The sequence below is a fragment of the Ischnura elegans genome, chromosome 12 (assembly GCF_921293095.1).
Source record: "Ischnura elegans chromosome 12, ioIscEleg1.1, whole genome shotgun sequence".
In the NCBI taxonomy this organism is placed as follows: domain Eukaryota; kingdom Metazoa; phylum Arthropoda; class Insecta; order Odonata; family Coenagrionidae; genus Ischnura; species Ischnura elegans.
The window spans coordinates 22613091-22901448 of NC_060257.1; the positions used below are offsets into that span (position 1 = coordinate 22613091).

The following is a 288358-nucleotide window of genomic DNA, read 5'->3' on the forward strand; positions in this document are numbered from 1 at the left end:
AGTCGCGCAGGCCTGCGTACTCTAAAGAAGGAAATTTTTTTTTCAATAAAATGTTGCTTACTTCTTATCACTGAAGAATCAACCCAGAGTTTTTAATGTGATAACGCCTTAGGACTGACAATATTTCGATATGTGGACAGATGAGAGGAGGGAACCTCAAAGCCACTTGAACTATCTACGAGGATACGCCTGATCCACGGGAAGGATTCTCGTGGGCTATTGCGTTTCATGAGACCTTGGTGAAGAAGAAAAGATTGTTTGACTTCTAAGCCCTAGAGGCTTTTGGTAAAAAGGTGGGACGGACAATAGGAAGAATGGTTCTTTATTATGAGCTTAGAGCAAAGAAAACGAATGTTGATAACTGAACGGAACGATAAAGACAAATGAAAGTCTATAAACCCTTAAATCTCCATTTCGAATGCAATGAAAGACTAGAAGAAATAGATTAGCATTATCAACCAATCTTTTGTTATCCTCACGTTGCGAGCACACACGCGCAGTATAGTGAAAAAATAGTTATTTTTTTTAATTCTTATTTTGACCTCGTTTAATACATGTTAAAATATTTCCTGGAGTTTAGGTCAATGTATGTTATGCAAACAAGTTGCAGCAAACGTTTCTGTTTATTGAAAATCATCATCAGGGCTATGAAAGAAAATACATAAGAAAAAATAGCATTAAACTATGCCAAACAACTGTTTTTGTAAGGCCTAATAAAAATAACCGTTTTAACCCCATTTTGGTATTCTCTTGATCACTACTCAAACATAAAAAATATTTATTTATATAATTTAGTTATTGAGCATTTAATACGCACAAAATTGGAATTTATAGGCCTGAGCAATCAAAAGATTATTAATATTGAGGTAAAGGTTCAACTTCAAACAGTAATCTAATTATAGATTATGACAATCAAATAGACCACTCAATCACCTTTGCTACGCTTTATCATAAAAAATCAAGAATTTATGAAAATGAATTGATCCTATATAGTTATCCATCAGAAGTAACAAATATTTGTTGTGAGCCATGGAATATTAGTTAACATCCGGACTACTGCAACTACATGGCACAGGAATAGATCCAACTTAGGGAAAGAAGCACACATCCGTTACAAACCAATAAATAACATAGCAAAAGTAATTTACAATATGATGCCTTTGCATTTAAAATATATCCGTTTATGTAATCTACATTGCCCCCTTCCAGCAATACTTAGGCATACGAAACTCATTAAACCGAGAGTTTATTCACATCAAAGGCTGAAATTATAAAGACCCTCAGTATTATGTTCAAGATACTGCCGTATTTGTTCCTGCGCGAAAAATCTACAGAGAAACAAACCTTTCGCCATGATTGGGATTCTAACCCGTATACTCCGATTTGCGGGAGAGTGCTTTCACCAGTAAAGCTACCGGACAAGGTGATATGCGTATGAATCCGTTATCACCGTAGCTAGTCCCGGTATGCTTAAATTTATTCCGAAGATAAGATTTACTGTTGCTATAAGATTGCCGAAGATATAGATACCGTTGGAAACCTAACAAGAAATCATTACACCAATTGCAACCTCTAAATAACTGTGATTTCGCAAGTTCACTAAAAGGGTGGAGGAATGAGATTCCTTAATCAAGACATCACGACGTTGGTCCGAATTGAAAAACGTTTACTGGAAAACCGCCGTTCTAATGATAGGCCTATGTGACCCATAGCTGCCATAAATCAAATCATTCCGGCCTATACCGTAATTACTTAATACCTCTTCCCATCCTTCAGAAACCGAGGATCATTAAATCCTATCGAGATCAAACATCTTCGCAATCTCTAACGATACGTTGAGTACTCAATGTACGGGAAGAAAATGAAAGCAACCACAGGTAGTTTGTTATAAATTACCAAACCACTTTATCAAGATCCAAATAGCTCCGGGGGTTCTTGATGAAAGATCTCATTTTCTTCGGGTGCAACTACTTGTGATGTACTAGCACCACACCCAAGCATTAGTCTGAATAATGGCGGTATTGGCACATCTCCAGCTTCCTATCTTATGCCCGTAATTTTAATGTGACAGTGTAATGGAAGAGGTCTTTACCGCAGTTTTCTGAACAACTATTCCCCGTTTTGGATATCTTCATTTAGACTTAACGTCAGTGTTACTCATAATCCTCGTAATTAAACTGAGAATATAATTTCAAATAGATGATAAAGCCTATACTTACTTGACAATCAGTTCGCTACCTTGCACTTGTAGAAAATTTGGAATGGTAGGGTCATATTTTATATTAATTCGCTTTGAATTGTTAATAGCGAAGTGTTAAAATCAATTTCATCATCAAGTATTGCACAGCAATAGTATTTAGTGATACCGGAAATATATTCATTCTATACGCACGATGATTTTTATTGATTTGGAATGATACCAATTTTATTGCTGAATGAACATTGACGAAATCGAGTCATACCTAAAATTACAATTTCAGGGCATTCATAATGCAGATAATACACAATGTATTTAAACTGGTCGTGTGAATAAAAACGTTTTTGTAAAATAGCTAATAACCTTTAGTTTAGAGTGTGTCAGAATTCCACCATATTAATCCTGAACAAACTATTTGTGAGGATGAATATTTGTATTCATTAAGTATCACGTTTAGCCAGAATAGAAGTAAAACTGATGTGCTTCCCCAGTTTTATATTGTACATTCATGCGACTTTGAACTCAGAAAAGGATATATAAGGTAATTATTACGAATATTGGTACATTATCGTTGAACATAAACAGCATACATGACTTCATTTATAAATAATAAGATGAATTTAAAAAAATCTTTCCGTAATTTCCGGTAAAGCTACCGATGTTCGCACTATTTACTCGCCAAAACTCAAAATATGTTTAATATAATTTATACAGGACCCTTACATCATAAAATCTGTGTTGCATTTAGTTCCCGTAAAAATGGAGGAGAATTCTCTCCCATAACATTGCAAACGCTACGCATTCCGCTCCTCCTTAAAAAGACATGAAAGTTTGAGAAGACACTTTTAGCGACCAAAGAAGCGTGGTAGATTGCAATAATGAGACAATAACCCATTGGTTACTTGCATACAATATATTTATTTCAAAGGCGGTACCTCTCCTCGTCCTTATATCAATTTCCATAATTTCGTTCCGCATACTCTTTATCCAATTATCGGGAATCATCTGCCAACAATCTGTCGAAATCATGAGAGCCATCGATGAAATGAGCATCGATTTGAGATTTAGGAGCCAGACTGGTTTTGACTACACCCACATCATCTCAAATGAGGCAGCGCCTCTTTTAAGCGGAACACGCTTTATCGGGATGAAATCTACAAGTTTCCGAAAATCCGACCTGCCCATTATTTGATCCTCATTTTGGGAGTAAACAACCTGGAAGACTTTCCTCTTTTTCAATTTTCATAGGCGGCGGGGCCAAAAAGAAAAGAAGGATGATTGATGACGCGGATATCGTTGTGGATACATATTAGGAGGTTCATCAGAGATAGGATACTCTTTAAACTGCCAACAGCTTCGAGTCAACGTTCACCCTCCCTCCTTTTTAAATTGACCTGCACAGCCAGATATTTTGTTTAACATTCCTGAATTAGCAATTTCAGAAGCAAGAAAGTTCAATGGTGAATGATTCACTCACATGCAGTTCATCGAGGCGAAAGGTAACCTTATAACATCCCGCAATGAGATCCACTCCCATTGGTATCGACTGCAATTTCTCAAATTTCTCATTATTTAGATATTAGAGCAACAAATTAATGAAATATCGTCATCAATGTAGATCTACCGTCAGGTAAGTTCCAGCTAAACTACACCAAACCTCTTTACTTTTTGCCTACATTTTTATCCTTTGTTAACTCCTCGGTTTCCTCAAATCAGTCTTTTTATTCGTTTTCTTTTACTTTGCCTTACTTTATTATTTTCAGAGGTAGTTTCATAACTCATAATATGGCCCTTGTAGTTTGCTTTTCCCCTTCTAGCGGAAGCAGGGTTGATGTTTCATGGTCAACCTCATCCAAAACTTGTTGATTTTTTACCATGCCCATTACCACATTTCATAGCTTCCGCATAATTCACTTCCTTTTTCCTGCAAGTCACCTAATTTTTTGGCCATTGAAGATACCGCCCTACACTAATTATCATTATGATTAAAAATACGTGATTTTCAAGAATTTCAGCCAATCGGTTTTTTAAATGTGCATCTATGTATGAGTATTCGTAACCTAATACCATACATAGAACTGATACAAAATTGCTAAGATCTATAAACTTCCCATTTTGCCAAAAACAAAATACCTCCAATTTGACAACAATTATCCATCCTTCTTTTGAAGCTGATTCCCTTTACCAAGATTACATAGCTTATCATAAATTCATGAATATTAAATATAAATAGGAGGCAAAATCGAGTTTATATACATCCGTATGGTAAATAATATGCAATCGATTATTAGAAAACTGAAGGTATTAAACATTGGCGAATTTTATGAATTAATGAAAAAGCGACCGAATTTTATTATTATGCATTAATTTATAAAAATCTTCTTCTGATATTTTTATCAATGCTGAAATTGTAACCGGTGCTGCTTTACAAATTCCCGAATATCTAACGAACAACAGTCCACGTCCACCCAACTCCTAGAGATCAAAACATCCTTCAATGCGATCCAACAATGGTCCCTGCACTCACACGACGGATTCTAGTAGATTAAAAAAAATATATATGTATTCAAAAAGATCGCTATCAGACCAAGGAAAAGGCTCATAATTCTCTCCACCCCCACAACCGATAAAACACGAGTTCCATTCGGCAGGTCCAGCCGGGATTCTTTAGCTTATGCCGACCCCACCCAAGAGATCTTCCCCCAACCGAGAGATCTATCTCTTTACGCATCCAAAAGCCGCGTTTATTTATTCCCTCTCCCTCCTTCTGACTGACCGGCCGAATTTCACTTTCCGTAAGTGCCACGACTCCTTATCTTCCGCGCATGCGATGGTACGTGACTTGAAATTGAGATGTTCCACTACCCTTCTGACCATGCAGCCGGCCGGAAAAAGAACCGAGAAAAGAGGGAAATGGAAGGAAAGGAAATTAGATGCTTCCATTGAGAACTCCTTAGAAGGCATTCAAATTATTATTCTTCGACTTCGTATTTAATTCATAAAACCGCCTTCTCACTTTTGTTCTGCCTAGAAATCCTATTTTTGCTCTTTTTTATGTTTAGCTTATTCTGTCATATTGACGCCACTATATGGAATCATAGATTTAAGATTTTGATTTACAAAAAATACGCATTGTAGCTAATCAAATATTTAAGTTAAAATACATAGTACCTTTTAGCATAAAATTATTGATTTAATTTGAAATGGTGGAGGGCATATTAAGATATGGAATCGCTATCTGGGGAATAGCGTCAAATATTCTGTTAAACGCAATTGTAAAGAACAATAAGAGAATATTGAGGTTAATTGATACAGACGGTTTCAACTATTGCTGTAATTCTGTCCTTAAATCACTTTGTACAAAACATATTATATTAACTGTGAATAAATGCTGAATCGGCTCATTTCTATGTAGAACTATTTTATAAAATTGCACAAAATAAACGTAATAATACACATTTTATGGATAAACGTAACAGTCCGTTGTTGAAAACGTATCGTTACAATAACATGTATCGTAAAAGGTTGCTGAAGTACGTTGTACCTCATACTTTCAATTGTATGGCAATGGTTCTATTAATCTAAAATATTTGGCCGATATCAAAAGAAAAGTGAAATAATGGTTAATAAGTGAAACTGTAAACTTGTAGGCTTAGAGAGACCAAGTTTGTATATGCTAAAAAAGGCAATCTAATATTTTAAAAAAATTACTCGCATGCATGAGTGGATTCGATGCTCTAGTTGAAATGTAAAACTTGAAAAATGTAAGACAAAACTGTCTTTCAAGGGTTTTTCTCATAGGTGGTCGACCATATGATACCGTATTGAGGGTGATATTTAATGCAAATTATAAAAGACGTCGAATGATTTCGAAGGGTCGCTGTAAATTTATATTTCGTATTCCACTGAATGGTGCCAATATTGCTGAATGAGGGAACGTTTAATTAAATAATTAAATAAATAAATAAATTTAAAATTATCTCAAATTGAATTGAAATGGACTTAATAATAGCCGAGTGAGAATAATATTAATTCTAGAAAGAATTATTTGTTGTCGCTTATTCTTGGATTAGAAAAAGCAATATACCTACTGGTATGCATATGTTGCCTGTCAGCACAATGTTTGATTTTACGATTTACCAGGCATCTAGCAAATTTGTTTTGTCTTTACAAGAGGTCCCTCACCCTCCCCACTGTCCCTCACCACTTAGTGATGATTATGCTGTAATTGCTAGTATTTCAGGAAAATAGTTCATACAAATGACAGCTCCAAGAATTTTCTCGTATCCGTCTCCGTCGGCTAAACTTTTACAAAATTTGGTACTTAATTATATGAAATAGTGCATGATGATAAGATATATCAAGGAAAATACCGAATATATAATTGCAATCTAGTCTAAATATTTGAAGTGATCTACTCACCACGATCGGTCAATGGTAGCCTTAGATATAAGCTTGGATCATACATACCTGTAAAAAGAAGAAATCAAAATCATTAATTCAATCTATCATAATCACAGAAGGACAGATTTTACAGATAAATTGATGTAAACCTTGCTTTTTCAATACCAAATTAAACAAAAAATACTGCCAAACACGCTTTTATTGCATAATCTTAAAGAAATGTAAGCGCTAAGTCAATTAAATTCCATAGGAGGAGAGGGAATCCGATAAAGCAAGTATATATCTCGCTATAGCAAAATACTATCCGAATGCATGTGGAGGAAGAAAAGAGATAATGTGAAATTACCCTAAAATACGAAAGAAGAGAAATGCCTCTGAGATATGCTTTGTGGATATGAGAAATTCATTTAATTTCATATAAAAATGGAAGAAATATAGCAGGCAGAATTAAATCAATTCCACTACATTACGTATTCCAAAATTTAGCAAAGAGTAAATTAGGATACCGGTCTATCCTGATGTTCAGTCGCATAACAATTTGAATTCTGATTTCAGAAAATAATTCTAAAGAAACAGCCATTTTCACATGGACCTAAATGAGAGAAACTTATGCATAAAATGCATTCTCATAAATAATGGCCACTATAATTTGTTAAGCGGCTGACACTTGTAGCCAAAAGAAAACATCAAAAATCAAGAAAATACAACTGTAACAAATTTTCTGTAGTTGGCACGGATTTTGTTTGGGTTGTACATTTGTATCACCTGAAAATACGTAGGTTCAAATAAAACCAGGCTGTTTAATGTTTTTATGTTTGCTGCACCATAAGAATCATTAAAAATAAAATGTGGTCACGTTACTGCACAGAATTTTTGATTTATTGGGAAATTAATAGAAACTGACGCTGGGTTATAATATCCGCGAAAAGAAATATTGACTAAGAAATGTTAATATTGAATCAACCACGTTTCTGCGAACTAATGTAGTTGTTAAAATGCGGTAGGTTTCCTTTATACAGATAATACTTGTTTTATGTAGTGCGCGAAAATATTTTATATTCAACTCGTGGTCGCAAACCGTCCCCTGATACATTCCTGAGAATTTTCCCCGGTAGGTTGTAACTTAATTTGAGTACTATCGCAAGTAACACAACCGTTACGCATGCATATACATCTACATCACATTCCGCAAGTCGCCTCAATAAGCATGTGGAAAAACACCAGCGCCTTAGAATACCAGTTGTTAACGAATAAAAAGAAATCGCCCTAACGAAGAAACATTTATTTATTAAAGTCCATAATGATTTTGGGGAAAACTAATTCTCATACCTATCAGCTCGGAAAAATATCTCTCTCATTTGTCGTTCATATCGGACCTGGAAATATAGTGGGCTTCTAATATGATGATCTCCGTGTCGCTTTGAAAAACACATATTCTCAATTGCTCAGTCAATCTATGTCTAGAGCGCAGCCTCCGAAGTCTCAGGCGGCTCAGCCCAACTCTTTTAACTGCTGTGTCTCTCTTTCGGTACGCCCGTATCGGTTTTTGACGAATCGAACTGCAATGACCATACTGCGCAAGCAGTTGCTACCCTACATGGGTAGGCCCGAAAGAAGCTCCAACGCCCACTGCCCACTACACTGCCAAATCTCCCAAATATCCCATTCAGTCCCCCATCCACCAGTCAGGTGGACTAACTAGCCTTATCGGATGAGGAAAGATGAAAAGTGTGGGAAGAATGATTACAGATTTCGGAGGAGAACGGTCCATGCGTAGGAGTGAGACGAGAACGTCCGCCGGAGATTTCAACGGTCGATGAAAGGGAGAAGACAAGCCGGTTAAGTGGTTTGAGGGACGATGTAAGAGGAGTTAGAGAGGGGAGGGGCAAGGTGATTCTTCCGTGAGATGTGATGACGACATAATGGGGATGATGATATGATAAAGATGTGGGCTTTCATAAAGACGGATATGCGATATTTTTATACTGTGTTCTTGTTCTTTATCGCTATTTTTACCACCGATGGCAATGGACACTAAAAGAAATTCAAAACCAGTAGAAATTCAACAGTTTCGTTCCCGGGAGCGAAATATAGAAACGAAATGGATTTAAACCCGAGGAGCTAAACTCAGGATCGAAACGAAACACAGATCGGAGGGATCAGATGCTTTACCTTCTAACGGTTTAGTTTAGACCCACACATCGAGTACGAAATACGGTTGAATGAAGTAGAGGTTCGGCCTACCGTCACTGGATGCATGGGGAATTCATATTTTGACCACAAACAGGAGAACGGTGAACGCAAACTGGCCAATTGTCACTGGCCAACTGCGGGTGACTACGCTACAGTTATCAAAGAGGCTAGTCCCGGAAAAATTAAGAAAGCTTCAATATAAGTAAAAGCGCGTAACAGTTAAAAAAAAAAAAAAAAAACAGTTCCAGAATTTTTAATATGAACTTTTAAAATCCCTCTTTAGCCATGCAATTCATCATTTTACTATGGGAGGAATTATTTTATTACATACTTCATATTCAAACACACACTCTTCCAATCCCCCTTACAATATTTCATTATATCAGGTTTCGTCACCAAAATTCCACCTCAGTTACTATTCCTTAAATTGGTAAGAGTGTTGGTTAGTACCTGCTTTGAAGTTATTATTATAGTATTCTACCGATTAATGTAGGTTTCCGTGGAGTACTAAAGAAGTAATCTCGGAGCCTCCCTTTCCTTCGAGCACAGCCTTCTTCATTTCACTGTAAGGCCTACTCCCTTCAATCTATCAAAACATCCTATACTCTTCCTTCCTCTCCCTCGTTTTCCTAACATTATACCCTCTAACTACGTTTTCAACATCCCCTCCCCGGTAAGTACTCCCTCTAAAAGTTGCCTCTCCTCACCCACCATGTCCAGCACTTCGTCGTTTCTCCTCCTCTCTGTCCAAGGGAGTAGATATCGAAAAAGAAGGCTCTCTCTTCCGTTAGATGTGATGAGGATGGGGACGATGGTATCAAATTGATGTGTGCCGGGATGAAGACGGATAGGCGATATTATTCGTGGGAGGAAGTGGGTAAAAAGCAGATGCGAGATTTTAAAAGGAGCGAGAGTGCTGTGGGAGGAGGTAACAGTTGAAGGGGAAGATGAGAAGAATGAAATGAAGGGCGAAGTGGGCGGGATAGGCAATTTTGAGGGTTCAGCAACCTGAGACACGATTATCCCATTTATTTACCATCGAAGGAGGATGATGAAAAGAAAAGAAAAAAATTGGCTTCGAAAAAAAAGTCGGAAAAAATAAAGCTGACAAGATTATCGCCCAGATAAACCTACATGATTGACTCCTTATGGGATAAAGTGAGACTATGATCACCACAAAAAGGTTCCACTGCATCATTTAACGAGCCGAATTGCTAATAAAATCATTATAACACGGATAAGGAAACCGCACAAAGTATGTGCCGTAAAAAACTCTTTCTGCCGATAATAAGTACCTATATGGGCATGCATGAGTTTATTTTAGAAAAATGGAAAAATGAAAGCGGAAAAAGTCATTGCCCAGATAAACCTTAATGATTGACCCTTTATAGGCTAAAGTAAGTCTAACATCATCACCAAAAGCTTCCACTGTATCATTTAAGTAGCCACCTTGCCAATGTATGCACTACGGCTCAAAATAGGTAACAGGTAAAGTATAACCATCATATATCATCAAGATGTGACCATAGTTTAATCTGGTGACAATCATTTCCAGAGAACATTGCAGCCGTGCAAGCTTATTTACCCCGCGTGGTACAATGGATATTAATAGCACACTGGAATTTCCACAGTACATTTAAAATTACTTTAGTTCGTTAACTAAGTTCAGTGCTCACTTACGTAGAGATAAATTGACGATATTTTGCTGAATTTTATCATCAAACATAATATTGCATAGTGAATGGATTAGAAGATAAAGGAGAAATAGTGATTGTCTTTGACAATGCGATCTAATCTATTTGGACTCGTTCACTAAGCATTTAGTTTTATCGTATTTACGTTCACAGAGTAAAAGAGAAAGGCTATGATTGTTAAAAGTTAGTTATTGTTAAATTCATGTAGTGTTTCTGACACTACGATCTAATTTATCTGGACTCGTTCACTAATCATTTAGTTTTATCGTTTCCAAGTGAGCAGAGTGAAAGGGAAAGGCAGATTGTTTAAGAAAATAGGGCTAGGAAATTGTTTCGATAGAGCATTACCCTCACGAATTTTATAAATGCTCTTCCTTCTCTTTCCTATCTCCATCTTCCAACTTCCTCTCAATACTATCTCATGATCCCATCGAGGGAGTTCCAATTACATCACGGCCTAGATTGCCCATTGTCCTGAATTCCCTAACCGAGGCGGACTCTATTGTTCTTTATCTATCGTAGCTCCGGGAAATGCAGCCGCAGAATCACGTCGCCGTGGAGATAGGGAAAGATTTGAGTCTAGGAATAGATGAGAGGGAGTGTAAACTGCACTCGTGGAGGGGCGGAGTAATGGCTTTTAGGACTATAAGATCGGCGAATCAAAAGGACTAGCTGCGTTATCCTCTCCACCTCCCTGAATGCATATGGCCATATCGGAGTTTCATGCGAGCATCATAGGAAAGGAGCACTGGGGCAATCATATCCTTTGAAGCGCATCAAAAGGCTTTGCGTATGCACGTTCCTGTATGGGTGGCTCTCTGTTTTGCAATGCGGGATCGTTTGAACCACAGGAAATCCCTTGAAATGTTTCGTCACCGCAAGCGAAACTAGAATACGGAAATCACATTTACAACCGACACAAACCTTTATCTGACGCCATTTTCATTGAAGGAACTTGGTCAATAAGAAGATAAGTCAAAAGTTAGAGAGATATCTTCAAAAAGGCTAGTCAAAATAACTTTTTTCCCCAAGAACCCAATCCACTGACTCCAAAATAGTTTTATAAATAAGATAAATAGTGTTATCATTAGAGGTTTGAAAACAGGCATAAAAAAGATAAAATGTGAATCATGAAGTATTAATTCATCCTAAAAGTTCATGGAAGGACAATTCTAACTTGAAAACTCCCTTACCTCTATAATCACTAAATCGCTAGTTCATAATTGAAAATATAACTTTATTTCAATCGAAATACTTTTATTCAATGTAGTAGTTCATATCACCGTAGAGTACCCTAATGCCTGAGCAAGACTGCTATTAATAATATCCATGCTCTTTATGGAGTATTGTTTCAATAGGATATCTAAAAATTGAATCAGATTGAATCAGATTATTTCTTAAGTGCGAGTATCACCAGGGCATCAGGTATGTGGAATGTGGACTCTGTGACTAATTCTCAACCCGATTTTAGTATTAAAGAACAAGCAATTTGGCAAAATATTATTGAATGTATTATTTGAACAACCCTTTATAATTTGAAAAAGAATTAAAATTGCTTAGGGAATACTTCAATATTGTTATAACTAATAAAAATGAATGGGTTGACACCAATTCATTCTCTTTCATATTATTTGGAATATTCTGAAGTCTTCTTAGTCAAGCTGACAATAGGTACTTATTTTGATGTCGAGATTGATTAACACAGTGTAACTAAACAAGCGGAAATACATAATGCAAAGAAATCAACCATTTGGTTACAACCGATTCAAGTATAAAATATTTGCATAAATGCACGTATAAAAGGATATATCGCCTATTTCCACTTTTCTCTAAAAAATTGGCAAAAAGATCTTTGGCTGGAAATGGTTCTAAACTTGGCAAAGCCCCTCAATGAATACTTAAATGATTATTTTTATAATACGGATTACTTTATTGCATTTACTTGTTTGGTAATGAATAAAGTTGGTCAAAAATAATTCGAGCATAAACGCCATAATAACATTGAAAACAATCCAACTGTGTTTTTATAATAAAAAAGAGTCTCAAAAATGTATTGTTAATAAACATTGAGATCACGTGTGCCCTGGTATCGGGCTCATCACGCTTGCTGCATTAATTAACGAGAGGCAAGAAAGAAAAGAAATTTTGCTCGTACGTGGTTTTGGTCTCCGACCTCCGCCCGAAAGCACTAAGTATCTTCCCGCAAAAAGAATTATTCGTCCAGAATTGGAACACATTTACAATGCCCTGACGTGACCGAAATGGCAATCAAGGTTTCCTTAATTAAGAATGTGGGAAAAAAATTAGCGGAGTAGGAGAGAGCCCTTCCACTTAAGGGCGCCTTCAAAGAGCACCTGGCTTAAAAATGAAAACCATGTTGGGAAGGCAAAAAGGAATAAAGAGGAAACTGGAGCGAATGCACCCATGAGGAGAAATAAAGGAAAAAGATTTTGAGTTTGAATAAACCTTCAGGTCGTTGGACAGAGGCATCGGTGGAGGAGGGAAATAATATCCTACTTGAAAAGCCCACCACCAGGAGAAAGTTCTCGTCTTAATGTATTCTAGGAAAATTCTCAAAGCCATAGCAAACTCAGTATTATTATGTTGATAATTACATTACCATTAAAATCGTTCTATTTGGTTGATTATAAGATTCTACTCGAAAGAAATCCAAGTTTCCGTATTTCTATACAGAATTATTAGTCGAAAATCAAATTTAAGGATAATTATTACACAATATTGTGTTTCATAGCCATTGAAAACGCATAATAATTTTTTTTTATAAATCTAATAAATGAACGTTATGAAGGATTGAATTACAAAAAAACTCTTTGCACTCGCGTAGATATTTGGGAGCATCGAAAATCTTGTATAAGGAATTGTTTTTATTAGCATGAAGGGGTGAAAATTTAATAGAGCACTCAATCTTCTTAGGCTAACTATGACGCATTGAAAATTTTTGAAAGTCATAATTACAGCTAATTCTAATTTCTAGAATATTATTTCAGCTTCTCATTATCATAATTAAAACCTAAGGTGGTTTAAACTAAAGTAGATAATACTTCAATAGCAGTGGATTCAATTTTTAATTCAAATTCAATTTTTAATATATAAATCCGTAACCAAAACAAAAAATTGCAATAAAACTTATATAATAACCGTACCTAATAAAAACACACACACACAGTAATATTTAACTTCTAAATAAAGTTAAGTAAAGTGCCTTCCGGCACTGATAATTTTGCCATGAGTTGACTGTTCAATATGAAAGCAAACGGGCATTAATTTGGTTGAAAATGATGTAATGATAATTTCGAAGTTTTTACTTGATAAATGTGCTTTACCTAGCTTGAAAACGATAGCGATGTTGGAGGAAAAAAAAGAAGGGACGGATAGACCCAACGCACTAATGAGTAGAAATAAAGGAAATTGTAGCCTTTGAAAAACATCCAGTTCGTTGAACAGGAAGGTGAAAGGGAAGCATATAGTAAAATCATAGGAGAGAAAATCGTACACCTGAAAAAGATTCAAAATCTTCTTTTAGATCCAGTAAAATGCACTTCAACGTTATTGTAAAATGAATTATAATTTTATTTAAATTTTGACATTTTGATTTGATTAATTTAGACAAAAAAAATCGAGTCTTCAGAAAATTGACTTTAAAAAATTAAATCAAAAGTTGATTAACCGAAAATCGACAAAAATAAAAATTCCCAGTTCCTAATTAGGTTCTCAATGTTTTTACCATGTTTAAAGAGTATTCAATTATAGAGGGATACCTATTTCTGTATAATGAAGAATGTCCATTAGAAATTTGTAAATACCACTGATCTAATCTAAAGAAAATATTACACTATTTCGAGGGGAGAATAATTGTATTACTCAACGATCAAGGTACTAATCACTCACAGGTACTAAAGTGTGAAATCTAACGTAATGTGATAAAATTCTGAGAGAACAGTAACGTCCACAATAATATTAGATCAAACGTAGATACATTTATCCTCATAAAGTACATAATGTTGCTACTTAAGATGTCCCATATGATATATGATATTTTGCGGCAACATATGACTAATTTGAGTGCCCAAAGCCAACATCAAATAGAAATAAGATGATCAATATCTCGTTTTTGCTTTGATCAGAGACTGATTCGATCGAGTTATTTACGCACGAAACCAAAAAATTCATGGATCTTCTATTATCTCCATGCAATACTGAGTAGGAAGATAGGAAAGCGTAGGTTTAGAAAAAATCCCAAGTCGTTGACCTGGATGATAGGAGAAAGAGTAAAATAATGTTATAGTAAAGAATGTCATTCACTTCAATGCAATTCTAAATCTGCCTTAAGAATCCTAAGAAAGCACTCATTGCAAAATCAAAATATTTTAATGATACCTACGTTATCTAGGTAATCGGGATCCTAAAAATACGTAAACATTGAACAAACATAAAATGCAAAAAGTTAGGACGCGGATGGTAAAATTACCTAGATGCATATCCTACCACTGAGTGGATAATATAATATGTTTTGGGGTGACATTTTGTTACATGCCTCTTTCCTTACTCCTGCAGAAGAAAAATTAAAATTTTTGTGGCTATAAAACGAGACAGCAAGTGCAAATTTTCCAGTGCGGCGAAGAACAAAGGATTGAAAGAGGCCCTTTGGCTCGACTTTTCGCAAAACGAAAAGAGTAAACAAAGAAAAAGCGAGTGCACTTTTGCGCAACCACCGGAAATCGTGTGAAGGGCTCGTGGCAACGGAAAAACGTAAGAGGACGCGGGAAAGAAAAGAATGAGAAAGAGGAAGCACGTAAACGAACGCAGGCAGAAAAAAATTCCTCAGGCAAAAGGGATTTTCATCGTGAGATGCCACAGCTGACGTGACTTGCATACGCTGCAGGTGCTACGACTTTCTTTATCTACATGATACGCAATCCAACCCTAACATTTATGGTAGAGTATTATTCGCCAATACGCTGCTACGCTAAATATTACATTGTTTTCAGAGTAACAATAATTCATTGTGTCAATTCAAAGTGGCTATATACAGATATACACATATATAGCTACTACGGAAATAGACTAATAATAATATGTAAAAAGGAAGTATATTGTATCATAATTTTGGACAAGAAAATAGCTTATTTTAACTTATAAAAAGTAATGATATTAAATTATGACTTTACGATAAAAATTTACAAGAACTTTACCGATTCTTTCTAAATAAATTACGGAGATTTGATCATATAAACAGCGAATGCATTATATGAGCAACATAGTAAATAACATGAGCTCAAAAATAATATTTTACATGAGCTTGATAGTAAACAGTAATCACGTACAATCTGATTATTTTTCTACATCATTGAGCAGGATTGCAATAAAAATAGGAGGGGTTGGTGTATTCAAATACTCTCGGGTATCAATCGATATTGACTGTGAGCAAAGGTGCCATGCACTCAATATCAGAGGATATAAAATGCCCACTCACATAAAGTATTAGCACATTGTGAATGTAACTCCGTAGAGGCGGAGAGTAATTCATATAGGACAGTCTTAATGATTATTTTATTACGACGACTCTATTTCAAGATAAAAATATAAAGTTAAATAAATAAATTATTAGGTTAGGGTAGCTATCCAAACAGTTCGTCGAAATACTCTGATACGTATCAGCATGTAAGCCCATTCCATACGATGTACGAGGGTTTGATGGGATTTTTTCTAGTTTGCCATTGAAAAAATATCATTTTTGGCTGTAAAATATTGAATGGAAAAGAACAAATAATTATTATGATGCATAACATTTTTTAACAGTAAGTAGTGCAAGAAACCTATACGGTATTACTGGAAAAGATATAAATTTATTTTTGTCAAGCGTATAGCCTTAGTAAGAAACGTTAATTTTACTCAGGACTGTACTCTATGATGTTCGTAGTGACCGATCTCCGTGTAAAAATTAAAGAAGCGTGACTCAATGCAGACATTTAAATGGCTTATTACGAGCAATAAACAAGGGGGCTACGGAAGGGCTGCTGTGTTTCTGTTAGCTTGAGCTCTTAAGAACGAAGACATTTTAGCTTAGAATAGAGTTTTCCCAAACGATTGGAGAATTTAATTTCGTGGTATGTTCGCTTATAGTCTGGAAGTTGACCGTAAAAAAATTGCGGCTGACGGCAGTTTAAGGAGGTGGCATTTAAAAAAGTAGAAATATCCTAGACATATTCATGAAGGGCCTTTTGCTTACGTTAAAATATTGGCGCTTTATAGCAAAGTTTTACTCCTGCAGCGCCATTTGCTGATTCATTGAGAAACTATATAGGAACTTGTTTGGCTTCGGAAGTCGTTTGCTTGCCCATCCATGAAAGGAACAAAGTACGCTTTCTAGCTTAGAAGAAAATATAGATTAGAAGAAAGTTTTTCGAAAGGATTTGGGCATTTAATTTCGTGGTCTGGTCCCTCATAGTCTGACCGTAGCCCGTAAAAAAATTAATTGCGGCTGACGGCAGTTTAAGGAGAGGCAATTGATGTAAGGGCCGTTTAATTATATTTAAAAATTGGCGCTTTATAACACAGTTTTACTCCTGCAGCGCCATCTCCTGATTCATTTAGAGGTTATAGCAGCATTTGTTTTGTTTCAGAAGTCGTTTGCATGCAAACAACAAAGTACACGACAGTCGTCGATCCTGCCAGCTGTGAAGTGCGTTCTGTCATACGATTCTTGTCGGCTGCTGAAATCCATCGGGAGTTTATGGACTGCCTTGTTTATGGGCTTACAGTAATGAGTGAAGGAAAGGCTTGACAATTGTGCCGTGAAACCAATTTCAAACAGAGGCTCGGTGGACAACGTATCGAGGAACTTAAGAACGGCGTTGTCAATTAGTACAACTCGGAGGCGGCGTGTTTCTATGCAGAGACAGTGGCGCCGACGCCATGGGGCCTGAGGGGGCCCGAGCCCCCTCAAATATTCGTTATGGGTGTGAGGAAAAAATGTTTCAGGCTTGTCGAATTTCCCCGGAGTGTCTAGATATTGAGATTCGAGCTATCAGGGTTCCAATGTTAATCATATGAGTCTTCTAAAATGCTTAAAAAACATCAAACTTACTACTTATAAAATTTCCCGGGGCAAAATCCCCGGTTTGGACCCCCCCAATAATTTTTTTTAGTCGGCACCCATGTGCAGAGGGGTTAAAAAAACTTGGGCAACGATACGAAAAATACTTAGAATAGGGTAGTTCCTTCATCGGAGAAAACGAAAGGCATTGATTGCTATTACCCGCCATTATTGTATACATAATATGCAAATTATTTGGTTTTAGAAATCCCAGTTTAGAGGAATGGCAACGGCCAATTTTATCCGCATTTGAAAAATGCCAGATTGGCGCCCATGAGATGCCACTCCACGAGACGTCACAAGGACCTAGTTTCTATACGAGTAGATAGGAGTTTTACCTCTTCTGAGATTACCAATGAATGCATGAGGCACAGAGCTCAGGGAAACATGTCTTAATCATCACCTATTAAAGCTGCCTAAGATCGGAAAGTTTTCTTCGTTTGATAAGGTATTAAAAATCCTTGTTTAAGCCAAGCGCTGCCTGATAGCTCTTGGCTACCTGCTAGTACTGATAGTACTACCTGATAGTGCTACCTGATAGGCGCTTGGCTACCTGCTAGCATCCTGCGTCGTATCAGCGCTCATAGCCTCGCCCCAAGGTCACCTCACTTGCGACAGCGTCAGCCAGAACGACGTCACACGGGGTATTCCCAGCATTCATACTTACCCGTCGCGTTTTCACCCGTTTAAAAGTTTTCATTTTCATTTAATCGCAAAAAATAGATATCGTCATTTAAAAATCTAAAAGCGTGAAATACGTACTCCAGGAGTAATAATCTTTCGATTTAGGCAATACAAAATAATAGGAAACCACTCTATTGAACGGCGATTATGTAGAGGAGTGAAGTATGTTTGTTTGTTTTGATTCATATGAGTACATTTTTTTCGGATCGACTGTGATAAAACGGCACTTAATTTAAAAATATGTCTCGTACATTGTTAACGTGGAAACCGTGGCCGCCAAAAAGTGGTACACATTTCCATTAGATGTTACTGTAAATAACGATACGAGCACATAATATTCATAAACCCATTTTGGATGCGTCGAGAGCCTCAACAACTGACAACACCTCTGCGAAAATAACGAGCTGTGAGCAGATTTTCCCGTCACGCCAGCTTCCTTTCACGAGTTAAAACTTCCAACCCGCCTCACGAGCGTTGTATTTCCTCCTGCTGCTTTTCCCTTTCCTCTTCAAACCTCATCCTTTCACGAGCAAACCACCTCGAGGAAGGAAGGAAGACAATCTTGGCGGGCCAGACTGCACGGCCGGAAGACAAACGGGGTGCAAAAGAAAGCCCTGGAAGAATTGCGACGACGGGAAAAGACGGCCAGGCTGACTTCCAGACACCCAGCACATTCCCGCACTGAGCGACCGACCCATTTGATGCGGGGTGTATGGGACCGTCTCCTGAATACATTACGCCGCGAAATACGAGGTGCAAGCCGGGAGGGATGAAAGAACTGCGGTGAATTAAGGTGGCTCAACTCCTACCTCAGTGAAAGAGAGGTTCTGCAGACCATCACGATAACCCAACACGCAGCTTCGGACGTAGGCACATACAGTTACTTTCTTGCAACACTAGCAACATAAGACGCACTTTCAACTATATTGAGACTGAACTCATGTTTCTGAAAGAGAAATTACGCACTGATCGACTAAAACTTAGTCTATTAACGCACATTAACCCACGTACACTTTTTTTATTTTGGGTGACCGAGTCGCTTATATTTCAGATTCTCATGGGAAAGGAACAAATTCCTGAGTAGCAAAGAACATCACAAAAATACTATGACATATATTTTATTTCCTTTACTCTAGTAAGACATTCCAATGGACGCTATGACAATTGAAAACTAAATCAGGAATTTTAAAATTAAATTTGCTCTGAAATGAAACATCAGCTGATCGTGTTCAGATAAAATCCCTGTAAGTTTTTCACACGATATGGCCTTCATAATGTCCTAAAGTTTTAATGTAACTATAATTGAACACCTTGCCTAATATAATTGTAAAATGGTAAAAGTAACATCGTCGAAGAACTCCTTAATTATGAGCTCAGAATTTTGAAAGCTCGTCATGACTGACAATCTTTAAAACAGCATTCTATGACTAAGCGGCGTCGAGTCTAATTAATTAAAAACATCGCTGAATACTGTGAAGAGTAAAAATAGCTCCTTTCATAAGACCATGAGCTGGTTTATATCACTCGAATAAAGGCGATTAACAGTAATCTAAAGGTGCTTAATCAATAGCTAATAGATGAAAACTGAGAGAGTAGCTGCGTCAAACCAATCTTTGGGTTGCTGAGTATTTTATGATGATGTATACATTTATAAATAAGGAATACCTTATTATTTGACGAAATATCGTCGGAGAACTCCTTCCTTTTGAACTGAGAACTTTGAAAGCTCGTCATGACTGACACTCTGTTTAAAACAGCGCCACTTATGACTAAGCGGCGTCGAGTATAATTAAAAACACCGCCGAATAGTGCGTAGAAAAAGGGTAGCTCCCCCCACAAGATACTGCGCTGGTTTACTACACTCGAATATCTAAATTAAAGGATATATAATGATTCGTTATTAGAACAAAAGTGGGAGAGGAGCCGCGTCAAACCAAACTTCGAAATTTTTAGTATTTCATTAAGATGAACACACCTATAAATACGGAATAAGCAGTGGCGTAAATATGGCGGGGGTGAGGGATAGATCTCCCCCCAAAGCCTCAGAGAAGTAAAAAAATATTAAAACTGTTGTCTAGTTTTGACATATAGTAACTGCATCTGCTTTAAGTTAATTTTTAGTGCCAACATGACGTAAAATGTACTTCCAGGCATGTCATTTTTCAAAAAGTTTCCCGGAAATGGGGGAGGGGTCGTCACCTGAGGCCATTCCATCCTTCCCCAAAAAGCATATTCCTAGTTACGCCGCTGGGAATGTATAACTTAATATTTGACAAAAGATAGTAGGAGAACTCATTCACTTTGCACTGAGAATATTGTAAGCACGTCATATCTGACATTGGGTTAAAAACAGCGCCAACTCATGATTTAGCGGCGTCGAGTCTAATTAAAAACATCGCCGAATACAGCGAATAAAAAAGAAAAGCTCCTCACAGGACTCCGGGCTGGTTTATTCCACTCGAATAAAGGCGATTAACCGAAATAAAAAAGGCGAGGAGACTAAAAAAACAAAAGAAGAGCGAGGGCCTTGGGAACGCATGGCGAGATAATGGCGAGAAGAAATAGGAGCGGATTAAGGAAGGGTCCAACGTTATTCTTTTTTTTTTCGGGCGAGATGGCCTCCTGAAGAAGGAAACGTTAGCTCCTTACGTCTTAACCCTTAAAACCGTGAGGTTGGTCCCAGAGGTTGGTCGTCTATTAAACTTCCGCCTAAACCCCACGCCATTTCCTATCCTTCCCTTAAGGTCATCCTTCTCAACAGTCCTCATCCATCTCCCGCTCTAAGACCCGGGACTAAAATTCTGCGCACCAAAGAAACGTGTCGCAAATGCTTTCGGGTGAAAATATTCCACTGCGCCACTGAAATTGCTAACGATCGCGGCCGTAACATTAAAATTTTTCACAAAACTTTCTACATTGGTTTTCAATCTCTGGTTGACAAATAAACATTGAATTCTAGGCCTTTTCATGTAACTTTGAAAACAATTTTTTTATTTTTGAAATTTATTTATTCCCATACTAGCGAACACAGCACATATTGGCCTTTTTCCATCGGATTGTTCAACAATTACACATGCACGCACCACCATTCCATGGAAAGGGTAACTAGGTTACACATAATCACAATCTATTTTTATTGCATACAGCAATCTACCCAGGTGGGCTCTCATCAATATTCGACAGCATTTCAAATTTTATAATATTACTCCACAATTTTCTTAGATGTATTTTTTTATCGTTTGAGTCATATGTTGACGAATTCCCGGAAAATGTCTACCATACCCTAAAATGAAATAAAATGTGAAGATGATGGTGTATATTTTTAAATAAGTTGCACAAGACGAAAAAAGGCGAAATTTTATTGAATGAGGCGTTGTGAAGCTCCTTCCATAGGGCGTCGATATGTGACATAAGATTCCATAAAGAATCTTCTGGGAATAAATTACTAAGAAAATGGTTTCCCATCATGGACAATATTCATTTTAAAATTTTATTTTTACAGTGAAAAGTGGGGCAGACACGCTTATTGTCATTTATATAATAAAAATTTCAAACCAAAAACCAAATTTCCTCAGGCACTTGAGCTGAACGCAGCTGTAAATAAATGAGATATATGAAAGGAAAAACCGTTGGAGCTGGTGCATTCTGTCCTGAGGATAGATAATGACGCCCACAACAGACATATCCTAGATTAATATCGTCTCCTCCAAGACTATCTTCAGTCTCTCTCATTCCCTTATTTAAACTTATGATCATTATTCATTCAATTAAGATATTATTATTTTGAAATTTTTAGGATGAGAAGAGCTGTTTTTTTCAACCTTTTAGTATATATATGATAAAAAGTTATAACTGGGACAACTATGTCTCAGTTGTGATTACTTTGTTATCAGATATGTAGTAAAACGTTGAAAAACAAAATCAACTCTATTCATCCCAAAACATTCTGGCCTGAGAATAGGGTAGTTTCCTTCATCAAAGAAAACGAAATGCATTGATTTCGATTCGTTACCCACCATTAGTGTATTCATAATACACAAATTATTTGGTTTTTGAAATACCGGTTTTGACGAATGGCAAGGGTCAAATTTTATCCTCATTTGAAAAAGGTCAGATTGGCGCCCATGCGATTCCACTCCACGTGACGTCACGGGGACCTAGTTTCTACACGAGAGGATAGGAGTTATACATCGTCTGAGGTTACCAATGCATGCATGAGGCATAGAGCTCAGGGAAACATGTCTTAATAATCACCTATTAAAACTGGCTTAGGTCGGAAAGTTGTCTTCGTTTGATAAGGTATTAATAAACCTTTTTTAAGCCAAGCGCTACCAGCCAGCAAGGTACTCAGCTACCCGCTAGCATCCTGCGTCCTATCAGCGCTCTGAGCCTCGATCAAGGTCACCTCACAAGGCGGGAGGGGGAACCAGAAATGCGTCGCACGGACTTTTTCCCATCATTCCTACTTACGCGTCACGTTTTCGCGCGCTTGAAAATTTTCACTTTTCATTTAATCGTGAAAAATAGATATCGCCATTTAAAAATCTAAAAGCGTGAAATACGTACTCCAGGAGTAATAATCCTTCGATTTAGGCAATAAAAAATAATAGGAAACCACCCTATTGTTAATGACACCTACAACAGACAATCCTCCTCTCCAAGACAATCTTCAGTCTTTCTCATTCTCTTATTTAAACTTATTATTATCATTCACCCAATTACGAGTTATCATCTTGAAATGTTTAGCATGAGTCTTTTCTTCATCATTTTAGTATAGATCTGATAAAAAGTATCAACTGGGACAATAATGTCTCAGATGTAATTATTTCTTATCGGGTATTTAGTAGAATGTTGAAAAACTAAATCGACTCGATTCATCCCAAAAAATTCATGCATACGATAAAGCAAATGTTACAAGAGACGTTGGAGATAGTATACATTCTGCCCTGATAATAGTAATGACGCCCACAACAGAACTCTACAAGAACTAGTAACATCTCCTCCTATACAGTCTCCAGTCCCTCTTATACCCTTAGCCCACCTACCTTTCCTTATCCCCACTGAATTCCCCTATTTCCTCCCATTGCCAACTCCCATCGCTCCAACCCACTAAATTCCACTTATGGCTCGCCCGCGGAGTTCCGTCGGCGTAATTGCCCCAAGCGCACACACGACGGGAGTGCCTGCCTCCTTCGCCCGTGCATGCATGTACCGCAGCTGTAGCCTTAAGACGCCTACTCCAACAGACCCCCCCAAGGCTACCATAAAGATCTCCCTCTCTAGGATAGATCGTAGATAAGTGCGGGTGCTCCGCGGAGAAGTTTTCGTGGCTCGAGTTTAAGGAGGATTACTCGCCGTATTGCTTTCTCCCTTCCCTCCGTGTACTCCAAGACGTCCGTGCCTCACCAATAGCCACTTAAGGTTTCCCTAGAAATCCTGTTATGGCCGTAATGGGCATCTTTACTACTTTTCTTCCGCGTGATATAGCAACGTTGGTCGTATAGCTTTCGAAGAAAGAAATTTCATCAGTTCCCGTGGATTAACTTGCTGCGAAATTAAATGTAACTTTTGCCAGAAATAATGTATAAAGATATATTGGGTGTTCCAGGAGGAATCTACAATACTTCAAGAGGTGGTAGGGGAGACCATTTTAAGCATTTTTGTCCAATTAATAGAGATTCGCAATTCCTTAGTTACTGAGCTATGGCAACGCAAACATTTTCCTTAGATGCGCTTTGCAGTTACCATGAAAACGGTTTTTCATGGGTACCTGTGGTGACATTGGGCCAGAATGCCGTTGCGGCACTGGTTTACAAAAGACCAAATAGTCAAATAACACTTTTATCGATTTTGTTGCCTCAAAATTTCGAATATTCGTAATCAAAACTTAAAAAAATTGAAATAAAATTAAAATAATAGCTTAAAATAAAAATAAGAGACAGAGTAATATTTTACTCATAAAAAAAGTTAAGTAAAGTGCGTTCCGGCACTGCTCAATTTGCCATGAAGTCACTGATGGGCACCAAGCCTTTTCGATATTTTTATATATAGGATATTAAATAATAAAGGTTGGTAAAAAATTAGAGAATCTAATCTAATTATCTAAAACAATTAATATTTGAGCTTAATTAAACAAGAGCTTTGAGCGAGTATCGCCAATGTAATTGCACTATCTCGCCCATTTTAACTATTGAAATTGAAAATAAGGTACCTCCACCTCTTTATCCCAAGAAACCCTGTTGTGGCGTAATGGGCAGCTTTACTACATTTCTTCCGCTTGCAATAGCACTGAAGGTAATAAGATACATTACCTTTCAAAGAAAGAAATGTCATCACTTCCCAAAAACCAACCTGCACTGAAATATAATATAGCTTTTCCGCGTAATAAAAAAGAGAGATGCATTTACGACAACAAAATTAATTTCTCAAGAGAAAAATGCCCTCAATACTTATGTTTCATTTTAAGTACTAGGTTAATCCTTTTTTGAGCTGCAAAATAGAGCTCTTATCGGCATATGTACTTGATTTCCAAATTTCAGAGTTTTTCTTATAAACCATTGTACACGTAACATTTTAGTTCGCGACTGTGCAATATATAGCACTTTACGTGTTATTTACTTCGTTTTAATTACTCTACCACAGAGGGCTATCATAGAATCAACATGAATTAGTTAATATTTATATTTTTAGGCTCATATTTTTCCAGTTATTTGAGCCAACTCTAGAGCTATTTGCATGTCACTTCATTTTCAGCATTGATTTGCTGATGCTAATGTATAAAAAAATAGGTATTACAGAAAAGTGGCTATATTTTATACTTACACTGACACTATTGGTAATAACAACATTATATCCGTGTTTTTTGTCAATGGTAACGCAAAAATTCAAGAAAAATTCTTCGTAGAAGTTCTACTAACCTATGAAATCTTCAAATTCAATTGATTAGACCGCCTTTTCCGTCTACTTCTGAAAGCATTTACTAATAAGCCACTTTCACCATGGGGAGGAGGAGGTTTCTTACAAAAACACTGAAATTAGGAAATTAAGAGCATATGCCGGTAATAGCAACATTTTTTAGCCTGAAAATCAGCAACTCAGACCGCCACGAAAATACGACTGGGAAGAGGTTATACATTTTGATAAACGATGTATTAATTGCATAAATGGCATTTACTTCACAATGGTATAACATCAGAATATATTGCCTTCTCAAAGGCACACCTTAGGTCTAGTCTACCAACACTCTGTAGCTTCCACATTTTCTGATATTTATTTGAGGATGATAGCAATCGATGTGCGACAAGCGCAAGGATTCAACGGCCTTAGTCTTCTTTAACTTTTATTTACGAAAAACTCCATTTAATACACACAAAAATCTAACACCATGGCATTAAGTAGTAAGAGGTATCATTAAATCAAGATGTCTCGCTTGGTCACTCCTTCTTTGTCTTTCAGATATGACAAAATGTTTTGCTACTCCCTTGATTTGCCTGGAAAAAAATGATTGACGTATTTGTAACACAAAAAAGAGCAAAACCAATAAAACAATACTGGGTATTTTTGAGGCAGGACTGCCAAACCTGGTGATACATGAGAAAATTTACCTTTTACTTAAGAGAGGTAAACCCATTAGCCTATAAGAGAATTGTGGGAAGTGTTCCGCAAAGCAATATCCGGATTAATTATAAATTAATGATGATGACCTTTACGATACATGCAATACGCACTTTTACGGGAGTAGAAAGTAGTAAGACTTCAACTATATAAATGCCAAAATTATTACTATGGACTCTAAAATCCCTATGATTAGATAGTGCTCTTAAGATAAGGTATTATTTTTAGTTATTCAAAAAATCAAATGAGCTTGACCTAAAGATTTTGTTATTCAGAAAATACAAAATGGCATATCTTTGGCTTATTATTCTATACACTTTGAGTATCGAGGAAAAATATACCTAACAACTGAAATGAAATCTAATAACAGCAACAATAACAAACACAAAACAAACACAAACAAAATTGATGCAAAATTAATTAATTAATTGTAAAGGTTTGATTTAAGAATGAATCAATGGTGTTTAGAATAAAGCAAAAGTTCTGTTTTGCATCACAACTTGTGCCATTTCAACGTTTTGCGACATAACTTCTAAGCACATTTTTGCGTTAACCTTTACAAAAAACACGGATAAAATGTTGTTATTACCTTGGGATCCCTTTTTACGTATTTCAATTAACCAATTTTCGTATTAAAAGAACTACATATCTAATTATGTAGTAAATGGCATCGGTGCCTCGGCTATCTTTAAATTAGGTACCTCTACTTGAAGTATATGTCGGAATATAGTAAATAAAAAAAGGTTTTTTTGAGATAAATACGATTCAACTCATCAACGAGACCCTTAAAATCTATATTAGAATGGAATTGAGAGGATGAATGCGAGCTCCAGTGCATTTTCCACCCTTGGGGAGAAACTTAACAGCTTCCTCTTTAACGGCCTGGGATTTTCTCCTTCAGCCATTCAGGATGAGAGGGGAAAGTGATCGCGCCACACTCCTTCCCTAACTAAACCCTCCGCGACCTAATCTTCACCTCCATCCGGCAAACTAAACCCTTTTACGGCACCCTAAGACTCAACGCGACGGTGCGGCGTTAAAATTCTTTTAGAGAACTCACTACCCCGGCATAAAGCGTAGCTGCAGACCATCCCAATACCTCTTTTCGTGGCATAATTGTTGCTGGGGTTCATTCAGTTTTCAGAAAATTCTTCAATAGCGACAGATCTGAGCGTTTAAGCGTTGAGACAATAATCATCTCGGTTTTTATGTTGAGGTGAAAAGAGATTAACAGGTCGGCTGAGGTGAGAAATACTGAAAAATATAAATATTTTCCTTTTATCTTTTTCGTTCATATCGAATAAAATAAGGGGAATATTCCAGTGTAGCTAGTAGTCTATATGAATATTGCCACTGATCTTTCATGCACGTGTATATACAAATAAATTAAGAAATTGCATTATAACCACAAATATGAGTCCATCAACTTTTCATAAAATGAGTATTTCATCATAAAATTATAGATAGTTAACTATGAATGGACATGGATACAAACAACGGGCACAGGGAGGCAAATAAGATCGCATTTCGAGCTTTTTCACTGACTATTTCCACCGTATGCTTTGAATATTCAATCATTCGAATCAGAGATCTTTATTTGTTCAAAATTGCTTGAAAGGGGTCTTTTGGCAACATTTGCTTAGGCATGGAAAAAGTTTGATTTATGAATCCATTAATGTTGTTTAGAATAAAGCGAAATTTCTGTTTTGTATCATAACTAGTACCATTTCAACGTTTTGCGACATATTATTCACGATAAAAGATAGTATTTATGTTCGCCATTGGACCACAATTCGTTTTATTGGCAATTAAATACTTTAATGGAAGTCGAATCATGTTAGTCAAAAATACGTAAAAATTACTATTTACTCATACCGCATGGAAGCTTTTGTTGACTAAAAAAATAAGAATTGAGCCATTCAAATTCTCAGCTCTCTTATTTTACAGCAAAGGTTAAAATCATGGAAAAAATGTTTCTTAACAAATTGAGTAGAAATTTCTTAATTGAATTCCGAAATAAGGCTTAAAAGAAGATGGATACAACAGAATCTTCTCCAAATTCTCAACGTTCAGTAACATTGATTTTTTATGCACTATTGTAAAAAAACGGCGTAAACACACCAGTAAAAGTAAAATTGGCAAATAAAAGCATTCCATCGAATGAACGGGGGAAAGTAGGTACATAGCGAGACAATCTTCATATTTTAAGTGGAGTTGAGTAAGAAAAAAGTATAAATATTGTTTTCCCATCATCCATTCATAAATCTGTAATAAATAAAATTACCGCGACTTAGCAACAATTACTAGTCCTCCAACTTTTCCAAAATGAGTGTTTCTTAAAAAAAATTACAAATAGAGGTACAGCAAGGCACATACGGACAGGTTTCGAGTTGACAGGTCAGGTTTCGAATCAACGTAAAAAATAAAAAGTGCAAATCAAGGGATATTTTTAAGTGCAGACATTTTTGAGGAGGGTATTTTGGTAAATCTTTCCCAGGCATTGGAAAAGTTTGATGCACATATACATCAATGCTGCTTAAAATAAAACGAAATTTATGATTTGCACTGCAGCTTGCGACGTTGAAACTTTTAGTGACACATTATTCACGGTAAAATTAGGCGTGTCATAGAACCACACTTCGTTTTCATGGCAAGTGAATAATTAAATTGAAGCCGAATCATCATATTCAAATGAAAATAGTTTTAATGTTTGCTCGAATCGCTGAAAATTTTCTTTACTAAAAAATATGACAATTAAACCTATCGCATAGTATTTACCTTTATTTTGCAACAAAGAATGCAATCATGGAAAAGGCGTTCCCCTACCGATAAAGTAGACAATTCTTTAAAAAAAAGCCGAATAGAAAATGTCAATTTAGGCTGTATAGAGATGATAGGGAAAACAGAATCTTCTCCAAATCTTTTGCGCTCCGTAATATTGATTTTTTTTATTTTAAATGCCCCTGGTGAAACTAAAATTGGTACGTGAAAGTACTTCCTTGACTGTATAGATGATAGTGGGTACAATAGGGCTTCCCCAGAACTCTCCCCCTATTCCTCACTTCACTCCCTCAAACCAAACTCTTTTTACGGCGCCCCACTCCGAGGCGCGGCGCTAAAATTCGTTAGGGTCGCACCACCGCCACTTTCCCCTTCCTCCCCGCTTTTCCCTTTCACCCTCCCCGCGCACACCGACCGCGTATTTGCAGGGAAAGGGGAGAAGCGTGAAGTGGGTTCAAAAACCGCTAAACCGAGGTGGAAAGGAAAACTGCAAAAGGGAGAAAAAAGAAGACCCCCCTCCCCTTGGAGTAAAATAAAAGAGTTGGATTACGTGGGTGGAATTCGAATCAGGGTGCATTGTGGGAAGAGGGGGATGAACGCTTCTCAAACAGAGACGTCAATTGGAGGAAAGAGGGGGAATTATATTTAGAGAAACGAAACAAAGGGAGGAAAAGAAGAATTTCCCCATCAACCTTTCATCCCTCATAAAAAAATATACCTCGAACTTATTCAACGACAACTTACTTCTCGTAACTTCCTCCTTGGCTGTAAGCACGGCTTCCGAAAAGGTAGATCATGCGAAACGCAGCTCGCGCTCTTCCTTCACGACGTTCTCAAAACTGGTGAATCGAAAATATAGATATTGGAATTCGTTTTTCCCTCGAAACATAGAGAACTTAATAAATTCCAGTCGTAATTTTATTTTACCATTTTCTTTTTATATGTTGAAGGCTGGTGTCCTAACAACCACTACCACACGCCTTTTAAGGTGGCTTGTGGGGTGCTATGTGGATGTACAAAAACAGCTGTTGTCTCATGGCGTAGAACTTTCCCATTGAAATTCTGTAGAGGATAGCATAGAACTCCTCATCTATTGTAGTTCAGAATGAGGGGAGCTAAATTAACTATCATGGCTTCTGCTAAAAAATATTGCCAATACGAAACTGTGCATCTTTTGGTAAGCAAATATTTCAATTGGAATAAATATGTGTAGTAAAATAGGAAAAATGAACAAAAGAATTTAAAAAAATGTTTTTATCTGTAAACCCCAAAAAACTTATAAGAATCCTTACTGCTATTCAACGGCAGAGATGCAAATACGAGAATAAAGGGGGAATTGTATTTATGAAAAAGGAAAAGGGCATTATGAGAAATATTATTTATCTTCACATACATACAACATTTATGGCTGAGATACCTAACCATTATTCAATGGCCGGTATTAGCTGCCTTATTAAAAATAACTTTCCACTGTTTTAATGAAAATACAAAAACAGCGTAACTCGGTTTTTGTAGTCCAGACAGAAAGAAATTACCGTGGCTTCTGCTAAGACCAAACACAATTACGAAACGTGATGCTTTCTAGTTAATAAGAGGCGTCAAAACACACCAAGTAGTAAAATATAATTTTTGCCATCACTACACCCTAAAAATATCACATATAGTTATTTAACCGCAGGTGGTGGGAGCTCATCTAATTTGTGTCCTCCTTTCAATGTTGCAAGCATATTTTTCACAACCACGTGGTGCGCAGGTGAAGTACTTATTGTAAGCTGTGTACCGTTGATTATTCACTCTCAGTCAAAAACCCAAAAGGTGATTCGCAGAGTGTTGTGTACATTCAGACTAACATAATGTTTCACATTTACTTTTGGCTAAATATAGAGGGCTATATTGTTCACCACTGCTTCTGGTAAGAGGTGACTACATTAATAAAAGTGATATACAGTAAGTAAAACGTATCTTAAGGCGAAAATAAGAAGGTAATTACATTTTTTTAACTAATAAAAAAGTAAAAATATTTTCCATAAAAGTATCTGTCAAAAATGCATAACATACTTCATATTTATTCAATGGAAGATCTTCACGGTCTCATTGAAAAAAAATTGCTCAATGGAAGATTAAAGATATTGGGAAGTTTAAAAATTATTTTCCAGGGCTCCTGCTGAGAGAAAAAGTCACTATGAAGTAAGTAATCTAACAAATAATACAATAAAGATCAATTTTAAGCTTGGACTGGTGAGAATTTAAATTTTTTACTGTAGTCTATTTTAAATAATTGAAACGATCGAGAACATGAGACTGCAAAATGACCTAGAATGTTAGATTAAAAATAAAATGATCGACGTTTCTAAGTCCTAAGTTACTAAGGTCTAAGTACGATCTATGTCTAACCACCTCTGGGCGCTGATACAAAATGTTTTAGCGGAAAATAAATTAGAAAATACAGCAATCTCCGAAAAAAGCACCACTAAAATAATACCTCTCAATAAGCGACCAATTTTACTTATAATTAGATTTAGGATATGGACCAGGATAAACAACTACAAAAAAGAGGAAGTCACCGATCATCTGTGGTCAGTGAAATACCACAATCCATAAATACCTTAATCATCGCCACTAAAATAATCCCTCTCAATAAGGGACCAATTTTATTTCTAATTAGATTTAGGATATAGACCAGGATAAATAACTACAAAAAAGAAGAAGTCACCGATCATCCGTGGTCAGTGAAATACCACAATCCATAAATACCTTAATTATTCAGGTCGCATCAATGGCTAAATCCGCAAGTATTTAATTGGTTCCATCAATCAACGAAGCACACTTACATAAGGTAATTAGGGTCGTAAGTGCTTTGTAATTAGTACTAAAAGTATAGTTTATTCGGTAATTTTAGCCGAATGGCCAACAAACAGAATGCACTTCAAGAAGAGCGGGTAAACAAACTATTCGGGCCAAACACTCGGTACAGTTCAAGTCTTCGAAGACCCTCCAGAGTCTCCAGTATTCCACCAACAAGCTCATTTCAGAACTTTGCTCACAGCTGAGCGCAGCAATTTGCATCGAAAATGCATTCCACGGCTGAGAGTAGCCACTTTAAACAACAAGTAGTAGTTCAAATAAACGTTCGCAAAGGTAAGGAATAATTCTGCACCCTCCACGGATTTAAATATCTTTAATCTCTGCATTTCCGCGGAAATTGTTCGTTCAAGTAAAAAATGAGATGGTTCATTTGAAAAAAAATTAAGAAAAATTGTAGAAATTGATTCTCACAAAGCTGTGGAAAACTTAAGCAAAGATTTGGTGAAAAAATCCGACGCATTTGAATCGAAAAGACTATCACAAAGTACAAAATGGTTTTCGTCATATTATCCACTATTGGTGATCAGCGTTCTTTCTCTCGTTCGGTTTATTGTTCTAGTATTCTACTCATTCAGGTAATATTTCCTTAGAGTATTTAAGAAGCATTCTTGTTGCCTCTCGTTCCTTCTTGTACTCCTCCGATTCATCCTCCTCTTCAATCAAAATAAGGTCTACTCTCTTTTATTCTATCTTATAATCCTATTCTCTTCTCCCCACTCTCACATTTACCTAATTTTCTACCCTCTAACTCCGTTTTCAACATCCCCTCCCCGCTCAATAATCGCTCTATCCATACCTTCCGTTTCCTCCGTACCTCACCTGGACGCTGCTTTCCTCGCCCATCATGTCCAGCACTTCGTTTTTCCGCCTCCTCTTCGTCCACTTTACCTTCTCCATTCTTCTCCACACCCACATCTCGAACGTCTCCAGTCCTCGTCCTCATTTTTTAGTGTCAATGTTTCCGCACCGTAAAGCAATACACTCTATAGATCAAACTCTTCACAAGCCTTTTCTTTCCACACTTACATAGCAATCCTCTCAAACTCGCTTGGTTACGTTCAGAAAAATTATAATTTTTGATCAACGGGAACAATAAGTCCTCGGCAAAATAACGTCTCCTCGACGAAATGACTCTTATTAAGGCCCGTATTTTTCACGCTATGAACCCACCGAAATCCAGGTGGTTCAGCCCTGCATGATGGAAATTAACCCCAGATTTAGTGACCCGTCTCGGAACGGCGTGGGATGTAGGTAGGTATGTTGTATTGGGAAGACGGGGCGCGTGGGGCAACAATAAAAGCCAGCGTGGTGTGAAATGACATAAAGAGAGGGCGGAGTAGTCGCCTTACGCCACATTCGGGCGACTCCTCCCAGCCTTCTTCCACCCCAATGCCCTCTAGGATCGGGTCATGCAAGCTTGTAATTGCCTGCCCCTCCACGCAGAAGTATGGTGCTAGTGTACCACCGAAACTGCGCCGCGGTGCTCACACACTAGGTAGCAGTGTATTCGGCTCCGCAACTATGTTGGGCGTTGAGTTAGCGGCGAACGGCGAATTACCTCGAGGGGTGTAAATGGTCGTGCAATCTGGTGCCTCCCAACTCCGCATTCGCTCAGTAGGGGGCGCGCTGTGCATTTTTTTTTCAGAAAGAGGCGTACTGCGCACATAAATGAGGTAACCCCGAGTGTGGGGACCTCGTCGGATAAGTGCTGAAATTCGTTCTCCGTGACATCATAATTACACGTTCATTTTTCGGCCACCTGAGCAGTGGAATGCTTCCAGCTGTTACCTACCTTGCTAATCGCGCGGATTGCCTTACTTCGTCATGTTTCGCTTGCAAAACTATCCTCGAGTACGACAAGGGTCTTATTAAACCATAAGTAGCGACATAAACAACTACGGCATTACTGGAGACTAAGGTATCCAGAACAAACATAGAATATTCATTATGAGTACTAACGAAAACATAATTTCCTTTACCGGTCCAAATAAACGGAAAAAATGCATAATAAGTGGTCTAAGAAACAGAAGATATTCTTTTTTTAATTCTAAAGAGCTGTCACGGTTAAGGAAAAGCTTCACACGTATAGTATTTGGAGGAGGCGTCAGACAACATAGGTCATTTGCGCCATGAAAGGTAGTTAAGGAAGGGTGGAGAGAAACCCGGCGTCGGCATTAGCCTGCTCTTAACGAAAGGCGCCAAGGGGACCACGGCTTAACGTCCCATCCGACGGACGGAGTGTTGCGCTTGGAATGTCCTCCACACAACATTCAAGCAAGGATCGGGCAATCTCTAAAAATTCTATGCCACTGCCGGGATTTGAACCCGAGCTCGCCAGGTGGAAGGCCAACATTCTAGCTATCACACCAACCCGATCCCTGCTTCTCAAGTGTACAAGTAGAATTATGAAGACAATATAAAGCTTGATTAAAAGTAAATCACATTTTATTTTACCAGCTGTTTAATACAATGGTTAATTTCTTATGGAAAGGGAGTGAATACTGCAAAAGATCATATGATACTACTACATGAAGAATGAACCTGAGCAGTCAGCAGCATTAAATTTAAAGAGCGATGAAAATCGGAAAAGCCCTCAAGAATGGTTATAAACAATATATAATTCCTTTTTTTAATTCTAAAGAGCAATCTTGGTGATAAAACCTTCAATCGGAATATTTCACTATACGCAGAACTATAATGGCAATATTAATCATAACTAAAATATGATGAAATTCCTTCACCTAGCAGCGGTTCAGGATCATCGGTAATTGCTTAAGAGAAGGTTATGAATATTGCACATCATCAAATAATGGAGCTACAGAAGAAATGAACCAATTCCGTTGAAAATATGAAAGTTAAATAGTGATTTAAACGTGAAAGATTGCGAAAGATTATTCCCAGATTATCACTCATTCAACGCTCACTTTTTTTCCGCCTCCCCTCGCTTCTTAATTCCCTTCCTCCGAGCATTGATCCCTTTTCCCTATTCCCGATCATCTTTTCTAACTTGGCGCTATCTTACCTTTCTGAGCACCAGTATCAACATTTCTCATTTCTTACCACTGCTCCCTTTCCCTTTAGTTTTATGTTTTAGGCGTATTTTATGTATCTGATTCCCGTTACATTATATGTATTTTGTTTTCTTGTTATATAATTTCTTGTTATTGGGAAACTTTTAATTGGAAATATTGCTGTATATGGACTTCTGAAATAAATAAAATTTAAAAACTAAAAATAAAAAATGAAATGAACAAAACAATGGAGAAGTTCCTTTTCTGATTTCTAAAGAGTTTTCAAGGTTATAAAACCTTCGGCACGAGCTTTCCGTCATGATGCGCAGAATTATTAAGGCAATATTAAATATAAATAAAAATTCATGATATTCCTTGCCTTAGCTGCGGTTCAGTATCGTCGGTATTTCTTAATGGAAGCAATGAACACTGCACTGCATCCAATAATGGAACCACAAGAGGAATAAACCAGTACGTCTAAAAATACGCAATTTAAACACTAATCAAATGGGAAACAGATTTAAGAAACATTTAGTAATTCCTTTTTTTATTCTAAAGAGTTGTCAGGGTAATAAAAACTTCATCCCGGGTATTTCACAATAGATAGAATTATGAAGACAGTATTAAACTTGACTAAAAATTCATGAAATTCCTTCACTTAGTGCCAATTCAGGGTCGTCGGTTATTCCTGAAGAGAAGGTAGTGAAAACCATACCGCATCAAATAATGAATCGTTGGAAGAATAAACCAGTGCGGCCAAAAATACGAAATTAAAATAGCGATGAAATGGGAAACAGCCTTATGAAACACTGGATCCATTCCTTTTTTGAATCCTAAATATCTGCCATGGAGAGAATCATGGGCAGATGAAATTGAGACAAAACTGAATTAATTTAAATAATTGAGTTGATGGAGTAATTATACCATCTTTCCCGAGCGTAGCAGGAGGAAATTGATAATCGAGCGAGACGACGAAATTGGGTCCGTTATGGGGATATAGAAGTGAAAGCCGAAAGGAAATAGGAACAAGCGGTTGAGGAACTTTTGATGATTAACGTGGGAGTAGATACAACACGGACTGTGCTCGAATAAAAACTTTGATACGGACTGGAACGATTGCTTTTTGGCCCAATTTGCAATTCAAGTAGCTAGGAATTTTGAATACTTCTTTCACATAGCTAACCCACGAAAGTGATTGAATGAGTTTCACTAGTTGGATAAACTAAGGAAATCTGCGCGTGTATAAGTAGGTAAATTTTACGAGGAAAATATGAAACTTGAATAAAAAATTATGACATATCTTTAATTGCCTACTGGTTATGGTTATCGATAATTCCGTACATAATGGCGGTGAATACTGCGAAAAATCATATGATATCCACCAGAAGAATGGCCCAGAGCAGCTAATGATATGAAATGTAATACTGACGTAGGTAAACGTGAAACACCCTCAAGAAATGGTTCGAAACCATGGAGTAATTACGTTTTTGGATTCTAAAGAGCTTCCTCAGTTATAAATCCTTCAGCCCGAGCATTCCACGATATGTAGGTTTTGTAATAGATGCGTAGATGACGAGTATATTGCTAATTTAATGCATAAAAATAAAAGTGCTCTCATAAAGATCAAAACATTGTGGCACGCAAAACGTGCAAGAATAGCATTAATTAATTTATTGCTTCACCGTTTTTCAAACCATGAACTCCACGGGTTGAAAACTTTATCACTTATTTAAAAATATATCCTTCCACAGCTCCTCTTTAAAAACCTTTCAATTCCTTGGTGTAATAGTACCAACCTTTTTTTTGTATCCTTGCGTGAGATAATATTTATCACTTTTGCATTAGGCACTGAACGATACGTTCTTCCTTCGGCCTTTGAAAAACACGTTGGGGTAAGAAGAAAAGACTGCCTCCTAGACCTGGCGATAAAAATTGCTACTAAACTCAAGAAAAAAACTACTCTCAGACTGTGTCCTGGTGTATACACTCGAAAAACAATTATAGGGACATTTGACTTATACACAAGTTCAGAAGAGTTATGTAGTTGGTAAAAGATTAGCTGATAGAAAAAGGTGCGCAAAATCAAGAATGACAGCTATTGATAACGACCTTCTATATTTTATTTCTCACTTCAAATGCTTGTTTGGATAATTTTTAGCTTCAAAGTTGATTCAGAAGGTATTCGATTCGAATCAAAATTAAGAGAATGTTAAGTATTGGGTTCCTGTTAGTTTCACCACGTACCACCCAAAGCCAACAGAATTACTACTCTCATTTCATACCTAATACTACTTTCATTGCTCCGTACTTAAAATTGATATAGCTGGGGTATGGATGTACTTCTTAATACATAATTATTTTCATGGGTTTTGTCTGGGCGCACTTCGTAAATTGACACAAATTGACATCATTTGCCCACTCAACTTTGTTCGATCACGAATATTCAACAGAAAATAATTGGTTAGTAGGCGTCGAGTTTCATATTTCCTCCGAAGGGACTTCAATTTCCTCTTGGCTGACATTTATAAGATAATTTATTGCTTAATGAAGGAAATTTTGAGAGATAATTAACGTGTATTCAATAAAGGAGAATGAATTTGGTTGATTAGAATAGCTACAGTCATTACTATAAGTCCGATAATTCTGTTCACAACAAAATTGTGTTTGGTAATCGTAGAGAATTTCTAGAAATCGGTTGTAGTTCTATTAAAATTAAATATTATTTGTTCTAATTTGAATTTATTTGTTGTATATTGTCCGATACAGTCCGCAAATTTCCACATAGGAGATTGACGCTTAGCTTAACCGTCTGAAGCACTCATCCGGGAATCCGGAGTCGAATCGCGGTCCAAACGACTGCATTTTTTCTCTGCGGAATTTTCATATAAATGTATATCGCCTCAAACATGAAAACTCTTGGGTCAGATGGGATCATAAAATTATCCAAACCTTCTGTCTTTTCGAGCCTTATCTAAAATCTATCTCTCCTCGTAAAAATGCCTAGTACACGAATATTACGGAAGAGGATCCTCAAGTCGGATTCAAAAGTATTGCCAACCACCGGGCATTTGAATGAGTTTACTAAATGATCTCTGCATTTCTTCCGGGTTTCCTTTCGCGTCAGCTTCTTTGTAGACAACAGTTTTGCTGGCTATCCTGCCAGCGTCTTCAGGTCGAAGGTGAGTTTACTAAAGTCTCCACTTGCGTCGCTGAAGGGCAAAGTGATCCGAGTTTCACGGGGTAATAAGGTATAATTAGGGGTTTTGACCGAAATTTATATGCATGATGATATAATCTATCAAATGCATAACTTTTCCATGCTATTCCTCGAAATTACATACATTATAATGCAAAATATTGGGAGAAAGTGAATCGCATTGCACTTATCACCGCGCAGCGCATAATTTTTGAAAACCGATTAAAATGCGACCGAAGTGACAACAAAAATAAGGCTTCTAAGGGATGGAATTGGGCCTCGTCTATGAAGCCCCCTCGGCCTAGTACTTCGCCATTCCTCTTCGTATCTGTCAACTTCACCCTCTCCATCTCCCACATTTCGAAAGCTTTTATTCTCATCCTCCTTCCTCAAGGTCAATGTTTCCTTACCGTAAAGCGCTATATTACAGCGCAGTAGAGTTTTTGCATTTCCGCGCCTCAATTTGCATGTTACCTCGCTGATATGGACGTCTCACGGTAACACGGCTACCAAACACGTCAAATTTACCCTTAGCCATTGAGCATTACCTACCGAAAACACTCACTTCGGGAAATATAAGTATATATTTACGCAAATTAAATACACCTGGCGATGTTGTAGACAGTTACATATTACTAATGTAATGGATACAAAGGTTATAAAGCTACAAATTACAAAACTATATCACCCATCGATTCCATTTTTCCTGAACTTTAAAAGATATTTAAAACAACTTGATGCTGAGAAAAGATACGCTTTTTAAATTCAAATTGTATAGCAGAAAAGAATACCTAGCAATTTAAAAATTATGATATGCATAAAAAAGTGTTGATTTCCAGAGTTATAGGTAACCCAAGATCGTTCTTTGCAAGAGCACCGTAAAAACCGAGTATCTTTAATGATAAAACCGTGATAAGAACTATTTGATTGGGTATCTAAATTGGAAGTAGGTAAAGTCTAAGATAGCGCAGAACAAAGAATGTTAAAGAGTCATTTTTTTACCATTTCCTTTTCTTTTTTTAGGTTTTTGTGTCCAAACGAAGAATACAAAATTTCCGCGTGGAGAAGCGAGAAAAATATAAACTATCGTCGACAATGGGGCCAGAAGAAACGTGGTAGGTCATAAAATGTAAACTATCGGAGCATACGTTCTAAAATTGAATGAACTTACGGTACAACACTTTACGCTGGGCAAGAGGACTTGAATAGAGGAGCTCCGGTACCAACCAGAGACTCAGCGGGTGTCCTTCCTTAAATGGAAGCATGGAGACCAGACCGAGATTCTCCAACACAAAGGCGGTCAACTCGTGATGTCGACCGGCGGTTTGAACTCACAAAGGAACGGACGGAGGAGCCACGAAAATTTAATACGCGATTGTTGAGCATGGTGATGTCACCATGGGGATCTCAACAGAGCACCCTAAACGGAATTCATTTGGTGGGCGCCATACACTGGTATTCTGTAAAAGGCACGGTGAAAGCATTTGTACACACGAATCGCTCAATGTCGACAAATCTCAATGTCAGTACGCTCGCATGTCTGATGCAAATGCATGGCTTTAACTGAAACTGGATTTACAGATCTAATTTGATTGCTTATCCATGCCGTAATGACCTACATAATCCTGCTGGCTGAATTAATAATTTTTAATTTTATTTTTTTGATTGGTCGATTTATAGTTTTTACTGAAACTAAGCATCATTGAGAGAAAAAAATCTGGGCAATCTCTATTTTTATTCATTTACCACTTCTTCCACTAGCTCAGTGATGGAACACGGTGAATATTTTTGTAAGGAGAGACTAGAGCTCACCTCTAAGTCAAAGGCTTTTCAAATTCAGCCATTCGGGGTAGGGAGAGCTGTTCATTTCCATGAGCCACCTCGCACTTCGAGCTTTTGTGTTTTGAGGTGTCCTAAGGTTTCACACGAGATTTAACCCGGGATCTATCGGTGGGTAGCCAAGCGGTCTTCGCACTAGACTATGACGCTCCCTCCCTTTCACTGGAACATCAAATCTGGTTTCGCTGTACGTAGTTCGCGTCGCCTTAATGACGGGGGAGATCTTCCATCCACTCTTTTCCTCTTGCTTCCATGTATTCCCTTTTTCCGGGCAAAACAAAGCGGACAACTTACATGAAAACTCTCGACGTGCGAATTGTTCAAGAGGAGAAAACTGGCCCCACTACCCTGATTCTTTTAATTCCACACGCGCGTGGTTTACTTTGGGATGAGCTCTTACCTCACCAACCTTCCAGTTGGAAACACTGAGTGCTTGAGTGCATAAAGTATGAGTCCAATTACGCATACTTTTAATCCATCGGAATGCAAAGACAAATTTTTCTCATAGTTTCGAATAAAAAAAGTTGGAGAAAAGTTGTGACGCGCACTTTTAACCTTGTATAGCTGATCCTAGTAGGAACCTAAATAACCAGTAATGTTTAGATCTTAAACGAACTTATTTAAATAATACAAACTTAAGCTAACCGCTCCGAGTGATCAATAATTTTTCCTCTTGACGGATGACTTGGATAGTATTCAAGTACACAAGTATGAATACATCGCCATCTCCGGCAGGCAAAGCACTGAGAGTTCATGAGTTGTCCTGGGGCCTTATTCACGAAGGCATCGATTTTGTCGAATCCTCGGCAATGTCGAGGTGGCGACGTTCAAGCCTCGACGTTTCCGAAAGTTGCAATTCAAGAAACCTTATTGTCACCGTTTCGAGGCCGCGCCAGACGGAAATAATATCGAGGTGACGCGACGTAGGCCTCGGCAATTATTTCGAGTCTCGTTGATCCTCGATTTACAAGGAGTGCAACTGCAGATGGCATATTTAGAACTTCATAGTTCAATAGCTGACGCACGTACGACGGTGATCATCCGGTGAAGCATCCGGAAACGGCAAACTCGCGGCCAATCATATCGCTTGGCTCAAGGTTTCTGAAGTTTAAAAATGACATGTTTACGAGCTAAACATCGTTAGTAATATTGTTTTATAATGGCATCAGCTATCCAGGGTTAAATTTTGTGACACATTTTTTCCCCACTAAATTTTTCTCTATAGTACCTCCCATTCTCAATGTTTTGAACTTCCTTAACGTAATTTTTCTCATTACATCTAGGTGCTTCATGATTATTTATTAACAAAACTGCTTGCTTTAGAGTCATAAGTTTATTTCCACTGCCCTTAACCTTTGGTCTCTCCTACGTCAGCCGAAATTCCATCCCTATGTTTTCTCCGACGCACTTTGCAAACACTTAGCTCCATATCACCCACTTCAGTAACCTTTTACTCCTCAAAAGCTCTCCACTCACTTCATATCCTTCTATGAATTCCGGCCATCTCGTCTTTATTCCCACACCAAACGCTGAACTTCCCCTTTACTCTGTAACTTCTCAAAACTACTCATGATAATCCATTCAGTCGTACATACGAAAGCCTTGCCAAAGCTGGCTAATAAAGCTTGCATGAATATTTACTGATAGTAATAGTTGTTATCATAGGAAAATAACTTTAAATATTGACCTTATATAATTTTTTTCTATTAATTGCCTTTCCTTGCATAAACAAACTTAGTCCTTCTAAGCCATATGGCTTGTCAGAAGGTTCCAGTTATTCAATACAGCATGCGGCACATTGAGAGCATAGCATTTGAGATTAAAATAAAGAAATTACAACAAATATTGAACTAAGAATTCTCAGATTTCATAAACTCAATTTCCATGAGTAACTTGACATGCTCAAATTAAAGGTTTTTTTTAAGTCCTGCCTTTATATGTAACGACTTGTTTTTCCAGAGTGAATTTCAATCTATATGAGTTTATTTCGATAAAATGAGCCATCATAAACCATTATAAAGTTAAACGATCGAGAAGAGATTATAACGGCAGCGTTAGAACTCACAAATGTACTACATGTCTTTTAGTGCAGCCTACTACCATATGTCTAGCTTAATATATATTTCTGAGTCTATTATTATTTCTGGCAGCATGTGGTAGCGAAATGTTTTCGTGTGCGTGACTTTTTTGGACCGCATGTTGTGCATATGGGAGTCCAATTGCATGCTGCGTGCTCGTGATTGATCACCCCCTGCCAATCACCTTACAGGTGGCTCGCAGGGTATTATGTAGATCTATAAAAATATTATCTTTATCTTTACTTCAAGGCATGATTTCTTTCAGATTCCCGATCAAATTTGACAAAGATAATTATGCCAAAAAATATTTTTGTGAGCCTTCTCCATAAAACACTTCCTGTTTCACGCCGTATTATCGGAAATATAAGATCAAATGACAATGAATACTGACGTATAAAACTAAATTTTGACATGTAATTCATAATGCCAAAGATACAAATTTTTATTTTTAACGGAACATTTAGCCATTTTTCTGGAATGGTAACAAACCTCGCTTCATATCTAGAATTCAAATACGTCCAGGGCCGTTTGTAGATATTCATCTAGAGTAAGCGTACAAAATTCCGTCCCCCCTCCTCAAAATCATCTGAGAGGGAATGAGGATTCTCTCTATGCATTTTAAAATAACTATAAATACTTTAGGATAAAGTGTTGAGACTTAAATATTAGCGAGAAATTATAATGGGCTTGCTCTAATATATTGAATATGACATACCTAGAGCTTAAAAAGCAGAGCTTTTGCTCGGCGCGGCACCTATGCGGCCGCGTACTTAGCTAACCGCTTAGACCGGCTCTTAATACGCCACACCTTTATCATCTATATGAATTCAATATATCTAAACACCTGGTTAAATAAAATATCTCAACTACCACGAATCAGTTATTCTAAAAAACGCTTCAAATCAGACTATTTGAATGAAATTTTAACACAACATGAGTTATGTTCTATTGTTGAGAGGGAGACAATGTATACTGCAAGGCTACATGCTACCTCTGGCTAAATAACGACCCCCTAATTGGAGCCTCGACTTATGTGACAACGACGGACAGGATCAAAACGGCTTTAATGCATGCCTGTCGGCGTAAATATCACTGGCCAAGCGCCCCTGACGACAATCAACGTGGGTTCCCGTAGTTGAAGGAAGTCGTCCAGTGACCTCATAACACAGTTTTAGCTCCACACTTTATTAGTAGATTAAATTGAGCATATGGATAATTTATTTCAAATATTTCCTCAGCGAAAATCAAAATGAGATATTGGTCAATTTAACTGATCCGCTATATGGCTAGAAACGTGCTCATTAAGGAAAAAAATTAATGAAACGAGAATTTTGGTGAGCGCTCGAAAATATTCCTAAGCAGGACTTGGATAGTTGCGATAATTATATTCCTGCTGCAAGAGGACGTAAACATTATTTCATACTCGGATTCGTAATTGAATAACAACCAAAAAACTTGTCATCTCGTCTGGCCAACCCTTTTCAAAAGAAATTTTTAATTCAACAGTTATTTAGTAATTTTTTCATTCAACTTTTGTTATTTCTATCAAAAATTCTATTAGCAAAGAGAAAAAATATTTCATTACTACTCTCAGTCAACTGTACTTCATGGTACATATTAAATTATTATGTCATAAAAATTAGCTTAAATGGAAGTCACTTCCGGTGTAAAGTCCCAAAATTGTCGTATAAACGCACTAAATTGAAAGCAGCAATAACAAAGTTATGAATATTGTTTTTTATGGATATTTATTAGTAATTAATAAATCTCAGAAAATTACCCAGTAAGAGCATCATATTTCGAGGCTAGGATACAGAATGACGATATCAAAAGTAATTCTTCGACAGAGCTTTCTTGTAGCTACTTGTCAGAACATAGAATACTCCTTTAAACTAAATTTACAAATTTTCAGTGAGATCTAATAATTCGATACTTTTGGCGAATGTGACTATTGCCGTATTCTAAGGGAAAATTGATTCAGCGTAAATAATATACCCGATTTGAAATTCCTAGAAGTAGAAGGTGGCTTAGTTACCTAGAGCTGAGCACTACAAAGCACAGCATTCCTGAGTAAGCACAGTAAGGATAAATGCATCATTTCTACTTCCAGTGAGCACTTAAATTTTCCTTGGAGAAGATAGACTAAAAATTGTGCATCTCATTCTGCTCAGTCCCATCAACTACTCGCGCATTCTTGTTTTCTTGATTATCTAAAATGAATAATCACGTAATGGCAAAACGCTTCGAAATTAGTCGTCCAAAATTATGATTCTGTAAGCAATGAGCCCGAGGAAACTTCATAGAGCGAGCGTGAAGGGCTGAAATGATGGATAGACCAAAACCTTTTGAAGGAAATGAGCTCATTAAGAGTGGTACCTGTGAGGGAACGGATATAAAAAGCCCTGCGAGGAAGATCAAAAGACAAAAACTTAGGATTATCAAAGAGGGTGAAGTGAAAGGCAGTGAGTGAATTCACCTTTGAAGCGAGGAAGCCCGGTTGGTTCCAGGACTGGAAAGGGAGGCTCGACTAACAAATTATTAGGATTGGAGAGCTGATGAAGATGATAAGGCAGCCTGAATTCAGGAGTAAAGAATGGTTATAAAAGACATTCAGAGCCAAGAGTGCTTTTCCGTACCGCTACGGATTCAAAGGAAGCTGAGGGCAATCAAACGTTGGTTACCTGAATATCAGGTGGAATATGACAGACGCCCTTCAAGGAAAAAATATCAAGTTGGTGCTCTGAAGTGACTCGACAATTCCTGGCATAAAAGAGACATTTGAAAACTCAGTGAGTGGTAAAGCGGGGTTCTATCTAGGCAGGCAGGCATTATTCAGTATCCCAGATAATATTTTTATTTCAGCTAACTTACGCAAGTACCTAATATGAGATGAATGTATAATTTCATCAAATGCAAACACTAGGAACTAAAATTAAAATGTGATTTCCATATGCATTGAGTGCATAGATTAGTTATTTCAATAATTATGATGTATCAACCTATTTTCTCATTTTAGGACATCCTTCAAATAACTAAAACCCAAGATATGACAGCGTACTAACCGACAGTGAACATTTTATGTATTCCCGTGCTAAAAAGCATGCTAATAAAGGCCACTTACTACAAGAAAATTCTCCACCAGAAAAATATTAATTGGTACAAAAATGACTCAAAATAGAGTTTTACCCGTTAAGCAAAGTGATATAATTGACCGAAGGGTCATCACAGCATTGAATTTGTGAATCGTTGGGGTCCCCTTTTCGTGTGTTTTATAGGGTGGGGCCTTCTAAAACAGCTAAAAACAAAACTCAATGAACTACCTAATAAGCCTGCGAAAATTAATTTCCACCTTAATCCCGAATTAAACCATAAGCAATTACTATATTGATGAAAATGGTACTTCATGCGGGGATTGTCATAGCTGCGCTTCCCAGGGAGGGGCCTAAGGCAACGATGAAAACTAGGAACTACAACTCTGCAAGGAGTAATTACTGTTAACTGAGGGAATCGACTGCCGAAAGAACTTCGGTCGCTACACATATCTGTCGATAACTGTCACATAACTGTGCTATTATTAATAGAAAATTACATAGTACTAGCGATGCGGACAAACGGATTACAACACAACCAAGAACAAAACTACAATTCATCCTCTTTAGTTCTGCCCGTATTATACCAAACTTACAAAAGATACTTTTGTACATAAATTACACCTTAGACACTACCAACACTCAAAGCAAAGATATGTTACCAAGTAGTACCAAAGTTTGCCCGCATAAAAAATATTTTTTTCCAAGTTACAGGTACCTTTATTTTAAAATTCGTATTGAAAACCATAAAAACCGATACCTTTTTCACGGCAATAAACAAAGTTACAGTATTTGTAATAATTCCATTCTACCGCGTGAAAGGAGGTAAAATTCACAGAAATTGTCACGGGAAAAGATTCTTCTGGTCCGGGAATCGAACCCCAGACCGTTGGCTTTCCGGGAAACTGCGCAGACCAATACGCTACCCAGGTTTCTTATACAGTGTGACCCATTTATCTTGACCACCCGGAATAACTTTTTGTCCAGATGCAAATTCAAAAATGTGTCTAACAAATGTTCATTAGCAGCCAGGGGGGCATTAATCAGCATGATTGCCTTCCTTGTAGCTTTGTTATTTGCAAAGATACGAACAGTGGTATGTCTTTTTTAAGTGCCACCCTATATTTTTTATTCGGCAATTCATTTCATCTCCTTAAGAGTTATTAAAAATGTCGCACAGTGGACCATTAACATAAACAAAGTGTTATGAAGAATGACTGACTCTCTAGCACTCAGTGCAGGTACGAGGGTATTGGAAAAAATCCACTTGCTGACGTTGACAGAGAACAAATGAAGTAAAGTTATTTTGGGTGGTCAAGATAAATGGGACACCCTGTATATCAGGACATTTAAGTACCTACTTTTTTTTAGCAACAAATATAGTTTATAGCCGCTTAATTGACAAAGAAAACTAATGAAGGAATTATATTTTCTGTTTCCTTTTAAATTCCTTTGCTATTTCTTTTCTATACCTTCAGGGCACATAAGTTCTGCGTACATATATGCTTTGCTGCAACGGAAAGTGCGTAATTTCGTGTCATGTAGCAAAAACTCCTCGATGGTAATTTTTCCGCAACACATTTACTTGTTTCCGAGTTAACGGTGGCCAAATTTGATGCTTCGCTCGATAATTATCATCACTTGAGTGATCAATTATGTTGAAATATAATAATAAATTAATGTTTTGTTTCAAAAAACGTAAAATTGAAAAATCAAAAGAATGATGGAATTATACTTCCAGCCTAATCTCTCGTTATTTCACTTTTTCGTTTGTCGTTATTTTTCTATCGCCGACAGTAGCTTAACTGCAAAGAAAAGTACCTACGTCATTAATTCCGACGAACGAAAAAATTCGAATTATAAGGAGGAGGTAGACTGGAGAGGATGAACCTGATACTTTCTCTTTCCATTTCCGTCGAACTAAAAACCCTGAAAACCGGTGATATTGTCATCACTTGTGTGGTTAATTCTGTTGAAATATACTAACTAACTAATTTTTGTTTAAAAAACGTGAAATTGAACAAACAATAGAAAGATGGTACAAACTTCCTGCCTAAACTGCCGTTATATTACTGTTGCCGACAATAGCTTTACTGTAAAGGAAAGTGCGCTATTTTGTGCTGCGAAGAAAAAAGTTCGAGTTGGAAGAAGGTATGCGTGAAAGGATGAAGCATAGATAGAGCTTTCGCCACGAGGCGGAGGATTAATACAAGGGGCGAACGGGAAAGGGGAACGTATTAATCGACCTGCCTAGCGCCTTTACTCGGAGAGAGAAGGGGATTGCGAAAAAGCAATCTCCTTGCCCGTAAAGAGTTACCACCACGGCCAAACTCCAACCCCTCCAGTTTCCCATAAGGGGTGCGCGGATGAACCAGAAAATGCGAAGGGATAACAAATCCGAGAAGAGATATTCAGAGCATGAAGGCCGCGGCGCGGAATATATATATATCCTCCTATCCGTGAACGAATCCCGAAATTTAATCATCGGGAGCAAATTCAAAAAAAATATATATAATCTCAATAGATGGAATCTGCGTCGAAAAGGTTCGGGGTGAAATTCCATTAAAATTACAAAAAGTAAAAAAAAGAAAATCGGACGAGGTAACAAGGTATTTCCTCACTAAAAAGGAGTCGTGTGACATTAAAAAAAATATTTTATGATGAAATTCGTGGTCGTAATAAGATTTGATATATAGACGTTCCTATTTAGATGCTGCGTACGTATCTACTGAGTGGACAAGGATGAAATGATACATCATCCAGACGAAAAATGTTGTGATTAGGATGAATTTTCTAATGAAAAATGACATTTCTAAAAAAATTTCAGGACAGTTTAACGTAAACATTAGCTAAATAACAAATTTATGGAATATGTTTGTATATAAATATTAAAAGAATGGATAAAAACCCCATAGTGCGTACTCGAAAGTTTGCATTATTAATTTGCGACTTTCCGGTTAACTATCAAAAGGGATCTAAATGAATTTCTTGTGGCCTAATACTATAACTACCACAGGGCACTCGACCAGAAATCAGGGGATCCGAGTTCGAATCCCAGTCACGGTGAATATTTTTCCCCTGTGGATTTTTTGCACAGTTTGTGCAGTGGAAACGAGACTCCGGGCGGGCTCGCAAGGATACACTCCTGTGGCAGGGGCTGTAAGCGCGAGCTTTTCTCCTCTGCACCCAGAAAGGGAAGGACGGGAAGGAACAAGGAAGGAGGCGCCGCCGCGATGAGAACCCGACGACGCCTCCTGGGAAGGGATAGGGAAGGAAGGGTAGGGACGAGGAATCCCGCACCGTCACAAAGGCGGGCGGGTCCTACTATTAGCGAAACCAAGCTTACGCAGTTAATGTGCCAGCGATTTTAGTGAATTTTCCTATGAGGAAGAAAAATCCATCGATAAAATCGCTAGAAACGATTTGTGCATTGCAGGCAAGGAGGTTATAAACATCTGGAGGGGCATTTTCTGCGCTGGAGGGGGCAGGTTTCGAGCGTGGAGGGAAGTGTGGCCGGAATGGGGGTGCTTGGGTAAGACAAGCCACGCCCACTTTGACCATAACATTGACAATCCCATAAGGAAAATGCGGTGGTGGTTGGCGTAACATGGTGAAACTCCTTCATGATGCACAAAGGTTAAGAAAAGACTTAGCTGTTTCACAAAATTAAATATATTTGCGACCGGTTTCGATACAGCGTATCATCATCTCCCATCTCACATCTCATCGATGATGATACGCTGTATCGAAACCGGTCGCAAATATATTTTATTTTGTGAAACAGCTAAGACTTTTCTTAACCTTTGTGCATCAATCCCATAAGGGTCAATGCTTACTATTTGGTGAAATTTTTGGTCATAACTCCTTAATACTTAGAATAAACTATGGAACGCACAATGTAAACCTTTTTTCCTACTTCATTGGCAGGTTTCTCGTTGTTATTACTCAACTTTACGTTACGTTCTATAACCAGCTCAGCTAAAAATAAAATTTTACGAGAGTAAACTAGTCATTTACCTGCACTTTTGGTGGTATTTAATTTTATTATAGTCAAAGGAAATCTAACAATTACAGTAATAAAGTATATTTTCAAGGATATGCACATCAGTAAAGTGGCTAACAGACACAGAGTTTATGCATTAATAATAGATGTATCGCGAGTTATGGGAAAAATCCGATAACAACCACTGGCGAAATACTAATGATTACGGTAGCATTTTTCACTAAATGTCGTTAATTTTTTAGAACAAAACTTAGCCACCTCATAATATCAGTCGGAGACTTAAGTCCAAAAATTGTCAAACCAAGATGGAGGAACTTAGACCACGCTAAAACTGGGAAGCAGCGCCTCCTGATATTTACAATCTCCCTGATTGCGGATGACTCTGTAAAGTTATCACCGTGCCTAGTCCCGGAATACTTAAATTAGTTAAGAGCCAACACCTCCAGTGCTCAAAGTTCAGGCTATGATCTCCAGCTGTGGCACAGTGCGCACGATTGGACTGTTAGTCGCATCATAGCTGAAAAGTCCAGACCATCTTACCTGCAATAGTCCACAAATTGCCACTGAGAGGAATGACAATTTGGAAGCTAAACAGGCTAAAGCCCTCGGAATCGGAGGATCTCGTTTCGATCCCTGTCAAGGCAGATGCTTTTTTTCTCTCTAGAATTCTCGCACATTCTCTCCACTACTGTTGACGTAGCAAGGGGGGACCTTGTGGGTCCGGACACCCCTCTCCCCCGGAAATACAAAAAGGACAATTTCCTCCCTTCATAGAAGAAAACCAAATATTGAATAATCATGAAATTAGAAAATATTTCTTTGAAAAATAAAGTTTTTTCTATAGTGAAAAGTGTTGAAATTAGTTTAAAAACCTCTACTTAGCACCACATTTTTAAAAACATTGTGTGAATTATCGTAAGGAAGTGCCCAAAAATATAACGGGAATTTATATAATATATAAATGTAACATTTTTTATTTTGAACTTTCAAGAAAAAGCTCTTCAAACGTATGAGCGACAAATTATTGAAACTGGTGAATTCTATTATTCCATTTATTTATACATAACGCTGTTTTCAATAATAAACATTCTTCTCTTAAACCGTTATCCTGAAATATTATTGCAAATAGATCCCTAATTACACAATTATTTTCAATTTTGGATACAGTTCAATTTTTCGGTGGATGAAAAATTTCAAGGGCTTTATGAATAATTAATTCATTCCCGTCTGCACTAAATTCGTTTAATTAGAAAACCCATTTGCAAAATTTATTGTGCAGCGTAATTTATAATTACACGATTCCTGATCAATTTTCCACGTTCGCATGAAATTCATAAACTCATGAAATTTGGCATTAATTCGGCGTGCAATCTTTAAAAAAATAGGTATGAGGTTCGGAGAAAATTTAAATGCCCAGGCAATTGTTTTAATACCACCCTGGACTTTTGAAAGTATTAAATTCGTTGGATAAGGAGGGATAAATCTAAGAAAAAGAAGATCGCGTTGGTCTGCAGCGACACTTTCCGCCAAGTTAGTGTAAGGCCTCAAGATTCGCGTTAGGAGCGCCCGCGGTAAAGAATGCGATGAAAAAAACAAGCGGTGAGGAAGCAAGTACGCCCCAGCACCCATGAAATCGCTCCTAGTCGGGAAGACGAGTTATGAGGTTAATTGCCGTGGATGTGGTGAGGAAGCGACGGAGGCGACACCACCAAGGGGTGCGGCCGCCAGATTAATTACCTGGATAATTTGAGGAGACAGAGAGGGATATGCGGAGGATGGCGAAACTAAAAAAAATGAACATCGTGGAGCGGCGAAGGGGAAATGAAGAACGAAATAGCCTGGAGGGAAATGGTCGATATATATAAATGGTCAAGAGATTGCTGAAGACAACAAAAGGGAAGATAGAAGAAGCGAGAGGGTTTTTCTTCACGACCTATCGAAACCGGGGAATGATCGATATCCTCCACGAGAGAGAAACAAAAGACTGATTGATGATCGATTATTCGGCCGTTGGGTTTTGGGGCGTGCGAAACCGCCTATTAAAAGAGGAGTGGCCCAGTCCGGATGCTGTGGTTGAGTGATGAGGATACAGGCCCTGGACCAAGATGATAGGGGCGGGGAAGATGTGTTTGGCATCGTTGTGCTGAAAAGGTTTTTTTTTGTTCCTACGCCCCTTGATGGATTTCGGAATCCGACTGCGGAGTCCTGACTGAGTTGTAAATAGCTCCCACCATAAAAAAGTACGATGGGGCGCGCACTCTATCAGAGGCGGATTTAAGTTTGTAAAAAGGCGTGGAAATTAGCATTTCGCTTCATCATTTGCAGAAAGAGCAGCAGTGCGAATGTCATATACGAGCCGGCCACCCGGCGTTGCTCGTGAAGGATAGTACTCAGAGAAGGGGAAGAGTAAAACTGGCGATTCATGGTCACATTAACCTTATCAAGGAAAGAGACCTTCGAAATATCGTTCTACAGAAGAATGATGAGGATGAAATGGATCGAACGAGTTAGTAATGAGGAAGTCCTAAGAAGAGAAGGAGAGAAGAGAAGCCTCGTAAAAACCTAAATAAGAAGACGGAACGACCTTATAGGCCACATTTTGAGAAATGACGGCCTGATGAAGACAATCGTCGAGGGACAAGTGGATGGTAGGAATGGAAAAGGAAAATCTCGAATGAAATATATAGAGCAGGTAAAGAAGGAGGTGAAAGAGGAAAAATGCGTAGGTGTGAAAAGATTAGCTGATAGAAGAATTGAGTGAGGATCTACATTAAACCAATCTTAGGATTGTTGGTGATGATGAAAGCAAAGACCATCTCTATTGACCTTAGCAACCAATCTAAGGATTTGTTTGACGCAGTAGTAATAATAATGATGATCTTAGCGAGACAAATAGAATCGAGAGCGATGTTTCTTTAGGAAGGACGTTTACTTGGAGAAAAAATGCATAAGGGAACGGTGAAAAACTGTCGAGGGACAAATAGATGGCGAGACCTGAAAAGTAAGACTTCGAATAAAACATATGAAACAGGTAAAAAAAAAGATGTGAATGAAAAGAAATACGTAGGTGTAAAAGGAATGCCTGATAGGAGACTCGATATTGAACCAATATTAGAATTGGTTTAATGATGACGTTGATTTTAGCAATACGAAGTGAATCGATGGCTATGCATTTTTTAAAAGTACGTCTGCTCAGAGAAAAAATGGATAAAGGAAATACACGATGCTCTTAGCAGTATCGTAAAGGATTCATAACTTTTGGCTTACCCCGGATTTCAGGGCATTTACTTTCTTGCTCCCTTCCTAAGGAGATTGAGGACAACAGCGAAGCTTTTTTGTAGCGCTCTGGATCCGTCGAGAACTAAAAGCCGCGAGCTCCACAGCGAGATTAGAAAGAGATTCCGGTGTGGTGAGCACTACAGCGCAGCGCCCCCGGATTTCAACCGCAAGGGAAATAAAATGCTTTTGCGCCGTGAGTATCGCCCGACTCGAGACGAGGTTACGACAACAATGACAGCAAAAAATAACAATGGAGGAAACCTCTCCAGGGCCCGACACATCTCTTATCATAGAAACTTGTTCTTCTATGACCTCGTAGCCTATTCCACCTCCCCACGGAACGACTTGTGTCCGGAAAATATTCTAAGATGTGAATCGCCGTCAAGCTGTCGTATTGCTTATCTTTTGACTCTGGACGTAATATGCCCCAACAAAGCTGCCGTTCCCAAATCTATGACGTTAAAGGCTTACTGGAAACAATACCATGGTATTAGATTATCAGTAAAGGCACATAGATATTTTTAATATTTATCAATAAAAGATGACAATTAATGAGTTCCGGAAATTTGGATCAATTTAATCCGAAAATCTCTATTTTCAACCACTTTTCTGTGATAATAATCAAATAATGGCTTTGAAAAATTAATGAAAAAGTGAACATAGCGAAAAGTTGTAACTACTCCTAGACGTATGCCGATTCAATAACTATTCAGTGGAGAGACAAAATTATGCCTCATTAACAAAATATTATAGATATTGAAGCACCATAAGTCAGTTCAAATGAATACCAAAAGATGCTTCCTATGAACACGATTTTGTAGTAATTATCAATCAAATTTGGAAAAATAATGAAAAAATAAGCTTAAAAAACAGTTGTAAACCCCGTGAAGCGGTTATCGATCTGATAATCAGTGGAGAGACAAAGATATGCTTCATATGTATCGGAAAAAAATGATAGGTATAGAGTAATGTCAAATCAGTACAAACTAATAAAAAAATTCAAAATTTTGTAATAAATATCAAATTTTAACTTCGGAAAATCAATGAAAAATTGAGCATATTGAAAATTTATAACCTCCGCGAAAAAATAATTTCTGTGATTCACGTTCTTCACTACTGGCGCACAATATTAATATGAGATAAGTCTCCTTATGAGCTCTACACCGCAGCGGATTAAAACAGCGAGGGAAAAAATATTCTTTGAGCCGCAGGATCGCTCGACTAGGATGATAATACCACGGCAATGAAAGCAAATAATAGCAATAGATGAAGTTTTTCTAGGGTGAGAGACAGCTCTTATCATGGATGCATTATCTTCCATACTCTCTGAATCTATTTTTCATCCCTATTGAACAACGGGTGTCCGGAAAATATTCGAAGGTAAGCATCACTGTACAGCTGATGCATTGGTTTCCGTGCATTTATGACTTAATGTGCTCCAACAGTGCCTCTATTCTCAAAACAGTGCTTTCAAGATGACTATTTATCCACTACGTAGTATTCGAGTATCAGATAAAAATACGTAATGTTTAATTTACCATCATCACTGGTCAATGATCCTAGGATTGGTTTGACGCAGCTCTCCACTCAAATCTCTTACCAGCTAATATTTTCACGTATTTCAACGTATGTCTTCTCTTTCACATCCTACTTTACCATATATTTTGTTCAAGGTCTTCCTTTTCCGTTCTTGCCATCCACTTTGTAACATAATGTAAACAAGCCACCATGTTGTTTGTTGAGATAATTTGAAATTAACAACGGTAGTGATGAGGCAAGAATGGGTAGTTAGGGACGCGGAGAGAAAATACACAAGCGGGAGTCGTTGTGTTGAGAGAGCTACGGATAAGACGTGTTTTAGAAGATCGGCAGAATAAAAAAAAGAGAGGACGCAAAGAAAAAGGAGACGCCCAAAAGAGAGAGAGAACCGATACAAGGAAGGACGTGTGATCGAGAGACAGGGATCGCAGAGGAGGATATCAGGCAGAGAGTGGAGTTGTGGAGTACTGTACTATCCGGCAGTGTTTGAGTGGAGACGCGAGCAGTGAAACCGATAAGTAGACTTGAATGATTATAACCAATGCACAAGGGGAAGAGTTAAAAGCCCATTGGAATATAATTGGAAGTTATGCAATCTGTTTGTTATAATGATCGATTGTAAATTGGGCCCAATTAGTCTTATTTCTTGATATTCTGAATATAAAAGTGTAAAAGTGATATTTTGTGCATGTTATTTTATAATTAAGTGTGTTTTTATACCCTAAGATAACACGAAACCAAATAAAAAGTAGGTGAGTGGTGTTACGTAATTTGGTAGTGTTACAACTTGTACCCCCACTTTTTTCTTCATCAAACCATCATGTCTCAAGATGTGGCCCATAAGTTTGTTCCGTCAATTTATTGAGGTTTTAATGAGACTCCTCATCTTTCCTACCCTTCTTAGGACTTCCTCAAAACTTACTCGGCCAATCCATTTGATCCTTTTCATTCCTCTGTAGCACCACATTTCGAAGGCCTCCACCCCCGCTTTCTCCGCTGCTGTCATTTTCCATTCCTCTTTTCCGAAAAGAAGCATATGTACTCCGAATGTAAGTTCTCAATTTATTATTTAGAAATGAAAAAAAACACAAATTCAGCAACTGTAAGTTAATAGGTACTGAAAATAGCAATAATAATAATTATACTCAAATAAGCTGACATCTCACCTTGATCGAGATTATTTTCATAACTTGTTTCGGTACCTACGACTTCGAGAAATTAATTCTAATAAAAGATCCTCAAAAGTTTGTAACTCCCGCAGACTATAGTCAAATATTTTTTTAAGAAAATCATGCCTGAATTTATTTTACGGCAGGTGTAAAATATAAGTGGCGAGATATTAAAAAGAAATTCTGCTTTAGCAATGACTACACTGCTCTGGATTCCAAACGGGAGGGCAATAAAATGATCCGTGTCACAATATGACATGAGACGAGGCTACGACAACAACGACAAAAAATAAAATTAAGGAAACTCTAGGGGGTAACACATACCTTATCATAGAACTAGTTCTCCTTTTCCGTCTTAACCTATTCTACCGCCGCACTGAACGTCTTGTATCCGTAAAATATTCTAAGATGTGAATCACCCTGTTGCTGGTGCCAAGCTTTTCTTTGATATCTGGACGAAACCCCACTTGTAGTGTCTAGTTTCATATCATCAATACTTAAAGTGATGAACTCTAAAAGAATATGATTGGAATACAGAAGAGAAAAAATAAAAAATGAAATTATGTTTAATTTTTTACAATAAATAAACATAAATTGGGATATAGTTAGTCGCATCAGTAAAAAAAATAGCCCTAACATATGTTCGCTAACATTCGGTTATAATTGAATATAGTTCCTAATATTGTCTGGTATCCATTTATTTTTTTATTTTCCTACTCTGAGCACTGTAGTCATCACTACTGAAGAATCTTTTATAACGCCCTACTATTTAAGCATTTACGGCTACAGCGAAACATGTTGGATGTATGATTTTATTCAGAACAAGATATAGTATTTGCTTTTGTTCTGCGGGAGTTACAAATTTTCAGGGAACACCTTTTTGCATGCATTTTTGGTATTAGCAATATAGTGTAAATGTTATGCCTAAATGTCTAAAGCTTTAATAAAACTATCTTTTAAAATTCAACGAAAAAACAGGTTTTGTATGCAGTTAGATCTCATGAGAGCAAAAAAATCCAGTGATTTGGATTCAGTGACTACAAATGGAACCACTACAACAATAACTATAAAAAATATAACAAGTTAGGAAGCACCTCTATGCCTCGATACATCACTTATGTTCTTCTAAGCCCAGTTTAACTTCTCTAAATCCTTTTTAAAAGGACGCTTATCCAGAAAATATTCGAAGATAAACATCGCCGTGCAGCTAATGCATAGCTTTTCTTTCATGTCATGGATTAATCAGCTCATACATTGCCTCCCTTCGCACGACTAGCACATACAAGGCAATAACCCTTGCAAACAATACCAAGATATTCAAATATCAGAGGAGACACATAGTTATCCGTGACGTTTAGCGATAAAATAAATGAGGAATGAGGTAAATTTCATTAGCCTGGCTTGGAATCATTTATTTTTTAAATTAACTGACGGTAGGTATTAAAAAGTTATGTAAGCAATTTCCTTATGATAGTTCTTGATCATCATCTCAGATCAAATTTCTCTGGCTATTCTTTGAAACTTGAACGCATAATACAGTCCGTAATCCCAAAATTGTTTCAAAATTTGAATAGCACAAATGGATCGGAAGAAATCGGCTTGCTGACCATATTTTACATCAATTTTTTCAATAAGCATATGCATAATTTTTGCAATCTGTACGCAATCACTGCTACAAGATGTAATTCTAATAACATTCCTTGGAGTATTAAAAGTCTCATTACTTTATCCAAACCATTGAAACCCGAGGTATGAATAAGAGAAATCGGATTAATGAAATAGGTCGCTGTGACCGTATAAACTGCCGCGGCCGTGATGCTGCTCTTTCAGCGTCACAGCCACTGATGCGCAAAGGCATTTGCCCTCAGAAAGGTCACAGGTCCGCCACATATCCCAATTCCTTGATCGTCACGCCTTGAATTGGACTAAAGGGCCCCAGGGAAATTTCCTGAATTTTACCCCCAATTACTTATGAAAGATACGTCACCGCTATCGCCAGGGAAAAAAACACTAAACGTTTTCAACCAATGGCGACTGGTATATGATCAAATGGGAATCATTAATCGAGTTGGAGTTGATCTCTCTCAGTACAGACCTCGTTCACGAGCATATATCGTTCACACATCTCGTCGGAGAAGACCTGAGGGCCACCGCAGTTTGGATCGTCTCGACAAGGTCAATAGGTCACCAACTCTACTCCCTGAGAAGCGAGACGAATTAGAGTACCAGCTCCCATTCGTGAGGCGCTGGATCCGAAATATATGTGATTAATTATATCCGCGACGAATTTGGAAATGAGTCTGCTATCAATGCCTCATGACACGATCAAGCCGTGGGCTAAGTAATGGAAAACCCGTATTGTGAGAGTAGCTTGGGTCAGAAAATAGATATAATAAATTGTATCTGGGAAAAATATATAAATACTTATTCTTTCCATAGCCAAATTATAATTTATTATTATCGTCGCGAAGAATTTAGGAAGTACTGCAACATTTTCCGTTACCAATATGACAAGTATCAAGGCCTTAATATGATAACAAGCTTTAAATAGACCTACTAGAGGCTAAGGTTAAATTGTAGATACATTCAAAACATGAGATCTAAATTAATTAGATGAATATTCAGTACAATAGTTAGAGATTACAAAGAGAAGCAAATTATAATACACTCTAGCAGTCAATTATTCCAAACTGAAACCAACCATTAGTGACAAAATATAATTTATACCAGATGACTTCAATTTGAAAAAAAACAATAGACTTCTTTAGCAAAAGACCTTGCTTAACCACTTTAGAGTGAAAAATTCTAGACAAAACTTCATAGATTAAATACATTGTTTTGGTGAAAATAGGAAGGAATTCATATTTTCATGCTAAAATTAACGCTTTCAATCAGCCTTGAGGGTGATGGAAAATTATTCTGTCGAAAGGTAGGCGGATGCAGATAACGTAACCATAGTCCCTGATCAAAATATCTAACATGCATCGACTCTATCAAATCAAGTTTGATTACATTTACAACCAATAGTTCCCGAGTTCACTTCGTTGAAATGGTAACAGGATAGATAAAAAAATAAACTTTGTAATATTCCACGCAGTATTCATTAACCCGTTAACGCCTAGCGGTACCAAATGGTACCAGCTGGTAGTGCAGTGCTAAACGTAACGTTTTTGTCATTTTTCGTAATTTATTAGGGTTTTTGAGAGATTTAAATTAATAACAATATTTTAAATAAAATTTTCCCGAAAAGTTTGCTATTTTAAAGTTGTAATCAACGTTTTAAGAGCCGTTTGAAAATTGAGAATTATCAACTAGCCCATAAAAACGGGAGTTTTGGAGCAAGCATTTCGATTTTCTTTACTTACATCTTATATACTGTTATTACTAAGGTTTTTTATGTAATTATGATGGCTATAACATGTATATCTCATATGAAGTATGGTTATTTGATGTGAGCCTAATATTTGGGATGTTATGATGCAAAACATTTTTGTGGTAGCATATGGTACCGATAGGCGTAATTATTAGTGGCAACAGAATAAATTTTGCTCCTAATGACTCAGAATTTCATTGATATTTAGATACCTACATGATTACCAAAAAATCGCACAAACTTTTTAATTCAGGCGTTACCGGGTTAAAACACTACCAGTTTCGGCGTTATCAGGTCATTGTTAAGAGGTAACGGCATCTCTTGTTAATGTTCTGTTACCTCATGATAATGGCCTGAAAAATTCAAAACCGGTAGTTTTTTATAAATACTGCGCGTAATATCACATATTTAACTTTGAATTAATCATATCACGATTCCACGAAATGAACCCGCGAACACGTGATTTAAAATGCATCAAAACTAGATTTGATAGAGTCGATATTTTCATATTGATATTTTCATCAGTGATTAGGGTTACGTTTTCCGTAGTTTTCCGTTTCGATGGAATACTTTTCAATCACCCTCAAGGTTGGTCCAGGGCCTTAATTTTTGCAGGAAAATATTATATCTTTCCCATTTTCACCAACGCTACACATTTTAAGAATTTATCAAGAAACGTTTCATTCAAAAGCGATTTAGTAAGGTCTTCTGCTGAGTAGATTGATTTTATTTAAAAAATACTGTATGGGATATAACAAAGTTGACTTCTGAATATGACTAAGATGCGTTATTCCATTATTTATTTACATGCATTCAATTAAATAAGATAATTTCTTTCCTTGAAACTGTGGCCGTACAATCATAGGTGAACCTTTCAGACCACTTCTCTCTTTCCACCACCGTCTACCTAGTCTTTTCATCCGCAGTCCAATTGCCAGGCCTTCTAAATATTTCCCACCGGTGCAAAGAGTTGAGTTCATCCCCTCGCACTATCCAACTTGCCTTCCATTAGACCACCGCATCACGTTCACGTCTCTTGATCCCATGGCTTCCGTCGCAACGGGTCTCTCTTTATGACTAGACACTGAGATGATGCGTTTCGTGAGCTCCTGCGTATATATGCTACATTTTTCGCTTCCTACGTCAACTAATTCAGGGGTGAGGCCCAACGGCTCATCAGCCCGCTGGGGCTAAGGGGCGATTTGCCTCAAAAAGGGGGGTTTCCTATTATTTTTTGCCTAAATCGAAATACTACATACAAAAATACATGTAAAAAATATATACTCCTGGAGTATATATTTCAATATTTTAGAATTTTAAATGACGATATCTATTGAGATACATTGATATATTGATTTCGCGATTAATTGAAAAGTGAATATTTTCAAGCGCGCGAAAACGCGACGGCTTAGTATGAATGCTGGGAAAAGCCCGTGTGACGTTTGGCCGCTGCTGTGTGAGAGCACCTGGGTGTGAGGCTATGAACGCCGATACGATGCAGGCTGCTTGCTGCCGAGCATGGCGGTAGCGTAGAGTACCCTGCTAGCAGATAGCGCTTAGCTTAAAAAAGGATTATTAATACCCTATAAAACGAAGGAAACTTTCCGACCTTAGGCAATTTTAATAGGTGTTTATTAAGAGATGTTTCCCTGAGCTCTGTGCCTCATGCACGCATTGGTAATTTCAGACGATGCAAAACTCCTGACTATTCTTAAAGCATCTAGGTCCCCGTGACGTCACGTGGAGTGGCATCACATGGGCGCCAATCTGGCCTTTTTAAAATGAGGTTAAAATTAACCATTAACATTCGTCTAAACTGGGATTTCTAAAGCCAAATCATTTGTATATTATGAATACACTAATAGTGGGTAATAAATTGCAATCAATGCCTTTCGTTTTCTTTGATGAAGGAAACTATCCTAATCGATATATATACCAGCCTACGTACTTAGCTTTTCCCCTACTTTGGTAGATGTGTAAATTATATGCATTATAATGTATATTAGGTATTTTCATGCCATTCCGTATATGCTCCGTTATGCATTATTTACAGGAGAATAGAAAGGGAAAGCGATCGAGAAGTGCTTCAAAATGACATAAATAAAATGACAGTTTGGGTGTCAAAAAATGGAATGGACATAAACGTAAAAAAGTGTAAATTTATAACTTTTAGTAGGAAACTAAATGGACCTAGGAGAGAATATGTGACCGACCAAAAAGTGACCGATGTAAATACTTAGGGGTGTATTTAATGAAAGATTTAGGGTGGGAGGCAAATTTCGAACAATTAACAAAAAAGGCGTTCAAAATGTTACATTGGGTGATGAGGAATCTTAAGGAAAGTGATCGAACTACAAAGGAGAAGGCGTATAAGACATTAATCCGGCCGATTTTAGAGTACGCGTCACTAGTGTGGGACCCGTATGAAAAGGGACAAACAGAATCCATCGAGAAAGAAAGGCAGCAAGGTACGTCATGGGGAAACACAAAAAGACCGAAAGTGTCGGTAAAATGCTGAAAGAACTGGGATGGGATACACTAGAACGGAGAAGAAAAATAAATAGGCTTTGCGCACTCTTCCGCACACTGAAAGGGGAAAAGGCATGGGGGGAACTTCGAAGGAAGATTGAATACCCCAGCTATATTGGTAGGCATGATCACCAATTCAAGATGAAATGCCGGCCGCAAAGGACTAACGTAAAGAAATTCTCGTACCTTAACAGGACGATTACGGAATGGAATAGACTCCCTGCAGAACTGTTTAAGCCCTACCCTAACAACGTAAGGATTTTCAAAAAGAGGTGTAGAGAATTAATATTGGAAAATTAATATCACTGAATTTTAATACTTTCTAGTTTCATTTTGGTAATGTATTTCTCATTTGCTATATTTTTGTTTTTATTTTTATTTTGTATAACCTGTTACCACCTGGCAAATAGCCAACTTGTAACTTGTACTATATAATAATAATAATGCACCCACTGCGATAGCTTATATTTCATTTTAAACGTTAAATTCCCGGCTTCTGACGAAAAATACTTTCTCAATCACAAATTTCACAATTTACCCATTAATTTGGCTCAAAGTTTCGATTTTTCCATGTTGATCACTCGCTCGAGGTGACCTAGCCCTTCCGTGATATTTATGATTTTGTGAAAGAAACTCATAACCAAAAAGTTACAGACGACAACATTGTTACTTTCAATATTGTATTTAAAGAAGTTTTCTTAATTGCGTCTTGCTATTCAGTAACAGACGTCATGATTGTTCTTACTGGTACCAAACTTTCTTCGCATGCCAGTAATTAGTTTTGTATATTTTTGCCAGAAAACAAGAATGAATAATGTATTTTATGATACACCTTCTTCTCTACTTAAACCTAACCACACCGTTTTCTCAACATGCTTATTCTCTGAACTTTCCGCATGGTTTCTTAGTTCTAGGAATATTTGTCTTTGAATTATGAATTTACGTAAACATTCAAGAGAGCTTGTGGAATTTTCGAAGAAATAATTAAATACTGTAATAACTATTGACTAAGCGGTCCTATCAATGGAAAACATAAAAGTGTAAAAGTACGGTACCGATTATGGTAGGTTTGCACCAAGTATTTTAGAATTATTCTGGCAGCCTCCCCTTCTTTCATGTACTTCCACGTTCAACTCACAATAAGGCCTAATCCCTTTCATTCTATCCAAGAATACTATTCACTTCCTTTCTCTCCCTTGTTAACCCAACATTCTACCATTAGCACTGTCTTCAAAATCCCCTACCTGCGAAGTACTCACTCCATTCATACTTTCTGTCTCCTCCGAATCTCATCCAAAAGCTGTCTCTCTTCACCTACTATGTCCAGCAAAATGGAAAGCATATCTAATGCAAGCCTGGGGTAGAGTGGGATACTTTTCATCAAAGAATAAATTTAAGGATTTAACTGCTGTAAGTTGGTTAAAAGCTTTAGGCTATGTCGCCGCGTCAATTATCGGGGCCCCCCAACGTTTCCCGACCGATACCGATCACTTTTTCAAGGGAATCTGTTGACTAAAGATAATTGATGTGACAACAAAGTACAAAGTATTTAACCAAAATTACGAGAACCACCGCAAGTTTTAACAAAGAATTACTGTAAGTCATTTGTATTACTTGCGGTATTTTTATGCGTTTTAGAATATACCCTTAGAGCTATGCTGCCAAAATTTATCAGTCACCAATAATACTGTTGGAAATAAAAATTAAATACTATAAACTACCCCACAGTGCCCAGTTCTCCCATAGCAATTTTTTGACACTGTTACTAAGACGACGGTGATCCACACTCATAGCTTCAAAGCGAGGCCCACCCTGAAGTTCTCTCATCGTCCGCTTCCATTAAGGCCGTAATATCTTTTAGCCCCGATCTCGTGGGCGAAGGGGGCCCTGGATAGACCACTCCCCGTACTCCCCTGCGACCCCGTGGAGGGCCTCCACAACACTCCAAGCCGACAAACGGTCATCCAGCAGCCGTTCAATTCCACCGACTGCGGTCGCCGACCTGCATAATTCATCTCAGCCACCCACGGAACAGATCAAGCGGACCTGACCGACGCCCGTTAGGGATGCCAGCAACAGTTCACCATTCCACTAAATAGTCTCACTTCACTACTCTAAATAATAATAATAACAGCATTCTGTCTTTTTCTTTTTCGGAATATCTATACACTTGGGTTCACTCGCTTATCACCTCCACATTGTGAGGGTCTAATCAACGATCAAACAGGCTCTAAAAACATTAAACATTACGGGTAGACCATAAATGAGCGACATTTGTCCCTTGTAGAGACCAAATGTAGACCAGATACAAATTAATGATAGATGACAATATTTGGTACATAAAAAAACCATTAGGTTTGCTGTATACCAGATAGAGACGTCTTCATTGGGTTTAAATTTGGTATACTGGTAACTTTGTGCTCTAAGGGGTCAATTACGCGATTGTTGCACCTCGCATCTACCCTAGTACCTCTTATTTCGCATCTATGGTATTTGATGGTAAATTTTTGGTGCGGTCAAGTGTGAAAATTTTAATTTTTTGTCATTTTACCTATGGCACTTAAAATTCATATCCTGATTGCCATTTTAATCAGCACTAGGGGAAATATTAGTGCCTTTATAGGATTGTTAAGTTCCGTGCACATTCGAATACTCTAGTTTATCTGATTTGGTATTTCGCTAATAGTGAAAATTGTAATTGCATCTTTTTCTATTTTAAATGTAATTTTTTTATTATAAATGTTTATTTACCGTTTTATACATGCGTGCAATGACGGTAACGAGGGGATAGGTGGAAGAGGACACTTTTAGTCTTAACCACACCTGAATAAAGACATCTATCCATCTTCATCTATCGAAACAGTCTCACTGTACTACACTAAATAATAATAATAGCCGCATTCTGCCTTTCTCGGAGTATCTATACGCTTGGGATCTCTTGCTTAATACCTCGTACATAGTGATGGTGCAATGAGCGGTCATATAATGGGTGGGCTCGACAATATCGGGTCACATACAAATTAAGATTACTGAACAAAATCCCGATAAGAAGGCTGGATGATGGAACTTTAATAACACAGATGAAAAGTGAGGTGCACACAAGTTTTACTAGAAAATTTCAATTTTTTTTTCTCCCAATTCAATCAGTACTTAAAGTGAGACAACAGGGTATAGATAATACGACAGCTAAAAATACAAAACACCTTCGCTTCCTGGTTCACGAAACCAAGAATCAGCTGGGATATTGGCGACCATCGCGGATGGTAATATTATGTAATTTTTCGAGATCCACTGAACATATTTTGGCATTTCGCCTATGTGTTTTCTATAAATAAAAAAAGAACGGACTCTTAGGCCAATACCTTTAACATGGTTGAATATACTTTCATAGTCAATCCGGAAAACGAAGATGGCATTGATCCAGGCATAAGGAATCGTATTATGAGTTTTTCAATTACATCAAGAAACAGCTGTAGTAATTAGTTTTTTAACGATAAAATAAGCATACTTTTACCACTCTACAGGCAGCATGCAATTTTAAAATTAAATTTGCAAAGAGCGTAAGTTGTGAAGTTTTTTTTAAATTTTAGGTGATGCACAAAAAAGAAATCGAAATTTTGTAATTTTCAAGGAAATGGAGTACTAGTGCGTCGTCTCGCGATGAATGCTCCCTCAAAAAAATTCTAAGAAACATTCTTTCCTTCCCTCTTCTGGGCATCTAATGTCCCGTTTTGGCTGGCTTATCACCACAGGGTTATGAAGGACCAATGAACCATGCCATGCGGGTGGGCTTTACCATTGTGGCGTTCGTACAAAAGGGACTAAAGAAAGATAGACGGCCGAGCTCGATATGAAGGTTCGAAGAACAACTTGAAAGACGTTCGCCACGGACGCTCAAAACGATACACTCATCCAGTAACTGTCAAACGAGGGGGGAGGAGAAGGCAGGGGCGGCCTGGGGAGATTAGGGGCCCTCAGCGGCAGCTCATGACGGAGCCCTCATTACCAGGGGTTTGGGGGACATTCCCCAGAAAATTATAGGAAATTGAAATCCCAGAAATGGATTTTGATGCTACTAAGACTCTTAAAAATTTATTAAAAGTTATCAAAAATAGTAATAAAAAATACACTCAAAAGTGAGTTTTACAGCTTATATAATTTACGGTAGTTATAGCGGCATCGTCTTAAGTCAAGTTAAAAAAGAGTGACCAAAAATTTAAACAAAAGAAAACATGATTAGGAATGAAAAATAAGATCAATTTTGCACCTCATCATAATGAAATGTCAAAAATGATTTTCTAAAGGGTATTCACAGCAGCCAACACTGCTTTAAACCTATCTACACTGACCTATTGACAATAAACCTTGCCTGAATATTCAAGGTCTAAGTGGTAAATACCAAATAAATATAATTATTAATAAACACTAATTAATACCTCGGCTGCGGTTCATGATGGGGCTTGAATTACCTGGAGTCCTTCCCGAAAAATATTTGGGAAATTGCACGCCCAGAAATATATTTCGACGCTATTTCATCTAAATAGATCAGTACTCACTGCAGTGAGTGACAAACAGCGCATTTTCTCTTGTATGGATCAGTTTTTTACTGCGATCAGTACATCAAATTGCGATTGGTACGTAAAACTATACATGAAAAAGTTTATTACGCTGCGATATGTATAGTGCTAAAGTTAACAAGAAAAGTGAATTGCGAGGGAAACTCTAAATCTATTTTTTTACAATAATCAGTGCATTATACTGCTGATAGTAAATAAAACTAGAAATAATATTTTTTAAGGGCAAGTATTTCGAATAAATCAGTTTTTCCCAACATTTTAAAAATAAATGGAATGTTTAAAGCACAAATATTTCTATGTGAGCTTAGCAAATAATTCGTGAAAATTGCAAAAATAATTCATCATGTCTAATCAAGAAATGTGGATTCGAGACGTGGGCATCATCATATGTTTTTGGAAATGCACGCAATCATTGGAAAAATGCAATCAAAAGTCAGAATTTCAAAGCTTATAGGTATACTTTAATATAATAATATGGTTCTTTAATGCATTTATTAAATCTTTCCTTGATACTGCACTGAAATATAAAAAAAAACTCTAAAATAACCTTTTCAAATATCGTTATTACCAAAAATCATCTTTATTTTATTCAATTTTTATATGATCAATTTGCGCAAGGTATGTTGTAAATAAAGAAACTAGTGAAACCGTAGAATTTTATAATAGCGAGAGAAAACTTTGATTTACGTAATCCGAGTCTTTTATTATGCCTTTCATATACGCTTCACGATAGACATGAGCATTGTGGGGGGGCCCTTAGGCTCGGGGCCCTCTGCGATTGCCGAGCTATCGACCTGGCAAGACCGCCCCTCGGCGAAGGTATGTATTACGGGGATGAGGGGACTATTTGGAAAGAGTTGCACCCTACAGCTAGCGGGGAAAATTCTGTCGTCTCCTCCATTACCAAGTCACCATAGATAGGACCACCCCACTGGTTAGACCGTTGAGATGACGGGTTATTCTGAGAGACATATGCCCATATCACAGTACGAACTGTCTGTAGGAGTTCGCCTTTTACCAAAGAGAATAGTTACTTCTAGGAAATACAGATATCATTAGATATTATATGTTGCAACATTAAGATAACCGAGTTTGAAGATTTGTGTCTCAAATTTTGTTCTCTTCATTTTAATGAAAGAAAAAGAAAATTAAAGTTCAGCTAATTTTATCGGGCGTAACTTTGTAGAAATCCCTTATCGTAGAAATGGAAGAAAAAAAACCTGGCTATTTCCACATAGTAACAATGATTACAACAAATTTTCCACATAGTTATTATGTGGAAATAGCCAATGTTTTATTTCTTCTGGTCCTACAAAATTAAAACTCGTTTATTTTTTATTTATTGCTGGTATGTAAAACTTTTTGAGTTAAAAAATAACTCTTTTGCATGCGTATAATCTATATTTTAGCGATTCTTTTTTCAGGTTTGTAAATAAATGCATTCACGGCTGCATAGTGACAAATCGCATTCAAATACCATGATTTTCTTATTTCATGGTAAAGCTAAAGGTTTGCGTAATCGTTATACAAAGTCTCAAGTTAATATGCTCATTTTTATCCCAGCTATCGCAGCAAAGTAAAATTACGTCATTTTCCGCTTCGCGTACCTAAAAGGTTCACCGCTTAGATCGCTGTCTTACACTTGAGTTCATGATAATGAACCAGCTAATAGAACCATCACGGAAATTTGTAAAGTCGATATGGCTTAGCATTTATTTTGGAGCGCAAGCGCGCTGATATGCCATCATTCAGTCAAAAAGAGGAAGAAAACTGAAATAAATGTTAGATTACATCAAAAACCTAATGCCTAGTAGTTCATGCTCTTCAAAGAACATTGGTTATGTTTCAGAAATTCATTGTAAGAAAGTAAGAATAGGGCGTCAGATTTTTTTCAGAAGCTAACTGATCCCTGCTTGAATGCTTTGAGGAGGGCTCTTCCAGAGCAGCACTCCCTCCGTCGGATGGGACGCTATTTGAGCCGTGGTCTCCTTGGCGCCTTTTATTAAGAGTAAGCTAATTTCGACACCGGGTTTCTCTCTTGTCAAGCCACTAAGGGCGACCATATACCAATTTATTAATTATTTAAAACAACTGCTTGAGATGAAAAATTATAAAAATAAGAAAACGTAAACTGTAAGTAATTATTTTTCATTTAAACCATATTCATATCCGCGTCAGTCTTTAATGGTATACATGTAGTTCATGTTTATATGATACACTAAATCATGAAAGAAGGCATTTAAAATCAAAATAAATACATCCGTTTTTGCATAACCTTCAGGTCACGTTTTAAATACGAAAAATAAAATTAAAAAAAAAAACTCTAAGTTATTTGTTTTCATTTGAACCATATTCAAAAACGCATATTTCTTTTATGATGACCCTCTATTTTTGTGAGGATATTTCATAGGATAGAATTAATGAGGATAGAAAGTGAGAATGAATCCAAAGACTATACCAGAATCTAAACCCAGGAGTCTTTGATTAGAAGCCAAACGACCCACCCACTACAGCCACCAAGCTCTCCTCCTTTACTATGGAGGAAGCTCCTTAATTAAAGTGTAGCTTCCCTTCCCCTCTCTTGTCATCAAAACGATCCTTCAAGGGTCCGCATCTAGCGGTTTCAATATCCCCAACATCTCCTCTCGCATCAACACTCCTCATTTGGCCACTGCGCCCCACAAACACGTTTGGATTCCATTTCCATTGCAGATAGAGAGGGCTGGAGTCTCTTCAGCCCCCTTCTCACTCCCCTCAATTTCCCTTTCAATTCCCTCGACGACGATTACTCCGTCGCCTCTGCGTAAGATACCCTTGGTTCCCCGCTCCTTATGTCATCTACTTTTCAGAATATGTGCGTACCAGTCGCCAAATACTACAGCATATTGCCTGGTATTAAAAATTGCACAAATGTCAGTAACGTAACACATACAGCTACAGCCACTATACTTAGAGCTAATCATTTCCTGTAGTCTTCTGAGTCTTTTTTTATCTTCTCTGTTTTGATGGCTATCACTAATGGAACCAGGGTTATTTATAACTGCTATTTCATAATATGTTTTATGATATAATTATTCATTTTATTGCATTTGTCGTGTGACCTGTAAGGATATAATCCCTGCTTACATTAAAAATGTATTGGCGTAATTAAATAATAAACACGTAATATTGAAATTCGAGGCAAAAAATTAAGGGGATTGAATTCGGATGATTTTCCAAAATGAGGGGTATGTTAGAGGATAGAGAGGAGTGGAGGGTGGACTAATAATTCTGATGGATTTGCAACCAAAAAAGAATATTAAGACATGGATCTCTATTGTGGCCCACGGATAAGAACTGGCATTCCCTACTCTTATAATGTGCATTCAAATGCCCGCAGCTAATTTTAGGGTGAGTTTTATCCTCACCTATCAAAACTAACCTTCGGGTTGAATCACTGAGTGAGTGAGTGAATTTGAAATTTCTAGTCTCTCATCTAACAGAAAAAATCCAGATTGCGAAATATAATCAATTTGAAAAGAAGAGAATCTGCTATGAGTAAACGCGCGAGAAAGAATTGTGTTAACGCTTGAGCAGCTCCATTGCCGAAGTTCTTCGTTGCAGTTGTTTTCAAGAGTGGCGATGGATGCAAAATGAATTTAATCGAAGTTAGACTTCCACTCTGATGTTGACCATAATTTATCTCTTCCAGATTTGCGGGCTCTAGATGGGTTGTGTTTTTAGACGCGTGACTTGTATATAGTCAATGCAAGAACATGCTTGGAGCTCATTTGAGGGAAGGTTGCTGCATTTGCGACTGTTGGAATAGTTTATCTTTTCTCAATTATCGGTCCAGCAGATGCATCGCAGCTCCTGATTGAGAACGAAGTTACCGCGGGAGAAGAGACGGTTTGCGTAAGTTTTCTAGGTACAGTCACGGAAGGGTTAATAAAGCATTTTGACTGATTTTCAATAAAAAGTGTTATCGATGGTTTTTTTTACAGTTAGAACTGCATCTGAGGATCATGTGAGCTTTAAATTAAACGACCAAAAGTATCAAAATTATTCATAACATTGTGTAGCGTGGTAGCCAATCGATTGGCAGAAGATCGAGGGCCCCGGGTTCGAATCCCTCTAAGTGTGACTCCAGGGAAAGAACTGGTCCTCATACCTTAAGGCTCCCGGATACCTTGACCAAAAACTACGCTGCAGACGTCTGGGCAGATTCGTCTGAGGCCTCTGTTATTCTATGCACATAACATTTGAATGCTTACTTACTAAGAAGAAACATCGATATTTGAAAAGATCGTCGTAATTTTTCATTTCTCGTTTTTCACGCTGCAATATTGACCTCGGAAAAACACTAAATTCGGCTAAATTGGCTGCCTGCTACGGCGTGTAAGATGACGGAACCCAAAATGTTTTACAGTCTTTTTAAACGATAATCCTTTATCTTCATATTAATCCATGCCATTTTAATATACTCTTCATAATAGCGACACTAAGTCAATCTATGCGAACCTCTGCACGCTATTTTTGCGTCCTGTGAAGATTCATTCGCTTGTGGTGTTATGGTGCCGGAACGTCGTTAACAAAAGACACTGGTTCAAAAAAGACATAATAGTCGAATATCACTTTCATCAATTTAGTTGCCTCAAAATTTCTAATGTTTACATTTGTAACCAAAGCAAAAAGTATTTTTTTAATGTAAATATTAACTTTTAATAAACAAAACACATACAATAATATTTCACTTCTAAAAAAAATTACAGAAAGTGCGTTCCGGCACTGCTAATTTTGCCAGGACGTCACTGTTTTGGTTTAGTGTGAGCTCAGCTCTCACCAATGCAATACCAATCTTCGAATTGAATGACATGTAAAGATATCGTACCGCTCACTTATTTTTAACAGCAAAAACTCTTCTACATGAGATTCGATTAGCTTGCAATCATGATCACGTACTCAGTCATCGAAACACCTGTAGCACATACGTATAAAATCGTTTCAGGCTTGATTTTGTGGAAGTTCGCTATCCTCATGATAAAAACACAAATGGTAATTTCCACACTCGTTTATAATGGTAATTTCCACACTCAACGACAGACCATATGGTTTCAACACTTTGCGTATTTTCAAGGTGTTGACATAATATTAAATGACATTAAATATTGTGGAAATTACCATTAGCGTTTTTATCTTGGACCTGTAGTATAGTTTGTGTAATTAAAAATAAGTGGACTATACGTATTATTTCTGTACCATTAAATATGTTGTTCCACGATATATCTCCGGAAAAAGTTGTCTGGTTTATTGAGGTTGAATAACTACGTGAGTCTGTGATCATCTTCCATCAATTTAGAAAATCCAGATTGCAAGAAAAGGACCTAGGACCCAATGGGCCCGGGTTCAAATCCCGGCAGTGGCAGAGAATTTTCGGAGACAGCCCGATCCCTGCTTGAATGTTGTGTGGAGGACATTTCAAGTTTAACACTCCGTCTGTCGGATGGGACGTTAAGCTGTGGTCCCCTTGGCGCCTTTCGTTAAGAGCAGGCTAATGCCGACGCCGGGTTTCTCTCCATCCTTCCTTACATACCCTTCCCTTGTGGCGCAAATGCCCTCACCTGTCGGTCGCCTCCTCCAAATACCATACCATACCAAAAGGACCTAATTTAAAAGGTTAGGATCTCCTAACATAGAACGATGAAATTTGAGTAGATAGATGCATCGACCTCATTGAAAATAAACGCGTCGTATTATGTACTAGGCCTTGAAGATCCATTCTGGAAGGCTGCTACCGAACTCGGAACATCGTAGGAAGCTCCACCACCTACCCCGCCAAATATTTCAAACGGCTAATCACCCATCAAACTCACATCCAGCTTCAATCTCTCACAACGAACGCTGAAAAGGGAGAAAAAAAATAAGGGCCCCCCATCTAGCCTTTCCCCACAGCCTTCTCCGCAGGCGGCTCTCATAAAAGGAAGGGCAATACAAAGCCATTAGAGGTCCTTATCCATCGCCCACTGTTTCTTCCTTCCAAACCCCCGAGTTGATTTTTTTTCCAATTCCCCCCCGACTCCCGCAAGCTTTGAGAGTCAGTAACCCCTCCTCACAAAAACCTAACGTATATACATATGGGTATATACACAGTCTAACCAACCCCCATGCTGACTCGACCAACCCCTCGTGATCCGACTGAGTGCCCCTCTTAAAGAGATATTGGGGGCGTTACGTAGCAAGTAAGGGCCACCCCTATCTGACCCCCACGCCTTCTCGTCCTATCCTACGTCGCAACTCCCGTTATCTCCTCTATATTTTGTCCTGCGTCGTTCACTTTGCGCTCAATGTAACTTTCCCACTTCGACATTTTCCGTCGCCCACAGTATCTTAGATTCTGGCCCGTTGCTACGAACCTGACATTTATGTGCAACAACAAATTGGGTCCACACATGCGGGACATGCCCAAGACCTTCCTTAACCTTCGTATGGTTTTATGAATTTAGCTACGCCGTTGGAGTTACGGTTCCGCAGCGGCGCTGCGTTATATTTTGTCATTATCTTTCAAACTTGGCCTTTCTTATCATGCTTATCTGATCGATAATTCTAACAGTATCTATTTTCTTTATTTCTCACCATGTTTTTCTATACTTAACACTTTATTGCAGAGACTATAGCGAAAAATCTTTAACACCATTCTTTTTTCATCTGCTGCCGTTATATTGTGTTTATTTGTTCCCTTTATTGGTTATTTTCAAGTGAAAGTTTTAATTTCGTGTTTAGTATTTCTTTTAAAGAAAATGGTTCCATGTGTTTTTCTTAAGCTTTGTCCTTCTATTATAACTTCTCATACCACGTTTAGGTATTCAATTTTCTCTTTCAAAAAACTGTTCACAACGTTATTGAGCGTAGCCAATTACTTCTACATAAATTCACGATTTAAATATTTACCGTAATTAAAATAAATCAGATTTCCATTACTACTTAATGTAGTGAATGTCATTGGCACATTCCTACAATCCTGACATTTACGTGCAACAACACATTGGGTCTAGACACGTGGGACAGGCCCAAGCTCTTTCTTAAAGAAAAAGGTTTCATGTTTTATTTTTTTGGTCTTTTTGCTTCTATTATAACTTTTCCTCCCAACATTTAGGAAGTCGATTTTCTCTTTCTAAAAAATCTGTTTGATTGATAATACCTATACTTATGCCCGAGACATGCTGATGGGCTAAACTCATTAACAATACATTTAGTATTTCAATAAGTTTCATTGCGGCTACTTCTACGTAGAAAACACTAATCCGTAAATAAATTTAAATTGAGAATGATCGAAAATTGCACCCAAATTCAATCGGATATATTTTTCTCTAAATAAAATAATGACCAGTCAGAGAGTCATGATGCTTAGGCGCTATTGAGATGAGTTAAGTTTTGATACAGCACGTATGAGTGGGTTGGAAGCTAAGGGGTACAAGTGATTTCTCTTTTTCTATGCAGAGCTAGGTACAGAAAACAAACGAGAGCAATTAGATACTTAGCAGTGCATTTTATTTTCCACTCGATGTCAGCACAGAGCAGAGACTCACTCGTTTCCCTTGGCTACCTTGTTTTTGTGTATTTATTCTAACAATTAACTTTACCTAGCTGTTGAGAAAAAAATCACTTGTACCCATTTGGCTTCCAACCCACTCATATATCCAAGTGCTCAAGGGCAATTTCCGTACAGAAAATCCTAACACAAATCTAACGCATACCTTTACATGAGTATACATTTTTATGGCAATGAGCCATGGACGTTGACAATAGCAGAGAAATCAAGATTGTAAGTGAAGTGCATCAGATTATACTTATAACTGTGGCTCAATAGACTTGTTGCCAAAAAATTGTACGTTATAAATTTTAATGTACACCCTTTTTTAATAACAGTGCCACAATCAGAAAAATAACCTAGCTTGTATATTTTTAAGTTTCTTTCAATCAGATGGATTAAAAAAATCAATTTTGCCACAAAAAGCTATCGTACATTTGGCAACTTGGAACACCTACGGTGCAGCCGCACTTCGATAAACTGTCACTTCATACTGATTCAATATTGTACTTAATGAAAATTTTTTGGTGCCATAAAGTTATTATATGAAGTTACATTATGCTACAAAAGTCACTTAAGATTTTTAAATCAAATTTATGATCTTTCTTTGTAAAATGTAGGTTAATAAATCTGTATTAGTAATTAATATAAGGTATAGCGTTACAGGTAATCAGGTAAAGAGAATATCTTTATGTAAATCCAATTATATTGTAACAGCTTAATCACAATCAGTAAAAACAATCTTTACAAATGAGGTAAGCATATCAAATTTTTCTTCTCTTTTTTTAATTCGTGTATAATTGAATTCTTTTTATATTTTTTTATTCTCTGATTGAAGAAAACATTATAGTAATATTTAATTCCTTCATGTATCAATTTAATATAACCATTATTGTTCATAGCCCTGAAGAAGATATAAATAATATATTGACTCCTATGCAATCAATTTTAGATATCATTCTTAGACCTATACTCCGACACGTTAATCATTATCGATACCTTTACATATGTGTTCTAGTATCATGGCCTCCACGATACCCCATTTCGGTCATTCCCTTTGACCTTTGGAAGGGTTACTTTCGTTCCGGGCCCAATTTCTTGCCCTTCCTTTAGCACGATACTTCGGGGTGGAGTAACAGAAAAACCGAGAGCGATAACAATTCTTATTCCCGCTAAGTACGCACCGTATACCTAACCAAACGGCCGCGACCTTTTCTTGCAACCACCACTGCCCCCGGGATAATTTGCTCATTTGAAAGCATGAGAGACAGAGAGAGAGGATCACTGCAAACGATATAATTTCCTCCCGCAGAGGTCATGCGTTTGGCAAAAAGGGGAACAGTCAGCATTTGGCGGAGGGAAGAAGAGCTGTTCACTTCCACGACTACGACCTCGGGAAGACATTGGCGAACGCGTAAAAAAAAGGGGTCAATGCGACACTAAAAGATTCGCTGTATCACCTCGCGAAAGCTCTCGAACGACTCAATTCCGAAGAAAGTGCTAAAGTCGGATCGTAGAGGGAAAATTAAATATTCCTCGACGCTGCAAAATCATCATATTATCGAAGAATTATATATCCCCGAAACAACTTAGTGCCAAAAATAAATACTCATGAATTTTTCATAAGATCGGGTTGGATATTCCCCTTTATCGTGAGTAATAAACGACCGCATGGATTCATGAAAGCTAATAAGCCGAACGTCAACCTGCAGTCCTTCAACAATCAATAAAATTCAGTCCATGTGAGGCTACTAACTCAGAAAATTATATGTAACTTTAATTTCTGTAATATTTTAACTTCCAACAGAAGCTAAATATAAAATAAAACAATGTGGGAAATTTTCATATCGCACGAGATTAAAAATGCGTTACACTCACTAAAAATGTATAACATAAAAGACCACCATATTATATAGATGAATTCAGTAAAATTATGCTTCAATAAATGAAATTTAAAAAATGGATGCATTAAAATATCTCCAACAAAGATAATGTGCTACCATGCGGTAAGCGCCGGACAAAACGTACTTACGTTAGCCCTCAACAAACTTTTAGTCTTCACTTCGGAAAGTTTGCCCTATTTATTTGCAGCTACGTGCCACGTGAACCAAAAGGGATAAAACTAGACATTTTGCCCATTTTACACTGTCATAAGAAATTACCATAGAGTAAGTATACTTACTCTATGGTAATAACTTACTCTATGGTAATACAGTATTCTTACTCTATGGTATTACTTAATTCCTACACATAAAACTACAAAAATCCGCCATTTGCCGCCAAGCAATACAACAATCACAGTAGCCACGGATTCCTCCATATCCCAAATCCACTACGGAACAACGAATTTTTCTTACCATCGAAGTGGCGCCGCAATCGGTTTCGTTGAAAATATAGCTTCTCCTTTAATGCATATTATTCTTTGGTTTCGTTACACAATTTAACACAGTATCTTACAAATCTGAAGTGCAGCTTCATTAAAGCGATATTAAAAACAATGAACACGCCAGGATCTTGGTGGGGCTTACCCTAAGTATTAAAAAAAACCCTGCAGCAGTACTGAAAATTTAGAAGATTTGGGGGCGGTTTTCCTACCTTGCACATGCCGCTGACGCAAATCCAATCCTGCGCGTCCTTCCTGCACGGCGTTCCGTCCACCGCAGTTTTGTTCAGCGTGGCGTAGAAACGGAATCCCACGGCGCGACAGTTCAGTTCACACTTGTTGGGTGCTTCGCGGTGAACATGAAAAAATAGAGGCCCCAATGAGAATTCATATTTGATGGATTGGTATGAGACAGCTGTACAAGTAGATACTAAAAAACACTCACAAACGATATAGCAGAAAGAAATTTCGAAATTTTTAAACTCCCGTGGCTGATTAAATATGGAACGAGGCCAGATAGATATCTTTAAGTGAGAACCTGCAGAAAATAATGAATTGGTTTACAAGTTATTTATAATTTTTCACGTAATAGTTACTACATAAAGGATCATTATTTGGGCATTAAAGATAGCACAAGGAATAAACTGGAAACCAATTCACTGAGTAACAATGCAAAAGGTCGCCACTCATCATCAAGCAGTTATGGTAACAAAGAAGCTGACTTCTCCAAAAATTCGTGTAACTTTAACATATTTTTCATTAAGTTTCATACCACCAGTGTTACGGATTACAAACGTCATAAAAATGAGAAAAAATGCAATTTAGTGCTGTTTAGGTTGAAATGTCCTAAGATTAAATTTCTTGAAATAAGTATTTAAAAGATTTTTTAACAGTTATGTTGCACCAGCTGAATCGAATAGCGTTGGACTTAATTTTGAATATTTTATAAATTCTAAGACGGGCACCCAACCTTTATTAAAATAGAAATGCCAAATTTTCTTATGTTTACTCACCATCCAAGAAAGGTTCCCATCGGTAGAAGCGGCCCATGAAGAGTTTTCCATTAAACCGCTCGCACTGTACAGTTCTAAAATCCTTGGTTCCCGGAGGGCAAGTCTGAAAATAGATGATAAAAAATTCAGCATTATTTAAATGCATTGCACGAACGAAAGCTTTGGAACACAAGATTTGAGATTACCAATTCCTAGCTAAGCTTTTATCGTAAAAAATAACAAAAATTTATGTCGATATAACTAAAACAAAACTTGTATTTTATTGTAACGATGAATACTGCAGTCCATCGCCCAGTATCATGCTTAGTAGGCTCTATTCTTTGTTTAAATTTATATGTTGTATTTAACGTACACCCAACATATAAATATTATTACACGATGAATAGTAAAAACAATCATAAATACAAATTCTCTCAGACTGGTCATAAACATACATTGTTTTATTCACTTTAATTTTATTGAAGTTTGTTTTAAACTAAATCTTCTTCTCCTCCATTCAAAATTTCTTTCTGTACTCAAATAAATTCTGGTTGTCACACGATGTATTAAGGGAATTACAAATTCTTATTAAAGCTGCATTTTTAGAAAAAACTGTTATAATTCTCATAATATTAAAAGTCCTGTTGTGCCTTAATTTGCTATTTTGAACATAGATAAACCGTATATTAATCAGGCTACATACATTATCTTTAGTAAACCCATGCAAAAATGGTAATTGTGTTAGTATTCTCCGTGAGGAAAATTCTCCCCATCAGGGCAGGTACAGGTGAATTCATACTGATAATCTGTTTCATTGACCTATACGCGTATGAAATAGGGTGGAATTAAACGGTAATATTTTCCCATTAATTCATATGCTATGCAGGTTCACCTATTGACGGTATTGAACTGATGATATCAATTACCCGAGTGTTAATTAGTAGGTCATCAACTATCGTAATTGGCGTTAATAGTAAATGATATTTGTTTCCTCAACAATAGAAAGTAATTCTACCATATTAATCATACAAACTCCATCGAGAAATACTTAATTTTGTAATGAATATCCAGTTAGACTAAAAAGTAGTCGACGGATAAAAAAATGGAAAATATGGGTCTCTTTTTATACTTATAAATATGTTACAAAAGACGATAGAAAAAATATTTGTGAGCTAGCCCATTGCAGCCTTAGATCTTACATTTGTAGTTTCATTTATATTTCGTTTATAATAATATCAACAGCAACTTTAAAGGCATTTAAATTGGGATTATAACATTAAAAAGTACGCGTAAAAGAAAATCCATGTATCAAATAACGGCAACTTAACCAGGCTGGATTCGAATCCGCGATGGACATTATCCAGCGATACAGAAGGTGAGGACATTATCCCGCCGCGACTGAGGCTGGAATAATCGAATATCGGATGAATTGTACCGAAATTCCACTGCAGGAGGTCTGAAATCATCATCACAGCAAGTCCTCTAAAAACTAACATTCGCCTCAGGAACTTTCAGAGACACGAACATCAAAAAAATACAATCGTACCCAAAATTTCAAATTTGGCGACTTTGAGACTGGCCATTCCAACGCGGAATGCCGCAGGAGTCGCACATTGGGCACAGCCTGAACCAAGTATCAGTAAAACCATTGTGAAGTCGGGAATTGTTCAGCATTTTGCCCGTTCTTCCTTCGTGCGAGCAGCGATATTTTTTTTCGGATCCATCCTCGACACACGCGCAGATATATCAGTTCGTCACCATAATGAGTTAACGCGAAATTGTAATGCAGTTTTGTACGCTACAGGAGAACTACATATTTCGATGCCTTTAATAGGTTTATCAACTTTTACTATTAAAATCTCCCTGGAAATGAGAAATTATTTAGGAATAATTGTTAATCATATATTGGTTAATTAAGTAGTGTTTTATTAGGGAGAGTTTGAAATTGGGTTAATAGGATCAATGTTCATTGCTAGTTGTATGATATTAGAATTCATGCATTTTATGGAGTGTTAGAATTTAGAAATTGGGTTATTTGGCTCAATTTTCAATTGCTGCTTGAAAAATATTAAAATTAATATATTATTTTTACTATAGGTGCTTTTTCATTGTCTTACTTTGTTATTACATAGGTAAATTTGTTATTCATGAGTGAAAATCTAATGCTGTCACCAAGGAATATTTTATAGAAACGAAATGTAGAAACGAAATGAAAATTAATTAAACTCGCGGAGCTAAGCTCAGGGTTGAAACCAAATCGGTGTCAAAACTACTTCGGGCCGAAACTTAGCAAAAACTCTGGGACGAAACGAAGCGTAGATAATGTTTCGCACTGAAGGGAACACGTGATTCACCTTCGAACGGTTTAGTTTCGACCCAAGCTCTGAGTACGAAATGTTGTTGAATGAAGTAGAGGTTCGGCCTACCGCCATTAGATGGATGGAGCACTCATATTTTTACCACAGGCAGGAGATCGGTGAACGCAAACTGGCCATTCGATTTTTAAGCTCGATGTTTTAACCCCTCTACACGTATGCTAAACGTAATGGGTCGTAACTACTCCCTCGTACCCTCCTCCACTGAACTTCTGGGATCGAAACTAAACTATGAGCAGCAGATTTTCGATTAATTTAGCTTCGTTTCCGGGGATAAAAACTCCTTGATGATTTTAAATTCGTGTGGAAGTGAAACTATACCTAGACTTATAACACAGTCTCAGGCGTTATTTTGTTGAATTTCTTCATTATTGAATAAAATAAAATAACTTTGATAACACTAGAAGTTGAAACCCGGGTCGTGCTATTTAAAATAAAGTGTGGAATAAAACAAAGTTATTTTACTTTATTAAATACTAAACCCAGGCCTCGATTTTTAAGCTCAATATTGTAGCGGCACCTGTGTGTGATGTGGACGTCGCTGGGTGACGGGCAGTTTGTTTATATTGATTCTTTGAATTGAAGTAAATGAGTTCTGGTAAGATATCGTCGATTGAAGTGTTTTAAATAAAGTGCTGCCGTATTCTAAAGTATTGACAGCTACTTTCAATCAGAACCCGTAACAATATGTTAACCTCTCTATATGTATGTCAAACGTAATGTGTCAAAACTATTCCAGAAACTAAACTTCTGGGATAGAAACTTAACAAAAAGCATCAGAGTTTCGATTAATTTAGTTTCGTTCCCGGGAGTAAAGTTTCGTCCCGGGTCGAAACTAAACTGCTTGGTGACTTTAATTTCGTGCGGGAACAAAACTAAACCTGGTCCTCGTATTTTTGTTTCCCTTCGGATCGAAACGAAACATTTTCATTCCGTTTCACTTGCCATCCCAGAAATTTGTCGGTCGTGCCATCGCTGAAGGGAGACCCAGATTCTCTGACTTGGGAATACGGGTCCTCGAATTCTTTTTGGCATCTACTCTGCACGCACTCACAACATACGACTGTTTGTTCCACGCCGAGTCCGAGAAAATAAGGAGACGACTTTCGGATGCATAAAATCGAAGTCGGTCAGTGGAGAGCGGACGTATGGACAAGAATAATTCACTCCTTTCAAACGGATCTCCATCTTCCAGCTGAAACCATAATATCCAGGGCACCTACTGCTGTTTGTGAGTGGAATAGAAATTCCATATTTTAAAGATGTTCTACATAAAAATAATAAAAATCCCAGACATAAAGGTACATTATTTCATATCTACTGCCTGAAAAAGCAAGGCACCCGAGTTTGAAGATCTCTAGCGTCTTAAAGAAGCAATCTATTTCTATGCAAGAAAAAGCATAGAAAATAAAATTCATTTCTACGTTTGATCATGTACTTTTAAAACTCTTCGGCTCCATAATATTTCTGTCACATAATTTTTCTCAAAAAAAGTACCCGTTTTTTTGCGCGTAAAATCAAGTTGCCCACCTATGGGCGCTTGATATTCCCATATTTCCCATTTTCGTTCCAGTAACTCGCAAATTCGATATAAAGCCTGAATCACACGATCATTTTTTTTCGTCGCGAAAGTGATCACTATCGCGATCACTGCGCAAAATGATCGTCGGCGGCAATTGTTTTTCGCGATCGCGATCGCGATGAGGATTCCCATCGCTATTTTTCATCACTCGTCCGGTCGCTTTTTCCATCGCTAAAACTGTCACAAAAACCCCATATCAGCCAATCGGAACGCATTCCCTTATGAAGCGATTGCAGCGCAACGTTTGACAATTGTGGGAACGACATAAACAAACAAACACGCTATATAATTTCGTGATGTGGGTCCTATGACAACGAGCTGTGATTTTGGAAATGATGCGAAAAGCGACGGCGGGAGTGACCGTGTGATTCAGAAAAATGATCACTAGAGCGATTGCTTTTCGCGACGGGAAAAGTGATCTCGATAGTGATCACTTTCGTGACGAAAAAAAAATGATCGTGTGACTCAGGCTTAAGAAAGCCAGATCTTATACTAACAGTTATCTCGAAACAAATTGCTCTCACCACCTAAATTGATTGATTTGTTGTAAATAACAGAAATCTCTGCTCACTTCAAACTAGAAATGCTATGGAGCCAAATAGTTTTAAAAGTATATGATCCAACGCATAAATAAATTCTCTTTTGTATGCTTTTTGCTGCATAGAAACTGATTTCTTCGTTTAGACGCTGGAGTTCCTCAAACACGGGTGTCTTGCTTATTTTTACAGACAGTAAGCCCGTTAAGGACCACAAATATTTCACTAATATAAATTGTTCAGAACTTTGATTTTTAGGATATAATAGGGCAGTTTCCTTCATCAAAGAAAACGAAAGGCATTGATTGCGATTCGTTACCCAGCATTACTGTATTCATAATATACAAATTATTTGGTTTTAGAAATACCGGTTTAGACGAATGGCAATGGTCCATTTTTATCCTCATTTGAAAAGGGCCAGATTGGCGCCCATGCGATGCCACTCCACGTGACGTCACAGGGACCTAGTTTCTACACGAGAAGATAGGAGTTATACATTATCTGAGGTTACTAATGCATGAATGAGGCACAGAGCTCAGGGAAACATGTCTTAATAATCACTTATTAAAACTGGCTAAGGTCGGAAAGTTTTCTTCATTTGATAAGGTAATAATAATCCTTATTTAAGCCAAGCGCTACCCGCCAGTAGGGTACTCAGCTACCCGCTAGCAGCATGCGTCGTATCAGTGCCCAACTCGCCTCAAGGTCACCTCACAGGGCGGCAGCGGGAACCAGAAATACGTCACACGGAGAGATTTCCCGGCATTCATACTTACGCGTCGCGTTTACGCGCGCTTGAAAATTTTCATTTTTCATTTAATCGCGAAAAATAGATATCGTCATTTAAAACTCTAAAAGCGTGAAATGCGTACTCCAAGAGTAATAATCTTTCGATTTAGGCAATAAAAAAATAATAGGAAACCACCCTATTACATAAGAATGAAAAAAGTATATTTTACGAAAAAATCGATGACAAATGCAAATTGGAAAAACAATTTTTTCCGTATACTTTTTCGCAGAAAAGTAATGCTATAAACAAAACCTAAAAATGAAAAATTATGACGTCAACCAAATGTGCCTATTTATGCTGACAATAACTCATTTGAACGTGTACTGTATTTTATGTATCATATGCATGTATTGTATTTGAGTTTCTATTCATATTCCTTATGATTGAATTTTTATACTTTCATTGTTTAAGATACGGTAGCAGAACGGCAAAGTAATATTATTTGTAAATACTTTACTTGTTTTGTTTCATCAAAAAATTCTTCCAATTCTCATCAAAAAAATATACTACAAAATTCTTAAGGCATTGGAAAATAATATTTATTGCCTAGCATCAGTCTTCATTTACATTAATCCCAGAAATTGACTCTAATCACCTGAAATAAAAAGAAGTTTGGACTCACTCTGATACGTATAAAAAAGGTCTAACCTTGGACCAAAATTTACAAACTGAATAATTAATGAAATTTGAGCGATTAAGCTAAAACATTGCTAACTGAAGAAGTTTATTACTTAAAAATGGTTCAAATGCAATTGCCAATAATCCTTAATAATAATAATATTTATTGCAGAGATTAGAAATTTTACAAAAACTTATAACATTAATCAAAGATGAAATGTCATTTACAAGAAAATACAATGTGAAAAAAAAAGTCTAGGTCCCGCTAAGCCTTTCAAGGCTTGTCAGCAGGTGCCTATTAGTTTTTTTTTATTCGTGGTCGTACATTGTCTTTTAAAATTGTGTATCTCATAATGTTTCCACTATTACCAAAAACATATTATAAAATTATTAGGAAGCAAGAGTACATACATAAATACACATTAACATTACAGGAATATATGTATTAAATATTTTTTTTTATATATAACGTGATTGCATTGGAGTTATTTCTTGTATTGGAAGAAAGAAAAAATATATATGACAAAATAAAGACAAAGTATATGTATCTTTCTTTATACATGTATAAACCATAAATTTAGGTTAATTTTTAACAAAACAATGTTTAAAATTTTTAGCAATATAATGTAATAATATGTTTTAACAATAGACTTTTTTATAATATAAGAAATTTAATGGCAGAGATTAGAAATGGTAGCAGAAAAGGTTATAACTTTAAGCAAAAAAGAAAAGAAATGTATTATCACATTAGCAAACATGAATTCTCACTAATAATGTTTCCACTATTGCCAAAAACATATTATAAAATTATTAGGGAGCAAGAGTACATACATAAATACACATTAACATTACAGGAATATATGTATTAAAATCTTTTTTTTTTTAATATATAACGTGTTTGCATTTGAGATATTTCTCGTATTGGAAGAAAGAAATTATGTATGTGACAAAATAAATACAAAATATATGTATCTTTCTTTATACATGTTTAAACCATAAATTTTGATTAGTTTTTAACAAAACAATGTTTAACATTTTTAGTAGTATAATGTCATTAAATTTTTAACATGTGTACATAACATAACATATTTTTAACATACCTACAAGACAAAGAAATAAATGTATTATCACATAAGCAAACATAATTCTCATATATCGGTATCATTATATTTCCCTAGTAACCAATGTCTCAGACGCGTTTTTAGTAGAGAAATATTTTCTATTGATTGCAAATTTTGTGGTAGCGTATTAAACAATTTAGGAACTACGTGTTCCAAGGTTCTTTTCCCGTGAGCGTTGATGAAACTAGGTACATTATATATTCTAGTACTTCGGAGTCCTATATCGTGTGTTACATTTCTTACAGTTTTGTAGCTATTGTTAAAATAGTTGTCCGTTATTAATATGTAGTGTAATAAATCGCGTATTGGAAGCATGTTTAGATTTTTGTAAGTTTTAAAGACATTTCTTTCTCTTGGATCCAATTGTAATACCATATTGTTTTGGATTTTTTCCACCTTTCTCAACAGGGTTTTATTTGTGGAGCCCCAGATCGTTAAACCATATCTGAGTACTGCTTCACCGAGACTTAAGTACAACATTTTTTTAAATTTAATTGGTAAGGTATATTTCACACAATATAGTTGGTACAAAATACATCTAAGTCTATTACACAAGTGATTAATATGCTCACTGAAGTCAAAATTTTCGTCTACGGTCAATCCTAAATATCTAAAGGAGTTGACTTGGGAAATAAATGAACAGGAATATAAATGACAGTTACTATTTTTATGGCCAGGGTTACCAGTATGAAGGCATAAATGCGTATGAAATCTTAATTTTATTAGTTTTCTCGTTGCCTTGGCATTTCGGAATTGCATGGTTACCGTTTTCTTATCATTTATTACTAATTTATTGTCATGGCACCAGCACTGTATCGCATAGAAATCCTGTTGCATTTTTTCCTTAGCCATTTCAAAAGATTTGCTGATTGAAACTAGCGCTATATCATCAGCATACATATATATTTTAGAATGATTAATATATTCTGGTATGTCGTTTACATATATACAGAAGAGTATTGGCCCTAATATAGAGCCTTGTGGCACACCAGAGGTGACAGATTTAATCGTGCTCTTATGTTCAAATAATTTTACAAGTAATTTCCTATTGGTGAGATAGCTTTCTAACCATGTAAGCGGTATTCCTCGTATTCCACATCGTTCCAGTTTTTTTAAAAGGATGTTGATATCGATAGTATCGAAAGCTTTAGTGAAGTCGATATATACAGCGAGAACGGACCAGTTCTTATTTAGGCTTTTCCGTACATCTTCACTGAAGTACTCCAGAAGCGATCGTGCACTTTTATTTCTTTGGTACCCATATTGATGTTTAGTGATAATGTTGAATTTTTCTATGAAGTTAATTAATTGTACCGCAAAATATCTTTCTATGACTTTATCCAAGGAGGGTAGAATAGAAATGGGACGATAATTGTTTGTGTCGTTTTTCTTTCCTTGTTTATATATCGGTCTGATTACCGCTAACTTTAAATCGTTATGTAATTTACCTTCAGTTATGCTTTTGTTTATCCAGTGGGTTGTTGCAGCAATGATGTCATGTTTACAACTGAGATCGATCATTCTTATATTATCGTGCCCTGGGCATTTATTTTTTGATTGCTGTAATATACTTTGGATATCAGCTGGAGTTGCTGGCAACAATAAAAAGGTAGATGGAATTATTTTTTTAGCACCAGGGTTGAGAATGTGTTGTGAGCATTGGGGCAGTATTTTTTGTATGTCATTAGTGAATTGAGATGCAAAGGATTCGCAGACATAGTTTAAATTAATATTCTTAAAATTTGATTTTATTTGCATATCAATGCTTTTCTTACTGGTGACACCCCTAAGGCTATTGATCAGTAGCCAAGTCTTCCTAATGTCGTCTTTATTCCTTTCGAGATTAGAGCGAACATAAGAGATTTTAGATCGCCTTATCAAGGAAGTTACCTTATTTCTTTGGGTTCTGTAATTATTTCTGTGCACTTTGTTTGTTGTATTGGATTTGTATTTTTTGAATAGTGTGTCTCTTATCTGTATTTCTGAATAAATAGCATTATTCATCCACGGAAGTTTAAATGTATTATTACCGATATTTTCCCGTTGCCTGATTTTAGATAATGAATAAACATGATTTAACTTTTCGCACAGTTGCTGATAAATGCTGTCAGAATCATTGAGTGTAAGTAGTGTCGACCAGTTTATTCTGTTTATTAATTGTGTTACCCTCCGGTCGCAAAGATGAGTAGATTGTCCCATAACCTTATCTTCAGGTAAGCTCTTATCTGTGTGTATGAAAACACCAACAGGAAAGTGATCAGATATTTTTGTTTTGATAATGAAACCATCAAGTTTTGAGTGGAAACCTTTAACGTTAATGTGATCCAAGCATGAAGCTGTCACTTTACGTTTTTTTATTTCTATTCTAGTGCTTTTTGTGATACAAGCAGTGAGCCCATTGGATGCAAGTAAATTTTTGTATGCGTCCACATTAGTATCTTTTTTCGATTTTAGATTCAAATTAAAGTCACCAATCAATATTATCTGGTTTTCTGATCTACTTTCGAGGAAGGATTCCAGACTAATGAGGAAATCCTTCTTCTTACAATGTGGTGGTCTGTAAACACATACTAATAACACTGTGTTAGAATCATAAACCATTTTCAAGATCAATGACTCGCATTCGTCCAACTCGAAATCAACTACCGTTGCAGGCAAGACCTCCCTCAGAAAGACAATCATACCTCCACCCTTTCGCTCTTCCCTCAGTTTATGGAAAGAGTTGAAACCTAGTAGGTTGTAAGGACCCATTTCTGATGATTTTATATTGACCTCAGTCAACAAACATGCCAATACCTGACCCCTATTATTCAGCATATTGAGCAATACTTTTACTTCATCCCAACCTTTCTTCAATGACCTCACATTCAACGAACAAAAAATACAACCTTTAAACAAATTTACATTATTCAAGAAACCACCAGTGCTCTCATAGGATTTGCATTCAACATCACTAGCTATTGATGACAATGGATCCATGATGCCAAAAGATCTTTCAATTTCAACAGCAAACAGATAGAACACTTAATGTGTCTTATAGTGTTAAATACTTAATGACAATAACAAAATCAGTAATAAGAAACGGGAATATAATCAATTGAAATATATATTATATCAATTTACATAGGTCATTTTCATTTTCCACTTTAATTATTCGGCTGGTTTCGTTTTTTTTGACAAGTATTCCACCATTTCTATACCAGACAAATTTGAAATCAAGTTCTTTAGCCCTAGTCCTAACTTGCCACATCAAGTTTTTGAGATAAGGAGTTAGACTTTCATTGATGTATATTTTTGCATTAGAGTACTTTTTCCTATTCTCAGGGCTGTTCAAGGAGGTTCTGTTGATTAAAAGAGATTTCCTCACAACTTTGCTGTTAAACTCAACAACGATTTTTTGTAGCTTTGTTTTAGCCTTAGGAAGGACGAAAATCTCAGATATAGTTCTGCTATCAATTACAACGCCAACATCCTTGGCAACATCGATAACTTTAGCTGTCAGGAGCTCACTGCTATCACTATCACCCAAGGGAATACCCACAATTTCTAAGCGGTTTTCTAGCTGTTTTTGCTCCAACCGGTTAACCTTCTTTTGGAGATCACAAATAAGAGTGTCTTTCTGTTTAAGTTGTTCTTTTAGGTCACTGATAGTGTTATTCAGCTCACCCACAGTGTTCTTAAAAGCATTTATGGTACTCACAAACTCATCATAGCCGTGGCTGAGGAAGGTAAGACTCTTCTTAATTTGTAGTACATCCTCCCTCGTGAGAACAGCATCAGTGGAACAGCTCTCTCGTTGTTCCTCAGCTGGCTGAGCCTCTACGGATGCAGCTGGTGGATTTCTGCTTTGCTCATTTTGCTTTGAATTCTCAGCACAACGACAGGTAACACATCTCCAAGCCTCTTTTTTCTTCGAGGACATAGACCTATATGTCGACTCTCTGATGCCGGCACAGTTGAAGTGAATTCTTGACGAGCAGCCGTAACAATTGACGAACTCCTCGTCAACAATATCCTCTTCACACTTGTTGCACTTCATGAAGATTTCAAATTACTTTGTGAGTTCGTAAATAGTTAGTGTTTGTTGATTAGTGCTACGTGATACGTATTAATCACAATATGCAGACAACTTAAGGCACATGTATAGACGCTTTAGGCTACAGAGCTACACACGTCCGACCACCATGAATGCCGGATGATGAATAGTCTAAAAATCTAAGTGTAATGATACTGCAAGAAAATACCCACAAAAGTAATTAGGTCAGGCGATCGCAATGTGTAACAGACAGTATTGTTTCTTAAGACTAAATGGCAACGCATTAAAAACGTAACCTTCATTCCCAAGTAAAGATCAAATGGTGATATCGAGCTAAGAATACATTTTATTTCATAGTTTAGCAAAAGCAATAAACTCGCAAAGAAAATTTCGGCCAAAGTTGGCTACGTAATTAAAACTTCGATTGATTTTCCCTTAAATATTATAATTCACTACAGATGCATCTTAAATTTTACTACCGCCTTCAGGCGTCTGTTGCATAAAAATTCAAATTGTGCTCACTGCAGTTACGCGTGATTTAAATTTGAATTCGTTGTAATATAATATATTCCCTTGCGCGATGAGAACATATTATGCGCTCTCTTAAAATCTCTTATCTGAATTCCGATAAGAAAGAAGTATTTAAGAGTTATCTTGTTTATTGTCGCCGAGACTCGGGGTAAATGGCACAAGGGAAAAAAGGCAAAAGTAGAGGCGACGGCTACCGATACGAAAAGTTTATATCACTCTCACGGGACCAATAACTATATAAAATCCCTCTCAGCACATTTTTCTCCTTCGCCTTTTCATCACTTGAGGTCTTATTTTACTTCCTCTATTTATCGCATCGAAACCAGTCTTACCTCTTTCTCCGCTCTAACAATTTAACACTATCAAATGCTTTATAGGACATCATGGTCTAGATTTCTGTTACTGCAAACCACTGCTTTTATTGAATGAACTGGATTGATAACGCCTAAAACATAAGCAAATTGTTCGTATTATGTTTAATTCGATGTCTTTAAATTCCTAAACATGAGCGACTTTCCTATTTACCTTTTTCTGGGTTTCATTCTCAGTATTAGGCCTAAAATATTCCAAGAAAATGGACTACAGAACGAATTGAATTTTGTATTTTTTTAAGTGTATTTTTCTAAAATTAATAACAATAGCAATTCGATTTTATTTGCAAGATATACGATGGGGTGACGGAATACTAATATTAACTTCAGCATTACGATTTCTCTTTTTTATCTTTGTAAGATTGAAACACAAAATACGCTTCGTCATGACTATAATAGTAATTTATTTGTAATTCGAAGAAAGTTATTAGGGCTTATCTTTCTGGAAAAACAAAGGAATTCTTGAAAAAGAAAGAATGAGTCAAAAATAATTCAAAAATAGAATATAGGCAAGACATTGCAGAAATCTGCAGATGAAACTCCTCCGCTATAAGACAAATTAAACTTTGAAAAGGCAAGGGTAGTAATGAAAATACTCGACAGACGGATATGATTCCGAATTAAATACTACGATGGATAAATACGAAAACATCCCTCAGCAGAAAATAAAAAATTGGCATCCATAACCAACAAATATAAGCAAGGCTGACTCAATGGTAATGAACTAAGAAAGGGAAAACACTGTCTTTGCATAGGAACTTGAGGAATTCGTTGGAAATTGCTGTCATTCCATTGGCACCGTCATGACAGTTTGACGGAGTCTGGAGAGGTGGAGAGTTAGTGAATTCCTTGGAAGGAATCTGCATTCCTAATGCCCAGAAGAGTGACGGCAGTAATGGACTAAAATCACCTGAGGAAGTGGAATTAATTGGATCGTCTTATGGCCCAGCCTTAAAGCGAAGTAAAACAGGATACCACGACAGAGAGATATTTGAGGATGCGAGGCAAGTAAAAAGTGACAGATTAAAAACTGAAAACTGTTCTCGGATAAAAATAAGCTGATCACATGAATTGACGCTGATGTGACAGAGTTAGGCCACAGGATTAGTTTGGACATAATGAAATATTGTTTTATTCTAACTAAAGTTTTATAGCCTTCATTGTCGTCATTTTTATGATGCAATCATATTTTGTTTGGTACCTTCTTTGAGAACCACAATCTAGAGTGAACTCCAGCATTGGAAACACACTGGTGTCACATCAATATAAAAATCTCCCGGTTATATTACCGAATTACTCTTATTCTTTTTTTGGTAGCAAATAAAACCAACCGGCACAAATAAACGGCATAAAATGTTTACAGATTCGACAATTTACAGAGTTGGCTAAGACTTCATTCATGAAGATAAATCTCTGATTAAATAAGAACATTTCAAGAAGGTTTTTCGACAAATTTTGAAGTTCAAAAATCAGTTGCCTTGGAAAATCTTTAATTTGTCGGCGAAAAAATATATATAGTCCATTAAATAAAATATGTGATTCATAAATTTACGGCATAATTTTGAAAAACGATCCATACCAAGAATAACTCAAACAAACAACATTAGTAGATGATGATTATTTAATATGATAACGAAATCCTATTATACCAGGAATAAAAGAACTCACGCCGTAATTCCAAATTCTACTATCTATTTTAGAGGATATTTTTTTCACTTTTACTTCACTTCTTCTGCCTTATCCCAACACTTTCAGGTGGAATGCATGGCTACGACAATCCTTTCGTGATAAACATCACACGCACACCAAGAACGTTTCTACGAATTCGTTTAGGTAAATAGAAATCGAATCAAATGTGTACGATTTTTAATATTTGTTCAATCCTTAGTAATTAATTTCTATAGTCGAGGGAAATACCATGAAATCAATATTTGATCAATGGCTTTGGGTTAGGTACAGGTACAGGAGGCAGGGACATCTGAATAATAGGGCATCAACATAAATTAATTATTAACAAATTTCAGACACCAACAATTACCACTTCCAAAACCTTATGAAGAATTTATCACGCCAACAGTAAGGTCGGCCCAGCTACGCTTTAATATCGCTCTCCGCCTTAGGCGACTAGGAGATCTCACAATACATTATCCTTTCAACCAGGCAAGGGGAAATTTATCTCATGAGAAGACGAAGGAAACCGAAGTGTTTCAAGACGTTTGGCCCTATTCCAAGGATAGGAGCTTACCCACTACTCCAAGCCCCTAAAAAAAGGAGGGAAGGACACCATTATAAGGTCTTTTATGGGAACCCTAAAGAAAGGAGGCAGGAAGCGTCAGGATGAAGTAAGTAAGGCGCTAAAGCATAGTAATAAAAAAGAGAGATAGTTAGTTTAACCGAACAAGGGGCAGAATGAAATATAAAAGGAAGAGGAAAAGGTAGATTTCAAGGCCAAGATGGTTTACAGTGAAGTCCCTCCTTCCTAATTCATTGGCGAAGAATTTTGGCACACCTTTTTTTTCGACTTGCGATTCATTGCATAAAATCAGCTAATACCTGAAGATGTCAACTGGGGTGAAAAAGAAAGATGAAGTAAGTGACGCAGCTGCACTACTGGAGAAGTGATGGCAAAGTGGAATTCGATTAAAATCGAAAATCAAGTTTTAATAGTCATATATCGAGGAAATCGAGATCGAAACTTTATCTTCGAGTCTTGATCCAAACTCGATTTTCCAACTTCGATCTTAAGAATTTCGCTTGACATCAGCAGCGTCATTATCGGTCTATGATAACGTCATACGTCACATGAGAAAAACTTCGCTCTATGGTTGGTATAATTGGAAGGACTAGCCTCGATTAATAAACAATCATCTCAATTATTTGTTTTTCTAAAAAATTATATTGAAGCGGAATGGTTCCATTTGGTGACCCCAAAAATTGAATTGGCGTGATTTTTTAATTTTTTACCTATTATCTTCTAGGTAGATTTTTTCCACTTCTCGAATGTGTAAGTTTGAGTGTTTTCGCATGAATAATAAACATGTTACGGTACAAACTGTTTTATTAGAACCCTCATTTTATTTGATTAATCCATCTTTTGATTCCCATTTCGATTTTTGCCGAAAAGTCGAGGTTTTCATTTCGATTAATAATCCATTGCTACGAGGTATTATTTATTGTTCAAAGTTTTTCTGAAAGATAACAGCAATTACTGCATCCAATTCCCCAATTCCTGAAACATTCTATTGAATCAGCACCGAAAAATTTACCCGCAATAGCAATTTCCAAAAAAAGGCATTTATATGATCCAGAATAGGGAAAATGGGGGGCTAATTGAGGGTTAACCTACCAGCAGTAGTTGTGGAATGAAAAAATTACAGTTCTAATGAGAATTGCATTAGTAAAGGAGGCGTTAATGAACAGGAAGGAGCTTCTGAGAGGTTCGCTTTGTAAGAATTTAAAGAAAATTTTAGCAAGAGTCTGATCTGGAGTGTAGCGCTTCAGGGTCAGAAACGTGGACACTTAGGAAGGATGACGAGAGAAGACTCGAGGCCTTCGAGATGTGGGTGTGGCGAAGAATGGAGAAGGTGAAGTGGACGGAAAGGAGGAGGGACGATGAAGTGCTGAACATGGGTAAGGAGAGGCAGCTTTTAGGTGAGATACGGAGGAGAAAAGTTATAGATGGAGTGAGTTCTCAGGGAGGAGGAGATGGGAAAACAGTGTTAGAGGGTAGAATGTTAGGTAAACGAGGGAGACGAAGGAAAAGAATAGGATTTTTATGTAGAATGAAAGAGAGTAGGTATTAATGTGAATTGAAGAGGGAAGTGCAAGATGGGAAGGGAGGCTATCGGAATTCTTCTTAAGCACTCCATGGAAACCGACCTTAATCGATAGAATACTTTGATAATAATAATAAAATATTTTGTAGTAAAATAGGAAAACGTTGATTTCAGGGACATTTTTCATTTGAAAGATTGACTTGCAGGAAAATACGTTTCAGAGATGATAAAATATTAATACGTTGAAAGTTGTAAAAAGAATAAAAAAATAATAATTTATCCATCATATGTAAGAGTTGTCTAGTCCTTTATCTTTAATCTACTCTCGATAAATAATGAAATTTATCTATTGAACCAAATCTTATATTCATAATTCTTGACAAAAAAGGCTGATTGTGAATTGAAGAGGGAAGTGCATGATGGAAGGGGAGGCTCCGGGGATTCTTCTTAAGCACTCCATGGAAACCGACCTTAATCGGTAGAATACCTTAATATTAAATAATGTGGTGTAAATTATATGCCCAAGGGGGGGACTATAGCCCCAATAGATCCACCACTGTTATGCACCAACCTACTGCTCCATTTCGCACCATTTGAAATGGCTATAATGAAAGTGTCAAGTAGATGAAGCACTGTGACTCATCGCATGCCACCACACGCGAGTGCTATGGAAGAGGCATGTGTGGTCTTCAGGGAAGGGAAGCACACTGGGACAGGCTAAAATCCATCACGCCCCCTTGCGTCGTCGGCACGACAACGCATAGGGAAACTAAGTGCTCAGTTCAACGGAGGCGTCTTCTGGAATCGTGAAAATATATTCGTGTGCGACGAATGAGGGTTTTCAATCACGTCTCTCCGAGGCAGCAATGATTTCTCACGGCTAGAAAAAGATGGAGGACTCCACCGAGGTTGCGGACGGACCACCGCGATGCGTTGCCGCACGGAATGGCCATCGCTGGCACAAATCACTGTGATGACAATTTCAGCGATTGAAGCGTTGATTCATGACGCTAAGTCATCTTCCCGTTTGGGCATAAATATGTACTCAAGCAAATTAAATGCCAAGAAGGCAATAGTGAGAGATATTACTGGAAAATGAATGAATGAGTTTATTACTCCAAACTTAACATGTACACTTTTTTTTATTTTAACACAGAATGAAAAGGAGCTTTAAGTAGCTTCAATGGTAAAAAAAACAGCATGGAAGCTACCATCCTTAAAAATTAAATTCAAGGCAAGCCAGAAAACAAAATATGTATACATAATTTTCTGAAACATTATCATTATAAATCCTGACAATAACTTACAATATACAACAACAAAGTATAATTTATGGAAAAAATAAAATAAATTTCTTTTTTCTCCCTTCATTAAAAAAATATAAAAAATAATATATAATAATATGTATGTATTCACAAACACATCAAAAAGAGCATTTATATTATCATGGGATAGCAACCAATCTTTAGCCTTTTTACAAAAAAATGTCAACTTGTACCTTCCTTCTCCATATGTTTTGATTTAGAGTTCATACCTTTACTTCACCTTTAATTTTTCGAAATATTAAAATTGTTCTACCTAGAAGAGGTAATATACCTAAAGAAGGAATATAAATCAATGAAAACAATAAATTCTACGAATATGTCTATTTTTCCCAAGCCAAATTTGACCCTATTCTAACGCTCATTTACCTGTGTAGAACAAAATTTATTTCTTAAATGGTTAGATATTATAAGAGGTTGTAATACTTTATGAAAAGAGTAAAAAAAGGCTAAATGGTGTAATAAATCCAGATGAATTTTTCGATAGTATAATTAATACAAATATTAACATTAATATTTATGGTTCATATCACTGCCTCAGTTAATTCATTTTCTTCAATTCACATTGAAATTAATTTTGAGGTATCCCAATACAAGCAATGCCTTAAAGAGATTCCTAATTTATTCATGCCTATTTGAGATATAAAAAATGCCCTTAATGTTGATTGTACGGATTTTTACTTATATAATTAGTAGTAATTATTAATACTATTATTATATAAATAAATTATTTGGCTTAGCAGGACCAAACCATCATGATCCTAATATTATTGAAATATTGGTATGACTTTGCATAGATCGTTATCCTACTTTTCTTTCTTTGAGAATATACTTTTTATATGTAAACGGCTTGTGTCCTAACTGCCCCCATCACTCGCCTTTCTAGGCGGCTCACGGGCTAGCATGTAGATGCTAATTATGTATACATGATATCAAGGGTGCATCTAGGAATTAAGGCTTAATTAAGGAGGAAGATTTAGGTACAACTAGTACTGTGAGATCTGTGGGGTACGGAATACCTGCCAGGATAAGCGAGTGGTGCGGGGGCCCTCCCCCAGAAATTTTTAAGATAAATGATTCGAATTGGTGAGATTTTTGTCTGTGTTAATATTTTGATGCTTTGTTTGTGAGTCATCTGTCCCCCTAATATTAGTTACAAAATATTTCACAGTAAAATATTATTTTTTAAATTCTCCGATCTCTGGGGGGGTTTATCTCCCAAAACCCCCCCTCAAGGCACCACTGAATGAGATAGCCGTACGTCAATTACGCATTGCCGTCATTTTAAAACGTCAAAAAAGGCTGGATTAAAAAAAAGTTTCCATAGTAACTAAAAAGTGAATACAAAAAAACGTTTGCGTTACCATAGCCTAAGAAGTTTCGACCCCATGTATGTGGTCAAAAAATGCTTAAATTTTTTTCCCATGCAACCCGCTGAAATATTGCAGATTCCTCCTGAAAGACCCCGTAAATTAACCTCTACCAGACAAACATAACTGATATTATCAAATGGCGTAAAAATTCGTTTTGGCCGGGAGCAGGAAGTTAGATTCATCTACTAAAGAGGTGGTAGTTTGGGAATCAAACTCAAACATACAATGTTCCGTACTGAAAAAGCTCCTTCATTAATTTTCGTGGTTTCCCATCCTATCCCAGAGGCATATTACGAGGATAAATTTCTCACGGCCAGAAAGTGAGGACTGCCGAGGTAGCGTTCCACCGCGATGCGTTGACGTTTCGGATGGCTCCTGCCGAAATAAATCACTGTGAAGACGATTCCTTCTAGTGAAATGTAAAAGACATGTTGACTCATCACGCCATATCCATCAACCCTTTTACGCTGATGAGGCAAAACTTGAGATATCACCGCGATTATTTCATATCAGTAGGGTTAAAAGCGATGATAAACTAATGCATTGCCATGAAAAATCATGCGTATGGATAACCTTCTGGCTTAGAGGTAGCCAGGAGAAATCATACGGGACCACGTCAACCCAACGAAGAAAAATAACATTTTCACTCCAAACCTTCGATTCCTTCGGTAGACCTACTGACCCTTTTACTTAATGAAACAATAACAATCATTGAGTTTTAAATCAATTTATGAGAAAGTGATAGTACGCTTAAGTGAGCAAAAGAATGCAAAATTTTGGCTTTTTTATCCACAGATGAATGTCAACAGCTCTATTTGTGATTTATAACCAGCGTTTTATGATGAATTTTAAGGAAAGGAAATTAATTACTGCTTTAAATTGCCGGCTTTACTGCTTTAAAACGCCATTTTAGCCTGCAACTACACTGCAATATCCCTTGACCGATAACTGCTGTAAATTTACCCCAGTTCTGACAGAAAGATATTACTGAAATAACCATATCACCAACACCTAAATTATCAAGTACATTGAGTTAGGCATTTAATATTTACCATTTAACTCATACATAAGTTTCATATAGGTAATAATTTCGTAATTAATGCGGTATAAAACTTTTACTTCGTAAATTTCATTGTCTCCCAATGATTATATCGACAAGAATATAATTATAATAAATAAAATAAGAGCGAATAATGGGGAAAATTTTCCATGTTTGTACTGCTATTAACGGTGAATACTAAGCAAGGTAGTAAAACTTATTACTGAGTACATGGCGTTGCATTCCTCTTTGTAGATGCTCCTTTAACTAGGGTTTTATGTTCATAAATAGGCGGAGAAGCTTCCATAGGATGTTTCACGCATATTTTAAGGTATTTTTCACTAGAAATCGCTCGCTCCTGAATATTCCTCTCTCAGAACATCAATCATGAACAGACAACACTGGCCCTAACCATCAAAGCAGGTCTCTGTCATCAGGGTACTCTACGACTGAAAGACGTGGACCCAACCTAAAGGAGCGCCCGACGCTCGTCAATTTTTTCACCTCATTCACGCCAAAGGATACATGTCCTTATTCACACCTTATGTAATTCACTCTGTCGTCACTTGGTTTGAATTACCTTCACTTATGTTCTCTTCTTGAGGTTAAGATGAGTGATAAATGACACATCTTCAATAAAATTCCCTGTGAGGGAGAAGATCCTAGGCTTATTCACCAGCATATACGACCCTTAGTAAAAATTGACGCGGCAAGCACCAACATGATATTCGTGGAAAATTCGTAATCCCTACAATAAATACCTGATGAGGCGTCGCTAAAGGCATAGCTTGAACCAGAAATTTGAAGATGGGGTTAATAGTATCAGGCTAGTAGTACTTGGTTGCGATAGCCTCAACCTTTTAAATAGGTCAATGATACACAACATTTGTTTTCAGAAATTAGATAACTAAATTTCAAAGCAGCCAACAAACCACTAGGCTCCATGACTTTAGCAGAAATTCAACAATTTACCATCTCCATTCTCTGCAGGTTAGGATGAAAGAGTAAACTTATAATTAAGTGCTCCCCTTAAATCTCCCCTATCGCTAAAAGTGGTTCTTTCAATATTACTATAATGTAAATTTATGCTCGTCAAGCGGAAAATTAATATTTGGAAATTGTAACATATTGGAAGGTATTTATTTCAGATATAATTTTTTTCTTTTCAAAATTGCCTCGTTAACTTTTGGTTAAGTTTAATAAGTTTTGATGAAGGTTATTTTCCTTCTACGATGAAATGTAACTGTGAACCAGGCAAGAAATCTATCGCATTTATAATAGGTATGTACTAGCCATTAAAAGGAATAGATCACGTATTCCAAGGCAGCAATAAACATAAAACCTGATGGGACGAAAAACCCGATTGCAAACAGCTTAAAAAACGTAGATTATTTTTTTATTTTTATTTTCAAGAAAGAGAACCACATACAGCATACCAGGTAACAAAGAAGGAAGATGAAAAGAGAGGGGAATAGATGAATATGGTTATATACATGCATACAGGTACGTGCATTCAAACAAATATAAGTATATGCGCGTCAGGCCTAAAAATTGTTTTCCGAGAAATTTTATTTCTAATATCATAATTCATCCACCAAGGTAAGACATCCGAAAGACAAACTTCTTTCTTTTCAAGATCTGCCATATCTTTTTTAACTTCACAAAGATTCATAGGTAAGTATGTTTATTTTGAACAATAAGTTAAGAACTGAAAAAAATCCAAATCGCATCTATCTTAATGATATTAAAGATTTCTGTCCATTTGAATTCGATTTTAATTCGTATTTTAATTATTATTTTATGAAAAGATTTCTTGTTTTATCTCATTATTATAAATTTACTGAATAAAAATTTTATAAATAATTTTTGACGATATTTCAGATACATTTATTTGGATACAATTTTACACTTAAGATTTTCTGGATTAGAAATTCCAGATGCACCTGAATGGAATGATTATTTGAGATATTGCTTTGCGGATAGGAGGGGACGATATACATATAGCTCCATACACGAAGACATATGCCAGACTTAAGACGGAAAACAGAGTTAAGGAAAAATTACATAGATCCTTATTGCAAATATGAACTTATTTCTTTTAAATATCGGCCCATTAAATTTTGACATCAAGGAAAAGGGTCCTGAAACCGTAATTTATTTTGATAGGCTTTCATGAATGTTATTTTTCATTTATCTGTAATCATTAGTTCAAACCTCAGAAAGAATGTATCGAATCCATTCTAAGAACATGCAATGTACCCGTTCAAAGGACTGCCTCACAGATTACAAGGCATCTCGTAATATAAAAAAACCTAACCGGTGAAATACGCGGGCGGGTACCTACGGCTTAGAAAACGGAGATGAGACGTGAAAAGAAGGGATGAAGATGAGAAAATATATACGTATAGTTGCATGTATGCAAACACGCATATGTATATGGACGTCAGACGGAAAAATAGAATTACTAAAATTAGATTTCTTTAATAATAATTTATTCACCACGTCAAAGATAGGTTCGCAAAGATAAACTTATTTCCTTTCAAGATACTCTATGTAACGACGTAACGTATGACCTCACAAATATCCATATGTATGTTTCATGGCTTAGGTTTACATGGAAAATTCTTTTATTTTGAACTATAAGTTATAAGAATTGACAAACATCCATACCGCATTTATCATAAGAATATGTAAGATGTCCTTCCGTTTGATGGCGCACATAACAAATTCCAAAGAAGCCCGCAAGAAAACAGTGCAAGGGATGAAACACCCAGTATCTCGCGCTCAAAAAACGGAAGATTTAAAGATAGGTAATATATCGACCACTCTTAGCCGCAAAGCAGTATCTCATAAATCGTTTCATTCACGCGTATCTTGAATACCTAGTCTACAAAATCTTAAGTGTAAAACCGGAGCCAATCGTATATGAGATTTCCTCCACTAAACTGTAAGTCAGAATGTCTGTCCAAAAAGCCGTATCTTTGTCAATAATTCTATTATCATTTAGCGAACTCGATTATCATTCATTATTTTAATTATAAATTATTATTAAAGTTGACTACCGATTAACGTAGGTTTCTATGGAGTACTTAAGAAGCATTTTGAGAGCCTACCCTCCCTTCACGTGGTTCCCTCTTCAATTCACTATAAAGCCTTCTCCGTTTCATTTTATCAAAAACTCCTATTCTTTTCCTCCGTCTTCCTCGTTTACCTAACAATTTTTATGAAACAATTTTTTGTTTTATCTCAAAAATATAACAGTTTACTGATATTTAATTTCGCAAATGATTCAATGGACGAAATTCCAGATGCGATAATATGCCTTAAATTTTATACTTGAGATTTTCTATACTAGAAATTCAAGATGCGTCTCACTGGAATAATTTTGAGATACTGCTTTTCGGCTATAAGCGGACGAAATACATGTAGCTCCATACATACAAACGTGGATATGTATCACTTCAGACGGAAAAATAGAGTTAGGAATTTTTTTTTTACATTTATTGCTAGGGTAAACCTTTCCGTTTCCACTACCGGCTTTTAAAATGTTGACCTCGTGAAGAAGAGCCTCAAATTCGTAGGTTATTTTGGCAAGCTTTTATGAATGCTAGTTTTAATTCTATTTGAATTATAAGGTCGGACAACGGTAAACATTTATCCAATCCGTCATAAGAACATGCAATGTACCCGTTCGAAGGAGCGCCTCACAGATTCCATGGCAGCTCTTAAGATAAAAGCCCAAAGGGTGAAATACCCGGGTGGCTCCGGCTTAAAAAACGGAGATGAGAAGCGACAGGAAGGGATGAAGATGGGTAAATATATACCTATATATATATAAGCACACATATGTATATGGACGTCAGACGGAAAAATAGCGTTCCCCTAGGGAAGCAGAGGTGGATGGAAATTGAAGCGGGCGACGATGCCAACGCTATATGGGAAGCCCGGAGCGGAGATCTCCCGAACTGCTATTTGTCTGCCTGGAAAAGTCCTCCTTTTGTTTCGTTTTATGCAATCCATTGCTTTGGAAACGTGTGAGGATGTCGTCGCCGGACTAGGGATCGTTCGCATTCGCCAATAGTGTCCTTTCTTTCGCGACGAAAGCACATAAAGGACTTGAATAATCGAATCGCGTAGCGGGGACGTTCTCGCACGAATGGGAAGATGCGACATCAATAATTAGTGCTTATTAAAGTTGTAGTTAAACATTAGGAAACAGTAGGAAAGAATTTTTCATTAGCGAGAGAAAGAAAGTGAATATGATATATAGATAAAATGTAAGAAAGTAGACCTTTTTGTGGCTTGAAGTCCAAACTGGAAGGTGAGAAAAGTAGCTTTAATCATAAAAAGCTTTACGTAAAGCTAACGTAACCGGTGGAATGCTATCACAAATATTAACGCTCGGTGCCAGAGCCTAAGAAGCCTAATAACCGTAATAGAGTGGAGAATTGAGCCAAAAATACTTAATAATCCTAATAGGTGCAAACATCCCAAAAATTCCTTGAATACCTTAAAAAGCTCCGAGTTAAATTACCTAATTCCTCCCATTCGTTTTTGGCAGTAAATAAAATCAACCGGCACTGATAAACGACAGAAAAATGTAAAAGATTCAAAATTTTACAGAGATATCTACGACTTCATTTAAAAAGATAAATTTCTGATTAAATATTAACAAGAGAAGCAATGGCTTCTTAAGATTTCAAGAAGGTTTTTCGACATATTTTGAAGCTTAAAAGTCTGTTGCCTCTGAAAAACTTTAATTGTTGAAAAAAAATACGTACAGTTAATTAAATAAAATATGTTGTTCATATAGAATCTGAGTTTTTCCCGGCGTATGCTCTGCAGGAATATTTCTCGGGTTTCCCACCGGGTGTCGTATCGGGTTGTAGTTCCCAACGTTTCCATGACTAAGTCCGTCATCGTCATCAGTGGTTAATGATCATGATGACGGACTTTGTCATGGAAACGTTGGGAACTACAACCCGATACGACACCCGGTGGGAAACCCGAGAAATATTCCTGCATGTTGTTCATAAATTGACAGTAGAACTATTAAAAAACGATCCATACAAAAATTACTTTAAAAGTGGGTGAGAAATATGCGTATTTTTATCGTTTTTCGGAATAAAAAATAAATATCAAAAACTGAAATCCGAGTTTATTTTCCCTGTTTTTCCATACTAAGTGAACGAAATATAGAATTATTTCATTTTGGTGTACGCGAGCGAAAGTTAAGACTAGGGAAAAGATTTGAAACTGCCTATCACTACACCAGGCTCATTTCTTTCATTTTCCGAAGCTCCCAGCTTGCGACATGAACCCCCTCTGTACCTCCTCCCCGCAACTTCCACCGCCTCATCTGGGCAATCTCACATCCATTCCGCAAAGAGACGTCTCCAAACCTTCCTCCCATAAGGCGTTCAATTGCGATGGCGAACATACGTGGCCCATACACAAGCAGCAGACCCGTCGGGAAAGAAAACAAATGCGATCGGCCCTCCGTGACGTGATGACAATTTGCCAAGTTGTCTCATTCTTCCACGAAGGAGAAGACTGAACACAAAAAGGAGACGAAAAAAGGTTAACGGACGCTTTCCAATATAAGGCGAAAGGAAAAGGTCAAACAACACATTCAGTGTACCTCTGTACATACAATTACGTGTCCAAATATACTTCTCGTTTTTCCACAATTCATGGAAAAGGATAGGGCATAAGATATATTGCATAGCGTGAGACAGGTAGGTTTAATTATCAAGAACTATGTAAAGCTACCTTAACCTGTGGAATACTATAATAAATATTAACGCTCGGTGGAAGATCCGCCTAAGACGTCTTCTTAGTCTATATAGCCGCAATAAAGTGGAGAACTAAGCAAAAAACACCTAAAAATCCTAATAAGTACAAACATTCCAAATTTACCTTAAATACCTCAACAAGTAGGTGAGTAATCCTTGTTATCTATCTTTTTTCCTAGTTTTTTTTCCGTTTTATTGTTAAAATTAATTGCCATTTTAACGAATAATCATTCACACTATAACCAAACGATATACCAGCAATGCGCACAAGGTACCATCGTACGAGGTAAAATCTCCAAGTAAAATGATGTAATTCCAAAGCAAGAGAGTTTGCTTTCACGGACGCAAGCACGACACTAGAGGCGTTCAATTGCACTGGCGACCTTACGTGGTCCATACATAAGCAACCAACCCGTCGAGAAAGAAAACAAATACCATCGGCCCTCCGTGACGTGATGACGATTTGTCCTCTCGTTTTTCCTTCAAGGAAGAGGTAAAGGGCACAAAGGAGAAAGGAAAAGGTAAACAAAGGCCTTCCAATAATACGTAAAAGAAAAATTCGACCTAAAATAATACCTACATGTCGATACAATTCCGTTCCCCGACATTCCTTTGTGTGTTTCCGCAATATGAGGAAAAGTAGAAAGTCCCAGAAGTAGCAAAAAATTTCTGTTGTCGAACATTTAAGAAGGCAGGGTTTTAACGGTGAGGGTAAATCTTGATCAAGCTGTCGTATCCCGCTCGTCTTCGAACGAGATATTAGCGACAATACGAACGTCTCTCGAATGGAAGGATCTGGTGCCGGAAATAAAAGGAGTCACTCTGAATAAAAAGCAGTGACTTTATTCCCCTTTCTTATGAACAAATATGTCCCCAGCCTCCTGGCCGGTCCAGCTCAGCCAGTCGCCACGCCACAACTCAGCCACGAGCCAAGCTAGGCATACCCTTTTAATCTTCCCCCCGGGAAGGTCCAAAAAACCCTCTTATCTACCCCTGGACCGACATCCGCCGATCACGAGCGGGTCATCTCGTAGACTTGCACTTTGGACTAAAATGCCTACGTGCCGGCTCACGCGTAGCAATGGCTGCTGGATACTACAAAGCATCACAAGTTTCAAGCATCTTCCGCAAAGGGGTCATAAAATCATGACATTTAAGGTAAACATTTTTAAAGTAGACATTCCTGCAAAGTAAACATATCTACCCTAGCGCTCTGCTACATTGGTGCTTAGGAAATACGTGTGAGGGATATTATCCACATCAGTGGCGCAGCGAGGGGGGTTTTGGGTGATAAAATCCCCTAGAACTCGGAGACGTTTTTAATTTTAATCCATTTTACTTCATTGCATTAATATTACTTAGAAAATAGTGTGAGGATTGACAAAATATCCCTCAGAAAGCTGTAAAACCCACTATTTATCCTATTTTTTTCTCGAGAGGGCCCCCGCACCTCCCGCTTACGTTGGTGGTTTTTCCATAACTCCAGATTCCCCAGTACTAGTTGCGCCTAAACCCTCCCCCCCTCTTGCCTAGCTGCCTAGCTTGCCTGCCTCCTATCCTAGCTGCTTGCTCTTTGCTGATTACTGGTTGCTTTGACCTTACATTTCAATAAATTAGTTATACATTTCGATTCCATTATTTTGAAAATTAAATTTATCGTTCGCTATTGTTAGAATGTATTAAGTGTAGTTATATGGAAAAATGGATTGCCAGAGGACAGATGCCCCACGGCTGTTGGTGTCCTTAGCAGGTGCATCGAGGGTCACCGCATGAAGAGAAAAAATTTCGGGGCTGGTACCCTTAAACCCTCCCTCACATACGTGCCTTCTATCAGCTGATCTCTAAGCACCTAAATACTTCTTCCACTTCATAATGGAGAATAAAAAGGCAAAAAAAGCTATCTATTATAACAAATACTATTAAGTTGGCAAAGAAAACGTACTGTCGGTATATTTCCATTATTCAAGATTCTTTTAGTCTTTTCACTATGCACGGATAGAAGGGAAACAGATTAAATATTTCCGCAATTTTTTTAGAAAGATGCAACAACACAATATATAAACAGAAACTCAAGTAGATGGACACTCCTAATAAATTTCATGCCAATAAGTTTTCCCCTTCACGCAGAGTTGATTTTTTTTTGATTGGTTGGATGCAGAGCATAAAGATCGACTCGCCTCGGAATTCCTTCAGTAACATCCGTAATCGAAGAGTAAACACTGTTGACAAATATATAGGAAATATAAGGATAACTGGCTATATTCGTAAGATCGAGACCACGTAAAAATAAGGAAAGCAAAGTCAAGCCACACAGACATTTCACCCAGGATCAAACCTGTAGTATTAGTCCGTACACTCACCAGCTCTAACAAGCTCCTACGAAGCAATGTTAGATAAATAACTTCCAAGTTCCTACATTTTTTCACCTTTCGAATAACAAGTAGTAGGGTGTTATTACAGTCAAAAACGAAAACAAATACAATTGGCCTCACGCAGCAAGAAAATAGATGTGCCAAGTCGCCATACTCTTTCCTCCTAGAAAGACGAGAAGCAAACAAGGTTTCCAATAAGACGTGAAAGAAAATGTCAACGAAAAACACGTTGTGTACACAATCCTATTTCCCGCAAGTCCACTCCCTCTAGCTACGACGGGGAATTCAGAATTCTCAAACAACTTGCATGACCCACGCATGAAAAAACACGCAATTTAGTGAATTGTAAATAATATTGTGATAAGAACTTAAAAAATTACTGATAATTAAAGTCATACAAAAATTATGAACAAAATTTGTACAACTCAAATTATTGCATAAAAAACTCGGGAAGAATAGAAAAGGTCCGCTCATCTTACATTTTAATTGACGATTGTGATGAAGCACTAATTATTAAATTTCACCCACTCCTCGACATATTCGCAGCTAAAAATCGACTGACCTTATGCGCATAATTCAACGTTACGAGCCATGCAATGAGCTATTACCCGCTTCTTCGGTACTCCTCCAATTTGTGTATGGTTCGTGGCTGTTTTTATACACTTTTTATTGAAACTGTTTTCGTCTGTTTGTTTTATCGATGGTATCTTGCAATTGATTTATAGCCCATTTCCTCCCTTGTGGACGATTCTTTACCTCAATGAGCGAATCTACCCAAACGAACCGGAACTATGAACCGGATCTGTTAAGGAGTCTCCAGTTCACGGAAATTTTGTGTAAACTATCTTATTTTAATTTTATAATTTTTTCAGCAAGGGAATTGTTGAATTGGAAGATTTATTTTTCGGAGAAATTGATCTATCCCTGCCATCCATCGAATTATTTTAGTGACTTTCACTTTCTGGCCTGACTAAACCCCAAAATTATAACAATAACTACCTGTCAATATTAAGGAAATTTGAGACTAAAATCACCAACGGCGTTGCTGAATACTCGGATGTAATTTGTTAATATGGCCAACGCGAACAAATAATAGCCTTAAAGACTCAGGAAGTAATAATTAATAGCTGAAATATCCGCTACTAGTTCACGGCGATTACTCAAAGGTGTCCTAATGACCATAAACACGAGACTCCGATAAAAAAACAATATGTTTAGCGGGGTAGAAAAGAAAAAGTGTAATACACTGATTGCCTTAAACTCTTAAAACCTGCAAACCACCACAACAGAAAATTATTAATTGTAGCAATGAATGCCAACTAAGATGCATTATACATAAATATGAATGCATATGATATAATACTTGCGACATTTTGATAGCTTAATACAATAGAAATAACTAGAAATAACTAGAAAAAATAGAAAATAACCAACCATTTCAATTCTTTTCCAATCTAGTTTTCCTTAAGTAATTGCTTATAATCTATTCTTTTTACCTTTGCAGGTGAGCTGGTGTGGCTAAAGCAAGTGGGGGGTGCGGAGAGGGAAAGTTTCTTAACACGTGACTTTCCCTTTGCCAATCAGCAAACAGCAGGCGTGGCCTCAGTCAATCGCTCTCAGACCTCCGTCGAGTCAACATCGTGTTTCTGCTTGCGGAGCAGTGTTGCCAAATCTCTCCTTGTACGTCTCTAAGTCTGCCTTTTACCAGCGGTGCCTCATTCAGCATGGTATCTGACAATGTCATGGGTTTTTGTGAAAGTATTATCCACGATACCTTCCAAATGAGTCGGTATATTTTCTCGGCGCCGACGATTTCAGTTACAAAGTACGGCGGCTATGTACATTTGGCAACGTTCGATCCTCCTCTTTCTCTCGATACTACCCCTACCCCATCAGCGAAGCCATCCGAGAGTGTCCGGGCTCTCGCAAAAGCTCACCCACAAACATTGAGTGAAAAAATTATAGTCTCTTGCCGAAGATCTTAAGGTGTGAAATCTCTCCTCCCAAGTGGTTTTTTTCCACTTTCACCACTAACGATAAGTTTAAAACTTCAACCTATCATATTTCACCTAATTTAAGACAAAGTATGAGTTACAAACTTTACTATCACCTTGATAATTTTAGCTAATGAAGAGAAAAATCCAGTTCGACATTTGCTTGTATCTCATATTCTAGCATTTCACCTCAGCTAGAAGAGTTCTCGGGATCGCAACCGGGTCAGGACCAGCATTTCTGCCCACGTTTCAATGCTCGACTCAGCTATTGTTGTCATGGCTTTAGTACATCGAAACGTCGGCAGAAAGGCAGTTTGATCCTCTCTCTCGGTACTATCCCTACCCCAATAGCGAAGCCTTTTGAGTGTACGGGGTTTCACGAAAGCTCACCTCAGCTCAGCTCAATCATAAAGTGAATACATTATAGTATCCTCAGAGCTCTACTTACGTTCTCGGCTGATAGACGGCGTCTCACTAGTCTGAATTCTCGAACTGGAATAAGAGATACTATGCTGATAATACAACTATAAGGAGAAAAAGAGGAATGCATATACAACTATAAGGAGAATAAGAGGAAAATACATCTATAAGGGGAATATGGGGAATATACCACAGGAATAAGAGGAATAATCAACTATATTATCAGGGTGTCCCATTTATCTTGACCACCCGAAATAACTTTTTGTCCCTAAATAATAGATAAATGAGACACCCTGTATAACTATAAGAGGAATGTATAACTAATTAGGAGGATAATGAAATTATCTAGACTCCCAAAAATTAGCTTCCTTTGCCATACAATGGTTCTAGAGCTTTTCCTCCGCATCACCGAGGACGACTGCAGATCAATTGGAGATCAAAGCATCAGTCGCGACAGTATTTATTTCCATCTCACCATCGATACGCAGGGACCGTCTGACTAACTCCGCAACGATCGCTTGCGGACAGAATTTTGATGCCTTCGGATCTGCTCGCAGAACTCGCCGACTCGGCATGTCTGTCACGACCTCGTCGTTTGGCTCCGTCCAACTCCCAACCTCCCTTTTGCAGGTGAGCCTTCGGATTAAATAGATCCACCCCACGCTGAAGCGATTCTTCCCTCAATAAGGAAAATGGACCGCCCAGACTTGCGGTCCAAAGTCCGATTCCTCGCTCCTCGTGTAACAATCCCAGGCAGAGCTTAAAGGGGGAACACTATTTCAGCTAAAATTTCAACGCATAAAATTGAAATATTATTGTTATCACCATGGTGTTTTGGTGCCTCGAGTGAGCAGATAGAGAGTAGGTTATTATAACAAAAGCCACATTTAAAAAATTATTATTTGCAGATATTTTCGCATATGCTTTAGCTACCACTAAGCAGGTATTATAAATCTAAATAATGGAATGCAAATACTCCTCCCCAAGAAATTACGGCCATATTTATTTATCTAAACCTTACCTTACGCTTTCTGTAACAATCGCAGGCAGAGCTTCGCAAATCGCAAAGGGGGCACACTATTTCGGTGAAAAGTGTTACGCATAGAAGAGGGTATATTACTGTTATTACCATGGTGTTTTGATGCCTAGAGTGAGAAGATTGAGAGTAGCTTATTACAAAACAAATACCACATTGAAGAAATATTTTTTGCGTATATTTTCGTGTATGCTTTAGAAGATAGCAGGTTTTATAATTATCAACTCTAAATAGTGGAATGAAAATAACCGTCTCCAAGAAATTACGCCCGTATTTTTTTATCCAAACCTAAAATTACGTTATATAAACGTTATATCTTGTTCATAGGCCCTAAAGTGTAGAATGAATCAGGGGATTCATATCTGAAATCGGAAAATCATAACTATGAATAATATACAGCCCTGGTTGTTTACCAGACAATATAAGGACGCTATATTCCTTCAATATAATACCATGAAATATATTCATGCACAATAAGTTCAAATTTTGGGTCTAAATATGTTTCTTTAAGTGCGCATGATCTTTTCTTAAATGTTAGTAGCCATATGGCTCGTCTTAATAGCTACCTAAAATTACCCCTGTATATGTAATAAAGTTCCAATACTGTACGTTCAATGGTGTCAGGCTCAACTTTGTGGAAGTTAAAGTTCACAAATGAAAAAACGACTTCGTTTTCTTCCACTAATTTATTTTCACGGTACGACATGTTTCGACCTTGAGCGGTCATTTACGAGTATGTACTCGTAAATGCTCGCTCAAGGTCGAAACATGTCGTACCGTGAAAATAAATTAGTGGAAGAAAACGAAGTCGTTTTTTCATTTGTTTGTTCCAATACTGTACCTTTTTTCCTTTTTGGAATAAAAAACAATTAATTATTATCCTCTTCTTAATTATTAAGTTTTCTTCACTTTTCCCTTTTATCGTTTTTTAATAAGTAAAAAGCACAAATTTTCACCAAGGTAACTCTATACTATACTGATACCAGTAGCAGAGATGACTGTTGGAGCTATGAAAACCTTTTCCATATTTTATTTCTTCTATTGCCAATTCTTGGTACTCTTTTATTTTTCCGGTTATTATCTTTTCAATGTTATAATAATTATTATTATTACTATAATTATGTTATATATCCAGAGCTAATAGTTTTGATTTATTTGAAAATCGAATGGGGAAAGAATGGGACATCCAATACGGCCGAATCCTTACCCGCGAAGAACTAGAAAACGGAAAAAAAAGGTGTAGCAATGACTTTTTGGTCGATTTTCCTCTAGCGCAAAAATCCCAAGTTTTTCAACTTTTTTCCCTATCTCGCCAACCTTTAATGTCAGTCCGTATCCAATACGCCTTAATTTCGGTCCCACAGATTAAGCAAGGCCCAGATTTTTAAGGGTTCCATAGGGTCAAGGATATCTTTCATTTTTTTCCTCAAAGCAGTCACCCGCAGCTTAGAGCTCAGCGCAATTAGGGAAATGAATAATTAAATTCAATTTGCATAATCGCCCCACCTTTAGGCCTCTTTCGACGGTGGTAATTTATTAGGCCGGATCGTCAGCGGAGAATGAAGTAAAATAAAGCTGTGACATACTATGCTAAGCCAATTTCAATCGCTGAACGAAAAAAGTCCAGGGTTTACCCCAATCAGCCGCACGCTATCAAAATATAATAATGATTATAGGTAAGAGATACATAAGGTTGATCCTCCTAATTATAGGCATTAACCTATTTTACCTAATTATAATATGAGGCAACTATAATTTCTCTTTCATTTAAATAATGTATAACCTTCTAGCCGAAATAAATTCTTTGCCCCAATTACTATGGGGTTAAATTTAGTAGGTTCTGATTCTTATTGTAAGTAATCGTATAGGTACCTTAAAAGCTACGTTGAGGAAATATCAAATCGCATAGACTAGATTTTCCATCGCTGCCAGAGAATAAAAAAAAATCGGATTTTTAACGAGCAAGACATAAACGTTAAATTTATGGAAAAATTTGGCAGTAAAGTATTAAAGTTATTTTTCGCTATAATTAACACGGACCAATCGTATTACAAAGTCAAATTTGGAATTAGAATGCTCAGCATCTAATCCCCTACAATAAGAAGGAGATATAGCAGCGCATGATGAAAAACGACGATAAAACTACGGACTCCATCATTTGTAATACAGAATATCGGTAATACATCAATATGTCAAAAATTCCAATAAATCCAATAGATCAAAAGACTAGGATTTGTAATAACGTGTAAAGGCGTTATCGAAATGTGTCAATACTAAAAATAATCTCATAAATCAACAGATTATTATTCCATCGGTAAAATGACTGCCCAGGCTCAAGTTAACACTAGAACCGCGGTCGGGACTTTTTTTTCCCATCGCCCTTTGCAAATGTTTGCCATTCATGTACTAGTGCTTTGATCCCTTTGAAATTTACTGAATTTTACTCATTTTTTATGCTCTTTCGAATGGTTACATCGAAAATATTGTACAATGTTTGGTTCGCGAGAAAAACGATTTACCTAGAACCGCGGGATGGGACTTTTTTGTCTCGTATGGGGAAACAAAATTTCAGTTAAAAAAAATTATAAAATAATTAATATGTAATTATAAAATGCATTAAACAAGGTCAGGAATAGAAGAGGAAAAAAATAATAATATAATTTCAGTTTTTTTTGTACACTTATTTTGTATTTAGCATAATAACAGTTTTTTACGAAGGGGATCGATGCACAGATACCGTTATTCTGCCAGTTAGAAGCGCAGAAGGAAATAATCTGTGCACTGCACCGGCCGCCTACCCACGCAGCGCCGGCCGCGTCACCTCTGTCCGGCGCGTCTGCAGGTCTGAGCTTGCAACCAACACGTCAAAATAAGTTTACTGTATTCCTAGTTATACGTAATAAAACGTTTTAAACATTACCTAAACACGTGTTTTGTTCACACAAACCTCAAAAAAACCGTCAATTATACTGAAACAGGACAGGATCAACGTATTTGGTCAATGGGACAAAAAATCCCACGCCGCGGTTTTGGTGGGGTTGGAAAGTTCAGCGGTTCTAGTGTTGAGCCAGAGCGAAAACATTGTGGGTGACTGTCAACCCTTTTCTACAGTCCTTATCTTTTATTTGGGTCTGATATCCACCTGTCACAAGCACAACGATTTTCCAACAGAGAACATGAAAGCATGGTCATATTTCATAGAGACAAATAACGGTATATTTTAAAAATTAGATAACTTATTTTCGTATCAGTCACTCGATTCTCAGGGAAAAAAAACTTTAGGTTCTGATGGTCTGATAGTGATATTAACATTATTAAACACCCAGGTAGTGTGCAATTAAATCAGAAAAGTTTCCCTCTAGCATAATATTCCAATATTCAAGAGAGTAGTGGAATTTGACCATGCGGAAATAATAAAGTTCAATATACCACAAAAAAATAATTTAATCCGACCAAGCTTTCAGTGTAACATATACGATATTGATATATTAAAACCACTGAAATCCATCAAAATTTATTTTGTGAAAATTTCATTTTATCAACTCAGCATTTTCTACAGTATTAGAAGTGAGCATGGGATAACCAATGGCCAAAGTAAAAAAAAAAACTTGCATATCTTTGAAAATTTGTGTTTGATGAAATTTTAGATGGCCGTAGATATTCATTGATAAAAAAGGCATAGAGAGCTGTTAAAGTAGGAAAACTGTATAGAACCAGGCAAGTATGGTTCATAGACAAACCAGGAGAGAACTTTAGAGAGCAAAATGTATACGTAAAATCCAAACAAAGTGCAAAAAACATCCATTTTTTGCACTTTGTTTCACTTCAATTGGCAGTATGTAATTGAGTACATGGAGTTTCATAACATTGAGTCAGTAAGTTGCCTATTAGCAACAAGTCACTGGAAAACGCAATCCTCTAACTGGCCCAAATTGATTCCCAAACTTCCTCATTAATTATATTACAGCTCATTCTAAATCACAGATGAGGCTTACTTTCATATTTTTCAAAAGAATAAGTGCTAAAAAATAAGTTACGCACGCTCTTGTTACGCTTGATGAACAATTTGAGCCCTCGATTATCGACTATAAATGTAGAAACATTTTCATGGAGAGAATTAATTAGGATTTACCGGGTTTACCAAATGATTTGAAAACAAAAAGCTTAAGATGTTCCGGACTCAAATGTTATTTTTAAAGCTAAAAAATATGCTGGTATAAACTACGAGTACTATCATTAATACGAACTTTAAAATGCACATTTAATGATTGGGTCTTTTCATATCATTTCTGAAATCATTAAATGAAGAGTGCAGAGGTTAAAGTACCTTAGACAGATCCGGCATTGAAATGTAACACTATTTTCCTCTCTCCAGGGAAATTTCTCCTGATCTTTCCTGAGAGATCTGTCATACCCACTGTGCCAATAAATCTCTATTCTCGTGATATGTCTGCTACAACTGGGTCGCGGCTCTTAAAACCGCTAAAAATACTTCAGAAAATCTGTTTTGAGGGAGAGACAACGGCTAATATACTTCAAAATCGTTGGTAAATGCTTTAAATTGCCTTTGTACGACCAACTGGCCAATAATTTTGAATAAGTTACATGGCTATTAATTGATTAGGCATGAGGATTATAGCCATGAATAGCCATGAATAGCCATAGTGCAATATACTGTATCCAAAACAGTAACTTTCCATATTCCATTACGTACATGAGAATTTTATAGGAAATATTTGCCAATTTTAAAACCAATTTATCACGTAATAGTGAGCACTGAATTGGGTTTGCGAAATCACACCAGGAAAATGTGAAGATTGATACGGTACAGGCATAATGGGTAATTTAAATGCAAATAATGAGGGACCCATCGAGTTAAAAAGAGCAGAAAACCATTACGCGAGATGAGCAAATTTAAAGCCATTAATGGAAAATTATTCAAGCTCTCCGACAGCAAATTAAAACGCCAAAGCTATAATGCGAGAAAAAACCCACCAATTAAGCATAAATTAAGCTAATTAAAGCCTCTGACTTGATTAGCTATCCAGAGAAGCTCTACCTCATATTTTCAGTTTACTAACTACCATAAAGCATTTTTTAACTATTGACCGGAGATAATAATAAATTTTGCTGGAAAACACTATTGATTATTAATTACAGCTCATTGAACCTTATCGGTTTGAATCATGATCCTTGAATGCAATGATTATTTTCCTATAAGACAAGAAAAATCTCTAAAAATCTAAAGACAATGAAATGAATTACTTTATTGCAAACATGTATTCACCATCAAGGGATTTGAAGGTTAAAACTGATCTTAATTAAACTAAATAACATTACTACGATGCCATTTTACATTCCTAAGTGAGAATATAGATAGCAGTTTTAAACAAAAGCTATCTAAAAAAATTAATCAATTGTGCATATTTCTGTATATTTTAATCGCAAGCAGCAATAATTATTCTAAACAGGATTCACTTAACAGGCAGTAAGGTTAATGGACACTGTCCATTGGACAGGCAGATTTAACATGTCACCAACAGACGCATTCTAAAAATTAAATATTGAGCTATATTAACAGAAACCCATTCTAACATACAATCATCTCACACCCCGATCAATTCAAAAGAATAATGTAATACCTCAGGGATAGATATTTATAAAATATCAAATCAAAAACTTTTTTTTTGAAGCTAGATAAATGTAGAACAATTTAGTAACCGTTCTTTTCCACAATTTTCATTGATTTAATCACTCTATCATCATTTCATTTATAAGCTATGGCCAATACCTGGAAAAATCAAATTACTACCTACTGGAATATTTCAAAATAATTTCTGAGCAATGATATAAATATTCAGGCATCAGTAATTTGATATTATAACTTGCAACCACCACTAATGACGTAATTAAATTCAGGCATCATAAATTCAAAAGCATCACCGTGGTATCAAATATAATTACGCTTAACATTTATATTATGAAGAACCTTTATAGGAAATATCAAAAAAATAACGCATGACTACACTTCTGTTTTAAATTGATACTCTATTAACGGCTAGCTATTTTTACGAGGATGTCGATGTTTAGCATTTGTAACTACATGCCAATGTTCATTAAACAAAATATCTTAAATATAACAATAGAGCTAGAATATTAGAGTGGAATAAAAACGGCAACTGAGAGACCCACTTAGTCACTAGGATGAATATTATCGTGTCAGCTCTAATAATTTTATAGATCAGGATTTTGGAATCAGATTCTTGCTAGCTGCACTCACACCTCCTTTAAGTTTTAACATGAAAGATGACAAGATACCAGGTCGAGGATCAGGCACAATGATCTGTAACTATGAATAAATACTTGCAAATACTTGTGGCCTAGTTATCCCCCATAGAAATGTAGTTTGATTCACAAAATAAACCGTGTTCACAAGTATTAGAAAATAAACAAGTGAATTTTCCATTCCTATTTCTTAATTGAACGAATTAAATATCCAAAATTATCACATTAATAACAAATCAAGGCCACACGAAGAATCATGTGAGTTTTCAATTACCATATTATTCATTCGTCAGTTTAAAATCAACGCTGAACAAAAAGCAGTAGTAGAATTCTCATTTAAAAGGGAATTTTAAATAAAAAATTACACAGTAAAAAATATTTCGCTTTAACCGGTATTATAAACAGGATTCACCGAAAATTTCGTGGCTACACCGGGTACATAAGTGGGAACTATAAAGTATTAATGCTTTATAATATGATGAATAAATAACTAATTCAAATACTTTTCCCGTTAACATTTTTACTAACATTGAAATGGCTACTCTTGAGGAACGGATCCGTTAAAAAGCGTCTGAAATCATGTAAATCCTTGCTGAGTATTGAAACGAGTTGTGGAGAAAAGGAAATTTAAAACAGCTGTAGGCAGCAATTTCTGACGTAGGTCGATTGAAAAGGACAGGCTGACTGACGTCTGATGAGAACCAGATGATCGATATAGCTCTCTTTCAAGAGCATAACATTTAAAGAAATATTTCGATTCCACCGAGTAAACATTGTAAGTTGAGCTGGCGAAAATGATCGTGGTTACCGTTTACCAAGAGTTACCAAATTAGCGCCCGCTTTCCTTTCCTTTAAATTGGCCACAGCCTAGTTAATTCCATTAAATTTGTACTTTTATTTACTAAATTTGATTTTTCAATTAACTACTATTCACTAGTCAGTTTGATATTCCTACGGGACAAAAATCAGTGGTAAAATTCGCATTTAAAAGGGAATTTAAGTATTATTTATACGTAGCACAATGAATTAAAATTCATCAAAATACGTTTCACATCAAAAATTATGCTTATAATGAAGTGGCTACTCTTGAGGAACGGATTAGCCAAGAAGTGTCAAAAACCATTTGAATACTCGGTGAGTAGGACGCAGCACGTGTTGTGGAGAAAATAAGGATGAATTTGATAAATAAATACCGCATTCAGAGACAATTTCCGGTAAAAGCTGCTAGTAATGAAGTGTCTAATCTTGAGGAACGAATCAAAAAAGCGTCTGAATGAATTTACGAAAGTTTATTAATGTTTTTTGTTTCCCCGTAAAGGCAAATATAAAATGCAACGATTTCTTCTCAAACAACAAAAAAATAAATACCCTGCACAATTCGATAATACGTAATACCCCCACTGCAAAAATGCACAAAAATCGCGTATCTAAAACCATTTGAAGCCATGGAGTATTACGTAGGACGAGATGCAGTGGCGTAGCCAGGGGGGAGGTCCGGACCCCCCCGAAATATAAAAAAGTATTGCCCTTCGTAAAAGAAAACAAAATATGGCAAAATCAGGAATTTACAAAAGTTTCTTTAACAAATTAAGTTTTTTCGATTATGAAAAGTGTTAAAATTATTTTAAAACCCGTGCCCGGTTTTCAAAAATTTCCCCCCCTGGTTTTGGACCCCCCCCCCCTCCGAACGAAATTCCTGCCTACGCCACTAACGAGATGAATTAATTAATGGAAGTTTACTAATGCCCTAGATTAATTAATGCACGTAAGAGCAAATATAAAATGCAACAATTTCTGCTCAAACAACAAAAGGAAACACCTGGCCCAATTCGATACCAATCGGATCAAATCCGCTCATCTAAGAGCCCAACAATACGAATGCGCTCGGATGGCAATAGCCGGAGCATAAACGCTCACCTTCAATTCTCCAAGCTCTGAAAGTGAGCGTTTGTGCTCCGGCTGTTGCCAGCTGAGAGCATGCATAATGTCGGGCTCTTAGATGAGCGGATTTGATCCGATGGGCGATTGCTAAGCGTTTATGCAGTGGAGGTAGCGAATTCATTTTCAACAAAAATCTAAAAAATATTCACCTAAGCAAAAATTATCTGAAATAAACAATGAGAACACGCAGACTCGAATAAGAGGAAGTAAAAAATCAGAAAAAAAACTTGTGATAACTTCAGATGTGGAGAAAAGGAAATTTAAAACAGTGATATAAAGAAATTTGTGGACGTAAGGTGTCGTCTTTAATAATAATAATAATGTCGTCTTTAATTCACAAATGAATTTAGGACTAAATAGTCCTCTCCTACAATTAACTGGTTAGACAATTAAATACATCCCCTGAATGGTGGTCAAACCACCGAGGCGGGATTTGAACCCGTGACCTCTAGGTTAGTAGTGCGGAACTTTACCCCGGCGCCACAAAGGGTGGATCAAAAGAACAGGCTGACTGATAAGAAGATAATGAGAGGAAGATGAGAAGATTATTGAGATTTAACCATTTCAGTTTTTGAATGCATCTGCAGAAGACAGTTACATTTTTTGTCAAGGGCGGACTAAAGTGACTGTTTAAGTACTTTTTAGTGATACTAACCACTGGTTAAACAATGTTAATTGAGGTGGCGCAGTTGATAATCAATGGAAAAACACCTTAATTAAAATATTATCTGTTTTACGGAGTTTACGGAGTTACGGAGAGTGCGTCCGCTCTTATTGTTTTTCAGCCCCACAGATTCGCCCCTGCTTTTTGTTAACTTTTACCCTGAATTACCAAATTTAAATCTTCAATTACCATATTATTAATTGAATCATAAACAATGTAGCATACGAAACACGTGTTGCGAGCCAGTACGATATCTTTGTTTATCATTCGATATGCTGTTATACGATATCTCTTCGCAAAAAGTTGATTTTATGTTATCCATTGGTCAGCTTGGCATCTCTGCTGAGCAAAGAGCTGTTGTATTCAAGTTTTATTTGGTAGGAAATTCAAGTATCCATGCTCTACAAGACGATTAAACCGATGAATCAATACCGCATTCAAGTACGTTTCGGGCTAAATGTTATGCTTACTATGAAATGACTACTCTTGAGGAACGGATCCGTCAAAAACGGTCTAAAGCCAATCAAAACCTTAAGGTGAGAATTACATAGGACGGGTCATGGTGAAAAAGGAATTTAAACAGGGGTAGACACTGATTTTTTGACGCAGGTTTGTTCAAAAGGACGGGGTGACTGACGTGGCATGAGATTCAGATGATCGAGATTTAACGAAAATTATAACGGGTCTTCGAGGGTCGAAATGCAGCCGTCGGCCCAACAAAGCCTTTCGCAATCCCTCCAGTCTCCACTTTTTGACCCGCTTTCATTTTCGCTCGAGGGTGGGCCATCAATGTCATCTGCAGGTACGCACACGAAATCCTAGCGGCCGTGGGACCTTTTGACGTTCGCCAACGATAAAAGTCCTTCCGTATCAAAGACGAGGGTGCATTGCGCCAGGAATTTTGGCGTCAGAATGGTGACGTAAAGCACTCGGTTATGCTGCTCAGGGACAGGGGCGTACCCAGCAAGGGGCAAAAGGGGGCAGCAGCTCCCCCCTAGGAGCAAAAATCGCAAATTTCTTATAGGTAAATAATAATTTTTCAAGCAAATAATTTTAAAAACTAATAAAGAGATCTTATAGTTTCCGTAAAATATTGATTTCATTCACCTTTTCCATGCTTAAATCTTACCTTCAACTTGAACAACCATGGCTTGCCCCCTCCCCCCCCAGTTTTGATCCTGGGCACGCCCTTGCTCAGGGAATTTTGAATTGAATAATGAAATGAATAAGCGGCATATTATTTTTTAGGCCAATGCCACTTATTTGCCATAACAATATTTTAAAACAAAATATCAAATGCGGGAACATCGAAATGTATATATTAGTGACTATGTTTGAAAATGAAATGGCGATTGTGCGTGGGTAGTCCACGCATTCTTTAATTTTAAATGGCGACGTTTTCAGATGTACAAGTAGAAATTCAATAATCTTTGGTTCAAAATTCTTACGTTGAGCTAATGTAAATGCGGGAGTAATACGAAAAATATAAATTGATATTTTTAATTAAGACATTAAAATGTGGAAAATAAATTGAACACATGAGTTGGCCTGACAAAAATCACAAATTACTATTTCAATAAATGGAGAAAAATGCTTTCAAATGAGTATATATTTCCAGTTTTTATATTTATGGTCCCTCAACGATCTAGCCATATTCAAGTCTTAACCCATTTATGCCTAGTGTTCCATTTTTGGAACACCTGACGCGACTTTCTAATTTAATGACTATGACTCATTACACACAGATATGTCATAGTTTATCTTTCTATACCTCTTTATAAAGGTATATTGCACTACGGGGCGCAAAGAATTAGTCAGTTTTGCCAACCCATCGCAGCCAGTGTGTTGAGAAATATCGGTCTTTTTTTTCAAGGCAGTTTTTCTGAGACCATCTCAAATGTTATATTAATAACTATTTACCATTACGCCCGAATGTTGTAAATTTTTCCCTGCATGCTCAGTAATAGTTAACCTATTGTGCTTATAGAAGATAATTTTTAAACAATGTATTTTGTTTTAGTTATAAGCGTTTATTTAACAGTGTTCCATTTTTGGAACACTAGGCAAATCCACTACTTTTATGCATGCATTCAGGCGCTCTGAAATATTAACTTTAATTTTGAATCAAATAAGCAATTAGATTTGGAACAGTTAATAATCTTCCCGGTTCATTGCTGCGCGCTTCTGCTCATCTCATTCATGGTTCTTATGATGAGAACTTTGACCATGCTGACCTTTTGCTGATACCGGATGGTGATACTACTAAAAATTACGGTGTATCAGTTTCTGATTCGCCTCAGCCTCTTCTTGCGCAAAGAAAAAAGGTAACCAAATTTGTGCGCAACAGGAACGCAGCTAGGACTAAAGGTTAGGGGGGGGGGGGGGTTTAGGTGCAACTAATTCTGGGGGGTATGGAATACGGGAGGCTCGGGTGCCCTCCCCGAGAACATTTTTATGATAAATGGTTCAAAATTGTGAGTTTTACGGCTTTTGAGGGATATTTAATTAATCCTTAGCACTATTGTACAAGTAATATTTATCCAATTAAGTGAAATGGATTGAATTTAAAAATTTCCCTGAGTTCTGGGGGATTTTATCCCCCAAACTCCCCCCCCACTCTCGCTGAACCAATGGTGCGCAAATAGAAGAAAGCCGATCTGACTGCCCAGCACACAGTAGGAGGTAGAGTTTCAGAAGAAAAAAATCACGAAATTAAAAACTCCCTCTGAATATTTAGAACTCTTAGTGGGTATTAAAGTGTTTGATATGATTGTCAAATATTCCAATTTATATGCTGCAAGTAGGGCGTAAACCTTGAACTGACTGTCGGTGAGTGTCATTTTCTGGGAATAATTTTCCTGAGTGGGTATAAATTCTGGTATGGTGGAATCTCTCTGTTCCGAGACGGCATATGTTTTGGAAGTAAAGACCAAATTCGCATAATTCTCTAGTTAGTGGTGCAATGAGACGTGATCGATTTAAAACAATATTTTCAAATTTGCATGTTGCTGACAATTCTAGCTTGAACCTCATGGACAAGTTTTCCAAGCTGCGACCTCTCATTGAGCAACTGAATGACAGATGTATGAAATTTGTACCAAATGAAATATACTTCAGCTTTGATTAGGCCATGATTCCCTATTTTGGTCGTCACGTGTGCAAACAGTTCATTCGGGGTAAGCCTATCCGGTTTTGGTATATATTCTGGTGTGGTTCAACGCGTCTAGGCTACATTTGTAGGTTTTAGCCTTATCAAGGAGAAAACCCGGACACTCAATACCAATAATATGGTGTAGGTGCTTCAGTTGTTTTGCAATTTACTGAGGCACTCACAACGCAGCATCCTGGTAAATACCATTTTGTGTTCGACTACTTTTTCAAAAGCATTGCACTCCTTGATAAGCTTCATTCAATGGGACACCAAGCAATAGGCACAGCGAGAAAAGATCGCATAGACAAAACTACTTTAATATCTGATGCTACCCTAAAGGAAAAAGATAGGGTCACATTTGATTACCGAATTGATGGAAAGGACAATATTATTTGTAGATGGAATGATAACAGTGTTGAGACTGTTGCATCTTGTGGTGCCGGTGTCCATCCTTTGCAACAATCGTCAGTCGTTATTCTCAAAAGCAGAAAAAAAGATAAAAGTTAATCAGCCAAATTAAATCAAGGTCTATAATCAGTATATGGGAGTAGTGGACGGAGCTGATGAAAATATTTACAAGTAACAAGCATCAATCCGTGGAAAGAAATGATACTCAAGCCTTCCGTTATTCTGCTTTGCGCTGGCTTTACAAAATGTTTGGCAATTGCATAAAATAAACGATGTGAAGCCAATGGATTTTCTTGAATTCTGTGGTGAACCGTGTGGTCTGTCACTATATAGAGACATATGTTAATACTGCTGAGCCTGGTGGGAAAGGGAGACTATCTATGAATCGTAAGCTATACTCTCATCATGACGGCATGAATCATACGATTGTAAAGCAAGGGAAGCAATCTTGCTGTGTCCAATGTCACAACTTTTCAATGTTAAAATGGCAATGCATCCTTGTATGTTAAGTGTTCACCTGGATATCATTCTTAATAGCGAGTTAGTAAAAGTCTGAATCAATTTTTTTGCATGCTATCAATGAGTACGTCATAGTAGTGGATTTGCCTAGTGTTCCATTTTTGGAACACCTGGTAATTAATAATTGGCAAGAGATACATTGTTTTTTCTTTCAGATATTGTTTTCATACATATTTTTAACTACAATATGTAAAAAATCAGGTTAAAATTCGCATTTTTCAAACCTTCGGCATAAATGGGTTAAATATAATGCTAAGTGCATGGTTCATAATCACTTTACTCTGAACAGTATTTCTTTTTATACTGAATAATCATTAAAATCCTCATTTTATAAACATCTAACCTCAGGATATTTTTCTGTTCCATTAATGCGTATGTGCGGAGATGACTACAGAGTAATTTCAATGGAACCAAGATAGGCAGTTGAAAAAAATGTCAAGTGAATGCTATATTACTTTAGAGCAACACGGTTAGGAATCAGCGTACATAAAAGAAACTGAATACATCACACTGAACCAAATCTCAACATTGAACATTAAATCAATTCTAGCACTACGTATTCGCATCACCATCACGAATACCGTGGTCAACGATGGTAATTATAGCGGAATACCAAATGAAGTAACCACATTTGCATAAAATTCTGGGACACGATTCGAAACATTTCATCGCTCGTCATAGCCCACCAATTTTTAGTTATGATTTCAAGCGAATTGAAAATTTAATTACGTTATCAGCACCTGGCCTTCCGAAACAAAGATAAATTATTAAATAGTACGAGAGATAGCAGAATCAGGTATCCATATGAATATTTAGCGGGAAATCAGCTAACACGGGTAATCTCAACGGCTTAATTCACTTCATTACTGATTCCATTCGAGGTGAATAAACAATCATCAAGAGTGATCGATCATTAAGTTTGCATGTTTGGAGATACAATACAGGGATGATGATCCAATGCCTATGCCTTTTTGAAATAATAGTATGTTTCAATATAAAACCATTCCCTCCACAAAGTGACAGTCTATGAAAAACTTCAAAATTAAATGATAAATGAAAATTGAAAAACTTTGTGTATGTCTTATTGTATATAGGTTTACTCACTTATTAGTGAGTCAACCTATATACAACCTATATAAGTATGGAATTCGCTGCGAAAAAATCATGTTCATTAGCCGGGATTTGAACCCGTGTCTTTAGTTTTGGCACTATAATACTGTGGACATACACAAAGTTTTTCAATTTTCATTTATCATTGTAATATATTCCACAACATCTCGCCGAACACCGCTGAATGCATCCAAAATTTATAATAGAGAGATCAGATAATTTCGAATTCATATGGAAATGTCAGGATGTTTTCAGGATAAAATATCGCTCCCCACAAAAACTTGTCATTCCAACGAATTTCTTCGACTCGAAAATAACAAGCCGGTAAACGAAAGATACGTGTCCGAATCCCGGCATGGCAAAATGATTTTTTGGTGGTGAATTTCATACTCTTTGTACATAGGTGTACTCACTATCCAAGAATATCTTAATTACAGCAAATAAACTTAATAATATTGAAATATTAAATTGCTAAAAATCTATCGATGAGAAAAACCTTTTCAAAAAAATAAAATGATTCGTATTTATCGTAAAATCAAGACAATTGGTCCCCGAAAAAACTTTCAGTACCACCATTTGGGATGAGTACAATTTTTATTTTTTCCGTCCAATTGATTACCACCCATGAAAAAAAAGGTTGCAGAGAGGTTTATTCTTCTAAGCACTGTATGAAACAAGGAACTTTGTAAGCATTCACTCGCACAGGTGAAACGTTATATACACCATGGATGAAGTTCGCCACGTAAACATCATTTAACTTAACCATGATTCAAACCCTGATCTCTTGATTGCCATACAGGTATAATACCAGTAGTACCTCCAAGCCATCTTCATAAAATTCACCATAGAAGAAAATAGCAAGGCGACGTGATTGGTAGCAGACCTCTACGGCAAACGAAAGATACGGCTTCAAATCCCGGCTAAGCAATATGATTATTTAACAAATCAACTGCAGAATATTGCAAGGTAAATTTGTTAAGAATCCAGCGATGAGAGAAGCGGCTAAAATTGCACAAAGAAAAAGTATGATTAAGAGTGTATCTGAGTGTACTTTCTTCAGCCAGAGAATATTTGAAAATACCTATTCCCTTGCTGAAGAAAGGCGTCGAAGAGATTCTATTCAATTCCCTGCATCACCTTTGCTATACCACAGACCCTAGACATCGATGGATATAAAAAAAGCCTGCACTCCTGGTAAACACCCTTGTCCTGAACCCTTATCGCAGATATCCATCAAAATCCTCAGCAACGCGCCAGGGAGAGTGTCAAACTGTTTTTTTTTTTGCCCCACGTGGCCCTATTCCCACGAATTATTTATCATTTTATTTTGGAACCTTCGAATCCTATCCCATCTCCCGCCGCAAGCACCTTTTTCTCCACCCCACATCCTTCAGGGCGGTCACCTGGAGATGAAATGTGTAGAAAGGGACTTGACAAAGGAGCTGAGCTTCGTTCTGGCGCCGCCAGGGGGGATTGTGCTCGCGACGGGGTCGGACTCAAAAAGGGTGAACGAGAAATATCTTTTTCTTTCGATATTTTATTTTATTCGTCGTAGTGGGATAAAAGTGCGTTCTCCTGAGCCATCCATTCCTTCAGACTCCTTCCACAGAGACCAGTAGCGTCAATCCCTCCGAATCCATTATGCTCAGACTTTTCAAGTCCCCATTATGAGAATACACTTTCACTCACTTACTCGGTGATTCACCCATGAGGTTGGTTTTGGATAGGTGAGCGTAGAGCTCAACCCAGACTGAGCCATTCCACATCCGTATAGAATCGGTACGTTTAGGGCGGGTTATATTACTTTGGGTTGAGAATTTCTAGGATTTTTCAATAGGGTGTCCGTAGAATTCACTCATAATTCGAAACCAGAACTTTCTAGTCATTAACCCAAATCTCCACCACTAACTTCAAGTTATTGGTGGAGATTTGGGTTACTGACTCACAATATTCTAAATATATTCCGATCCCTAATTAGCCTTCTCCTTATCCACAACAAGTTTTATTAATTTTAAAGCTTGATTACGATGTAGCACCGCCTACAATACGGAAAGATTTGAATATTTACCTTTACTGCTGTACTATAGCGAACATAGTATAATATTTTTGCTAAGGTGACAGAGATAATCAAGCATCAATCTTTTCTTTCCCCAAGGCATTTGACACCATCAGAAACTGAATGAAAATCGAATTTTAAGAAGCAATCAGCAGAAATTTTAGCACGGAAAGCCTATTTTTAAAGGTATAGCTTCATTAAGTATAACTACAAGAGCATATTTTGCAATTTTTATGAAAATTACAAGCATTTCGAATATCGTACTACATCCTAAAATTTCCCGGTATGAAGTTGTATGAGTGGTTAGATATCGATGAGGTAAATTGATAATACCGGAGGGAAATAGTGCACTCACCTTTGTCGTGATAACATATATGATAAAGAAAAATATAAGAATGTAATACTGAATAGAATATATTTAGTTATAAGTAATACGTACTAAACCTATATTCTTGATGAATAAATTATAACTGGATTTTAGGCATTGGTCTGAACTGCGGTACTCCCTAGACCTCCGGTTCACCTAACCCCCCGGAGAGACGAAAGTTCTTTGAACAATGCATCTATTCTCCAGGCTCAAGAGGCCATTCATTCGCACTCATTCTATTCTCCGCTCCCATGGTGGAACCGGAGGATCCATCCCTGTTTACGTATTATCACATTTGCCCGATACATTTTCACTTTTATTTGTTTAAAGGTGACCATCCAAATTTTGAAACGGAATTTCAATAAAATATCTCGATGGTACCAAAGAAGTTACTTTAAATCCGTGGCAGAAGCCTCAAAGAAATTTCATTTTAGTAAGCTCCGACAGAAAGCTATGAATGACATGAAGCTATTTTCATTGAATATAACTCGGTTTTATGCACATGCAGACGTATGAATATCTAAAAAAAACTGAAAAATAATATGAATATACAAGAAAGATTTATGGTATGCATAAATAGTGATGCTTATGATGAATGCAAAAAACTAGTACAGCATGCAGAAAAATAATATTTCAAAATGGAATAAAATGTTATTCAGAAATGATGCAATAAACTGTGGTCTCAGAATGACTTTCAAAACAAAAGATGATTGATTTTAAACTTTTTCCATTACCATCCCTAAACATCGTCCCTAAACTTGGAAATTTTTAAATAAAGACTAAATAGACAACAACTATAAAATTAAAGTCAGGGAAGCGTTTAAAAACTACGTACGCATTTTACATCCCTATCGTGAAATTCTTCTGGATATTACTGCTATATTTAGACGGTAAATTTTGGCTGTTTTTCTCTTCCACTCACCAGATTAATGAAATGCATCCGTGTGCACGATATTTAACTCAAAATTTAAATAACTTGTGCTCACAAAAAATAAGAGCTATTAAAGCTAGGATGCGTAACGACCATCGTAAAAAGAGTATGTTTTAAAGTCAGCGATATAAAATTAAGTAATCACGCCTGATTTTACTACTGCATTTTTTAAATGACTTATAACAAAGTCCCATTTTTACTGCATAGACAGTTTTGTTAAACCAACTGTAATTATCTACCGCTAGTAACGGCTATTTTAATGTTTATGTTTTAACTCTTCGGATTAATACCGTCGAAAATAAATTGAAATCATCAATCAACTAATCATTCTTGCTCAGAGACTGGGGCTCATAAAATCGTAACACACGTCCATTTCAGGCTTCAAGTCAAACGATCGCTGTAAAAGGACTTCGTACATTGCAGTATTCTAAATTCGCCTTATTTTTATCCACACATTGAATAACAGCACCAAAAGGTTTTTTTAGTCGTCAATGCAGATTAAATTCTGAGCGTCATCATTCCTCCATTTACTTCAAGCGCAGTCAAACATTAAATGATAGTAAATAAAAACATGGGCTGCTTAATGTTAAAAATCCTGAGGTAGGATAATTTTAATCACTTACATGTCACGGAGGGTATATTGCATTTTTTTGCAAATTTGCGTGATTTCTCATCTGGATATGATATATTAAATATTGTATTTCTTCTAAGATGCTCAAATTGCTCCTAGTTCTCATTCTGACGCCGGTAGGTTAACTACTGCGTAAAATGTAAACGCCCTATGATTAGAAAATATATTCCTATGTCCACAGCTCGGGTTATGATGGCATGAGAAGAAACTTATTTCATAGGCAGTGGTGAAACAAACTTATCATAAAATTATGTAAACTTGTAAGCATCATCAGTGGTGTCATGGTGTCACTTCGCGAAAGTTTCAATGTGTCCAAAACCAAAAAAAAATATTAATAATGAAAGACATTTTGTTTCTTCCAAAAGTTTATAAAAATTAATATTTTATGACCGGTTTCGGCTACTACACCATTATAAAGAACTTCAGGTATTAGGCTAATAATAAAAAATAATAGTTCGTGGAATGGTACTGTGTTTTGTTTCACCATAAAAGGTATTTTTGATAATGGTCTTCCACAAGTTTTTATAAATATAAATTTTTATAAACTTGTGGAAGAATCAAAGTGTCCTTCATTATTAATACGGAGCCCTCCCACCACGTACGTTCTTCAAGTTTCGATTTAATGCCAAAAAAAAATAGGATAAACGAGAAAGAGATAGGAAGATAATGGGACATTTGGATAAGAAAGAAAGGCAGTAGGCCTTATAGTGAATTCTATAAGGAAGGGGAGGCTCCCAGAATTCTTCTTAAGTACTCCATAGAAACCTACCTTAAACGATAGAATACTTAAATAATAATAATAATAACAACAATGATGTCAACTATTCGGGTCGCGATGGCATAAGGGAAAATACACTTTTTAGGAAATGGTGACACGGAATTATCATACAAATATATAAACTCATAGATCGCCTCTGCAATTATAATATATCACTATTTACACCGGGGGAAATATTAACCCATTTATGCCCAGGAGATTTTTTTCAAAATATTTTACTTATTTTGCTTAAATTATGATAAGACATCATATCTGATGCGGGAAAAAATGTTTAAAAAAATCTCTAACATTTGCATAGTACTTAATCCTATATGTATCTTAAGATACGTCTGGGCACTTAAGGGGTCAAAAAAATGTACATTATCATTTAATTGTGTTAATGCACGTTTTTGCTATATAATTCATTACTAATGCCTTCATCAGTAGTTTCTTAATATAGTAATGAAGTAATTATTGTGAATTTTAATTTTTATTCATCAAATAATATAATGTTGAGTATTATTATAGTATTCTTGCGTGAACAATTTGCATTTGCATTTTGAAATTTTACAGCTTTTGATTTTTGAAATTCTGCTTTTTCTGGTAGCCTAAATACATTATTGATTCTATTTTCACGAAGTGTTCCAGTGCCATACAAGCTCATTCCAGTCAACTTTCTAAATAGCTTTTCTTAGGTGAATAAGTTGTCAACAAGTATGTTTGTACCTGGTGGTAATTTACACTCATCCACGAGTCCTAAAACTACATCTCATCCTTGACCAAGATCTGTTCTCTCAAGGTTCGCTCCAGCATGGTAAAGGTTGACTTGATTCAGAAATACACCATAATTTTAACCCAAATCTTACTCCTTTCCCTTTAATGCATTGCTTGCAGCCGTATCTACCATAGTAGGGGTTGATTGATTCATCCGCCAAACAGTATCCTCCAGGGCTTACAATTTTGAAAGTCTTGATTAAAATCTCAAACAAAAGTTGAACTCTATGTAGCCTATCCTTGCCATCATTCTTCCGATTATAATAAGTATCTGACAAATGCAGAAACCTTAAAATTTCTTCAAACTTGTTCCTTCGCATTGATTGAGAAACTATTCCGATGGTGCAGTCTGGAAATGACCTCCGATAAAGCCATCGACTAGGAAGACGGTGATAACCTGAGAGTAACGATATTCCTTTATAAAGTTCTTCGATTTGTGCGTTCGAATGTACTAACATTTTTAACAATTGTTCAGAAAACTTGCCTTGAATTTTTGTTTTGACAGCGTTGATGGTAGAACTATTTCAGATATGTTTCACCTCTGCTCATACACGAAGTTACGTCTTCTCTTCTCAGCGGTAAACGGGAGCCCCTATGATGTTTTCCTGACTCACATAGCAAGGGGTGTGCAACAAAAGTAACAAAAAATCATTTACAAAAGAGACGGTAGAGAAGTTTTTAAAGCACCGATTCCTCATTATGTCGGGTGTATCCATCGGAGACTCGAATACAAAATACAAACTTTTGGGTGACATAGCGTGGTACATAGTTTCTTTACCAATGTTCACTAAATTTACTTATTTCCTACACCGATTTCTGGCTTGCCAATTGGATTTCATTGCCAGCGGAAATTTTAACGAGAAGCAAAGTAATCAATCCATTCCACCGTCGGCGATAAAGAATACAAGTGATGCCACGACAGTGGCAGATAAACATGGGGGGAAGGGGGCGCGCGCCCCCCTCTTACGTGGCCGCCTGCATTGTCTAACATTGCAGAACTACAATTGTAACTCCTTCACATCATAAGATAGCATTACCTTGTACATATATGTGTATAATCATTTTAAATAACTTTCCTAAACTTTGAATGTGACTTGATTATTTTTCGTTACGATACAAGTATAGGTAGCTCAAGATATCTTTTGCACCCCCTTGAAATTTTTTTTATGCTTCCGCTACTGTGCTAGGATAGGCAACTTGATATCGCAAGCATTTGCGCCTCCAGAAATTCAATACTGACATTCATTACAATACAATCATTTCATGCTTCCATTGAAGGTAATTTATCACAATTCAAATGAGGATACACCACAATTCTGAGAAAATACCTGTTTTTGCTGTATTTACCTAATTGTTCAATATTATACTTCATGAAATGGCAGAAATATAAAATTGTCTTCAAGCTATCACATAATTAGGCTTGTAAAATAATTATTTATTTATTTAATCAATAAATAAAATGAAACATACCAATAAGTCAAAACTTGAATTTTTAGTGCCACAAGTGCCCAGACGTATCTTTAGATACGTCAAAACTTTACTGATTAGTTTTCTAATGAGCTTGAAAGAAAAATGAATTTCTTTATACAGATAATATTTCTTATATATTTAAGATAAAACAGGTAAAAACTGGATTCAGATAACTAAAATACTTTGTACGAAAATTAAATTTTCACATGACCATAGCGTAGCGATTTCAGAGTAGTTCATGATCAGCCATGTGAAATTAAGCATAACAATTGCAAATATTGGCTTAAATAACCTAAATCGCTTTTATACCATTTTAAGACTTTCTTTTTTCATATTACATAAATAAATTGCGAAAACAACATACTAAAGAGTATTTAGGAATTTTTAAAGTATGACGTATCTAAAGATACGTCTGGGCATTAATGGGTTAAACATTTGAGCGATACTCGAAGGGTGGCATTTTAAGCATAAATTTTGTTTACCCCGCTGATAGGTATCTGGGAAACAAATGACGGATTAACTCAAATTTAGTTACACACAGAAATAAATAATTCGATTAATCTGCGGACACCAAACACGACTGCCCACAATGCTATTATTGTTAATTTGCGGCCCGAATCAAAAGCCAAACTATTTATTTAAATTCATGGTGAATTCAAAGTACAAACGTTTCATTAGTAGATGGAATGTAATTAGATTTAATACAGGGTATACTTACTCGTTGCCAACTATGCCGTTCGGTTGTTTGAAATTTTAAATAGGTCTAAATCAAGGCCTGTGGCCTACCGCATGGCGTAAATGATCACTCCTGTGATTTCTTCAACGCGCTCATGCAATTAATTTCGCATAATTTAACTAAAAAATGCAGGCATTTCAAAGTGATGCAATTGAATAAAAAACTTGTGCCTGGTTTTACTCTATTGATTTTTTTTAAATTAATGACAGCTTTCCTTTCCAATATAATATTAATTACCGATGAATTCGCAAAAAATAAGAAGATGGAATACAGTCTCCTTCCTGTTTTTTCGTTGGAGATGAAGTAAATTTTAACTTAATCAAGGGAAGCGGCTCATCACATGGCATATTTGACCAGGTCGCGTCGATGATAAATTAACAGCTTAGCCATTGCTTATGAGATCGTTTCAAGAATACAGGTCACCAAATTAAGCCATTCCGATTTTAATTTTCATCTTGTTTTTCCTTTACAAAATATTTATCATTAAAGAAATAGCTTTATTGCTTGCATAAATAAGCTCTAATAAAATTTAATTATTTCCCAAATTTTCCGAAATGCTCAGGGCAATCTATTCATGGTTTGCAAACTTAACCCGCAGAAGTTATAATTAGGTTTTTCTCAAATACCCCCTTATTAATTCATCTATAACCGAAAAGTAAAAAAATAAATAAACAATTAATGAACTTTTTTCAAAATTTGAATTCAGGTGACATTTTCATAATTATTAAATCCTGATAAAGAGTGACGTTACATGGGGCGAAAAATACTTTTTGTTACACATCTGGTACAAAGTTATCTCATTCAAAGAATCGCTGATTATAAAGAGAGACGTAAAATGTAAAAATATATCAATACAATATTTTAATATCGTAATCGTATCGTAGTAAGTTCAAAAATCAGTAATTGACAATATTTTAAAATAATTTTCAACAATATCACCTGCAGAATTCATTTTTTACATGCATTAACTCACGAATAATATGAGTGGTGAATAACATATGGGAATAAATTATTACGGAGGCTTCCGCGGTGAGTTGATTGGTGATGGTTTTCCGGGTTTACACCGCGTTGATTCATGTTTTGCGGACGACAGTTTCGGGCGCGTTCCAGCTCCCGTCTTCGGGTCCAAATCCCGAACCAAATTTTGGACCCGAAGACGGGAGCTGGAACGCGCCCGAAACTGTCGTCCGCAAAACATGAATCAACGCGGTGTAAACCCGGAAAACCATCACCAACATATTGGAGTATTCAATATATTTTTAAATCAAGGTTAGTAGCCGACCGCATTGCATAATTGATCACGTCTATGATTTATTTTCTGTGCATGTAGGTATATACAATTAATTTTGCATGAGTTTGCTTAAAAATACACCCATCTCAAAATAAAATATAAGTAATAATACCCTAGCAAAAATCCGCAGAATTCGGTTTCCACGTGCATTTACCGATGGATATACATAAATGATGAATCATACCTAAGAAAACCCTGATAATTTCGGAAGGCTAACAATCTCCATTAAGCATTCGGAGGTGAATAAAAAAATATAAGATGAATACTTGCACGTTGAATGTATTTCGACATCTGTGACTTATATGTACCTGCCATCTCAAAAGGATTGCAAAGCCGTACTTCTATAGATTGATAGGATGATACGGATATATGAATAAAAGAAAATATTTTTGATGTAGGCTTCATCAGATCGCCGAATAATAGTAATTATCTTCAATTAGAAAGCATACATTTATATAGGAAGGATCTTTTCCTTACTCAATTTTTCACATCCACATAATTTGCCTGAGGAACGAAAAGCCTCGTTGATGGTATATAAAAAGTACTGCCTCATCACTATGCCAACAAGCACCTAAAACTTACAAATTATTCCTGATAAAGTCATTTTACTTTGATTAAAACTTTAGCGAACATATAACTCACCTTACATGTTGTAAACCATACTACACCAACCAAAATCCATCGACCATAATCATTGCTTAAAGAAAATCGTTCAATGATTTAGATACCTCTCTACGTGAACTTCGACTTCTATGGTACAATTTCACAATTATTTTATTTGAACGAAGGGAATGCATTCATATCGCACTTTATAACCGCCAATGATGATTCATATATAGTATTTTAGTAGTAATCATTGGACTATTAATTTTTAATGAATTCATATATGTCATCATCATCATAAGTCAACAATGCTAGGATTGGTTGGTCGCACTTCTCCATTCCTCTATCCTAACCGCTAGCCTTTTCAGAGAAACATATTTATTCTCTTACCAATTCTTAATAACCTGCCCTATGTAAATCATTCGAGGCCGTCCCTTACCCTTCTTCCCTTCCACCTGTCCTTCTACGATTGTTTTCATCAGGTCATCATGTCTCATAATGTGGCCAACTAAGTTGTTCCTTATTCTGCACAAGGTTTTTAGAAGACTAGGCTTTTCTACCACTCCTCTTAGCAGTGGCGAAGCGAGGGGGGGGGGGTTGGAGGATAAAACCCTAAGAGAAATATTTAAGTTTGATCCATATTATTCTATAAGTAATCCTAATCCAATGGATTAGGATTACTTATAGAATAGTGTTAGGATTAATCAAATATCCTTCCAAAAGCCGTATTACACGCCATTTGGAACCGTTATTCTTAAAACTTTTCTGGAGAAGGGCCCCCGCAAATCCCGCTTACCCTGTCGGGTATGCAATACCCCCACATCCCAAGTATTAGTTGTGCCTAAAACACCCCCAGTCTTAATTTTTAGCTGCGCCCCTGCTTCTTAGCACTTACTTCATATTTGTATTGATAAAAAAATTATGGTAAGCCATAAAAAACTTCAAGAGCAGCATTTATCGCGAATAAAGACATAAAATCAGACATGGAGGCTAGAATGATGCTGCTTAGTTGTTGCAATAATGAAATCGAGATAACAATGATATACCACTAAATTATTCTCACGACCGGCGGGATTAACAATGTCAACAGCGGTGAAAGCGGATTTTGATGCCATGTTAACAACGCCATTGGTCAGAGAAAATCCGTAATTTGGTAAGCAATTCAAATATCCAAATCAATGCACATGATTAAAACGAACTAAATCAGGTCATTAATTCACCGCATTATAATTTTTTTTAACAAACCAGCACATAAGTTAACCCCTGTTATGAACATCGCGAAGTCACGTAATACATGAAGCATTCGTACATTTTACATAGGATGATGTTTAATTCGTGTCCAAGCGTATTTTTTAGGGGTAAGCTTCGAAATTCTTGACAGTGGCGAGGATCATGTAATGTAAAAAAAGCATGCATTACCAAAAGTAATGATTTATGATATTCAATTTAATAAGAATGACATTATTACGAAAATAATCAGTTTTTCACTTCATTGCTTCTATTTTTATCATTTATTTCTATTCCTCTCTCTTCAACTTAATTGAATTTTTTTACATATATCCTAGATTTTAAGCTAAAAATTTAAAAATATTTTTCTAATGTTCCTCAGATTTTACAAAGGATATTAATTTTTAAATGTTTTTAATCATTAATTTATATTTGAAACGACGTCAAAATTATTTTTAAAAAATGTCCTTTACCTCTCCATGTGATATTCTACAATTACGTATTTACGTTCTTACTTTTTTCTTGAACGATTTGAATTTTCTAGTTCGCAATTCCAAAAATCGCGTTTTCGTACAAAACTTAAAACTTATAGGTACCATACATAAGGGCTCCCAGAATGAAATGGAATTGGAATCCATTATTTTCATCCTATCAAAATGCGAAAATATGGTCATAACACGGTCAAATTCGCACATTTCAGACTTTCAACGTATTTCTGGATTGACTATGGTGCAAAATACGAGATCGTCGCTATCCGTTAACACTGTTGACCACCTCACTAATTACATCAGAGAGCAAGCAAAAAATTTTCCGAAATCGACTTTATTTCAGGAATGGTTTACCGAGTGCTTTTAAGTGAGTTATAAAAGTACGAGAGGGCTGAATAAGTCGCCGGGATAAGAAAATATTGATAAAAAGCAGTGGTTTATTCCTCTCAGTCAAAATGTCCATTAAAATGGACATGACTTTAAGGGATTTTAACATACTCTTGTAAATACACGTCCATAATTATGGACACGAACCACAAAATTTACTTCGCAAAAAATATCCAATATTTTTGGCAAAGTGTTCACGGCACCACGATTAAGGTTAAATAGCAAAAAGAATAACTACCTTCAGCTCCGAGAAAAAAGTATGCGACTGAAAGATTAAAAAGGAGTGTCTCCGTGAAGCTAATCCCCTCTGAGATATATAAGATGCAAATTACATGGGATAAGTAGCTGAGATGCTTCGCAGGAGAAGGAAGGTAAACAAACCATGGAAGCCGACACGTGTCTCCGAGGTGGCGGTTGAGTGGGGAGGAGTCCCATTTGACGGGATAGATGGCGCCGCTCTGAGCAATAATAATATAACCAGGGCCCCGTTTGACCGCGCGACACGAGCCCTGCCGTCACACGCAAATAGATTAATCGGCGAGTCGAACAAGATTGTGAGGGGGTTTTACCTTTTGACGGCGTCTTTTAAAAACAAAAAAATAGGCTTATTTATTCTCCCTGCACTGTTACAGACGTGGCACCGCCTCACAATGAACGACATTCATGTATTATGGATGGACATGGAGGAGATAAGGTCGGATTCCGTCGTGGTATGAGTAATGTGCTTGATGGGACATGATGAACTAGCGATTATAATGATACCGACCACAAAGTAGCAAGTCCGACGTGGATGGAGAAGCTTAAAGCGACACCACTATGGAGGAATATTAAGGTCGTTAGCGAGGAAATCTTGAAGTTTTAATCCGCATAAGAGGTCATTTAAGAGGTTTCCTTCTTCAGGACGCGAAAAAGAGAAAGGCGAAATCTCAGAATTAATTAGAAAGCCGGGGACGGCTTAAGTTTGTCTCTGATCTCTTCTCTCATAAATGAACCTCTAAGGCTAAAAAGGACCGCCAATATCTGACTGGGAATGGCTTCTGACACACGAGCCGTGTACGCCGTTATTGGAACAGAAGCATTTTAAAGCGATAAGCATTGCTTGTCCGTCAAAATGTTTCGTCGACAAAAGAACACCTCTTTTGAAGAGTTTTTCCGTTGGGTAGGCCAATGGACCCTTTACTTTAGGTGGCTGGTGGCCTGCTCTTGAAACACAGAATATAACATTAAGGCCACGAATTAATGGAATTCACCATAATAACTTCCGGATTCATTAGAACCACGAACCCTGATATGCTAATTTATTATCGTGTCACAAGCATATTTAATTGTGAGGAGAATAATAATACTAAAAAGAGGCAAAAATATTTCCACTTTTTAACGGCGTTGGTAACGACTTGTCTCATAAGCTATCTACCAAGATGTACATTATTGTATCGATTTATTGGAGCAAAAAGTTTTCGCCATTGCCTTTAAATATCGTTTCCTTCTGTTTAATTAAAGTCTCTCACTTAAAATTGGCTATGTTTTCAAAGAAAAAGTATATTAAGCAACTAGCTTGCTCATAAAATCAAATACCTTAGGTAAATGAGGGTTAAAATTTACCTATTATATTGGCACAATGCGGCTACACACGGCTCCTCATAAGTATTTACTGAGTGATAAGTAAATACTGCTAAGATAATTATATTTAACAGCTCACAACACGTGTTTCGATTGCCATAAAATGATAATCAGGTACTGTAGTACCTTCTTCTGTAGCAGCGCATTTCGAGGGCCTCAACCACTTATTGGCTGAAGGCTGCTGTCATCACCCATGCCTCACTTCCGTAGAGAAGCATGCTCCGAATGTAAGACCTGATAATTTTTTTTCATATTGCAATGCTTTAATTTCCCGATGTAAGTGGATCTTTCGTTTGGTGGCATGATCGCAATTCCCTAGAAAAATAACTTAAAATTCATGGGATCAACTCCTTGTAGTCCATACAAAAACTTAACTCCAACGAAACCTTCACAGGACAGTAACAGATTCGATCAACAGAAATCCGCAGAGAAATGCATTCACTGCTGGATTATATTTCTATACGTAAACCCTTGTAAAATTTTATAGAAAAGTTTTCAATTTAATGACTTCTAACTTGCTAAAATGAAAAGAGAAATTGATTATTGTATTCTCCTTCATTCCGAGTAGTGTTGTATTATGTATTTACTCTATATGCACAAATAATTCAGGACATTTTTTGTTGCATCTTTTTATTATGTTTTATTTAATTATTGCTTATGTTAAAATATTATTTTGATTTATCTATATTTAAAGCACCAATGAATCCACGATAATTAATGTTTATTTTTATTATCATCCACATCTGTGTACACGCACTCTGACGTCACGCGTCTCACTTAACTCCGCCGGCCATCAGCTGGTGGTTACGCCCCTAATTAGAGCCGACTGCGGTCTCCATCAACGACCTCTCGCACTGAGGGATTCGGGTCAGCTGATGACCCCTTGATAGCCTGCCGCTGCGGCAGGGATCACAGGAGGGAGAGCCATCGTCACGCTAGACAAATGCTCTCAGGGTACGACTGGCTATAGGGACGCAGTTTCTCATGTGGATCTGATACAGTAGACAGTGCATGCGTTGCAGTGCTTTTATCAAGAAATAATATTCATGAAAGTTCATTCACTTGCCCTAATTCAAGCTAGTTAACTTTGACTGAATATGGAGCAATTTTACACACCACTAGGGGTGCGATAAAATATCTTACAAATCAAATTTTTGGATGTGAAATGAATACAGCTACCAGTTTTAAAGGGTGGCAATTTAAATTCCTAAGTGCCTACAAAGTAATTTAAGTCGTATACGAACTAGGGCGTACCCAGGATCAAAACCAGAGGGGGGCAAGCCGTGGTCGTTCAAGTTGTAATACAGAAAAGGTTAAGAAACCAAAATTTCAAGAAAATTATAACAGCGCTTTAAATTACATTTTTTATACTAATGTCACTTTCCTTGAAATAAGAGAACTTTTTTTTTTAATTTCGTCCTCAATTGAATTTAATTTTGCTTCTAAAGGGGTGGGGGGAATGCCTCCCCCCTTCCGCCCTGCTGGGTACGTGCATGTATACGAGGATATAATACGCAGCACCTAGGCAACGATTTGTCATCTTGCAAAATAGAGTTTTGGTTGCGAAATGGACGCAAAGTGTTATCTACCAGTTAAAAATTTAAATTCGTTTGTAGCAACAGGGTAAGTTAAGTCTTATTCAGGATAAAAATAATTTTAATGCGATTAGGTCAGCTATCTTTCTGTACATTATTCGCAAGTGAAAGTGGATATCACTGTAATTAGTCTCATGCAGTCCAATACTAATATCAATAATCATAATGAAATTTAGACCAAGCTGAATGAGGAAAGTTTAAATGATAGTAAATATGTAAAAAAAATACGGAGCCGACAAGTATAACCATGACCCCCATGCACAACCGTGCGAATTCGTGCGATTTGGACTGCTTGTGGCATCATATGCTCAGCAGTCCAGCAACACCCAGTCCGATAGTGTCCACAAATATCCACAGGGAAGAATTACGCTTCGGTAGCTTAACTGGCTAAAGCACTCGACCGGAAATCCGGGTTCGAATCCCGGTCAAGGCGGATGATTTTTTCTCTGTGGATCTTTCGCATGAAATGTTTCAGTTTGTGTTAACACTATAATTATAAAGAATTAAAATCGCTACCAAATGAATGACCAATTTAGTATAGGTTATAAGTCATGACTTGCTTTTCTACTCCGACTGAGACTGAGTAATGAAAATATTTTCAAACTAAGGTGCATGCGAAAATGTCGCAGTAAAAGATGAAAAAGGACCCTATAGAATAAAGGAAGTAAAACATGTGATGCGTTTCACATCACGGACTTTGTATAATTACCAGTGTGCAAACTTTTCTCGTGAGTAAACGTGACCTGATCTCTTCTTCTACGTTGCTATTGAGTATACTCGTAGAAGGAAGAAGCAGGAATTTAAAAAAAGTCGATACGTTTTATTCCTTTTAGCAGTGTACCAATCACTTGGAAATTGGCTCACTTGCCTTACCGAGGTAGGCATAGGTTCGCATTATTTTGTATCGATGGTTGTATACCCTCAAGGTTTTAGCATAATCTCCTCTTAATGGCAATGGTCATAGAGACTCACCATGGTGTTGCAGAGGTGGAACCTCTTGTAGAGCCCGACGCACTGACTCTTGGCTGACGATGGAGCGGAGACGAGGTTGCCCGATACTGAGATGGACAGGTTGCCCCGGGTGACCACATGGGGACCACCCACCGACGCGCCCAGCCTCCGCCTTCTCCTCTGCAACCTGTGGAAATAAACAATGAATAGCATGCATTTAATAATGAATACTTGTAGCACATTTGCAGAATTAATTATAATTTAACAATCAACGCGATTCAACTCACATTTTTATCATAAGACGCATGAAAATTTAAATAGGGGACAGTATATCGTGTGTGGTTTGCAGTGCGATGTGATAGATAGCGTTAACATTATTTCAGTACGCAGAAAAGTTTTTCGGGTTTTCTACCGGTTGATGTTTTCCATGTCTCCCGACGTTTCGAGCAGCGACTTGCTCATTGATCATTCGGAAGATCCCCTGAGGATGATCAGCAAGTCGCTGCTCGAAACGTCGGGAGACATGGAAAACATCAACCGGTGGAAAACCCGAGAAACTTTTCTGCACATGATACGCCGGGAAAACCTAAGATCATACATTATGTCAATAATGCGTTATTTATTTTAATGAATTTATTGAATAAATATCGCGTTTTATGGTATTTTTAAACAGTGGTTTTATTTTAAACAAATTTCTAAACACGAGATTTTTTCCAGTTCAACGAAACACACAGTGCACTTCAGCTCATAGAATGATCATTCCGAGTGGAGACTTCAGACTCAAGGAAACAATATCCTTGGACTGCAAGGTAGCAAAGGGGAAAGACCTACTCCCCAGCCTTGAATATGTGAAATGCTATCAGGTGCCTAAGGCAAAGGTTGCGGTGAACTCTACCCTCACCTACTCATACTTCAGTTTGAATCACTAAGTTTATTAAGTAAGTGATAATATTGTTAGTACTGAAAGAACACAATCCTTTCTTTGCCAGGAAAATGTGATATGTTTTGTATTTCTATGGTTAACATATGGTGTTATTCTTTAAAAATGCATTAATTTCCTTTCGTTTTTTTAATTATTGCTTGATTTATGTACTGCTGTTTACATAGTATGATTTAGCTTTTAGTTATGATATATGTAAAATAATGTAATTATGTAAAATAATTTTTCTCGCACACCATTAACAACTGACGAAAAACTGAAACATAAATGAATAAAACAATCACAAGTTCCTTAAGAAGTTACCACCTATGCCTCATAAATCTATGGCAGACACTTCAAAAAACAAAAGACGACCACGAATGCATGCCAATACAACGGTGGCTTCATAAAAATCACAATTTAAGTCGAAGGTGAGGTTTACTCACGCCTATGTAAACTAGACTTCGGTTTGCGTCAGTAAGCGAGAGAGAATATTGCCTTCATTGACGCATACAAATTCAAATATCAAATTCCAGGGTGTCTGCATCCAAACGTCGTAAATACCTGGCAGTGTTTCCTCCAAAAACAAAAGTAAGGTGAAGAATGCACGTCACTACTCCAGCAGCATCACAAATGTCTAAAACAGCGTCATTTAGGACCTGTTTAAAGGAAAATTTATTTCTGGCCGTAAAAAATATCAGGCCGTCTTTTTCTCGCCCTTTTCCATGCGTATCTCAATCCTTATTCCTTTTCCAATTGACCTTTCTCCCTCCAGTAGGGAAGAGGGCGTAAAAACGTCCGACAGGCCTAACCTGAAATACGACCCCGTGTGAAAGAATAAAGAGCCCTTTAAACGAGGAAGGGATGACATGAGGTATAGGAGAGCAAATCGCGGATGGCGTTTTGAAGCATGGTTGTCTAGACTAGGGGTCTCCAAAATTTTCAATGTTAGGGCCACATTATACATTTACCACATTCATGCGGACTGAAGGAATAAAAATAAAACATATCAGTGCCAGTAATTTAATTTCCTCAAAAATTAGAATATAAACAAGGCAAAATTAAAAAAAAATATCTTGTCTGAAAAAAATCATGGCAAACTGAATAGATTTCAGCCCTTAGTTTTATGCAACCAAATTTGTGTGACGAATGATACTGTCTTTTTGAATTTAAAAATTCATTTTCAAATAGGTAAGTCATTTGTAGGAAATGTAAGTAAACATACAAGGATTTGTTTGGCGGGCCGAATGAAATTATGTACCGGGCCGGATATGGCCCTCGGGCAATAGTTTAAATTAGATGAGCCATTAGTAAGAATTGTAAGTAATGACACACGGATTTGTTTTGTGGGCCGGATGAAATTATGTGTCGGGCCTGATGAGGCCCGCGGACATTAGTTTGGATACCCCTAAACTAGACCACGGACCATATTCCAGAACTTTACTCATGTCTTGATACCGACTCAAATGCATCCGATTTTCGCGTTGGTATCAATAGAGTCCAATTCATATCGAGTCACCAAGCTCCAAGATGTCCGCCGTCACTGCATGACGATTTTAAAAATTAATATAAATACATCCACCTGCTGCCTTCCACTTCCAATTGTTATCTTTTTGATACAATAACGTCATGGCAAAATCAGCAGTGCCGGAACGCACTTGCGTAAACGTTTTTAGAGGTGAAATATTACTCTGTGTGTTTTTTACTGCAAGTTATAATTTACATTTTTAACCGACTTTTTTTTGAAAATCAATGCATACATTATTAATTTTCAGGAATTTTCAAAACAATTGATGAAAGTGTTATTTGACTATTATTTATTTTGTTATCCAGTGCTGGAACAGCGTTCCGGCGCGTACCGGCACCATGACACCACTGTTTCCATACGAAAGATGTTATAGCTGTCATGTGTGAACGAGATCCTGGATTATTTATTTTGCGTATATACCTTTCATTATCAATTAATGTATTCCGCCTTCTGTGTTTTTGTGTTGTTCACATTTTAATGGAACAGTTACTTTTTTGTATGAAGTCAAAAATTTACTTTCATTTTTTTAGCATCATTTCGAAATGTTGAAATTTGCGTATTTAAAGCTTATTGCGTTTATGCAAATAAATTACACCACGTTTCATTTCCTGAAATAATTTCCCAATAATTATGAGCGTATCATTTGGTGTATGTATTGCATTATTTTTTACATGTACCTGGATATATCAATTGACCATATTCATGTTATGTGCATTTTTCAATGGAGCAGAATTACTGTTGCTGCGCGACTCTAAAACTTCTGCGCGCGTGCGAAAGTTGTTACGCTTATGTAAAGCGAATTAAGCTGGGAGCCGCAAGAAACGCGGAGGTTGCGGTATAGGCTTAGACTGCCAAAGCAATTGAGAATAGATATCTTTAAGAGCGACACGGAGAACTTCATCTTAGAGCCCCACAGTATTTCCAGGTCCGACAGAAGCGATAAATTAAGAGAGAAATTTTGTCGAAAGGATGCATATGGAAATTCATTCTTCCCCCGAACCATAATGGAATTTTAGTAAATATTAGTGTTAAATTTGTATGAGCAATTGCTTTTTATAAATAAACAGCTGGTAAAATGTAAACAACCTCACCAAACGCCTTTTAGGCGGCCTGCGGGGTAGTATGTAGCTGTGGATAAATATTATTTTATAAGAATCGTGAGCTTCAAAATGAGATAATTTACTACCATTCCACAGAGTTATATTGTCCATATTGTATTTATTCTTATTATTTAACACTAAAATTTTCACTCGTCTGTCCACACTTTGAATATGCGGCGAGCATACGGGATCCAGCGCAAAAAAAGTTGTGATCTACGAACTGAAGAAAATACGATGGGAAGCTGCGCGATTCTCGAGAAACTGCTGCGGGGGTACAGAAAAGGTTACACAGATGTTAAGCAAATTATCCTCGGAGCCGCTAAAGTAATTGAGAATAGATATCTCTAGGAGCAACACGTATGACACCATATTAAAACCCCACCATATTTCCAAGTCCAATTAGACTTGGAATGCGGCGATACGGCCAAGGATAGTGCAAGATGAATATCCTATATGAACCTTCTTACTGCACGATCTGGCCAAGGGTAGTGCAGGATCAATATCCACTGAACATCCTTTGCACTACTTCAGGAGAATGTAGTTTGAACTCGGATAGTGCGCCATTAGCTGATTCATCGGTCGTTCACGAAGAAAATCCTTTGCACGCTGCACTAGAAATATTCTTTGTATGTCTTTCGAACAAACTTTTCCCCACTGGGAACAGAAATGAAAAATTAAGGGAATTATTTTGCTGTAAGTATAGGAATGGTAAAATCGTTTTTCCCTCGCAAGATAAAGGACTTCAATAACTGGAATAAATAAATGCAAGGCGTAATTGCGTAAGAGCATTTCCTTTTATGCGTAAACGGCTGGTATACTCACACCTCTCAGACGCACGACCTTTTGGGCTTTTAGCGGGATAGCAAGCAGATCAAGAAAATAAATTTTATGAACGAGCCCATAACTTAAAACAAAAAGCGTTCTCTTAACCCCTTCCACTTCTATTTATTTTCCGAATATCGTGCTCCTGTTCTCCATTTATTTTTTTCTCTTTTTAATGATAGGTAATGAAATTATATTTTGTAATATTTTATAAACGTGGAACCGTCGAATAAAATGTGATTATGAAACATGGAGAACACAGCTATCGCTACTCCAAGAAAGTCATTTTAATCCTTCCAATGCATCATGTTTCATGAGATCTGAACTATTTATATATACTGTGAATGTTTTGACATTGTTAAGCTTTCAAAAAACTTATATTGCTCCTCTAAATTGTGCTAAAATCATGTAAATCCGATGACGAGATACACTCGTCATTGCGCTGTTTGGCGTTGAAAGTTCATGACGAGCTGGACTTGTCATTACAGCGCAAAGGGTTAAGATTAAACCAGTAGTACTTAAGGGGAAATGCACTTGAAAATCCACAAATTAAAAACGTAAACCCAATTTCCAATTTATTTCAAAATCCACATTCCCCGCCAAAATGAGAAACGAACTGAAAAACAGCTGAATGCACTCCCAATCAAAGTGAGGCGCTCTAGCCCCATATTTCAACCTGGGAGAAGTCATTAAGGTTATGGGATAAAAGTACACTGCTCGCAAATTACATGCATGCGTTATATATAGGATTATCTGCCCAGTAATGAAAATTGAGTTCGATCATGTGGAGAAATTCCATTACTTTTGCAGTCAAAATCGCATAGTAAGTCCAGATTGGTCATGGATAGTGATTAAAAAGGACTACGTTGAATAATGCTACGAGAAATGACGAGTAATATAACACCCTAGTATTACAATGATGTATGGGAAGCTCATTAAAAAGGAGACATTTTTTTCGCCCAGGTAATGAAAATAAGCCACTAGCGCAATAAAAATTAAGGACAAAAAACGGTTCTTTGAATCTAGGTACATTATTTTTAGAGATTTAAATCGTTATGAAAGAAAATGAACGATATATTTTATCGGTAATGAACTTGTTATATTTGAAACCAATGGGTGAGACTTGAGACGAGTAATAGCTTCATGACTAAGGTAAAATTTGGTAAATTCATAATAAATAACAAACATAGATGTGCCATTTTTTCCAAGGGAATGCAAATTTAATTCAGGACCACGTATGGCGCTGTTAAAACATCTTCATTTAAAAATATACAGCATTTTAGTTTTTATTTTAAGTGAATGTACCATATGCTACTGAAACCATCACGTCAGTATTTCATTCTGCTATAATGGTAACTCACCAATGGCGTAGTGAGGAATTTCGTTCGGTGGCGGGGGAGCGTCCAAAACCATCGGGGAAAATGCTTAAAAAACAGGGTACAAAGCAATGGTTTTTAAACTAATTTTACCACTTTTATTAATCGAAAAAACTGCATTTGTTAATTAAATATTTTTTAAATTCATGATTTTACAATATTTCGTTTTCTTTTATGAAGGAAAATAATTGTTTTTATATTTGAGGGTGTTCCTGACCCCCCTAGGTCCCTCTCTCCTCCTATATGGTCCATAGGGACATATGTATCCCATGAGATAAGAACACTAATATTGTGAAAATTAAAGGACAAATCCGGAGTTATCGTACTAACATTACATGCTAGGTACTAATAAAGATTAAACCGAAAGTCCTGTTATAAATACCCTTCTCGTGGAGTTGCTATAAACTTTCAAATTTCCACTTCGTAAAAAGAATTTCAAGTCAAAGTTTTAAAAAATGAGGAAAATAGAAAACATAAAGGATATCAAAAAAAATACTAGAAAAAGAAAAGCATCCAACAGCCCATTCTTCAATAAAACCAATTATAACAATCATACACTTTCTCATTTAATTCTGAGAGAATTTCAAACATTTGTGACATATCTACATCTACATAATACCCCGCAAGCCGCCTAAAAGGCGTGTGGCATGTCCCTTTGACCTTAAATTAAGAAGAATAAAAAAATTAAAAACTAGATGGCTATAGTCTATTCTTCGAAAGAACCAATTCTTACAATGATATACCTTCTCATTTAATTTTAAAGAATATATAATATATTTGGGACATATATGCATTTATCTTAAAGGGTTGAACAGGAAAAAAATCAATCTATATAAACCGGTCCAAAACTTACATATCATCCTGTAAAATAGAGCCGTCCGGTGTGAAGAATGTCTGCAGACAATATATAATGACAGTATCGACTCCTCCGATGGGGTGATCATTGCCAAAAATTATAGTGGACTGGTCGTATTACTTCCTCCAAGATAATGCATCGAATTGAACTAGATTCGATGAGGGAGTTAGTGGAAAGGGTGGATGTGTTCCCAAAAATGGCTGATCATACAATCGACCAATCCCCACTGAACGACCACAGGAACTTATTAATTTAGTCTGTGATATTTCAGTATGCGTTAATAAGATTGAACCATTGGGGTAAGATGGTCACTGAAGACAAGGTAGATGCATAAGCATAAACACAAAAGTGGTTTCTTTTAAAGGACAGTGAGTGTATGTGTGTATACTTAACTGATGTGTTTATATTTTTTTATCGTGTGCTGGACATATTCCTTGCTTAGATTTACTTTAAATCGCTTCTTTCACTTTGAAGAACCAATGACATAAGTAAGGTGTTTGTCTGTGCCTGAAATGCTTTCTCCCTAGAGTGTTTAAATATTGTCCTCGTCCTTTTTCTATTACTTATTCCAAACCCTTTCTTTCCATACCTGTGAATTTATTTGTATAATAAAATTTATAATATACTAGCTGACCCGGCGAACTTCTTATCGCCTAACAATCAATGAACTTACAGTTCAGTTACACCATTTATGAATCAAGAGCGGCTGTATCGTTTTTAATCATATTTGATTTATTATAATAAAATAAGGATACAAAATCAATAAAATTACGTAAATGAGCATAAAAATTGCTTGTCAGAAACACATTTTCTTTATTGAATCTACATAGGGTGGATCGGAGCAGGATGGCAAGCCAGATACGTCCAAGGACTTTTAACGTTCAGATAGATAGTTGGTGACTTCGTCTTCGTTTTTTACACAGTAAAAAGATTTGAATTCATGCAGACTACCAACTATTTGATCCTGATTTACCTTAGTTGTGTCATCCACATCTTCGTTCTATGCCGTCAAAATTGCTCGCTCAATCGACCATTTGTTATATTTGTGGTGATCAATCATATTCGGGTACACTTAGTTGATGAGCTCATTTTTCGATGACAACAATTTGCAAACTTTCCGAGGAAATGAAATAAAACTTCTCGATTCGTCGACAAAAACACGGACATACCCGATTGTCAACAATTGCTTGGAGATTTGTTTACAAACACGGTAGTGAGGTATCAACTCGAGCTGGGCTTATAATTAGCTCGAAATAAACTTTTTTAATACAATTTCAATATTTTTAATATATTTAACAATTAAAATGTTATATAGTTACGAAATTCAGTCATTGAATTGGTAAAAATAAAACAAATTATTTAATTTGTAATTTTTACCGACTTATCAATTGTTGCAGTGTTACCAACAAACACATAAATAAGAATAAAACTCAGCTCCTAAACACATATCCCTAAGAAAGAAATGAATTTTTTTGTGAATTTTTCCAATTTTTTTTAAATGTTCTATATGTTATCCGGGGCTGAGACGAATCCAATGAACCTAATATCATTAACATCGGTGCAGCCGTTCTCGAGTTATAAGTGCTCTAACTAACACGATTTTCGAATTTCTTTTGTATACAGGGTGTTTATAAATGAATATCAGGGTTTTAACGCATTATAATATTTAATACATTATACTTACAGTTATAAATTATATGTCAAATGAAAGATGAACTCAAACAGTTTTCTTTTTTTGCAACAATGCACATGTGTGTGAAATGTTTCCGCCGCGATCCGGTAGAAAGCGGTAGTAGCCAAGATGGCGACTACTGAACAGAAAGCGTTTTGTGTTTTACAGTTTGCAAAGACTTCATTCATTTATAAACACCCTGTATATAGATTTGGGACGTATATGTATTGACTTTAACGGGATAAACAGGAAAAAAAATCAAATCTATAGAAACCGGCCAAAAAATTACATCTCACCCTCTAAAATACAGCCATCAACCACCTCAAGCCAGCAGTCATCATACACTCATTGAATTCTACATACTGTAGTTATACACTAAAAGATGCACGCTGATAGTGTGGAACAACTTCTTCTCAGTACCCTGATCATGAGACAAAACTTAACCAGGCGGCGATCATACGACCTCACAGAAACATTTTCGGAGCAGGGATGTGGATCTAAAAGAAGCGAGGATATTAGATGACAGAGAAAAGGTTCCGAACCTTTTAAGGATAGACTTTAGTATCCTGAATTTTAGGAACCCGATCCCTATTTAACTTCCCAACACCTTTCTGTTCCACGCCTCCCCTCTTTCATTTATTGTTCCGCCGAGATAATCCAGCCTCTATCGCTCTTTTTCCACTCACTCTGTGGCCACATCGATACCACTCAAGTGGCCAACTGAGGAGGAACTCTTCTTTAGAACGCTGATGTCGAGCCGTAGCTCTTCACAGTGCCTTCCATCGAATGACTTCCATGGAAAAGGCCGGCGAAAATTAAGTGCAATATTTTTTTATTGAAATTGCAATAGAAAATTCGCATTTTAATCTCGTTTTAAATCGTTGTCTAAGGATCGGAAAAGGTTTTTTTATGATAGAATTTACATATCTCATTTTGACAAAAAACTGATCCAGGGATGCCGACTTACAAAAAATATTAGGGGCGCAAACCCGGGATCTTGCCACAGGAAAGTTTACAAGTAGGGAGTTTTAAGTTTTTTAAGCATTTTAGAAGAGTCATATGATCAACGTTAGAACCCTGATAGCTCAAATCTCGATATCTCGACACTCCGGGGAAAACCGACCAGCCAGACACATTTTTTCCTCACACGCATAACGAATGTTTGAGGGGGCCAGGGCCCCCTCAAACATTATATTAATTGGTGCTTGTAGCCCTGGCTATATGATACTTACAAGTGTATATACGTACTTTTATCATAACTCAATGTCACCACTTCCTAAAACATTTTTTCTCCGCATGTCATCATAACCCAAGTTGTTGACATAGCAACATATGAGGCAAATACAATAATTTTAATGCCGAGTTCCGATGAAAAGCCATGCTAATTTGCTGCGAACATGTATATATACTCCAGAACATAATGGTGATGACAATTTATACTTTGTATCGCTGAGCAGCCCATGTTTTTCGTCATTTAATGTTTTACTGGGCTATAAGTTAATGGAGTAATGATGAGGCCTAGAATTTAATCTACAGTGAAGACTAAGAATCCTTTTGCTACCGAATCTCAACGTGTTGATAGAAATGAGACTACTTTACCATAGCGCATGGAAAAAAATACGTTTACAATGATGACCGTTTGGCTTGAGGCCATAAATGGGCGTATGTTACGATTTAATGTGCCCCAGTCTCTGAGCAAGAATGTTTAGTTATTTGATGATTTCAATTTATTTTCGACGTTATCAATCCAAAGAGATGAACTCCAAATATTAAAAAAATTAATTGCTAGGGGTATGTAATTACAGTAGGTTTAACAAAACTGCCTGCGGACTAAAAGTAGGTAATACTATCTTTGCAGTCATTCAACAAAAGAAGCTGTAAAGTCAGAGGTTATTACTTAATTTTACATCGATGACTTTGGATCTATGCTAGAAGTTAATGGAAGAATGATGAGACCTAGAATTTAATCTGCAGTGACGACTAAAGGCCGCTTTACACGGCGAATGATTTCATTCGCATGTTCATTCAGCATGATCATGCGCATGATCATTCACCGTGTATGACGGAACAATTCGCGAATTAACCTTCATGCGCATGTTCTATTTTGCTCAAATGATCCTGTGAATGATCACGTGATCATTCAGCACGATTTTTCGCATGATCATTCACCGTGAATAGCGGCCTAAAAGATCCTTTTGCTGCCGTGGTTTAATGTGTGGGTAAAAATAAGGTGACATTACAATATTCCACAGTAAGTGAAAAAAAACCAAGCGAGGATAGATTTTATCCCTTGTCAAACCCTAAGGGGTAATGGAGGACGAGAGTGGATCGTCTATGGACCCCGGTACCCCGAAACCCTGCATGCCTTTAACCTTAACCATTTTAGGGGTGCAATTTACGCCGTTTTTAAAAGGAAGGTTCAAGCGATTCGGGAGTCAAGATAATGGAATGGATGGAGGACCCTTAGCTATGGCTTAACGTGCGGTTTCGACGATAGCGCTGGTTGGGTCCATTTAGGGGTCATCTAAAAAAGAGCCTAAATCGGTGTTGGCGCCCGTAAGAGGGTTTTTGAGGTGAAAAGGTGAATGTTTCCTCGCAGGCTTAAGAGCTGAGAAGTGGTTCTTAGCAGGAGGTAGGGGAAACCTCCTTCTAAGCGTTTGGAAGAGGGCCTGTATCACCATGGCAACGTAGTGAACGTGGGCTATATCGTGGAAGGTAGTTAGATCGGCCATTCATCCATTCACGTTAAGAAGATATGTAGCATAAATCGGTTTATTAAGATATTGATACTGGCCATCGAAGAATAGAAAGCGGGATGAGTGATTCCCGACTGATTATAGCCGTGTGGCATGATAATGGAGGAGAAGAATGGAGAAGGTGAAGTGGACGAAGAGGAGGATGATCGACGAAGTGGTGGGTGCATAAAGGTGATGTACGGAACACAGAAGATATGGATGGAGCGAGTTATACAAAGGGATCATAAACACACTTTCTACTACTTAAATGCGATATAATACCATGCGCACAAATTGATGTAAGTTGATGCGCGATATGAATCTTTTTATATGTTGTGCAAATTTTCAATATTTTATACACCTAGTTCGCTCACATTTGAACACATTTTGCATTGTGCATTATATTTCAAAGAGAATAGGATTTTGTAAATGTCTGACTTTGTTGTTTGTTGATTCCTCGTTGGAAATGCCCGTATATGTGATGATTATCGAGTAATGGTAACAAATAAATAATTCAAAATAAAAGCGAGATCCAACGAAGTCAAGACATACAACCGCAAAGGAAGTCCATGCATATAAAACATTTTGGATAACATGAACACAGGAAAAGCTCCACTATATTACCAAATAAACTTCTTCCTTGCATCCACTTCCTTGGAATACGTTTATTCAGTATGGACTAAAAACAAAATACGACAGTAAAAATTTGGGGTAAAAAATACAGAGGGCGTATAGAAGGACGCGGTGAGGAAAAGGGATGTTTTCCGGTTTATTCCCGCGGAAGGGAAGTGTATTTTCAGAATTCTTTTGTTTCCCTACTCCGCCCAATTCCCGTGTATTCTGCCCCCAGGAATTTGGCACGATGCTATCACCATCTCGCGGAGTATAGTGCAAGCTACGCCGAGCCGCACATTGGAATGCGTGGGGAGATGGAGAATTTCGATCTTCAGTTGTCGTGCGTGCGCCGTAAATAAGATCGACCTATGGAGATACAAACACGATAGGTGGACGACTTCGTGTGGAGCATGAACGGGGCAAACATTTTTTTTTGCTATCCATAAAGAAAGGAAACAAACATCTGCTAGGCACGACCACGCCGGCTGTATCGAGAGCCGAAAAATCTTATTGTTCACAGTTATGGACGTACGTGACCTCTGACCCTGGTGAAAGGGTTATTTTTTGTAAGGGCACGTTTTCGGTATCGTAGCCCTAAAAATGTTCCTTGTTTTCGCACTACGGCATTATGGTAAGTGTTAAAAACGTTGATTATTGCCTAACAGTGTTGGTCTTCAAGAAATTAATGCAGAATTTTTGGCTAACGCTTCAGTATATGTTTATAAGTACCTTCATAAAGGCTTTTTTTCAATGAATATCATTTGGAATCATAAAATTTATGTAAGAAAATGATATTCATTGAAAAAAGACCTGATTATGGTAGAAAAATTTACCGAAACGTTGGCCAAATATTTTGCATATAATTCTTCAATACGTACTTATCAAGGCACCAATAAACGTTAAAAGTTGAGGTAAACAGAAATAATAAAAAACTCAGCGTTAAAAACCACAAGCCACATATTATTCAACTTCATAGTTAAGATGGTTTCACCCAGCAATTCAAACCTACGGTTGGTTTGGTTAGGTGAGGGTAAACCTCACTCCAGACTTAGCCAAAGGCGTGAGTACAGGGTAAGGTGCCAGGTTTCTTTCCCTGTGCGTCCTGGCCCTTCTAGGATTTTCGTGTCAATTTACAATTCAGCTAATTTCCCAATCTATTTCGGAGACTATGGGAATGATTAGTCTTCTTAATAAGCAGAGTCACTGTGGAACCTCAAAATATATTACTTTTCCAAGTTTTTATAAACAAACCAAATTTATTCGACATAATTAATAAACCATTTGAAAAAGACCAAACTGCCCCGTTCAACAATTACAACTTAACTAATTTTCCACGTAGTTTCCGAGAAGATTGGAATGATAAGTCTTTTTAGAAAGCAGAGTTACCATGGAACCGCTTTAAAATGAGTTTCTCTATGGAGAAACCAAAGAATTTCAGAGTGTAGACTTTTTACTCAGCGGAAGTAATTTTCCATGAGACTAAACCAGAACCCATTACCGGTATGGGTCCCCTCTTTTGGTAAATTCGGGAACTATGTGGTGGCATATTATGATAAACAAATAAATAATAAATAAATAAATGCTTAACAAATATCAAGCAGTCAAGTCGCTCGGAGCACGCTACGAAAATATTTTAGTATTTTTGAACAATACCAACAAAATTCACCACAAGCCTGTTAAGATGGTTTGCAGACATTATGAAGATGAGATCCTGTCCCAAAAAGTGGTACCTATGCAACTTGTTTTAAAATCAAAACTGATGAGATAGAATAAATTTATCAGTTGAAAAGAACACACTCTCCCGCCTAAAATTCAGCTAATTTTCCACATTATTTCCGAGAAGATCGGAATGGTCAGTCTTTTTAGAAAGCATAGTCACAACGGAATCTCAGAATGTGTTACTTTTCCAAGTTATCATAAGCAATCAAAATTTAATTCGCAGCATTAATTAACCAGTTAATAGGACAAGCTGCCCCACATAAAATTTAGATCTTACTAGCCAATTTCCGAGAAGAAGGGAATAATTAGTCATTTTTGAAGGCAGAGTCACTGCGGCACCGCTGTGAAAGGAGTTTTTTTTTATAAACCAAACAATTTCAGAGATACTCAGTGAAAGTAATTTTCCGTGAGACTAAGCCAGATCCCATCTCCGGTGGATGCCCGCTTATGTACCTGCGTTGGGGATTTTCGCTGGAGCGGGCAAGAAGAAAACGTTTTTTTATCATCATTCGCGAATGCCTACAGGGAGAGGGGAAATACTGCATTTTTCACGAGCTCCGGACAAAGTTATCGATCCCCAATCAGAGCACCTATAAGCGGAGAAGGACGAAATTCAATCGCGGAACTAAAACGCTGGGAAAGAGAGCTTGATATAGCTTTCCGCTCTGTTTTTTACCCGAACGAGCAGACGACAAAGATTACATTGAGGGCTCAAATGAATAAGAGCACACTAAAACCGTATAAAGAGGACCTCCCCGATGGATTTCCAATTACAAAGCCATTCAAGCTTGAAGGAATCAGCGTTGCTCATACATAATTGAAGAATGCCGGTGAAGTGGGTCACGACTATGAGAAGATGGCTCTATACCCGTCTTACTTAATAGCTTAAAGTGACCTATCAGCTGTCCAGGAGATTCACAGAGAAACGAAGTAAATGGCATTAGCAAGAAGAATACAAAATGTGGTTTCCGAGTCTGAAAAAGAATTCGATGTCCAATGAAAAATCATTTGAAGGATACAAAGATATACCTATCTTTCTTGACCGTCAAAAAATTTCCAATTACATGGCTAGGTTGATGTTACTAACGAGAAAGGAAGTACATTTCATAGTCATTTAAATCGAAAATATGGTCTTCTGTTGGTACATAAATTGATTTTCAATTACACATAATCTGTGGAAGAAAGTAGGATTCCTAAGGTCTTCAACTAACGAAAAGTAACTATCAATTGGCCTGTCGTGCACATTTAAAAAATGCAATATCTCTTGTAAAAATACTTATGCTATATTTTACTCCAGTATTGCTAGTGTTTTACGAGCATGGGACAAGAAATTAGATGAATGTATTATTTTGTAAATTATTTCATTTATTTTGCAAATTACTTCACTGTATGATACCACAAGTACTTTGGCGAAGTGAATTTAGTCGTGGCTAGTCTCTAAAATAGAACTCAAACTAAAACTTTACTTGATTCTGTGGTCTGATCTAGCGTGCTAGAGTGAGTACTCAAGATACAGAAATATTTCGGTTCATGGCTGTAAGACGCAGTCCCTTAAAGTTCACATATTCATGGCACAGAATTTTTTCCTTGTGCGCTCCGATTTTGGCTAGAGGGTATCTAATGGCTTTACCAGGATTTCAATCCAGAACCCATCAACCAGAAGGACTTTTAAAGTATCCAAACCAAAGAAAAGGGGTAATTTGCCATGATAAATGGATCATGATGTTAATGCAAAAGAAACGCGTACCAAAACTTAAGCACGAAAAGATAGCTGAAAGAAGGAATGTGTATATATCAGGAAAAAACCCAATCTCATAATTTTTAACCAATGGCGATGAATGGCAAGGGATGTCTTCTAAGACAGTTAAATTTTCTTGATTACCTATGCCACGGATGTTTGTTTTAAACAGTTCAGTCATGACTAAACTTCATTGAAGCTTGAAATAATAAGCGTTCTCCATCCATAATTGAAGAATGACAGCAAAGTGGGTCACGGAGATGAGAATATAGCGACATCTATCGTCTATTAACGACTCCAATGACCCGTCATTTGCCTTTATACCGTGACATCACATTAAAAGACATAGGAAGATGCATTGTATCGCTCCCCTTATGAAACTTTGAAACTTAATGAAGAAAATTAGTTAAATGGTGGTACCATTATTCCCGAAGGCAATAGGGTATTGTCCGGCTCATTGATCTTGAATGTAAACAATGACTTTGAAGAGATAATTTAACAAAGGCACCATTGAATCTATTCGTCTCAAGGAAGAAGAATTGACATTAAACATACCTATGGTTCTCTGCATGCATGCATCCACGAACTACGCATACGTGATGCACTTATCCATCCCCCATGTAAGATGATGCTTAAAATGATGACCCACCATAATTATTCCACTCTATTCATTGTCTGATTTACATGGCCCATTGAGTCTCCCGATCATAAACAATCTCAAGTAAATTCTTTATCTATTAGCCTAAGCATCCAATAAATTACGCAGATAATGGCCGCATTTAAGCACTAATCTCAAGGATATCGTAAACTCTAACAAATACACGAGCGAAATGATAATGAAAAATGAATCATGGTTGCACATCATAAATAAACTCTATAGGACTCATCTCTGTCACTTTATTGCGGTGTTACAGTGGCGCCTTGCTTGGAAAGAAGGCTATGGCTTGATGAGGAAATTGGAAATTAGAATTTTCAAAGCACTTTCAAGTAAATAACCCGAAAAACTCAGGAATTACTACTCCCTAATTACAAAAGACCATTATAATAGTTTGGCCTCGTTCATACGTTACGGCTTATAGCTTACGTTATAGTAGTCACAGCTCAAAGTTGTTATCCATAATTGTTATTTAAAAATATCACCAAGAATTTCAATGCCCGATGTTTCGACGAATTTAGGTAGATCCCAACGTTTCGCGAACGATGCTGATGCCGTCGTGACGTCATCCAATTATCTCTGTAAGGGTTACGTCCGTGGATTTTTCGTTGCGAATAGCTGGGGAAGTAGAATGAATTGGCACTTTTTTGCTTGTCAACTGAATGCAATGCTCTCGGGTCTTCCGTCGGGTGAATTACGTCTTAATGCCACGTTTAAACCGGTGCACAGTGGTCCGAAGTCGGAAAAAGCCGGACGAAAGTCCGGAATTCCTTTTTTTGAGGTAGACTTGAAACTTAGTTCATATGGTCACAACTTATTGGTGATCGTGAAACAATAAGTCATTTTTCATAGAACCCAATCGTTGCTAAGATAGAGGGGAATAAACATTACCAAATTTCCTTAATCACGCCCGATCTCGTATTTCTTCGAAAAACTTCAGAGTTAAGCTGTTGGTAGAGCATTGGACGGATTTTAATGAAATAAAAAACATTGCATTCCAATAAAACGGTACTTCATCTACATTATCCATCATTTTTTAATATTTGCGTTAATATTGGTGTGTTATAATGTCGAAAAATGGCGGGCCCTTTTTTCCCGGCAAAACCTGGCATAAAGTATACAATATTTTTAGCTAGAGAAAAAATAATTGTCATATTTTTCATCAGAGTATCTACCGCGGCGCACCGACTCCATGTTCGTCATAATGAATGCCGTCGTTGTTGGAGACGACGATTCTACCAACGAATCGTCAGTCCAACTATCAACAGTAATGCATCAACTCAATCGGGGGAAGACCTTAGAAACTCGTTCAGTTGGAGAAGTAGGCAACAATTTTAAAAGCGAAAAAAAATATTTCTTTATTTTTTTAATTAAAAACAAACTTTATTTTTTCGTAGATTTTTTTATTAAATAAATACCATGGTTTCGATGGCTAACGTCACCTTCTGGTCATAGCCGTCGAAAACAGGTTTGTGATTTAAAAAACTCTATAAATTAAACTAAATAAAAACGGAAAAACAAATTAAGTAATTCATTCAATATTTCCAGGAAATTACTCAAAGTATCGCCGGAAACCATCAACAATTATTTTATTATTCTTTTTTATCTCTATCGCAATCGGCAGTGGAAAACTTAGGCAAAATATGCCATTCCTGGACACTTTTGAGAGCAGCTCCCAAATTTTGGCAGCCCTGCTTTCCTACTCAGGTTGTTCCGTTTCGCATGGAATACCTCACGTTCACGCCCTCTTAACAATCTCCCAATACAGCACAACTTTTCGTCGCGCCCACTTTAATGGCGGCGATTCGCCGACTAAACTTGCTCGGTCGTACACGTGCGAGGCGCCATTAAGGCCCCATTGAAGGAAAATATCGACAACGCATTCCCATTAAACGGGGCCGAGTTGGTCTGCTGAAGGGCAATAAGCTCATCAAAAAATGAAAACACAAAGGATACCACGAAGAGCTTAATTCTCCATCAACTTCGCAGGTGGTCCCAAGTTTTAACCCCTTGACCTTTGAATTTCGTGCAATTTTAAGGTACTAAAAGCCACTCAGCCCCCAAATAAACAATAGCAGCTCACTAGAAACATTACTAATCCACACAATGGAAAATTATGATCGAAAGACACATATATTTAAACACAGGCCAGACATTCAAATTATAACTGCTTCATCCGAATGAAAAGCTCGTCCCAAACAGTAATCTTAATAATTAATGTAATGACTAATTCTGTACAGGAGCTTAGAGATAAATTTATGGTTGAAAAATAATTGGCCTTTCCGAAATTAAAAGTGTACGTTTGTCTAGACAGGAGGAAAATTACGTAAGTGTGCGTGTTCTTCGAAATTCATGAATGACAAATTCCGATAAATTAATAATGGCTGCCAGTACCCTTTGCAAAAGTTGGCATTAAATAGCAACCGATATTAGTAATGATATTATTATAACATATAAGTCTCCTACGTCCTTTCTTTGCTATAATTAAATAGTGTACAACAATACCTATCAATTTTCCATAGCACCATCGGTTACAAAGTTAGCAGAGGCTTTAATTGTTTACAACAATTCCATTTATAATTATTAGAATAAACAATTTGGGTTTTACAATCCTTATGAAATATATTTAGCTTGATTTTATAAAAACTAAAAGTTGTTAAAACAAGAACTACGGAAATAGCAAGCGCTCAAACAGGATATTTAAGAAAAAGTCTACACTTTTGAGAATAAATTAAATATAAAATGTATTACAGACTAGAGGATTTTTAAAGTACCTACATTACTCAACGCTAAAATTTGTGTAATATGTTTTTACGAGCAAGAAAACGAATTTTTTTTAAAACTAAACACAAAAAATACTACCAGAAATATTTTTTCAAGCATATGGCTCAATTTAGAGTTGAATGATCTTATTAATATCATAGTTGTATTTAAATTATTTGCTTCATTAGTAAGTAGAGGTCTTCAAAATCGGGTACCTTTTTTTATGGGCAAAACGCCCGACAACGGAGCAAGTGGCGTATCTTATTTTGGGTCAATATGACCCGACGCTAAGTAGTTACGTAAATTTATCTCAAGTGACTACGGGTTCACTATACTTAAGTAAAAAAATTGATACCGGCAATCAATTAGGGGTAGATCGACCTTCATTATATTAAAACTGAAAGTTATGGATACGAAAACTACGGGATTGGCAATCACTCTAAGCTGAGTAACATGATTTTACGATCAAAGTATGGGTACCATCTTCATAAAAAATAATTACAAAGAATTCAAAGGAGCAGATAATTTTTTCAATGCATGGACTAACGTAGAATGGAACTTTCTCCCACATGTATTTAGTTGCATTTATATTGGCGGCTTCGTTTAACCAGTAGAGCTCCTCTAACTTGGGCGTCTTGATAATTTTTCAGACAGAAGGCCCAACAATGGAGTAAGTGGCGCACCACATAGACCATCCCCCTGCAAAGAATTCGGCACTCGGGGCGATGGAATTCCACGGGGCCACCAATCATCCCCTGCGGGACACCCCTCCCTTCAGCATCCGTCTCATCAGACGGAGCCTTTCAATTTTCCGGATCGCCGTGCTGATCGCATATTGATCGCCGGTCAACGTTCCTCCGATACATTCAATCAGCCCATTTGTGACGAGGGCCCGGGGGACCGCTCTGAGGAGAGGTCTCGGAAGGAGTAAGTGATTACTGAGACCAACGGGGGGAGGCAAAAAATGGGCTACAAGGTAGACAGACACCGTGTTGCAACGTAAGAGGAATTTGAGGACATAATAAAATATTCTTTCACAGGGCATTAGCTTTTACATCGGCTAAAAAGTGCGCCATCTGATAGAAAACCGTTTTCACAGTCCTATCTGTAAATTCTATTATTTTTAGCATTCTTATAAGTGAACTTACATGTTCTTATTGGCACAACTGAATTACGGAACGTTAGAGGAGTTGGCGGACATAATGAAATAATTTAAATACACCGTGACAAGCCACGGTGATAACTTTATGGAGTCACCCCCATGCATAAATTGCGAGAAAAATCCACAGAGGAAATAGTCACCGAAAAAATTGATCGGAATTCGAACCCGGATCTCTCGATTTCCGGTCGAGTGCTTTAGCCAGTTAAGCTACCGAGACGTAATTGTCCCCTGAGGAAATTTGAGGACTATGCCGGACAAGGTGGCATGGAATGCTGAGCATAAGATGCGATAAGTAATTCAAATCATGCGCGCAGCGCCACATCCAACATTCTTTCACAGAATATCATCTTTACATCAGCTAAAAAACACTTTTTGCACAAAAACTCGTTTTCACTATCCAATCCGTAGCGTCGTTAAAATTTAACCGTATTTCAACTAAATTTATTCATTTTAATTAGTACAATTGGAGGAGTTCTATATGATGAAATATTCGTATAGAGGGCATTATCTTTTATATCAACTAAGAAGAAGAACGACAACTATCACTTTGCGACAAAAAATTTACCACTATCCAGTCTGTAGCGTCGATAAAACTTAAACAACTTTCAATAAAATGTGACTTACAATGTGACTTACAATTAGTGAAACGGAATTATTTTCTAAAATAGAAGCCATCCAACCATTGTCAACTATCCCCTCCTTAAGTCTTAACAGAATTTTGGCAATACAACTTAAACATTAACATAAAATACCTTTTAATTAGAAATTATTTCATTATGAGTATGGAATGGAAGAGGAGTTGGAGAACATAGTAAAATATTCTTTTACGCCGCACCACGTACAACGTTATCTCACTGGCGTACTTTCCAACAAAAAACCGTTTTTACTATCCAATCTGTAACGTCGATTACATTTAACCGTCTTTAAAGTGAATTTATTTCTCTTAATTAGTAAATATAAATTATTTTCGAGAATAGTGGCCATCCATCTATAGTCAACATTCCCCACAAACCATCCAAATAAAATATTAGCAACACATCATTCCTTGTATTCAGGCTGTAGAACAATGCAACTGTTTGGGCAGCATATTGGAAGAAAACAGATACAATAGTAAGGTTATCAGGAGGGTAATCGCGTTAGAAAAGAAAGCGTTCATTGACAGGACCAATTAGGGGATCGTCATTTAAAAGTTGAAAGAAAAGGCTAGTTTAGACTCCAGCGTAGGGAGTGTAGCGCTTTACAGTGCGGAAACGTGGATACTTAGGAAAGAGGACAAGAGAAGGCTGGAGGTTTTCTGGATGTGGACGTGGCGAAGAATGAAGAAGGTGAAGTGGACGGAGAGGTGGAAGTGCTAGACATGGTGGGTGTGGAGAGGCAGCTTTTAAATGAAAAACGGAGGAGAAAGAAGGTATGGATGGAGCGAGTACTGAGCGGGGAGGGGATGTTGAAAACATTGTTAGGGGGTGTTATATTTGGTAGTGAGTTAGAGGAAGGAAGAGAATAGGATTTTTAAATGTAATTAAAGGGAGTAGCCCTTATTGTGAATCGAAGAAGAAATTCCATACAGGAGTACTGGCAGAATACTTGCAAGATCTCTATCGCTCAGGGTTAAGTTATTAAATTGCCTGTAGTTTTCAACTAGCGATAAATTTTGTAAATAAACGCACAGTGAAAAACGCCTAATGGAGAAGAAGGAAGGGCCATCCATCAAGGAAGATTTAAGAAATATTACGGCACGTCGTAAAAAGGGTCTTTAATTTCCTAATGCCTTGGAGTATCCCGCTCTTTCCCTGCCCCAACGTAGTCGAGAGAAAGGGAGTCTTGGGATTTTTCAGCTCAACTGAACTGTACCGTCTGCTCTTGACGATCCGAGTTCTCCCTTTGCAATTGTACAGCATTTCATATAAAAATAGTAGGCAGATTAGAGCTGCAACTTTTTTATCGTTGTTCTTTAAGCAAAAATGATGTATTATTTTTCTCCTGTATTACTTACTTTACACCACATGTGGAGTCACAATAAAATAGTATGTTTCACTGAATTAAAGGCGATCAACTATTATTTTATCAGTATTCATGCGCACAATGTCGCTATCATTGACAAAATATTCCATTTCATTCGGAACAATTTTTCTCATGCAAGCGTTCACGCGATTATTATTCATTATTCTTTCGATTATGGACGGTTTTTAATGGAGTATTTAAGAAGTATGCTGCCAGTTCTCCTTTATGGAATTTCTTCTTCAATTCACAATAAGATCTACTCCCTTTAATTACATTTAAAAATCCTATTCTCTTCCTTCCTCTAACTCACTACCAAATATAACACCCCCTAACAATGTTTTCAACATCCCCTCCAGGCTCAGTACTCGCTCCATCCATACCTTCTGTCTCATCCGTATCTCAGGCACATTGCGCCTGAACTCAGCAATTCCAATATTGCAGACGAAAGGTTAATCAACTTGCCATTATTAGAATGTAATAAAAAACTTAATAATTCCACATACACTTAATACTGTACGAACTATGCTTAAAAGTGGGATCTCATCATCTGGTACACACCACGTCGTCTTCGATGCAAATTTAACAAATGATGACGTGCGACGTTGAAATCTAAGTCATACAGTATTAAATTTATTTGTAATCACAATGGTTTTCTAAATTTTATTTTATAATAAGTATTTGCCAGTGGCGCCGATTCCACGGGTCCTGAGGGGGCACTAGCCCCCTCAAAAATTCGTTATGTGTGTGAGGAAAAAATGTGTCAGGCTTGTCGATTTTCCCCGAAGTGTCCAGATATCGAGATTCGAGTCATCAGGGTTCTAATTTTGTTCATATGACTCTTCCAAAATGCTTAACAAAAACTTAAAACTCACTACTTATAAAATTTCCCGGGGCAAGATCCCCAGTTCCCCCCCCCCCCCCCAATATTTTTGTAAGCCGGCGAATCTGGTATTTGCAAAGAAATTTTGCCAAAAAAATAAGAAGATTATATACTTAAATTCAGTAATGATGGATAAGATTTTGCATAATAGGATGGTTTCCTATTATTTTTTATTGCTTAAATCGAAAATTATTACTCCTGGAGTACGTATTTCACGCTTTTAGATTTTTAAACGAGCATATCTGCGGTTAAAAGTGACCATTGCCATTCGTCTAAACTGGGATTTGTAAAACCAAATATTTTGAACATTATGTATACACTAATGGTGGGTATTGAATCGCAATCAATGCCTTTCCTTTTCTTTGATGAAGGAAACTACCCTGTGAAAATAGAGAGAGCAGATTTTGGTTGAGGCGCTCCATGCTGTGGAGTATCCTCCTCCAGACTGTGTTAGGGTATGGAAACGGCCGCGAACTCCGAGGCATTACGAAATTACAGTCCCTTTTATGACGCGCCGTAATATTTTCCAAATCGTCCTTGATGGATTGCCTCCTAGACCCTTCCCAATTTCCCCAAAGAAGGAAGGGACTTTGTAGCGAGCGACGCGCCGAACCATTCCTTCTCGTAATAATTCTTCCATCTAAGCAACGGCCAATCTGAACGACCCTTCGACATCGACATGGGAACCCTGGAAGGCACAATCGAGACGACAGGAGTGACGCATTTCGTTCTTCAATTTTTTTCTCTAAAAGGTTGTCTGCAACCCACCCCACCCAAACCATTACCAAGTATTACACGAAAAAAAAGTTGAAGGGTGATCCCCGAATTCGGCGATGAATCAAATTCACATCTTCGTGCCCCGGAGAGGAATTAGACTAAAAGTATGAATCCTCGACCAGGCGCTCACTCAGTGGTTCGAAAAATCGATTTCCTCTCCATTATGACCCTCAACGTTGATAGCAGGCACAAGAAATTTCAAATATACCCAGGCATGCATACAAGATGGGAGTATTTTGAAGGAAACTAAAGTAAATATGATAGTGCTGCATGAATTTAGTATTTTCTTCTGAGTAATTTTAAGTGAGAAAGACGGTGAGAATCCCTGAGCCACTCGGAAAGAGTCCGTGACCTCATCAACTAATCTTAACAAGGTTGGATTTTTGCTGAATTTCGAGAAGAAAGAGAAGAAAAAAATAAGTGTCTCTCCGCTTTTTTAACACTATTTCATACGACATAAAAAATCATATAAAGGGAGAGCCACACAAAAAATACTAATTTTTACATTTCAAGAGAAAAGTTTAAACATATATTTCGAAGCAGAAAAAGTCAAGCAAACGCCTTTCTGAGGAGTAAGAAAGGAGTGTGTCCTCTAAAACGACAATGGATGGGAAATTAAAAGTGGAGATAATCTATGCCTGATGGTAGTGAAAACCATAAAATAAGACTGGGGTCAGTGTTCAAGGATGTACTGAGTAATAATGTCCGAGCAGAAATCCAGAAACGCAAGTTATTAGTTTTGTATTATCTCGATAGATGATAGTTTGTTTTCAATGAAATGAACTGCACCTATAAGTAAATTTAAGTTTTATCGTTACTATCAGTCTTAAAAATATTTAGCTATTTTAAATCAGATTTGTATGATAAAAACACATGGTAAAACCATTTGGCGGACGTGCTATAATTAGGTCGTTTATTTCTTCAAAACTATTGAACATACTTGTATTGAATATCTGTATGCATTGCACATATGTATTCACAAGTGTCATAAATATCCATTACTTATAAAAGCATATTTTAGCACTAAAATGCCGAAGGGTGTCATTTGGACACCCTAGGCGTACACTTTTTGAGGATCTAGTCTTTAAAGAGTGTGATAGAAAAAATCTACGTGACTTCTATTCGTTTTTAGGGCTTAACAAGACGACAGTGTTAGAGATACCCCCTCCCTTTTTTGTCTTAAAAATTCAAATTTACTTCGAATGCCGGAGGGCGTCATTTTGATACCCAGTATATTTAATAATTACTTCTTTCGGTTCAGGAGTCTGGTAGGTTGTGGTTTGATAATTACTAGTAAAATTAGTATTTATTATAGTACCTTAACGATTGTTTATGTCTTAAATAATTTTAATAAATACCGGCTTACTATTTTATCGAAAATTTAGTAGCTCGTGAGGTAAGTACTTTTCGCTATATTCTGCGAATGATTCGCCTTGAAACTAGCCAAACCTTACCGTGGTAACACTCATTTGCCGTAAAACACTACAATGCAGTGACACGCGCCACAATGCAGTCAGCTTCTGCCGAGCCTCTTGTGTTCGGCTGCCTGGCTCGTTGACTGGCGGACTGACTCGCTAGTGTGTCGCGACATGTCGAAACGTGCTGCTCGACTTGCTTCGAAAGTTCGGACTTAATTACGGCACAGCATAGACGTGTTGCGCCGGAACAATTACCGCAACACTAAACGATATTCCTGAAGGCGTGTCGGAGAAACAGTCTGATGAAGACGTTGAGTGGGACCACGAAGTGCAGTCCAAGAGAGTAAATTTTTTCATAATATTTTTACTTCAATATTAATTTCTTAAAAATTATTTTTGCTAAATACCAAGGAAACAAAAACAAATATTGTAATAAAGTTGACACATTAACACAAGTGACACTGAAAAAAATTATCTGCAACGTAACTCGGCTATGAGAACATGGGGAGTCAAATGACACCCTCCCGGAATTCAAGGGGGTACAAAATGCCCCGCATTCTAGGGCTAATGAAGAATTCTACATTACTAGAGCTGTATTCTAAAGCTTTTTCGAAATAGGATGGCTCCTTAATTAAGTAAAAATACAATATGCAAAGGTATTCAACGGTGTTTGGCGATATATCGTGGAACATATTGCAATGATAAATGAAAATGAAAAACTTAGTGTAAGTATGTCCATATTATTTATTATCGAAGGTGACTCGCTGAAACGCGATAATAAATAGTGTGAACATACACAAAGTTTTTCATTTTCATCTATCATCACAATAAGCAAGCAATAATACACAAGCTAACCTTTCTTTAAAATATATTCAACCGATTCATGTGTGATTAAGTTTAGATTGAGTTTGACGTACTAAAATAAAATATAATTGCACTTATTCACAATTATTTTCATGCGCACGACTCGTTTCGGCTCACAGTGCCGCCACACGATAAAACAAAAGGCTCTATATTCTCAGGAAGTTCTCGCATTTCAAATAAGTTTTTTAATGACATGCATTTACTAGGGTTAAATATTCCAATAGCCACGATTACCCGCCATGTTCGCTCTGAAAAAAAATAGAAAAAACCTGCTTGTGAAGGAAATAGAAGAGAGGGTATTCCAAGTGGAGACGAGGCAATCCTTATCATTATGTGAGGGGTTCGATTCGAAAGAGAAGGATCAGAAATTTCGGACGAAAGGGTCAGACGGGACCAATATTTCCCTTAGAGATCAGACGTCCCTCGAAGACCAAAAGAAGTTTGGTCGGTAATGGGATTCGACTCGCTCCAGCGCAATGCTGGAGTCATTCGAGCCGTTAGGGGTGGATCGAGGACCTACAAAGGAGGAGACGGAGGAATTTTGAGAAGGATAACGAACCCTGAAGAGGCCCTGGCCAAATAAAAATTTCTCAGTGCTAGCCGGCAAATAAGCAACCCATTTGGGCCTCGAAGAAAGGTACGCAGATGCACAATTTGTAGTAATTAACCAGTTTGGGAGAAATAAATGTTTTGTTAGCATTAAAAAGCGTTTATTCTGCCAGTGAGTGAGGAGGAATATCATAATAAAAAATTCTATAATCAAAAAATGTATCTACTAAATAAAAATTGTATCGAAAAAGTACTTTTTGACAATCAGTTTACGAAAAATCTTACGGGAGGTAAATAAATTTGAGCTGGGCTCTAATAAGGTAAACATAATTAGCTTTGTAAAAGCCCAATCAAGTAGGGTGCTATGTTAATTTTGTTAAGGCGCCATTAAATAATTATTTTATTGTAAATTACCCTCAGGAAACTATAGCTGATAGGAAATTCTCTCGGGTTCCAAGTAGGGTATTACCTTACTTCATCCGTTTATGCATTTCTACGGCTTGATTAAACTGGGCATTTTTCTTATTACTTGAAACGCTGGCATTAATACTAAAACTAAGATTGTGTTTGTAATTAAAGTTTTGAATCAGTTAGTTTCAACTATTTACACCCACAGCGCTCCAAAATTGTCTCTTTTTTGTATAGGCTCGACGAGTGTGAATTATATTAATTCTGGAAAAATGGTCGCAATTTAAAAATAAAGTCTTGTAATTTAAGCTATGTATTGCTACAAAATGGGGATGATTTCGTAGTTATAAAATTATTTTTTTCGATAAAATGTCATATTGACACTATGCCGGTCCATATTTGATGACTAAGTTAATATTTTACTTACTCTTTTCCCTTAAATTTACCAAATTCATACAATTAAATACGATTAAGGAGCATATGATTCATGCACACGCATAGGTTGACCATCTGCCCCAAGCACTTGGTTTGAAATCGACGCCAGAGAGAATTCAATTAAGAGGGTACTCTCGAGTTTTAGAGCGTGGTACGACACATCATGGCGTTCGACAGTATGTGATTGAACTCCCAGGAGTGTACACAGAGAAGCACGTCTACCTAATAACGCAACAAGCGGCCAGCCCCAAGCCACCATGTCACCTACGGATAATGCCTTCCCGCCGACCGTAGGCCAGTTCATCCAACCCCGGGCTCTGAGTACCATCGCTGTATCGCCTTACCACGCTCCCCAATCAAGGGAGGTTAAAACTAGTCTCGACGCATTCGATTCCCTGAAACCACGACTCTAACGATGTTTCCGGTATCGTACATCGACCGAATACCGAAAAAATAGCTTATTACTATAGAGCTGACAATATGACGATAAACATGAGAAACAAAAGCATTTTTACCACGTTTTATTATACTCACTTTATTACTTATTTGTCCTTACGGGCAAAATTTTTCAACTCAAATATCGATCATTTCCTGATTAGCAAGAACCCTGAAATTTTCAGAATAGCTGAGAAGCCGGATGATTATGCAATTTTTTACACTTTTATCATGATCGGAACAGTATCTCAACTTATATTTAGGAATAAAAATTAATTATGCAGAGTTGTTCCAAAAATGACCATTAGAATCCAATTGAGGCGCTGAAATCATTACATTTTTCTATTATATTTTATAATGAGTCCCACTTTTAACGTTAAAAATATCTGAAATGTTCTTGTAAAATTTCCCGAAACTGTTTTTTGAATATTGACAAATTCGACTCCAGTTTGCTAGAGCCTATGAATTTAATAACAAATAATGCTTTTTCATTGCAAAAATGAGTCACGGACAGGTATTCACTACTCTGATTGGGAAGAAAAATGTACTCTACTCTTTCAAGATCTAATTTACTTTTCTCCTCTCCTTACTTCACTATTTATTACTGTCATTTTTCACTATCCACTTCCACAATGCTTGAAATTTTTGATTAGTTTGTATTGGCGAGGTTAGAGCTCAACAATACCAAAACTACAGCCTTAAAATCAAACACAGTAAATAATTTCATTAATTAACATTGATAGGAATTTATTTCTTCACCACATGCATAGTACATGAGAAGCTCGGATAACGACCACAATCCGTTCCAGAAAGCTGGTCGTTATCCGAAATTTTCGCTATCCGAAACAATTTTCCCCATAATAAATAAAGGAAATAGGAATAATTGGTTCCTAGCTCCTATTGACTCGCTATCATATGAAAGTTACAGGGTATATATATATAGGTATTGTATTACATTGTATTACTTGTAGACTTACTATTGTAGACATTGTATCATTTTGTATCCATTTGGGATCACACAGCACCGAACACAAACAAGGCTGCTACACATCTGTTCGCTAACCGAAATTTTGTTCGCTATCCGAGGCAAATTTTTAGCGAAATTTTTGGTCGTGATCCGAATTATTCCTTATTATAGGCGTTCGCTAACTAAGTTTTCATTGTTGTATTGGTGAAAAAACAATTATTAGATAAGCAATTAGAAGGGGAAGCCGCGTGAAATTCGGAGTGCTGACTGACGATGATTTTACAAAGTAAAGCTTTTTTCGCATTGAGAACTGATGTGGGGAACGGAAAGAGGACTCTAATCTACCATAGTATTTTTGACCGGTGATTCTGATGATAAGATGAAAAATTAGCTGCAATTTGATTTTAAATGATTATTACATCAATTCAGTATCTTCGAGTTCTTCTTTGAGTTCTCGGAGTAAACGTTCATTAGGGCTTTTTAATAATGTTACCATCAACAAACATTGCCACAAACACTGATGAGGGTTAAAAATATGATGAAACGTTAGCGAATATTTCATTTAAACTTTTTCAAGAACTACACTCCAAGATACTGATTTAGTTTTGATTATAGAGGCAAGGAAGAGGGAAAAAAACTCGTTTAATTTATTTTTATCCTTGCTGTTGCCTGGTAAAGACTAATACCACCATTACTTGAAGGTAATAATTGGTGGAAAAGAACGCCTTTATTTAGGCGAGATTGAGACTTTGAAGTCCTTTCTTCCGTTCTTCTCATCATTATGAGAACACAAAATGTTTAAGTGATTTACATAGAAAATGGAAATTATACTAGAAAAATACTAAATTCAGAGTCTGGTAAAAAAAGATTAATTCCATTTATGAACATGGTGGTATTGAGAAAAATGAGCGTACAAAATACTTAATACACTTATATAGCATAAAATAGTAGCGTTTTATGATAAAGAATATGTACCTCTGAGGAAAAAACCTAAGAACTGTGTATGATATAGTCTTATGAAAAAAAAGACTCGCTGCTGGAAAACACTCAAACTGGAAGGGGGTGTGTGAAAAACCTACTAATATAGAGTTTACTTCTATGTGTACACTTACAAAAAGTATAGATACATCCAGTACATAGTTTTGAAATTTTATGTCCAGAAGACATAGAATTTCAAAACTTATCATTTTAAAAATGCGAAAATTTTCTATGCTATCATCACTATTGTGACAGCGACATATTTCGACATTAAATTTAACAGCATAAAAGAACACGAATTTTAAATCTCTCCTGAATAGAGCTAAAAATGTATACATTTTTAACCCTCTAGCGGGCGCGCCTGATATTTTCACACGACTGGGCGCGTGGCGTACTTTGTCCACGATATATGCATGTGCATACATGCATTGGCATATATGCATAACCATGCAGTATTTATATGATAAAACTCGATTAAATTAATCTTTATTTGTAGAGCTTAAGGTGCGTTCACAATGTGTAGCATGTTACATAAACAAGTTACGCATAACATGTTTTACGAAAAAGTTACAAATCCGTGTAACAAGTAACATGCAACATTGGTGGAAAAAAACAAAAATTCGTGTTATATAACAAGCTTTTGGATTCCCGCACGAAAAGGGAAAATGTGTAACATGTTACAGAAAAGAGGTGAGTCTCACGGTGGGGATAGCCAATTGACGGGTGAATCTGTAACATGTTATTTGTGCATTTTTGGCTCCGCTGGACTCCTGTTATAAAACAAGTTTTATATAAAACGAATGTTACAAGTAGCATCTTACATGAAACATGTTTATATAACATGTTAAACAGTGTAAACCCACCTTTAGTTCAAGGTTGTACATTAATAAGTGATACAGATATAAAGGTACACAGGTGGTACACGGCCGTTTGCGCGGCGTAATTTATACGTCACTGGTGTCGGGTTCCTCTTGTCGGTCCAAAAAAACTTTCTATAATACTTTGTGTACTAAAACCTAACGTTATAGACAGTCAAAATGACATTGTAAGAATACGCGAGGCCATACAAGAAAAGCAAAGCACGTGGCAAGCGGCCGGTCGCGCGGCGTACTTTCAACGTCTCGGGTGTCGATTCCTCTTGCCGGTCTAAAAATAAATTAGCTACAATATCTGAGAACTTGCACTATGGACAGTCAAAGTACACTTTAAGAATACACTAGGTCATTTTAGACCAGAATGTGCGTCAAATGTTGAAATATTTGGTCTTCGAAGATTGACGTACTTTACACGCCAGCGTGCCCGCGCAAGGGTTAATGCTACTTAGAAACAACATTGCGTTATAATGGGTTAAGGAATCCGGTCTACGTAGTATCGTACTATACATCGTGTATCGAGATATTGAGGTCTCCACCTGACACTAGTTTAATGCCTATCCACCTCGCTAGCACACAGCCTAACCGATCCTCACGAGATGGCCTGCCCAAGCTAATGCATTCCGACCGAAAGGCATTTATGGGCGTTAGTCAATCACCCACATCTTGCGTGATAAGGTGGGTTAGGCTCCCTCGGACGAGGGAAGGGGAAATGGCTGTACCGGAGTCAGGGGTGGCCGTGCGGGCCCTGGGATTAACGTTGAAGAGCATTCCTCGCTGATGCGGATGCCGCTAACAGCCGCAGGGCAACGGCAAACCATTTCACACAAGTGCTCCGAATCGAAAATCTCATGACGGGAATGGCATTCTCGCTGAATGCAACTTCATCCCCAATGACCATTGAAGGGGTAAACGGAAATCGTGTAGTTCGAAAGGTAATAACAGCAAATGGACCTTTGTTCTTTCATAATAAAAGGCTCTTCTGTTATTTGTTTTTAATGTTTAGCTCCAGCATGAAAAGAGAAACTTCACGCTTACAGTTATTTTTCTTATAGCAGTATAAACGTTCATAAAATACGTATTCCATACTCCAATTCAATAGTTTTCCATTAATGATTCCGATATTGCTTCATTATTATATGGCAAAAGAGTAAAATTAATTATTTTCAAAAATTTAAGCTACAGTATGTTTCGAGTTGTTTTTCATTTGCCAAAGTTAACACTAAAAAATGCGTCTTTCACATTCCAATTCGCAGCTTTTCATGCATAATTTTAATAAGCATTGCATACTAATCTTACGCGGTGGATATGGACCGAACTTAGCAGTCTAACGGCTCGCATCCTAATTAGTTAAATGTCTGTGTCACGCTTCCTGTACGACCGTAGTAGTTTTTGACAAATTGAGCAGCTTTCCTTTGTATTGTTTTTAACACTTAATGGCCAACCCTCAAGATACACTATATGCATAAAAAATTATGGGCACCAAAACTGTTATCTGTTATGTCGAATCAAAATCCTTGTCAATTTCACATAAATAATTTTATTATCAACCAGTTCCTTCACTATGAGGCATCTTTAAATCATTTTTGTCTAGTCTACAAGGTTTATTGAATCGACATGAAGAAATTCCACGTAGTAACACTTAAAACCATCCATTCTATGTTTTATTACTTTGGTCTGTATTTGTGATACTTTGACCTGCGTTTCGTGCTACCTAAAGTCTGTAGCGGCTCCCATGCCAAGAGGGTTAAGAGCATTTATACCTTATTCTCATCAGTATAGGGACACGTATAAGCGCAAGACCATTTTCGGGAACTTAGTTTCAAAAAAACTGGCGCCGGAAATTCAAACCATCGACCCAGTCGGTTCGCGCTTTGATTCCGGGCATTAATATTCAAAGCACTTCCCAAAGAATGGGACTGCGACTCAAGGAACGGACGCATGGGAACGTTTCCGACTGACTTTGACGCGGGCCATTATGAAGGATGAGGCGAGACTAATCGCATTTAAGATCGTGATAGAAAGCGAGAGTTGAAGAGGAAAAGGATAGAGGAAGAGCACGAGGAATTCCCAGTCGAGGTGGCAGAGGGCATTTCATCTGATTGACCTCTCACCCCAAACTCCCCTTCGCCCAATCACCATGGCAGTCCGGCCATCCTCCAACGCAACGATCCGTCCTTGCTGTCCTTATCTTAATTTCATATGCACGAGATCTTCTTCAGGCTGCAGTGAGTCATTTACAAGGACGTTTTCCCTTTCTTCTAGAAAAAAAAACTTCCCTTTCTAGGCCTAGCCGAGCCGACTGACCTTTACCCTCTCAGCGCACGAAATTGAGCCATTTAAAGGCTTTCAACACGGCGAGGGGTATCCCAGAGGAGCCTGCGGACAAACTCTTGAATACACCGCTGCACTATAAAAGAATTAAGGTGAACGGAATTCCCTTTCTATATCTATCTATATTTATAAAAGAGGATATCTCTTTGTCTGTCCTCTATGCATTTGCATTCGGCTTGACGGATTGCAACCGAACTGAGTACGTAGGGGCATCTCATACTCTCATTGGCCGTAGTATTACTTCTCGTAGTGTCCGACGAGTCCTTTGCGTCGTGTTCTTTTGCCATTTGTTACGTCACGTCATACAACATCTGTGGGTAAGCGCACCTATTACACGCTCAAAAGGAAAACATAACCAAAAGATTATGCACTTAACTATCAACCCTGTCAGTGCGAATATTTTCGCTGGGGGATGCGTTAACACGACGTTTCTTGGTCTAAGCACGTCATCATCATTAGTCAACAATTCTAAGATTAATTTGACGCAGCTTACCATTCTATCACTCCTATCTACTAGCCAGAACGTACAGACATAAATAACGAACAATTATGTGGAGCGGGATGTAAGGTCATCCCATTCGCAGTATACGGAAATCGTTTTTTCGATTATCATGTCACCATAAATTTCCCACTTCTCTGGGTAATATCCTTCCCGAGCAACGCCGGGTGGCATTCTAGTATGTAATAAGCTTGTAGCCTGTCAGTTCGTCAGCATTTACGCAGTCATACCGTAAGGTCTATCTCGATCATCCCAAGAGCTACAGGGCTACGTGTGTTCGACGCAGAATCTCTGATTGAACATTTTGGACTAGCTCCCAGTGCTGTAGCTTGGCATTTTGTAATTTTTTTATTTAACTTAAAAATTCTTTAACGCGACAATCTATGTTACAATACGTTACATGCTCATAGCTTCGTGATATTCATCGCCAATTTTTAAATACATTTATAATTAAAACAAACAGCTATTTTAAGCATTACTTATATTTTAAATATGCGTCCTATTGTACCTGAATAAAAACTATTATTGCGAAGAATTTACTATGATTTGCACATAATTTGTATGAAATTTTGCGTATACTACACCGTGCCTTTCCCCCTTGCTACGTACAGTTAAGGTGGCTTATTACACTGATGTATATGCATAACATTAACCGTAAACAATCACATAAATATTTTGTGGTTGCATTAAATAATAACTTTCCAATCTGACAGGATATATATTTTGGTTTCAGTTCAACAGATCGCGCTATCAATATAAAATGTCCTCATAAGCAATTATTCCCCCTGTAGTCAAAATTATTTGTCAGTTTATTAGCATAATCCATACTATGAAACTGTGAAAAATATGTTTGCACTTACTATCCAAATTAAGCATGTTAATATAATTTCGATGAAAGGAAAAATGTAGCAAACGTCAAAGTAAGTAGTATTCAGTCTTTCGTTAACACAAATATCTCTATCATTATTAAGCATAACTTTGTTGTCTATTGATGAAAATAAGTATTCAATGAATGATTTATTGTATTTGAAACAGTTATTTCTACTTTTATATACTTTGTTTAACCATTCCAAAATAGTGTCGGTGAGACGCCGCGCGGCAAATGGCGTTCCAAAATGTGACGAGACTGACGAGGATTACAATAATCTGCGTTGACCCCGTTTCCCCAACCAGAACTACCTTAGAGTAGAAAAAAAAACAATGCATATTTATAAATTTAGCTAGATGAGAAGATTCACTCGGATTTGAAACCTAGACCCTTAAGTAAAAAAGTAACGTGCTACGTAATTTAAATTCAGCCCTATGTTGAATACTTTTAACATCCGAATTCCACTCTCTTCTTGTATTCAAAAGGAAAGGCAAAAATTGACGCCTGCAAACTTTTATCCATACGGTTTCATTTCCTTAAAAACGATGGGATATCAATTTAAGGATTCCACGTCTTAAAATTCCTTACACCCTAGCCGCGACTTAATTTTCCATTTCAGGTTCGAGATCACAAAAGAAAATAAATGTTATCAAAAAGCCATGAAAGTTCGGATTTCAACATCTTCTTAGCTCATCTCATTACATTTTTGCTTCGGAAATCTACGTACGTGACCGACGGAATGGTAAGAAGAAATCGTTGATTGTATTCCTTTGGAAGACGAAACATCTGCCCTGTCCCCAAAATTTCGTTCCTTTATAGCAATTATAAGGCGGAAAATCCGAAGGAAGGCCTGCTTGCAATTATTAAATCCTTGTCTAAGTTTGCTCATTAGAATTTTATGAAATAAAAATACTTTTTATCCGAGTATTCTCGTTTCGCTCCGTTATCATATTGATCTTTGCTCGAGCAAGACGTAACTGGAGTGAACATAATGGGATAACGTAATTTCACATTGAGTTCAATCCTCGAATGAGCATATTATTCAATCCTTGACACCGTTTCAATACTTGCCAAAAGAAAAAAAGGGTTGCAGGAGAAGATAACATTTTGAATATTTAATGATCGGAAAATACGTATCCGTGGAAAAAAATAATGCATAGACGTTGATTTTGGATCATCATGATACTGCCTTAATTTTATGTGCATAAATACCCAATGAATTTTAAATATGGTATATTTAATTCCAAAATTATATAGTCCTGTTGAATTTATGAAGTAAAATTTAACGAATTTCCATTTATTATGTCAACTAAAGAAACATTAAATATGCTTCCAACTATCTTCTGCGAAAAGCTTATTCCCGACACTAAATAATGTATTTCATTTATTATTTATCATAGCGCCACAAGAAAAAAATCCAAAACTTTCCAACCTTCACTCAAACGAGTGATTGAGCTCATGGTCTCGAAACCTTATTGGTATCGTTCATTCAATGAATGTAAAGTTACGCATTGTCAAATGCCATTTTCTAGAATATTTCCAGATTTTTCCCAAGCAAGAAAACCTATTTTTTGTAGCTGTCAGTCCTCAAAGAACATTTTATAAATATTTTTAAGTGATTCACTGACACTTTGAAGCTAGTGAGTCGGAAATATCATGATGTTTGTCTGAGTGACCCCATTTGGAAATAATTCAATTGAAAAACCAAACACATTCAAAATTTTCATAATAAATAGTTAGAGGCTATCAAATGTATCCTGGATTGACAAAATATATCACCGAAGAAGTTACCATTCATTGATTTTACGGATTATCCATTTATTAAAGTTTCCATAGTAACTTTAATTAGAAGACGGGACTTAGTGGGCCACAATGTGAGGCATGATGGTCTGATAAAAACAATCTTAGAAGGACAGGTGGAAGGAAAGAGGGGTAATGGCATTGAGTTACATAGGACAGCTTTTGAAGAATATACGTACCTATGTAAGAAGGAATACGTCACTATGAAAAGGCTAGCGGATTGGAGAGCGGAAATGAGAGCTGCGTCACACCAATCTTAGGATTGTTGATTTATGATGATAATTACCAACGGTTAAGTTGGTAAATCCGTCTATTTTTTCTTTTATTTTATTCTAAAACCACCGAATATTGCTCAAATTGGCCAATTTACAACGGGGTTTTCAACAAATTTAACAAGTAAACGTACACGAACCACCATGCCCTGGACAGGGGAAACCTACAAAGGCGGGACTCGAACCCGCGACCACTTATTTGGCAGGCGAGGACGTTACCCCGCCGCCACCAAAGCCGGCAATCTAGGCTATAATCCCTTTTGTATACCATACGGCAGAAAATCATGGAAACTGGGCGCTAAATGTCTCATTTTTTCTTATTTTAAGCTGAAGAGAGAATGGATAAATGTGTTTGAGATTAGAAATATATTTTTTGTCGCAACTAATCCTTCCTTACAATTTTTCTATTTTTTTCCGTGTATTACATTTTCAGGTCTAGGTTATCGACCCTATTTCTGGTCAGAGGGACCACACTGTTGAGTCAACCAATACTTCTCCTTCTCCTTACGGTTCCTCACGCCCATCGCCACTCCTTTGTTTCGTAAAGTGCCCCTTTGTGACGCCATTTCACCTTGCCCCACCTCCACCGCTCGTTTGCCGGAGACATTCATCTAGTCTGCGGGGACGGTGTTGGACCCGCCCAGAAGCAGACAGACGTGGACGAGTGCCTAACCACTATAGGGCTCCCTCATTCCCGGAGACATTTCTCTCCCTCGCACCTACAACTCCGTCCGTGCTCATCTCAGAAGAGAGTGTCGGCGAGTATCTACATCTACACAATACCCTGTGAGCCACCTCTAGAGTTTTTGGTAGGGGACGATTAATCACCAGCATGCAGCATGCAATTGGACTCCCACATGCAACAGTATCTTATTGAATGATATAACTATGCTGTGGGGAGTGATTCTTTTTCCACAAATTCATCTTTATACATTTATTCAAATTGTGTTACGGGTGACTTTTTCGGCAACCACCAAGGAGTGACTAACAGAAGAATGTTTCAAGAATATGAGTCTCGGCTTTCGGGTGTTCTTCCGCGTTGAGTTTTCCGTAATAATAATGTTTCAAGAATGTTCCATATTCTTAAGAATATGAAGAATGTTGTCGATTTTTTGAAGTACTAATGACAATCTTTACTCAATATGATGAACTTGAAAATGTTTTTATGACAACAATACGTTTCATGCGGAAATAAATCTTGTGGGAATATTGTAAAATTTCAAATTTTATAGGTATTAAGAATTCAGACCTGATCTTGCCACAAATCATATATGAATTTCTGTTAGCAAATCACTTGCGTTGAATTAAACAGGGAAATATTCGAGTTATTCGTTGAAAAATTCGCCGTGCTCCCTAAGAGGATTCATTCCTTATTCACCTTTCTTACATTCCCACTACATCCTTAATGAATCCAGCGTATTCTCGTTTCCATAGCTTTGGTGTAAGGAGTAAATGAGCAAGACGAATTCCTTATAACTTTTTGTAACCTCATTATGATGACGAATAGTCGCTAAAGCTGGTATGGTGGTATTTTTAGGAGGCAACCGACAGCAAATCCCATTTGCGCCATGAGGGAAGGGTATGGAATGAAGGGTAGAGAGAAACCCGGCGTCGGTATAAGCCTGCTCTTAAAGACAGGCTCCAAGGGAGCCACGGCTTAACGTCCCATTCAACGAACGGAGTGTTTCACTTAAAATTTGCTCCACACAATATTCAAACAGAGATCAGGCAGTCTCTGAAAATTCTCTTCCACCGCTGGGATTTGAACCCGAGCCAACGGTGTAGGAAGCCAACATTCTAACCAACTGTAGGTAGCGACTCTTCCGGGTTTCCTTCTATTCTAATAATTAATGATAGGGTAGTTTCCTTCATCAAAGAAAACGAAAGGCATTGATTGCGATTCGTTACCCACCATTATTGTATTCATAATGTACAAATTATTTGATTTTAGAAATCCCAGTTTAGACGAATGGCAATGGTCAATTTTAACCGCGTTTGAAAACGGCCAACTTGGCGCCCATGCAATGTCACTCCACGTGACGTCACAGGTACCTAGTTTCTATACGAGTAGATAGCAGTTTTACATCGTTTGAGATTACCAATGCATGCATGTGGCACAGAGCTCAGGGACATCTCTTAATAATCACCTATTAAAACTGCATATGATCGGAAAGTTTCCTTCTTTTGATAAGGTATATAATCCTTATTTTAACCAAGCGCTACCTGGTAGCAGGGTACTCTGCTACCTGCTAGCAGCCCGCATCGCAGCGGCTCACATATCCTCGCTCCAAGGCCACCTCACACGGCGGTAGCGGGAACCAGAATGACGTCGTACGGGCTTTTCCCACCGTACATACTCAGCCGTCGCGTTTTCGCGCGCTTGAAATTTTTCACTTTTCATTTAATCGCGAGAAATAGATATCGTCCTTTAAAAATCAAAAGCGTGAAATGCGTACTCCAGGAGTAATAATCTTTCGATTTAGGCAATAAAAATAGAAGGAAACCTTTCGATTTAGGCAATAAAAAGATTATAGGAAACCACCCTATTCTATGTAAAAAAAATCTTCCCGGGATACCGCGCGGGATTAGACGATATAAGAGCCACTTTCGGGTACCCACTCGCTACCCTTGCTCACGGCTACTGGCAGAAAATTTGAACTGACCATTGAAGCTCAGCGTTAGGAGGGGCCGGATTGGTGAGTCCCGATTGTTGCCGCGGAGGACCGTGGACCAGCGTAACATTTTTAGTCTTACCCGCGCGGTATCCCGAGAAGACATTTTTCTTTACAATAAAAAATAAAGAAATTAAAAAAATTAATAGAAAAGAAATACAAAATAAAATGTTCTATGAGATATAAATGATTTTTATTCAATCAATCCAAATTTTTAGTTGTAAGTTTCTCTTTCTCACAAACACAACATTGCACTAGCAACAGAGCTCGTGCGCCATTTTTTAATTCCCTTTGTAAACTGACTGGTTGGGGTGAGTCTAGGCTCACCGGTACTTCGTGATGGCATATCCCGAGAAGATTTTTTTACATGTTGTTCGCCGGGAAAGAGTAAAATCATACACCCTGTTCTATTTATAAGTCCCAAAAACAAAAATGATTTGCGTTTCGAACAAATTAGCACCCCAAATAAAGAGAGTGTTGGGAAAGCGAATACAGGGAGGCGGCAGGGAGAAAAAGACTGAGAAGGTACAGAGGTTGAAAGGAGAGTTTATCGCGCCCTCAGGACAGAGGTGAAAGGTTGAAGAGAGGCTGAGCGGCATTGGGAGAGGGGAAGCGACAAGGATTCTCGGAGATATACGGATGGAGGCTGCTCCGGCGCGAAATAATTAAAATCCCCCTTAAATATTCCTCTCTTCAGCCGGCTGACTGCCTCGCCCTCTTTCAGGAAACTCGCATTTTTTCCCCTGCATTTAAGCCTTATCCACGGTAACTAAACTCAATGTAAGAGCATAGGCGGCATATCACGGCCTCTCTACCGGTCGCACCGAGTCTTTTTTGGCAAAATATTATTCATTACAAACGAAAGTTATCAAATTGAATTTCTAATGCGTTTTGAATAGGTCCTCATCATAATATTCTCGTATCTCATATTTGAAAAGAATATAATCCGAGAAACTTTCAAAGAAATATTTTCAAAGTTTAGATAAATTCAATTTATTTTATTTTATATATTCATTCTTACTATATATATATATAGTCTCAGTGTATTACTCAGTCTCCTACCTAACTCTGAGGAAGGTGGTAATAAGCCACGGAAAATGAAGTACTTTCTGTGAGTGTTTTTTATCTTTTTTTACCAAGGACAGGGTATATCTTCCGGAAACTAATTGTAGCATTATTTTCAGCTCGAAAAAAATTTTCAGTGTGAAATCCATGTGAGCATCAGTTAACGAAGAAGATTCACGGTATTAACCTAATTTTCCTTAACAATATTCATCTGTTAACTGCCATCGTTGAGTGGCGAAGAAAATCGTACGTAAATCATTAGAGCATTTTTTTTACAGCAAAATAGGTTTTTATAAGAAAGAAATGAGAAAGAAATCTCCCCTATGTACTAAATTACAGCTAAGTTACTTTAATTTTAATTTTACTTAATGTATTAAAATAAAGCTAAGTTTCTTTAGCTTTATATTCATTTGGTTGGTATTCAATTTATATTCTTAATTCCTGATCAACACATTTGAAAAGACAATTCATAGAAAAATACCTTAAATATGAGATGAAAGGATAATTTTAAATAAAATATGTACCTCATCATGCAGCCAACTATGTAAACCGTCTTAACGCCCGGAAGTACTCACCTGAAATAATATAGAGATCAAAATTAGATGAAATACATATCATTTATAGGCAAAATATTTTAAAAACAGATAGTATTTATGCATAGGCATTTGAGGTGAAAATCAAGATTTATCATATCATATCTTCTTAATATGAATGACAAAAATAGTCAAAGCTGAAGACGTAGTAGGTTTATATCGAATATTTCGATTCCAATATCTACTCACTATAAGTTTTAATAGCGAGAAACGACAATCTTTCTTTCGTGACGCTCAAAAAGCAGAGATATTAGTGACACATTTATATGCATTGTTGATACATCAGTGACAAGGGTAAACTTTTCATGTTAATAAAGAAAGAATTTATTAAGAAACGGGTGCAGTATAGTAGTGGGTAAGGCTGAAGGAAATGCTTCGTGACCGCGAAGAATCAATGAAATCTTAAATAAAAATTAAGACGAATATAAATAAAGTAAAATAACAGCTGCTTTGGATAACCTAAGGACCTGTATTACGTACTCTCCCAGGGAAATATAAGGTAGTAAAAGAGAAAAAGAAAACTTCTACCCAAAGAATAAAAAGACCAACGACGAATAATCAAGAATTAAACAGCAAGATGACAAATTCTAGGTAGAAAATATCAAGGAATGTGTCAATAGAGTAAGGTCATAATTAAAACGCAGCTATTCCAAACAAACGTTCCATAACGTAAAATATCTACACTGTAATATCGAAATTCCAGTGAAAATTGTATATTGTTTTAAAGTGCGCATAACAGCGATTATAATTAAGGTTCACTTTAATCACAAACTACTGCGGAATTTTGTATATTGTGCTCTTGTGATTAATCTTACAATGCCGGATTTAATGCAATCAGATATTCTGAGAATGCTATTGAATGCTCTTTGATACGCTTTAATAATAAAAGAGTAATTCTCACGTTCATTTATATGGGGCTGTAAACGGCAGTGTTTAAAACATGATCTTTTATTGGAAAGTATTCTTTCATGACTCCACGTCGAAATATTCTGCATAAAAAATCTACCATCTAGCGGGAATAACAGAACGGGAGCAAAATGTGACAAAAATGACGTATCAAATGCTATGACAATCGTGGAGCGGAACGACAAAAAATACGCACACAAAACCTTTACAGAAGGAGAAAAACATGGTGTTCCGTACTTATGTGCACGAAAAAGATATCACCTCAACATTTATCTCGTCATGCGTTTTCCGTACGGTAAGCAAACAAAATTATACCTTCATAGATGACAGCAACCGTTTAATACCATCACCTATTTCACGAAAATAGATATCCGAGTGTTTAATACCGTAGCTAAGTAACGCTTCATCCAGTGGCCATGCAAACCCCACAAAACCTCCTCTTATTCTGCATAATGTGTGTAGTGAAATCTGTTTTTCTAAAAAGTTGTTTTATAAAAATTATTAGTTTTATTTTTTCATCATTTTCCGAAATAATTCATGTATACAAGCCCTTGCAAATATAAACAATAATCATATCAAGTTGATATTAATTGCAAAGATAAACTACCCTAAGATAGCCCCTGCAACCAACCTTTCATTGATGCGATACCAAAATTTAAACTGCTGACGTTCAACACTGAAACTAAAAGTCGGTAAAACTGCAGATGCAGTTTTTGACGATTCGAGCAGCATTCTTTTGTATTTTATTATGCTCCCGCATTAAGTCTTTCAGTGCCGGGTCCCATATGCTCGCTTCATATTCAAGCAACGCACAACTTCTCAATGGGGTTCTTCATTTTCACCGGAGTATGTGCAGATCACCATGATCATTTACAAAGGATAATTACGGCACAATAATTTTATTTGCAAATTAATATCTATTTTCTGCGGTTCTACACCAAATTTTAAGACATATGACATCACCCACTCAGCCATGGGGGATGCTTTCCCGACTTTCCGAGAAGTTTAGACATTGACTAAATTTTTTGAGCAAATTTGATCTTGGTAAATCCTGCGGGTATCTATCCTGATTTAAGAATACCCTGCCATTGTACCCAGCATCACTGGAAGTAGCAATGCGTTTCTCCATTTCATGAGCATCAGTGCTTTTGACCTTTCACCCTAACCTGTTTCATACTTGGTCCCCCCCCTTTAATTTTCTATCCCTCAAAAAAAGGCTCATCCGTGTCGTCACTAACGCTATCTCACGGCGAGGCGGGAAGATGAGCGTGCCAAAAATAAAAGACTATCGGTCGCGCCTCCTTCTCATCATCATCTGAGCCGCCGAAGGTCCGATCAAACCTTAATACGGCGCCTGTATTAAATGGGTATAGCGCGCACTGCCATACTCATCCACCGACAAAGAGCAAAAGACATTTTCGCTTTTCAGCTACATTAACATCCTATTCAGCAGGCTATTTCAATAGCCGTGAAGCCTGTTAGGACACCAGCTATTTCGGGAGGTATATCATAAATTACATTTGAGGTATGATTCTTTACGGAAGTGAGGGATGCACAATTATAACCGCGGAGAAATCAAGGGTAGAGGCCTTCGAAATGTGGTGCTACAGAAGAATGATGAGGATCAAATGGATCGACCGAGTAAGTAATGAGGGAGGCATTATAAGGGTAGGAAAGAAGAGAACCCTCATGAAAACGCTTAAAAGAAGACGGAATAACCCTATAGGCAGTGGTGTCATTGTGCCGGAACGTCGTTCTGGCACTGGTCAACATAAGACATAAAAGTCAAATAACATTTTTATCACTTTTGTTGCCACAAAAATTTATAATGCATACATCCGTAACCAAAACAAAAAATGTGGTAAAATATAAATTATAGCTTCTAATAAAAAGCACACAGAGTAGTATTTCACTTATACTAAAAGTGGTGGAAAGCGAGTTCCGGCACCTCTAATTCTGCCATGACGTCACTGCCAATAGGCCATATTTTTAGACATGATAGCCTGATTAAGACAAATGTCGACGGAAGAGTAGATGGCAAGAACGGAAAAGGAAGACCTCTAGCATAATAAATGAAATAGATGAAGAAGAATTTGAAAGAGAATAAATACATGAAAAGATTAGCACCAAAAACGCTCAATCAAGCGGAAAGTATACGTCAATAAAATGTGACTTTTTTCGCCCATACTTGATTCGATAATTGCCATGTTTTGAAAAGATTCGGTCAAAAGATGCTTCACTACATTGAACGACTCATCTCAGCTTCCAAACCTTTTTCTTCCTCCCCGCTGGGTTATTATTGTTGTGAAAGGAGGCGATAACAAAGCGTTTTTTCAGCGTGATAAGCCAAATTGACCGTGTGAAACATCCTAGCGCGTCCGTCAAATTACCGCGATTCGGGTCTTCACCGGGATTCCTTTGATGTTAAAAAGGCTAATGGGGGAGAATTTTTCCCGCTAGCGGAAGAGTTGAAAGGAAAACTCTCGTATCATTTAGCTATTTTTTTATTTCACCAACTAAAACGGCAAAAAATGTTTTACATTGGTTGATCTTCATAAATAAAAAAATAGCTTAAAGATAATGCAAAAAAATAAAAACGAACAGAAAAAAATGAACATAAGGTGTATTACGGATTAGACAGTGGGGAATTACTCAAGTGGTATTGTAGGGAGGATTTGTATGTAGAGCTGGAGGAAAAGAGGTCCAGGGAAACAATAGGATGGTTTTCCTTTTTCTTTTATTGCCTAAATAGAAAGATTATTAGTACTGGAGTACGTATTTCACGCTTTTAGATTTTTAAATGATGGTATCTATTTTTCGCGATTAAATGAAAAGAGAAAATTTTCAAGCGCGCGAAAATTCTACGGCTAAGTATGAAAGCTGGGAAAACCCCGTATGACGTCTCATTCTGGTTCCCGCTGTCGCCGTGTGAGGTGACCCTGTGGCGAAGCTCAGAGCGCTGATACGATGCAGGCTGCTAGCAGGTAGCAGAGTACCCTGCTAGCAGGTAGCGCTTGGCTTAAATATGGATTATTAATACCCTATCAAACGAAGTAAACTTTCCGACCATAGACAATTTTGATAGGTGATCATTAAAACATTTTTCCCTGAGCTGCACTGGGTTTCACATGCATGTATTGGTAATCTCAGAAGATGTAAATCTGATCTCCTGACTACTCGTATAGCATCTAGGTCTCTGTGGAGAGCCACGTGGAGTGGCATCGCAATGCCGCCAATTTTGCCTTTTTCAAATGAGGCTAAAATTGGCCATTAACATTCGTCTAAACTGGGATTTCTTAAACCGAATAATTTTCATATTATGAATACACTAATGGTGGGTAACGAATCGTAATCAATACCTTTCGTTTTCTCTGATGAAGGAAACTACCCTATTTTAGAATGGATGGAGTTAATGAAGGAGAAGATTCGGTATAAAAGAGAGCTTGAGAAATTGAAAGCTGGAAAAGGTCATACTTAACGCCTTAAGATTATGATAACTCATCGCGACCCGGGTCGTGTTATGTAATAATGTAGTGGTATCAGTAATTGTGAGATACCCAACAAATCTTCTTCCTGAATCACATTGCCTAAAAATTATTTTCTGTCCTATTCTTTTGTCTATATGTCTTAATTTTCTATGACTCTTATTTAGTTTTTATGGTATGCATTTTTTACATAATATCGTGTTTTTTCACATAAAAATGGAGTTATACCACCTGTTATAATACCAATGCAATGTATTTGCAACGGAAACGAGGATTCAGGAAATCAAGACCTTGTATCACGTTTGGCATTTGGATGTTTTAGGTAGCACATTTATGCTTTAAACATTCCTCATCGCATTTTAATAGAAATAAGCAGCATATTCTCCATTCCGAGTGGAATTTGGTAGGCCAGGGCAGAAGCAGGAGCGACGAGACCGCTGTTGATTTTAAATTATTTATCAAAAAGTGATCTGTAAAAAAATACTCAGTTCATAGATAAAGAAAGAGGTTATTTTTAGTGAATCATTAATTAATTTAAAAAAAACGAATAAACATTTAAAATAAATTCTGCCCATCAATAGGACGAGTAATGGCCTTTCTAGTTAGCCATACGACCCCGGTTCTTTCAATGGTAACATTTACGCTATTACCTTTAAAGCTCCTTAGATTATAGAGTACGTCGTTGTATTTCATCGTCAATTCAAATGCATTCATCACCATTAGTCAACAATCCTAAGATTGGTTTGACGCAGCTCTCCATTCCTCTTTCCTATCCGCTAGCCTTTTCATGGCTACGTTTTTCCTCTCTTTTAAATCCTTTGTAAGCTGTCCCATGTGACTCATTCGGGGCCGTCCTTTGCCCTTCTTCCCTTCCACCAGTCTTTCTACAATCGTTTTAATCAGGCCATCATGTCTCATAATGTGGCCACCTAGGTTGTCCTGTCATCTGCTTAAGGTTTTTAGAAGAGTTCTCTTTCCTCGTTGCACACACGGTCGATAGTATGGGAATAAGTGTTGTTGAAAACATTCGTATAAAGGAGAAGTTTCCCGTTTCAGCAAGCAAAGATTATTTGCGAACGTTAAGAAAACAGTGAGATTTGGTAGCTTATTTCCTGGAGCATGAAACTGAAAGAGGAGGCTCATGATTGCAAAGTAAAGAACGAGGTTACTACCGCCACTTTATATTTGCCGTTTTTAAAAAATCTCTGGAAACTATGCACCTTAAATATACCGAATAATATCTGCAGAGTGCTGTTTAACTCGCATGTCTTTAATGCCTCAGTTTTCAAGCTAAGTATGACAGCTTTGGGGGAAAGATGCCATTATAATCTATTGTAACTTCGCGCATTGCTGCATTTAGCTATTCTGAGACCCTAGCCCAGGATTTCTGAGGAAGAATTTCATATAACCCTTTGAACGGAGCATGTGATAATCATGAGGCCTCGAGGTGATGCTAATATGCACAAAAATCTCGCTTCCTTTATGCACACCCTAAATATTCTAGAAGTGGGTAAAGAATATTTTTATAATGGTTCCATCGTAATGAGCAGAAATAATTTGGACAGCAGATTATATCCGAATCGTTTGGAAGCCAAATGCGCAATTTTCTTTTGATTATTTTTTTTTATTCGTGATGTAACATCATCCCGAAATGCACTTTTACAAAGCTCATATTAAGTCACAACAGAATTACTTGGAGGAAAAAGAACACTAAAATCGAATAGGGAACTGTAAACTAAAAAATAATGTGAATTTGAAACTTGAAAGATGGGAATGACCAAAATTTCTCCCATATGCAGATGAAAATTTGAACGCATATTAAAGGGAAAAATCTCATTTAAAATACGCTTCTCTATATTTTTTCTCCGACTCGTAGCTCAAATATACTTTTTTTATTTTTACCAATTTATAACAATTGAATGTTCACCAACGTATATCTGCTAAATGTAAGTTCATCTTTACTTAATGTCATCGCTAACAGTAAACTCATTTCTTAATATTTTCCATAACGCTCAGGTTTCTTTTTGAAAATTCAGCGTTTTTGATTGCTCTAAGCCTGATTACATAGAAAATATAATTTTTAATATGCAATTATGAACACAAAATTGATACTTTCATTACATTCTATTTTTTGTCATTTGAATAATAAATTTGTAAATACCGAATCTTGTTATTATTTTCCCTAGGCCATCTGTGAAACATTTAATATGTACTACTATGACGCAGTTGGGTCAGACTATGCCTTCTGCAAACGAGTGCTACTATTCAGAGCCGGATATCAGGGCCCTGAAACGTTCCGCTGGTGAGCTGACGAAGTGCGCGTGAACACACAGAACGTGTAGTACCTACCGTGGGCTCGCATTCTGATCCATGCGAGTGGCCTCAATTCCCATGAATGAATTGAATGGACACCCGAAATTCGCGCAACGAGGCCTTCGCAGCGGTCTTACGCAACAATGGTCTGAAGCCGATACGAGCACTGTAGCCAGCTTCAACGTGCATCACCCACACACAAAGACGGAAGGTCTGAATACCGGTTCATTCCTCACTCGTGGTCGATAAAACGCTCACCCATCCCTATTTTGACAACAGAAGTAATCCACATATCCTAGTGGCTCATTTAAATTTTATTTATGTAGTTTAACGATTTAAAGTTTGCTTGGAGCAATTAGGAAGTAATCTACCAGTTTCTCCTATCGATAATTAACCACATGTAACGCTCTCTGTCGCTCGTAGTATTTGTTACGAATTCCACCTTAGCATAGTATTTTTTTCTTGCCGACCTTCATTGAAAAATTAAATCCTCCGTGTATTAAAGTGGCTCAACCCACGATAGCTAACAAATGGCTTGAAATTATGCGCCCAAAAAGGACACAAAGATGCTCATTATCAGTCTGTTATATCGAGGTCACTTAGCCAAAAAATTAAAACAAAAATTACAATTCATAGGTTTACACATAATTTCAACGAAATAATATGAAAATTTTGCGGTGTGGGGCCCCATTACTCACTAAGTCTTAGAATCTAAATACCGAGTAAAATTAATGTGTGCTTCTACTACCAGTGAGCTCAGTATCCAAGTAAATTATGTTCCTACCCATACATAAATGATAAGAGGCTCTGCAACATAAAACTGTGCTTTATTTCGTTGCATATTGCTTGTAAATTTCGTATTCCATTATATATCACTCGCTTAATATGTATGTTAACATCTTGAAATTTGGAATATACATTATAATTTATTATTATAATTGATCTTCGACATCCTAATAACGATATTAGTTAACGGTAATTGAAGTATATTAATTTTTCCCGGCTTCTTTTCAGAGGTAAACATTTAATATCCCATTTAGCAGTTCATTTTTGACGAGAGCTCACTGTATTCACTCTGAGTAACTCAAAATAATAATATGCACGTATCCGTGATAGTTATTAGCTTAATTTCAAATTCGATGATTTTTCCCGGCATTTGCTCATAGACACACCTTTCGTGTATTCAACGGTGTTCGGCGAGATGCTGCGGAACATATTGCAATCATAAATGAAAACGTAAAAACATTTTGTTTGCCCAAAGTATTTATTATTTCTATTTATATATTATCCACAGTATTTATTATTATTTATAGAACATTTATTTTTCGTATTTGAGTTACCAGTTGATTTTTGACAAGGGTTTGCAGTGTTTACTATTAATAATTCTAAATTAGATATAGAAGTTTTAAACAAGGAATACGTCAGGTTGATGCGTAGCTTTCGCGGCGTTGTCTAGATGATGTCTCCATTTTTCTGGGTTTCACCGCGTGGATTTTCTTTGTGACGACAGTTTCTCCGGTATTCCAACCGGCGTCTTCAGGTCGACCTGAAGCGCCGGTTGGAATACTGGAGAAACTGTCGTCACAAAGAAAATCCACGCGGTGAAACCCAGAAAAATGGAGGCATCACAAGGAATACGTCAGGTAGCAAGACGAAACAAGACGTCGTCTTAATCATTAAGACGGCAAGTCATCTCTTTCTCGTCAATATCACATGAGTGAGCGCGACGAGAGAAAAGGGAGCCGTTTGGCAGGGTTTTCATCAGGCGGGAGGGCTCTTTGTATGATTACCGGGTTTCGTCACTCGCTTCGAGGGAAGGTGCTAAGGTGATGCGTCGAGGTGGAAAGGGACGGCCGCAGGGGGTTGTGGGAGATTACTCTGTGGGAATGAAGGAGGGCTAGGGCAGAGAGGCTCTCATTTCGGCACACAGGGAAAACAAGACGGGTATTGGACGAGGACACCTGGACCTTCAAGGAAAAGGCCCTTTGAACTAACTGGTAGCCCAGAGGGTTTGGTGCGACGCAGCTGTTAATTTCAATTTTACGATGAACTACATAAAATATTACAAGGCAAAAACCTATGATGAAATTTTAACACCTTCCACTTCAATTTTGCTCCTATCCTCAATTTATTTTTTCTATGGTTCTTTTTAAATTAAATGATATTTTAGATTGGAATCAACGTTAAACAGTGAAATTAAAAATGAATAATATCTCATGTTCCTATCCTAAATTAATTTTTGTGGTTCTTTTCAAATGAAATGATATTTTTTACATTGTAAACAACGTAAAACAGTAAAATAAAAAATAATTGATATTTCATTTTGTAAAGTACCTATCTAGTTAATACATCGAGAACTTAGCTACCGCTACTCATATAAAATCATTTTATGTATTTCTTCCATTCCATCAAATCTCATGGATTATGAAATTTTTATACACATTATGGGTGCTTTGCCATTGTTAATTTTTCGAAATATTTACATTGCTCCCTAAAATAGTGCTAAAATTATAAAAATCTGATGACGAGCTGCACTTATCATTTCAGCGTAAGGGGTTAAAATACGACACCCTCAACTAGTGATACTTTTTGTCATGTACAAGAGGAATAAATTCTACTGACTAAGGCGAGATATTGCTGAAGTAAGAGACATTGAAATAAAAGTTTGATGTACTTTTCAACAACTATTTTTACAAGGTACCAGATGATGATTTCCACCCCTTTGTCTCGGGTTTAAATCCCGGCGGTGGCAGAGATTTATATATACTGCCATACCAATGACATGGATCGCGGACGTGGTGTAGACGCTTAAGATTTCGATTATGGTTAAAATAATTTATTTAGGGCGACGTAGGGTTGAATTTTTTTGTAGGTAAGGTATTTTGGATGATACCTGAGGTCATTTGCTCCATGAGGAAAAGATTGAAGGAAATTGTGGAGAGAAACCCGGCGTTGGTTTTAGCTTGCTCTAAGCGAAATGCGCTAAGGATTCACAACATAACGTCCCATCCGACGGACGGAGTGTTGCGCTAGAATTGTCCTCCACAAAAAATTCAAGCAGCGGTTGGGCAGTCTCTGAAAAATCTCCAGGATTAGAACCCGAGCCCACGGGGTGAGAATCGAACACTCTAACCACCACTCCAACCCCCCATGCTTCCTTGAACTTTATTTGGATTCCTCTCATTCATTTGGACACCGGAAGCCGAATTTAATCTATTACATCAAATGAAAGTGCGATTTTCACGTATCTCTAATTATTCATCATACCAACGCAGGAAAAACGAAGCCCCTTTGCGCCATCACCCAGCCTCTCTGGAAGTATCGGGAGCAATTTTGAAAATGCGACTGCTTTGGAATCATTCTCACGAAAAAAAGACTTCTCGAGAAAAAAAAGACGACTCACTCGCGCGCATTATGAATATTGCATGCATCCACGCCATTTCACTGGAGAGTGTAAATCGAAGCAGTGGGTAGGCATCGATTCCACGTGAAATCCCACTGATAGAAAGATAGTTCCTCCATTTTTCCCAACCTTGAAATCTCGGCTTAGCAGCGTGAAATATTCACACAAGCGAGGAAATCGAGAGGAAAGCAAAAACAGAAATATATTTTTAAAATGATAAAAAAAAGAAACTGGCTTCGCCTTCAGAGTGCACTCCAGTGAATCTCCGAAGGATGGAATAAAAAAAATTGAGATGAAAAAATAATGATAAAATATGGAAATTCCTCTTTCTCACACCACATAAAAAATGATAATAAGTAGCACCTTTGGGTCTCCTACTCTTCACATCTAACAGTGGAATAGAATGGAATAATTATTCCAAATAATAATTTTCACAACGTATTCCTGCATTAACTTATGGAAGTACATATTTGACTAAACCTTTTAGATAAATTCAAGAGCAGTGTCTTTTCTGACGAAGTTAACCATATCTTGCGGACGCCAACATACTACGGAAGATCAGATCATATAAATACAATAAGAGAAATAGATTGCAGAACAGACAGATTCCGAATGTCATTTTTTCCACGATCAATAAGAGATTATAACGGCAGCAATAGAACTCGTAAATAGATTGCATGACTTGTAGTGTGTAGCCTACTAACCTATGTAAAACTTAATGCATGTTTCTGAATTTCTATTCTATATTCTATTTCTAACAGCATATAGTAGTATAGTTTGTTATTATACAGGACGTTTTTTGGACGGTGTGGTGTGCATGTGGGAGTCCAAATGCATGCTGCATGCTGGTGATTGATCACCCTCTGCCAAACACCCTAGAGGTGGCTCGCAGGGTATTATGTAGATGTAGATGTAGATAGAGAAGGACACATAAAAAGAAAAGATTTCTGCTTTTCAACAGGTTTAGATTGATAAGAACTTGAAGGATCGAAAGTATAAAAAAAAACCTGTCTATTTCCCAGACTTGATTACGATTCAAAATATAAGAAAATTGACGAATAAGCCCATTGTGATTTACCTTATGAAAATGTATTATCTTATATTAGATAGTCAACAGTGCAAAGACTGAAATGGTTAGGTTTTAAGCTGGAGACTAATTTTTTAAATCAAAATATTGATTCCTCAGGTGATTTATTTGATTAATTACTCAATTGTTTATTGCATCATGACAAGTTTATTTCAAATAACACACATGATTTTGATTGTGTGGAAACCAAAGGTCAATCAACACAAAAACTGCACAGCAGAGTGCATACAAAATGGAACTTTTCTTATGCCTGCTACCACGCTCTTAAGGCGCTATTTTTACAAACTCCCGCGTGCCTCCGATGAGTGATGAGGGTAGTGGGATTTAAAAAAAACTGCGAAAATAGATGAGACGAGGAAATAGGAGGCCGCAGCGTAAGCTAGAGGAAGTTATGGGATAAAAAAAGTAGACGCAAAAAAAGTCTGTGAAAGTCTTCACTTCTCGGATGACGAACCATGCGGGCATTTCAGCAGAGAGTTAGTTCGGATAGAAATACAAAAATTTTGAAGGTTTATATCCACGAGATCTATACGTATTGCTCAAGACAAATTCTTGGGTACTTCACTTTGTTGTGACCTCAAAAACCTGGCACAACTCCCCAGGGAACTAAAACCTGATTTACACGTTGAGTTTACTGCTATGGTAGAAGCTAAAGAAGAATGATTCGCTCGTATTAACAAAACGCCAGTATCCCAATAATGTCAATATGTTTAGAGATGGGAGAAATGGATATATTAATATCCTCTTCTTTGTAAAAAAACTAAATAAAGTTGATGAAGTCTTCTCTGGAAATCAGACGGATCAGGATGGATTGTGCTGCCAACGCTTCAATAGCCTTCTCTGCCATCGTCTTCAGGGCTAATGAATAATTCTTAATAGTTGGCAGCAAGGTCCATCCTGACCCGGCTGATTTCCCGAGAAGACTTCATCAACAAGATTCACCGGGAAAGCACCGAATCCTTTATCAACTAAATTGAGTTTTGGATATGATTACTCCTTCACTTGGTGGTGATAAATTGCAAAAATAGCTCTTAACGTACTTTTGAAAAATCTTCTCGGGATACCGCGTGAGTAAGATTATAATAGAGCGCCGACGTGTCGGGTACCGACTCGCTACCCATTCTCACGGCTACTGATAGAAAATTCGAAATGACCGTTGAATTTTCTATCAGTAGCCGTGAGAATGGGTAGCGAGTCGGTACCCGAAACGTCGGCGCTCTCATATAATCTTACCCGCGCGGTATCCCGAGAAGATTTTTCAAAAGTTGTTCGCCGGGAAAGTGTTAAATCATATATCTTAACGTACTGTTTGCCTACGCGGTTAAATCAACATTACCGCTTGCGATGTATTCACTTCCATCGATTCCTACTTCGCTCAAAGTTGAACGTCTTCGGCATCAACATAAGGTCGTATTAAGATCGACCATGTCCTAAAATGAGTTCCTTCCTGTTCCTTCTGTCTTCGCTGCCACGTCCACAACATTTAGTCCAATGATGTTCAAGTAAGAAGAAGAATAATATCAGGTATGCTACGATCACAATGGAAGTCATTATGACTGCTTGTGAGCAATTGCAAACAATTTTGCCAGTGTCATAAAAATTTTCTCATTCCCCACTCATCTGCATGCTGTCAACTCAGAAAACTCAACAGAGGAACATCTTGAGCTTCGACGCTTTGAGCTTTTAAGCGTAGAGAACCTGGAGCTTGAAGGTCTGGATTCACATCTTGGTCGAGGAAACAGATCTGCGAGATCTTTGCATCGAATTGCGGGGGAATCCGTTAAGGTACGACGTGGGCTGGTCCACGCTTAATCCATAAACAGCCAAATAATCCTGACAACTTTGGTATATTTTCACTAGAAACACGATCTATTTTTCCTTTACGAATAAAAACACCATATTTTTTAGATTAAATATTGTAATATTTCCACTGAGTTAACTTCAAAACTACGTGTTCCGTTGTTATAAAAAGATTCGCACTTGAAAATATAGTTCTTACCATGAAACCAGTGGTGGATACATATGGGGGGGATTGGGGGCGCCCCCCCCCCCTTTGTGGGACCACACGTAATGCCAAAAATTGCAGAACCACATTTGTAACTTTTTAAGGTCATAAGGTGGCATTGTCTTGTTTATGTGTATAATCAGTTTAATTAAAACTTCCTTAAACTTTGCATGCAACTTGATTATTTTTCATTACGCTAAAAATACAGGTAGCTCAAAATATCTTCTGCGCCCCACCTCCTTGAGTTTTTTTCTGTATCCACTACTAAATGAAAGGCGTCGTGATCAAATAAGTTTATTGGAAAAATATCAATGTTCCATTTACCTATTATTAGTAATTTCGTTTTCATCGTAACACATATCATAAAAAAATCAATTTGCAAACGCAGAAACAGAAACATACTAAAAATTATTAGATGAGTGAAGCCAGAGGAAAATTATAGACGAAAAATAATTTGGCAATGAAAAATAGCTGTTTTGACGTTTTGGGGTCCTGCGAATGAATAAAATAAAATATTCAATCACGTCATCGTTCAGGCACAGAACACATATATTTCCTCGAGCGGAAACTGCAAATCACTTGTCGGCCTTACAGTTCACGTTCCATTCCGCGCCTTGACGTTTGATGTTGGGACCTCCTGCGGAGCTAGAAACGGTGTTTTCCGATCGGTGTCAAATATGTAATATGGACCTATCAACGGGGATGCCGGGATATATCTGAAAACAAGCTGTGAGAGGAATTGGAGAATATTTTAAACGGCCAACGGTGAATCTTTGGACTAATGGCAATGATGCGATCGAGCGAAATGAAATCAAACAATATTTTAGGTACAGCCGTTGAAATTACATTCAAGGTGAATTGCCTCCGAGTTGCTGAAAGTAGTACTTGTGACTTTTTCTAGGAACGAATTTGCGTTTAATTTTGCGTTCTCTTTCTTTTCAGTTTAATGCAGGATTATTTTGCAATAACCATACCGTACTGACTAGTTTTTCTCAGTACAATTACCTCCTGTTTAATGCTTTTTCCCAAATGAATATGGAATTAAATTCTCCATCAACGGATAATTCAATTTTAATTTTAATTGCATTTTTTGAAACATGGTAACGCAATTAAAATAGTAACAATTTCAATCGTGAAATTTTTCCGAAGAAAATCCTTAAAAATGTTTAAACTCTTTTCAAACCTACGTAATTTTAATGCTTCTATTTTATTGTTATCAATTCCGTGAGTAACTTTTGGTGGCACAGATAACAAAACGTAGCCCTGTTGTTTGGAAACGAATTCATTGATTCTGAGAAACCTTCACATATCACCAAGTACATATTTCAGAGCATGGCTTGTAAACCTACACCCCCCATAACAATGATATCGGGCTCACGATTTTTTTAACACAATTAAGTGCATAGTTATAACACAAGCAACACCTAAGTGTTTATCGATTGAGGGTATAGGTTCAATTTGGTTAATATTTTAATATTTATAAAAAAAACTTACATAGGCCTCTTGGATTACGAAGACTACTTGAAAACACAAGTCTATGTACTCTCTATAGGTTTCAGTTCCAACTGTAGATTTGCCTATTACGTATGCATTATGTTTTTACTTACACTATATTCCCGTACATTATTTTTCGTCGAAGGTTAATCTTTTACGCTAAACAGCGATTTTTACAGATCGCCACTTCCGGCATAACTCCCTCTGGAATGCCTTGGCGGAGGCATCTGGCGGCCGCCAAGCGAATCATATCGGCTCGTTCCTCAGGCAATTTGGCGGGACTTCGCGGAAATTAAGAGCTGTGCAAATGAGAGGCAAGGATCAATAGCATATACCTAATCAATGAGATACCTGAATATGTTTGGGAGGAAAATTTCGAATCACGATATAATACGATTTTTCTTCATGCATTGCAACAGTCTATCACATTCTTGACCTTATAGCCCGGTCAAAATAGACAATGACCCTTGCATAAATACCTAGCAAGCTGAAAATTTACGGTGACGTTAGGAATACTGCTTTTATGATCTCCTGAAAAGTCCCCATTGATACCGTGCGTGCAAACATTTTTATTCAAGGTTAAAGGTCACAATAATAGATTTTTTACATTTTTTGGCCAAACGGTTCGTTTTACTTGCCAGACCAAAATTATAGATTACGAAATTATCTAGAAATTTGTCATCGTACTCTTTTTTTCTAATATTTACCATTTCTGAGGAAAAAACCATTCGATAGTTAGCTGCAGCTGTATTCTCCGTAATGTGCATGGCTATATTTTTGCACTCTCCGAACATTATTGGACAGTTCCGGCTAACTTTCGAATGACTTTTTCTCAGAAATGGTAAATCTTAGAGAAAAATTTACGTGACAATTTTGTAGATAATTTCCTGATCCACAAATTTGGTCCGAGCAAATTTTATCGTACAACTAACGGGTTTGCCAAAAAAGGCAAAAATATTTTTTGTGGCCATGGACCTTGAATATAATTTTTCCACACACGGGATCGATGGGGACATTTAAGGATTTTGTAATAGTGTTCCTAGCGTTGCTGTAAATTTTCAGCTCGTTGGGAATTTGTGTGAGGGCTATTTTTTGGGCTAATTTGACCGGGCTATTTTTATAATCTTGCAGGATATATAGGTTGATGTTGAACCCACAGGAAAATACACGATTGAAACTAAAACCTAGTTGCGGGGTAGAAATTTCCATTTTAACTACGGTTGCCTTTCTTTTAATACGAACGCATATTTATTAGTGTTTTGTGAAGTCCCTGCAGCCCACGAGGGATTCGCGTATCAGTATTTTCGTATCGATAAATACTTTGGTGTCATTGGGGTTAAAATGATGCACTTAAATGTACTTAAAAAAAATTTGCAACTCATTGATATCTGAAAAACGTTATCCTTATACATGTATTGAAATTGATATACAAGGGGCTGAAAACCCAATTAGATACAAGTGATTTTTCCTCTGTTTAGAACAGAGAACAGAGTTAGGCACAGAAATTTGGTAAAGGAAATAGAGGAATTAAACTTGATATTTAACAGTGCGATTGATTTTGCAGTCGATCCAGCATATAGAAGAGACTCACTCACATCCATAGGTCACCAAGTTTTCGTAGATTTCTTTGATCAGTTTCTGTATCAAACCCTGCACTGTTTAGAAAGAAAATCAATTGTTCCTTTTGTATTCCTCTCAATTAAAATGTACTTTCCATTGTTCAAAACTACACATGACAAAATAACTACCGAAAACCAAACTAGCATCGCATCCACTCAAGCACTTCAACTAGAATACGATTCACACTTTAGAGACGTTCGTAAAAGACAGGAATATGCGTTTCGGGGCACGGTGAACCCAAGTTAAATAAGCCAATCATTTCAACGATTGGGTGCTATGGTATCCGCTTTGATATACATCGTAGTTAATTAAATAGTCATTTTCAGTATTCATCCAGATGATAAAGTTCAATAGATTCAGGTTTCAATAGGTGGAAGTGTTCGGATATCGAAGTAATCATTTGGGTACTAGAGAAAAAATTAGCGATTACTATTGGCACGTCTCCGCTTCCAGTATTTTCAACCACAAGATAATAACGCATTCGAGAGAGCTTACGTCACTTTGCGACTATCTGCCAAACCATTCGTGCACTAGAGTAGTAATGAGCAATTACTCTTGGCACATCCATAATTCCAGCCCTTGTAGTCCCAAGATAAGCGAACCCTCCACGAGAAACCTTTCAGGACGGTCTGGGGGCCGATTGTGTAACTTGGCTACCTTTCGATCGTTAGAGATCCGTTCACTCTCGATTGAGTTCCCGGTATTCGAACGTTAGCTGTAAGTGCGATTGTGTATGGACGATCGTCAACAAGCCATCGAAAGTTACGACGTTGTCATATTTACTTGGAATTGGGAATAAGTTACGCGATTGTTTTCCTTGAGCGCATGCGCAGTAAGGCCGAGAGTGTCTGTGTTTGTTTTGAAAAGCGAAACTATGTTAACAATATTGGTTTCAGATACAATCGGCCAATTAAGTTTATATTATTGAAAGAATTTAACTTTGCGTATAAATCAATCTTTCTCAATTCAGTATTAAATACCTTCCTTTCCGTTGGAGCGTAGCTGATATTTGGGATAAGTAGTTTTTACTCGGATATCGCTGTCTATTTAGAAATGCCGCGGTAAGTCTCCATTTCGTTACTTTTGCAATTCGCTAAATAATAACTTGTATCATTTGTAATTGACTTAATTCCTTTAGAGGAAATATATGAGCGGATATTCGATATTGATAGGCTCTCGTCTTCGCCTTTGTGTGTCTGCAAGGAGCAATGCCGCAGAATATTGAATATTTGCAAGAAATAAAAACTGACGAGTGTGAATTAGTACGACGTCTTAATAATAGTCGTAAGGTAAACAGTTAAAAAAGCACGTAACTCATGAAATAAATAAGTACGTTAATATTCTCAATCAAAAACATTCTCATCATCACAAACCTTTCACCTATTACTTGAAAGAAAAAGCAAATATGCAGAGTCATCTTTGATATCTCCTCTCGTCTCAAACACTCGAATATCACTTCAAAAAATTTACCCTTTCTGAGGAAACCATATCGCATCAGAGACATTAATTGAAGTACATAAACCATATAAATTCAACTTAATTTAAGACGTCATTGAGAAGTTAAAATAAACTATTTGAATACATAAATTAAATCATTTACTTGTCAATAACTGCCCGATGATCCGAATTAAATTAAACATTGTAGAGAATATAATTTTGGCAATGTATTATAGCACAACTATAATTTACCTAATATACTATAGTGGAACCACGTTTAAATCAAGCATAAAAAAAGGATAATTTCAATTGAATTGCACACACATTACATGTCGAAGCAATTGTAAACGTCCTCATCTTTGTATCGTATAGTAAACTAACACGTACAAATTGTATTTATCGATGTAATTTCACTACTTATTCACGTTATTAAAAACATAACACAATGATGTATAAATTAAATAGAATGTTTAATTCACTTAATTCCACATGAGTTAATTTCATTTCAATTGCACACACATTACACAGCGAAGCAAATGTAAACTTGCTCATCTTTATATCATAGTGAACTAATACGCACAAATTGCAATTATTTATGTCAATTCACTACAAATTCACGTAATCAACAACATAACACTGCGATTTATGAATATAATTAATTGCATAATTCACTTAATCCCAAAAAAATGACAAACAACGTGGCCATGAAAGGTAATAAACATTTAAATTCCATCCCAAACCTCACCTGCGAACGATTCGATAGCCTTATCGTCAAGTGATGTGTTGACGAAGAGATGCTTTCGATCGAGAGCCGGAATACTTTCGAACGTAAAGTTACACAATCGCTCCTTCAATTGTTTTCGAGTTGTTGATCTAAATTCCACGGGAACCGGATCGTTACGTTCGAACGTAAAGTTACACAATCGGCCCCCTGAAGAACTTACGATCCGAATCATATGAGGCTTTTCTCTTTAAGTGTTCGCAGAAGCGGATTTTAAATAATATTACACAATTCACAGTCTCCTTACTTGTAAACAAATTCATTGACACTGGGAAACAGAATTTTCCCAGCTACATTCTTGATACCACAGCTGCACTCATTTCCCGCAACAATACTATTCGGCTGAAAATCTCCTTGATATTAACTCTTTCAACTCAAATGATTACATAATGATGATATTTCAATTTGATTACATTGTCGGCCTCGGTGACGGGGGGAAAAGTCCTCGTCTACCACACCGAAGGTCGCGGGTTCGAGTCCCTTCTAGATAGGTTTCCCCTTCCAGGACATGGGTGTGTGTGATCATCTGTTGTTGATTGTTTAAACTCCCGATGTAAAGGCCACATTGTGCTGTTTTCGAAGGTTATTGAGATTAATTAAAAAATTAAATAATTTGCAATGACGGATGGATACATATCTTAAATTTGGGAATTTATGAAAATAATTTTTGCACTCTGCGCTGTCATGGCTTTAAGTCCGTTTTACATAAGGAACGTCATTTCGCAGGTTAGTACTGAAAACAGTTGTTGAAATTGTGAGCATACGAGTTTGGAATTAGAGCAGGGGCTATTTTGCCATCACTCTCGCATGCGTTCCAGCAATTCACCGCTTTGCAAGACGCAATTGTGAATGCGGCTAAGTACCTACCTACGTCAGATTGCGCAATGACGTCCCCGTATAAAATGGCCTTTAGAAATGGCATCCCCGCAGGTGCGAAAATTTAGTTAACTCAAGCAAAAGGGGTATTATTTTTTACTATGAGAGAGCTTCTGTAATAATTTTTGAGTGAAATATAGATTTTTCTACGCATTGTAGCAGTATTGTCCATTACTGCAATGCTTTGCAGCTAACCTTGCCTACTTACTTAATACTTAAAAAAAGGATTTATTTTAATAATAAAGACCTTTTGAAAGAAGTTTTGATCGCATTCATATGTTTTTACATGCGTTATCTAACTGTATTGACTGCTACTGCATTACATTGCAGCTAACTCCAGAAAAAGGAGGAATTTGTCTACTTATAAAGATCTCATGAAAGACGCTTTGAATGCAGATATAGATTTTTCTACGCGTTTTAGCTCTATTGACTGTTACTGCAATGCTTTTACAGTGGCATATGTAACCCCAAGATCCGCGATCCTTTCACGAGAAAGCTGTCAAAGGAAGGACCTGAGATCTTCCGATCCGAATCATAGGAGGAGGCCTCCCTCTCAAAGTGGTCGTAAAAACGGTTTCATCGGAAGAGGGTCACTTCGCCTCCTCTATCTCCTCTGGTGAGAATTGGGAATCTCTCGTCACCTTCGAATGGAAGATGGGAAGGTTGCTAAAGGAGGCCGGCCAGCACGCACGCCGCCTCTGAGGGCGCGTTCCCCGTGGAGGGTGTAGGGATGTCGGGCAATAAATCAAAGGCAATGGGCTCGAGGGGTCGGTCGGTCTCCCTTCCTCTCTGAAGAAGGGTCGGAGCCGACTGACTGGGAGATGGATGGCCGAGTTCACGCGGAAGGTCTTACGGCAGCTACTCTCCTTTAAAAATGGGATGGAAGATCTTTATGGGGAATGGATTAGGATTAGTGGCGTAAAATACGCGGGTAAATATAGTGAGGTTATTATTGTTGAAGTATTTTAATGATTAAGGTGAGGTTGCATGTAGTATTTGCTCTTCGGCTGAGGCACAGCAGATGACTTGGACTGCTAGTCGCATTATATACTCAGAATTCCAGACCATCTTGTCCGGTATATTTGGTTGGGGTTATTACTATTGAAGTATTCTATTGATCAAGGTTACACGTCGCATGTCCTGTTCGGCTGAGGCGCAGTGAGCACAACTTGGACTGCTAGTAGCCTAATATGCTCAGCATTTCAGACCATCTTTTCTGGTATAATTCACAAATTTCCATAGATGGAAATGACGCCTCGTTAGCTTAGTTCACGCGGAAGGTCTTAAGGCCGTTTTACACGGGGCACGGAATTGCGCAGGTTTGAGCGGCATTAATTTCTAAAATAGCGTGGGATTGCGCGAATGCATGAACAAAATTAGGACAGGGGCTATTTTGCCGTCTCGCATCCACGCATTCTCGCATGTGTTCTAGCAATTCACCGCTTTACACGACGCAATTTTGATTGCGCCTTCGCGCGTAAGTCAGATTGCGCAATTCCGTGTACCGTGTAAAACGGCCTTTACGGCAGCCACTCTCCTTTAAAAATGGGATGGACGATCTTTATGGGGAATTGATTAGTGGAGAAAAATAACCGGGTATATATGGTTGAGGTTATTATTTTTTATTGTAAGGTAATTGTATGATGAGATAAATATTCTACTGATTAAGGTGAGGCTGCATGTAGTATTTGCTCTTCGGCTAAGGAGCATCGCGAATTCCAGACCATTTTGTCCGGTATATTTGGTTGGGGTTATTACTATTGAAGTATTCTAATGATTAAGGTAAGATTACACGTAATATTTCCTCTTCGGCTGAGGCGCAGTGCGGACAACTTGTCCTGCTATTTGCATAATATGCTCAGCATTCCAGACCATCTTTTCCGGTATAATCCACAAAGTTCCACAGGGGGAAACCTCAATTGAAGGCCCTCAGTACTAAGGGCCCTTGGGGTACGGGTTCCCGCTATTTTAAAGTACCAAATTTTAGCATGTGAATACGAACCTCATTCTGACCATTTTGAGACTAGGAAAACATACCTTTTCTCAAATCTGAAAAATAAGAGCCGGCCTAGGGGTGTTTTTTCTATCAGATCAGTACATACGGTGCTCCCTGAATATTTCGATGCGTTTTGGTGGACTACGAGATTGTCTCAAATTCGATAGCAAGTTTGTGATGCGCATTTTTAATTTTAGTACTTAGTGTCTTTATTCAAAACATTGCATTATGAATATTCTGAAACATTAATGATATTTTTATAATGGCATAAAAAGCAACGATAAGTCAATAAAACTAAACTAAAAAAACCGATACACCGCAGCGCTTCAAATGACATCCCAGGCATGTAGCTAAGGTAGAAAGATAGAATAACTAAATTTGTTTATTGCGATAATTATTGAAATGCGTTAAGATAATATCACGCTATCTATTTAGTGTCAGTACTTGTTCTACGCCAAAACTTAGAAGATTACTTTGGGTGTACATGCAAACAAATTTATTCCAATTTCTTACGGAGCTCCCGGAGATAAAGGCTAACAACGAAGATACACAGCCATATTATTCAACCATATATAGCTGTAAATAAAGTCTTCGACCAGCAATTGTTGATTTTTAGACTTCTCTTCCAAGCTGAAGCTAAATAATTTTTTCAATGGATTGGAATTTTACCATCAAGAGGGAGAATAATTTGGTATCCCATTCTTGTTTCAATTTATCAGACGTATGTGTCAAATTTCAAATATTACATACTAAAGATTTCGTTCCAACTTTTAATTCGTAAAAATTTTGCTTATTAAGAGGACACAATTATCCATACCATTTTCCAAATATTGGCTAATAATGGAGCATATCAAAATTACTGAAGATTAAAAACTTAAACTAAAAGAAGAAAAAAAAATTGAATATACAGTCATAATACAGCCAGTTCTCTTGAATTTGGCGGAGGCAGGAACCCTAACAAAACAGACCCAGAGGAAATTAATAACATTTGAAAATAAAATATTGAAAATATATGGGCCAAAGTTTAAAGAGGGTGTATAGAGGATACTGAGAAATTGACAGAATCGTAGAAGGACAGGTGGAGGGAAAGAATGGCAAGCGACGGCCCTGAATGAGTTGCATTAGACGGGTTATAAAGGACGAAAAAGTGAAGAAATACGTCGCTATAAAATGGCTAGCGGATAGGAGAGCTGCGGCAAAGCAATCTTAGGATTCCTCACTAATGATTATGATGAGTCTAACAGTGAGATGGAAATATTCCCCTCGGAAACGACAAGTATAAAAATAATTTGTATTATCCATGATAGCATCAATCCCTGTATGAAGCCAAATTAAAAGCAAAATAAATATCCACGTAAGAATTGTTTTCACCATTCCTAATTCGAATGAGCAAATTTCTCACCCCTCATCCTTAATCGACGATCCTCAATTCACACCTATTTTTATCCGCGTTAATTAAAATAAAATATAAATGTGTAACTAACGATACCATGGCGCCCGATAATTCTAGTTCAACCCCTCGGGAGCATATGCTCACACAAGCTTGCTTGATTACTGCCTCACTCTTTATTAAGCTCACGAGTCGAGCGCCGTAGAACAAAACATTTAATTAGGTCGCAGACCTCTTTCAACGCGGAGCCAAAAATGGACGGCGTTCGCAAGATATTAAGGTGACGACGGTCGTGCCTAACGAAGACTCTTTTGAGAACAATGGAGACAATAGACATGCTGGGTGCTCCATAATTAAGAGCATGCAAAAACCCCAAAGGCAGCACAACATTATGCTTCCTTTAGGCACAGCAGCTGTTCCAATAGAAAAGGGGCTACGTACATATGGAGCAGTTGCCTTTTGAGCATCTTCTACTGGACATCTTTCTTACGAAAGTGACCTCAAAAAGATAAGCAGAAGACAAGAAAGCAGAAGGTAAAGGGTTTTATTGTTTTAATGACAATTAATGGAATACAATAATTATCAATTGTGCGTACATAGGGTGATTTGAATGTAATAAGCAATCCTGGATAAATTGCGAATGTAGATTAACAACTCCACGTTCGAAGCTGGAGGAAATCGAGCCTGATTTTTTACAAATGCAAATATCATTGAAAAATTGAAAGCCATTTGTATTTTTGAAACTAAAAATAATGGCTGACCAAATACAAATTTTAACGTTCGTAACGAGAGTTCCATGAAGGTAAAAAGCCATTGGATATTGTGCAGACGTAGATGAACAATTCCACGTTTGAAGCAATAACAAAGCGAGATACATTTTTGTGGCTAACGCTAAATATATTTATTAAGGCGAATAACTATTTTAATTATAATCATTATCTTTATTATTCCTTTACTAAGTATAATACCACGAGTTGCTGTCGAATGTTGAAAGTGTAATGCAATAAAAAATAAGGTGTAACACACCAATGGCCTCAATGAACTAGATGCAATGAATAATTTCATCAGGAAAATAATTGACAATATTTACCGACTCAACTCAATTAAAAGTGAACTTTTGTAGAAAATATTGAAAATGCCTCAGCTAGATAATTTTCTCCATGCAACGTCAAATTGTCGGCCAAATGAACATTGAGGTTGTCTTAAATATACGGATATCCATTGGAAAATCTTCAAGGAAGATGAGCAACTTCATCATAAATATCATGAGACATAATGGTCTATTCAATGTAATCGTTGAAAAGCAAGTGAAAGACACGACATATAATCTTTGAATGAGAAATATTGAGAGGTATAAATTGAATTGGATAGGCAAAAACTACGAGGGTGAGAATAGATCAGCAGACAGGAAAGTTGAGCGTAGATGTGCGTGAACCCAACCCAAGGATTCTTGACCGGTGATTTTATTTTTAATTGACTTCGTTTCCAAATATTGTCGTGTTTTTTTTCTGAACTTGCCCAGTGAAAACTATATTAGCCCTGCCCCCTAGCAGTCCCCTAGGCAGCTACCCTCCCCCCCCTAGAAGCATAAATCGCGAAAGTCTTTAAGCAAAATCGGTACTGAATTGAAACGAAAGCATTCAACAAATTTTCTTTAAACCCACGAAAAATGATATGTACTATTAATATAAGATATGAAACTAAACTATTCTTTCAAGGAAATAATCTCATGAACAATGAAGCGCTGTTATAATTTCCTTGAAATGCTGGTTTCATTCACCTTTTCCATGATAAAATGTCACAACTTGGCTTTCCCCCCCCCCCCTTGACCATGGCTTGCCCCCCAACCCCCAGTTATGATCCTGGGTACGCCCTAGAGGGAAGAGTGGAATAATTCGAATTAGGATCTACAGACGAATGATGAAGATAATACCGATAAGAATAAGATCGACCAAATAAGCAATGAGGAAATACTAAGAAAAGTGTGAGATGATGAAATCTTCTAAAATCCCTATGAATGAAACATATAACTCAATTGGCCACATCGCGAGGCATGACGACCCGATGAAGGCAATTGTCGAAGCACCACATTATGGGAAGTAGGGCAAAGAATGGCCTCGATTAGGTCTCCTAGGACAAGTTATTATGAAAGTAAAACGAAGGAAATACGCACAAATGAATCAAGAGTCTAGTACCACAATAATTATAAGGGAAATGGATAAAAAGAGATTTTTTTCGAAAGATAGTGATTTTTTATTTTTCAAAGTTTAATTATGAACTAAACTAGTTCTACAGAATGAAATAAATCATTATAATACAATTTAAACTATTATTTCACTCGCCATCTTCGAAGAAAATTATGCTTATTTGAAGAATGATACAGAAAGCGCAACTTCTTTCTAGGAAATATTCTAAGCCTTTCAATTTCTAATGAATGAGATCAACGTAAGATATAGTAGGCAAACGCTGTGAGCCAGGAGGTTATATCCTATTTTACCACACCAGCAAAGCGAAATTTTTTTGTTGTATATGGCTTCCAATTTTTCGAAGTTATGTATTGTCAGTTAAACTGGCCCCATCACCATAAAACCATGAAAAACGCATCGCACACAACAATTCCACAATTCCCATTACCTGTAAATAAGTAGAATCTCCCTTATAACATAACCCCAATTACAAGTTCAATTTAGATTTCAAATCACCTTGAGATTGCCATAACACATAATGTTAATTTAAAATTTATAATGCGACTATTATTATCCAAATAACATCGATGACAAAATTTTTCCAATCAGCACTAGCTCAGACCCTCTTTAACAAGTCGTTTTGAAAAGCCAACCGCGATAAAGTGAGTATACAAAGGACTATGAAGGGATTTAGTTTTTCGTTAAATTCGATAACACGACTAATAGCCAAAATAATCTTGAAACGTGAAGCTCAACAAAAAGAGCAACTCGATTACGAGACTGTTTCCCTAATCCCCTTGAGACACTGCTTATCCAAGTTCTACAGTGGTAAGTCAAAAAAAAACACATTAAACGGCAGCAAACCCGTCCCCGGGCAAAAGAGTCAGTGCTGTCCCCCTCGACATCTGAAGGTCATGATCGGCGGCGGGAGGTAATGGCAAAACTCGCCCGGCAAATGGGCAGTGGACAGCCAGGGGCACACCAACACCATCTCGTGGTAAATCAATCAAGTGGATCGGACGAGCTCTTCATCCGAGCCTACACTCTAAGAATAATCCAGCGTTTATTTCCTTCCCATTGGGGATATAATTCACACAAATATGTCAGACTAAGTTAAATAATAGGTATTAAAGTACTTTCATCATAATTATACAAACTATTCCATCTTTTAAAGAATCTAAACTTTCAAATTTCGAAATAACTCTTCTGACAACCGGAAACCGCGAGAAATATTATCTCCTAGAATGTAGTCGAAAGGATATCGAACATGAATGGATACTTGCAACGTTGTTGTATCCACAGATATACACTAGATTGGCAGTGGCGGGGGGTGGGGTGAAGCCGTGACGCTCGTCTGGCGGCCATGTTGCCTTCTCCCACACATGGGTTTGCGTACGTAAGGAACTGGAGGAAAATTACATTGTGAAAGATGATGGTGATTTGATTGAGGCTATGAACTATAGAAAACGTTGTCATTTTCGTTTAAGATACATCTTATTAAAAATTAAGGGAACGATCGTGAAACTTACGTGGTAAATTAACGGATCTTTGAGCGGAACCGTGACGAAGTTATGAAACTGGTAATACAAGCAAGATTAATACTAATTCGGTTCCTGCTCAATATTTCAGAATTGGAATCCAAATGCAAGAGCTATCTCGATATATGTGTATATATCTGTGGTTATATCCTAGGAAACACCAAAGACAGAAAAGGGACAGACGTAAGATACAGATGAGCCAGGTTTTAGCGCTATTGAATGAAGGAAGAAGTTCCCTAATCTGAGATCATGCGACGGTTTTGCGGTATGATAGACTGGCAATTACGATAGAGTTTTCTTTCTCATGCATTTTACTTTGGAATTATTGTTACATGTCATTATTCCTTATCGCTTTTAGAATACTATACATAATAGTCGCTATATACCCACGAGGAAACAAATATCTGGATTAAAATTAAATTAACTTTTATGTATTAATTTTGTTATTTCCATTCCCCTAGTGATACAGAAGTCGAGGTTTCAATGTTGGCCAAGAATTTTAGATACTGTCCAGCCATCAGTGCTATATATATATTTTTTCTTTGGTAGACAGAATGACCGGAGGCAGGGGCGGTCTGACCATGTCGGTAGGTCGGCAATCGCCGAGGGCTCCGAGATTAGTAGGCCCCCACCATGCTCGTGTGTATCGTGAAACGTATAAATAAAAGGTTTAATAAAAAAAGACTCATATTACTTGAACCGAATTAGTTTTATTATTATTAAATTCTATGTTTTCATTAGTTGATTCAAACACTACACATGCTCAGTGTAAAAATCATATATAAATACTAAATAGAAGGTCCAGAAGACAAAAGATATACTGTGGCTTTTTTAAAAGGGATATTCGAAAAGGTTATTTAGAGCTTTTTTAGATTTCAGCGCAGTTTCAAGGAAAAATTCCAGAAAATAATAGGTAATTTAACCATAATTCATAATTAAATTGTATAAGCCATGAAATTCTCGCTTTTCATAAAGTTTTTCCTTATAAATTGCTGTATTGTTATTAAATTTTATATGGTTTTTAAGTTCCAGAATAGCTAAAAATTCCATTTTCAGGCATGCAATTTCCTAATGTTTTCCGGGGGAGAACCCCCGAGTTTCGCCGTGAGGGGGGCGGTATCATAAAGTGAAGCACGGGAAAAGACGTTTTTCTCAAGCAAAACCTTCCTATTTTTAAAACTATATTTACGGACTAAACTAGCTTTGTCGTTGCATATTAACTTCGCAATATTAATCATACTTATTTATTCTCATCATAAATGAAATGATGAGTAGTAGCTCGAACATAATACAGGAAATAGCAGCAAAAACGCCTCCAGGAAAGCGAGTCTCTGCTCTGCCACCGCGATATCAGTGGCTGGAGATCAGCGATCGTCGATGGACATGCTCGCCCCGTCAGTGAGCAGTAGACATCTGGGGGCAAGCCAACGCCAACTCGGGGTAAATGAATCAGGTGGATCGGAAAGAGTTTTATCAGCGGCCCACACTCCTAGAATAATCTATTGGCATACGTACGTCGTGAATTGGATGAATACAAAAGTTAATTGAGTTAATGATGTCGGAATGATGAGTTTTTACGATTTTTTATAAACTATTCCACATATTCAGGCGTCTAAAATAAGCTCATTTTGGAAATAACTTACATAAATAACGAAAACATGCGGAAAAACCGAAGCTTAAACTTCAGTCGAATAGGAACATCGTAATAATGGCTTCCGCTGAAAGAAAATGTAAGCCATGAATTCCGAAACAGCTTTGCCTCTGTCAGCCAAGTTTTGAGGCGAGCCACTTTTTCTTTACATATTCAATGCTATCACAGCCATCACTGATTTATTCTCCTAAATATATTTACATTTATACGTAAACTCTGGTCGTAGCAACAGCAACGCATGTCTCAAACGCCTGCCATTTGAATTGCAGCCACATTGGATAATATGGCACAAATTGTTCCAACAGTATTCTTACCATTGCTTCCTTAATATACCAGATCAATTTGTAAGAGAAGTTGCAGAACCAAAGTTTAAAGACTCATGATAAAAGGTTTTTACAAGCAAGTGAAGCTATATTTTTAAAGGTGAAATAAACTATAAACTATAAAGGCTCCATTTCGACAAATGTATTACTATTACTTAAATTGCTGCATAGTTTATTTAATTACTTTTATATTTTTTAATGCAAAACTGATATTACCTTTGATTTACTATATTTCATTTTAGACTGAATTCACAATTGCGAAATTCAGAAAATTTCAGAAAATTTTCTTCTGAACTTGGTTTGTTCCTTTTTTTTAATTCGATGATCGGCCATCATGCGCACTCGATATTAATTTTTTCTAGTAAACAGGGAGATTAGAGACACAGAAACGATGCATGAAATACCATCATGGGAAAGTAGGCCGTTTTTCGCTAGCATAAACTTCTCATTAGCTATTTAGCTACGTACTTAACAGGCTCTATCGATGCATATTAACTTCGCAATATTAATCTTACATATATCTCTTCTCATCGTAAGTGAAATGGAAATTAGTAGCAAGAAAATTATACAGAAAACATGACCAAATTGCCTCCAAGAAAGCTTCTGCGCTCTGCATCCGCGATATCATTGGCTCGAGATCAGCGGAGGTCGATGAGCAGGCTTTCGAGGCAGGCGAGCCGTGGACAGCCGGAGGCAAACCAACACCAGTTCACGGTAAATCAATCAGACGGATCGGTGAAGCTTTTCATCGGCGGCCCACCCTTCTAGAATAACCAAACGCCGCGGACTCCCGGCGCTTCTGGATGTCTGGAAGGAAAGTTACCCCGCAGATGGAAGACGAGCGCGAAAGATAATGTAACGGAGAGGGAAATAACTCGGGCCGGAGGTGAAATACCGTGAAGCGTAATCGTAAAGGTGGGGGCCATTACGATATACCCTTGGAGGTGCTCTTGGATACATTCCAAAGCAGAAGGAGAAGAGATTGGAAGATGGTATCGAAGGGAAATTAGAGGAGTTGGATGAATTGTGGGCGTGAAACCAGATAAGGGAGGGTGGTGAACGCTTTTTGGGAAGCTGAGGGTGAGCTAAGGTGTACCTCGCGTCGTTAGCACCAGAGGGCAAAGAGAATTGCAGGGAAGATGTCGGGAGAAAAAGCGAAAGGGTAGCTCAGGGGATGGCTAGATTTATAATGCTTGAGTAGTATTCAAAAGTAATGAGCGAAGGAACGTATGCAGACACCTTTGGGGCGAGCGCTATCTCAGAGGAAAGCATAAAGAATCGTTCATAACAACTCGCCCATTTAGGACCAAACAGACGAAACAACAACAGCTCAGTTTTGAGATCATACAATAAAAAGGTTTTGCGATAACTACTCACAACTTTCTGATATTTTTTTAAAACTCAACTTCAAACAGAACAACAACAAAACTTCATTTTAATATAAAAATGCAGTTTAATAATAATAATAAAATATAAAAAATGATGAAAACATAAAACAATAATAAAAAATATAAAAATGCAGTCAATTATTTATTAAAAAAATTAAAGTGATTTATCTAAATGGAGTTTTTTTGAAGTCACGTCCGTTTGATCCTAGATGGACGAAATGAACTAGGCGTCACTTGGCTTCAGTCGGGTAGAAAGTCGACTGAATAGACTCATTATACACCGTGTACTTATATCAGTACGTTATCGGTTTCACGGGGAAACAGAGCAAGTTTTTGTTTCATTAGCGCCAGTGGAACGAATTTGAAACATGCGTACAAACTGATGCTTTCTCATACTTAGTGCTTTCCTAGTTCAACAATTTATGACAGCAATATTATTCGTGAAAAATTTCGCGAATAGTCATCATGGTGATCAATAACCAGATTAATAAAGCGAGCGGCATTGGTCGGGAAAGGTGAGGGCAATCCATACATTGACGTGGCCCAGTAGCTCAAAAATATTTTAATCGCCATATGAAAGCATGTCCAAAAAACGAAAAGGTAGTGTTAGTAAAGAGTAAATTTTTGTTCAATCATTATCAACACTTATATCGAAATTGTCTCTAAATCACTGCATAGGCCCAGTAGTTTTCAAAAGTATATAATAAAAATCAAGAGCTTCATCCTTATATAAGCCTGTTTACACGATACATTAGTTCGTACAAGTTAATTTCTACATATATGACCGCGAGAATGAACGCCAATGTGCACAGTGTAACCACCCAAATTGTGCTAATACAATACGCGAACAGAAATAGAAAATGTTCTAATTTGTTTCATGCATTTGTAAATGTTCCGTTATTGTCCACAAAAATCGTTCATGCATGCATGAGAGATGCAACTGCAATCATATACTAAATCGCTCGTGTTTATGTATCGTGTAACAAGGCCTTGAATTAATACTACAGGAAAGGGATTGCAAAGTACGATCTACAGTGACGGTTTCCATGGAGGTATTAATTCCCCTTAGGGATTCTGGAATCCAGATCTAATTTCATTTTGAACATCAGACACAGGTTTCATTCCGTTGAAAGTGGCCTGGAACTCGGAGATAATTCGAGCCCATATCTATCAAAATGAATCGCTAACATTGTGGTATCACCTTGGTTACGAATGCTTCCACCTCAGTGGTTCTTTCATATCCTGTTTTTAGCCCTTCGCGGGTAACGATGAGGATAAAATAATCCATCTCATTTCTCATAGGCCGCAGATAGATAAAAGACATTCCTCAAACTGGAAACTAAATTCATTTCTTCGAGTAACGCTTTACAGAATTGCTTCCACTTCAAGGATTTATTCATATTCTTCTTTCACATATCCGTTTCCTTCGTAAAAAGCAGGCTAAGAGAGCCTTAAATATTTCCTATAGAAACTACATAAATAAAATCACAACACATTTTAAGACACAATTTATGACCAATGTTATCGCATGTTTCTGAAAACCTCTTTTATGCTGTTGAAATGACACATTGCAATATTTCCACTTATAGATTTATTTTACACTACGCGTTTCGTCGTTACAGCGACATTTTCAAGTCGCTGTAACGACGAAACGCGTAGTGTAAAATAAATCTATAAGTGGAAATATTGCAATGTGTCATTTCAACAATATTACGAACTTCCACCACATCGTGCCTAACATCATACAAGATACTCTTTTATGCTCACTAGACTAGCTCTCGTCTTTAAGAAATGACTAAGTATGATAATAAAATATGATAAAGGTCTAAAAATTATTGAATTGAAGTTAAAATCAACTGCTAAAATTTAGTTACATGCTTTAAAACAACGATAAACCGTATCCTTAGGTTCTTAAGCAGTAAGGGCCCAAAATTAATTTTCTTGGGGCGGAAAGGTTTATATTGCATGAAAAAGGTAAAATAATTACTTAACCTTCATAAAATCATGAGCATAGTGAATATAGATTGAACATAATTACTGGAAAAATGAGTAATCACCATATTGGTATGTACCTACTTCAATCCGATAACTTTGAAACGGGAAACCATGACTTTTCTCTACGCTTAAAAGTAAGGGCCGAATCTAATGCTCACCTACTCTCAGTAGCTTAGCTCGAAGACGTGACGGTAGAGCTCACCTCATTCTTATTGTTAGCCATCGCAATAGCTAACGCTATCTATTCAGAAAATTTAAAACTGTTTTTCCAAATGGAACTCAAGCTAGTTCGATAATGGAAAGTGGGCAAAAAATTAAAAACAAAATTCCATCGATGAAAGACAAACAGACGGAGCAAGTTAAGATAAAGCATATAAAAACGAGAGAGAGATTTGAAGGAGGCGACCGATAGCTGAGTTTTGCGCCATAAGGGAAAGGCAAGGGGAGAAATCTGGGATCGTTATTAACCTCCTCTTAACGAAAAGCGCCTAAGGAAGCACGGCTTGACGTCCCATCCGACGGACGGAGTGTTGCGCTTGAAATATCCTCCACAAATCATTCGAGCAGGGATCGGGTAGTCTCTGTAAATTCTCTGCCTCCGCCGGGATTTGAGCCCGAGACCACGTGGTGGGAAACCATACACCTTAGCCACTAACACCAACGTGATAAGCAGGGGTGGATCCAGGATTTCTTTCTGGGGGGGCACAAGCGAGGCCGTATCCAGTATTTTGTTCTGGCGGGGACACAAGGATACCTCGTAATACGAAACGAACGCAATTATAATGGGATAGTATTAAAAATCTTGCATATTTTTTAAGGGTCTGGGGGGTGGCACGTGCCCCCGTCCCCCCCTAGATCCGACTATGGTGTTAAAGTAGATTGCAGAAAAAAAGAGAATGGCTCCGAGGAATATGAGAAAATATACTCGAAGAAGGTGAGTGAATTGGACACGGAGTCGTCGAAGAAGATGGAAGCAATAGCGGCCATGGGGCTGACGGGATAAAGACGAAATGGGGGAATTCTTAAGGTTCCAGAATGCGTGAAAAAGGCAGGCGCCGTCCCGGCCGGTTTATGGAGTCGCTCTAGCATAAACGGAAGGGTATAATGGACGATGAGGGTGCTATGGGAAGGATTCTGAAGATTTTTTGGAGGTTGAATGTCGGGGAGATTCAATAACACGGTCCAGCACCGAAGAAATCATGAGCATACGCCGAGGAGCTGGCATGTATGGTAGGAAAGCGAAATGGTAGCCCGACCAATATGGAATGTTTATCTGTTCGAGGGTCTCTCGTGACCTACATAACCCATGCCCGCTTTTACGAGAGTCCATATGTCTGATTTTGACAGATACCGTCAAAGGTGGTGAATTTTCCATATATTATTATTATTATTGCATAAGTTACAATTTGGCAACTGGCCAGGTGGTAACATGTATATACAAAAAAGAAAAACACAACATCCCCACAAAGTCACATATCAACTAGACAGTTGTACAAATTTTAAAATTTAATTAAAATTTCTAAAAAATTAATACTTTTTCAGCTTTTTCTTAAATATTTTTACATTACTAGGAAAGGGCTCAAATAACTCTGCAGGCAATCTGTTCCAATCTTCAATTGTTTTATTCAGGTATGAAATTTTTTTAACATATGTGATACCTTGCAAATGCATAAGAGTATGAAAACTGCGCCAAAAAAATATGGGAAAAAAATAAGTGGAATTCAACAACGTCTCATCAATTTCATTTGGGTTTCAGACAATTTTGTTGCACAAATGGCACCCATATGCTTGCAGGGAAACCTAAAAAAAGGTGATGCCGGAATTTGCATTCCATTGCGCATAATAATCGCCAAAAAAATTCGAGAAATTCCATAAAAATGACAGTAATGGATGATAGAATGCGGCTTCATTGAGGTATAATACATCAAATGTGGAATAAAATGTCAAGCTATTAATTTCAGTTTAAAGATAAAATATTATCGGACGATGGCCGAAATTTTCAGTGACCGAGATAACTATGTAAATCCGATGAAAATGAAAAAAAAAAATGTGAAGCATCATCGGAAACAAGAGAAGTTGAAAAAGGTTTAGAGAAGTTTAATCTTCAGGGAATATTACAGGATAACTTCAGAATTATTATAAATTTGAATTTTGGCCTTTAGTAAGAAAGCTATTTTACTTTAACTTATCAAATCGGCTACCCATTAATATCCCCGATGACATTACTATGACATTGTGTAGCACCTACATTCCTGCACGTTTAACGTAACACATGATATTTTTTTTTTAGTTTTCATTCAAGTCCGAAGTCTCCAACAACAACTAACAGTATACTGAAAAAAGTTTAATTAGGAATACCAGTTTCTGATGAAATTCATCGAACTTTTGAGTTCAGATGGAACGTAGAATGTTTCAGTAACATTTACCAAACAAGTTTCATAACTGTTATTAGTACTATAAAAATGGTTGCAGCTATTCCGAAAAAAACAACTAAGATCAAAAGATTAATAAAACCGACGTAGCGTGCGCTTATGAAATATTTTCCACCCAGAAAAACATTGTTCTCATTGAAAATCATAGGATTTTAACGCTAGTTTCCGCATCACAAATACATAAAAAAGTGTAGAAAAAATATCCTTGAATGAGGTATTAAACATGGCTCCCCGCCTGGTAGAAACATGATGATTAAAATCGTTTTTAAAATATTTAAAAAGTAATTATCAAATACACTTAGTCAGGAATTTTCCCTTTTTTAAAAAGGGGATGTAATGAATCAAATGAAATTTAATTGTAATAAATAGTACACTAAATAGCAAAAAATAAAACAGAAGTAGGAATGGCAGAAGGGGGAAGTTTTTAAAATTTCTTTTTGAGACATGTCGTGATATTGGTTAAGATTCAGTAAGAACGCTTGATAAAATATATCAAGTGCTTTATTGAGGAATTCCTCTCGGGTTCTCAACCAAGTTAATCAGTGGTATATGCTGACGTTTCGGAATAGTAACGACATGTTTTTGATTTTCAAGGCGTGTTAATCAATGAATGTACAATTTCACACAAAAAGAATTTTAATTCAGTATTCAACGGGAGAAATTAAAAGTTTAAGTGCTTTATTATTCCCATCGAAGTTTAAGAATAAATAATAGAAGTACCTACTCCCTGTCATACCTATACGATAGGTATTACCAAGTGATCTATCATCGGATTTAAACAATGCTCATTTGTGGTGCCAAGAGTGGGGACTCGAACGTAATCTGAGCAAATAAATGTACATTTTTTGCACAGTTCGTCCAACTATAGCCATGATTATGCTGTGAATGGCATTAGCACAAAGACAGCAGACGAAGTGAAGTACCTAGGAGTTATGATAACCTCGAACCTATCGAGGGGAACGCATGTAAGGAATATTTGCGGCATAGCCCTGAAGAAATTAGGATTCGTCAAGTGTATTGTGGGAAGATTTTCGGATGAGAAAGTAAAAGAAAGGTGCTATTTCACACTCGTCCGACCGCACCTTGAATACACAGCGAGCGTATGGGATCCGGTGCAGAAAGACTTAATGCGTGAACTGAATAAAATACAAAGGAAGGCTACGCGTTTTGTCAAAAACTGCTACGGGCGTACAAACAGCGTTACCCAGATGTTAAGAGAATTAGGCTGGGAGCCACCGGAGTCTCGGAGGCTGCGCGCTAGGCTTAGATTGCTTGAACAATCGAGAATGGATATCTTTAAGAGCGACATGAAGAGCATAATATCAAAGCCGTACTATATTTCCAGGTCCGATAGAAGCGATAAATTAAGAGAGACGTTTTGCAGAACGGATAGATATGGGAATTCGTTTTTCCCCCGAACCATAAACGATTTCAATAAATTCTAGTCGTAATTTCCTTAGAGCACTTCCTTTTTAAGTAAGAACGGCTGGTGTTTTAACACCCCCTGCCGCACGCCTTTTAGGCAGCTTGCGGGGTATTATGTAGAATTTTTTTTGTTCCGTGTAGGGAGAAGCAAGATGTGATGTACAAGTAAACGTTAAGCCGGCGGATTCAATTCAATTCAAACAAAAGAGACCGTAGACTGTTTGGGTCTGGCCCTTAAGGACGAAAGCCTCGCTTATTAATTTCACACCAATCAAAATCCCGCGCGCTCAATTAGTTTCCATCCCTTTTGGCGACCCCATCTTTCGGCATCCTCATGAATTAATGGCCGAGAAAGTCCACGGGACTGAGTACACGACCCTCTTAATTAGATCTCCCGGTTGAGGGCCTGCGAGTCATAAGAGATGACTACGGCGACAGAAAGCTTCGGTATGGGATACTTTAAACAGTTCCCGTTAGTTTCCAATTTATGAATTTTAATGTGAAAGACCAAAACCCACTTTACGATGCAGATGTGAGGGATACGAAGGCTTTGCAATGATGTTTCCCCTCACTGAAAATCAAACAATTAAAAGGCTCCGTCTAAATATCCGTTTCTGCCCACGTTATTCTCCGAACAATAAAAAAAATCAATAGCTCAAGCACCTCGTTGAAGCATTCCCTTTTCTCTCACTACCTGCTGGTACCGTTATACGGATAAGAAATATTGGTATGAAGTCATGCGCCATTAAGCGTACAGTAGATAGATATAGATGAATATAAATAGGGTCAACCTCCACAAAACGTACATTTTCTACAGGCAAAATTTAAAAAATGAACTTTTGTTTATATGAGAACCAAAATTGTGTAAAAGCAGTTTAAGATTCATAACATTTAATGACGGGAGTGGCATAGATCGTTAGTAATATTTACGCGGTTTTTTTTACTTTTGTGCAGTCTATAACGGAGATAATATATATGTCCACGGACACAGCAGAAGAGGAATATTGTGTTTACTCACAAGAAACAAGTTCGTTTTATTTGCCATTGGACATTCTGTTACTAGTCATAGTGTACCTATCTTCATGTCCGTTACCATCTCTCATGTCCATGGTCTATAGATTTCACGAACATGATGTTCACGCAAGTGACGATTTCCTCTAAATTAAGTTATAGTTAGACTTAAAAGTAAGTTAAGGCCTTACTACATTGAGCTTGCAACTTATATCTGTAAAAGACATCTCTATTGTAATTAGTAAATTGTTTTACTTTAAATAACTTATAAATAATAAAGTAAAACCATTCACTAACAATAAAGTAAATCCATTTACTTTAAATAGTAAAGTAAAATCATTCACTAACAATAAAGTAAATCCATTTACTTTAAATAGTAAAGTAAAACCATTTACTTAAATGTACATGACTGATGACCTTGGCTCTTTCAAAAAACTTAAATAAAATTTTTCTTCAAGCGTTAAAACATTCACTTAATATAGCATAAACTCAAAAAACCAAATATAGCTGACATTATCCTTCTCTACACATTGGTTGTTCACTGCTGCCACCATCTCCTATGAATATTTCCCCCTTTTTCTTGTGTATCCATAGACATTGGGTAGGACAAATGTTTTTTTTAAATTTTATAATAAATATTATGAAATAAAAGTAACCCTAAAAGAATTTCGGAATGCTTATATAGTTGTAACTTGTTAATGATGGATTTTATAATAAATTATTTAGTAAAGTCGTAAGGATAGAAGTAATAATAACTTTGCTATTTTCACATGGTAAAATAGCAAATTTATTCTTCCTTCTATTCCTCCGATTGAGGATTTCCACCAAGTTACGCCCGCTACCATTAATTATATTCAACGGAGAATTCAGTAAAGGTTGTTAATACAATAAACCTCTTTGAAAATCTATGTGGGACTGTCCACGGACATGGCAAATCACAGTCTGTTGGCATTAAATTTGGGGAGTATAATTTTTTCTTTACTAATTTGTCACTAAAATTTGTAAAAGGCTGCTTAAAATAAAATACCATTTTAGTATTGAATTAACGGTTTTGGTATTTTTATGGCAGTCCATGGACAGAATTTTGTACGATTATGGGAGAATGTCCATAGAGAGGTGCTACTTTGCACACGACCGTCCACCCCTTGAATATGCAGTGAGCCTATGCGATCCGGTGCAGAAATACTTGATCCGTAAGTTTAATAAAATATAAAAGAAACCTCAGCGATTCATCTAAGAAAATGATAAAATTGTAAAATAAGTACAAAAAACTTATAAAATGAACAAACTCATACTAAAGCAACAAAAAAATGATAAAAAATCATCAAAAAAATGTATTTTTGGTAATTTCATGTTTTGGGCCAATCAGGGCCGTTCCCGGCTTTCGATGGTCCTAGGTTTAGTGTTCTTAATTTTAGAGTGCTTTTGCACGCGCTCACTAGAAGGCTGCCTTTCTAATTCTCCTTCACTAGCAATGAAAAGGTTACACTGGTCCCTTTACACTTGTATTGTCAAAATTGTCCCGCGTACGCACTTTGCGTACAATGATCGCCGCTGAATAGGAGGCATATATACTCACCGGCAGCTGTACCATCCACGGGTATATAAGCCCGTTTATTTTTGAGGATTGATGATGATGATTAAACTTATTGAGCGTAGCGAAATCGTTACGCAGATGTTAAACGGATTAGGCTGGCAGTCAATAGTCACCCGCGCGCTAGGCTTAGATTACTTAAGCAATTGAGAATAGATGTGTTGATGGAGACTTTCGCGGGGTGGTGCAGCATGCGTAGCAAGGTTTCCGGGTTGACCTCCGCGTCGATTCATCTTCAAGACGACAGTTTCGCCGGCGTTGCAGCTAGCGTCTTCAGGTACGAAGTATCGGATGCAGGTTTTTGCCCGTCTTATATAGGCCTTGGTTTGGGCTAGGTGCGTCCTGATTGGTCCGTGGGTAAGAGTCTCTTCCATGTGTTTGAGAGCGAATAGCTGTCCTCCCTGTTGAAAGTGGATGTTTTCGCGATTTCTATTGCCTCTCGTATGAGTCGAGAGGCAATAGAAATCTCAAACACATGGAAGAGACTCTTACCCACGGACCAATCAGAACGCACCTAGCCCAAACCAAGGCCTATATAAGACGGGCAAAAACCTGCATCCGATACTTCGTACCTGAAGACGCTAGCTGCAACGCCGGCGAAACTGTCATCTTGAAGATGAATCGACGCGGAGGTCAACCCGGAAACCTTGCTACGCATGAGAATAGATGTATTTCAGAGGACACGGAGAACATCGCATTAGAACCGCACTTAATTCCCATGTCCAAAAGAAACTATAAATTAAGGGAGATATTTTTCCGAATGGATAAATATAGGAAATCGTTTTCCCTTGTACAGTGAATGACTTTAATAATTGATGGGCGTAATTTCGTCAGAGCATTTCGTTTTTATATATAAACAGCTAGTGCCTTAACAGCCCCCACCACACGCCTATTGAGGCTGCTTGTGGGGTATTATGTAAATGTACATGAATCATTCGATATGGAGAGCAAGGGCGTACCCAGGATCAAAGCTAGGGGGAAGGAAAGCCATGGTTGTTCAAGTTGTGACATTTTAGCATGGAAATGCAGGGATGGCAAGAGAAACGAAAATATTTCGTTTTTATCAGGATAAAAACGAAAGTGCGAGGCCTTGGTTTAGTTTCGTTCCCGCTATTTATTCAGAAACTCACCCAGTGATTCAATCCTGAGGATGACTTGAATAGGTTAGGGTAGAGTCCTTAGAATTTAACATAGGTCTTAGATGCAGTGACCAATCACTTCGACTAAACCACAGGCTCTACATTAGGGATGGCATGTGAAACGAAACGAAAATACTTCGTTTCGACCCGGAGGGGATTGAGTATAGGAGACCTTGGTTTATCTTCGTTCCCGCACGAAATAAAAATCACCAAGGAGTTTAGTTTCGACCCGGGACGAAAATGTACTCCCAGGAACGAAACTAAATTAATCGATACTCCGCTGCTCATAGTTAAGATTCGATCCCGGAGTTTGAGTGGAGGGGGATAAGAGGGAATAGTTACGACCCATTACGTTTGAAATGGGTTGAACATTGAGGTTAAAAATCGAATGACCAGTCTGCTATTAATCACCGCTCTCCTATTAATGGTGAAAATATGAGTGCCCCATGAATCTAATTTCGGCAGACCGAACCTCTACTTCATTGAAACATACTTTGTACTCGGTGTGTGGGGCGAAAATAAACAGTTTGAAGGTAAAGCACGTGGTCCCTCCGGTGCGAAACATTATCAGCGTCTCGTTTCGTCCCTGAGTTTTAATTTGGTTTCCCTCCGAAGTGGTTTCGATTCCGATTTCGTTTCGACCCCGGGTTTTAATACATTTCGTTTCTGCTTCTCGCTCCTGGGAACGAAACCATAGCATTATTATTTACAGGTTTTGACTTTCGTTTAGTTTCGATGGCCATCGTTGTGGAAAAGGTGAATGAAACCAACATATTAAGAAAATTATAACAGCGCTTTATTAGTTTTTTAAATTATATACTTGAAAAAAAAATATTTCAGTTGTATGTCTCACACTAATATTTCGTAGTTTAAAAGAAAATTTGTTGAAAACTTTCGTTTCAATCTAGTCCCGATCTTCCTCAGAGACTTTTGCAATTTTTGCTTCAAGGGGGAGGCAGTTGCCCCCTCCTGCCTCATGCTGGATACGCCCATAATAGAGAGGTCAGTTTCTTTATTTTTTTATGATAAAAACAAAGTATTCATCAACTCTCTACTCCAGTACTTTCTTTCTCCGACCAACTCCGGCTTCCTTTTCGTGGTAACGCCTCTAGCTGTACATAATGGAAGCTCCTTAGCCTTCTTAAATCTTCATTTTTGACCGCGTTCCATCTCTTGAGCTTCCGGCATTCCGATAAGCGTGGAACAAGGCCTTAACTCATGCAAGGCGATGCGATTTTTATCTGAACCCGTTCCTCACGATCGGTAGCTGAAACATTAAGCGCCTTGTGCTCCATCGGCTTCATCTTTGGACGGTATTAAGATGAGTGGATGGAATTCAAATCTCACTTTTTACATCTCTTAACAAGAGGTGATGGATAGAATTTGGGCTATTTTCGTCTCCTGTAAAGGGTAGGCTTGATATCATCTTCGAAACAACTTAGCATAAAGAGGCTCTAAAGAGATGCGGTTCCTGCCTTGTTAAGCAGACAAGGAACGTCAAAACTTGATCAACGTTTTCGAACGAATACGTTTACGTGCATAGGATAGAATAGCGAAATAGTATACACGGAGTCCAAACGGTAATCAAGCTGGGCTCAAGCTGCTTTTGAAAAACAAGTCTTTTCCGGGATGTGTAGCCAGGTCCATGAGATGTGAAGTTAACATTTAATTTCTTTCAATCAAATCAATACCTCTCGATCAAATTATTTAAAAAAATTAAACTGCGAAAATGCGTTGGTACAATTTTCAGTTTGAAATTAAGGCAAGAATTTTAACATAGCTCTACTTTGAAAACCCAGAAAAAACCTTGTAGGATAATATGGTAATAATTTCTTCATTTAAATATTCGCGGTACTCTTCATGTTAAATAAAAACTTTTGGGGTATGTCGCCGCGTCAATTTTTTCGTGGCCCCAACATTTACCGACCGATGCTGGTCGTTTTCTCGAGGGAATCTAATAAAGTAGGAATTTTATTCACACATGCAGGTATCCGTGTCAGGTGGTGGGGGGAGGGGAGGAGGGAGATTGTAGGAGTAGGTAGTAGATTGTTGATTGTTTTTTCGGGTAACGCGTTGCCAAGTAAAGCTTATTTGAAAATGTCCCTGCTAAAATTGTTCTCCTCTTATGTTCTCCTCTGATGGCTTCTCTGACGAGTCTCTGTCTGAAACCTTTCACTTTGCCAACAGTTTTTGCTTCCTTAAGGTAAATTGAGTGACCCAGTGCTGCTTGTTTGGCTACCGAGGACTTCGTTGACTGCCACAGTCGAATTGCTATCTCGTGCTCTTCTAGGCGTGCTTTCACCGATCTGCCTGTTTCGCCGATGTAGTTTTTCCCACAGGTCTGACAAGGTTTTCGGTAAGCCCCTTCGACTTGCAGCGGAGTTCTATCTTTGACGGTTTTTATGAGATGTTTTATCTACACGTGAGGAGAGAAGACTGTCCTTATCTGAAATTTTCGATGTTTCCTATTTTGTCTGTCGTCCCCTTTCCGTACGGCAGGAAGGCTTTCTTCTGGTCGCTGAGGTAATTTGTAGAGAAGTTCGCGGCTTCTGCGCTGTTATTTTTGTCTTCGTTTTTCTTTTTAATTATTTTATTTACGATATGAATCTTGATACCAGTTTTTGTTCTTCTAAAGGTGTAGTTTTAATTTGGGATTTTTTGTATCCCAGTTAGCTACGGTGATATTTACCAAAAAAATGTTAACCTTCGAATGATCCCTGACGGGTCACGTAACCACGTGCATGGACAACGATTTGTGGAGAAGCAGAGTCTTTCATACTCTATATGGTAGTACCTGGCTTGGAGACCGATTGCATCATTTTATTCTCCAAAAACCCATCAAGATGCAGGAAACTCGGAGGCTACGCACTAGGCTTAGATTGTTTGAACACTTTAGAATAGATATCTTTAAGAGCGACACGGAGAACATAATATTCCAGCCCCACTATCCGACAGAAGCGATAAATTAAGAGGAATATTTATCCGAACGAGTAGATATGTGAGTTCGTTTTTCCCCGAACAATAAAGGGCTTAAATAAATGCTAGTCGTAATTTCCTTAGAGCACTTCCTTTTTATTTGTAACCGGCTGGTGCCCTAACACCCCCTGCCACACGCCTTTTAGGCGGTTTTCGTGGTAGTATGTAGATAAGGATGAAGATGACAACGGAAGTTTAAATCACGTTAACACAATTCACGAAAAAGAAACTGATCGAGAGTGACCGGTCGTATGAATGGTTATTTTTCTCTGTAGAAAAGATTTTTTTTCAGTACTTTACACGCGAGTAATAAAAGAGATCTCTGAGCGCATCTCATCATTAATTACTCTCTAGAAATCACTGCATAAAGCAGCGAAGTTATTAACTAAGGAGGCAATAGCTATTAGCCTTGAGGAGAAGAGCTTAAATAAAGATAAAGACTTCCAACTGAACAGTGCCTGGAATGCCATAATTAATCGCTACATACATTAAAACAATAACGGCAACCAGGAATATGAATAAATCTATATATATATATAAAAGAAAGTCGAAAATCGTGTTAGTTAGAACACTTATAACTCGAGAACGGCTGCACCGATTTCAATGAGATTTGGTTCTTTGGATTCGTCTCAGGCGGGGTTAACATATAGGCCATTAAAAAAAGGATAATTTCACACAAATAATTCATCTCTTTCCTATGGACATGCTTTTAGGAGTTATAGTAACACAACAATTGATAAGTCGGTCAAAACTACAAATTAAATTATTTGTTTTGTTTTTACCACTTTAATGACTGAATTTAGTAACAATATAACATTTTAATTACTAAATATATTCAAAATATTAATTAAATTGAAATTACATTTTAAAAATTTAATTCGAGCTAATTGTAAGCCCAGCCGTGGCCCAGCCGTGGCCCAGCTCGAGTTGACACTTCACTACCGTGTTTGTAAACAAATCTCCAAGCAATTGTTGACAAACGGTAATGTCCGTGTTCCTGTCGAGGAATCGAGTAGTTTTAACTCATTTCCTGGGAATGATTGCAAATTAGTTACAGCGAAAGGTGAGCTCATCAGCAAAGAGTTCCAGTATATTATTGATCACCAAAAGAATCAAAGATGGTTGATTTAGCGAGCAAGAACGAAGATGTGGATGACTAAAACGAGGTAAATTCAAATAGTTCGTACTCTTCATGGATCTTTTAAATCTTTGCAATCTTTTAAATGTGTAACAAACGAAGACGAAATCACCAACTATCTATCTGAATATTTTAAGTCCTTGGACGTACCTGGCTTACCAAGGCACGATTTACAGGAAAATGTAGTTTCTGTGTTCATGATCTTTCGAAGCCTAAACCAACCATAACTATCCAACGGAACGTGTTTGGTGATTAAAATAATTGGTAATGAATGTGATTCACGCAACTTTACTCAAAGGAAAATTCAAAGGTGAGGAAGTCCTTATTCCGTAGATTCCATGATCTCAACTCATATGCCCTTTTGAGCTTAAACGTATTCAATTTTCAATTGGTGTTGCATTCGTGATAACGATTAAAAAATCGCATGGTCATTCTTTCAGTTTTTGTGTTGTTTGTGCTCATGTGCTAATGAAAACCCATGATTTTCTCATGGTCAATTTAACGTGCTATGTTCACGAGTCGATAAACCATCCTCTGTATTTCTTCATTCGCTTCAAGTGCGTAGTTAGGATAAGGGGTTTTGGGCGCAGCTAATACCACGGGTCAGTAGGGTATAGAAAACTCGCTAAGGTAAGCGGGAAGTGTGGGGGCACTTCCCTCAGACATTTTTTAAGATAAACGGTTCAAAATAGTGGGTTTTGCGGCTGTGTGAATAGTTAAATATGTTTTGTTTGTTAGTCATCCGTCCCCCTAATATTAATAACAAAATCTTTCATAAAAAAATTCTCTAAGCTCTTGGGGGGGTTATCCCCCAAAACCTCCCCTCGCTGCGTCACTGCTTTGCTTCGCTATATTTATTTAGCGTCATCCGCTTCATCTTGCGCCTGATAACAAAGCAAAAACTGTTGTTTATCAGAAGGTGCTTGACGCAAGACATTAAACCCGAATGTGTAGGGCTCACCGTGGTGCGTTTACGCATGCAGTACGTTTACGCAGTGCATTTTTTCCAAACAGAGATACTAAAACTGGCGCGCCTTAAGTCATTTAATGCGAATGCTGCCTCATAGGGGCTTTTCTTGCACGATTTTGAGCATCAGTCAAGCGTCAGTCTGGGGTTGTGTCAACCTCCCCCCTGAATGGGCCAAGTGTATGCAACAGACTTGGACCTAAAAACAATTTTTTACAGCTAATAACGCAAATAGCCAACAACTGAATGCGTATAATTTTTATTTCATGAACTGCTTTATTAAACCACAATGCCCAAAATTTCTTAAGCTAAAACGTAAGAAAATTTGTTGAAAAAAATCCGCCCCGATCCACCCTATGTAGATTCAATAAAGAAAATGTCTTTCTGACGAGCAATATTGGTACTCATTTACGTAGTTTTATTGAATTTGTATCCTTATTTTATTATAATAAATTAAACACGATTAAAAACGATACAGCCGCTCTTGATTTATAAATGGTGTAAGTAAACTGTAAGTTCATTGATTGTTAGGCGGTACGAAGTTCGCCGGGTCAGCTAGTAAATAAATAAATAAGAACCGTAAAAAGAACCATTAACAGTAAACCCCTGAATACGATGGCAGACTCATCCATTGAAACGTGGGAGAATAAACCCAATACCACACCCGGTGGGAATCCCGAGAAATTTTTCATGAATGTATACGCCGGGAATACCTATAATTTTACATTTGGATCTCAATTAAAAGGGTCATGAATGAAATGGTGACAGAGAACCGCCCTGAAAAAGAAACGCGGTGCAAATAAAACTGAGTTTCGCTCAAATCATTACACTTCTTAGAAATGGGAAAATATTATAAGCGTTCAAACTAAAGCGATTTCATTTGTAAATGTCAATGATAATCTCAACTGTCTTTTCAAATACTGCTATGGAGGATTTATACTCTCTTCAGTGAAGCAATATTGATTTCTGATGGGGAAAAAATACTCAAATATCATCTCCCGATGAATTTTTCCCTCAAGGGCACTGCGGTATGGGGAAAGAAAAACAGAGGGTATAAATAAAGATACCATTCTGGACCCGGGACCAATCTAAATTAGAACGAATTCCATTTTCTTTCGAGTGCCGTGATAGTGGAAGTATAAGAGGGATGGATAAAAGCTTATTCTGGGAAAATTGAAGGTATGGCTTCGAAATGCAAAAAAAGTATTATTTCCAAAAATCGCTTTCATTGATTATGTTTCCGAAAGGGGAAATAAAATTGATCTCGGAATCTCATGATCATCCGTGCTTCCAGAAATAAAAGGAGAGATTTGAAACGGAGTTAAAAGAGGTTGTTTAAATCCGGCAGGATACAATGGGGAATCTCGAAATAACGATACGAAATATGCCTAACTGTTTGCTGATTGTAGGACTGGTTTCACCCCTATGTTCAATGAAAAACAGACACACTAACTCTGCGGCAAGCATGAAGTACTTATGGTAGTAGTAAATATAAAGTAATTTCGTTTCCACCTTTGCGTGTAAATTCTGAGCCTCACTTACAACATTTTGAAAATAAAGAGAAAATATGCAATCCAAGAAACATATTTCGTTGTTTTAAAAAATCCGTCGAATTATGGAAAATAATCTATCATACTTTCATACTTATAATATTATAGTTCTCTATTCTTATAGATGGAACAGACAGAACAGATGTTTACGTACGAAGATAAAGGAACAGCCATTGCATCTTTAACGTGTATCTATCTTACAGTGGTCTGAATGGACATTGTAGGACCAAGAAACGGTATTGAAACAAATATATGCAAAAACAAAAAGAAATGGTATTGTCCTAGTTTGTATGACTTAATTACCCGTGGGAGCCTAAAGCCTGAAAAAAGTGCTTAAATATATCCAATAACAGCATTGAAATTTTGTAGTTTTATTTCTCATTTCAATTAAAATCAATAATTTGATGAAGAACTTCTAGTAAATTGATACCAGAATTACCACATGCTTGAATTATGGAAAAAAATCGACCATACTTTCGTACTTATAATATTAAAGTTCTCTATTCTTATAGATGAAATTGACAGAACAGATGTTTACGTATGAAGATAAATGAACAGTCATTGTATCTACAACATGGTATCTATCTTACAGAGGTCTGCATAGACATTGTACGACCAAGAGACAGTATTTTTAGTCAAAAATGTGCCGTTATTTTTGGGTATCTCTGGTTTTCACCTGAAACGACGATATTTAAAAAAAATATCGCTTGTTTCATTTACCATAGGTACTATAATTAAATAATCATAAGCAAAAACCCCTTTTAACGTCAAAAATAACAAAAAAAAGTATTGCAAGCCTGCCATTATCGATGATACTAATGAATTAACATGGAAATTCTAGACTGAAGGTGAAAGAATTCCAGAGTTTAACTTAGATCTCGATAAAAAATTTCACCTAGTACTAAATTGGGATAAACCTGCTGTTTTTCTAAGCTTTTACTGGAACCTATCGGCAAAAAACAGTCTTCGAATCATTAGTCACTGAATACAATAACTGACTCAGTCACCATTGCATTTGGAACACAATGAAACGCCAGAAATTCTTTGAATGCTACATTTCGGAATAGCCATGAGTGCCTACATCTTGTAATAACCTGTTATCAACAAGAAGTCAATTTTGAGAGGTATTTTATAAGTGATTGATGATTAAGTTCAGGAAAGTTTTATCTATTTAAAATTCAGTTCCCAAGTGATAATAAAGCGTCATGCGATAAAAAATAACTTGTCCCTGGAGCTAATGGAAGGAGAATTTTCATTAAAACTTTTTTATTGAAAATCCATTGGATTAAAGAGGCCCATGAGATAACAGAGGCGACCCAAAACTAAATCTCAGCAATAACTCTCATATCCAACAAACATACGTACTGTTCGCTCCCAAGGGCGATATAAAACCATTTTGAAGCATGAAAATGCATGGAAAATGAAACAAATAAATGCAAAGACAAAAAAACGTGGAATAGTCCTCGCTTTTATTCCTTAATTACCCGTGGGAGTTCTCGCTCGAAAGCTCGAAAAAAGTGCTCAAATATATCCAATAACAGCATTAAAATATTGCCGTTTTATTTCTCATTACAGTTACAATCAATAATTTGATGAAGAACTCCCAGTGATTGGATACCATATGCTTGAATTCATTTATGCAAAAATCTTTGAAGTAATTGTTACACTCAGATATGAATGTGGAATTGAACTCGAAGGAAAATACGGGACAACTTAGTTGGCCACATCTTGAAGCATGATGGTCTGATGAAAACAATCGTATATGTCAGGTGGAAGGGAAAGAACAGTTAGGGGCGTCTCCTGAGTTAGATAGGACAGATTATAAAGATGTAAAAGAGAAGAAATACGTCACCATGAAAAGGCTAGCGGATTGGAGTGCGGAATGAACTACGTCAAACTAATCATAGGATTGTGGGCTTTTGGTGATAATAATGCATCGTAAATGACAGCACACTTTTTCCAAAACGCGCTAAATATGGTTTTGAGACCTCTGCGTGAATTTATAAGAACCAATCTTCTCTTATGTAAGACAACGTGTAAGTACTGACTGACTGATTCACCTGCTCATCGACGCACAGCCCAAACTTGAGAAAATGCAGTGACTTAATTTTCAGAACAAATTTCTTGTGTCTTCCATTAACGCAATAAGATAGATTTTTCGCAAGAAAGTTTTTTGGATTACTTTAACCCTATTAATGAAGCATTTTTGATTCATATAAGAACGGTATTGAATCAAATGTAGACCATTTTTCACTCGCTTTCTTAATTTAATCATACACGAAGTATTTGGTGAAAATTTGCATAATTTCGTGAAAAAGTATGCAATTTTCAATTATCTGGTTAAGTTTTTCTTTACTCTTTGTTTTCTTTTCACCATTGTACTTTAGATCAAAATTTATCTATTTCTATTGAAACTTATTAATGAAAATGAACTATTTCACCCAGAAAAAAGCATTCATTCAAAATATGAAAATCTGTGAGTCACTCATTTTAAATTTGAATATTCCTGTAATACTTTAATTTGTTTCTTTGAAATATATAATATTTAATTTCTTTAATGCCTTCCTTTAATTTTCATCGGTTCCATTCCCTTGTTCACGAACAAAACAATAGGTAGTTATTGAGTACAGCACTGTCAAAAAATGTCACTGCTCCTATTGTAATTGCTAACTCCTTATCAGTTAATTACAGCTTCCCACGAATGAGAGCAAGGATAACCCAAAATCCACTCATACCATTATCAATCAAAGAAAGATGGCATTCGCTGGACGCGAGCTAACAATAGATATTTGAAGCCTTGCGGGCCCATATTCTGGCCTGCTTCTTTGAACAAAAACCGACCTTTAGACATCTAGCGACGCCAAAATCATCCAAAAAGCACACCCTGAAATTATTCTCTTAGATCTGCCCCTCCTACGTTTTTTGCAATAGAAGGGATTCAAACAATGAACCGACCGCGTGAACAGAAGCTTCGGTAATAGACTAGGGGGTGGTCCTACGAAACATGGTCATGGGGTGCAAACAATGGTAGAGGTGCAAGTACAAGCTCGCGTATTGAACTTGTGCCTTGTACAACACCCAGGACATACTACAAGGAAAGAGAAGACGTACAGATTTTTCTACCGACGGGTCATAGTGACCTACAAAGAACAGTTCATGTTCACGGAAAAATTACGACTGTGCCTCATCTGGCTAGCTTATCACCGGTCATGTTCGAAATATCCGCGAGCCTGATCGAGTTTCTCTCGAAAACAAGAGCAGAAGTTGTGCCTGCCGTTTTTATGGGGGTACTAACGAGGGGAATACACAACCGTCGGATGACGAACCGAACTCAAATTTCCGATTTGGTGGATCATAGCTATAAATATAATATACCGTAGCGACACGACGAAATTCTCGAAAAATTTGTGAAAAATTAATTAAAGATCGATGTAAGCGATGCTGGAATGATTATCCGCCATTGCAGGTACTCATGCACTCTGCTAAGATTTATAGATAAAATGAATCGATGGGCTAGTCAAACATTTCATACAATATTTATACATTATTTGTGAATACTTCATCAATAAACTCAAATTTTCTTTTTTCTCTTTTATTGACCTCATTTTATTTTTTCTATACGTCAGGAAGTATTTAATCATTAAAATCAATTATAATAATTTAGCTGAAGTTAATGTTTAAGTAAGCATTCAGACAAGATATATATAAAAGCATATGATCCACAATTCATAAATATCTTAGTAAAAAGTTTTACTTGGGGGCATACTTTATGATTATATCCAGTAAAGCACTAATTACTTACGATGGGGACGTGACGTCAAGTCATTCGAATCGTATACATTGGTTGGATTTACTCTAAAAATAATGATTTTGGGGAAACAAATCAGAAAATTCCTGCTTAAAATAAACTACGACATTTTTGAAATAGTGTTCTACACATATGCATTAAGAAAATTTAATATATTCCACTTTTTGAGAAAGTAGTTAATACTCTCATTTCAGTATTTGCACATATTAAGGGTAGATACCCATTTTAAAAACCCTACTCAATGGATTTTATCTCGACCCACACGGCAAAGTATAAATTTGACTGATGCTTCCAGTCTTGGGCAGCTGTTTTTAGGGGTCAGAACTGCAGGAGATCGCTGAATAAACGGCGTGTCCCCTAAAAAAAATATATATCGGTCCATTTTCGACGAAATACGCATACGACCTTCCTCTTGCGTCTGAGAGGTGAAAGGAGCTCCTCGCCCACAGATATCGCGCGAATTATGAAGGGAAAAAGCGTTGGTGAGTTAATAGTGCCCACAGGCAAGGGATAGGTCGAAGACGGCCTGCTAAGACAATACGCACGGATAGCATTTGACAGTCGCGTCATCTATTGTTCAGGAGCTAAAAGAGCTGAATGAAGAGCAGAGTGTGAATGTCGGAATGCGAATAAAAAATTGGCAGTCAAAAGGGTCGGACTTCAGAGGTGAAAAATCAAATAATAAAGGGTGGACAAGTTTTACACTGGTTTTATATACCTAGCTCCAAAAATGTTTAGACTATTACTGGATGAATTTGAAAATGAAAAAAATATATAATTAAAAAAAAAGTGTTTAAAAAACTAGGTGTTTAAATATGATGAAACTGCAATTTTATTAAAAAATGTAAATGAAATTGTTTTACAGCATGAATGTGTAAAGTAAATCTGTAAAATAACTCTGTAAAATAAGTCTGCTTTATCCTTACTGCTGTAAATTCTTTACCATGCATATCAATTCAATATTTCATTCCTTTTTCTTATAAATATTTGCACGGTATTAGGTGAGCTCAACACAGGTTTAGAGCTTAAACCCAGAGCTTCCTTATATATGTGATATTCTAATAAGTGTACATTTTTGGAGCATAAAAGTAATTATTATTGTTAAGTTATTTTCATTAGGAGTGATGACGAAAAATGAGTAAACATAAGTAGGAGTAATACTGCCACAAAAAATATAAAACAGCAAATTCATTGTGTTATCCAAAAACCCAAGCAGAGAATGGAACTAGGAAATATAGTCTCAATCCGAAACCAAAAACATGAACGAATTGAAACGACGAATTTAACCTCCACGCTAAACAACAATCTATAACAGCTAAAGCGAGATATAAAATAAAAATATTGTAATTGATTTAATTATTTCGAGGTTTTATTTTCTATTTTCCTTTCAAGATATTACAATTGACGTTCATTTCCTTTCAGACACGCCCAACTGTAGTGCACAATTAGCTTGGATTTTTTCTCGCACTCTGTTATAAATATACGAGCAGGAGCAATTTAGTTTTACTATTTCTCTCCACCGCGAAATATTTCAGAAGTAACGACAATCCGAACGTAAAATATTTGCTTTGGCCTCAAGTGAGTTTATTAATACTCCCGACCCACCAGCGGTTCTGTTACCATCAACAAATCACCCCGATTTCTTCGAAACTTGCACCATTACCAAACACCATAATTTTAAAAGTAGTAAAATACTGGATAAGATGCGCGTTTTCCCAAGAATCATGAGGTTTTTGCACCACATGAATCCTCTGCAATGTTCTGGCGTGGACGAATTTTGCATTTTTTTCAACTGGGCCAAAAGCACCATAAAAACGTCGGTAAATAAACTAGGTAACTACTAATAGCGCGGCGCACCACAGCAGCTCATTTGTTTTTAGAGAAGATAACATTTGTAAGAAACTGGTTGAGTTAAAAAAAAAAACGTCCCTTTCTTTCCTTTCGCTGGATTAATGGGTTTTGGAATGCTTGAAAGGTCGGAAAATATGGTGGTAATACTTTGCTAAATTAAGCAGCTCGGAAAACAAATATAAATATCAACTCGCAAATATAAACTGTAGTGCACAGTAGTATTTTGTTATTTCTATGCATAAATTTGCGAGGTTTAAGTCTTGCAAAACGCATATTAAACACAGAACCACATTAAATTCTGAAAAATAAAATAATAATCACGCAGGAGATAGTTGAAAGAATCAATTATGCAGTTTATATATATAAAGATATTTATTTAAAAGAAGCACATCTGCAAGTCTTCACTATTAATGAATATTGAGCCAAGCGAGTAGTATATTAAATATATATTGATTGAATTAATCAAGCCAAATTAATGTCATTAAGGCTGCTTTGAATATCAATTTTCCGCTACGGTTAAATCGGCATTGAAAATGTGAAAAAACTTTTGACCGAAAATTCTAGTTCCATTCATTTTTTAGCATAATAAAAATAAAAATTGAATGTATAATGCACAAACAAATGACTCATAATTCCTCCAAAATATAAATTACTTACTTTAAGCTAAGTCATAGCTTTATTCTTGTCATTATTGACCTAAGGAGAATCGTATTGGTCTAGTTGGTGACAGGGGCGAATTCAGCAGCAAATTTCGGGGCAGTGGTCATGACCTGGGTCCGGGGAGTATAACATTAACATAATTTGGGGTAACTCAGTAACCCCAAATTATGTTAATGTCTTATGATTTTTTTCTTTTTTATTTTGTCCCTTTGAAATTTTTAGTATTCGAGCTCAACCACTTAGTCGTTATTTAGGCGAAGAATATTTTTTTCATTTAAATTACTTTGTAAAACTTCAATTTATATAGGGGGTAAATCAAATCAATGGTTATTTTGGATCGGTGAGGGTAGATTTCGAGCTGGGTTGAATTAAATACTTGAGAATGGAGGCTTTTTTACTTCTTGGGCCATTTTGTACTTTAAAAATCCGAACATTCAAGCGTTATTTAGTGGAATTTTATCATATTGAAATAAATACCTGCAATTCTACACGCTACAAAGACTTATCGCGACCTAGGTTTTAATATACTTCATCGTCTTCTCCTTAAATATCCCTTCCGTGACTGTGCGGGGTAACTCAGTAACCCAAAATTATGTTAATGCCGTACAATTTTTTACATATTACTTTCTCCTTTTGATATGCTTTTGTATTTGTGCTCAACAACTGTGCCGTTATTTAAGCGACGAATGATTCTTATTTACGTTTAAATTATTTAGGAAAACTTCAATTTTTATTAGCGGTGTGACTGAGTTACCCCGCACATCTGTAGCCCGGAATATCCTTGTTTGTTACATGAAGCAGGGATAAAAGTTTAATGCAAGAAATTTTATTATAACTTCAATTACGCCATTATTCTACATGATAGCACCTTCTGTACTTGTTTTTGTCATAGAATGTTATTCAATGTACAGTTACAATAGCAAAATATGAATAATTCTTGCTATTTCGCAGAAAATCAATGTAAAACCTGAATTTAACTAACAAAGTATTTATACATACTGTAAAAAAAGGTATTAGATCATTAAAAAAAAGAGCCATGGTGTTGACTTACAGGAAAGACTGAAATACAACGCATAATTTATGAATTATAAATGGGTACTTGAGATAACCCACACAGTCATTCGCGAAAGGTTTTTAGGCACAGCTACGGAAGGGTTAAGCGCTAAGCGAAGTACGCGGCCGCGTAGGGCACCAAGCAGAAGGGGGCGCCTAAGCGCTAAAGCATATTTCACACTACACGAGATCTCTTGAACAAGGAACGTGGAACGAGTCGTCGACGCTACAATGATATTCAAGACCATTCGAGACGGTCTTACAAGAATTATTGTTCAACATATCTTGAAAATATTGGATTTTTTGTGGATTTATAGTGTTAAGGTCTGCTGCCCCCCTTGCCCCTCGCTGGGTACGCCCATGAAAGGAGGCGTTCGTGAACAAGGAGGAGCTTCTGAGAGGATCGTTACGTAGAAGTTTAAAGAAAAGGTTAGTGAAGAGTTTCACCTGGAGTGTAGCTCTCTACGGTGCGGAAACGTGGACACTAAGGAAGGAGGACGAGAGAAGATTGGAGACATTCAAGATGTGGGTATGGAGACGGTGGAATGGACAGAGAGGAGGAGGAACGACGAAGTACTGGACCTGGTGGGTGAGGAAAGGCAGCTTCTACATGAGATACGGAGGAGACAGACGCTAAAGATGGGAGGAGTACTTAGCGGGGAGGGGATGTTGAAGACTGTTTTAGAGGGTAGAATGTTAGGTAAACGAGGGAGGGGGAGGGAAGACAATAGGATTTTTAGATAGATTGAAAGGGAGTATGTCTTACAGTGAATTGAAGAAGGCAGTACTGGAAGGAAAGGGAGGCCTCCAGATCACTTCCTTATTATTCCTTGGAAAGCTACCTTAATCGGTAGAATATTATGATGATATTTCCAGGTCCAACAAAAACATTACATTACGAGGGATATTTAGCCGAACACATACGTGTGGGAATTCATTTTTCCTCGTACAATAAAGGATTTTAATACACCCTTAGCGTAATTTCGTTTGAAAATTTCCTTCTTATTTGACGACAGGGACGACGACGAAAGGGAAATGGATAAAGGGAGGATAGACATCTTAGGATTATGCGAGGTGAGGTGGAGGGATGGGGGGGACTATTGGAGTGATGGGTATAGGGTTATATATAGTGGAGGGGAAGAAAACCAGCGGGGGGTAGCTTTAGTACTAAACGGGAAGATGGGTAAGCGTGTGGTAGGTATAGACCAGGTAAGCGATAGGATTCTGGTGGTAGAAATTGAGGCGCGGCCCACCAACCTTGTGGTGGTCCAAGTTTGCATGCCCACTAGCAATCATAGGGAGGAAGAAGTAGATAAGGTGTATGAACAGCTCGAGGAAATAATTAGAGACACACCGGGTACGAAATCTGGTAGTAATGGGGGACTGAAACGCCTAAGTCGGGGAAGGCAGGGATGGAAACGAAATAGGAGATTTTGGTCTAGGAAAACGGAACGACAGGGGAGAGAAAGCAGCAGAATTTTGTAGGAGAAACAAATTATTCATCACAAACACGTGGTTCAATCATCATAAAGGGCGAAGGTACACGTGGAAAAGTCCAGGGGATGCGGGGAGATATCAAATAGACTACATTATTGTAAGACAGAGTTTTAGGAATAGTGTGAAAAACTCGCGCAGCTTCCCTGCAGCGGATGCGGATTCGGACCACAATCTAGTGCTCATGAAATGCAACGTAAGATTCAAAAGACTTATAAGAGTTAGGAAGACGAAGAAATGGAACGTAGAAGCCCTGAAAGGGAGCATGAGGAGAGAATATCAGGAACTTGTGGACATTATATGCGGGACATTGACAACACCAAGACTGTTGAGGAAAGATGGGATAATATTAAAACGGGAATAGTCAAAGCGGCGGAGAAGTCAATTGGCTACGTGGACAGTAGAAGGATAAAGAAGCCTTGGAAAACGGAGGCAATGGTAAAAGAAATGGAGGAGAGAAGGAAGTGGAAGAACGTGGACACAGAACAGGGCAAAAGAATGTATAGGGAATTGAATAATCGATTACGACGTGAAACTAAGAGGGCAAGGGAGGCTTGGTGGAAAGGACAGTGCGAGGAAATGGAAAAGTTCCAGAAGGATGGAGAAGTAGGCGCGTAGTACGCCAAAGTTAAGTCGCTATCGGGCGGCAAAAGAGGACTAACCATGTCTAAAATTAAGGCTAAGGATGGGAGGATGCTAACCGAGCGAGCAGAGGTACAGGGTAGGTGGAAGGAATACGTGGAGGACCTGTATGACGGAATGAACAGACCAGAGAGATTGACTCTAGAGGAGGAAAGTGCAGTGGAGGAGGACAATCTTGGGCCGGGGATATTAGATTCGGAAATAGAGAGAGCACTTCGTGATATGAAGGCTAGGAAAGCAGTAGGCGTGGACAATATCCCGTGTGAGCTTCTGAAGAATCTAGGGAAGGAAGGTAAGAATAGGTTTTTCGAACTAGTGCGCAGGATCTACGAAGAGGGATGTTGGCCAGAAGATTTCGTGAAGACGGTTTTAATTCCGCTTCCGAAGAAGAAGAAAGCTGTGGAATGCGGAGATTATAGGACTATCAGCCTAATATCGCATGCGGCGTAAGTGGTACTGAGGATATTGAACAGACGAATGGAGGCGAGGGCAAACGAATATTTGGGCGAAGATCAGTTTGGTTTCAGAAAAGGGAAGTCAACTCGTGATGCAATAGCAATAATGAGGTCCCTCGTGGAGATGAGGCTAGAATATGACCAGGACGTATATGCGTGTTTCGTGGATTTTGAGAAAGCGTTTGATAGGGTGAACTGGGTGAAGCTAATGGATATTCTCAAGAGAATGGGTGTAGATTGGAGGGATAGACGACTGATTCGTAATCTGTATATGGCCCAGACTGCGCAAGTGAGGATAGCGGAGGGAGAATCTGGATGGGCAAGCATTGGCCGAGGTGTGAGGCAAGGCTGTCCTCTATCGCCGCTGCTCTTTAACGTGTACGCTGAAGAGATGGTAAGGGAAGCGTGGGATGAGTTAGAAGCTGGGATAAAAGTGGGAGGAATGATGTTCAAATCAGTGAGATTCGCGGATGACCAAGCGTTGATCGGCCAGACAGCGAGGGGGCTTCAGGCTCTAGTGGATGCGTTATACGAACGTTGCGAGGAGTATGGGATGAGGATTAATCACAGGAAAACTAAGGTTATGCGGTTTTGTAAAGCATCACGAGCGAGGAATGTGAGACTCAAAATAAAGGTGGGTGGTGAAAAACTTGAGCAGGTTGAGCAATTCAACTCTTTAGGCAGTACGTTAGAGGAAAACAGATACAGTAGTAAGGACATCAGGAAGAGAATAGCATTAGCGAAGGAGGCGTTCATGAACAGGAAGGAGCTTCTGAGAGGATCGTTGTGTAAGAGTTTAAAGAAAAGGCTGGTGAAGAGTTTGATTTGGAGTGTAGCTCTCTACGGTGCGGAAACGTGGACACTGAGGAAAGAAGACGAGAGAAGATTGGAGGCATTCGAGATGTGGGTATGGAGAAGAATGGAGAGGGTGAAATGGACGGAGAGGAAAAGGAACGACGAAGTGCTGGATATGGTTGGCGAGGGGAGGCAGCTTTTAGATGAGATACGCAGGAGACAGAAGGTTTGGATGGAGTTAGTGCTTAGCGGGGAGGGGATGCTGAAAATGGTGTTGGAGGGTAGAATGTTAGGTAAACGAGGGAGGGGAAGGAAAATAATAGGTTTTTTAGATAGATTGAAAGAGAGTAGGCCTTACAGTGAATTAAAGAAGGCAGTGCTGGAAGGAAAGGGAGGCTCCCAGATCGCTTCTCGAATACTCCATGGAAACCTACCTTAATCGGTAGAATACTATAATAATAATAATTTGACGACGGCAAATGTCCTCACACCTCCCGGTACACGTCTATTGAGGTGGCTTGCGGGTAGTATGTGGATTTATATGCAAATGTTGCGAACTAGTAGCCTCGAAAATCTTAAATCTTTTCCTTACACTTAGCAAATCCAATCATCGTCATCATCTAGTGGTGTTCTGCCCGTCGGCAGGTCCCCCGCGCCAATGCTGTCTCCATTCCCTCATGTCTCTGGCCATCTCCTTGAAGTCTCCATATCTTCCAATTTTTACGTTGCCAATAAACTTCATCCTTCTCCTTCCCTTTCTTGTGATCCCTTCCATCGTTTCCTCCAAAGTTACTTTCAAAAGTCCATTCCCTCTCATCAAATGTCCCAGCCAGCTTCCCTTCCTTTGATTTATTTTGTCCATCAAGGTTCTTTTCTCACCTATCCTATTTAACACTTGCTCATTCCTAACTCGATCCGTCCACCGTATTCCTCCATCTTCCTCCAAACCCACATCTCAAACGCCCCAATCCTGTCCCTGTCTCTCTTCCCCATCGTCCAAGTCTCACATCCATGCATAAACTTGATAATGGTTGATTATAATTTCCAAAGTATGCCCTCCAAGTCATTTAAATTTTGCACCATTGTTCCTTATAGACAAACACACATTTAAAAAGTTATCCCATGAGAATCGGTTAATAAACAGGGATTTTATGGTCGGTGGCTCAATATTTTGTGCTGAGTTTTAGTTTTTTTTTTTGTGGAAATGGTTGGTAATTATTTCCAAAGTATGACACTCCACACATAGCGTTTCACCAATCTCTTCCTCAATTTTAAGCAAAGCCAACATGAGGACCAAAAAAATACTGAGAAGTGCCCACAGTGATAGGAGCAACTTCGCGACATTCCATCCGCGGACAATTTATTGTCGTAATTGGATTCCACACACCCAAGTCGAGCAATTACACCCACGGAAATTTCAAAGAGACGGTTTGTTTCTCGCGGAATCTGGAGGCTGACGTTTCTTCAAGAGAGAAAATTACTTTTTAGATCCACTGTGTGGGAAATAGGGTGGTGGTGGGAACGTTAACAAGCAAAAGCACTTCGAATCCTGAAATCGGAAATTAGTTCACGACGAAGGCACGCAACTAATGAAGTCCTTACGAGCAAAAAAAAGCAAGGAATGTGATCGAAAGACAAAAGCATATTTCTCAACATCAGGATAAGGAAAGAAGCCGAAGAAAATTAAGGATAACAATTGGAGTTAACGATTCACATACGAAATTCACACCCAGCGTGTCATTGATTAAGAAATGTAAAACACATTACAGGCTTCACTATCAATAACAGACCCTTTGTTACTTCCACCAGGTATCTTTTTTTTTCAATTTTTTTACCGGTTTTGGCTGTTACACCACTGTCAAGTACAGAATATTTTCTGTACTTGATAATGCTGTAATAGCCGAAACCGGTCAAAAATATAAATTTATTTAAAATATATTTTGTGAGTAACAAAGTGCCTGTTATTGATAATATGCATCCATTCCTGCACGTAAAAGCTTTAAGTTTCGATTTAACACATTATAGGCTTTGAAGAGAAACCATTAAATAAGTAACGAATTAAAACGACGAATTAACAGCTCAGATACACAACATTGACAATAAGTATTTTCAAAATTCAGATTATGCTATTATTTTGGCGCATTCATAACGCATAAGCAACATGGATAGGTTAAACCATGCTAAGCAAAAGAAATTTTCAAGGCACGGTGTTTTAAAATTATTTCTCTCCAATGTTAGACCATGATTAGATAAACACTTGGCCTCACCCAACCCAGGTAAAATAAACTTCAGTCAAGTCAAGTCATAACTTCTTGCAAAAGATGCAATATATGGGAGGACGAAGTGGAACTCCGCTAAAAAACGTAGGGAACTAGATATCCGAGGATAATATCTGAAATATTCTCGAGCAGAATGTCCTCTGTTTTCGTGCCGACTGTCTCAAATTTCCACCTATACTAAGCCCAGAAATATGTGCCTGATAATGGAAAACAAACATAGGATGGACTTCATTAAAAAGAGAAAAAAACATAACATTGTGCGTGTATCGAAAATACACGATATCAGAACCTTACAATACGCTATGCTTACGTTCGTAAGCCAAGCCTGGAGCGTATTGAGATCTTGAGGCCGAATGGCTACCGAAGCCGTTCTTCCGATGTTGATTCAAAGGATGAACCTGTCCGAAATTTGAGAGAGAAAGATAAAATGGATACTATTCCCATCGCATTCTTTTCGAAGAGGCAAAAGATTTGAAAATCCCATTCTCAGCGCCGGCGGCGAGGTCCAGCGCGGGAGGAGGAGGAATCCAATCTATAAAACATAGAATCGATGCTGCTGGAAATAGATGCGGAGTTTAGAATAAAAAAGATAGGATCCAATCGTGTTTGCGTCCAGTTTATCGTCGGAAAACATAGGCATCAAATCTCCCCCAACACAATCCCTTCCTCCCACGGAATATTTCGCCATATAAACTGCGGATGGAAATAATATGGCAGGTCGAAATGGAACGCCACCGAAGGCCGTGGGGGACACGAGAAATCCAAGAGGAATATCTGAAATATTCTCGTATGGAAAGTCCTATGTTTTCGTTGGCTTGGACTTCCTCTCCTCCATTCTACTTTGGAAAAAACGTATTTTTTTCTAATCCGTAATATAACTGAAACGTTTTCGTAGCATGTAGGTCGTCACGTGTTACATTAGTGATAGGCAAGAAAAATGATTTTTTGCCATGGATACCCGATGCCATGTTAGAATAAAGTCCAACAATATTTCATTGCTATAATTTGATTACCTATGTACAAATTTCCTTCCAAAAGATGCGCAAGACAATAATATTCGTATTAACCTTACCCAGAAAAATCAACACGACTAATGGAGTGACATTAGCCCAAAATCAGATTAATAATGGACATTGTATGCTACATATGGAGTATTTTTCTCTATGGAAGCGAGGCTTGGACGTTGACAGCAGCAGAGCAGTCAAGAGTGGAAGCATTCGAAATGTGGTCCTACCGAAGAATGATTAAGATAAAATGGATTGACCGTGTGAGTAACCATGAAGTGCTAAGGAGAGTGGGAGAAAAGAGAAGCCTCCTAAAAACATTAAGCAGAAGAAGGGACAACTTAGTTGGCCACATTTTGAGGCACGATGGTCTGATGAAGACAATCGTTGAAGGACAAGTGGAAGGGAAAAAGGGCAAGGGACGGCCCCGAATGAGTTATATAGGACAAGTTATAAAGGATGTAAAAGGTAATATATATATAGCTATGAAAAGGTTAGCGGATAGAAGAGAGAAATGGAGAGCTGCGTCAAACCAATCTTAGGATTGTTGGCTAATGATGATGATGATGAAGGGATATTGTGACAATGACATGGTAATGATGTGGAAATCAAACCTATTGACGACGAAATCGTCTCAGGTTTGGCACCGGGTGAATGGCCAATTGAGGCCAAAAACAAATGAAAAGGGAGATAAAGAAGTAGCTATTCAGTCATAGAGAATAGAATCGCCCAAAATATGGTTACGCAATACGCATATGTTCTTTGTTGATCTATAGAAAGCCTATCACAATATAACATGGATCATGCTATTTGGTCTATTAAAGGAAATGAAAGTGAAGTATAGTTTCAGAAGATGATACTTATTAATACTGATGGGAATAGATACAGATGAAAATATGAGGTAGAGGTAAGTATAGAGAGTGGTATTAACTATCAACTAGCAATTGATGATGCAACTAGCGACGGAAACTCCACAATATTTACACAGATAAGTAAAAGCACGGATTTGTGGAGGAATAGCAACATCTCCAACGCTTTGTGGCAGGGCAAATTATCCAAGGATACGGATCGAGGAAATACGTTTCATATAAAAAAAAACTGATTAAAGACAAGCAAAGCAACAAAGCAAAACAGTATAATATAAGAATAAAAATATATATTTACTTCATCACTGCCTACATTATTTAAGTACAAATAACTCGGAGGTTAGCTATAGGTAGCCTCAAAAATACAAGAACCTGTATCAAGACTGCCTTCTGTGAATTCCGCATGCAATTCCTGGTGTTATTGTATACTAGCTGAAAAATTCTGTGTATGTACACAAATAAGGGTCATTTCATGTATGCCCTTTATGAATTAATATATTAATAATTACTTTTTATATTCCTCGATGACGTATTAAACACAAATATAACCCAAGTTCATCCTCATCTACAAACTAGCCCACAAGCCACCTAAAAAGGCGTGTGGCAGGGGGTGTTAGGGCACGGGCCGTCTACACATAAAAAGCAAATGCTCAAACAAGATTACGACCAGCATTTATTAAAGTCCTTTATGGTTCGAGGGATAAAAAAAATTCCCGTTTTTATGTAATTATCTATCCGTTCGGCAAAATATCTCTCTTAATTTATCGCTTCCGTCGGACGAGGATATAGTGGGTCTCTAAGATGATTCTCTCTGTGTCGCTCTTAAATATATCTATTCTCTAGGCTGTATAATACACATAATTGAAGACAATGAAAGATACAAAAAATATTCACATAACTAAATTTTCGGTGGCACTACCACCTTCCTCGGAGTGAGAATCTATATTCTTGTAATCCAACCTGGGTTATATCCATGTTATATTAATAATTATTTATTCATATGAATCGAGAGAAATGATTTCTTCGACCAACCGAAATTTGGAGCTTTTTCCTTGTTGATTGCAGATGGGGAAGAATATGATCGGAAGAACCCGAGCGTCTTTCGCTGCGGGGACAAAAAAATCCAAGAAAGAGAGAGACAAACATTCTTGGCCTGACCGAGAGGGCAAAAGGGGGATGAAGGGGAGAGAGTATGGGTCAGGGGAGGTCAGGGTAGAGAGCGAAAAGAATGAAACAAGACCTCCAGAAAGATAAACGAATGCCAGAAATATCAAGGTAAAGGCGGACCCAATATTTGCGATGGGATTGAAGAGAAGATGAGACTTGGGGGGAATGTGAAAGTTCTTGTGTAGTACGATGGCGGAAAGATAATGCGGAAAGAAGATGAGAGGAGAAGGAAGCGTAAGATGAAGGGAGAACTATAGATAGAAGAATAAGGACCGCAGTGGACTGGGGGAGAAAACAAGGAGCAGACCTCAGTAGGGTAAAATTAATATTTATACCCAGAAGGTCACCAGAGCGATAAATATGTTTTTGCGCAATTTACTAACATTTATTGAAACCCTAATCAGTGGTGTCATGTTGCCGCAACGCCGTTCCGGCCTTGATTAAGAAAAGACATAATAAACTAGCACTTTTAATATAAGACACGGTCTCCGGCGTTACTTTGTGGAACTGCTTCATCATAAAATAAAAATACTTTTTTCTATTCCACACTTTATTTTAAATAGTACTACCCGGGTTTCTGCATATCATGCTATCATCAGGGTTCTGATATGCAGAAACCCGGGTCGTACTATTTAAAATAAAGTGTGGTATAAAAGACCTAATATTCAAGTAAAACTTTTATCAATTATGGTGCCTCAAATTTTCTAAAATATACATTCTTAAGCGAATAAACATTTTTTTCGATTCGTTTATTCTTTATTTTTCTGAAACAATTGAAACACACAAGAGTAATATTTCACTTGAATAAAAAAGTTAAGGAAAGTGCTTGACGGCACTGCTGATTATGCCTTGACACTACTGACCCTCACCAATCCCTTGGATCATTCCCTTGATCCATACTGGGTCTGTGTCATAAAACTTGTTTTAAACATTATGGAGGTATTCTTAATCTCTGGTCAGCTGACAACCTGCCAAGATTCCTAAAATGTTCAGCGTCAAGGAGTGATCCGTCAACCCACGTCGCGTGCGCACTACACGAGTATGTTTATATACTATGTAAATGAATTGAGTTTTCCGTGTAATTACTTTTTGGGGAAAACTATAAAAATCAATAAATAAATTAAGAAAAGGAAAAGTCAATCTCCTAGATGTAAGTGATCCCAGCCCATGACTAGATTGAGAAGTCTCAAAACTCCGCTTCTAACACACCCATGGAGGATATCGTTAAAACCAAAGAGTAGCGTGATAGCTTCACCGCAAACAGGTAGCAAGCAAACAATCTCCCCCTTCGAACAGGTGAGGAATTTACGACTGGTGAATCCCTTTGGCGTGAAAGAAACCGCTTCTGCCGCTATCCCTTTACTACCGAAACTTCAACCGCAATTACCAAAGCAATACGCACGACTTCCCGTAAGATAAGACCGCCGAGACGTCTCGAGGTAGAAAATTGGAAACATTAACATGAGAAAGTAGGATGACATTCAAAGCTGACATGAGAGTAGACGTGAAGGTTGTATTAAAACGTATATTATTACTGTTACTATTAACTGCCTTCTTTCAATATTTTTGTCAATCATCTTAAAATTAACTACAGGGTTATCATAAATAATGTTGCGGTTTTGTAAATTGTTTAAATGAAACAGAATTACTTACTTATTTATGAGTCACGTCGAATTTTTGGTCTCAAGCAATTTTTTTAACATAATAGAAGGTTTCAATCCCCAATATATTTTCTGGGATGAAGTTGCCAAATTTGGTTTAAGAAAAGAAAAACAGTTTTTATTAAATGTATTGCGATTGAGGTTTTTGCACAAACCATACTGCCCGAAGGTCCATTAGCCGAAGTACAAAATTTATATTCATATGCCTTTTTATATGAGAATTGGACTTTCGTGTTCAACGAAATAAACTAAGCTAACACTGCTTTTACCAACAGAATCAACTGAGATAGAGCGCATTTACTTTTTTAAATACCTAGTGTGACACCGCAGTCCCACAGAACATCTCCACATGACGGCTATTGCTATGGAATAAAGTGTTTTAAAGAGTTGGAGTCCATTTATTTCGTTATTTTGTACACATATTGTTACACACATTGTACACATATTACACGCTTTCAAACTAAGGATAATAACTTGCGAAGATTTAGTACAGAAGAAGGGTCATTTTTGAACAACTATGACATTTATAACTACAGCAGCACTGCTACGCAAAAGGCTGAGGGGACGGTGTGTTTACTGTTTACGTATCTACGCGTTCCAAGGGAAAATGAATCCTGCAAGCAGTACTTTAAGAAATGGACTAAAAATGGAATAATCATATTCTCCAATTTATGGTCTCTCAAAGCTCTAGTCTGCAACACGAACTAAGATAAAATACATTTGGTTGAAAGTTACTAATCTCAAAATGATCATATTCTTTGAAAATATTTTCAGGAACAAAAGTGAATATACCCTTATTTTAAATAATTATGTAATTTGATCAACAATTCATTTTTCATTCCAAATAACGTTTTTTTCGCAAACCTTATACATCTCCCGAAAGAGCAATGAGCCAACGTATAAAATCTATATTCATCCATCTTTTTACATCAGATTTGAACTGTCGTGTTCATTCAACGACATTAACTTGGTTATTAACCCTTTTTCAACAAGATTAACTGAATTAGAGGGTTAAATAATTTTTGTTTTAACTCCTCGAAAAAAATTCCTAAAAGAAGAAATATTTTCGTTTTTTTTTCTTGACAACATGAACAAAGATAAAATACATATAAAGAAGTCTTACAAGTTTCAAAATTTTTATTTGCTTGGAGTATATTTTCAAGAACAAAAACAAATGTATTTTTCATTTTGTGCGAATCCAAAGCCTAGCTCTACACCTTCTTTGATCATACTTCCGAGGTTACTACCAAAAACTTGGAAGGGTGGATAAATACGGCAGAAGCAAGAGAGAAGATTGGAGTTAAGTAAAACCAGCTAAACCCTAGGGAGAGGGAGACGGGATAAAACAAAAGAACAAGCGGTCCCCGAGAAGGGTTTGAGGTTTCAGGCAAGAAGAGAAAAAACTTGAGCTTCGAGAGGAAAGGGTTAAGACGAGATGGAAGGCAAGAAAGAGATAGGACCACAAGAGGTTCTTGGGTCTGAAAGATTCCTGCGCTGGGGGTCGGAAACGGAGCCCTTGGTGTATCAATACTCGGCGGCCACAAGAAGCCCTCAAGCCGGTAGCCAGGGAGTAGCTGCCGTCAGACAAACATTAGTCGGACGAAGAACAAAGAAATGGAATACCCACACGGGGCACTTAGGAGGCAAGACAATAGTGAGCGATGGGGACCTCGAAGTTGGAGGTAAGTGTACTCGCATAGTGAGGAGATAGAGGTGGAGGTGAAGGTAGAGGTAGTATAACATAGTGAAGAGGTTTACGCACGCAGTTCTACCACGCCTCGTCCACCAGGCAGCCTTCTACTCTGTGACCGTATGTGTATATGTTATTTGATTAGTTGTAACATTTTTACAATGTTGAGCGATGGTAGTGACGACAGTGACGACATGTTGTCAACATGTGAGTGGTGGCTGATTGGAACGTTAGGTAATTGCGGATTCATCGCTCATTCCATAGACCAAGTGTGACAAGATATCTGGGATAATATCACCATCAGTAAGTGCAATTAAAGGAATACCTATACATCTTTTACGTTATACATGAGGATGTCTCCTGTAACTTCTTCATACATATCGATGGCTAAGTTCTAACAAAACGTATCTCAAGAATAGCAACTTCTCAGGAGAGCAAAAAAACGATAACTTTTTTTTCTTGTGCACTGAAATAAAATACCAAAAGTTAATAAAACTGAAAAAGAAGCATTTATTTGAAAACGAAGTGTTTTTTTGCCTTTAATTTATTTCTTTTTCAATGTTATTACACTTTTTTAAGATACATGTCTCAAACCGGCCGAATTTGAGATACGTGTTGTTAGAACTTAGCCATCGATATGCATTTTTTTCATAAAAGGTTGCGGTTAGGAAGGGGCCATGAACACACGAATCACGAAGAAACCTCCCAATACACCTCGTGGCACACCGCCCGAAAAGGTAAACTCATTTTTCTTTGAAAGCGGTCTCGCGCGACCTCCTAGTGAACCGTGAGGCGTGAGTACACCTCTACCTCGACCTGCTAACTATGCGCGCGCCCATACAATGCTTACGTGTTACCTCTACCTCAACCTCTAACCCCCTCACTTTACGAGTACCTTTAGGAAGTAGGTGACTTCAGACTTCATGACGACGAATAGATGCACTACAGAAATGTTTTCCTCAGGCGTTCAGCTCTACCATTCACGTAGTTCTCATCGTATATACAGGGTAGTGAAGAATACGTGTTTTCGAGTGAAACTTAAAAGTTCATCCAGAATTCTATATCATAAATTCAGTTCAATTTAATTTCTTTCCAATATCACATCATCATTCATTATTCAATGCTGTGTACCAGAAATAAATATTCCAATGATTGTCTAAAATGTTTGCAGTAAAAGTAATGTAAAAAATTAAAGCGAAAGTTTAAAAAATATTTCCCCAATCAAAAACTCATTATGCATTTTATTGTGTTTTCAAATTCATATTTAATTTGACAATACTCCCCGGCGCACCGCGGCGTGACTGTTCAGAACAGCTAATTTTGTGCACCGTTCTTTTCAAAGCGGAACCATTTCACCGATTCCGCAAAGAGCCAACTGCTGAATCGGCGCACCGGAAAACTGTGAAGTCCAAGATTTCGGGGTTCTAGTGCTTAAGCTGCCTTTAATTATACGCCCAACAGAAGATTATGGCATTTTTCAAATCTATTAAATAAAAGCAATATCTCTCCGATTGGTTAGGTAAAGGAACTAGTTTTTCCGCCAAACGATGAAGGTCTAAATACGTATAAGGCTGTAACCATATCATCCCTCCAACGCACTGCTTATCTTTTAAGGATTAGATCAAAAAATCTAAGACAAGAAAACAAATTCGGCTCCTTCATAAGGCACAAAATTTCCTTTCTATCTAGTGTTTATTGGATATAGTGACCCCCCCATAGATCCGCCACTGCCTCTATCCCAATGTTACCCCTACATTATTTAGATGTTGATAAATTTAAAGTAAACAAACTATTCCATGGTTTTTCTAATTATATAGTAGATAACATTCCGTTTACCACATCAACGCTTTCCATACTTTTTCCCGATAGCTACCCCAACTGCTCTACACCTATACTGACCTGGATATTCCTTCTGCTTCCCTCTAACCAACCATGTGTCGCAGGGGGAATAATTCGATTACCCTCCTACACACCGTAAGGGCGTCGTTCGAAAGAAAATTAATCGGAAAAGCCAGGCGTGAGCCGAGAATAAAAAAATGACCTCGGACGCTCAAAAAGAGGGGTAAGGTAGATATTTTTTTTTAATCCTACGTGTGTGAGAGGGAGAAACTAATTTTATCAAAAGGGGTCGAAAAATTACTTGTGACGTTCGGACCCAACCCTTCCGTTTGTCATACCTTTAACAATGGCCACTACGCCTGCCTCTCGTTTTGATTGCAGGGTGCGCGGCGAGGTTTTGCGGGCATTATAGGATTAAGGGTTCTTTCCCCTTCTCTCTCCCCTTCCCCTTAAAAGGGTTTTGGTTTGCGTTTGGTGGTCGAGATGATTGGTGGTGGTGGAGTGGTACATAGTAGGGTCTGTTCGTACCCTTTCCTCTCCCCCCTAAGGGTCCCCTTAAAGGGTATGCGTGGGAGGGGTTTCTGGTGCGATATATAGAGGGGGTGGATCTTGAAAAAGGGTTTGTTTTTTTTTGGTGGGGATACACGGAATGGTTGGGTGTGGTCGTGGAAGTGTTTGCCTTCTCCCACAATCCCCTTCGGGCTCTAATTTTGTGAGATACTCCCCTCTGTTCCTCATTCTCGCTTTCCTACTACGTTTAGCATCTCGCGTTCAACTTCTACAGTCTCCCTATCTCCTAATAGAAGTATTATCCCTGCGGAACTCGCGCTGAGCCTGCTAGGCTAATATTTTTAATATTTTCGTTATTGTTCCTGACCACCTGTAAACAATAAAGTCATATTTTCTCTACCTTTTCCTTACTGTATTAGTAACGTTTTACATGCGAAGTATACCCTGATCAATATATCATCAGCTTGGAGTAGTATATGTATATTTGCTTTTCCTCTGATAGTCTCACATTGTTAATAATTTCGAAAATTTTTACCAATCATCTCTAAATAATGCGCTCATATTTTCTCTACCTTTTCCTTTTCATAGTTTTTACATGCGAAATATATCCAGTAGTTTTAACATTATGTTGATTCGTCCTTGCTTGAGTGGGTGTGCCCATATGAGCTTGTTCCTTGCACTAGTACGCAATCTGCAGAAAAATCGCTTATACCTTCATAATTCTTATTTTAATCCTGTGCTACGGCAATTTTTTTGTATTTACCCCAAAATACTTCATTTATTCGTCGCTTTTAGGTACTTATAAATCATTTTACCTTATTTGTTCCGTTTAAAAATTTTTATTTAACGGTCCAGGAGACACAACAGCATGAAACTCAGTTTCGGAAACAGTTATTGAATGAAAACACGCATCAAGGAAGCCATAAAAAATTAGTCCCATATAACTGGTAGAGTTATTGAATAATATTTATTTGGTTATCTATTGCCGAGTGTAATTCTCAACCCTTTTAGTGCGGCGGGCCAACATATCGGCCGTTGCGTAGCCCATTATTTGATTTGCTATTGACATTGAAATAAAAAGATTTATATTTCACTAAACGTAAAAATATTTTGTTAATATTAACCATTTTTACCTCATCAATGTAAAGTATATGTAAAAAACGCATATTGATATGTAATAATAGCTGTGTATTATTTTTTTTCTTAGTTGATACATTTTATTAAAATGCCATCCGCATTTTTCTCTAGTACCCCAAGAATAAGGATAGCACTAAGAGGGTCAAAATTGAACTAAAGGTTCCATTGCGGTTAGAACATTTTGAGCGGAAAGAACATTCTTCGTAAACACATGGACGTCTATCACACGGGTAAAGAAGGTGATCTCTGCCATCATAACTTGTATCATCAGACAATCTTTGATTGGTTGCAGTAGATAGCGAATGTCGAACTCGACCACTAGGTTTCAGAAAGTTACGTCCTCGTTTCAAATACACTTGTTCAATATCTCGCCTAAAGACTAACTGCACCACATTTGAACGATAATTTTTTATACAGATCAAGGCATTACAATTCAGTTCTGTAAAGGCTAAAAATCCAGCAGGTTAGAATATGCTGAAGGGGTCACAACTGGTCCATTGATTTTGAAGTCATGACTATAACATCTTTTCCCAAGGAAAAATCGCTATCAATCAACAAAGTTCGTAGTAAAATTAACTCGGCTGCAAATAAAATTTTCCAAGCGTAAACTAGTCATTTCTCTGCACGTCTAATAGTATTTAATTTGATTGCAGCTAATTGAAATCTAGCGTTCACAATTACAGTAGAAAAGTATGTTTACGAGGACATCCCAATCAGTAAAGAGGGTAATTGGGCACAAAGTTCATAGGTTTTTAGTAGTACCACGAATGATGGGAAAATTTCGATGGCAATCACCGGCTTATTTAAAGTGATCATCGCAGCAGTTGTCATTAGACTTACAATTAGTGCATTTGCAGAACAAACTTCAGCCAACTCAAAATATATGTCAGAGACTAAGTCCAAAAATTTTCAAACTAATATGACGGAAGTATGACTACGCCAAATACTTGTAAACAGCGTCTCCATATATTCCAGCCTCCTTGATTAAAATCCATTAAGGAGTTAAACTTGATCTCGTTCTTACTACTTCTAAACCGTGCATTTAAATCTTCTCCTTTACTTTGCAGTTATAGCACGAAAACGGGAAAGTGTAGGAAATTGTGCTCGCGTAAGAGAACTATGTTAAATCGAAAAAGTTACCGACTACGAACGTTATTTTTTTACATTCATGTTCGCTGAAATGCACCCAAGGCGCTTAAATTGCATCGTTTTTCAGTGTCAAAATTGGGCACTTTTGGATATCAATCCTTTCAATAAACAGTAGAAATAAAACTACTTGACTTGTTATTCCACTGAGAGTTTAACACTACGAAAATTTTACCAAAATTATAGGCATGTAGCCAGAACTTTACTCCAGAGTTACTAAGGTGGTGTACGGAATGCCTATACTGGCATTTTTTCCAATATCCCACGCATCGGGAAACAATCAATTTCGTTAAACAAGCAATCAAATTCGCATGCATGGTTCGTAAATCAATATTTATCCTTCATTTGGACGAAAATGATCGTATTTACTATACTTTGGTCTCTCCAGAGGTGTGTTCATAAAATACACCCGAATTTTCGATTGAAAAAAAATTAAAATTTAGATTCATGGCGGTGGTTCAAGATTTATAGAAAATTTCCGAAGTTTTCAGACCCTGATCCCTACAAAAATAGTAACATTGTGTGAAAGCTAAACTCGGGCCTTAAAGTTCCTATCTAAGGAAAGACCCGTGTTATCATATTGTCTAGACCAAACATTATTGCTTCACTCACCAATACAAATTTTAGGTTGTTCACATTCTCACAATGGCAATGCATTCTTCCCAGCTGTGTACTTACCTGAAAATAAATAAAAATACAATTAATTATTTTTGCCAATTGACACACAGGTTATACATTACAATATATTAGAAATGATTTTAATAAACTATTATTTTCAATGTTTTAGCTAAAGAACACTAAAAATCAATATTGAATAAAAATAAATATTAAATTTATATTTACTGAACGTTTTGGCCATGGGAATTAGGTGATTGAAACAATTATTCTCTTGCCAAAAGTCATATATTTATTTACGTATATTTAAGAGTTGAGGATTTTAAACAACTTAAACTCATAGCTCAAACTCATTCAACACTTAATAAATAATTGATTTGTAGTAAACGAATAAAATGTGTATCCGAAACGTTATAAGGAGGATCATTGTTATATTGGTGGCCTAAATCCAACAATTGCTTCGTAAAATTATTGTAAAATAGGGCGAGGAATTTTCATAGCTATTATTCATATAGGTGATCAAGAAGGACAGTTATTTTCACAATGAAATAGGATGTGTGAAGTCATTAGCTGAACTTTTCTCTGGTTCATTTCCCTACTCAGCTCGTCTCTCCCCCTTAGCCTCATGGAAAAGCGATTTCCTCGTCTTCCCTCGCACCATTCACGTGGCTCTCTCACATATAATAAGTTTTTATGGAAAATAGTAATGGATGGCTTCTGCATTAAGTAATAAAAAAAACTATAATGGAGCTTTTGCCACCATCTCATCTCGTGAAATAGGATTTTTTACGTTTTTACAAATTTTTTTTAACGTTTTATCATGTCGTCACTTTTTTTCCTTGGAAATACAAATTTTCTTTCGTGTAGCAATCTATTCTCCACTGAAACCATATAATAGTCACTCTATCCACATTATAATTAATTTTTATAAATCAGTTATACACATGTAGACAAATAAAATTTAAATAGATTTACTACTGTAATAATACTAAATAATTTTCAAAGAAAAACTGGTAAAAGTTTTACGTAAGGTTAAAGTTAAAGTTAAGTTTAAAAAGTAAACAGCTAAAATTCTTTTTAGTCAATATAGCACATTCTTTTTTTTTCAAGACACTAGGTTACATTAATTTCAGCCTTGTATCATCTTCACTTAATATATTCAGCAGCAACATTTTGAGGAAATTAGTCACACACCAAAAAAATCAAGGTGCTACTTTTCTTCATAATCATATTTCCTATCTTTATACAAATTATCCACGAATTAAAACGAAACATGAATCGCTCAAAATTTACCCAAATAAATTACCAACGCCCACACCACGACGATATTTTCGCCGAAAGGCCCATAGCCTTGATGCCTGGTAATTAAAGTATTTTAAGAGGGTTCTCTCGAGTCCTGGAAATATAAGCGTCTTTATTTGAGCATGCTTTTTCACGGTGTTATAATTCATTAACGATTCATTAAGTCTTCACTTCACAACGTGTTCACTGTAATATAACAGTTTTCAAAAATGCATGACGAAATTTGTTGAACGAATCCATAACTATACCGCACGGCTCATAAGTTCACCGATTGCATTTCAGAAAGTTGTTGGCAAAGACTAAAAATTCATTGGCTTTAATTTTTTTTTAATTAACGATTAATAACATTAATTCCATTATATTTGAGAGCTAGACACGCCTTATCCCTCTCAGTGGGCAATTCATAAGCCCTGTTCCAATCCTTTCACAGATAGGTCTGAACGACAATATTTCCCCCATAATTTCCTCCTACACCCACAATAAAATCTCACCCATTCAACTCGTGAATTATATCCTCATCCCCATTACGGCATGTATACCTATTTTCACGATCGAGGCGCCACTTGTCCCAAAGAAATCCATTTGAGCATGCTGGTATATTATGCGGTTAGAAGATCATGGATTGGGATAGAACAAAGGAAGTCCACGCTACATGGCTCCCTTGCCTAAATACAGTCCGGATGCATAAAAATATATAGAATGATTAAATCATAACATATAGCTTTGACAGCTTTTGCCCATATGGGAGAACTGTTTTCGCAAAAAATACTACACCTTATGTGACTAAATATTACTTAAACCAACCTTCACAACTGCGTTTTAATTTGGTCTGATTTCTTTATAAACCTTCGTGCACTCTATAATAATAATTTGATAAAATATTAATCGGGCTTGAAGTCCACAAATTGAAGTTTTTGAAAGTTATTGGCAAAATCTAAAAAAATCATTCCTTTTAAAACGTTAATAAAAGTCAACACAGCAAAAAAATCTGGTCAATCACGACCAAATATTATAAAACATGTGCGAAAATTTCCCAGAGAAAAAAAAATTTTCACCTTGAGCGGGATTTAGACCCGGATCCCTCGATTTCCGGTCTAATACTTTTGCCAGTTTTACAAAAGGGGTTCAATTCCCGGTCAAGGTGAATGATTTTTATCTCTGAAATTTTCGTCCAGTGAGTGAACTGCGGATGATTTGGTAGTTATGACCGTGGCCAGTCCACGTATACTTAAAAACATTATTGAAAATATTTTTACAAATTCCGTCAATTATTTCTGTTCATATGTTTCGTCAAATATTGCCAGATCACATGACGAAATTTGTAGAACGCAATAATATTTATCGTGCTCGGATTTCACAGGCTAACATTTTATAAAGTTATAGGTAAAAGCTAAAAAGTAATTCCTTTTATACTATTTTTGATAAATATAAGGAATTACTGCCTATACTAAGGCACAACTTGTCATTCTCGGTGAACATTTCAGAAGCCCTTTTCTGATCCTTCCTCCCTTCGGTCTGCAAAATTGATTTTCACCACCAAGGATGAGCTGTATCGACAGGGCATGAAATAAAATCCCAACCCATCCATATCATGAATTATAGGCACATCGTTTTTTTTCTATTCACGCCCATAAATTCCCAATTAATTTCGACCGATCGCAAACGATGCGTCCCTCGTCACAAAGACGTCCGAGTGAGCACACCAGGGAATATTGTCCGGTTATAAGACCATGGATTGGAGGAGAACAAAGGAAGTGTTTTCGGCTCCGAGTTAGGTGGACCAGAAAAGGGTTCAACGGAGCAGGTAAGTTGGACAGAGGGAGCTAAAGCACGACGTAGCTGGGTCGAAACCCGTCATTTCCCAATTTCCTGACTAATTTATTCTTTCATCTTTTCAGCGTTTAGTAATATCGTTGGCACCAACAATAGGATGACACGGTCATAGGCCATCCCCTTCATTCTAGTCACGTTGAGAAGCTCGAGTTTTGGGGTTAAAAGGATTACGGGGTGAATATTTGTCGTGGAAGAGAAGACCAAAACAAGGGTGGGGTAAAATTATGGTCGCCAATATATTAGGTACCTACTTTTAGGTAGGTACCTATGTCCTTAGCTTGCCTGTCTTCCCTTAAACCCTCCGAAAAACGAAATATATGATAGGTGTTTATGAAACATTAAAAAAATGTTCCAATAATCGTGCCTCATCTAATGACGAGAATAACATGCAGGAGATTACGTCTATAATTTCTAGGAATTTGTTTCGAACATTCGGATTCAGATACAACCTCTAGTTGTAGTATTGGACTAAGCATCTCCATATAAAAAATTGAGTGTTACTAGAATAGGCGTCATTTAGACAAAAAAAGCTGTTATAATGTTCTTTTAACCACTGTATTCATGGATAAATATAATGTAGGTACGTCATGGTAATATTTTAGCTATTTTCAATTTGTGTAATTAACGTTAAACAATGTTAGTTACTACAATTCCTATTATAGCTTGGTATAAATTCGTCCATTCCCTATTTCCGACGAATTTATTCTTTCATTTTGGGTCCGTTTAGTGATATCGTTGGCACCAGCAATAGGAGGTCACGGACACAAGCTATCCCTTTCATTTTAGTCAAATGGAGAAGGTCAAGTTTAGGGGTTAAAAGGTTACGAGGTGAATACTGGTAATTGTATAGGAGGAAAAGACCAAGGTAAGGTTAGGGTCAAATTATGGCAACCTATATTTTGGTATCTAGGTACTACTGGGTACTTAGCTTCCCTTAAAATCTCCGGAAGACATAACAAATATTCATTAAAACTTCAAATTACGTCCCAATAACGTGCTTATCTTATAACGTTGAGGAGATACAGGTAGACGATAGGTAAGATACATAAAATTTAACCACTGGCTGCTTAAGGCTAGTCGGACGTTGGGAACATTTAGTAGAAGTAAGCACGATTGCCGTGATAGAATATCGTTGGTTGATGGGTAGATGAATATTGAAATCCATAAAATGTATACGGGTGTAGTGAAAAAATTATAATCTTAAATAGACAAGGTAGAACATAAGGATTTATTACGGAGAAGGATAAAAAGAAACATAAAATAATAGCAGGCTATGAGTAAGAAAATATCAGAAAGAATGTTAAACTCTAGACGACCACAGCTGACTGAGGTGAAGGGTGATGAATTAGACTACAATCTCCTACGATTAAAAAAATAGTTTCCCAAGTAACAAGATCCTCAGGAAAGATCCAAAAAGCTTACATAAAACAGTGCCACTGCGAAATATGGCAGGAAAACAGCAAGAGTATAATGATGAGGTGTTATAAAGCGAAAACATTAAGGGTCCATCCATTCCTCATTTTTATGGGTTAAACATTGCATAAAAAATTAAGATTAAAATTCTGTGAAATTATGTTTCTGCCATTCATTCATCGTGAGAAGGGTTGCATTTGGGTGAAGCAAAATGGAAGACCCTTCTTATGCCACGGATAATCTGCTGTGTAGGGGAGAGTTTGAACTATTGGGATGAAGTGCGGTCCAGGCTTTCCTTATCGAGGGAGCCGTTCACTGCCAAGAACTGACCACTGGCCAAAAACGCCGCGCCGTTTATAGGAAACCAACCCCAAAATTTCAAACCCACATGAAATTCTATCCCCTACCCTTTTAATCTTACCGTATTGTGCCTATTCCATGGAGATTTTGAATTTCGTAAGAAATGAGAAAATAGGGAAGGAAGGCTATAACTTCCTCATGCTATTATGGTTTTTCGGATCACAGGCACATTATTTCTTAAAGAAATACTGGTGCAATTCAAATTATATTTTGGTGCGCTGTACGAGGAGACTAATAAGCTCTCGTAAGAACAGAAAAAATTGATGTTGGTAAGAAAAAAACCTACTATACTTTCTAGGACAATTCTGTAATAAAATCACTATCTATATCTACTAACTACCCCAAAGGTCGCCTAAATAGGCGTGTGGCAAGGGGTTTTAAGAAAGCAGCCTTTAACTAACAAATAAAAGTAAATAAGCGAGCTGATCTCCCCCCAGCATTATGCCAAACGATAGTTATTATTGTAATAAATTGGCACTTTTCCACTTATTTGAATCATTCAGCTGGTTCTTTTCCTGAAGGAAGTCATGCAGTTGAATACCAGTCCTCCTACGGAAACTACTAATAATAAACATAACAACGTACTCGTATTAAAATAAAATTGTATCTCTAAATTGCCATTTAATTAATAATTTATCACATTAGAAAGTTTCAGAGTCTTGGCTGCAAACAGCCCTAAACTTCGTACAATTTGCTAAGTCTATGATAATTCCAGCAACTTTCACGGCGCAAATAGCTTCCTATAGGTAATGACGGAAAGGAAAAACTAAGAGTAGATGAGGCTAGGCAGGATACGGGCCGTCCTGCGTCTAAAACTGATTATGTGCCTAAGTCACAAATCCAAGTCCAAATTTTCAGTCCCGATTACCGGTTGATAGTGTTACCCACGCCAATTTAATCTTACCCGTTATCCATAGAGGGTATTCCCGCTGAAGCAATTGGAATTTCGAAAGATATAGAGGGATGCACAAGCTTTCTAAGAAGGAGAATTTTGCAAAAAGATAGAAAGAAATACCTAGACAAAAGTAATTTCGCCACCTGTCCCTAAAAAGAGGTATTGTTGTAAAAAAGCGTTCATTCAAGAATCATAGAAAATAAGCAAGATACATAGCACAAGGTATGCATGGCAACTTCGCGACGTATGCCAAACAATAGGTATTATTGTAATTAATCGTCAATTTTCCACTTATTTGAATCATTCAGCTAGTTCGACTGTTATTCCTGAAGGAAGTCATGCATTTGAATACATTCAGTCACTATAGCTATCTTCTTGCACTTTCGAATGAACTTTAATACTTAAATTTTTATTCTAACCATCATGCGCAATTTACGTGGATCAATTCCATTGCACAAGAATACAATGTAAATAAAATTGTCGATATTAATTTTTTCATCATTATAACAGTTCATCAATCCCAAGATACATCTACATCTACATAATACCCCGCAAGCCGCCTAAAAGGCGTGTGGCAGGGGGTGTTAGGACACCAGCCGTTTACAGCTATTTAAAAAAAAAAAGAAGTGCTCTTACGAGGTTGGGACAAGCGTTTATTAAAGTCCTTTATTGTTCGGGGGAAAAACGAATTATTATATCTATCCGTTCGGCAAAAAATCTCTCTTAATTTATCGCTTCTGTCGGACCTGGAAATATAGTGTGGCTCTAAGATTATGTTCTCTGTGTCGCTCTTAAAGATATCCATTCTTAATTGTTCAAGCAATGTAAGCCTAGCGCGCAGCCTCCGAGTCTCCAACGGCTCCCAGCCTAATTCGCTTAACATCTGGGTAACACTGTCTGTACGCCCGTAGCGGTTTTTGACGAAACGCGCAGCCTTCCTTTGTATCTTATTCAGCTCGCGGATTAAGTCTTTCTGCACTGGATCCCATACACTCGCTGCATATTCAAGGTGCGGTCGGACGAGAGGTTTGGCGCGGCTCTACACTGTATTCACATATCAACAAATCTTTCCACTTATACGTACTTCTTCTCTTTTGCCTCCTCCTTCACCTGAACTATAAATGTTATTCGATTTCTTTACCATTTACTTCAAAAGTCATAACGTACTAAGTATTTTCTCTTTAGGTACAGACTTTTCTCATGCCCAAAACTGTATTTGGTCCGACTTTACAGTACAGTTTGAGTGTATATTCAAAATTCCCTTAAGGTATGTTGTGCGGCGAGATTTCCAACGGGTCGTACCTACGCACTGAAAATTTTGATTTCATTGAAAAAGTATGTGCTTTTAACTCCTAGGGCCATTTTAAAAATAAGATGCTGAAGGACTTGATTTTAGTGCGAGATTAATCGTTTTATTCGTATGTCGAAGGACATTAAGAAATATTAGAGACGATTTTTCATGCACTACGCTTGAATTTTGAAAAGAATTCTGAAAAAATTAAGGAAATATCTGTCCAATATTTCTTGAATTTTGTTTTATTTACCGAAATTTTGAGCGAAATCTAGTATGTATTAATTTTGAAGTCTCGAATATTTCGCTGCGTTCGGGAAGTAAGGACGATATGAGGGTAGCACAGCCGTCCAACGCCGAGGAATGATCACACGCCAAAACACCACCTCCCGGAGGGAACCAACCCTTCAATTTTCATTCCATAAAACCACACATGGAATTCTCACCCAGACCCATTATATCCCACCCTATCTTCCTCCGCAAAAGGGACGCCGGCGCCCGAAATTTATAATCGCTAATTAAACAGCTCCGCCCCTTCCAGCCTCTGTGTGGGAATTGTGCGCAAGGGGGGAAAGGACTGGAATCGCTGACTCGGACAGGGTCTTGCAGAGTATAAATCAACGGACCGGTCTCGGTCTTCGGGAATGCCTTCAAAAGCAGAAAGCGGGTGCCTATGATTTCATAGCGTACCTACACACTACATTCCAGCACAAACGGTGATGAATTTTGAGTGCATGTAAAATATTCCCATAAAAAGGACATGTCCTGGAAATTTTTTGCGAGTCACTTTTGCGCGAACTTCAGGAAGAATTTGAGTTGATGGAAAATTCTTTTCTTTTACCGATTACAGTCCGCTGTACCCATTTGGGAGCAGATGAATAAAAATTCATAAAAATTATATTACTTATTTGCGGTTAGTTTTATAGCTATTGTTATTTAAATGAAGTAGAGAAGTATTTTTTAAGTTAATCTAAAGACTCGTGAATACATTTGTTATACATTAATTATGCCTTTTCAAAATTTGTTATTTTCATCATCTCTGTGGTGAGTATGGGGTTGATTCGATATTTTTCTCTACTCTCGCTTTCCATTAACAAATGCTGATTTATTCAAAAGATCAATGTATATCAGGTTATTAAACTTAGTTTTTAGTCACGTGTATATTTATTTTTCTAGTAGTAGTAAAATTTTGTGGCGGGTTCCCATTTAGGAGCATGCTTGAAAACGCATTCAAAAATGTCTGTTCGGGTTTTATTTCGTAATATCTCTTAATTAACTGTGAAATAAACAGCATATGCAGAAATATATTTTTAAAATTAGTTGGTGCGTTGATTCGGTCTTTTAATCCTCGAGCGGGCGGGCCTGATATTTTTACTCGACCGGACGCGTGAGGTACTTTGTCATCGATACATGCATTTATACGACAACTCTCGATTTTGTTTAAATCTTTATTTGTAGAAATTTGTGAAAGCTTGTACATTTATAGGTTATACAGATGTAAAGATACACAGGTGGTACAGCTGGTACACGGCCGGTCGCGCGGCGTAATTATATCGCGGCGCGGGATAATATCAAATACACCGCATACTCACTACAGAGATGATGAAAATAAACAATTTATTTAAAAAGGTATACTTAACGACCAATGTATGCATATATTAGTCATGCCATTTACTTTAAAAAATACTCCCATACTTTATTCACATGACAAAAGCTGTAAAAGTAATCACAGATACGAAATATTATTTTCATGAATTTTCACGTGAATTCCCAAGTGGGAACATTGAACAGTAAACGGTTAATTCAAGAGACTAATGACTCTGAGGAACAACTGGGATAGATAAACGTGTGATCAATTTAAATGCAGCTCTTTGGAATGGAAACGTAGTTATCCAGCTTAAATACACACATGAAACGAATTCCCCTGTAAAGATATTTCTTATTTCAGTGATTCATCTACAGGCAGGTGACCCAAGAGTATAAAACTGGAACATAAATTAAACGTCAGTTAATGGCCGTTCAAAAAAGAAGATATCAGGAATACACAGCTGGGACTGATAATGAATATAACTAGACTATTAAGACGTCTGAATACACATTCCACTCTGAATATATGCCACAAAATGTTTTAGCCGAGGATGTAGCTCTAAAACTCGTGCCAGAGGTAGAGTCTATCATTACTTCTGTGAAAATAAATAGTGATCACACATGAAAAAGGGATACGATATTCAAAAGGCGTTATTTTACTTCCGAAAATGAGTAGCTCAACTCACACCTATTGAAAATGATACGACGTAAACTCACTTGAGGATCATATAAAAGTCATGTAAATACTGAAAACATGGCGAGGGTTCTCTAAAATTGTTGCTATTTGTAATTTTCAGTTGTATTATGTTTATTTCATTATCACTAATGTTTTTTTCCTCGTTTTTTGGCAACCAAACATATTCATTGGTCAACTTTTTTAAGAGAGATGTCGTCGAACATGACTGTCATAATGATAAACGAAGATATCTTATTGCCCACAATAACGAGTACTCCACGTGATTCAATTGTAATAAAATCATCCTTAGGTATTAATAGGAAGTAACAAAAATTTAAATTCCAACAGATATCTTCAAAATGTGTGAAAAACAGTGAAAATTTGTGAAAAAGAAACAGAAGAAATTCGACTTACTGAGCGAAAATGAGAGATTGTCACTCCCCTATTTTCGACATAATACCCTACTGATGTAAACCCATTTCCTTACCTTGTGACATGACACAAGTCCGCAGTTTTGGTAGCTTGTATGATTTAATATCTCAACTTTGTTTCTGTGCCTCCTCCTAAACACCCCCCTCCCCTATGTCAACAGCCCCTTTCCTCTTTCCTTACCCACCACATTCCTATTTTTGAAGATATGTGTATCTGTTAGAACTTGAATTTATTGTTAATCTATCTCTCTTAGTATCTGAGGATAATTGTATAGCAATTGAAACACGTGTAGTACCTACTCGGTTAATAAATTGTGGACATATCTTCGTTTATAAATATAATATTTATTTGTGTACTCTCAGCAACAATACCATCTTATGTGATGTTCTTTAAATGACGTCTGATGTCAATCGATCTGAGATGATGTCTCATTACTTATTTAAGCTATAAAGTGACTTCCAGCGGGAATATAATTTCAAATTAAGAAAATAACAAAAATACGCAATTAAATTAAAGAAAAATCACACTTCTTTTCAATAGATGTCTAGAATTAGACCGTAGTTCATGCCCCGCATTCTTCAACATTCGCATCTTACAACAAAAGGATACGTTGCAAGGAAAATCGGAAAACTGATATTGTATAAGAGGAGCAAAAGTCAGTATAGTGGTATCTATTTACTGAAAGCTACTACTATTATGGCGCCGTGAATATCAACTGTATTTAACCTTACCTGTATTTAACCTTATTGTGTTAACCCGGAAACGCCTGAATTAAAAAGTTTCTGCGATTTTTGTGGTAATCATGTAACTAAATTTCAATGAAAGTCTGAGTCATTTGGTGCAAAATGTATTCTTTTGCTACTAATAGTTACGCCTATCGGTACCATATGGTCCCCCACCAAAATATTTTGCATCATAAATATTAGGCTCACATCAAATAACCATACTTTATATGGTATAAAAATGCTATAGCAATCATAATTCCATGATAAAACTTTTATGTTAACGGCACATAAGGCGTAGGTAAAGAAAATTGAAACACTTGCTCTCAAAATTCCGTTTTTTTGGGCTAGTTGATAATGCTAAATTTTCAAAACGGCTCTAAACGCTTTAATGACAGCTTTAAAATAGCAAACGTTTCGGAAAATTTTTAATCTAAATATATTTATTAATTTAAAATTCTTAAAAACCATAACAAACTACGATAAATGACAAAAAAGTTACGCTTAGCACTGCACTACCAGCTGGTACCATTTGGTACCGCTAGGCGTTAACGGGTTAAGCCCATTGACCACCTGATTACAAAACAAAAATCGATTCGAACAATTAGATAAAGATTGCTTTTGAATTTTCCAGTAAACGTTTTTTAAAGAATACTTTTTTAATCAAGATTTTGATGAGAAGCCAAGGATGGAAAAAATATATTCGGAAATATCTTCAATATCAAAAATAATTTTCCGTATTCTACAGCCCTTTCAATCATATTCTACGGTCGGTCACTCAAGAGCAAACTAGATTTTGAACAATAAACGTTGCGAGGTAAGTAAATCAGGCACCGGAAAATAGTCCAATTTTAACCCTCACACGACTTCTCAACGGCGAGGCGATGCTATAATTTCCTTCAAATACCGTCTCCGGCTTTTTATAGCCGAGAAAATGACTCGCGAGAATTGAATTATTCCTGAGCACGGGTCATCCCCGCGCGTCCAACCGTGTGTTTGTAGAACACTCCCTTAAGTGCTTCGAAGTCCCGAGAATAACATGATTATAAAAAAAAGGGAAAAAATAATGGAAAGGAAATTAATGGAGGACCTTAAAACCCACATAATGCCCTACATCGTTTGATCCCATACAACACGGCGGAAAATTAGGGTCACCAAGAGCCTTACGACCCATCCTATGTTCTAGCAGAAGAAATAATGCAGCAGCATTTATAAAAAAAATTAAATCTTCAGGCCGATAATGGCTCTTTAAAAAAAAAAACAACGACATCTTACCAACAACTCAAGTGTTTGTTCACGATGGCCGCATCCTGGAAGAGTGGCGCTATAGTCGCAACTGTCCTCACGAATGAAAGAAAGGAGATAATATTTAGGGAGTATCGTTCGTGATTCTTTCAACATAAATTTGGTCGCAAGTTTAGCAACACTGGCGAACAACGTGGTTATAATGTTGTCTCGTAAGGTTTCAACGATACAAAGTGATTTAAAGACGTAAACAATCGTTGATACTATGAAGATTATCTACTAGCCTGGACTAGAACAAATCATTGCTGAAAAAGTCAAATAAGTTCTCGACGGAATTTATTACATGAGTCATCACCATAACTGATTTGAAACAGTATACATATGCGTTTTAGATCACTGTACTGTCATAGTGCTCTATATGCTTGGCCGCAGATGAATCGCAATAAAAATATTTCAGATTGCTTAACAGAGATTGGTATTATTTGGAAGTTAATATATTTTTGGTATTTAAATCAAACGAAGCCTGGAAAAGAAAAGCGCATTTATCTTAAAAATAGAAGCTTAGTCCTGACGATGTAAAATTTGGATTCCTCCGCATTATTCGTGGAAAAACGGCTTCTGAAAATCTCTGCACTACCAAAGAAAATATTGAAACTGATACTGCACGACTAAACAAAAAATTTCACGAGTTATTCGCATTTATGGCCCGAAATAAATTCTTCAAGTTGCTGTGAACAGCAAGTAAGTATCACAAATGACAAATCAATCAAAAAAGGTCACAATCAATGGCGTAAAATTCCCATATAAACGCTCTTGTCTCTTTTTAACACTTAATGTTGCCAAGACCACAAACATGCGTGGCAACTCTCGCTATTACCCGATGATAATTAAGGCTATACGTCGGAGTACGGTATTTCTAGCATTTTTAAATCTTTGCTAGCACTATCATGGCGGCGGGACCATAAGCCATCGCAGAGTCAACCGCAAAAGCGAACAATCGCGCTCCAGCGAGTCGAGATGTTCTCGCACGTCTGAGTTTTGCACGGTGTAGAGGACGGGAGACCGCGGTCCCAGGGTCGGACTGTATGATCCACAGACGAACCGCGGCAACACGCCTCGCTTGGCCGTCAATCGGCGTGAACGGCGAGTGGGTTCCTTTTACCAACAATCTCGTCTCGTCCATCTCATGTTTCACTCAGACCGCAGACAGGTTCCTGACCTCTACTCTCTCTCTCTCTCTCTCACTCTCCATGGCGAATTAACTCACAAAATAATCCATGTGGGCAGATTCAATTTTGCCCATAACTCTCCACTAAATACAGAAAAACTGGCTTATAACGATTCAAAAGAGGACGATTCTATGATTTTATTTTGCCGTATTTCGTCCCGTTCGCCCCAAAATTTTGTGTGAATCAGTCAGTCAGTAGCCGGAAGTGGGTTTATGAAGAAAAAAGAAAACAATATTAGGATAATCAACTATTTTTGCATATTAACACAGTAGAAACGAGACTCCAGGGCGGGCTCGCAAGGTTACACTCCTGGGGCAGGGCTTGTAAGCGTGAGCTTTTCGCCTCTGCACCCAGAAGGGGGAGGACGGGAAGGAGAAAGGAAGGAGGCGCCGCCGCGATACGAGCCCGACGACGCCTCCTGGGAGTGGATAGGGAAGGAAGGGAAGGGAAGAGGAATCCCGCACCGTCACAAAGGCGGGCGGGTCCTACCCTAGCGAATCCAAGCATAATCAATGAATGTTCTAACGATCTTGGAGGACCCTTCAATGAGGAAGACGGATGCAACTATTAAATCGTTAGATTGCATATTAACACAGGCATCATTGTAAGAACCAATATAAAAACGTGATTATTTAACTGAATTTCTAGAAAAAAAATTGCACGGAAAACCTATTTTTTGCTACCCTTTCATAAACTATAAACAGGAGAGCTTACTTCGAAATGCTCATGAATATAAATATACATTGTTATTCGCATCCTCCTCCTGACCTGCCATAAGGGAGGAGAGAGATGGGGATTAAATTAAGGAAATGGTACGACTACCCTCATCACAGTACGTGACACTCATCACAGCCGCACCCTTAGCTCAACTTCTTTTATATTCTACAATATCTCATTCCATTTTCCCCAAGGCTGTGATGTGAACTTCAGTGCCTTGGTTTAGTTAGTTGCCCCGGGAAAAAAAAGAATGAGTGGTTCAAAAAGGGGAAGAAAAACTTTTAAATTATATTCTCCACCCCTTTACTACCCTTCTTTATAGCCGAAAGGAGACTAAAAATAAAAATTGCAGCATTCACATTTAATAATAAAACGAGACATTGACAGGAAAATCGGAATAATAAAATGGTATACGTGGGGCCCATCTCATTGTCAGTATCGTGTTCTCCTACTACTGATACCTATGACTATTATAGCCTCGTTATTATATATTACATCTCACTTGATTACGTCAAGCCCATCACACTCTTGAGTGTAAACCAAAAAAATACTCGTTTAGAACAACTGCAAAAAGATAAATTTTGAAATAGCCTTTAATGATTTTTTATAGGATACTTTTTCTCAATATTTGGTAGTGAACCCAAGGATGGAGAATATATACAATAATTTTGTATAGTAAGTATATTTTTCCGAACTTTGATTCAAACTCAAAAGTATTTTTGTGAATAAATTTTCAACAAATTTTAAATAAAACTGTTGATGATATTTCTTTCCTCAAGTAAAAGGGTAATCCTAACAGCAAAAGTGGTTAATGTAGCTGCTGTATTTGACAGCAGCTATACATTTTTCATTTACCATTTTGTGCAGAATAATTTTTATGTAGATTTATTTGTCAAGCTAAAGATAGAGAATATATTCAATAAATTTTTAAGGTAAAAATATTGAAAATATTGAAAAAATTGAAAAATTGAAAATATTTTTAGGAACATTGATTCAAACTTAAAGTGATGTTTGCAATTGATTATTCGACATATTTTAAGAAAAACTTTAAATGATACTACCAATCTCAAGTATAATGGTACTTTTGCCAGCAAAAATGGCCAATGTAACTGCGAATATTTGAGGAACCTTGAAGCAGAGAGACACTCAGCGATTCAACCCGAAGACTAGGGTGGGTACATTAGGGTAGAGAGCTCTCCTATGTACATTTCATTCAGTCAGGGTAGGAGTTCAACACCTTTCCCTAGGCACCTTGCACTTTTAAAAAATAGTTTGAACGTGCGCAAAGGTTTTATAAAGGTTTTAAGCTCGGGACCCTAGGTCACACTACAAGAATATTAAAATCCGAAGATCCAAGCGTGATGGAGTGGAATTTTTCCGCATTTAAACGTACAATTGCAATTTTCCACGATGAAAACATTTATTCTGACCTTATTATCGATGTTACTTTGAAGACTATATAGTAACGTCGAAACCAATGTCGTAAAAAATTTTATAATCGTGGGAAAGTGATTATTTCAATACTGCAAGAATACATAAAACTATAACCCTAACAGCAAGATTGCTGTACTGTAACCCTCCTTTTCTCCCCTCACAAGCTATTTCCTTCAGTTAAACTTTCTCTCCCCTTTTTTTCCTTCTCTTTCCGACCCAACTAATTAAATCACTAAATCCATGTTAATTACCTCCAACTCAATTATCCTACACAAAATTCCTAGCTGGAAATAAAAGACCTGTCAAACTCAAGCGAAGAAAGCATTATTTCGAAGGCGGTAAAAGCGATTCATTTCGCCAGTACAGCACTCTCACATTATTCTCATTCCGTGAAATTATTCTTTGATGTGGCTTTCCATTCCTATTACCACGCTCCTTTCCCATATCGACTCACAGCACTGCCCATATCCGCGCCTTGCATTAGAACCCCGCTTTTACGACCGATATCCCTTTCTGACTCCATGGAAACCAACCCTCCCAAACCGCAGACCTCCGTTTTCCCGTCTCAGCCCCATACTCCCTCAAGCTACCTCCTCTGCCAAAGCCACGTAGCATTCCCACCACCAACACTGCTGCACGCGCTACCATACTATGCGACGCTACACTCTGAGGACTGTTATCGTAGCCTGCGTCCGCTATACGAGGAATCGATGATAGGTAAAAGGTAAAAGTTGAATCTGTAACGCCATGCCCTTAGCATGGGCTGAGGCGTCAAAACGATATGCCGCTGTAATTTAAGTTCTTATATTTAGATCTGTAATAGGATTGCAATATCATGCTTTACACATCATTTTGAAGACATTTTTTTCTGTTGCTTCAGCTGGCTTGTTTACGTTCTATGAGCCAATATAAATTCAACAATAAAGGAACGAACTCCACGCAGCCTAAAATGTGTAGTGAATCTATGCTTAATCAACTTTGAAACTCATTTTCACAAGAATCACGAGAGTTTGTTAACAAAGGTTAAAAAAGAAATTAAGATATGAATACAGCTAAAATCAGGTCAAACTTAGGGCACACCGGGGCCCTAAATTTTAAGATTCTGAAACTTTATTAGAAATTTTAATTCCAAACTCTTTTTGATCTAAAATATTGTGGGGTATTGAAAGACAGTTTTTAGTGGAGATCACAAAGGAATGAAAAGGGTCTGGAAAACTAAAATGATTAAATTGTTCCTCTAGAAGAGAATTGAAACGATAGATCAGTTTGGGGATGGGAAAAGTCGTGTAACCCGCTAAAGTTCATGTGACCCACTTTAACCGGTAAAACGCCTTCCATAAAAATGATACAAATTCTACCTTGCAACTATTGAAATAAAATGGTATCACTATTTCGGATGCATGGGTTTTTGATGAAACAAATATTTATCCTGGGAAGAAGTTACTACTGAGTAAGGCATCATCTAACCAGCGTACATTAAAAAAAAAGCTCAGTTCTTCGTGACATTATAGACATTATATTCATATGAATTAAACACAAAACGTAGGTAAGGCCTTAAAGGTGGGGATTTTCGGCCATCAATTTGAGTTATATTGGAAGAGAAATTTGCCAAACTGGCAACGCACAGACATGCATCTTCAAGTAGCACCTGCGAAGTTTGCAAGGTCCGCGGGGATCTAATCCTACGAGAGTGGAAAGATAGCATTACAGCGAATATAGCTCCTTAGCGCTTAGCATCGTAATCGGAGTGTGTCTGCCTTTATTCCCCCGTTCTCCCCATTAGACCACCATCTCGTAGGAAACCACCCCTTCTCAGCTCACACTCCCCCTCCTCAGAAACCAAGGCATTAATCTCCCAAGCAGCAAAATTAATTAAGTTCACCCGAGGAGGGCTGAAAAATTATTATTAGCCCCGGCGTAAAATATCCGACCGACCGCGAAGGAGAGCGAGAGGGTGGGTTTTGGGGAAATTTTATCATTTCATCCCCCATGTTTCACGAGTCTCTCACTTAATGCGTTCCTTACTCCCGCGGCTTTGAGGGGAGACCACGAGAAAAAATAAAGTCTTTGCGGTAATGAGTGTTTCTTGCTTGAAGATGAGGCAGCAGGAGTAAAAATTAAAGTTTTCCAACTTTGAGACACTACCGTTGTCATGTTTCGTCTCAGCTTTTTCTTCAGGAGAAAGTGCTTAATATGAATTTTGGTGCAAAAACCAATCTAATATATTTATTTTGATTATATCCCGCCTTCGCCTAGGTCTTTCTCCACTATTTTTCCAACAATATAGTGTCAGTTGAGAGCACATAATCAAAACCATTGCTCTTACTTAAATTCAAATTCATATGAATTTAGAGTAGCTGGAATTTTTACCCCGTCGAATTCTAAAATGGCATTCTTCCAATATTGACGTCTTTTTGCGGCATAGTTCATCTAACAGTTCAAATTCTATTTGCTTTTCGACGAAAATATTTGAGTGCCACAGATGTTTAGACCAAACTCAATTCATGCATTAGTATAAAGTGGATACACGATGTGCATGACAAAATCGAGTTACACAAGATACTATTGTCGCAAAAAATATTTATAGCACATTATATATTGGTATATGTTCGACGGCTTAACATTAGTGGCCAAAAATTACACCGGTATATCTTACAGTAAGAATTGAGTACATTCTAAGGCTTTCAAGAAAAATAGTACGTAAAAATTACAGTATGCGACTTGAAGTTTATCCTGGAGGTCTTGGCGTTCACTGGTTTTGAATTAAAAAAGTGTTGCCAAATAAAGCACTATAGTATAAGTCAAAGCTTAAGTTGGGCGATAAACTCCAATACGGATAAAGATTCAAGTTTTCGGCTAATTGCATAACACAATCTTAACTGATTGTGCAATATGTGCACGACTACCTATAAACATGGCTATCCTTCACGACGTAAAACATTTACTTCGGTGACGCTCAATTCAGGCCTCAAGGAGGATGAATTAAAATTAAAATGGAAACATTAATATTCGGGCATTCTGAATGCGATAAAAGTTTTAGTAGGCATCCATTAAATTTGCGAATGAGTGGAAGGAAGGGTTCTTAATGTGAATCAGGGCAACGAGGCTATTAAGGAAAGCAATTTTAACAGCATAAACTTGCATGGTAAAATGACGCGACATATGAAACTGCTACCTGTAAAAGACAATTAGAAACCTATAACAATTCTACTTTCATTGCCAAATTAAGCAGCCTATAGCTTATTTTATTACCTTAATTCGTCTCTGCACGTAATCTACCCACAGCCAAAAACGGCACACAAAATCTTACTAAATCAAAAATTTACCTTCAGGTTTTGGAAGCTAGGAAGCTGTGAAGCGTATCGAGGTAAGGCTTTCGGATGAAAAAGTAAAATAGAGGTTCTATTTTTCACTCGTCCGGCGATACCGACTTGAAATTGATTTAGTGTGAAATTGGAATTTCAAAGAGTAACACGGCCTTGAAGATGGGAGACAAGTCATCATTCGAAACGTCGGCTTATATGAAAGAATTAACCTGGCTGAGAACCCGAGAAATATTCATCAAAAAAGTTAGATGGCTTTATCAAGGACAGAGCCTCCACCACTCCAGTTGTTGACGTCGACGAACTGAAGACTAGGATACAAGTTGCTTTGGGTACTGTGACAGAACACATATTACAAAACACCTGGCGGTAACTGAATTACCGCTTCAACATTCTCCGAGCTACCAAGTGGCACATTGAAGTTCGCAAACGTAAGTGGTCATAAAAAAAACTAGTAAAAGCGACCTATGTAACTATATCTAGCTAAGAGTATAATGTTGAACGGTTATTATGGAATAAATGTTTAAAATTAGGGCAAGGCTTTATGCTCACTCCATTTATTAAAATGCGAAAATAACCATTTGTTCTTCATAGGTATTTTATCATGGATTCATCCATGGTGTATATCAACAAACATCATTAAATGACAGTCCTGTAGTCTCAAAAAATGTGGCATGACCTCGACGTTGCATTCCTTCCACCCTCAGTCTCTCCTTTACCTACCCCATCTTTTCCTAACCTGGCTTATACTCCCCCCGCATTTTTCTCCGCCCACACTACCCATGCCACCAGCCCGCGGGGGCTCCAATATTGCCGGCACGGGTTTGTTTGATTGCCAGCTGACGGCTCCCGGACCGCCTATGTGGCCAATGAAAGTAAACAGCACGTATCCATCCACGACAGTCGATTTTTCACTCTCCCTGACTCACCAGTCTTTCTAAGAGCATGGGCCACGGGCGGCCCTGAGGAATATAAAAGGCAGAAATCATCAGGAGACGGGAGGAATGGACAAAGCCGGCCCTGCGGGATATGGATGATGACCGATCAAGACACAAGAGAAGTCTTAAGGGCGGGCGAAAGGAATAGAATGAATATATAGAGACATGTGGACTCATATAATGATAATTTTGATTATGTGGTACCTGTTCCCGGAGCAATAGTAAGGTAAAGCTGGGTTTACACCAAGTAGCATGTTGGGTATGGCATGGTAATAATAATAGAATGTCTTTATTCGGGCGAGGTTGAGACTAGGAAGTCCCCTCATCCACCTAACCCCTCCATAGCGTCAATGCAAACATATTAAAAAATAATAGACAAACGTTTACAATACAAAGGTTATACAATATACAATATTTGTGAAATGTCAAAAATATGAACAGCTGCATGTGAAATTTTTGTGGAAAAAAGATTTCTATTTGTGGGAAAAAAAATGGTATTGTATTTGGAGGAGGCGACCGACAGCTGAGGTCATTTTCACCATGAGGGAAGGGTAGGTAAGGAAGGCTGGAGAGAAATCCGGCGTCGGCATTAGCCTACTCCTAACAAAAGGCGCCATGGGAACCACGGCTTAACGGCCATCCGACGGATTAGGTATTGCGTTTGAAATACCACACAACACTCAAGCAGGGATCGGGCAGTCTCTGAAAATTCTATGCCACCGCCGGGATTTGAACCCGAGCCCGCCGGGTGGGAAGCCAACAGTCTAGCCACCACACCAACCCGATCGCCCAGAAGCACGTTATATAAACAAGTTACACATAACATGTTTTACGAAAAAGTTGCAAATCAGTGTAACATGTTACCAACATGTAACATTTTGTTATAAAACAAAAATTCGTGCTTTCGGTTTTCCGCTTAGCAAATCAAAAAATAGTATCATAGCACAAAATGTTTCCTCAAAAATTAAAAAAATAGGACAAAAAAATTATTAAAATATAGTAAATGAAGTGTTTCTGGGAATATTTTATGAATAAAATTTTTGGAGCATTTTTATAGCACTTTTTATAGTATTTTAAAATTCATTCAGTTAAGAGCTAAAACAATCTTTCCAATGTCCTTTTATTTTAACTTCTATCGTTATTTGGATGTTATTGATAGGCAGTAGGCGTCCTTATTTTAATTCAGATTTGCACCCTGGTGATCGGGTTGGTGTGGTGGCCAGAGTGTTGGCTTCCTACCACGTGGGCTCGGGTTCAAATCCCGGCAGTGGCAGAGAGTTCTCAGAGACCTGATTGCATGCGATGAGGAGGACATTTCAAACGCTAAACTCCGTCCGTCGTGTGGGACGTTAAGGCGTGGTCCCCTTGGCGCCTTTCGTTGAGAGCAAGCTAATGCTGACGCCAGGTTTCTCTCCACCCTTCCTCACCTACCCCTTCCCTCATGACGCAAATGACTTCTGCTGTCGGTCGCCTCCTCTACATACCATACCATACTATTTGCAGCCGTCTTTCTCAGCAAGCGGGATTATACCTTCCAGATTTATATATAATAGATTCAAAAATACACTAATTGGCAAATTACTTTAGCAAATAGTAAAGTAGCATGCCTGTAACAATTATCAAAACTACTGCTATCAGTTTTTCATCAAGAGACTCCCTTGCCCAGCACGGGCGGGTGCAAACTCGTGATTACTGTAGGCGGTCATTGGTTTAGTTCGAGTTCATCTTAATGGATACAATAGTGAAATTTTTAAGAAATAAGCTGGTGATTCGATATCTTTCAAGATTTCCTTCGGCGTACCAGCGCACAAAAACTGCCAGTAACCTGTGAAAAAGAGGGGTAATATACCTACGCGTGAATCATTTAACATTACTTAAAATCGAACGAGTTGTCTTCTAAATCGGCGGAAATTTTGCAACGAATGGTAAGATTGATTACCATTCCTCTTAAGATATGAGCAACGTCAATAGGTGGAGATGAAAAATAATACCGCAACGCATTCAAAAAGATACAAGAAGCATCCCATTTTTCAAAGGAAGGCTACTACTTTCTACTTGACCAAATACGCGAACTTTTGCTCTCGCATAGGCTACCGCATAGCAGGAGGCACTAAATGCTGAGCATTCAAATGAATTGACTCCGAGGGATTGAAATTAAGAGTCCAAATAAAACCTAGGGTTGTCATCAATGGATCACTGCTCTTTCGGCTCATAATTCCATCAAGCAAAAGGTCAAAAGAGCCGGTTGAACCATGCCTTCAAATCAATTTTACGTATAAATTACAATTTATCGTCAAGGATATTCTAAAGAGGATCTTTTCAATGCAAGGGAAAGAGTAAAAGTTAATATTTTAGCAGAAGTAGTATCCTGATTTCTTAAAGTAAATCATACTTTTCATAAACCGAGCATTAAAATACTTTCCTGCTGGTAGGCCAAATTGGAAAACAATTACAAATGTCGTGGATTTTAATTGAAATTCGTCACTTGACTTATTTTAACCTTAATGTTACAGGGAATGGGGGCAGACGAAGATCCAGGATTTTTTTCTGGGGGGGGGGTCACAAGAGTATGACATGCTATTCTCATATTTGATATTAAAAACAAAATACAACAATTACTGTAGAAAACATTCCATTTATTTTGATATGTAAGTAATAAATATGAAATTAAATTATTGAGGCTCCGTAATCTACAAAATAAAGCAAACGTGATGATAATCGTATTACAAAATCTTGTCAATTTTGGAAGCGTCTGGGGGGGGCACGTGCCCCCACCCCCCCCCCCTAAATCCGCCTATGGGTAGACGTAATAAGTTGAATTATACTTTAAACTTTGAAATTATAGCATTTCACTAGAGGAACATGTAAGACTTTGCTAAACCTTCCCCTTCAAACACTGAAATAGTACCATTTCACCAGGGGAACATGGTTAACTTTGTTTAGAAAGTGATTCCAATAAACTAACCACTACTTTCCGCATGGTCCACCTTTACCCTCAAAGGTCCTTTCCACGGAACTGAAAGTATTCCATTTTCGCCTGACTTCACATCTCCCATCTCCTTCCAAAACCCCGGCCCTTCATTAGCTGTAAATCATTCAGCGTCAGGAGTAATCTGCAATACTTTTGGGAGAGGAGATAATATCAAGCATTTTTTTGCTTATGAACATGGAATCGTAACTCCTTAGTTACTGAGCAATGTCAACGCAAATTTTTTTATGCACTCTGCAGATACCATGAAAACAGTTATTCTAGGGTATTCAGTAGGTTTGTGTCGTTTATGAATGAATAGTTCGAAATGAACGATTTAAGGGTATGAACCGAATGAATTGAATCTACGCTTTCCACTCGAATCGTTCAAAATGAACGATTTGAGTGGAAGATTCACATCACCCAAATCATTCAATAAGAACGATTAGAATTCTGCTTGACTGCGTTGCAGCTATCCATGAAAGACGGTGAAATATCATTAGATTCTGATTGATGGTCATACAGTTTGGAAATAAAAATTAGCTCTTTACCTCAATTGCAATTGATTTGTCTCGCTTATATGTGCGTTACGTATTTAAATGTGACGGAAGTAAATGATACACTGATTTCGTTGAACGTTCTTCAATGAAAAAATGTTTTTCACGGAGAAATCAGTAGTATTCTGACAGTATCAGTGAAATGAAAATACTTGAGTTACGGGATTTTTCAAATGGAATCAAAATGAATTCTTAGCTCTCACAATTAAATGTTTTAAATTAGTACGAAAGTCTTCGTGAAATAGTTGCATGCAATGGAAGAGTAAAAAAAATGTCTGTAATCTGACGGATTGAACTTCTTTTAAGAGCTCTTACTCTGCATTTCACAATAAATTAATTGTGGACTACTTATTTTGTATGCCATAATATTGAGACAATTACCAGAGGTTTTAAAATTTGAAAACAATTTACATATTAAAGAACTTTTTAAAATGAAAAATAATAACTACTGTCATAAAATTTGAGATGGAATAACTTGACAGATTCTCATGGTTTCAAGATTCACACGGACACGAGATTTCCATGGCTCTTTCGGTTCATTATGAACGATTTAAAGAATCGATTCATTGCCGCGAATCAAATCCCATGAACCGAATCGACAAAATAAACCGAAATTCCCACCTCTAGCATTCAGTCTTTTCGTCATTTTATTTCAATATATTTCGGTTATTTAAGGATCTTAAAAAAAATAAGGTTAGAAGAAAATTTCCTATCATTATTTATCGAAACAAGTAGTCTTAATATGGATCATGTAGCGCAGTCATATTCTTGATACTCGCTTAACGTTGACACTCAATTAAGCTCAAATATGTTATCTGGTGAAGAAATAAGTCGATGTAACACAGAGTAAAATTTATCATTATATAAATCTATTATATTACAACCTTATTAGAAACGTTAAATATTATTGGGAAATAAATTTGACCGTCTTCCAATAACGAAAATTTTACCTACGTATATTGTAAGACGAATGAAATTTGTAAAATAATTAACGGCTTATAGTTTTGCAGATGGCAGTAATTTGTGTTCAACAGTCTCTTGTTGGCTGTCATCAACAGGAAACTCTGACTTTTAACTCACTTCCGGGGAAACGGCCGGAATTCTCGTATAGTAATGTCCAAAACGTTTATAATTACCTAATAAAACGCAGTTTCCAGTTGGGACATGAAAATCAGTTCCATGCAAAGTGACGATTTGTGAGTAACTGCTGTGTTCTACTATGCTGTGCTCTACTCTGCTCTTTAAAACTTCGAGTGCAATGAATTAATATTTGATTATTCAATAGTTTCTAATACGATACGTGGAGGTTTGAAATGGCGACAGGTGTGACTCTAATTGTAATTTATGTTCTACTTATTATTTTATTTTCCTATGAAGTAGCATGGTCGCGTTCACGATACAATAACTTCATCATTCAACAACATATATATTATTACATCACAGTAGCGTGAATACCTATCAACATAATTATATCATATTTCTTTTGTTATTGAACGCATGATAAATTGCATACTCTCAACAGGATCACCAAGAAAATATTCCGTATGAAATAAAAACTTTAACCATGGGTAATGTATGATAAAATTATCTTAGTGCCTTCTCACTAATGCCTTTTTATATTTGCGGTAAAGATAAGCGTTAAAAAGGGAGTAGGTACACTAATTATTCTGGAATTTTCAAGATTATGGTGTTAGTGTTAAACTAGTAGGCGACTCGACGTAACAAAGAGTTAATTGTTTCGTTATAGATAATGACTTTCCCTGTCTGCCTTATATAGTTTACTTTCGTGCATCAATTTATTTACTTATATTAAAATATTACTTACGCATATTCTCAGACGAATAAATTTCTTAAAATTTGAAAGCTAATACTGCTGCAGCTGGTAGGACATTTTTTACAGCCCTAAGAGGGCTTTCATCACCAGGCCCATGAATGGAGACGGCCATGTTGACTTTTAACTCACTTCCGGGGAAGTAGCTGGGGATTTCCTATAATAATGCTCACCTAGTTTGCTAGCAACCCGATGAAACGCGATTTCCAGTTGGCCCATGAAAATCACTTCCATGCAAAGTGATGATTTGTAGGGGAGCGACAAGTGAGGGGCGTGGAGTCACAGCTGTTGCTTTGACCCAAAAATGCCCCGAGCACTTCGACTGATTTCAAAAGCCTTGCTCCCCCTTCCTCGCAACCCATCCCTCAACTGTTTTTTTTCACCGCGTTTTAGTTCGCTACGCTCCCGCTGCCCTCTATGCCACTGTCATCGTGGGCGGTGGTATAGTTCCCATGGGAGTGGTCCACGTGACTCTTAATTGAAAGGGGAAAAAGCGTCGTGGGCGGGACATATTGGATCGTCCTCGAAATATGGAGTCGCCAGATGAGAAAGGGCTGACGGATTCAAAGGAATCAAGTGACTGCGCGAATCGAACAAAAAATCTAAAAACCCGTCCTTCTGCAATTAATACGTAAACATTCATAGATACGATCTCTCGATGCATAGACGCAGACTTCTCTCGAATGGCCGAATTTCGTATTTATTTTCTAATGAAGCATTCGATTAATGTCTTCATACTGTATGTTACATTGTCTTATGAATTTATTTCAAAAGTCCACAAACAGCAATATTGCCAATTTATAGTGTTCCAATAAATATAAAATATATAACAAGAACCTTTCCTTTGGGCTACAACCTTGTCGCGGTGGAAAGGCTAGTTCCTATGACCCCGCGTTACAATAGTTAAAATTAAAACTATTTCTTCCCTAGCGTAATTTATCCCGATATTCCAGGCGCCGTCCGAGGAAATGCCCCCAGGCCTGCGTCTCAACGGCTCTCGTTTGTGAACTTCATGGAACAAAAAGGGCATTGTTGTCAAAAAGCGCCGGTAGGCGGAAAATCTGATTAAAATATCTATAACTGTAAGGACGTTTCCACATGTCTTTGAAGGTTTCGCAATCTTACCTCGGCATATTTTTTTAGAAGTCAATTTAAACATTTGAAGTCGATAAAAAACGAGGTTTTAAAGACTGAGAGATTGCCATTTAAAATGTAGTATTTGAAAGCAATTATATTTGAAGAAAAATCACTCTAAATAATGCAACATACAGATAGCTATGAGATCCCGTTAGAAATTGTGGTTCCTTGCGTTATTGCTAGCAGGTACGAGTTAATGCTAGCGAGTCAGCCACCGTATGGGTGTAGGCGGAGGGTAGGCAATCTCAACGCGTGACTTTGCAGCTGCATAATATTGTTATAACTTATGTCAACGTTGTAAAAGTTACCAATCATGATGAAGCCTTAGCTTGCGGATATCGCTACACCTACGGCGACTTTATTTTTAAAAGTTGCAAAACTGACTTTTGTCCCGCTAGATTAGCGATTAGGACCACTGTGCGCTGGCGGGATTAATTCACAATTATTCCCGGTAGGGCCACCCATGCCAGATAGGTCAAAGGGTAGGAGCCAGACGAAAGGTAGTCCACGTGATGGTGTCACGTAAAAAACACTGTTGGAATGGAAGTGGGAAACCCTACCAACTATCTCTTCCCTGAAAACATGGAGATTGATCAAACTAGCCTATTGTGCATTGAAGAGGGAAGTGCATGATGTAAGGGGAGGCTCCCGGAATTCTTCTTATGCACTCCATGGAAACCTACCTCAATCGGTAGAATACTTTAATAATAGCAAGAAAACAAAATGAACATAATGTAACGGTAATAAGATACATAAAATATACCTAGAATCAAATCCTTGAAATTAAAGAATACAAGTACGTAACACTAAAGGGAATCGGAGCAGTGGTAAGGATTGGGAAAGGTTGCTATTGATGCTCAGATAGGTAAGATAGAGACAAGTTAGAAAAGACGATCGTGGATAGGGAAAAGGGATCGACACTCGGAGGAAGGGAATTAAGAAGTGATGGGAGGCGGAAAAAAGTAAGCGTTGTAACATAATGCTGGCCTAGCCATTTTTTTCTTTTACCACCTCATGGCTTATAATAGGGCAATTCCATTTGTGACGGAATTACTTTTAGAGGAAATTATAAGATGGGATAATTCGATAAAATTGTAAAATACAAAAAAAAATACAAAACTTCAAAGTGTACATGAACAAAAAACATTTATGAAGTTGATGTTTATATGCAGATAAAAATTGAATATCGAAATACCTTCTGCCAAAATTAACATGTGACGGAATTACTACCAGATCAACCTCCTAGGTGTAATGATTTCAAACATCTTCAAAACTCCGTGAATCGAAGTATAATCTAAAAACTTTTAATAAGGCTCTGAATAATGTTTCAAATACTGATGTCATAAAATTCAGCCATTCAGCTGTTGATTTATCAAGATAAAATATTTCGAGTTTAAGTTTCAATTTGAGAGAAATAGTTGACATTTTCATGGAAATGCCCAGTAACAATAATGGGACCCACCATATTGTAAATTTGGAGAATAAACAATAGGCCTAAGGAGTGGAAGCGTCGGTAACAGAAAGGAGTAGGAATGTTGACGCTAAAAGACAGCTCGCAAAGGGGAATTTTAGTTCAAACCGTCGGAGTGTACGGTTGTGCAAAGACGGCACGCAAGTAGCATTGTAGATTAATCCCGCGGAATGAACAGTCGTGCAAAGACAGCACGCAAGTTGCATTGTAGATTAATTCCGCGGAGTGCACAGTCGTGCAAAGACAGCACGCAAGTAGCATTGTAGATTAATCCCGCGGAACGAACAGTCGTGCAAAGACAGCACGCGAGTAGCATTGTAGATAAATCCCGCGGAATGAACAGTCGTGCAAAGACAGCACGCAAGTAGCATTGTAGATTAATAACGCGGAATGAACAGTCGTTAAAAGAGTTCAGAGCTCGCAAGTTTTTGGCAGAGGGAAGTTCCAGAGTGTGGCATCGTGCGAGATATAACCCACGTAGACAAGGATAATTGACAAAGGAGCTGGAATTAAGGAGAGGAACGGGAGATTTTACTACAGGACGGGACCCAAAAAGCTGAGAGCCCGCCAAGGACGAACACCACGCAGGCTGAGAGTATTTTCCAGATCACAGAGTGACGAACCAACCTGTGTCGTCGAATAATTGTGTTGTAACTATAAACTTTTATTTTTATTTAAGACACAAAAAACCATAAGTCAGGAGGTTTTAATTGGCCAAGAATTAAGATTGTGACTGGTATCCCTTTTTACGAAGTAATTGGATTTTGTGAAAAGTTTAAGTGATGAAGTGTGGCAAATAATTAGACAATATACTTAAAAGAAGGAATAATTACACAGGCCAACAAAAAAAACTTTCTTTTTGGTGCCGGGAGTTTTTGAGCTGATATTAACAATATTAGTGGTGCTGAATCCAAATATGATATCCGTTTTTATGTAACAGCTCTACTTTTTTAGATACGGTGCATTTTATGATTATATTCTTTCAAATTTTTGATATATTTCAGAAAATATTTTTTAAATTTAAATCAATCTATAAATAAACTAATTCATAATCACTCTGCTGTATTGACTTTGAAAATCACCTTTATACCTTTGAGAAAGGGGTTGGGGAGGATTTGGCGTGTTTGAAGAAGGGGGAGACAGGCGCACAGAGCTGAGGCAATGGGAAAAGATACAACTAAGGGATGTGGGAAACCCACGGTGGAAAAGGACCCTAGTCATAACTGTAGAATAACGACACGTGGAAAGAATCACAGAAGAAAAGTGTAGAAGAGTAAAAAAGGGGGGATGGGGTAAAGAGAGAGTGTGTCTTTGAAAATGGAGAGGCGGGAGTAAGTAAGCAGTAAGGGTATTTCCGAAAACAAATGGTCAAATTCTCAAAGTTTTTGTAAAGTAGCCTCTAAAAGTGAGCTCAATTCGAAGAAGCTGTGTAAATCATTGTGATGTGTTTTGTTACATTTGTGGGGAATATACTTTAAAAGAAAATAGGAAAAACATTACCGACTTTGTGAAACGTGCATGCCTAGGATATTTTGGTGTTCAGCTTGGTGACCAAGGTAAAAAGTAGGCATCGCATGTTGTGTGTAAAACATGTACAGAACATCAGCGGTATTGAACTACAGGAAAAAGAAAAAGTTTAAAGCTTGGTGTGGCAATGGTTTGGAGAGAACCTACAAACCATATTGACGACTGTTATTTTTGCATGGTAAATGTTTCGGGAATTAATCGAAACAATCGCCGCAAATGGAAATATCCAGATTTGCCTTCAGCTAGACACCCGGTACCCCATTCAGAAGAAATCCCGACCCTAATATTTCAGACATTACGAGATGTATGTGAGGATAAATATGAGCCTGATTCTATTGACGATAGTGACAGTGACTACGAGGCAGTATCAACAAATCCTCAACATCAATCAAGATGAACTAAGCGAACTTGTTAGAGAATTGAACTTACCGAAGGAAGCATCTGAACTAATAGCTTCAAGGATGCATGAAAAGAATTTAATGGAACAAGGTACAAAAAATTAATTTTTATCCCACAATTGAAAAGGATCTGCTACCCCTCTTTGCTCAAGAAGACAATCTTACATTTTGTTTTGACGTTAGAGGTCTTCTGAAAGGAATGGGACTACCGCAATATGAAGCTAGTGATTGGCGTTTGTTCATTGATAGCTCCAAGCGTAGTTTAAAATGTGTTCTTCACAATGTTAACAAGTTTGGCTCAATACCAATCGCTCATTCAACTGAAATGAAAGAAGAATATGATACAATAGTATTGGCCTTACAGAAGATAAAATACTAGGGACATCGCTAGGTGATTTGTGTAGATTTAAAATTGGTGAACTTTCTTCTTGGGCAGCAATTTAGCAACACAAAATATCCTTGTTTCTGGTGCCTCTGTGCTAGCAGGGACAGACAAACCACTGGATTAAGAAGTGGTCAAAAGGAGGAAACTTAATTATTGGGTAAAAACATTATTGCTAAGTCTTTGGTGAACGGGAGAAAATCACCTTACCGCCCCTTCATGTTAAACTAGGCTTAATGAAGCAATTTGTAAAGGTTCTTGACAAGGATGGACCATGCTTCGGCTACATAAGAATAAAAATGCCGCAGATAAGTATAGAAAAACTTAAAGCTGGTAGTTTTTATGGGCCACAAATCAGACACAGATGGGCCACAAAACTGCTTTTGTCAAGCCATTGAATGAGATTTTTAAAAAACTGTTGGCTTTCATTTGTTGAGGTAATAAATTTTTTCTGGGAAATCACAAGCGAGAGGAATTATCTTGAGCTGGTAAACAATATGTTCACTAACTTTAAACCACTTGGATGTAATATTAGCATAAAAGTTCACTATACACTGTCACTTAGACTGTTTTCCTGAAAATTTAGGCGACACAAGTGAAAAACAAGGCGAATGATTTCACCAGGAAATCAAAACAATGTAAGATCGCTACCAAGGAAGATGGGATAAATATATGATGGCAGATTACTGCTGGTGCTTAAAACGAGACTGTTTTAACAAAGTGCACGCAAGAAAATCGCGAAAAGGAGCTTCCGTAGTGTTGAGTGACGTATTTACGTCTTTTTTTTCTTCAAATTGTTTTATTTCAGTGAAAAATGTTACTACATGTATTCAATTGTATTGTAAAACTATTGTAATTGTAGGTGATTTAACATTCCTATAAATAAATCAAGTGTTTATATTTTGTGGGTTTTATCATTTATGTAATATCATCATATTGAACATTATTTTACGTAAGTAACAACATATCTGTATCTTGAAAACTAGAGCTGATAGGAAAAAACTAATATCATATTTGGATTCAGCACCCCAATTATACTTGGAATCAGCTTTAAAAGCTCCGGCACCAAAACCACTGTTGACCTGTGTTATCCATGCACCAAATATGTGTCTAAGTTAGAATATACAGTTGATCGTGACGTAAGGATATAATGAATTATTTTGATTATTTAAATTGCCTGTAAATCGAATATTTCATTTGTCAAGTAAATTGCAAACATATGTCTCAACTGCCAATGTTTCATGTATTTTCTTTTCCGACGAGCAAGCTGGGGCAAAATAATTAAAATATAAGCTAAGAGAAGATATCGCCATCATGTTTTCTTTCCAGGTAAAAGGATCAATAGTTTTTCGTGTTACATGTTTATCTACGACGTTTTTGGCTCCCATAACGTGGGGCATAGTACAAAGAAGAAAAACAACAAAATTTCTTGTTACAGCGTTGAATGAGTGATAATCTGGGAACTGGTGAATGGAGCAGTGAGTGGGTGCGCGTAGGGTACTCGGAAATCAAGAAAAGAAAGGAGTTTAGGACAGTCTGTGATTGAGTTGAGGATATTGTAGATAAATTTAAGGTGACTTTTAATGCGTGGAAAAAGGAGGATTTTGAATGGAGAGAGAAGTTAGAATAGTGTTAGTGGGCATGTTACGCATGTAAGGGACTCTATATTTTACTATGCTTGAGAAGAAGTTAGTATGAAATTTAAAGGCAGAGAGATTTGACGGAGCTGACATAGCCCAAATAAGAGAGAATTGGGTTATCACAGGAATGACAATTGTTAAAAAAAAATAGCAACGAGGAGCTTGTGGATCTTTAGTTTTCGAAAAAGAGACATTGCTTTAGTTTTGACTCTTTGTATGTGCTCGGAGAAATTTAGTTTAGTATCAATTTGTATGCCAAGATCCTTTGAGTCCTCTAGAAATTCCACGATTAATAGAGTAGAATTTAGACATTTGCCTGAATATCAATATAGAGATACAGGCTAATGTTAAAAAGGCTCAACTTTTTGTACTCATTTGGATCTCATAAGCATTAAACAACTTATTCGTAACCAAAAATTATTTCTTGACCAAGATGATGTTTCCTCATATGAATTTTCCATCATATCATTGAAAAGTTTTCCTACGTTAAAATAAGGTCTAGTTAAAAAAACATAGTCGGGTGCTAAGGTTTCCGTCTTATTATTAAAAGATGTTTTTACCAATCTGAACGAAATAGATTACTGCTAGGGCCAAACCAAACTGCTAGAGCAATGTGAAATATGAAAAGTTTTATATGTTATAGTTTTACTTCTTATACATACAAGAACCTATACCAGGGCTTCTACTAAAACATCAACTTTAAAATTTCACCTGATTTCCAAATATCCGCATTACTTTCCCAATGCTATCTGATAAAATCATTGTATGCATCTATAACGAAATATAGAGTCATTTACATATAATATACCTACCTTCAATGATTTTAGTTGGAAGCTAACCCTAAAAATTTAATTAAGTGTAAATACAATCAATTTCATTTCAATAACGACAGAAATATAGCGAATGGTTGCCATAACACCTTCCACCGAGGTGGTGATTCTCATCAGTACTTACCCTGGGCTTCTTCAAAGCACGCATCGCCATACGATATTCACGATACATAAACTGCCACATCGTTGAACACCAGTCCTTAGTATACATGATGTCAGCATTACTCTATCTGCCACCTCCAACTTACACATCTAAGGATTACCTCCTCCAATACCTGGGATCAATGTAATTACCTGCTCGCACCTCATAGGGAGTTGATACCGACTAAGTCCTTTACCAAGGCACCCAAAAGTATAAAGGAGATACACGTGTGTTCTGAAGCGTAAGTATATCCTCATATCACGAGCCCCATCGCATCTCAAGCTCTAGTGTGAGAGCTTTTGATACCAATGATGAGATGAGGCTTAAGCCCCCTTCTCCGCTATGTTCAAGAAACGAACTCGTTAGTGGGCGGCCGTCATGAAGAAAAGTGCAAACCGAAATGGCTTATCAACACCGCCGTACAGAAGCCGTTATGGGGTTTCTGTCTGGAATCTACTTTTGGTTTTGCTTTATAGAACCCCCTTACCTAGGTGTGTGCGATACTTCTACCACCTTTTGTTTTGTAGGCAAAATAATGGGTTTCAATGTCGTATTCGATATGCGATATTAAATAATCATTTGGCATAATGAGCACTTTTACTTTTTCAACATATAAATAAGTGTATCAGGGCTTCTACTGAAATATCAACCTTAAAATTCCACCACATGGTCCAACTGTCTACATTTCTTTCCCAATTTTATCTAACTGAATCATTTCATGTATCACGAACGGAAAATGGATTCATTTAGAAATTATGCACCTAAATTCGATGATTTCTGTGAAAAAATCACCCAAACATAAAATTTAATACTTGAAATTACAAAATGAAACTAATGAGGTTATAATAAGTCGCTAAGTTATTACGCGTGACTTATTCGTAGCTATGACAATATTAACTTCTACTTATCCGGTAATTGATTTTCTCCTCAACCTCTGATCAATTCATTTATCACAAAATAGCTATTGAAGCTTACAATAAAGCAGTAATCTTATCTGTTACGTAACCTAAAGACACATTTTTAAGATCAGCTTTTTAATTTCCCCCCCCCCCTGACTATTTCATCTCTATTAATGCGGGTTTTTTTATCTTCGAAAATACTTTGATTCCTGCGCTTTTGATCTGGTAAGGCTCCCTGAATTTCAAACTGATTTCAGTAACTCGACCGTGTAATAATGCAGTCTGTGCATATATCGAAAGAAAATGCCTTGCTGTTTCCATTTTTGTAGAGCTGACTGCGAAGAAAATTCCATTTCTGAATAAAATACTAGTTCCAATTCGCTATTTTTGTTATTATCCTACATCGTATTTCCTCTTTGCTCATTTGGTAATCCTGCACCAAAACCTCCAATATGACAGCCATGCAATCGTTTTGAGACTACAACTTAACCCTTAGCTTGCCTTGGTGCTTTTTTAAGGTCATTTTTATTTATTTTGTGCAAAAAAAGGATACGGCGCAATGACGATATTTCAGGCAAGAATCGACGTAAGGCAAGGATTACGAAAAGCTATTCTCCTCCGGCAGATATTAAAGTACTCGCTCTGCTAGGTAATTCTCCAACCTACGCGGCCTATATATCCACCAGTAAGCAGGAAAAAACCGTGATAACACTGTAGTGCAATCTAGCAATGTTTGCATATTCTTTCTATCATTATATTTACCCGCAGGTATTATTCCCGAACTAAAACAGCGGAAATACGATGACCGTGTCAGAATTAATTTTTTCTTCAGGAGCAATAAGACTACACGTGTTGAAATTATCTCTGCGCCACAAATATAAAACGTTTTTGCGTATTTTACACTCAATTTTTCGTCAGGACCATGTTACCTTGAATTCGTTGTGTAACAGGGAAAATTTCTTCAGCCTACCCACTTTGCTTTAATGAAAATGAAAAAGAAGGAGCAATTTCCACAATTTTACATTTATTAAAACGACCGGTTTCGCTTTTCAGCATCATCAGATACCTGATGATGCTGAAAAGCGAAACCGGTCGTGATGATGCTGAAAAGCGAAACCGGTCGTTTTAATAAATTTAAAATTGTGGAAATTGCTCCTGCTTTTTCATTTTCATTATGTCACGTTTCCACTCCATCTCGCCTGAAACCTCAGACTACACTTTGCTTTACATTTGATATCCTTTAGAGATGAAATGTAACGTGGATGTATGCTAAATTTTGTTTCGTCAGAGCGTATAAACTCTACGTAAGGGCACTCAAGATATAATAATTACTTTTTGGATACGTCTATTAAAAAGTAGAAACTATACATAAAATCGGTTTCAGTTATACATGTCCAGTTTTCATCCAGGAGTCCGGAAAAGAGACGCAGTTTTAAATATTTTATCTGTGGTATAGCAATGGAGGTCAATTGCATTAAAAATATCTGAGGGACAGCCGTTCTATAAAAACATGTTCGAGATAAATTGGAAAACATAGAACTTCAGGAATTGGACCATTAACTCAAATCTTTTGAAACAAAAAAATGGAGAAAATGCAACTTTTGACTCCCATACCTAAACAAATATCCAAATGTAACACAAAGTGAGCTTAATTACATGGTAGGGATCCAGCATGATGTGAATCGAAAATCACGTCACACCATTGATCAGCAGGTCCTAGATTAGAATTCACGGTCACGTGGATACCCTTGCTCTACAATTCTTGGCCTAATTTGCACATACATTCTGAGAAATTTTCTATTTAGGTCCCCGTGGAAATGCAGCTTCAGAGCTATCGCAATTTCAAATTAGTCTCAGTCGCAGTGACAGGAATTGACTTATTCCGTTAGATGACCTACTTAAAAATTGATTATTCGACACGAGCGTGCATCATAAAAATCATATTGTACAACATCTAAGCATTAGGGCCCATTTTTTTATAGTTTACATTATTTTGTGTGATTGGGTAGGTTTTCCTCTAGAACACCATTCTTGGATTACAAGTTTCCCGAACGGAATTTCCGTGGTATCAGGAGAAAAGTAATATTTAATCAAATATATTTTTTAGCTATATTAATGTAAAGTGTAATCTATACTTATGAGTAGCAGTGATAAGTAATTATTCATATTGTTTTGAGTGCCCTTACGGCAAACTTATACGCTCTGACGAGAAAAAATTTAGCAGATATCCATGTCACATATAATCTCTAAAAGATATTAAAGTTAAAGCAATGTGGATAGGCCGAATAATTTTTCTCTGCTATGCAAGGAACTTGAGTTAACATGGCCTGAATATAATATTAATAAAAATATTTTTGAAAAAAAGGCCTAAGTAGTGAGTCTAATTTTCATTTTGTTACGACAATAATTCCCCAGTTATTGTTTTTTATCAGAAGCACATATACCGTAAGCATATCAGATGTACAAAGACAAAAGCATTCTGAAAACCATTGGTGATGTAGCAGTGTGACATGGATGTTTACAGCTGCAGGAGTCACGCGAAGAGACAGTGGAAATGCACTGAATGAATGGTGAAAATCAAATGCATCTGCCGAAAGAGTAAAGAAGAAGTTCGAAGAAATTGTGAGAAAAAGTAGATTTATGAATACTTTAAGGTAAAATATCCAACCAATCACATTCTATCTTATTCCATTCATACCCAACGCTCATCAGATTTAAGTGCATAAGTAAGAGAAGAATATTTTTAACGTTTTCTCCACAAACCTAACTTTATTTAATCCTCATGAATCTGTAATACAAGATGCTGAAAACGGTAAAATTGAATTATTAGGTCAAACAAGAGCTGAAAAAGCATTCGTTAAATAATGATTTTAAATAAGATAAAACCTTTACATACATATTTAGCCGGGATGACATAAAATCTGGATTCGCCTTCAAAATAATTCTCACCAATCACACATAATTTCTTCCTTTGTGACCTCCGCCAAGTATCATATTTTTCTTTCATGATTCGGTAGTGCAGATAGTACACCGCCTTTTAAGCCGAGAAATCGACATAAAAGTTTTCGATAAAAAATATTCCTGTTGATAACTTATGACACAAATCACACGTTTTTTCTCCCCCATGTCCACGACAAGCATCATATTTTTCGCTCGCGATACTAGAAAGACTGCGTGAGGAAAAATATTTGTGAGACAGAAAGTGATTTTCAAAGCCATGCTTCCTTGAAACAAGATGAAAGGATTTTAGTGAACGATTTCCAAGCGAAGGAATTGATCCACTAAAACTTCATCAACGAGAGGAAATGACCTTTTTTCTACCCTGAATAAACAAACCTTAAAAAATCAATCACTACACTAGAATCAAGAATGCCACGGGAAAAGGGTACGCAAGCTCATTCCGACGACCGTAAAACTGAACGAATTGGAGGGAAGGGGAAAAAATAACGAGAAATTGAAGCATGGATTTCACAATAAACCCATCGCTCAGTTGGAATACAGGAAATTGGGATATTTCTGCTCTAACAGGAGTAATGACGGCTCCCGGAGTACAGACAGAAAGAATTCATTGCTAACGATCCCCAATGAACGTATACAAAAAAGGCGACCTTTTTCTTTAAACGATGCCATTATTGAAAAATTAAAAACGAAAAGAATGCGATATCCCACACTGAAACGAACAAAAGGGCAAGTCTGGATACCGAGATTTTACACGATAATGAACATATCGACCTGATGAGAGCAAATTCATTGTGAGAAGATGAACTCGAATCATGAATTTTTAATGATATCTAAAGGAAAAGATATCGGGGTGTAGCAATGGTAGCGTGTTCAATTACCAATCCAACGGTTGAAGGCAGAGATTTTCCAACACGCTATATAAGCTTCAGCTTCGATATGAGTTTAAATTTAAACTATTTACAAAATTAAAATTACATTATTCTAAAAAAATGTTTTATTAAAACATTGATATGTATATCACAGCAATGATGAATTTTCTTAGCTCTAAAATAATTTACAAGCTACTTCTTGTACATTATGGAAGTTTCAACATGATAAAACTTAAAAAAAGATATATTTTTTCTTTAAATAGTGCTAAAATTATGAAAATATGATGACGATCCACACTCGTTATTGCGCAATTTGGCATCCGCAGTTCATGACATGTTAGAATCGTCATTTCAGCGTAAGTTTAAGAAAGGTTCAGGTTAAGGAATCAAGGAAGCATGATTCTCCCATAGCATTCGTGTTGTGAATTCTGAATCCAGATCACAGACAATTAAAACCACCGACAACGCACCCTGAAGTTTGTTGATAGCGCTATAAATAAAGGAAGGGAGCATCAACACTAAAATTGTGCCAAGAACGAGATTTAAAGCGGACTTTAGTTTTTATTTGTTAACAAAATCCTAAAACGCGACACTTCAGTTGGGAAATATATGTTTAGGAGTGAAGGAACGTCTATTAAATTCTCTGATGGCTAAAATAACAGCGCGGAACTAGTGGGATATTGTGCTCATAGTTCGAAGTACGCGATAAATAAGTAAAATCGAGGAAAAACTGCATTTTAATACCTCAAAAAATTTTTTTAGAATTTATTTCTACAATGCTTGAAATTTGAACGATAGTGCAGTAAACTTGTATTTGGGCTATTCAGAAAGTAACTGACGTTTTGGCATGGCGCGGCAGTGAGCTAGACTAGCCTGGTGTCGAGTTTTACTACACTCCGTACTCAATCATCCGTGGTCTTCCGTGGTCAATCATCTTACGCGTCGTTCCGACATACTTAGTTAGACAATATAGAGTTAAAATGAGAGCTGCAAATGAAAATCCCGCCAGGGGTAAAGTGCGAGCTATGATAAGGTTCCCGTTAGCGAAAAATCAAAATATCAATTGAAATTTATGCCTATAATTGTGATCTATTTGTACAGTCAAGAGATTATAGCTCAGAAAAATAGGACGTGCGATACAAAACAAGCTTCGCAAAAAAATCAGCAAAAATGTTTCTTCCTTGTCTATCAGCCGTTTGTTATCATTTATTGTTAAAAAACTTCATATTGTTAAAAAACTTCATATTGTTAAAATAATATTATACTGTTAAAAATCCCTATTGTTAAAAATTTATGAATGTAATAATAATAACAGTAATAATAAGATGTCTTTATTTGGGCGAGGTTGAGACTAAGGACTCTTCCACCTAACCCCTCGATAGCGTCCATGCAAGCATATTTAAAAACGGTAGGTAAACGTTTGAAATACAAAAGTTATACAATGTACACTATTTGTGAAATGCTAAAAAAAGATAAATAAGTATACGTGAAAATTTTTTGTAAGAATAAATATTTCTGTTAGTGGGAAAAAACATGAGGATAAGGGTGTTGTATTCTTCAGCGAAAAAAACCCACTGTAGGAAAACGCCCACACAAGAAGGGGGGCGTGAAAAACCTGCGAAAACCTACTGAGTGAAAGCTAATGTCATGTTACATGCAAAATACAAATGGAACGAGACTCCTGGGGCAGGGCCTATAAGCGCGAGGCTCCCTCTGCACCGCGGAAGGGGGAGGACAGGAAGGAGAAAGGAAGAAGGCGCCGCCGCGGTAGGAGCCCGACGACGCCTCCTGGGACAGGATAGGGAAGGAAGGAATGGGACGAGGAATCCCGCACCGTCACAAAGGCGGGCGGGTCCCACCATCAGCAAAACCAGGCAACAGCCATTGCTATTCTAACGATTTTGGAGGATTATCCTATGAGGAAGAATAACCCAACGATTAAATTGTTAGATACATGCAAAATACAACATAGTAAATGTACTTACCCATTCAACGAGTTGGAATCTCCGTCGAACCTCTGTCTGCACTCCCTCGTCTGAATCGAGACCCCGCCGCCGCAGGACCTCGAGCACATGGACCAAGAGGACCAAGGGCTCCAAGAGGACCCGCCCCACGGCGCAGAGTCCCCTACGTCGCTCCATCGGCCCCTGGGGCTCCAGCCACCGTGACCCGAACGGTGTTTCCCCAAGCCACGGCCCTGGAATGAAAATGAGATAATCCTTGAGTACATCAAAAATCTATATACGATAAAAACACACTATTCAGACCTCTGACGGACTGACTTACTCACTCATGCAAACATTTGGAGAGAACTAGAGATAGGAAAAAAATCATAGAATCGACCTTCTCTAAAATCGTCTCATACTCTAGGAAAAATTGTCAAAATACGAAGAAAAAAATTATACTGAGTTGCCCGGAAGTTATAATTTTCCTGAAGTTCTTGTATCAAGTAATCAAAATTTATTGTATTCATTTTCATAGATAGATGCTATCAAATCCACAGGAATCCATGGGTTGAATGGTATATTGCATTAATGCAGTCATTCTTAGTATCATTCTTTTAGTGATTCAGCCCAACGGACGTCGAGGACAGTTATCTATAGAATTCCCCCGAATCAGAATCAAAAAACTTATTACGGTTTTGATGCTATTCTCACATTATTCCGCGTGTCTCCGAATCTCTGATTAACAAAAACATTTCGAGTGAGCGAGACGAGATACAACAAAAATTCATAGAATCGACCCCCTAAAACATCGACTGAAACTGCAGGAGAAATAGTAGAAGCACTAAATTTCCTATCCATCACATTACTGTCAACTGCCTCTATGCCTCTAGTTTTCGGGGTCATTTCTGGGTCAAAAAATTGATGGTTATAAGGAAATCAAACATCGCGGATAAGCCTGTTAGTGGCACCAATGTTACTGTGGCAATCATTAGTACACACCTCGTAACAGTCAGAAAGGTGGGAAGCCATGAACTGTTTAGTATTTCTAGGACTTAA

General features: G+C 37.2%; 1 protein-coding gene across 1 annotated transcript; it reads right to left on the bottom strand.

The window, feature by feature from the left end:
- Positions 1 to 49221: 49221 nt before the first annotated feature.
- On the bottom strand, positions 49222 to 240647 carry LOC124169566 (thrombospondin type-1 domain-containing protein 4-like). The gene is made up of 5 exons (XM_046548206.1): positions 240619 to 240647; positions 137244 to 137409; positions 76195 to 76297; positions 75394 to 75527; positions 49222 to 49305 (listed from the first exon to the last, which is right to left on the bottom strand). The coding sequence occupies exons 1-5, from the start codon at positions 240645 to 240647 to the stop codon at positions 49222 to 49224; spliced, it is 516 nt and encodes a 171-aa protein (XP_046404162.1).
- Between the last annotated feature and the right edge of the window lie 47711 nt (positions 240648 to 288358).

Coding starts and splice junctions, on each gene's coding strand:
- LOC124169566 (XM_046548206.1), bottom strand. CDS start 240,647: ATGGATCAAGGGAATGATCCAAGGGATTG. Junction 76,298..137,243: donor TCCACCTCTGCAACACCATG/GTGAGTCTCTAT, acceptor ATCTATTTTCAG/ACTTGCCCTCCGGGAACCAA. Junction 49,306..75,393: donor GCGTCAGCGGCATGTGCAAG/GTAGGAAAACCG, acceptor GGACTATTGCAG/GTAAGATGGTCTGGACTTTT.